Consider the following 216,421-nt stretch of genomic DNA (forward strand, 5'->3'; position numbering starts at 1 on the left):
TATAATGATATTTTATCCAGATCTTCTTCTTCTTTTTTTATCTTTTTGTGTATTTTCTGTTGGTGTATTTTCTGTTGGTGTATTATTCTGTGAATGAACGTGTGTGTGTGTAGCACTTTTTTTTTGTGTTTGTTGGATATTTGTGATGTTTGTGTAATTGTTTGTAAAGTGATTCATATTTTTATCTGTCTGTTAGTCACAGTTGTCATATGTTTGAAATTAAAATTCGCCCTTGAAGATTATAAATATACACAAAATATGTATAAAATATATGCTAAATAGATAATATATGCTAAATATATAACAAATATATACAAAATATTTGCTGAAATATATAGTAAATATTGGATAAATATATATTAAATATATGTTATATATATATATATATATATATATATATATATATATATATATATATATATATATATATATATATATATATAAATTTTTACTACCTTTACTATTTTAACTGTGAATAGACCTTGATTTTAATGATATGACTGTATAGAATCTGGCCCTTGTTGTTTAGAGAGAGAGGGATCCTTAAGGGACTGCAGGCACGACATGGCCTAAATTGTGCCGATGTGCCTCAAATCAAAAAATCAAATCAAATCAATCATATATATATATATATATATATACAAAATATATGCTAAAATATACAAAAGGTATGCTTAATATATACAAAATATATGCTAGATATATAATAAATATGTGCAAAATGTATTCAAAATATATGTTAAAAATATATTAGATTAAGTTAACGCCTCAAAGAACTATGATTAATATGCTTGGTCCTTTACTGTGGTGAGGGCCATGTTTCAGAGCGGGTAGGATTCTGTAATTTTGCTAGTTTGTTTTTTTTTTAGGAAAAAAAAAGGTGGGGGGCGGGGTCAACAAATGCTGCAGCCACCAGATAAAAACTAAAGCAAAACTACCGACAGTAAATTCCATGAGCGTAGTCAGGAGAGAGGTTAGAGGTTCAACCCTCCCCCAAGTAAAAGATTTGTTTTCCTACCACTCACTGGGATCCATTAATAAAGTGTTGTCTTTAACCTGACCTTTTTTGTAGTAGAAGAATAAGGGATGTTGCGCTGTCTATAGAGCTGTCATCCTCCCTACATCGCTCTATGCCCCAGAAACATGGACAGTGTACAGAAAACATGCAAAGAAACTGAACCCCCTTCCATAAGACATGTCTAAGAAAAATACCTGAATGTTAAATGGCAAGAAAAAATACCAGAGACTGAAGTTCTTCGAAGAGCGGGTCTGCAAAGCATCCACACAATCCTGATGCGATGGGAAGGACACGTCTGCAGAATGGAAGACCCCGCATCCGTAAACGACTCCTGTATGGCCAATTAACGGAAGGGAAGCGTTCACAAGGTGGACAAAGAAAACGCTTCAGGGACACCCTCAAAGTTTCTCTGAAAGCCTTCAGCACTGACCCAGCCAACTGATAGACGGAAGCACATGATAGAGCATCTTAGCATCGGGCTGTGAAAACTGGCGCACAAATTGCAGAGGACAAGAGAGCAGCGCTGGCAGAAGAAAAGCGTCAAAGAAAAAAAAAGTCAAGGTCAATTACAATAGCTGCAGCTTGGAATAACCTGCCCAATGTGCAGCCAAACATTCAAGGCTCACATAGGTCTCACTAGCCACACGAAGAGGCACAAAGCATCAGTGCTAAGCCCTCAACCCCCTGAATGACAAAAGTGGTCATCATCGAACCACGATGGACGAACTATATATATACAGGATGTTGTGCTGTGGACACATAACAAGTGTTTTAAGTTCCGAACACACACAAAAAGGCCAATAGTGCTCCCCCAGGCCATTTAGATGTCTTACCACTATATCATGAAGGAACCTATTCCAGTGTGCAATAGACGAGAACAAAAAGTAAGACTGGCTGTAATGAACATTCATTCATACAAAAAAAAGGTTACTTAAGGGGAACAATTCCTTATTTGCAACCATATCTGTCAATAATGTAGAAGTTTGTTACCTTTTTCAATATCAAACAAAATAATTAATTGCCTATTGTTTTTTTTTTTAGTGATTCACGTTTTGTTTGGTACAATAAATAATTGTGCAAAGTTTAAACTTGATCCGAGAACGAGTGTGTAAGTAATAACGTGATCAAATGTTTTTACCAGACAGACTGACAGACAGACTGACAGACATAATTAGTTCATAAAAGCTTAGTGTAAAAAATAAAGTAAAAAATGAAGTAAAGTAACAAACACACAAACAAGGAATACAAACTTTATATACTTAACAGTTTTAAGGAAGTGACCACAAAGTTGTTATGTAAATCTATTTGAACTTAGGCTCACAACAAGACAACAACATTCTTCACCTCTAGTCTAGAGAACAAGACCTGTTTTAAAACAACAGTCTTATTAATTGTATTCACTTCAAATTTGTAACTGTAACCGTCAACAACTGTCATAAATGAATCTACAAAGTGATAACGAGACTCAAGAGAAATAGAAACAATATATATATATATATATAAGCTGATATTCTACCAATAACCTTACAAGCATACACATTGTACTTACATACATGTACACATTTTCTAACCTATGATTGAATAGAAAGTAATTCTGTACAGTAATAATTCCTGATTTAGTATCACTGCTGGTGATCATCAATTTGTATCTCTCTATGTACCTGTGGAACAAGATAAATTTTTATAAAATACTGTAAAAAAAGGCATAAGGGGAAACAACTGTACATTTATAGCCATATCTATCAATAGAACAAGACCTATTTTCATTATTAAATATCGAGATAAATTAATTGATTGTCCATAATTAATTTACTAATTAGTTAATTGTTAAAATTATTTCTTTTCTTTTTTTTTAATGTTTCCTATCATTTTATCCCCGGCCATTTCATCTTTGGTCACTTCATCCCCGGTCTTTTCATTCCCTGGTCATTACATCCGGCCATTTCATCTTTGGTCACTTCATCCCCGGTCTTTTCATTCCCTGGTCATTACATCCGGCCATTTCATCTTTGGTCACTTCATCCCCGGTCTTTTCATTCCCTGGTCATTACATCCGGCCATTTCATCTTTGGTCACTTCATCCCCGGTCTTTTCATTCCCTGGTCATTACATCCGGCCATTTCATCTTTGGTCACTTCATCCCCGGTCTTTTCATTCCCTGGTCATTACATCCGGTCATTTCATCCCCTGGTCATTCGTTCTCTAAGTCTAGTTTATCAAATAACAATTTTAAAGTATGAAATTAACAATATCTCATAGATTTAGTTTCATTGACATGACAAAAAGAGTGACACATTAAATAAGAATAGAATAGAATCTCATTAAAAATGTTAAATTTTAACATCTATAGATAAAGAGTTAATTGTTTTTGCGTGTTAATTGAAATCTATAAGATCGCTTGCTAGTTTTTTTTATGGTTTCCCAACTCTTCCCGGTCCTCTCGGGTTCTTCAATAAGATAGACCTTTGCTAGTAGGCACTGAAGACAATTCTTTGATTCGTATTGCTGTACATCATTTGTAATTTCTTGGCCAGTGTTGCGTATTTCTTGAAGTCTGCGTTTATTAGAATAAATAAAACGTCAAATCAGGGTTTGAACTGACACGCTCCTATTTCAGAAAGAACGATTGACAAGTAAAGTGAAAGATGACCTTCAGGAGGTAAGTTATCAGCGGTAAGATTATAGGTATTTTAGTCGTTCTCATCTCTCAAAAGATGTCCACTACTTCCAGCACACCCTGGACTGATGTTCCCAACTTGGCCTTTCTTCATTGCATCATGCACTATGCGCAAGACAATACTTGGTATAATTGGTATCCTGCATCAACTAGAAACAATAAAACTAAATACAAAGTCAAAGTCTTAACAAGACAATTTACACAATGACTAAGAACAAAAAATTTGATTGGGGATAAAGTGACCAAAGATGAAATGACCGGGCATGAACTGACCGGTCACCCTTTTTTTTTTTTAGGTATAACTTGATTCAAGACTGGGTATGGACGAAATAAGTAGAACAATAATCTAAGAAGAGTAAACCGCACATATTTAGCCTGATTTGTTTATTCTGAGGGATTAATTTCCCTTAATACTTAATTGCCAGTAATTTATTGACTATTGGTGCTGCTGCGGCTAAAACAACACGGGAGGTAGCCATATATGATTGACTAATTAATTGGTTGGTTTTCTAATTGAGTTATTTTTTTTTAGGTACAATAAATAATTTTTTAAAGTTGGCTCCTAAGCTGGTCCTGTGTGGTACCTTTTTTAAGTCGACCACCTTTCAGCTCACAAAAAAAAAAAAAACACTACCTTTGGCATAAGTTCATCCCGCATACGGGATACGTGCCCTGCCAAGCGTAAGTGTCGGACCATAAGTCCCTCTATACTGTCTATACCAGCGTTTGCAAGGACATCGCTGTTTGTAGTGCTGGAGGCAGCCCTAACTCACAGTACACTATATCGTTAAAAATGTCATTTATTGGCGTTTTAGAATGGACATTTCATACCAATGAAAACAAGCGGTAGATATTTTAAAATAAATTGTTAAAACCAAGCAGACAGGGAAACCTTTTTTTTTTTTCAGATCATCATCCAGACCAGAAATTTCACATTTTATTTAGAACTTATATTCTCTTTCTTATTGTCAGCTTTTTACTGCTGGGCTGTAAGCTCCTTTCTCGGAATTCTAAGAGATTAAACAAACGTTGCTTGCATGAACTGTGAAAGTAATGCACAAGGTCCTGTTTGTTACCTGCCTGGATACGACCAACGTGACTAATGCAGGTTTTTTTGTTTTATTTTTTACAAAATTTATATTAACTTACTCTGTGTGTCTGGTCAAAATTTTGATGACGTTATTTCTCCAATACTGATTCCAAGATCAGGTTAACTGACATAGAAGAAAGTACCTGGTCAAAAGGTAGCTTCAAGGCGAAGCAGCTGGAGGCAGGGGCGGACTGGGTGTTAAAATCGGATCGGGCATTTCTATTTCATCCGGCCCATAAATTGAATATTATATGATGGAAATCCAATTCTAGCTCTAGCCAACCTGTCCTCAAAATCATTATGTTAAGTTTGATGAAGTTCAGTGAAAATACCCACCGCTACTCATCTGATACATAAAGCAGAAAGTAAGCTGCATGTATGTATGGGCCAAATAGAAATCAAAACCGTTGGACCAAGCTTGATAAAACTTGAATTTAAATGTTCTTTAACTCATGGCTGAACCAGAGTGTGTTTAATGTCTCTCCTACAATCCCTCTCCCCCCCCCCTCCGAAACAAAAGCTAAATTTATATCTATTAAAGAAAGAAACTTTCTAACGATTCGGGTAAACTCGTTTTAATAGCTAAATTTATCTCTATTAAAGAATGAAGTTTGTTTATTTTTAAATCGGGTAGACCTATTTTCACAGTATTCTATATTTGATATGAATGTATCGGCTTAACGGGTAAACCCATTTTCACAATCTACTTTTATTTTCATGGCGAAAGAAAAAAAACTTGAAAGGAACATCAGCCAAGTTTGACATAGACCTAACTCCAAGTCGCTAGATTAGTAATACACAAACTAAAGCCCGCAGGCCGCGGGTAATATCAGGCTATTGGCTTGTAAAGTCAGTGTCGCAAACCTAAACAAGTTGTCAGATCGAGATTAGTTTTTAATATTGATCATAACGAATGAGGATCTCAGAAGTTTGACCACACGTAAATCCGACATTGTTCCTAATTCATGGTTCATGGCTGGACTTGGAATTATTATAAAAGTCAATGTCTTTGGTGTCCAAGCCAAAAGTTCAGCGCCACACAAACAACACACAATTATTTTGAATTTCATGTATTGCATGCTAGTTGAACGTTGCTCAGTTGTTCCAGGGAGGTCATCCTGTTGTCTGGCTGCATGAGTGAAGCAAGGGCCATCTAAGCAGAGATACGTTGAGGTATGTAATATACTTCTACTTTAAGAGCATCAATATTGCAAGCATAAACATAGTTTCCTATCTCATCAAAATGTTTCAACATTATAAATTATTTTTTATATGGTAGGTGGTATGAATCAGTATTAAAAATTTTATTATTTTGTAAATGATCTATCGATAAATCCTTTACATTGTTATTAATATATTATACTTTATTTTCAAGAAAACCAAAGGCTTGCACATTTTACATATTTTATATTTGTTAATTATTTTTTACTTCCCCAATTATATACAATACCACAGGGATTCTCAACCTGTGGGTCGCGACCCCCTTGGGGGTCGATTGACAATTTGTCAGGGGTCGTTTAAGACCATCGAAAGTATGGCCTAATCTAAAATGTAAAACTTGACACATACATGTTTTTGTAACAACGGAAATTACTGTTTTTATTGTTATTCGAAGATAGATGTGGCAGACAGCAGAATCAGAATTCATTTCAAACATTTTAATTGTCGCAGCAGAACAAATTTCAACAGTTTAAGTAAATGCGCTTAATGCATAAGCCTGGTCGTGTTGTAAAGCTCTGGTATGTCGTACGTAAGGTCAAGAGTCATTATTAATCGTCAATAACAGGGGCGGGCAACCTTTTTGTATCGAGGGCCGCATTTAAAAAAAAAATGCGAATGGCGGGCCGCATATGTATATACAACTTAGAGAGATACTATAGCTAACTGTGTAGAATGTCTTCTAATTCATATTTACACTGTATTATATTCATGTTTCTTTTTTCTCACACTCCACGTTAAGGAATTACAACAAGAGTTAGCAATGTTTGAAATCAATTTTACGATTTTTTTAAAAAATTGCTTTTGTCTTTTTATATTACAATATCCCTTCAAGTATACAGTTGTACTTAATGTGCAGTATTTTACTTCTTACACTCGTGCATATTTTACTGGAACTGAGGAACTAGTTTACTAGTTGTTACCCTTGTGACTGCTGTCAAATTAAAGTCAGTCAAAATCGACCAGTAATTACACTGTTTTAGTTTCCACAAAAAAACTAAATGCTCGTTCACTGAATCAGACAATATATGTTCTGGTAGTTAAATGCTGGGAAGAGCGAAACTTGCCCTTGTGGAGCATCACCAGCGAATGCTGACCATGTCCTCAGTGGTGCATACTAAATCAAGAGACCCAAACAAGACTCTGGCCCCTAAACCCTCCTATAGAACCAAAACGTTTTGGAGAACTGCCTGATCTGGAAACCACTGCTCAGTTCATTTCAGATATAAGATTACTGATCTGAACCCTCCAACATGTAAAATGAGAACGAAGAAGAAGAACTGATGTATGTGTACACAAATAGTGTGAACAGCAGCTCATTTTTTTAAGTGTTGACATACAGCTTCTGGCACCCATAAGACTCCTGTGGTAGCACTGAGTGGAGCTTCTTTTTGCTTGGAGTTATGTCCTCTGTAGCTGAATCAGCTTCTGCGCTAAATGGTGAGCTGATGGTATTGAAAACTAGTTCTTAACGTCTTAAAATTTGCTTTTATAAATTGCACAAAAAAAAGGGATCTAAATAAGTGTAATAATTTCACTAGAAATAGTTTTACTCATCAGCAAAGAAAATGACAAGACCTGTTTTCTTTTGCTTGCTTGTAGGAATGAGAAAGCCTTTTTGAAAAGATTTAACATGCATTTACATTTCATATGCAAAAAAAAACAAACAACCTTTGCCATAGCAATTATGAAACAAATGAAATCTTTTTTCCACTCTTCATTAGAAATATTGGTAACAAATTCACAGTCAATGTCCTTCAAGTAACATAACAATTTCTTCCTTGTGATTTTATATTCTTCTCATTTGCCTTGCCCATGCTAAGTTAGACAACAGTAGATTACTGTGTTCCTTAATCGGAACTACCTGTGGTTAACACCACCTAGCTCTAATAAGTTCGATTACTGAGAATGTTTTATCTATATTGTATGTTGAAACATTATGCAGCTTTGTCCAAACTTTCCTGTTTAGAGTTTATGGTTAGGATATTTTTTATAAAAAAAAAAATATTTTACTCAGTCAAAGATCGAGCTCCATCAGTTGTTACACTTGCCATCTTGTTCCAAGCATACCCAACATTCAACACAATTCTTCATAGCATTAAAGAAATACTGATCAGAGATTGTATCTTGAATCGAGTGTATTGATGTATAGCCAAAAAGAATATCTTCGTTTACTTGAAACTTTTTATAATAGACAGTTTCAATAATTTATATAGATATTATTTTAAATATATTTGGATTTTTATATGTATATACTGTGGGTACACCTGATGTCTGTAGGTGTCAGCGGGCCGCATAAAACACTCCGGCGGGCCGCATGTGGCACGCGTGCCTAAATTTGCCCACCCCTGGTCAATAATAATAAGATATAAGTGAAGTTTAAGGTTCGCCACTTATAAGGTTCATATAGGGTGTCTCTTTGGCATACAAAGGTTTTTAATCTGTAATATGTGAACCAAAATGTGTACGTTTTGAAAAAGGTTGAACAGCGCATCCATAAATTTGAATTTTAATACGTAAACTTTGTATAGAAATGCATAACGTATTGGACAACATGAACCTTGGATGAACTTCTAATGGTAGTAGGGCAGAAAAACATGGGCCTCTCGTAGTGCTCTGGTAAGAAACTCTGTTGTGGGCCTCCCATAGTGCTGGTAAGAACCTCTGTTGTGGGCCTCCCATAGTGCTGGTAAGAAACTCTGTTGTGGGCCTCCCATAGTGCTGTTAAGAAACTCTGTTGTTGAACGTAGTGTCTCATAGCCTCCATGGAAATCAAGTGACCCTTCAGTTGTCTCCCCGCAGCATTTGGACACTCTCGTAAGACATTCACCAATGTTTCCTCTGCCTGCCCCATCAGTTTGTATGTCACTTGTAGCGAAGTTATTTAAGTCGAATTATCAGTGATGCCATTTGCTAATGCTTTGCGGACAACATTTCATCAAACTTTCCAAATTACTTAACATCCCATTAGCACCTGCCAGAACTCCAATGAAAGTCAAAAGTGAAAATGTTTAGGAAACAGAAATAGTTTATTGAACTCATTAATAAAGATGCAGCGAAAAATTTCTCTATTACAGACATCTGGATCAAGTGTTTGTAGTCTTGTCCCAATTTGTCTGTGTTGCATTTTCTTCTTCAATTTGCACTAATACATTATTTGCCTAACAGCCTGTTCATTATCATGTCTAGATACAGAAAAACGTCACATGTGTATGCAATGTGAATAATAGGAATTAGAAATAGTAAGATAAATAAATGCATATCTTAAAGAGATATTATAAACAGAATATAATTACATACTGTTTCATGATTAAACATAAAGCTTTGGCAATGAAAATCAGATTTACTGTTGGGGGCTGGGGGTGGTCGCGGCATAGTGAGGAATTGTAAAAAGGGGTCGCCGAGCAAAAAAGGTTTAGAACCGCTGCAATATCAGAACAGAATTGTGACGATATAGGCCTACTTATTAATGTTACTCATGCCAGTTACCTCATGCAATAACCAAAATTAATGGAATTCGCGTAAAGTGAGTTTATTGACAAAAATTTTAAGTACTTAAAAAAAAAATGAGTAAAATAGATAATAAATTATTTTTATTTTCTAAACACTAACTTTTGTCAGTGCTGCCCTTAAAGCCGTGGCTCATCTGCCCACGCCCCTGACTGTCTATCAATCAAGTCAAAACGCAAATACAATAATTTATATCAGGAAACAACAAGCGTGAACTTCATATCTTTTTGAAGTTATTGATATGTACGTTGATCAATGAATCGAACTAAAATGAAAACGTTATTTAGATATAATATGTATTCAAACAAACTATAAACCATGTAATTAACAAAATTACCAGTTCCAAACAGACATACATAACCATTACAGTTCGCCACAATATATCGATAAAAGTCGAGTCCATAACCCAGAAACAAACATGACTCCAGAACAAAGCCAAAAAACAAATATGAACTCCCTATAATCACCACTTTACAAAAACTATGATAGCGACAACGAGCGACTACATAAAAATAGAGGATATATATATATATAGACGAAATCAATAATAGTCTAGACAAGTGCTTGGACCATAGCGCATTAAGTAAACTGAAATCATGAAATTGTGCTAAAAAAAGAGAATTAGTCAAAATATTTCCAATCGCACAGATTTATTATTGTTTGTCTAGTTATATTAGAAATTTAATTACATGATTAATTCAAAACTTTTGTGTGTTTTTTTAAGTATTTTCTATAATTTATTTGTTATTAAATTCTTGAGGAAAATATTTAAGCCAAATTTCATTTTAAGATGATTTAATAATTCTGAAAAAAAAATTGTAACGGTCAAACCAGAGTTTTCACTGTGATGTAGTGATTTTCTTTTCTTTAAAGCTATAGATCTACATAAACTTTCAAATTTCTTCGAAAAATCGTGAGATTCATTAATTTTTTATTAACTACCCAACATCTGATGTCCCAAATGTTTCCTTCCACCCATGAAGACAATGCAATCAAATAATAGGAATTGTTTTAAACAAATAATTTTAAAAAAACTAAAGTCATGTCAACATGACGCAATTGGAGAATGACGAATTTACATTTAATCGTCTGCAACTGTATCAAAAGAACAGGGATGTATGTTTTTGTGTAATACACCGACCTATATAACATGGATGCGAGTCCTCTATCAGGCACATGCAACGCTATACTCCCCAACTTGATCAAGTAGCGTCGAAAGCATCAAAAAAAAAAAGAGAGAGAAAGACAGATTAATTTATGATTTGCTAGTGGAAAAGGTACAATATATTACGGTCCAAGAGAGACATTAGGAAAACTAGACGGTGGAAAGCTCTCGAGGAGCGCGCTCGCTTAGCATCGAAGACACGACCTCCTTGGGCCGAGATGGCTTTCACAGGCGGGGCTCAAATTTGTTGGAATTGAATTAAGGATTAATTTCCCCGGCGGCCCCTTCTGATGAAATGAGGGGTCCGACGTAATGAGACTCCTGTCCGATTCATCATCATTACACCGCCATTGGAAAGGAGTTTTAGACTGGACACGGGGCAGTATAGAGAAGGGACATTTTCGGGTGGAATCTAGAAAGTTGGAGTATATTCGGGAGCGGTCAGTTTATTAATGAGAACTCTGATGTCAGACGTTAAGATAGATAGATAGATAGATAGATAGATAGATAGATAGATAGATAGATAGATAGATAGATAGATAGATAGATAGATAGATAGATAGATAGATAGATAGATAGATAGATAGTAAGTATTGGTATATAAGGACATGAGGCCTGCATCTAAATAGATCTACCATTAATATCAAGTAGATAGTGAACATGTAAGCTGCCACTAAAAAATAACACAGCACCCAGGTCATCAAAGAGACAGCACCCAGGTCATCAAAGAGACAGCACCCAGGTCATCAAAGACACAGCACCCAGGTCATCAAAGACACAGCACCCAGGTCATCAAAAACACAGCACCCAGGTCATCAAAGACACAGCACCCAGGTCATCATATACACAGCACCCAGGTCATCAAAGACACAGCACCCAGGTCATCATATACACAGCACCCAGGTCATCAAAGACACAGCACTCAGGTCATCATATACACAGCACCCAGGTCATCAAAGACACAGCACCCAGGTCATCAAAGACACAGCACCCAGGTCATCAAAGACACAGCACCCAGGTCATCAAAGACACAGTCTAATTTTTCTTAGAAACCTCCAGAAAACAGAGGCGTACAGTAACGAGGAGGAAATGAGGTCACCGGGTCAATAAATAGCCCGGATTTAAGTGGTCTGTCTGTAATGGAGCTCTCACTTTACGACTTTCTCCCTAACTCTTGACCCTTCCAGGGGAGGGGGGGGGGAATGAAGACCAGTAGTTGTCTCTTTCCAGATAGTGACTTGAAATGGTAAGAGAGAGAGAGAGAGAGAGAGATTGGAGGGAGATACTGAGCAGGGTAGTATGCTATATTAGTAAAGCCGAGACAGGGGCAAGAAGTCAGTTCTCGTGAATGCGGGAGTAAACAAAAAAAAAACCAATAAAATTACTATAACAGTATAACACATAACAAATTGGATGGTTAGGAAATAAATTAGATAAAAGACAAAACTAGGACTTTGATCATGTAATGTAGACAATATAAAGTATTACTAAACAAACTAATACAGGATTATAATACATACTTAGTATTGGTACTTAGAAAATATAATACAAATAAATACTATGGCTCTGTTATAACATTCCAATGGACTTCATTCACCAATCGTAAACAAACAACATTTAGTCAAGTGATAATATTGATAAAACAAGAAAAAAACTGTCACGTGATAGCCATTGTGTATTAAAAATTTGATCGTAATTTGTATAGAAGAAATAGAAAATCGCGTGGCTAAATGTTGTTTGTTTACGGTTGGTGAATAAGGTCCATTGGTAAGCTTCCGTTGCTAAGCAAGTGACCGAACTACTTACCTGGCACATGAGGTATCATGATCAATAAGGTCATCTCCCCGATATTAATTGGAAACAATATTTGCAGTAGGTGTCCACCAAACAAATCGGTATGAGGCCGAAATAACCAAAAAATGGCATGCAGCCCCCTCCAAAAAAAGGCATGCAGCCCCCTCCAAAAAAAAATATTTAAAAACAAAAGTGACCGAGCATACCAACCCAGCACTGGGATACTTTACATCTCTTTGATCCATGTGAATTTGTTACATGTAGAGCTATTTAATTTACATAAATTGTATGGAATCGTCGTGGATTAAGATTTTTAATTTACCATAAATTAAAGTATTTTTTTTTATTATTTTTTTTGCAATAATTGATTTTTTTTTCTTTTTAATTAGCGCAACTGCACGCCCAGCACAGTTTTTTAAAGTTAAAAATAAAGAAAAATAAGGAAAAAAAAAGATTTTTTAAATTACTTTTTACTTTCTCCCTAAAAATGGAATCTCTATCCACCGAGCACAAGTTTTACTTTAGGAAAGACGCTTATCAGGCCAACATGTCGGATTGTTTGGAGTGGTGGAAGCATCTCTAGAAGAAGTGCCTAGATCTAAAATAAAATTACTTTATATAGAGAAATACAAATTAGTTTGAAAAAAATAAATCTACACGTTTCGTTGTTGTCTGGGAAACTTTCCAAGTAAACGTCTTCTACATCACAGTGTTCTTTGTTCCAACAGAATTTCGGTACATTAGCTTGACGTTGTCTTGGAATGGCTCTTCTGAAAGTTCATGTCATCTGCATATGACAGAAGACTTGGTCATTTACAGTTCGTCCTGAGAAAGACAGATACAAGTCCATCAACTGACCGGAAAATGAGGACATTACTGACAGGCCGCCATAGCGTCAGCGAAGATGTCTCAAGTTGAACGTGACGTCATCTGTGAAAGTCGCCATCGTGTGTGCTTCTAACGAGGGGATTTTAAAAGGAATCTTCCGCTATTAAAGAGCGATTTAAAAGCTATCAAGGCTGGATTCTCAGCTCGCTTCAAGCGACACGACTGCCACAAGATGGCCGCTCATTGTTTGACAATTTGTATGGCCGATTTCACTTGAACACCGCTGTGAATAGACCGCTGTGGGAATTTGAATAGACTTAACACAAGGATTGGGTCCCTTTGGCTCGCCTGTGGACCTTGAAGTAGAGAGAGGAGGAAAAAAGTCAAAACTGAGGACCGGAAAAAAAGTCATGAGATAAAAGAGAAAGTCGGAAGGGAAAATGAAAGAAACAAAAGCTTTTCAAAAACTAAAAGAAGAACGTAAACTCTGTGTCGTTGCTAATGCACGAGACTTTGTGTTTGTCGTGCAACAAGTTAAGATCTAAATCAATTCCTTTCATGATATTGGAGACATTATAGTCAAGCTTTTCACAAATACATTTTTAAAGTAATTGGTCTTTAGAAGGTAAATAAAATGCATGTTTACATGGGATACAATAGACCCACATGTCAAGGAAAGGCTCAAGTGACCGGGTTACATGTGATTTCCTTGATTTGTTTCATTTCTAATGGAAACTGAGTCTTTTTTTATTATTATTATTTTTTGCAACCAATGCTGTCAACAATAACTGTACAGCCAAGGCCGAAATAACATAAAAAAAAAAAGTTTTTAAAAAAATGTTTTTTCATTGTTTGTGTGTGTGTGTGTGTGTGTGTTTTTTTTTTTTTCTACATATTCAACTGCCCAATTCCAAGTTGTTTTTTAGTTAAATATCCTAACGCAATCGCTCAAACAATAATTGTGCAACAAATGCTGACTTAGCATAAGATACAAAAATATTGATTTGCTTTGTTTTATTTTTTACATATTTAACTGCCTAATTTCAAGTATTTTTTTAAAGTTAAATATTTAAAAGTTAGGTATAAATAAGTTTGTATTGTCAAAAACAAGTTATTACACAAAATACGTATTTTTAGCGGCCCCCGAAAGGGGAAAAGACGCTATTAGTTTTGTGTGAAATGTCTGTCCGTCTGACCCGTTTAGATCTCGTAAACTAGAAAAGATATTGAAAATCCGACATCACAATATTTTAGACCATTCAAAGTTTTGATGCAACGGCTACGTTTTTTTTTTCCTGAAAGCGAAAAATCTCATTTTTAAAATCAGTTATGCAAGCAGTTTTTAAAGAGAAAAAGCTAATTAGTATGCATTATATATTAAACCTAATTTAAAACAAATAGTAATCTTATTAATTTCATTTTACTGAAATTTAGGAATTGTAAAATACAAATCATTTTTTTTTTTTTTTTTTTTTTTTTTTTTTTTAAGGATTCGAATAAGAGATTGAACCTTTTCTAAACAATTACATTAATTGTAAGACTTCAGTTAGGCCAGGAGAGGCGCGGTAAAGCTCTTGGCTTCCGAACCGAGTATCACGGGTTCGAATCCTGGTGAAGACTGGGATTTAACAAATTCGGAATTCTTGGGCGCCTCTGAGTCCACCCAGCTCTAAAGGGTACCTGACATAAGTTGGGGAAAAGTAAAGGCGGTTGATCGTTGCGCTGGCTACATGACACCCTCGTTAACCGTAGGCCACAAAAACAGATGAACTTTACATCATCTGCCCTATAGACCACAAGGTCTGAAAGGGGAACTAGTTAGGCCAGGTTCACATCTAACTTTGCATTCACTTGTACCTATCCTTTGATCTGCTGGACCGTTGGGGCACTACACAAGATCTGTCAACCTTCTTTCTCCATTCTTATCTCTCATTTGTCTTTGATATAATTTCCTTTGAATGTTCTTTCTGAAAATATTGAAGCCTGCCTGGGTGGACCACTTCGGTGGCCGATTTTGAGTTTGTGTAACCTTGTTTAAAAATTACTTTCTTATAGCGCATCTTTCATGCTTATATCAATGCTCAGTACGCTATGGCCCTATCTCTTTTGTGGACCAGTGGTGGAAGGGGGTATCTGGGAGAAGGTTTCTGTGCTGACTTTACGCTTAGCAATCAACTTGAGCCCTCTTGTTATGTGGTCAAGCCGTATATTGACCACTTTTCCATACATACCAGGTATTGAAAAACAGATAATTACAATGTGAGCTTGCGCTCCCAGAGCTATTTTTATATGTATTTTTGTTTAATAGGTTAGAGCTATTTTTATATATTTTATTTTTATAGGTTAGTGCGGGATAGTATAAAAAGTGATGTGCATGCTGTCTTAAAACAGTTGAGTGTACATTTGACCAGTGGTCAGTACAGTATCTCTGTCTGTGTGACAGCTGAAGATCTTTGTGGTCTGTCTTGTAATTATTTTATTATTCTGTACCTGGGACGGCCTGCTATTATTACTGCTGTATCTAATATTGCTGCTATAACTGCTGTAACATCTGCTGCATTTATTACTGCTATTGTTATTGCTGCTGTAGATCTAGGGAATCTAGTGTTATTTTGTATCTGTAGTGTTGCCTTAGTCGGCTTAGACCTAGTGGCTTAGTCTATTCTTATGAATAGTAAGGTACTAAGGTGTTCTTGTTTTAGTGTTAGTGTAGATCTAGGTCTAGTGTAGTAGCTGTAGTGATTTAGTTAGATAGTTGGTTTGATCAGTTTGTGTTAGATAGTTGGTTTGGTTAGTTTGTTGGTGTTTGTAGTGGCGTAGATTTAGAGGGTTTTAGTTAGTTGCTGGGTTCAGTTGTAGTGGTTAGTGTATATATTATATTTTATTGATTTATTTTTATCTAAATAAAATTTCATTTTTAGTATTTAATGTCAAGTAAAGTTTGTTTCTTGCTTTAGTTAGTTAGTTTAGTCTAGTTGTCTGGTTGCTTAGGCGACTCTAACCCCTTGGTCGCAGACCGAGGTGTCACAGATGAAACCCACCAAGAGCGCTAACATCTGCCTACTGCTATAAAATTTAATGTTGAGCAGAGAAAAATTCCACCAGCGCCTTCTGACCTGCTCACAACAAGTTAAATTATTTTTCAAAAAGGTTAAAAATTTCTGGCTTAAATAAGTTCCTCTTCTGGTCTTGTGACGTGTACGCGTCTGTTATCGTGCATATTAATCATAGTTTCATACGCATTGTGAAATTCTCTCGAGACTATTCGAGTTCGAGCCTCCATGATGGAAGGCAGACGTTTATTGACAGATATGGTTAAACATGTCGGGTTTTGTCCCCTTAAATAAGTGTACACGTTATTTCTCCTACATCTATTCTCGGAACAAGTTGAAAGTTTTAACAATCATTTATTGTAGCTAACAAAACAAAAATCAATTTAAAACATCAACAAATAAGTCAGGCCCCTCATTAATTGCTTTGTTTAAATGTAAATCTAACTTCTACATTGTCATAGAAGTGTGAGTGCATAGTTCTTCCCGTTGTATAAGCTTTGTTTTTTTTAAAGGATATTTTATATTTTGCCCTGTTACAAATCTCATTTGATTTGAGCAAATACTTTTGTTTAATTTAGTATTCATTATATCTCCACTGATATTATAGTATTAATAGTTACAAAACTATTTTAAAAAGATGAATAATATAGATCTAATTATATTTCACATTATATTTTTTTACACACACATACCTCATAGGCTCATAACTTATAATAAAAAAAAATTTTAAACTAAATTGTATTTATGATTTGATAAGAAGATAATTTTAATAATTTACAATTAAAAAAAGACAAATACGATTTTATACCTTTTTTTAAAAATAACAAATTTAAATTATTATATGATAGAAAGATAGTTAAAACACTCCTTCATTTCCCTAGAAATGTTGAAACATTATGAAGTTCTTCACTATGATGTGTGTCAGTTTAACAACCAGTCCTATAGCCGAGATGAACTGTCTGTTGATGATACAACCTTACCTTTGCGTAATTATGAAGACATGTATTAGTTCACAACATGGGCGTAGCCAGGTTTTTTTTTCGGGGTGGGGGAGGATTTTTTCTTCCACCTCCGCGAAAAAAAAAAAACAACAATATATATATATATATCTGTGTGTGTACATAATTAATCTTTAGTACATTTTGACCCTTCATTCTTCTGCAAGACGTTGTTTGTGCCCTAGAGTATGTTCTTCCTGGAATTAGTGGAAAAATTGTAGACCCTCCGCCCTTGCCAGCAAGGGGGTCTAGGGTAGCGCTGGAAGCTCCCCCTGCGCGGGGCGGAGCCCTGTCGCCAAGCATTATTTCCGGTATTGAAAGCCAACACAGCGCATATTCTGAGGTATCTCCAGTGTATTATCCTGCTATTAAAAAGGTTTATTTAAAAAACTTAATAAGCTATTCTTACTGACTTAGACCCTCCCGCGCCGTTCGGCGCATTTGGCGGTAAGCTGTTTCCATAAAAATCTGTCACTGGCAATGTCTGAAGCCTCTTCCCACCTGCTCTAAGGACCTCCATGAAAGTGTGGCGCCAAGGTGTACTAGGAATCTAGGATGTCAACTCATGCGTAATTCATTTTGTCAGAGAACATGTCCCGCAAACCTCATGTGACGATCTTTCACAACCTAACTAAGGGGTCGACTCCCAGTTCAGCATAGGATTTCCTTGATTTATACCCGATCTCTATAACTGACTACTAAAATCTGTCTTAACCATCTTTGTTGAGCCACATTTAGGCTTTTTCAATTTCAATTTCGGCAGATGACTATTCACTGCACTTTATTAATGGGCCCAGCCACTGGAAGAAATGTGTAACCTCTCTTGGCTACGCTCTTGGAATTAGGTGACTGTAGTTTGCTTTAGATGTTATATCGAAAAGGGAAATTTTATAGTCAAAACCATCTGTTGGGAGGGGGGGGGGAAATAAACAAAAAAAAATCTCTGGAGTTGTTGTTTTTTTTTAATTCAAAACACCATTTAGCTACGGTCATAGAATGTGGTGCTTGTAGTTTGCTTTAGAATAATATTGAAAAGAGAGGTTTTCAAACTCAAAACTCTCTGTAGGGGGATTTCAAACTCAAAACTCTCTGTAGGGGGATTTCAAACTCAAAACTCTCTGTAGGGGGATTTTAAACTCAAAACCATCTGAAGGGGTTTTAAACTTTAAAAGGATGGGGGTTTAAACTCACCCCCCCACACACACACACACCGTTGGCTTGGCTACGCTCAAAGAATTTTAGTGTGTAATTTGCTTTTTTTTTATATCAAACCCTTCTGAAGAGGGGTTTAAACCAAAAACCCCCTTTGGCTACGCTCTAAGAAAATGGAGACAACAGGCGTAGCGCCATTAAAAGATGAACATAACATAATACATAATGATAATGAAACTAAAGCAAACATCCTAAACAAATACTTTGCATCAGCATTCTCAGCCCCAGGAGACAAAGACATATTACTGAATTTGAACCAAGTAGACAACATAGAAGATATAGTAGTACAAGAAAATGGAATTCAAAAACTATTAGCCAACACCAAACCAAATAAAGCTTCGGGACCTGATGGTATTCCAGCTAGATTACTCAAAGAACTAAGTAATGAGCTAGCCCCAGTGTTCAAAATACTCTTTCAGGCTTCACTTAACCAGGGCAGAGTACCAAAGGACTGGAAAGAAGCTAATGTCACCCCCTTATTTAAAAAAGGAGAAAAATCTGACCCAGGAAACTACAGACCAGTATCACTTACCAGCATCACATGTAAAATCCTAGAACACATAATATGTAGCAACATCATAAACCACTTAGACAAACAAAATGTCCTCACACCATACCAACATGGCTTTAGGAAATATAGATCATGTGAAACACAACTAATAGGACTAATTGATGATTTTTCAAAAGGTTTAGATAATAGTGAACAAATAGATGCTATCTTACTAGATTTTTCTAAGGCTTTTGACAAAGTTCACCACCATAGTTTGCTTAAAAAATTAAAATATTTCGGCATTAATGGTCCACTGCATCAGTGGATTAAGGACTTTCTGATAGGGAGAGAACAAACTGTAATAATAAATGGCTCTAAATCAACACCGATAACAGTAAACTCAGGTGTACCTCAAGGAACAGTCTTGGGTCCACTACTATTTTTAATTTACATAAATGATTTACCAAATTGCATTAGTTCAGGAACAAAAGTCAGATTATTTGCAGACGATTGCATAATATATAGAACAATAAAAACAACACAAGACACAGATATTTTACAAAGAGAATTAGATGAATTACAGAAATGGGAATCAAATTGGAGCATGTCTTTCCACCCAGAAAAATGTCAGTTGTTAAGAGTAACAAAAAAACTAAAACAAATTAATTTCACTTATCTTATTCATGGCAAACCAGTAACACAGACTAAAAACGCAAAATACCTAGGTGTTATAATAAATGAAAAACTGTCATGGAATCCACATATTGATGAAACTACAAAAAAATCAAACAAAGCATTAGGGTTTATTAAAAGAAATTTCTATAAATCAAATAAGAACATAAAACTAAAATGTTATTTAACTTTGGTTAGGCCAATAAAAGAATATGCATCCTCCGTCTGGGACCCCTCAACTCAAGAAAACATTAAGAAACTAGAACAGACACAAAATAGAGCAGTGCGATTCATAACAAACGAATATTCACATTTGACTAGAGTAACACCTTTAGTAAAATCACTGAATTTAGAAAGCCTTCAGGACAGAAGGCTCAAAAGTAAAGTAGCAATTATACATAAAACACTGAACCATAATCTTCAAATACAAAAACAAAATTTAATAAAATACTCAGAAAGACACAAAAGATAAAGGCACATTCCTCGTCACATATGCTAGGACAAATTTGTACAAATACTCCTTCTTCCCTAGTGCTATTAGAGCATGGAATGGGTTGCCTGAGCTAGCCAGGAAAACCAGTGACTTGGCAGAATTTAAGTCATTGGTTAATATGCATGACTAAATGCATGACGCGTAGGACGTAATCATCTTCTTGTTTGAAGTAACGTCTGTATTATATAAGATAAGAAGATACGCTCATAGCATTTTGAATGCGTCATTTGCTTTTTTAAAAATATATATTGAAGAGGTATTTTTTAGCTTTAAATCCCGCTGGCGGGGGGTTTGAACTCGAAACCCCTTTGGCTACGCTCATATATTTTAGAGTTTGTAATTTGCTTTAATATATTGAAGAGGGGGTTTATCGTAAATTTTGGCGCACCTACTTTTCATTGAAGTTAGGGTTTCAAAAGAAGGGCTGTGTGGAGGGGAGTGGTATTGAACTCGTTCTCGCTTGCATTCAGTCTATGATGATGTCAGGTGAATACCGTGAAAGATGAAAACTGCTTTTGATATTTCTGTACCGTAAAGTGTAAGTCTGTTTGGTTTTATCCAAAGTAAATGTTTTATTGTTAGATCAAGCTTTTAGTAGGTGCATGGGATATAACATACAAGACGTTTGATATCAACTTTTGATTAGATCGGAGAGAGATCTTCTCATTCCAGACTAAGTGAAAGTCCATACGTTTGATATCAACTGGATTAGATCGGAGAGAGATCTTCTCATTCCAGACTTAGTGAAAGTCCATACGTTTGATATCAAGTTGATTAGATCGGAGAGAGATCTTCTCATTCCAGACTTAGTGAAAGTCCATACGTTTGATATCAACTGGATTAGATCGGAGAGAGATCTTCTCATTCCAGACTAAGTGAAAGTAGATACGTTTGATATCAACTGGGTTAGATCGGAGAGAGATCTTCTCATTCCAGACTAAGTGAAAGTCCATACGTTTGATATCAACTGGATTAGATCGGAGAGAGATCTTCTCATTCCAGACTTAGTGAAAGTCCATACGTTTGATATCAACTGAATTAGATCGGAGAGAGATCTTCTCATTCCAGACTAAGTGAAAGTCCATACGTTTGGTATCAACTGGGTTAGATCGGAGAGAGATCTTCTCATTCCATACTAAGTGGAAGTCCATACGTTTGATATCAACTGGATTATATCGGAGAGAGATCTTCTCATTCCATACTAAGTGAAAGTCCATACGTTTGATATCAAGTTGATTAGATCGGAGAGAGATCTTCTCATTCCATACTAAGTAAAAGTCCATACGTTTGATATCAAGTTGATTAGATCGGAGAGAGATCTTCTCATTCCAGACTAAGTGAAAGTCCATACGTTTGATATCAACTGGATTAGATCGGAGAGAGATCTTCTCATTCCAGACTAAGTGAAAGTCCATACGTTTGATATCAACTGGGTTAGATTGGAGAGAGATCTTCTCATTCCATACTAAGTGAAAGTCCATACGTTTGATATCAACTGGATTAGATCGGAGAGAGATCTTCTCATTCCAGACTTAGTGAAAGTCCATACGTTTGATATCAAGTTGATTAGATCGGAGAGAGATCTTCTCATTCCAGACTTAGTGAAAGTCCATACGTTTGATATCAACTGGATTAGATCGGAGAGAGATCTTCTCATTCCAGACTAAGTGAAAGTCCATACGTTTGATATCAACTGGATTAGATCGGAGAGAGATCTTCTCATTCCAGACTAAGTGAAAGTCCATACGTTTGATATCAACTGGATTAGATCGGAGAGAGATCTTCTCATTCCAGAGTTAGTGAAAGTCCATACGTTTGATATCAACTGAATTAGATCGGAGAGAGATCTTCTCATTCCAGACTAAGTGAAAGTCCATACGTTTGGTATCAACTGGGTTAGATCGGAGAGAGATCCTCTCATTCCATACTAAGTGAAAGTCCATACGTTTGATATCAACTGGATTAGATCGGAGAGAGATTTTCTCATTCCAGACTTAGTGAAAGTCCATACGTTTGATATCAAGTTGATTAGATCGGAGAGAGATCTTCTCATTCCATACTAAGTAAAAGTCCATACGTTTGATATCAAGTTGATTAGATCGGAGAGAGATCTTCTCATTCCATACTAAGTGAAAGTCCATACGTTTGATATCAACTGGATTAGATCGGAGAGAGATCTTCTCATTCCAGACTAAGTGAAAGTCCATACGTTTGATATCAACTGGGTTAGATTGGAGAGAGATCTTCTCATTCCATACTAAGTGAAAGTCCATACGTTTGATATCAACTGGATTAGATCGGAGAAAGATCTTCTCATTCCAGACTAAGTGAAAGTCCATACGTTTGATATCAACTTTTGATTAGATCGGAGAGAGATCTTCTCATTCCATACTAAGTGAAAGTCCATACGTTTGATATCAACTTGATTAGATCGGAGAGAGATCTTCTCATTCCATACTAAGTGAAAGTCCATACGTTTGATATCAACTGGATTAGATCGGAGAGAGATCTTCTCATTCCAAACTAAGTGAAAGTCCATACGTTTGGTATCAACTGGGTTAGATCGGAGAGAGATCTTCTCATTCCATACTAAGTGAAAGTCCATACGTTTGATATCAACTGGATTAGATCGGAGAGACATCTTCTCATTCCAGACTAAGTGAAAGTCCATACGTTTGATATCAACTGGATTAGATCGGAGAGAGATCTTCTCATTCCATACTAAGTGAAAGTCCATACGTTTGATATCAACTGGATTAGATCGGAGAGAGATCTTCTCATTCCAGACTAAGTGAAAGTCCATACGTTTGATATCAACTTTTGATTAGATCGGAGAGAGATCTTCTCATTCCATACTAAGTGAAAGTCCATACGTTTGACATCAACTTGATTAGATCGGAGAGAGATCTTCTCATTCCATACTAAGTGAAAGTCCATACGTTTGATATCAACTGGATTAGATCGGAGAGAGATCTTCTCATTCCAGACTAAGTGAAAGTCCATACGTTTGATATCAACTGGGTTAGATCGGAGAGAGATCTTCTCATTCCATACTAAGTGAAAGTCCATACGTTTGATATCAACTGGGTTAGATCGGAGAGAGATCTTCTCATTCCAGACTAAGTGAAAGTCCATACGTTTGATATCAACTGGGTTAGATCGGAGAGAGATCTTCTCATTCCATACTAAGTGAAAGTCCATACGTTTGGTATCAACTGGGTTAGATCGGAGAGAGATCTTCTCATTCCATACTAAGTGAAAGTCCATACGTTTGATATCAACTGGATTAGATCTTAGAGAGATCTTCTCATTCCATACTAAGTGAAAGTCCATACGTTTGATATCAACTGGATTAGATCGGAGAGAGATCTTCTCATTCCATACTAAGTGAAAGTCCATACGTTTGATATCAACTGGATTAGATCGGAGAGAGATCTTCTCATTCCAGACTAAGTGAAAGTCCATACGTTTGATATCAACTTTTGATTAGATCGGAGAGAGATCTTCTCATTCCATACTAAGTGAAAGTCCATACGTTTGATATCAACTTGATTAGATCGGAGAGAGATCTTCTCATTCCATACTAAGTGAAAGTCCATACGTTTGATATCAACTGGATTAGATCGGAGAGAGATCTTCTCATTCCAGACTAAGTGAAAGTCCATACGTTTGATATCAACTGGGTTAGATCGGAGAGAGATCTTCTCATTCCATACTAAGTGAAAGTCCATACGTTTGATATCAACTGGATTAGATCGGAGAGAGATCTTCTCATTCCAGACTAAGTGAAAGTCCATACGTTTGATATTAACTGGGTTAGATCGGAGAGAGATCTTCTCATTCCAGACTAAGTGAAAGTCCATACGTTTGATATCAACTGGGTTAGATCGGAGAGAGATCTTCTCATTCCATACTAAGTGAAAGTCCATACGTTTGATATCAACTGGATTAGATCGGAGAGAGATCTTCTCATTCCAGACTAAGTGAAAGTCCATACGTTTGATATTAACTGGGTTAGATCGGAGAGAGATCTTCTCATTCCAGACTAAGTGAAAGTCCATACGTTTGATATCAACTGGGTTAGATCGGAGAGAGATCTTCTCATTCCAGACTTAGTGAAAGTCCATACGTTTGATATCAAGTTGATTAGATCGGAGAGAGATCTTCTCATTCCAGACTAAGTGAAAGTCCATACGTTTGATATCAACTTTTGATTAGATCGGAGAGAGATCTTCTCATTCCATACTAAGTGAAAGTCCATACGTTTGATATCAACTGGATTAGATCGGAGAGAGATCTTCTCATTCCAGACTAAGTGAAAGTCCATACGTTTGATATCAACTGGATTAGATCGGAGAGAGATCTTCTCATTCCAGACTTAGTGAAAGTCCATACGTTTGATATCAACTGAATTAGATCGGAGAGAGATCTTCTCATTCCAGACTAAGTGAAAGTCCATACGTTTGGTATTAAGTGGCGACTGTCTTCAGTGACTGCCATCAGTGACAGTTCTCAGCGACTGTCCTCAGCGACTGTGAACACCTGTACAGCACAAAATTGCTTGACATAAATCAGTGTATGCTGTAAACACTCGTCAGCCTCCCCCCCCCCCCATGTATGTATATATATAAATAGATATATTTATCTATATATATGTGTATATATGTTGTCAGTAGTATCAATTATTCCTATCGGCAAGGGAGTTAACATTGTAATGTTGTGTATTACGTGAACTGTTAGTGTGCAAAAGAAAAGTGTTTGTTTTGTCTGGCTTATAGACTTCTAGTGTTTGCGTTGTATATTGTTTTTAATTTTTAACCACATTATTTTAACTCACAAATCAGATTGATCAAAGTAAATGATCACTAATTAGCGATTCTCATTCATAAACAACAAGCATTTGTTTGGTAAATCCGGTCTATCCGCTGTAAATAATACTTCAGTATTCAACAGCAAAGTATTGCAATAAATGTAGAAGAATGTGTGTGCCCTTTTTAACAGTTAGAATCACATTTCTTTGTTCTTTTGCTTGTAGCAAAAAGTAATTTTTAATTTTTAGTTGGCAACAGCGATCTGTACAAAATGTTTTACATGTTTCGGATGTTCCTTCAGAGTTGAAGATAATTACTTCCTAGTCCTAACCTCCCGCAGGACGACGGGGATGGGAGCGGGCAGGGTTTGAACCCTGGACCATCGATAAATCTGAACGACAGTCCAGCGCGCAAACCGCACGACCAGGCAGCCATTCCAGATCTTTCAATATGGAGTCCTTGATATTCTTTCTGTTGTCTATTGACTTCAAAATTTCACTAAATCATTTACTTAAGTTTTGGTTTAGATTCAATTGTTGTGCAAAAATCCCCTATAAATGATTTCTTTTTCTTACGCTATTTGTGGCGATGTTGTCGCTGTAATGGAGCTACATTTTAAAAGAATGTAACTAGTCCAATTCAGTGTTTCTTAACCTAAGTCTATCATGCACACACCACTAATAGACAAATCGAACTGGTAATCAAACGGTGTAGCCTGAGTGTCCAGTCCAGTTGACCAATCTCATCAGGGCCAGTGTTTACTTCTCGACAAACATTAATTGATTGGGGAATCATTGCCGGACTCTGCGTGAGGGCGATGGTGAAAGTGTGTCAATAGCCCCCCTGACTGGACGCTGCGTCCATCGTGTTTACCTTCTCGCACTTTGAGCTTGATGTCGTCCCTTTGATCGTGGTGTGAGTTCGAGTCGAGGTACAATAAAACCTGATCCGGGACGACCTGTAACTCAGAGCAAACACAGGGCGAGACGTGGTTGTGGTGGATGAGTACACACACACATGACAGCAACTAACGAGCGAACCATTGATGGTCATATCAATACGCTCCCCACCCATAACGCCCTCAGTCCGTTTCTACCAAAAGGCAGCTTCCTCCTCCCCCAAAAATACCCGGTCGTTTCATTTACCGGAAGTAACGCAGTGTGGGTGAAGCCTCTTTCTGGGTGGCAAATTGTGGACGGGAGGAGAAGGCATGTGGATGTGATAGGGCCAAGTGGGGAAGGGGGGTCTTCAATTAAAGCAAGGCTATTAATAGCAGCTTAGTTGATTCATTAAGTCTACATCTTTATCATCCCAGTACAACCTACTCATCCTATGGGATTTGATTCGGATATTATTTTGATGCAAGAAAGGGCGGGAGGAAGGCGGTCTCCTTCTCTTCTGGGCACATGACCTATATACTGTAACATGAACTCTAAACTACGTTGGGAATGATATAAGTAGTTAGCGATGAGAACATAGACAGACTTAGGTTTTGTTTATTTTTGAAAGAGATACTCAATAAGAGACAGATATTTGAATGTTGTTCTCTCTCTCTAATACATCTCTCTCTCTCCCTCTCTCTCCCTCTCTCTCTCTCTCCATTTCACTTTCTTTTTTCTCACTTTGTTTTCTTTCTCTCTGCTCTCCCATTCTCGTTTTCTCCAACTTTCTCTATTCACTGTTCCGTCCTCTCTCTATTCACCACTTCTCTCTCTCTTTCTCTCTCTCTCTCTCTTACTCTTTCTCTCACTCTTTCTCTCTCCCTCTCTCTCTTTCTCTCTCTCTTTCTCTCTCCCTCTTTCTCTCTCTCTTTCTCTCTCTTTCTCTCTCTTTCTCTTTCTCTTTCTTTCTCTCTCTTTCTTTCTCTCTCTTTCTTTCTCTCTCTCTCTTTCTTTCTCTCTCTCTTTCTCTCTCTTTCTCTCTCTTTCTTTCTCTTTCTTTCTCTCTCTCTCTTTCTTTCTCTCTCTCTTTCTCTCTCTTTCTCTCTCTTTCTTTCTCTCTCTTTCTCTCTCTTTCTTTCTCTCTCTTTCTCTCTCTCTCTCTTCTTTCTCTCTCTCTCTTTCTTTCTTTCTCTCTTTCTCTCTCTTTCTCTCTCTTTCTTTCTCTCTCTTTCTTTCTCTCTCTCTCTCTCTTTCTTTCTCTTTCTCTCTCTTTCTTTCTCTCTCTTTCTTTCTCTCTCTTTCTCTCTCTTTCTTGCTCTCTCTTTCTTTCTCTCTCTTTCACTCTTTCTCTCGCTCTCTGCCTTTAAATTTGGAGATCTTTAGGCTGCCTCTGTTGTGGGTGTGTATTAGTTCATGACTAGACTTTCTGAGTATTACTTCATTAGTTAATGACTTGAGTTAATGACTTCAGCATGTTCATTATCTGGCCCATAATAAAGTTTCGAACAGAAGATTCTACAAACAACTTTGGTAGTAACTTTAAATACTAATGTAACCACACATATAGACCAAGAAGTATCACACGTTCTGTTGAAGTCTAGTGGCCATTGAAATGATGACAAGGTAAAATATATAAAGTTTGCTTCTAACTACCACATCTAGTTCATAGAGCCTCCAAGTTCCAGTCACGTCAGAAGGTCATAGCTCTAGTCAGGTTCAGTCACATCACAAGGTGAAGGGTTTAGTTAGTTCCAGACTTATCACAAGGTCAAAGATCCAATTAGTTCCAGTAACATCACTAGGTCATAGGTCTAGTTATTTCTTCACATCACAAGGTCAAAGATATAATTAATTTTAGTCATATCACAAGGTCATAGACCCAGCTAGTAATCTTAATATAAAAAACGCATTTTTGGTCACATTACTAGGCCATAGTAAGTTCTAGTCACATCATAAGGTCATAGACGACTCATAGATCTAATTTGTCGCAGACATTTCACCAGGTTAGAGACCTAGTCACAGACACATCAAATGTTCAGAGATCTAGCAGTCACATCCAAAGACCTAGTTCTAGTCACGTTCACAGACCTAACAGTCGCAATCCCATCATGTTCACTGTTTCCTGTTCTAGTTTAATCAAGTTCAAAGGAGTGATTGAATCAGGTTCAAATCAGTGAAATCTGACATAAGATTTGAAGCCAACTATTAAACAAAACAACCAACAATCCAAGATCAACTTGACTATCTTCAACGGCACAGTCTGAACTGCCATCGGTAGAAAGTCAACCAGTCTACTGGAGAAACCAGATGGCTTCCCACCGAGTTCTGGACCACTTGCTCATACCGTGTCCGTGTCGGGACTCGACCCATTACTCTCAAACATTGAGACACCGGAATGGAAACCCGCTTTCTCTTTTAACTTTTTTTTATAATCCCCTTCACAATTCATCGAACCAAATGTAAGGGCGTGCGGGAGGTAACTCTGGCTTTAGCTCTTGCAGTGCTTCCAGCCGCTACATGTGATTAGGGGAGAAATGGTTTTTACAGAGTCCTCCGGGGCGCCCCATTAAATGGCTGCAATGTCAGGACACGGAACACAAAGCTCTGCCGGTTCCCGGAACGTGTTCAAGTGTGGCAAGCGTACACAAACACCCCACACGCCTTCTTACTTTAGACCTTGCGTAAAGCTTAAAGAAAATAATGGACCGGAGGTAAACGCTGTCAAATAATTTCCCAGTTTTAAACTTATGGGGAGTGAAACCCAGACCTTGGTTTACTTAAAGTGAAGCCTCCTTGTCACGCAGGTGTACGGTCGAGGCTCGACCCATTTGGAAACAATTCTTCCTAAGTTTAAGCGAGTGCTAATTTCTCATTTGTGGCCATTAGGACTCTGCGAAAATGTTCAGGAATATTTCACTTGTAATCAATTCAACGTCCAACTATTGAACATGTGGAAATGTTTTGTAATTACAGCAGGGCGATTGAGAGCTCGTCTTGAGCTCACTAGGCGATGTCTTTTGCAGACGTTTTCTTGAGATTTAGAGGCACCGTTACCGCCTTGTAATTATTGATGATTTTTTTACAACAGTTTCAACGAAAACTTGGTTGGCTAAAACAGGGGGAAAGAAATGTATAGTGAATTGACTGTTTAGAACAATGAACTCTGGAGAGAGAATGAAACATAGCTGGCTGGTGAGTATGTAGGAACGACCTCATCATGTAAAAAGGTTTTCTTAAGACATACAATATTAATTTAACTCCATTAGGTCAGTATCTTGCTGCACTCTTGCAATAGAAGGATGATACTTTTCCTAGAGTCCCAGGATTAAAGAAGAGTACAATATTTCACGTGAATACGTAGGCCCAACAGTGACCTACATATATTGCCACCTCTAATGAAGACAAATCTATTGTCTGGCCAAGGGAAGATTTAAGTTATCGTTTTGAAGTTTTCGCCTGATTAAGTTGTGAAACTAATAGGCTACATTAAGCATCATGAGTTTTAAAAGAGGCGACTTTTTTTCCCAGTTGTGTAACATTCGTATAAACTTAAAACAAACGTCCTTCGCGTCAGTTTCTTCATTTGCGATTTTTATATATGGCGCCAAATTCACAAACAGCAATCTGACGAAGGAGTATTGATAAGTCTAGTATTGCAATCAACTACATCCTAATTGTTTGGTGCACTATTGTGCACTGTAGACTCAGATTTCTCTCTTAAGCTTGTAATATTTAAAATTCCTCTTATTAGCTTGTAAACTCTTCCTGGAAACTGGGTGGAACCTGGAACTACTATTTCGAAAACGACTTTAACGATAATCCTAAACATTTGACAGCTTATGTTTATATCTGAAAAACAAAATACTAGCTAATTGACCACACAGTGGAATTTCTGGTTTGACCGTTATAATTTTCAAAATATAATTATCTTAAAATTTATTATGGCTAAATCTTAACACGGTTTTACCGGGTATTCCCGCACTCGACTCCAATGTTTCTTTGCGTTCAGATAGGCGTTTATGAACAATTTGCACACTCTTATGTAGAAATGAGTAAGACTGGAATAGAAGAACTTGATTTTGCAACATCATTGGAGAGACACCTTGCAATATTGAAACATTAAAAGAAATAAATATAAAGTTACAAAGACAGTTTGTGTGGAAACACAAACTCAAAATCCGGCCCCGAAGTGGTCCACCTTGCAATATTGAAACATTAAAAGAAATAAATATAAAGTTACAAAGACAGTTTGTGTGGAAATACAAACTCGAAATCGGCCCCCGAAGTGGTCCACCCAGGCAGGTAAAATGCAGCTTTCAATATTTTCAGATTAAAATTCTATCAAAGACAAATGACAGAGAAGAATGGAGAAAGAATGTTGACAGGTCTTGTGTGGTTCCCCAACGGTCCAGCAGACCAAGGGATAGGTGAAAGTGAATGTGAAGTTGGATGTGAACCTGGCCTAACTGATGTCATATAATGACATCTAATTGTTTTGTAAAGAATTAATCTCTCATTCATAGCCTCAAGGAAACAAATAACAGCTCCGTACATTGTATAAAAGTAAGTCACGCGAGAATAGGACTTATTCATTTTTGTTGTAAATTATGTTCCATGTATATGTATGCTAAATGGATTTTTTCTCTTTAAAAAAAAGGTAAATATTTTTTTTTTATAAATGTATGACAGAACTTACTAAACTTAGCAATATCGTAGTAAAAAATTATTTTTTTCAAAAAATCTAAAACCGTTTCGATAAATGTGTTGATAATATGGTATATATATATTCTCCCTTTCTAAATTGCCTGTTATGCTTGTTACCATTAATAGTGAATAGTTGTAAAAATGGTGTGTTGTTTTTTTTCTTGCATCTATAGTTGATTTTAAAAATTAAATTTTTCGCTTTTAGAAAAGAAAAAAGTAGCCCTTGCATCAGAACTTCAAATGGTCTAAAATATCATGATGTCGGATTTTCACTATCTTTTCTAGTTTACGAGATCTAAGCGGGACGGATGGACGGACAGACAACACGGAACTAATATTGTTTAAAATATTTGTTTATTTATAATATTTGTTTAAATCAAATAAGAACATAAAACTAAAATGTTATTTAACCTTGGTTAGGCCAATAATAGAATATGCATCCTCCGTTTGGGACCCCTCAACTCAAGAAAACATTAAGAAACTGGAACATACACAAAATAGAGCAGTGAGATTCATAACAAAGGAATATTCACATTTGACTAGAGTAACACCTTTAGTAAATTTAGAAAGCCTTCAGGACAGAAGACTCAACAGTAAAGTAGCAATTATACATAAAACACTGAACCATAATCTTCAAATACAAAAACAAAATTTAATAAAAATACTCTGAAAGACACAAAGATAAAGGTACATTCCTCGTCCCATATGCTAGGACACATTTGTACAAATACTCCTTCTTCCCTAGTGCTATTAGAGCATGGAATGGGTTGCCTGAGATAGCCAGGAAAACCAGTGAATTGGCAGAATTTAAGTCATTGGTTAATATGCATGACTAGATGCATGACGCGTAGGACGTAATCATCTTCTTTTTGGAAGTAACGTCTGTATTATATAAGTTAAGAAGTTAATAGCATCTATTCCCCTTTCGGGGGCGATAAAAATGAGAAATTATAGGTCACCATCAGATTTAAAAAGTAGGAACTGATTTAAAAAACAAAGCCTTTTTTTACTTGTTCTTATTTAGTTGACAACAGCACTCGTGTAATATGGCGTCCTCGACTTTGTTTTGTTTTGTCTATTTACTTTAAAATCTCTCCCTAATGTAACTCTTTTCACCTTCTCAAGTTTTTCTTTAGGGTTCGTTATATCCCCTTCACGTTTATTTATATCGCTTTTCTTCTTTTTCCTCTTATTGTATTGTATTACTTAAAGAAGGTAAACTGGGTCTTAAATTTCTAAGTGTATATAGAAAGGAGATTACTAGGAACAAATATTAATGTGAAAATCTACAATAATGAAGTCTGTGAGAAAAATGCCTCACACGTGACTGTTTTTTTCTTTTTCCACTGAGACGTAGGCTATAATTATTTAATTTTTAAATTTTTCTTGTGATGAATATGTAAAATATTTTTTAGGCCCCTATTTCTGTTTTTTTTTTTTAATTTAAAGATTAAAAAATACGACTTCTTCAGTACTTTCTTCTTTCTTTTTTTTTCATACCTATTTTGGCTTTATCTTTTTTTTTTTAAGTGTTAAACGAATCACAATTCAACAGTTTGACATGTTTCTATTTAACATGCTATCCAGACTATCTGGCAAGTGATGTAGGCCCTATATTTTTATTTAACATGCAATCCAGACATCTGGCCAGCAATATATGTTTCTATTTAACAAGGAATCCAGACTATCTGGCCAGCAATATATGTCTCCATTTAACATGCCATCCAGACTATCTGGCCAGCAATGTAATCATTGTATTGTATAACGGTGTCCACACAAACTTTTCACTATATTAATTGAACTCTTGGACCATGTCTCGGCACCAAACTTGCGAATGTCTCTTTGAATAAAGCCATTTATTCTCAGGCGCTTTGAATGATTTCATAGCACTAGTTTTTCTCAAGCTATTTCTTCCCCACCCCCACCACTCACACAATAGGCACTGACTCTCTCCCCCCCCCCTTTGACGTCCGCTCTATTGAGGAAGGCGCCTCTGGACTACGGCCATTTCCCCGCGTACTCTGCTGTTCCAGAGGAAAGCCCCCATCTATCAGGAGCTACATATCGAGTGCTCGGACAGGAAACTTTTGTCGCTGTCACCGGCAGAATAGACTAACGAATGATCCCAGTGTCTGGGGCTTGTGAGAACATGGCCGGCCAAATGGTGCCCTCAGACCGGAGAAAGATATTAGCCTGTCCGCCCGAGTCACCCTCGCTTTTGTTGGCCGCTTCAAATCTCAATTCACAAATGGGCCAGGCGACTCAGCGACAACAGAAAACTGTGTAGAAGGACTAGCGAGGTTTATTGAAAACGTTGAGTTAGGTTTTGTAGTCGGTTTTAGTTGGCTTTTATACACACCAGCCACTTTTCAGGGAGCCCGCTGCATATTGCAATAGAATCTGAACAGCATATATATGAAACACATCGACAAGGTCACTTATTTAATCTCAGCTCGTAGATCTGTTTCATACACATTTTATAATTCACCAGAAAAAATGTCGCTGGGTGAAACACATTTTGCAATAATAAGTAAAAAAAAAACAAAACATTATAAAAAATAAATTCACCAAACAAATTTTCTACAATATTTGACGGTGTAAACATTGACATTGGGGAAAAACTGAAATCTCTCTTCTCTCTCTCACATGCTTCTTCCAAATTTCACCTCTCTCTCACACCCGCTTTCTCTCGCTCTCTGTTTTTGATATAAAGTATTTAATTAGTAATAAATTTTAAAACATTTGGGTTCTATTGCGTAATGTTTAAAGTTAAAGGTAGTTAACCCATGTTAACCATAGATAGATGTTACTACTCTAAGGTTTCTTTAGCTTCAGTGGATTCTTTTTTGGTCTCTAAATCTTTGCTAAAAGTTCTGTCAACGCTGTTACACGTGGAGGAAATATTGTACAATATGTTATTGCTAAAAGTTCTGTCAACGCTGTTACACGTGGAGGAGATATTGTACAATATGTTATTACTAAAAGTTCTGTCAACGCTGTTACACGTGGAGGAGATATTGTACAATATGTTATTGCTAAAAGTTCTGTCAACGCTGTTACACTTGGAGGAGATATTGTACAATATTTTATTGCTTAAAGTTCTGTGAAAGCTGTTACACTGTATCGCTAAAATGCAGTGTAACATCTTCTGACGGAGCATTAGCTAAGCGATGTATATTAAAGTTGAAGTTGTATGTCCGGAAAAGATAAATGATTTTAATATAATTTATATAATTATGTAAAAACAAACCACTAAAACATCTCGATTCGAATTGGAGAATCAAAAGATATTAATATCACAGTTCACCTCAAATATTTATAATCTTAAGTTCTTCATTACTATGAACGAAAAAAACAATCTGAATATAAATGCTTAATTTATAAAAGGCATTGATGAAAATAGTTCCCTTACAGAGGACTTAGCATGCATGCGCTCCCTATAGGGGGACAACAATGGGCCAAATATTTTTGTTGAATTTGTGGAAGGTCTAAGAGTTTTGAAATTACCTATATATCTAGAAAATGCGTGACAAATGGAGTTCCAACGATTAAGAAAATATCTGGATTTATTGAGATTTCTACAAAGTGTATCAGCGCTGTCTGTCTGGTACAAATCTTGTACACGTTATTTCTGACACATCCCATTCTCAGAACAAGTTGAAACTCTGCATAATTATTCATTGTCGATGACATCACATACGTCAATTGAAAACATTGACCAATCATGTGATCAATTAGTCGTAATTTATTAATTTAGTTTTATACAGAGACAGTAATAGCTAAGGGGAGATAAGCCTTGTGTAGAGAATTAGCCTGTTGGCTAAAAATTTGAAACTAACAAAAGATAACTATAAAACCTATATTTACAAGTTGTTGTATAGTACACTGGCCTAGTGTTTAGATCTCAAATAAATCTTAGAAGCTCAAGACCTTGAGTTCGAATCCAGACTTAGTTTTTTGTTTTTTTTAAAATTAGGCTTACTTTTGAAAAGGCAGCACGGAAACCATCTCCAAAATACCCCCTCCTCCCCCCCCCCCTCCCCAACTGGTCTACAAAAGTGATTCAACCATAGCACACACAGCATGCCATAAGCATGAAAGTTGCAAAAAACAACAAATAAAAATATTTCCAATCGCAAACATTTATTTTTAGTCTAGATATATTAGCCAGCAAAATTAAAAAAATCATTTAAAAAAAATAAATTATATAAAGAAGAAGAACTCCGTCCTTAAATCTATATCTACCAATAATGTACAGGCTATTTCCCTTATTCGATATCAAACAAAATAATTAATTACCAATAATTAATTGACTAATTAAGTTTTTTTTTTTGTTTGTTTATTGATTTGTGTTTTGTTAGGTACAATAAATATAAGTGTTTAAAGTATCAACTTGATCGGAGAATGCGTGAGGGAGAAATAGCGTTAAGGATTATTTAAGGGGACTAAACCCAACACATTTAGCCATATCTATGAATACTGAAGTATACATTTCCCTTGTTGCTATTAAACAAAATAATGAATTACCAGTAATTAATTGTCTAATTGGTTACTTTTTTAAAAAATTGATTCATGTCTTGTCTATGTCAATGGATAATTGATCCGAGAATACGTATGGGGGAAATAACGTGTACATACTTTTTACCAGACAGACAGAGTGAGGTGTTTTGTTAAAATTAAATACATGATTGATTCAAAAGTTATTTATGTAATTTCATTCAATAGAAGCTTTGTTCTAAAGATATATTTTTTGTATCTAACTTGTTAATTAGAACTATCCCGAGTTCAGTGCATAAAAGACAATCTCCAGTCACCGATGTTTTAGTACAACTTGTAAATACTATTTGCTGGCGTGAGTTTACTTCAAGACAATTTTAGGAGTTTAAGTCAATGCAATCTCAATGCTCTGATGTGCTTTAATATACGAATGCAGGAAACATCTCAAGCAAGTTTGGAAATGGAAAAATGAAATAGTATCTTTTGACTATAATAAAATTTTAAAAACTTGAAATGTTACAGATTCGTATTTAGCATTTTTTCACATATCTTCTGTCATATAAACAAATATGCAAAGAGTTTAGATGCAAGGGACACTATCAATGTATTGACGATAGGACGGTCTCGAACACAAAAAAATAAAATTAAAGAGGTGTTGGGGAGGGGGGGGGGGAGCACGTTACATTCGTAAATAAGACTTAAAATAGTAGAAGTACACTCATAGACCAAGGGTAACAACTAAGGAAATCACAAGCAGTCTATCAAATACACGTTTAATATAGAGTTATCTACCTTTACTTTTCTCTGTTTTACACAGGCCCCTATGATCCAAAATAAACAATTCTAATTGTACATTATTCTCTTCCTTTTATCTGTAAATATTTTAGAATACCAGTAGACTTGGATCCCCATTTTTGTAGGAAACATGCAGCTTCTTACAATCGCCCGTGAGTATTCACTTTTGTTTTTAGATACATAGACTACACATTGACTTATAAGCAATCTATTGTTTGAGTTTATTGGCCTGTAGGGGCCGCCTTCAGAGATACTTCCTAGATTTTCTTATATGCCTAAAAACTATAAATAACTAGCCTATTGGTGTATCAGGTGTACACAAGAGGCGTAGCTAGCAATGAGCGGCTGGTGCGGGCCGCAAGGGACACCGAAAGGAGAGGGGCATCAAACTTTTCCCCATCACGTATTAAGTTTCTATTCCCCTGAGCTTCGCAGTAACAAACCGCATCATTCATTCAGCCTGCAAAGGGCACTTAGTCCAATCTCTTTTGTGGGGGGGAGGGGGGAGGGTGTATCTTTAGGCGCTCAGCAAACTTTGTTCCAGTTCAACATTCATACACACAGGTCACGGAGGGGAGACAAAACCTGATCAGAGTCTTGTGTCCGCGGACATCGCCGCGCAAAGTATATTAGACGTGCTGAGGTCGTCGGTAACTATTCTGGTAATTATTGATCTCAGAAAAGCAAAGAAAAAAAAATGTCCGAAACGAAAGTGGGTATACGAGAAAGCAAAATGGCGCGTGTTCTAGAAGCTGATAGACACTTTGTCGCCAAGGCTCTACGGGAGGACTGATCCTTCCAGCCTTGCCATCAATTGGAGTACATCTCAAATAGACACTTTGTCACCAAGGCTCTACGGGAGGACTGATCCTTCCAGCCTTGCCATCACTTGGAGTACATCTCAGATAGACACTTTGTCGCCAAGGCTCTACGGGAGGACTAATCCTTCCAGCCTTGCCATCAATTGGAGTACATCTCAGATAGACAATTTGTCGCCAAGGCTCTACGGGAGGACTGATCCTTCCAGCCTTGCCATCAATTGGAGTACATCTCAGATAGACACTTTGTCGCCAAGGCTCTACGGGAGGACTGATCCTTCCAGCCTTGTCTTAAATTGGAGTACATCTCAGATAGACAATTTGTCGCCAAGGCTCTACGGGAGGACTGATCCTTCCAGCCTTGCCATCAATTGGAGTACATCTCAGATAGACACTTTGTCACCAAGGCTCTACGGGAGGACTGATCCTTCCAGCCTTGCCATCACTTGGAGTACATCTCAGATAGACACTTTGTCGCCAAGGCTCTACGGGAGGACTGATCCTTCCAGCCTTGCCATCAATTGGAGTACATCTCAGATAGACACTTTGTCACCAAGGCTCTACGGGAGGACTGATCCTTCCAGCCTTGCCATCAATTGGAGTACATCTCAGATAGACACTTTGTCGCCATGGCTCTACGGGAGGACTGATCCTTTCAGCCTTGCCATCAATTGGAGTACATCTCAGATAGACACTTTGTCACCAAGGCTCTACGGCAGGACTGATCCTTCCAGCCTTGCCATCACTTGGAGTACATCTCAGATAGACACTTTGTCACCAAGGCTCTACGGGAGGACTGATCCTTCCAGCCTTGCCCTCAATTGGAGTACATCTCAGATAGACACTTTGTCACCAAGGCTCTACGGGAGGACTGATCCTTCCAGCCTTGCCATCAATTGGAGTACATCTCAGATAGACACTTTGTCACCAAGGCTCTACGGGAGGACTGATCCTTCCAGCCTTGCCATCAATTGGAGTACATCTCAGATAGACAATTTGTCGCCAAGGCTCTACGGGAGGACTGATCCTTCCAGCCTTGCCATCAATTGGAGTTCATCTCAGATAGACACTTTGTCACCAAGGCTCTACGAGAGGACTGATCCTTCGATGCTTGCCATCAATTGGAGTACATCTCAGATAGACACTTTGTCACCAAGGCTCTACGGGAGGACTGATCCTTCCAGCCTTGCCATCAATTGGAGTACATCTCAGATAGACAATTTGTCGCCAAGGCTCTACGGGAGGACTGATCCTTCCAGCCTTGCCATCAATTGGAGTACATCTCAGATTGACACTTTGTCACCAAGGCTCTACGGGAGGACTGATCCTTCCAGCCTTGCCATCACTTGGAGTACATCTCAGATAGACACTTTGTCGCCAAGGCTCTACGGGAGGACTGATCCTTTCAGCCTTGCCATCAATTGGAGTACATCTCAGATAGACACTTTGTCACCAAGGCTCTACGGGAGGACTGATCCTTCCAGCCTTGCCATCATCTGGAGTACATCTCAGATAGACACTTTGTCGCCAAGGCTCTACGGGAGGACTGATCCTTCCAGCCTTGCCATCAATTGGAGTACATCTCAGATAGACACTTTGTCACCAAGGCTCTACGAGAGGACTGATCCTTCGATGCTTGCCATCAATTGGAGTACATCTCAGATAGACACTTTGTAACCAAGACTCTACGGGAGGACTGATCCTTCCAGTCTTGCCATCAATTGGAGTACATATCAGATAGACACTTTGTCGCCAAGGCTCTAAGGGAGGACTGATCCTTCCAGCCTTGCCATCAATTGGAGTACATCTCAGATAGACACTTTGTCACCAAGGCTCTACGGGAGAACTGATCCTTCCAGCCTTGCCATCAATTGGAGTACATCTCAGATAGACACTTTGTCACCAAGGCTCTACGAGAGGACTGATCCTTCGATGCTTGACATCAATTGGAGTACATCTCAGATAGACACTTTGTAACCAAGGCTCTACGAGAGGACTGATCCTTCGATGCTTGCCATCAATTGGAGTACATCTCAGATAGACACTTTGTCACCAAAGCTCTACGAGAGGACTGATCCTTCCAGCCTTGCCATCAATTGGAGTTCATCTCAGATAGACACTTTGAGCACATCGCTACAGTCTCTTTGTGAAAGCTATCTTGACGGCCGCTCAAAACGTCATTCCACGGACCAATGGCAAAGGCAAGTCATTTTGGTCAACTGTGTTAGAACGTCTCGTTAGTCTACCCGAAGGAAGTATGTCAGCCTCAAAACGGCAGAAGCAAGAAGAGAATACAGTAAACTCACTACGCTAAGGACAGAGACAGTTGCAGAGGAATCGCTTGACCAGGTGCAGGAGAAAGACATGGAGGTTACTTGACAATCTGACCGGTTTGGGTGTGCAAACTGAGAACGGGTCCATAATAACTGACAGCAAAAGGGAAGAGGCCTTGAACACATTTTTCGCGGGTGTCTCTAAAGCAAGAAAACTCCCATGTCGATGGATAGCAAAAGAAAAACGCAGTTTAGCCAACAGTGAGGCCAAGACAATACTTTCACTGAGGCTTTTAACTTGACGGAAGTGTAACACGCATATATATATATATTGTTGTAACTGAACTGTGATGCTGGTCAGTGTAGCCTCTGTGTAATCAACCGACTCATGCGACACAGGCCTGTGTACTTAAAAAGGGACGGATGTAAACATTCTCCGTGTAGGTCAACGGTGTTTGTTGTTATCTGACTATGAACTATGTGTTGTTTCATAAAAACAAGGTTGGGTCAATTCTGGCGGACTGAGAGAGGAACAAGTTGTGTCTAACTGTTCTATTCAGACATTGACTTCTGCCCATGTGTAAAGTATTTGTTTAAAGTGTCTCGTTATCCCAGAGCCCAAGTTCTCTGGTTCTTGACTTAGCAACAGTGTTGTGTTTTGTCAAGGGTTGATAGAGAAGCGTAACAATACATATATATATATATAGAGAGAGAGAGAGAGAGAGAGACAGACAGACAGACAGACAGACAGATAGATATAGATATAGACATAGATATTATGATAAAATACAAGAGAAACTTGATTATAAAAATAGTTTTTAATTCATCCACAATATTTTCCCTGAACAGACACACACACAAAATGGTAGGCCTATATCTTTTAAGAAGGTAATGTAGATGTAATAGGCCTACTAATAATTTATCACAATCGAATGAAAAATACTAGAGTCAATTATTAAAATGAAAATGGTCCAATTCATAGAAAATAAATAGTGCATAGCATATTGTACACTGATCACCATAACTTCATATCACATCATAGCACCATTACATAACATGTTTCGGATGTTTCTTCATATTGAAAGAGAATTACTACCTAGCCCTAACTTCCCGCAGGACGCTGGGGTGAGGTAGCAGGAAGGTGACAGCCCGGAGCACATGCGACACAGTTAGGCAGACACATTGAAATAGATTACACTTTGAACATATTTTATTGTAGTAACGTATAACAGACATTTTGTGCCATGTATTGTCAAGAAAAAATTGTTTTTATTTTACTGAAGGAGTGTGGAAGAAACATTTTAAAAAAGAGAGATTGACATTTGATGTCATCACAAACCCGTGTTAAGTTTAAAAAACCTAGCCTAAGTTTGTCCTTAATGGTGACATAGAGCTCAATCTCACAAACACATTTTTTGTTTGTTTCTGTTTTAATGGCACAGCTACAATGGCGCAATGTCCACTCAATTGTAAACTGAACTTCGACATGAATGATTGATTGTAAGCCTGAAATGAATGATAGATTGAAAGCTGGAAATGATTGATTGATTGTAAGCCTAAAATGAATGATTGATTGTAAGCCTGAAATGAATGATTGATAGAAAGCTGGAAATGATTGATTGATTGTAAGCCTAAAATGAATGATTGATTGAAAACTGGAAATGAATGATTGATTGTAAGCCTAAAATGAATGATTGTAAGCCTGAAATGAATGATTGATTGTAAGCCTGAAATGAATGATAGATTGAAGCCTGAAATGAATGATTGATTCTAAAGGCACATGACACTAGCTTGCTATGAGAGCATTCTTTAAACATAAATTTCAAATGTTATAAATAGATCTTTCATTCTTAACGCTATGCATAGCGTTTAACTTTAAATGTCTACGCTTTAGAATTATACTCGATTTGAGATTATGAAATGTACTTTTGTGTGTTCCCTCACTCAACTAAACCTTGGCACTCCATTCTCTAGTAAAGGGCCTTAGTATTTTATTCAACCGCATCTTCCCATTCCATTATAGTACACTACACTGAAATACCACACACGTGTGTGCGTGTGCCTGACAGAACCACATATCCCTTTGCCATTATTTTCTCTTATATAAGAACACAATTATATCACATTATATGTCACTAATTATATTAAATGATGGGGGAACAAAAAAAAAATTATAATCACTTTGTCACTAATGTAGTTTTTTTTTTTAAATATAGTTTTTAATAATACGGCCAACATATACAGGTATATAAACTAGTAATATATTTAAAAAAAAACAATAATGTCTACCTGTTTTAACTCTGTACTTATTTTACATTAGATACGCAGCGGGAATGTATTCTGCATAGCACAGATAATTGCATACTATAATATTGCTTAGAAACCATGGTGCTATCGTTTTGGATGCGCAGAAGTTTTACATTAAAAAAAACAAAAACATCAATTAGTAAGTCATTATTGAAAAAAAAATAGAAAGAATAATATATTCATTATCTGTAAGTCAAAATACAGACAGAGGGAATAAAAGCTTTGTAAAAAAATGCTCTATAACATTTTGCTGTCCGTACGACCGCCCATGGAACTATACTAACAAGAATACAAGCCACTTGGTCACACATCGGCTTCCGCCTCCCTTTATAGAATAATTGCACGGTGATATAGATAAGTGAGCTGTCAGACATATTGTTTATGTTCTGTATCGTCTGACAAAGGACTTTCTTGAACGGCAACAGGAGGTTTGAAGTCTGCCAAAAAAAAAAAAATCAAATCAAATAATTGTGGTCGTTATCCAAGCGCATAGCATCTATATTTAGATGTATATTATTCTACTAACAAGTATTTATTTTACTTGCTTTCTCTTCAAGTTGCGATCAAATTAAATTTTAAAAATGTGTCAATCACTTTTACTTCTATCTAACCGATTCCATTTCACCGACTTTTTGTAGGTCTTTAATAGACCACGTGGTGATCGAGTGCTACAAGTCTTAAGTTCAAATCTAGTATTTTGAAATTCAGAATTTGTAAGGGCGCCTCTGAGTCTACCCAATTCCAATAGGTACCTGAAAGTAAAGGCTGTTAGAGGCTGCACCCTCGTTAACCGTCGGCCATAGAAACAGATAAGCTTTACATCATTTGCCCCAATAGGTCGCAAGGTCTGAAAGTAAATACATTTGCCTTTACAGAAGCAAAAACGTTATGACTCCTACATTTAAAACTAACCAAAATGTTTTTTATTAACAAATAGAAATGTAAAGTTTTAAAAACCTATAAGAAAGTACATCTTCGATGTTTGCTAAAAAGAAATGTTACGACTTTAAGTCAGGAACCGTCTAGGTGTCAAAATCGGACCAGGCATTTCTATACCATCCGGCCCATAAATTGTATATTATACGATGGGCACAAAATTGTAGGTCAACATGTCCTCAAAATCATTCTGTCAAGTTTGATAATGTATCGACAGCTGTACACATGTATATAAATACGTCGCTCAGAGAAACCCTTCTGTTAGACATTACTTCAGATTATTATAAAAAATTTTAACTATTTAATACGTGACATCCATGCGGCTCTTATCTTATAAAATACAGACGTGATTTAAAAAAAAAGATGATTGCTGTTGTCTTACCGGCCCCTTTCTGTACGGGCCCACCGATCATTTATCCGAATGCCCATATAGCCTGTCCGACCCTGCTTTAAGTTCATTGTACAATATTCAACAAAATGAATTTATGCCTAAATGTATCTGAATAATTTTCATGTATTAACTAAATGATGTTTCACTGGGTTTTACCTGCACTTGAAGATGACGTTCTCTCCAGATCGCCACTTGATAGGCTTAACACAATTGTTGACAGCTCTGTGTCTAGCTCTGAATCCTCAACCTTCTTGTCCGAGCTGTTGTCTTCAATCGTCAAATTCTTAACTTTTGATATGTTAATATTATATACTTTATATATTTTTGGATGTCCATCCAGGGGTAGAGACTTCTTGTCGTCTGTCACACGTTCATGCTGTACATAGCCCGACTCATTGCTTGTTTGATGAATACTACTGGAATTCTCAAGTCGCGAGCCTGATGGTCTCTGTTCAGTGTTATCAGAATGAAAATGAGTTTCTTGTTTTTCTAGACCAGATGTTTTACTTATATTTCTGGCTCCGTCACTAGAAGCTATGTTTTTACATTGAGTGTTTTGAATTGAACGCTTTTTTGCCACATTATTTCGTAGGCGTGATCTTAGCTCGCTTTTATGTTCACTGTAATATGTTTCTCTTTTTTTTTCTAATTCAATTTCTCTTCCTGCGATGTCATATTTCACATTATTCAGTATATTTGTTGCTGTTCTTTTATCTTTGTCTTGCCTATAATATCTGATAGGATTTAAATATTTCAGCACAAGAGATAGGTCAATCTTTTCTTCGGTACAAGCATAAACTGGCACAACCCTAAAACTGTTTGCAACATCATCCAGAGTTTGTGATAAAATGATATGACTTTTCAGTAAAGTCTCTTGACAACTGCAGAATGCCTCTGTGACATAAAGAAAATAGAGCATGGAGCGTTTGTATAGATCTTCGATTTCTTTGGACTGTACAAGACTGCAGTCTAATAGTTCTGCTGTGTAGGATAATGACATAATGTGATCTCGAAAAGTTTCGGCATCATCTCTGTCTTTCTTTGCAAAAATGATCAGTACGTCGATGAGATGGTTGCTTAAATGAGATGGCATGTATTCTAGATAATGCGTGTAATCGTCCGGTGCTTCGTTCGGTTCTGTTTTGCTGCATTCGTTTGTTGAAGTGGAGTTTATATTTTCTATTGGAACTTCCTTCAAACAGGTTTCCTCGTTAGAGTCACTAGAATCTAATTTGAGTTGAGGGATTTCAGTACTACTTCTTGATATAGATATAGATGGCGTTGCGCTGTTAGGGTAACTTTCATAGCCACTTTCTAGACGGTTAGCGTCAGTCTCCATTTTGAGGTCACTATATAAGATAAAAAAAAATATGTTCTTTATGAAAACATTGTTTGAACTATCATAGGTTAGTGATCCTGTTCAGAAAATAGTGACACATCAAGTGATTCTGTAGGGTGTATTTGCTTCATTGTTTGCAAAAAGAAACTTTGTAAAAATGTCCAAATAGAATAAGACACTTTTCATCGTTCTTTAAAAATGACGTAACAATGTAAACGTATCAACATTGCTGACAACTAACATTATATAGCCGACCTCTTACTGTCATAATATTATGATCTAGATGAAAGTCATAACCGTAATGGTTGAATCATCTTTGTTTGGGGACTCGGGTCGTATTTCTGCCTCTAGTTCTTTCATTATAATCGACCATACAAATTAAAAAAAGTGTTAACAATTGCGAATAAAATGTAATATTTTTAAAATATATTTAATAATACATTATCTTAATATCTATTCTAATAGTCTTTTGCTAAAGTCTTACTGTAAATTTTGAGTTATATCGGGAAATACCTCAAGTTAAAAGGATTAAATATACTTTTAACAAATGAAAGTATAATATCGGGAAATGCCGATATTAAACGAAAGATAAATCATGTATGGTGTCAGCTCAGAAAGGCGCGTAAAGAATTCTAGTTGCTTTGAATCTCGGGTCAATTTCAATGTTTTACTACCAGCTTGTATACAAATAATGTCTTCCAAGTAGTTTTCGTAATTGTTGCATATGTACATTTAAAAACAGATTATCATAAGGCCTCCTTCATTTTAGACTATCATATGGCCTCCTTCAGTTGAGACTATCATGTGAGACTATCATAAGGCCTCCTTCAGTTGAGACTATCATGTGAGACTATCATATGGCCTCCTTCAGTCGCGAAGGGAAACGACTATGGACCATCTCAAATAGTGTGAAATAAAGGTCGTTGCACCGAGAGACATAAATGTTCAACCTTAAAGATATTTATTTAAAAAAATCAACTCTTTAGAACAGAAATGTTGGTTGGTAATTGTATAACCTGTTCACATTTGTGCAAAATTCGAACAATACTTCTAATCAGTTACATCTTCGGTACAGACACCTTCATGTTTAGAAACTTTATTTTTAGAGAACCAATAAATTTGAAGAATGATTGACCTAAACTGCTGCATCTCATGGAAGAAATATCTCTCAACTTTCTAATAATAAAATAAAACAGAAAATTACAGCAATGAACAAGTAAAATATAAAAAATAATTTTAAAAACAACAAAACTTATATTAAGTGTAATTGTATCATTTATTTTGATTCAATCATAGAATTCTTTTGTAATAGATCTCAACTAACATTAATAAAGCTGTGCTATAGGAAATATTTTTAACAATTGAGTTTGCTTAACGCAATTTCATGCTTTTAGCATGCTATAAAAAAAATTAATTAATTACGACTAATTGATGAAATAATTGGTCGATTTGTCTATTGTCTCATGTGTTGTTATCGACAATAAATAAGTGAGCAAAGTTTCAACTTGAGAATGGGGGCAGCGGGAGAAATAACGTGGACATAATTTGTAATAAGTTTTTTACAACTTTATTTCACCAATGCAGCCAGTATTTCTAGCGGTAAAGGCGTGTAACAAAATACTGAAAATATGCAGGGATAAAATAAAAATCCCGCGCCTTCTCTAACTGGCTAATGTAGGATTCAATAACGATTAGATGCTGACAAATTATTTTTTAAAATGTTTCTCACATATTTAACTCTGCACACCACCTTCCACACAATGCAGATGGTGCGCACTATCTTGTGCACTGTGCGAAACTGGACTCAGGCATTGACTTCGATTCCGAAGAGGAGAGCAGAAATTCACGTGACCACGCAGACTCAGTTGCAATCTGCATGTTTTGCCAGACCACGCTGTGGTCCGTCTGGGGTCTATTGACGTTTTCGTCTTCTTCGCCTGTCTTCGACAGCTTTTCAGTACTCAGGCAAATCACGTCATGTGATATGGTCATGTGATCAACTACACAAGACGATCTAGAAGGCCATTAGGGGCACTATATATAGAGCGAAAATATCAGAGTCGGATTAGTTGACAACTTCTAGATCTACACTACAGTATGTTACGACGGAGTCAACAAGGGACAGAGAAGTCAGTACAGTTCTTGTTACAAAAGTACAGAGTTGATACGGCAGAGAAGTCAGTACAGTTCTTGCTACAAAAGTACAGAGTTGATAAGGCAGAGAAGTCAGTACAGTTCTTGCTACAAAAGTACAGAGTTGATACGGCAGAGAAGTCAGTACAGTTCTTGCTACAAAAGTACAGAGTTGATACGGCAGAGAAGTCAGTACAGTTCTTGCTACAAAAGTACAGAGTTGATACGGCAGAGAAGTCAGTACAGTTCTTGCTACAAAAGTACAGAGTTGATACGGCAGAGAAGTCAGTACAGTTCTTGCTACAAAAGTACAGAGTTGATACGGCAGAGAATTCAGTACAGTTCTTGCTACAAAAGTACAGAGTTGATACGGCAGAGCATTTGTACAGTCATCGTTACATGTGGCCAATAGTACAGTATTGGCTGCGATTTATTGGACAATAAAGCTCTACGTTATTTGGAGACCTGAGTTGTCAAGTTCTTTGAGTTGGTAGTGTCGCGTGGTGCAGTTTGCAGAGAGCCTGAATAGTGAGAATAGTTACGCTGGTGTTAGAAGTGAGATCTTCTATGTCTTCTGCAAAAACGATAGACAAGATTAGGAAGATGAAGATCCAGACAAGTATCTGTTTGAAATCGAACCAGATATGAAAGAACTTATGAAAAGATGAACTCGGGGCTAGGACACACCAATGGCAAGATAGATGGAATCAAAACATAGCTATTGGCCATGAACCAACGCATACATGCTATGGAGGAATGAATCACCATCATAGATGAACAGATGAATCAGAGAATCAACGCAGTAGAGAAGGCTATCGAAGAAATAAAGACGCAAGTTCACCGTAAACACACCAATGCCCCGGAGGCAAATATGGCGTCATTTGTACCTGAAGTCTCCGGAAAAATGAAGCGCCCCCCCCCCCCCACGTAGTTGATGGTTCCGTGTATAAGAAGCAATTTGACGCAGCCGATAAAGTTAACTAATGGAACAGCGAAGAGGAGAAAACAACTGCCCTTATATTATCTCTAAGATGTAAAGCCACTGAATTGCTCCAGTCCCTACCGAACAAGCAATGCCTCGCTGCTCTCGTCCAAGTTATGGAGCTTCGATACGGGGATAAACATTTGCAAGAAGTGTATAGAGTGGAACCGAAGACGCGACAACAGCGCCCCGATGAAACGGATTTTGGTTTTTGGTTGTTTTTTTTTTTTAGCAGATCGGCACAATTTAGACCATGTTGTTCCCCGATTAAACTCTTCAGGAGCTAGAGACAGACATCGAAAGCTTCGCACATTTGCCCTACCCAACCGGTCCATATGACTTTCTGGAAGTCAACATCACAGACGCTTTCATTGATGCGCTCCGAGACCCTGAGTTAAAAAAAGCCATCAGAGTTAGTGGTAAACGCAAAGCCAGCGAAGCCCTAGTGTACGCTCTCTCATATGAAGCCGCTAAAGACGCATCTCGGAAGCCGGAAGTCAAAGAGGCGGGAAGTCAAAGAGGAAGAATTCGCACAACTAGTCAGAAGGGTGACAGAGGCACTGAACGAACGATGAACATACCAGAAGATAAACCAAGAGCCCCCAGTACGATGTTGGAATTGTGGCCATTCTTAGACAAAGAAGCTGCACTATACGATCTCGACAAAACGATACCCATCAGAGATCAGAAATGTATTCACTATCAAGTTCCAGTGGTTTCCAGGGAAACTAGCACGCGCCCCGGTCGCCGAGCTCGGACAGAGTAAAAGTCTGAAAGTCAATAGGAAAATCGGATGTCAGAGCTATCACTTCCTCCTCGATACTGGTTCCTAGCGATCAGTCATCAGGCCAGATAATGTGGACTAGAGCAAAACAACACAAGTTAGGTTCTACTCGTTGAAAACAGCCATCGGGGAAATGATGCCCTTTTAAGGTTTAACTGACATAACAATCAAGATTGGGAATCAGTCATTTAAACACGAATTCCTGATCGCTGACGTCACTGCATAATAGGGCTCGACTTCATGCTGAAATTTGGCTTTTCCTTGAATATCGGCGGAGGCACATTGCAATGTGAACACCTCGAAGTACCCTTACTTAGTGATGAAGATAAATAGGATGAACGAGCCAGAAGGATAAGGCTGGTAGAAGATACGACCTTGCCTGCTAAGTCTGAAGTGATTTATCTGTGGAAAAATAGAGGATGGCTACCTCACGATGAGAACGGCGTCGACAGAAAGCAGTGGGCGTCCACCACAACGGGATAGCAAACGGAAAGACACAATAGGTACCGTCAGTTATGAGCGACGGCTCAGGAGAGAAACACGAGAAAACAGCACCATTGACAGCTGCTATGCTCTTTAAATAAGAAACTGCAACAATGACAACCTCGACGAGTATCCGACCCCAATAGCCCACAGATTATTAAGCTCCTGGCAGAAATCGAAACGATTTAGTCAAAAGAGCAGTACACAAAAGCAGAATAATTCATCAGGGAGTTTTCTGACATATTGCCATCGGAAGAAATGGACTGTGAGTGGAAAAAACTGATTCAGAATCGTATAGATACCGGAAACACTAGGCCTATCCGACAGCAACCACGTCACCTGTCGCTAGCAAAGCAACAAGAAGCTGTATGCATGATAGAACGAATGAGGCAGCAAAGAGTTATTGAACCATCTAATAGTCCGTGGTGTTCACCAATCGTCTTTGTAGAGAAGAAAGATGAATCTTCACAATTTTGTGTCGACTAAAGATTACTAAATGAAGTCGCACACAAAGACAGCTAACTATAATTGACGACAGATTAGATACACTTGCTGGGTCACGATCTTCTCCACCAGGCAAGTGGGACTGCACCCCGAGGAGAGAGATAAAACGGCCTTCTCTGCTGGCAATGGACTGGCAACTTAATGTATTGCCTTTCGGCCTCTGCAATGCCCCAGCCACCTTTGAAAGACTAATGGAACAAAGAGGACTCAACTGGACCACGTGTCTTGTTTACTTAGATGACATTATCGTCACAAGCAAAACCTTCGAGGAATATCTTGCAAACGAAGTGTTTAAACGGATCAGCAACGCAGGAATGAAACTGAATCCAAAGAAGTGCTCCTTGTTTAGAAGGAGGGTCAAGTACCTTGGTCACATCATGTCGAGGGAGGGAGTCAGCACAAATCCAGACAGAGCCGAAGCCGTGAATAGATGGCCGCGAGTTAAAAAGGTTTTCTGGGACGTTTTGTGCCCAACTTCTCTAGCTTCTATAGTGCCCTTCATCAACTGACAGAACCGAAGCGGCCGTTTATTTGGACACCGGAATGTCACGAGGCCTTTGCGAGACTTAAAAAGGCTCTAACTTCATCCCCCATTCTGGCCTACCCGATAGCCGGTGAGACGTTCATACTTGACACCGATGCGAGCAATACTGGAATAGGCGCTGTCTTATCTCAAAAGGTAGATGGAACTGAGAGGGTCATAGCTTACTTTAGTCGGAGCTTGTCCAAAGCCGAAAGAAACTAAACTCTGTGTCACAAGACGTGAACTATTGGCTGTTGTGGATACCATAAAACATATTCACAACTACCTGAGTTGTCCAATTCTTTGGTGCAATTGCAGAGAGCCTGAATAGTGAGAATCGTTACAATATGTATGTAGGCATGAATAAATGTATTGGATACATAAACATACTTCTGCCTGGGACAATGGATTCAGGACCCTTTTACATATACACAAATGAACAATTATTCTGTATAAGGCACAAATTTCTCATCTGGCAGCTTCTGACCGAATATATATTCAGGCACTAATGAGTTCTCAAGGCGAGAATGAACTCACTATAGCTATACAATGACATGAGCACACAATGTGGGATGTAAGCAGTGGCTTGATAAAAACAGTTCAAGGATATCATTGAAAGAAATCAATCACAGTCAAACTATTGCATCCTATTGTGAATGTAACAAATCTAGAGCTTTATAGGAGGAAATAAGGAACTGGGAGCACAGGGCATCTCGGTGCAGCACGGCCCAACATTCACAATTACACTTAAAGGATTTCATATTTCTTAGAGATCTCAATTATATTCAAACTAGACTGGACAATGAAAGCCTATGTTCTTGTAACAATTTAATGTTCCTGTCATTTTCAAAAGTGTTAAAAAAAAAAAAAAAAAAAAGAGCACCAAATAATTCTGTCAATTCTTCATCCTTAATTTTCATATTTGTAAAAAAAAAAAAATCTTCAGATTTGTCACACCTATAGATGCCAGAGTACACTTACATTTAAACAAAAATATCTTGTCAGACCTATAGATCCTAGAAATATATTACTTTTAAAAAAATATCCTCAACAGACTTGTCAGATTATAGATCCCAGAGAACAGTTACATTTAAACAAAAAATTTCTTGTCAGACCTATAGATCCTAGAAATAAATTACATTTATAAAATTAAAAAACCTCGACAGACCTTTAGATCCCTCAGAACAGTTGTTTTTGTTATCAGGCAATGTATTATTCTTATTAGTAGGAAATCAAAGCATGAATCATTTGACAAAGAACAGTATAGCTCTAACTGCATAGTGGTAACATAGTGTAGAGTATTTCAGAACACACTTTGGCTTGAAAATTAGATATGTGTATTTTTATGTTGACATTTTCTCAAACTTCTGATTTTCATTTAAAAACATTGAGCTTTGTATGCTTCATTAGTTTATTTGTAAAGTCACAAGATAAGGCTTAAAATCAAATTCTCAAAAAAAAATTAAAGATGCTAGAATGAATTCATATCACAACACTCTGTCAGTTTGATTTCATTCAAACATTGGGGAAAACAATATAGTTAAAACCTACAAACATACAAGTGATAGAACACTAGTTATATAGGGCATAGGTCCACCAACTCGTACATAGAATATCACATTACAGAAGAGAAATGATTGAAAAAAGAATCAAAATTGTTCAGATACAATATTACTTTGTATGAAACTAATACTTCTTGAATAGAATTATAACACAAGGGTTAATCTTCAAGTCAAGAGGTTAAAAAAAAAAAGCATTCAGTATTGAGTCAAAAGATTAAAAAGTGTTCAGGATTGAGTACTGAAGTTAAAAAACAAAAGTGTTCAGTATTGAGTACTGAAGTTAAAAAACAAAAGTGTTCAGTATTGAGTACTGAAGTTAAAAAACATAAGTGTTCAGTATTGTCTACACAAACCCAGCAATCCCCTACATATTTTGTCACATCTGATGCTTACTAAGCTGTTGCATGCCCAGGCCCAGGTGTCTTAAGTTTTTTTTGCTGTCTTCAGCTGTGATGTATTGACCAGTGTCAGAACATTAAAATACTAACACATTACTGTACAGCACAACTAGAAGTGTAAATAGTCTTTTCACTCATTTAAAATTAAACATTATGAAGCACTTAGCAGTACACACTAGCTACCCCTATTGATTTGTTCCCCAGCTTTAGACTAATTTAGTATGGCTGGAACAACAACTCCTTTTCTTTGTCCGGTGAATGAGTGTACCAGGTATCTATTACAATTACATTTAATGACCCACTCTCTTTACTTCTCTTTCTGGACCATTAGTGTTCATTTTTTAACCTTGCATACATAATGTCTTCAACATAGACATATAACTTGATTTAAAATAAAGACCTAATTTATAAGACCCTCATCCCAAACAGACTAGACGTTTGACTTGATTTAATATAAAGACCCCCATCCCAAACACACTAGACGTTTGACTTGATTTAAAATAAAGACTCCTATCCCAAACACACTAGACGTTTGACTTGATTTTAAATAAAGACCCCCATCCCAAACACACTAGACGTTTGACTTGATTTTAAATAAAGACCCCCATCCCAAACACACTAGACGTTTTACTTGATTTTAAAATAAAGACTCCCATCCCAAACACACTAGACGTTTGACTTGATTTAAAATAAAGACCCCCATCCCAAACACACTAGACGTTTGACTTGATTTTAAATAAAGACCCCCATCCCAAACACACTAGACGTTTGACTTGATTTTAAAATAAAGACTCCCATCCCAAACACACTAGACGTTTGACTTGATTTAAAATAAAGACTCCCATCCCAAACACACTAGACGTTTGACTTGATTTAAAATAAAGACTCCCATCCCAAACACACTAGACTAAGAATACTTTTAACCTTTTTTTTTTTTGCAACCTTAAATCATAAGAAAAAAAGACTCTAGAGCTATCTTTTTAATGCTATAAGGATTGTTTTGTTTTTTTTATTAGATGGCATATAATAGGAAGTGGAAATGACGAAAGGCATATTCAAAATAAGTAGACTTAGGGGAAAAAATTGTTTTTAAAAATACGAAATTTGTGTGCTATTTCTTTTTATGCTAAATATATAGACTGCTACCTTTTAGGGAAATACCAAAAATAAAATACAAAGCTTAGAAAGAAAGCTTGCAGTTTTTAGCGTATTGTGGTGGTCAGGTTGGGAATCTGTTTAAGCCAGTTCTTAGCAAGTAACTAGGAGGTAAAATGAATATGTGTTTGAAATTTCAATTGCGTAGGACAGTTCAAGAGTCAGTCAGTGGTAACTTAGAAATATATGGATAAGATTATATTTGACTTCCACAAAATGTAAGCAATCTACTTTTGTAACATTATTCCCTGTCAATGGACTTGCCAATGCTGAAATCACTCTGTCACTGTCCTGGATTAAGTTAAGATCATGAGTGCCCTATTGCCAAACATTCTGCAGGAGAAAGAGACAAGATATTAGACAGGAGTTTAACCTAAACTACTTCTTCTAGCCAGCTTTATTGCTACTGAGCTCTCAGCTCTTTTGCAGACTGTGCCAAGGAAAAATAGTGTGCTGTTTTCTTCAGTTGTTCAGCACTGCTGTACAGGGTGTTGGTTATGTTGGGGTGTAGTGGTAGTAGGGTCTGCCTAAAGTGGATTAGGAAGGGACATTCCAAGAAGATATGGTTTACGGTTTCATAAGGATGGGCGCAGTGTCTACAAAGGGGGAGTTGTGTGGATTTAACCTAAACTTATATGTCAATCATTAGAAGTGTTATAGCACATTACCAGCAGAGGAAGGAAAACTACAATGTTAGCATGTCGTTTTTTTTTTTAAATTCTAATTAGTATTAAAAAAAAAAGTCAATCAAGCAGCAAAAATTGCAGTTAAAATCAACTATAAATAATACACATTCAGTTCATGTATGGCAAACACAATTCTATGTACAATAATTTATAAGACAACATATTATGGCACATCAAAAGATAATACACATGAAGCTCTATGCATGTAAGCTTATAATTAAATGTAACAATTAGTATTTGAACAATTATGATTTAAAGTAGTGAAAATGAAAGCACTGACTGACTGCATGATGTAATAAAATTACTATAGTACATTAACTTTTTAAAAATAGTAACAGCAATTACTTAAATAAAAATTTTCCATGATAAATAGACTTGTATACAAATGTTACATTAAACATTTTGGAACAAAAGTACAATTCTTTCAAAAAGATAGAACAAGCTAAAAAAACCAACTGAAAGTCAAATATCTACTGGCCTTAACCTTTCCTGGCAAGTCATACATAGCCTGCAATACACTTTTATCAGCTTTTAAACATTAGTGCATTTGTTTTCAAAGTTTAGTCATAAGTACACACGCTTATGTTTGAGGGAATGCATTATTTTGTATTGCATAAAAGATAAACTTAACGGTTTATAATATTTTTTTCTTGATGTCTCTAATTTTTTGCTATTAGATTTAAAACAAAAATTAAGTTGTTTTTTTATTTGTCATTTCATAGACATTTGAATAATTAGAAACCCTTTCAAGATCAGAGTTTTCAACTGGATTTCTAATACTGCTTGGAGTAGGACATTCTGGAAATCCTTGGTGATCTGTTGGTGGTTGATTCTGGGAACTTGATGACTCTGAATAAGAAATAAATGGAATATTTCAAATACTGAAGCAAACAAATACACTTATATGAATAATACAACAATACTTACTGTATCTGAAATGACAATAATGCTATTAGATAAATGTAGTGAAGACCTACATTAAAGGCAATAAACATTTTTAACATGGGTAAAAAAAGAATTTGAAAGAACTTGTATATACAAATAAATGGACCAGCTTGTGTAACATTGACCTCCATCCCCTTCTAACTGGAGTGTGTCCAGTTACAATAATTTGTCTATATAATAGAGTTTTTTAAAAACTAAAAGAATACTTCATTTGATGTGATTGTTATCAATATATCTCACTATCTTTTTCTATTGTGAAAAAATTTGTAGGAAGAAAGCTAACTTGTCTAAAGTTCATGTTAGCAATAAGAGACCACACAAATTCTGTTTACATTTTCTATTAAATCTCTGCTTTTTAATTTGATAGATGTTCCTACAGAGAGGCAAGCTTGTTGGTGTACAGAATATGAAAGCAAAGTATTTTAATTAGAACATGTCATCATGTTTCAGCACTTTTTCTTAGCTCTTATGATTGTAGCATAAAGTAAGATTTTGATGTCTATGACATGATTTATTTTCCTTGTATAATTCAAATCTCTCCCAAATCTTGCTCAATTCATTTTCTTGCATTTCTCTTTAGCTTTCCTTCTATTACCACCAAATTGTTCATATTCCTTTGTCCTCCCTGAACTTGTTGCTTAAAATAGTACAAATCAAATGGTGATTAACTTTTACAGTGAAAATCCCCACTAAATTTATTAAATTTATAAAAAACAATTTTTTTTAAGTCTCTACAGTAGGTGATGAAAATTATTTTGTTTACAAGGTCCCGGGTTTCTATAAACAAAAACAATGATAGGTATTCCTTGGGGCTAGGTGGACACATTTACACAGATGAGTTAATGAAGCCATAAAAAATATATCCTCCAAAACAAGTACGGAAAAAATGTAATCCAGTAAAATTAAGTTATTTAGAAATCTGTGTGGAATAACCTATAACAAGAGGCCATTTTTATTCAGGAGTAGGCTCAGTAAGTCCATTGAAATTTTCTGACTTCTGTATGGAGATGACATCATCTGCCCTATAGACCACAAGGTCTGAAAGGGGAACTTTACTTTTTACTCTGTATAGAGTCACCTAACAAAATGATCAAGTTTACGTCATCTTATCATACCAGAAATAATGAAAGAAAAAAAAGATGGAAAAAAAACAACAACAATGGCACCTCGACAACTTCTTAAGTAGATTTATGTTGTAATTGCAATTAAGAGAAAGATAAAAAATAAAACTGGAGTAGTTACAGTTAATGATTTAAGTAGGTCTAAATTGATTAGCATTAAAAAACAAATAAATTTTTTTTAAAAATATTTATATTTTGGTTAATGCACATATAAATGTGTGTGCAAGTTCCCCTCTGAACATTAGACTTCAAAGTGAAACACAGCTCATCTTGAAGTACTTACCATGATGGCAGTCTGCAGATGGAACACTGTGACCTAATTGTGAACGCTCATCTCTGTTTCAAAAAAATACAATTATTTAAATAGATTACCAAAGACTTGGGATGCAGGTGATTGTGATGAAATAAGTATTTCTAGGGTTTAAATTAATGTGGTGACCAGAGTTAGGAATGGCTTGAAACAGGCACAAAGCTAAAAAGACATATCTAACTACTAATAAAATGTAAGTTTTTTTTTCATGGTGATAGCCTTAAAAAAAAATCATAAGACATACAATTAGCTACTGTTTATAGTTTCAAAATATAATGTATTTTAATCAATAGCAAAAAATATCATGTTGACAACCCAAACTTACGGTGAGCTTGGAATAGTATCATTGCTTATGACTTGCTCAACAGCATCAAGACTGCCTGATTCAGTGGTGTCATTCAAATTCTGCGGCACTTCTGATGAACCAAATTGAGCGATGAGTTTAGAACTATCCCCTATCACTACATTAGTGGCATTTTCTATCCTGATTTCTTTCTTATGGTGGTAGTGATGATGTATGTGTTGTACTGTGTCAGAAATAGATTCAGTGGTACTTTTTGTATCCCCTGCTTCAACATTTCCAACTCTGGGGGTATTTGAGGGTGCTTTTAGATCATTTGAACCCGGTGATGACTGTTGATTAGATTGGTTAAGTTGACTCCAGGGTCCAGGTAATTGAAAAGAAGGAAAAGGTGATTGATATGGAGGCAGACTCCCTTGTGAATAAGGTGGAAGGCTTAAGGGTTGAGTGAATGTTGAAGAAAATGGTGACATGTAGAAGCCAGAATAAGGATAGCTGGCTGACATTAGAGGGTGGCCCCCAACAGAACCAGGCAAGCTTGGCATTTGTTGTATTGTAGGGTGTTGGGACATGTTGAGCCCCATAGAGAAGTTTGAACTAGACTGAGTGTTCTCCGACTGTGATCCAGTTGAGCTACTGGCATGGGAACTCTGGGGAAAATTTGAGTTGACAGAATTATTTCCTGACCAAATCGGTTGATATCCATATGCGGTCAGAGCATATGTTACTCCATTAGTGCCCACAATGAAATGTTGATTCACAGGTAATTGTGGGTAATTTGAAAATGATTGCTGCATCTGACGAGAATTAGATCTGGTTATTTCAGATGCAGCCTGTGGTGATAAGTTTTTACAGCTAGTAGTATTTATGGAACCATCAATTGAAATGTCTTGACTTATAAATCCTGAAGATGAGCTTACAGGGGAATTTGAAATGAATTGTTGTGTCTGAAGAGGTTTATACCCAGTGACTTCATCCAAAGACTGTGCTGAGTTGTCCTTACAACTAGTATTATAAAAAGAACCATCAACTGAAATATCATTGTTTGCAAATCCTGAAGATGAGTTTGCAGTACTTTCTGATCCAACATTTCCAGAATTAGAACTTGCTGAAGTGGAGCTAACATTGTTATTTTCACTCAATGTCAGGGGTACACAGTCGTTTGTGCCACAACATTGTTTTGAAGCTTCACTTTTTTGAGGGTCTGTTAATTTCTGGCTACTGATTGTCAAGTTCTGAAGCTGACTGCTTGCATTTTCAAACTCTTGTACAGACAAAGATTCAGCAAAACCTGAGTCTAGCACAGATTCTTGTACTACAAAAGGGAGTACTGTTTCAACACAAGAGCTAGAATAAGAATGAACATTATTATAAAGTTTTAAAATATCTTCCTTATTCTCACTAAAGTATTTCTTTCTCTCCTCTCTCAGTGTTACGTCTCGTTGTACAAGAACAGATAATTTAGATTCTATAAGTCTTCGAACACTCTCTGTATAGAACTGATCTCCTTTTGCCTCCCAGTAATTAATTGGTCTCAAGCTACCCAACATCATAGGAAGCTTATAGTTCTGATTTTTTCTAGATCTAGTATGAACTGGAATAACACACCACTGTTTTTTGGGGTCCCGAATGGCCTCGGTGAGGCAAGCTTGACCTTGTAGTAATGTCCAGGTACATTCACAAAAATCTTTAGTGACATAAAGAAATACATAAAGAGTTTTTTCAAAAGCAAAATCTAAATCATATGGCCTTGAATCAAAAGTTAATTCATCTAAAAGTTTCACTCTTGGACAAAGAGGTTTTTTATTCACATAGACAATAATGTCAGTTTCCAGATGCTTTTTAAACCCCAAAGCAGCCTCGGTGTCTTTTTTTGCATTAATAATAAGAATATCAAAGTTGTCCTCTCTCAAACTGTCTGGGAAAAATTGAAGATATTGTAAAAAGGATTCATCACTTGGTGCAATGGGCTGAGCAGTTTGAACAGATCTCAATGAGTTTAATGCGCTGTTGTTTTCAGATACATGGACAGCATTACGAGACATGACTTGATCACCATCTCTCCGACCCCTCGTGGATGAAGAAGCTGTTCTTGAATCTAAAATTTAAAAAAAAAAGTGAGATTTAAAATAAATACACAAGAAAAACTACAACCTAAAAAAAATACAATATTTATAAAAGGTTATTTCCAAATTATCAGGAAATCATTGATCGCATTTCATCATTGCAATATTGCCAGAGAACATTACACTTAAAGCATTGATCTTTTTTGAATCAATTATTATTTAGAAGAAGAATTTCTTGTCATTAATTCAGTAGAGCTCTTGAAATTGCTTAACTGCTAAACCTGCAAAATGTTTTGTTTGAGTATTTATTTACATAATATGAAGCTCAATCTCCCTCCAGCTAAGCAACTTTTCTTGAATGAACAGTAAGATGTTTTCACTGCACAAAATGCTTAGCTCTATGGTACACTACAAGAGCATCTGTATATATAACTCTCTACGTCGCCCAACCATGCGGGACAAGACGCACGCACATGAACTCTCTAACACTTGACGAAAAAGTCATAGAAAGATAACTTTCGCTGCAACAGAGAATACGGCTCAGAAAAAAAAGAGGGGGGGGGGGGAAACAAGTACTCATTTCTGTGGGACACCACACATGCACATCAACTCTCTAACCGCCCATCTGCACCTTACTCACGCTCCAGGTATGTGCACACAGTTGTTTGCCCAAACCCACCCCATTAGGACAACTGTGTCTTTCAGGGAGTGTCACTAAATAATGGCGTACGCTATGCCGCGGGGATACTAGTGTGTCAATGTTTACCCATAATCAGTGATGAAAAATTTTACAATTCTACATTTTGTTTTTTAGTGAACTCACTGAATCATCAAACAAACAAAAAAACGTTGCATCTTTGCAAGCTTTTAACATTACTTTCACAATGTAATCTTTTTAACTTGTACTCAACAAATGTAAATGTAAGTGTGTGTTTGTGATACCGACTTAAAAAAAAGTAATGTTAGTTATTTTTTAAACATTTCCTTTCAATGCTTTATGCCTTCATACATTTCCTTTGTTTAAGCATAGACAGATTCTTCTCTATGGATATATTTCAGCAAACAATACATACAAGCAGGGCTTTTTTTGTTACGGTACGGTTGGGCATACCAGCACCTTTTTCAATGTGGGGAAAAACATTTTTACTTTTCTTGTATTTTAACATTTATTACTAATATATTAGTAGTTAAAAGTTAGGCAATCCATCACTGAGTACCAGCACCTATTTTTTTTTACAAGAAAAGCATTGCATACAAGTATCATACTCTACTATATTTTCTGTACTGGGGGTACTTTTCTTTTTAACCCTTTTCTCAATAGCCCTGCATTTTCAATCATTAGAAAACTTTTGGTCCACAAAGAGTTTTTTTTTTAATATAACATTTATCCTCTAAATGAGCTACTGCATTCAATAGGGCTAAACTGGTAATTGGGATCACAGGATTTCTAACTCAACAATATTATAACTTCATTTAAAGAAGATCTCTATGGTAAAATATTACCCTAATAGTGTAAGCAATTATTAGCATAATACAGGATCTTACAGCTAAAAAATCTGTCCTTCCTATCAGTTGTTTTCGGTGTTAAAATTATACCTTGATTACTTTATAGCAGGGGTGGCCAACCTATGGAACATGTGTCAAAAGTTGTGCATTGCATGATTACAAGTGGCACACTATATCCACGAGATAAAAATTTAAAAAAAAGCTTGCCTAGAACACATTTTAGATGTTGCCCAGTTAAGCATTTTTATAAAGAATGGACACAAATGTTAATATCTTTGTAGAACAGAGGGTCGGACACACTGAAGAAATCAGTCAGATCTAGAATGCATCAATTAGATTTAAGTTAACTCCAGTCTGTACTAATGAAGCACCGTCAATGACTGGTAGAGATGCTGCAACATTGGTTGGAAGGTTATAGGTTACACTCTTCTGAAATATCATAGTGTTAGACACCAAGTGGCTCAGTGTGGAAAATGTAGACTTTGCAGCATGTTAAGATACTGTTGTAAATTGTGTAAAGACAATTAGAGCTAGAGGATTAAACAGCCTATCCAAAGAATATTGTGATCTGATTGATATGGAACATGATGATCTCAACCTTCATTGCGAGGTGAGTTATCTTTTTAGAGGACAAGTTCTCAGAAGATTTTGGAAACTAAAAAATATTCCCATGATTTTCTAGAACAAAAAGATGGGCTGATGACGAATTTGTGTGATGCAAAATGAAGTCTAATGATTTTTTGTCATGCTACTAGCCATCTTAATGACTTAAAAAAAAAAGTGCCCACATGTTGTGACATTGCAAGTCAGTGTTCAGGCCTTCTATGATGATTGGTCTTGGTTCAAAACAAAGTTAAAATTGTTAACATCTCAGTTAGCTACAATTAAGTCATTTTACACATTTAAAAGAACAAAGAAAGTATTTGAAGATTAAATCAATTATACACAAAACATTGAAAAATCAAATGATTAGAAGAAGCCTTTAATAATTATTTTAATGATTTTGCTGAAGAAAAAGACAGCTTGCTTGAGTTTATAAATCCATTTTTACTTTTCACAAGGGGAACTAATTATCTGACAAACCATTCAGTACTGAAACTTAAGCTGGAAGAACTTTCCTCATTCATAAATGAATCTAAATCACATAATTTTTGGTTGATCTTTAACCACAACATTTTACAGAACTAAGAACTTTTGCCCAGAGTTATTTCTATCAATTCGTATCAAGATACAGATGCGAGCAAGCATTTTTATCAATGAAAATGATCAAAAGCAAAGTGAAATCCAATTCAAATTTGAAGATTTGTAGTAGGCGTTCAATTACGGAGATGTGGTAAAAACCAAGAAAAGTCATAGGTCTTCTTAAAACTAGTTCTGTTTATCTTGCCAGTATGTGAATGTGGTTTTTTTATTTAAAAAAGGACTGCTAACAGTGTTTATATATTATTAGTTGTATATTTAGAAATAATCAATTAAAATGATTAATAAAAATGAAAAAATGTCATTAAAATAAGTAAACTATTTTTTTTTTTAAATTCCAAATTAGAATATATGTATCAAATGATTAAACAAAGTATTTATAACTGACCAGATAGTCTATAATACTTTACTAAGTAAATAGGAGGGGGGTGTAAAAGTATGTGTGGCACATCTGAATTAAAAAGGAACAAATATGGCGCAGGGAAGCAAAAGGTTGGCCACCCTTGCTTTATTTATAGGAAGCTGGAAGAAAAAGGAAAAAAAATTGAAAGCTAGATCATTTGCATTGGTGCTATGAAATGACTCTATTTATGAGTCAAAATGATGGGAAAATGGAATGGAATTTCGGTAGCAAGGATAATGATAATACCTTTATAGTACGAGTCAAAAGTTCAGAAGAGTAACAAGAGACTACATTAAAGAAAATTCAACATATATATAGAGCTCAAGCTAAGAAAACTAAAATTAAACCCCCTTAAAAATTATTACAATACAATTTTGTAATAAGATTAAAATCAAAAGTAATTGCTGAATAAACATAATATATCTGTCAAGCAATTCTGAGAAGTTTTTGAATGTCTTTGGGGTCTTTGCATTTATAGGATTCTAAGGAAGTTAATGAGGACTGGGTGGATTTTCTTACATTTTAGCAATGCTTTAAAGACACTTTAGAAATATTTAATAAATAATATGATTTGTCAAATATTACATATATAAACTCTAAAGATGGAGTCTGATATAAGAAGTCTTTACCTTGACTAGTTTCTTTCGCCTGATCCAAGGAAGCATCTATTGAGAGGTCACCACCAGTGGCCATGTTGAAAATGACAAAATTCTATTTCCTCAACTCTTAAAGTATCATTGTCTGCAGAAACGTTGAAACCAATAGAATTTAGATTATATATGCACATATGAATATGTGTGATAAGTTAATATTAGAATTATTAAAAGTTTACATCTCAAAACAAATGTTCTAATGTTTTGTTGAATGAGCCTATTTCACAAAACAAATTAACAAAATGGAAAGCAAATGTCCGAAATTTATTTTTATATATTTACTAGGATACAATCCACAGCTTTACGCACGATCTTGAATATAGAGAACTATGTTAGCTTTCTGCCAAAATTCATAAACTTCATATACACCTATAAATAATATTTAACATCTATGTAAATCTACTGTTTAACTTTTTATGTATAAACTGTGCTACATTGTATTATACTTATGTTGATAATCTAGATTTATATAAAGTGAAATAGATTTATCACCCTAATAATTATTAATTAACAAGAAAAACAAAAAATACTTTAAAAAAAAACAAAGCTTGTATGAAGTGTAATTGTATCAATTAGTTCGGATCAGTCATGTAATTAAATTTGTAATAGATATCTATAGAGTACTATAGACTATTTTTATTATAGTTATAGACCAACAACAATAAATCTGAGCAATTAATAATTGTTTTTGTTTAGCGCTATTTCATACTTTTAGCTTTCTCAATACGTGCTAACCATTCTGCTAGTGAGGTACTTATGACAAAAGAAAATTGTTATATATAAAAAAAATATTGTTTGTTTAATTTAGAGCCGCTACCTATAAAGGGGACTTAATCTAATTCAGATTATACCACCACTTCAGTCAAATACAATTTCTTTCCCTTGCTCGAGATTCCAAACAAATTGATTAATTACTAATATTAGTTGTTTTGTTTTTTATTGATTATTGTAGACTCCCAGACCCAAGTAGTAAGTTACTAAGACTAAGCCTAAGCCTAAGGCAAGTGACTAGTCTAGAGTCTAGAATAGTCTAGAGTCTAGATCTAACAGTAACACTTAACGGTGAGTGACACTAAAGTCTAAAGTTGACTAAAGAGTAAATTTAACATTACTAAAGAAAAGTTAAAGAGTCTAGATCTAGAATAGTCTCTAGAGATTAAACATCATTAGTTAAGTCAGTTTTATTAATTGGATCATTCAATTATTCATGATGATAATCATCATCATGAATCAGTCATGAATGATCATGATTCAATCATTATCATCACGATTCACTGTCACTCAGTCACTGTCACCTAGTCAAGCTAGTCACCTAGCTAGTGGCTAGTCTAGTCCTTGTCAGAATAGTCAATAGATTACTAGATTACAACGACAAGATGATGAAGTCATGAAGATCTGAATCTGAGTGATGAGTGTCTTGAGTACTCTAGAGCTAGTAGATATATTTTATATATAATATTATATAGAGTCTATATTACTATATTATACTTAGATCTAGATAGATCTAGTCATGATCGAGTCTAAAATTACATGGAAATTTGGTTGTAATACTCAGATAGGTTACTTCCCTGGTTGTCTCGCTGAATTGCCAGTTAAAATTTTAGTTTAAACATAGAAAGGCAGAATATTAAAACACAAGAACATGTACAGCAGCATTTCCAATACTATTACTAATTACAATTATTTGCATTTTGTCTTTGCCATCCAGGTCCGCATATGAGTGTTGATTGTTGATTTCAGTTAAAATAATCAATAACCAGTAATTAATTGACTAATTGTAATTGTGTTTTTTTTTGTTTCATGTATTGTCTACGCCAATGAATAATTGGTTATTGATTATTTTGTTTGATATCAACAAGGGAAATCAGTAATCAAAGATATATGGTTGAATATGTCAATAGGTTAAATAATTATACACGTTATTTCTCCGACACCAATTCTCGTATCAAGTTGAAATTTCAATGGCTGCCTGGTCGTGCGGTTTGCGCGCTGAACTGTCATTTGGATTTATAGATGGTCCCGGGTTCAAACCCTGACCGCTCCCCATCCCCCGTCGTTCTACGGGAGGTTTGAGACTAGGAAGTAAACTATCTTCAACTCTGAAGGAACATCCAAAAACATGTAAAACAAAAGCAAAACATTTATTATCTACTAGCAAAAATACACGACACAGCCTGTGGTGACAAGGGGAGGGGGGAGAGTTCAAACACATTCTGCGGCTTCCGCAATGATCTAAACAGGGCAGGCCTTAAGCATAGGCAAATCTGACAGCCTGCCTAGGGCCTCGCAAAAGACTAAATCTTTTTCTTAGAAAAGAAATAGCGAAACTAGTGCCCAATGCTATTGTTAGAGGACACTAGTACTAGGATTTAAATAAATTGCATAGTTTTATTTTTTTGCTGTTTATTTTTATTTTTCTAGTTCATTTGGGGCCAGCTAATTCATTTCTCCTAGGGCCTCCAATTATCTAAGGCCGACCCTGATCTAAATAACATTAATTTCAAGTTTTATCAAGATTGTTCATACGGTGTAGATTTCTATGAAGACCGTGTATGCCCCTAACATTCGAAATCTACTTTATATAATAGATAATTAAGCTTGGTGTGGTTTGAATGCCCTCCCCCCATTTATTAGATAATCGCCATTGGTGGAATGTAACCGTGGTAGCTCATGTGCTTGAGATATGGGAGCCACACCGGAAGTGACCACGGAATATCCATGTGCTTGTGCAATATTTCCCATTTGTGGTAGCTTTGATTCTGAATAATAAAGTATGTTATATATAATCATAATAATATAGTTGTTTTATTTTTCCAAAGAACCTTAGCCTATGATCAACAACGGCCTTAGTGGGTGGCAAGTGGGGCAACCGCCCCAGGCCCCGCGCCTGAGGGGGGGGGGAGCCGCGATCGGAGATTTTATTGTCAACAACTTCGAAAACCAAATCAGTTCTCATAAACTAGGATTTGCTACTCAATATTTTCCCAATATCTTTATGATACCGATTTCGAAATACCGCTCAGTTTCGGTAAAGACAGCATCTAATGAACTGCCGATTTTAAAAGGCTATCATTGTTTAACAGTTCACCTTGGCATCAATAAAAACAAGTAGGCGGAAGCAACCAATCCAAATTGTTTATTTCTTTTATAAACATAGATATCCAATCGAACAACGGTCAGTTTTTAGGCTTGGTTGAGAAGCTGGCCAAATTTGACTCAACCATGCAAGAACATCTTCGACGAATTAAGAACGCCGAGCTCACGACTATTACCTCGGACATAGGATTTAAAACAAGCTTTTGGATCTGATGACATCACAAGTAAAATCAAAAGTTATTGATAAAATCAATCTTAGGCCTACTAAATATTTTCTGTCATCCTTGACTGCACGCCTGATGTTAGCCACAATAAGCAGATGTCCCTTCTATTGCGTTTTGTGGACGTATCACATACAAAAGTTAAGGTGCAGGAACACTTCATCGAAGTTATAGATGTTGACAATAGAAAGAGTTTGTCAGAGGCTCTTCTAGCCGTGCTGGAGAACCTTGGTTTGGACATTGCCTATTGCAGTGGCAAGGGATACGACAATGGTGTAAACATGAAGGGAAAGCACCGAAGAGTTCAAGCGCACATTATTCTCATGAACAGTTTAGCTTATTACTCTTCTTGAGACTACCATAATCTTAACCTTGTTTTATGGGGCATGGTTTAATGCAAATCTCAAGCATTGACCTTTTTTGGTGTCATACAGAGAATCAGGTGGACATTTTGGAAAAACTGTGCCTTTCATGACAACAAAATCACTGTCAAAAAATAAGTTGGGAATGCCGCCTCGAAAGTTTAAAAGCTCAACGCTATCAGAACGGGATATTTCTTAGCGATCATAGATCAAACAGTTTCCACAATGGAAAAAAAGATTCGAACACTTGGGATGCTTCAGTCTTTGGATTTTCCCCCCTGTAAAACGGCTTTGAACTACTACGATTTGTTGAAGTGCTGCTGGGATTTGGAAAACAATTTTACTTGTGTGCAGAATTGAAGATTTTTCGAGAAATGATTCCTGATAACATCAATGTAGTTCAAAAGTGTCTTCGGCACATTTGGCCCATCTTTTCCCAACATTAGGTGTTGCATACAGAATTATGTTGACAATTCCTGTGTCCGTTGCGAGCGCGAAAAGAAGCTTTTCAAAGCTGAAACTTATCAAAAACTATTTACGATCAACAATGTCGCAAAACAGACTGTGCAGTTTAGCTAAGTTGTCAATCGAACGGGAACTTACTTCAATATTGGAATACGAGGATCTTATCAACCAGTTTGCACAGCTAAAAGCCAGAAAAGTTTCGTGACTGACTCGTCTGTGAGCGTCTAAGCAACTACTTGGTAAGTGTTAGTTTCATTGCAAGTGCTCTGGTTCTCCTCCGTAATCTATTATCTAGTTTGTTGATTTGTCATGCAAAATGTTTCTGAATCATTAATTACGTTTATTAACCTAAAAGGCAAAATATTTCACGCAGAACAATTACAGTACAGTATTTAATGTACTCCAGCGGCTAATAATAGGCCAACAGTAGGCCCCTACCTACGTAATGGTCTCTATTTTGTAACACAAATAAGGCCCACAGCGTTAGAGGCTGAGTAGCAAGTTACCAAGATGTGGTACGGTATATTTATATATATCTACCCTTATGGCTCAGGGCCCCGCACATGAGGACCAGCCCTGCCTCTGATTCTATAGTGTTTTATGTTATAGACTTGGCATGTGTGTATCAGTGTTTTGAAACTTCCTATACAATGATTAAACGAACAATTAAAGCATATTAATTGTTGATCTAATACCAGTAGTATTTGAAGCAGCGTTTCTTTGAAATAGCAGTAATGTTTTAAATACCACTCATCCCTACATAACTAGTTTACAGATACGAGAATCGTCATTACTAATAAACATCTTGTGGGTAACGAGTTTCTTTAGATATGCACCCTAAACTGAAATATTGCGTTGCCATTTCTATCTCTTTGACTTGCATTGTCCTTATGTTCAGACTTTTCATTTCTATCTCTTTGACTTGCATTGTCCTTATGTTCAGACTTTTCATTTCTATCTCTTTGACTTGCATTGTCCTTATGTTCAGACTTTTCATTTCTATCTCTTTGACTTGCATTGTCCTTATGTTCAGACTTTTCATTTCTATCTCTTTGACTTGCATTGTGTTCAGACTTTTCATTTCTATCTCTTTGACTTGCATTGTGTTCAGACTTTTCATTTCTATCTCTTGGACTTGCATTGTGTTCAGACTTTTCATTTCTATCTCTTTGACTTGCATTGTGTTCAGACTTTTCATTTCTATCTCTTTGACTTGCATTGTGTTCAGACTTTTCATTTCTATCTCTTTGACTTGCATTGTGTTCAGACTTTTCATTTCTATCTCTTTGACTTGCATTGTGTTCAGACTTTTCATTTCTATCTCTTTGACTTGCATTGTGTTCAGACTTTTCATTTCTATCTCTTTGACTTGCATTGTGTTCAGACTTTTCATTTCTATCTCTTTGACTTGCATTGTCCTTGTGTTCAGACTTTTCATTTCTCTTTGACTTGCATTGTCCTTATGTTCAGACTTTTCATTTCTATCTCTTTGACTTGCATTGTCCTTATGTTCAGACTTTTCATTTCTATCTCTTTGACTTTCATGGTCCTTGTGTTCAGACTTTTCATTTCTATCTCTTTGACTTGTTCTTGTGTTTGCACAAGATTCTGTTATAGAAAACAAAAACATTTCTTTGTATGCAGTTAACTTTATTTTCAAAAAAAAATATAAATAAAATGAACTCATTTAGAACACAGATCAGATATCATAATTATGATAATACAATAACAACTTTTCACATATTGAAAACAAAATATTGCAGATATTTGAGTCTTTCTGGGGAAAATACTATTAGTAAAACTATGTACAGATAAAGTCTTGATAAATGGAATTCACAGAATTTAAATTTTTCAATTTTAACATAAACAAAATGAGACATAAAATACAAGAAACATTTTCCCAAATTCTTTTTTTTTTTTTTTTAGATTGAAACTTAATGTTTATTACTTTATTGACATTTCCTTTCAATTTAATGACCACTCATTTCCACACTTCAGACAATACAGGCTACAGTAGATGTTTTAGGTAATCCTTAAGAGTCCCAATCATGAACCTTCATATGGTGAAACCAAACACAATCAACCAGTTAATTGTTTGCATGTTTCCCTCAGCATGCAATATATTTCCCAATGAAGTGAAGTTTTTCATTTTTATTTATTTTTCTCAGATCTTTAAAATGTATAATGAACATAATTATATGTAAATAATGTATGCTAATACTATTTAACCCAACATATAATAAAGCAAAAAAAAAATGTAAATATTATAAACTATTAAAGAGAATGTAAATGATTTCTTATATCAATTTTAGGGTCCTTTACATTAAAGCTAGCCCAACCTTGTTATAGTTAACTTTACCTGAAACTTTTTTTAAGCTTCAAAGATCTACATTTGGATTTAACTTTTATTATACATAATCTTTGGAAAAATTGGCAAAAAAAAAATGAAATTAAAAAACAATATCAGAATACATTAGATTGATGAAGGTTTAAAATATCCCCCAAAAATTGACAGTATTATCCAAGGGAGCTAACAATATTCTCATTGAGATGTAACTGTTATTCAGATTTTTAGATATTATAGCCAGTTCAACAGGTAAAAAAAAAAAGAAAAGGTAACTTTCATGAATATAATTATTACCATAACTCAGTTTTACTCAACATGTTGAAAAGATAACATGCAGGACAGGGTAAGCTTCTTTTCTTCAGCCTAAAAGTAATATGTCAGATGTGTTCCACTTTCTGATGTCTAGAGACCAAATATTTGTGTCATGTTAAGCAGATTTGGTTATGTATATATATCAGGAATATAAATAAGACTCATTAACAACTTTGCCTAATAAAAATTAAGTCTCAATTCTATACTGAATAAAAAGTACATTCTTTACTGAAAAGAAGTTTGAACAGTAATTTTGAAAAAAACAAACTTTTTAATATTCATGACATACAGCCATGTTCATAATAACAAAATTGAACCGTATGCTATTTATACCTTGTTTTCAAAACAACTTGAGGTCAATAAAACCAGCAAAACTAAAAAACATGAAATTAGGAATGAGAGAAAGGAATGTCAATAAAATATATACAGATCGTTTAGAGAAAAATACATATGTAAATATTGACTAGCAATAATTGCAATATTGATTCATGAAAACATTATAACAGGATAAATGAATGCATGTGAACATAAAACAAAATTTTCAAGTTTAAATGTTATTTTGTGTTGTTGTTTTTTTGCAAAACACAAATGTACTTAAAATGATGAACTTACAATTAAGAAAGCTTGAAATTACTCTGGGAAAAATGCATCTTAAAACATAACATACTGATAGGCCCTTAAAGCTAGATAATAACAAGATAAATATAGTTAGAAAAAATTATGAAAAAAAAAAAGATTCAAAATGAAAATTAAAACACAACAAATATGAAGATAAAATCTTAAATAAAATAACATATCCTCCTGAATGAAAAAATCATATTAAATCTTAATAAAATAAGAAAAACTATTTTGATATATATATATATATATATATATTCCGGCTGAAATATTTAAATTGGGTGATGTCGCCCTTACCGAGAGGCTAACAGGATACACATTTGAGACAGTAAGAAAATCCACTGCCGAGGACAGACGCAGACGACGAAAAGAAAATCTAAATTGAACAACTGTGGACAATGGTTATGCTTGCTCTGGATGTGGCATAATATGTAGGTCACAGCTGGGGCTGCACAGCCATGGGAAATACTGCATTCTTCACTAATCTTCGGACTCGAAGACAAGTCTTAATATTATTGTTATATATATATATATATAATTTAAAAAAAATAATCACAGAAAAAAAAGCAAGTATAATAATTTAAATCAGTGATGCCCAAAATACGGCCCGCGGACCACATCTGGCCTGCGACGTAGTTCCATCCGGCCCGCCGAAATGTCGGCACAAAGAGTAAAAAATCTGCAAGCCCCCCCCCCCCCAAAAAAAGGTTAAAAATGTCTTTCTATCTACGTTAAGTCCATCAATGTTTATCGAATAGATTGGTACCTTTAACATTTGTATTTCTATGAAATGCAATTCTTAATGTAGAATCTACCAGAAAAAGTGATAGGACTATTACCTTTTTTTGTGGAACATGATAATAAGCCAACATATTTGATTTCTAAAGAAATTGTAGCTGTTTTTGTTTTTAAAGAACAACAAGTTAACAGCATTTTAAAACAAATTTGAAGGCATTCCTTGATTTGAGCCGTGGATAAAAATAGTGTTTGACTACGTCTAGAGATTGGAGGATCGATGAGAATATTTACCAAAAAAGAGACAAGAATATGAGTCGTTGGTATTGCTAGCTACACTGTTGCTCATATATTTAATAGAGAAATGAAGCAGTTTTCTGGCGCTTAAAAAAAGTATAATAATATCCCATTAATGAATGTAACTACTAGATCCACAGGTTTCGAATCAAATAGTTTCAGGTCAATTTCATTTCGTTTTTGTACAGTTTCGTTTATGTGACCCGCGACACCAGTTGGGAAATTAAAATGGCCTGCAGTTTGATTTATGTTGGGCATCACTGATTTAAATGAATCAAACAAATATTTGTTAAAAAAATCATTCAGAATATTGAACGACAGTGATTTAATTTGTGCTTCTAGTAGTCTAGAATTATTTCTACACAAGAAACATGACATACACAATGATCTACTTCACAAGAAGAGCACAGTTTCCACAGCAACATATCTGAAACCTAAATACTTTCTCAGGTATTTAGCAATAAAAATACTTGGTGCCATGAACACACTAAACAATGAGAAAGAAAAAATAAACAGACAAATGTATAGCTGTTAAAACCATTCCCAAGGAAAAAAAAGGACATAAGGCTGTCATTAACAAATACTGCTTACTGAGCTGACAAGCCAGGTTTAAAACCAATTCAGACCAAAGGGGAAGGCCACTTTAATTCCATAACAAATTCTGTATTACTTGTTCTTAAAATACAGTTTTAGTGCAAACATTGCAATGATTACATACTAGACATATACATTTCTAAGTTCTCAATTAGAACCACTGTTAGTGTTGCATTCAATTAATTTATAATTATAATTTACAGAAAAACACAAACTATTAAACAATTACTATATTAGAAATACATAAAGTAAAAAAAAACAATTGTTTTTTACTAGACAGGAAGACTAAGCTACCATATATTTCTACAAATTTATAATTATATTTATTTAATTTATTGTAAACAGAGTCTATTGTTATATTAACACCAACAATAAATTCTTGATGATAATCTAATTTGTACCAACTTTTTGATACAATGCATAACTTCTTATTACAGGTTTTGAAAAAACATTTATACAATACAGTGAAGTTTCAAGCTTCAAAATCATTTTGTTGAGCAAAAGTTCTTTTTAAAACACCTTCAGCACTACACAGCAAGACATTTTAAATGTAGTTCTCAATACAAACTTTAAAACTTGCCACCCCTTTTTATTAATTTTTGCTAAAACATTTTGTTGAAATTCTAACGAGAATCATGAAAATAGTTCATTCATTTCATACAAATGTACTTTTTAAATCAAATGCCAATCTTTATTAATACATTAGTTTTTTTAAAATACTTAACAGAAATATTCTATAAGCTGCTCATGTTTCTAATACTAACCTTTTTTTCCCTTAAAATATGTTAGAAATTGAAAGATTTATACTGTATAGTGCCAACAAAATCAAAGTTGCAGGAGTGAAATTTAACTTGCATAGAGTTTGGTCACCAATAGTACAAGTCATGCCTGTTTGTTTTAACCAGTTATGTGACAGCCCACATTGAAATGTCATGGAAAGTTAGCCAAAAGTAGAGTACTGAGTATTGATTTAATAAGTGTCTTGGCAAAGTTAAGCGAATGTCTATATTTCCCTTTATTTACATGTAGCATTTCATATTTTAAAAAAAGAACTTAAAACGCTAGTTTTGATTATTAACGACTTTTTTCACATATTATTAATTTAAAGAACAATAAAATCTTTTAAAATGGTATGGCACAAGTGGTTGTGAAGGTATTAAATATATATCACGTAATAATGTTATGTGGGCCTGTGTTAAAACATGTCACATAATGATATTATATGAGTGTGCAAAAACACATGTTAGTGTGTGTAAAATATGTCAAGTCATAATGTTAGTAGTGTGTTAAAATACATGTTACATGTTGTTTTTTGTCATGTTATGTATATATATTAAAAACTTGTCATCTTATGTGTTTTATAAGAAATTTGAAAAAAAAAAAAAAAAATATCTATTAAAATATTTGAACACATCATTAATAAAAATCTTATTCAGCTGGTCATCAAAACTTTTAAAGACATTAATGGCATTTATCTATGCCTTCCATAATCAAAAACTAATATATTAGCTAAGATGGACTTAAGCCAATCACAAACGTTTAACATTGATCTGGCCCATGGTTGAAACATGACCAAAAACAAAATGCAGTATTCCTCCATTTCATACTCACACAGTAATGAGATGTTCAGAGTTGGCAGCCTTGAAGCACACTGAAATTAGGTAGGTGTAAAGTGAAGCAGTGATCAGGTAAACAGAAAACTTATGCCTTTGAAAGTAGACAGCAACTATAGGTACCATAGTTAGAAAAACACAAGTGCATGCTCACTGCTCCAACTAGTAAAATACTAAAAAGTAAGTTCCCCTTTCAGACCTTATGATCTATAGGGCAGATGATGTAAAGGTCATCTGTTTCTGTGGCCAATGGTTAATGAGGGTGTCATGTGACCAGTACAACATCCAACCACCATTACTTTCCACAACTAACATCAGGTAATCATCAGAGCTGGGTGGACTCTGAGGTTCCATAGGATCCCAAAATTAAAATACCAGGATTGGAACCTGGGACCCTCGGCTCAGAAGCCAAGCGCTTTACAACTCAACCACAGGGCCTCGCTCCAAGTAGTGTTTCAGTTGTTCACTTAAACCATTTATTACAAGTTAAAATTAAAAATAAACAACAAGAGAGGGACTAAGAATTAACTTGTAAAATAACTTGTTAAAGTGCCATATTCCTTCTTTTGTTAATGTGTTAATGTACAGATTTCTTATGTAAAAGTGAAGTAGATTTTCTGTATACTTGAAGACTTGATATTTAAAATCAGTTTACAATAGTTTTGTAAATTACAATTTAAGAACCATGAGTTTGTACTGCAGTTGAATCATTACATTCAATAGGACTACTATAATTTAAAACACAATTTGTCAAGTTGTTATTAAACAAAATTATTATAGAACATAGAAAGATGAAATTGAGATTTTAAAAAAGGAGGAGAATGAAAAGTAAACAACACTAACATCAGTCAGTCAGAATTTAATACAAATTTAGTTTTGCATTGTTCATATCATGATTTTAGTCAATTGAAACTGAAATGGAATTGTAAAAACAAAAATGAAATTTAAAAAAAAAAAAAGATAAACTGAAATAGTAACAAATAATTTTTTTTTTCAAAAATCTGGAACTGAGATTAAAATGAACTGATGTAGTTTTAAATATCAAAAATAAAAAAAGTTTGGAGTTCTTAGGCTCAACTTTTTCATTTAGTTTCTGTCTGTCATTGTTTTAATTATTTTTAGTTACCACAATCACTTCTACAATTATTGTTTTTAGAGTCAGTGTATTTATATTGCTCAAGGTAACAAAAATAAATAAATATATATATATATATATTTGTACATGTAGAAAGTTCTGATAATACATAATGATAATCATTGACAGTGCCAATTTTGTTTTCTGGAAGAACAAAGGAATTTTTAAAGTAAGTAGATTCTATTAGAAGCTATAACTCTAGTTTACTTTTCCATTCTAAGCATGACTTTAATGAAGTGTGTTTTCTTCTCATTGTGAAACTGCACTTTAAACTTAGCAAAATAACACAGTTCGGATAGATATAAAATAAACACCCAGAACATTTAGAAGCAGTTTGTTATTATGTCAATGTAACATTCTTAAGACCACAACAACGAGTTACATGGAGCAATACTGAGCTATAATAATATATTAGAATAAAATATCTGTTATCTTGAAACAATCACTTGCAATAACATGATGGGAAAGCACTACACAGTGTTGGAACATGTCAGAGTATTGAGCAAGAGTTTGTAAGCTGACAACACGCACATCTCTCATTAAGGGGCCGTGGTGGTATCAGGTCAAGATCTTCATCATCTGGTTCAAGGTCAAGGTTATAGCCATCTTTGATTAATTGTTCTGTAATTTCTTTATGAGCAGCTTTAGGTAATCTTGGCACATCAAATTCATCCTCATCACTAGACCAAAAAGTAAACCACTAATTATTGAATTAAGTTTTCTAACATTTTAATTAAAGTCTATGCATAAAACATCACCTTGATATAATGAGCTATTTACTTAATTCTACAGGATAAGTGCATGTAACAGAAAGTGAAATGCCAACAATCTTGGTAAGCAGATCTTGTATGAATATGGAATATGAGTAGGATCAATCTCACTGCACTTGGGGTAAAATATTTTTGGGAGACAAAAGTAAAAGAGGGAGATAACATAAAGTGGGCCAGGAGATATTCAAGATAGAATTTAGAAATAAGTGTAGCACTAATTTAAAAAGAAAAAAAAAAAAGACCTTTCATCTGACATTATAGCAACTAGTGGCTGCTGGTCAGCTGTGTTAGAACTAGAGTTTATCATGTCTTTCTGTGTTACCCGACTGTTATTTGAAGGTACAGTCAGTCTGAAACAAAAGAAGTGCCTGTTAATGTCTACTTTTATGATGAGATTCTTTATTTTAATACATAAGCACAGAGGCTAAAAATAGGTTACCACTTTTATCATTTGAAAGCTGTTATGTGGCATTTAAAAAAAATGAAGTAGCTTTTTTTAAAAAAATGAATTGATTATCACTCATATAGTTTAAAATTATTGATTTTTATAAAAAAAAAAGTGGAGGACCTTTGCAAAGAAATTGTTTTTTAATTTATGAAAATATTGATATATATTACCGTAAAACATACAAATTCTAATTAAATTAAATTAAATTATGACATTTTTTAGTGGTCGCCATAGGGAAAAGCTGCTGCTGCATAGGGCCTATCATATTTAGATTTCAAAAACTAAACACACTATTGACAAGTTGATATAGGAAGTTATTTTTACACACAAACTTGTATGCTTTTTCCCTGAAAATGCCCCTTCACAGGCACTCAGGCAGTACTTGTTGCAGGAATAGTCAACAACTTTTTAGCAATCGATTTCCTTGTTGAAAGTTAAAGTTCAAAATCATTATCTTTCGAAAAATGCAATGCATTGAAGTCAGTCAAGAGCAGTGCAAGTTAATGTCTCGTGTCATTACTATTAATATTAGACAACATCTGTAATAAAGTCTGTCAGCGCATCACATATTTCAGAGTCAAGATTACTGTTTGGACTGAGCTGTTGCACAGAATAACTGCAATCACCAAAATAGTCTGTGTGCACTATCTGAGTGCTTTGATACTACATTGTGAGTTAAAAAAAAATAATTCTGAATTAACAAATTCGTGATCTTCCACATTCACAAAAGAAAAACAAAGCACAATAAATGTTGAAATTTAGTACAAAGGCTAAATAATATTGTTATAACTCTCTAAGGCAGGCACTCAACGAAAGACAGGTTGACAAGAGTAAACGATGTATTTATTTATTATAACTAGTATAAGCATCAACAAATAGTAATAGTTACTAGTTAGACTTGGACTTCTGCTATAAAGTCACAGGGAGTAATATGTCTTAAGTTCTAAGAGTCCTACTTCATACCAGAACACAGAACAGACCACCGACACACTTCCCAGTGTCGCTCTAGGTCTCACACACAGTTTCCTGGTATCACATAGGACAGCACTCAGCACCAGACTGTTCAGACTCCCATGACTTTTAGCCTGCTCACAACAGTCCTTCTTCCTGTCTCTATATGTCTTTCACTAGTCGTGTTCAGTAGTGCTCAGATGCGCACTATTAGTGTAGCCCGGGAGCGTGGTTACAACATTGCCCCCTGCTCAGATCTGTTCGTCCCGAACAGATTCAGGTGCCCTACAGGGTGGTGGACGTTGGTCAGTGCAGGTGGAGGTCGGTCTGTGGGAGCTACAGACGCAGTAGTGCTCAGATGCGCACCATTAGTGTAGCGCGGGAGCGTGGTTACAACAATATATATTTTTTCCAAGCTAGACAGAAAAGCTGCTTTTAAATCATGCATACTGTCATTAATCTCACAGATTGATCCAAGACTACATAGCATTGAACATACATCAGGGATGTGGTCACATTGCCTGTGACAGTTGCACTGTAGCCTTCTAAAAGGAATGCACAAATTCAATGTCACAAAATTTTTTATTTACATTTTTTAGTTGCTAAATTTGGTCAAAATGCTTTGCATAAAAAAGAATGGACTTCACACATGACAACCACAGTAAAAAAAAGTAGAAACATTCTGTTTAAGATGGTGTTCTACTTCCTGATTATTTCCTTTATGCTCAAGTTTCGATCATATTGTGAACTAAATCAGCACCAGCAGATTTCAGAGCCTTTTAACATCCAAGTTCAGATTATGATATGCACGGCTAATTCTAACATCATTGCAATAAGCAGACTTCATATTACCTCCATTATCAGTAACAAATATCAAATTGTCACTCTTTATAGTCTTGGGAAAATATTTTAAAGAATTTTAGTTGTCTTTACTTTTATGGCGTCGCCTTTGAAAAAGTCTATTAGTGCTCGCTACAAGTGGATGTAGTTAGTACGAGTAATTTCTTAAGTTCCTATTCTGTAACCAGAAGATGCAAAAAGGGCCACCACTCCAATGACATCCCCCATTTGAAAAGTCATGGCAGACTTGTTGAACTAATTTATCAGGCCACTTTTTTAAACCCTACACCAGCGAGGGAAAAAAAAAGTAAATAAAACTCACTGAGGTAACCTGAAGGAGGCCAGGTTTACAACCCCTTGTTAGCATAGCTAAGGTACCAGAGGCTAAGGGGATTACGTCAGTTATGGTAACGATAAACTCACTAAACTCAAATAATCCAAGACACTTGATTATAGACAATAATAATTGTTAATGTGATAGGAATTGTATTTTAGGGAATTTAGTTCAGTTAGGGTAAGGATAGTTTGATCATTTCATATCAAGTAGTTTTAAAATTTAGGTTCGGTTCGTTTGTAAGTGGGGTTCAAGTTTGGATTCGGGTTCATCTCTAATTTTAAACACATTTTAAGTCAATGTTTATTTAATTTTTATTTAGCAATACAATTAAACATTTTTTCCCTATATGATAATGAAAGTATTTTAATTATAAGAATTAAATATATGTATGACATTATGTAATGAAACCTTTAAAAAAATATATGTTCTTCATTGCATTATTTGTTAAATACACATAATAAATCTAAAATAAAAACTAAAGGTTGCTTTAATCTGGTGCCTCCAGAATTTGAATTCTATAGATCTATTCAATTGAGTTCTATTGAAGGACCTAAAATATTTTGAACAGTGCTTGTGAATATCAAAGAGATTTTCAGTCCCATTCTAGGGTATATTTCAAAACATTGAAGATAATCAATAAAATTGCAATATAAAAAAACAATTAAACATGTTTTAAACAAAAAAGTGTTACCTTGACCGTGAAACAAAATGAGATTTTTTCCCTTGCTGGTCAGTAAAAGATGCTGTCCTTCTTGCCACATCTCTCTGACGTTCTGAATTGGAATTAAGTAGATTAAAATATTACTGGCCAAATCAAGCATTTTACAAAACGTTAGAAAATACAAACTTTAAGATTGTTTAAATATCAGCTCTAATAATGAATTTTAATTCTGAAACACTTAAATTTGAATAAGAACAGCATTAGAAAAAACAACAACAACCTAATACTTATATTAATACTTATTTTTTAATACCCTAATACTTATATTATACTTATTTTTCTATACAACAATGACTGATTGATGATTCCAACTCTTTGTTCATGCCTAGCTAAAATATTCAAAGCCATAATTTAAATGAATTTTTAGTTTTTTTTTTAAATGTCAACATCACTATAATTTTTTTTTTTTTTTCCACCCTAAACAAATTAAAATTGGGGATTTTTTCTGATTTGCACATCATATAATTTTTTAAATAGTCATATACATAAATTAATATTTTAAAAAATTTGGATAATAATAATATATGTTTTTTTATGTTTAACCTTATGCTCCAAACAATTACTAATAGTGTACCTGAACATGTGATTTATAAAGAAGCTTAAAGTCAAAAGACCTACTATCAGGATAATCTTGCAAACTATTTTGTAATTAAAAAAACAACAAACTATTATAATTAGATGAGTGCCAATAACATAGTAAGCCTACATGCATATTACCAAACTTGTAGTAAGTTGAAATGCATATTACCAAACTTGCATATAGTAAGCCTACATGTATATTACCAAACTTGTATCTAGTAAGACTACATACATTTGACATTTAAACCAACATACCTATCTTTTTTTGCAGCTCTGATGTCTTCTTCAAAGCAGTGTAACTCTGTTTTATACTTGACTGAACAAGTTTATAACCATTCTGTAATCAAAATTTTGATTTTAAGTTGGCTACAGACTAACAACAAATCTATGAGTACACTTAGGCAACAATTAAGTTGTCTGAATGATATAGATTTCACTAAAACACTTTTGATAGCTAGTAGTGCATTTCAATGTCAAAGAGAACTTAGTATGCAAGACATTCATGCACATTTTTATTGCAAAAATTAGCAATTTTTATGATCCTTATAAATTGTCAAATTTTTTTTTTTTTAGTAAACATACTTTTATGATTCCTTCTGAGTTTTGTGATTTTTTTTTGTAATATCATGTGTACAGTTTAAGGTATTAGAAAAGATAGTTTAATTAGTGGTACAAAAAAATCTATATTATAGTAGTGTCTGACTCAAACAGGTATTAGATGCAAGTTTAACTGTCACTTTTAGAAAAATAATAGGAATTAGTAAAGGAGACTAAGTACCTGGACTGGCAGACGTTGTTGGCAATATTAGAAATAAATCGCGTATTAAATAAAAGTGTGCTGGTTGTTGATCCCGTTAGGTTGGAGGGTGCCTGACATGTAAATAAGTTTGTTTTCGATCTGCAGACAGGTGTTTTTGTCGTTGCATTGTTGTATGGCAGTGACGAGGAGGTTGGTGGTACCCCTATTATGTGTGTTATTAAAATGGATAGAGACGGGCTTAGTTGCAAAGTTACGAATGTCTCTAAGGTGTTCTTGGAGGCGTGTTTTTAAGGTCCTGCCTGTGTTTCCAATATAAACCATCTGACACCTTGAGCATATTATAGCATTATATATGACTCCTCTACTATTACAGTTAAATTTGCCACTGATCTTGATGGTCATTTTAGGACATGTGATGGTGGGGTGGCGAGTGTGTGTTTGCAGGTCTGACAACCAGCACACTTTTATTTAATACGCGATGGGCACTAACACTACGGTACCCCCTTTTCCCATTCATCTTTGCCTGACATCTCCGCCCCCTTCCGTTTTCCCGCGCTTTTACACCAGTGTAGCTCATTTCTTTTCTGTCTCGATAGAGAACAACATCGGACAGATAAGTTAACTTAAGACTATTTTGTGTTAATTGTTTTTTATTTTTTGTTTGTTTTGTAGCTGATGAAGGCCTCGTGGCCCAAACGTCCTTTGTTTTACTTGGTCCGGCAGGGTTACATATATGCCTGTTTTTCGTATTTTTTATACAGTCGTTTACCCCTGCAGCAGTAAATCTTTGTTTTTTTGAGTATTAGACTATTAGTATTAGTTCAGACCTGCCTACCTAAAAAAGTCCAAATGTGTAATGCTGATGGTCAAAATGTGTATTATGGGACCAGAATGTGTAACACTTGCTCTATCGCGCAAGTGTTACACATTCTGGTCCCAAAATACACATTTTAAGTTTAATTTATTTTTCTTCATGTCGACTGGTACATTGGCTTTGTGCCTGCTTTTCAGATTTTGTCCTATCCTTGTGTACCCAAACGAGGAAGACAGGCATGAAGGGAAGCTCCTTATTGGCTGGAGGATGCTCAGCTTGAGGCGGGCGGTAGCTGTCCATTAGAATCCCTCCCACCAACGAAAGTGGCCCCTGGAGCATTTGAGCTTATAACCGGTGACTGCCACTTTTTGTGTTTGGCCGACGCCTAAGGCGAAGCTGGAGTGTCCTCTCCAGTTTTTGGAGTTAGGGCTTTGAATAAGTGAGATGAAAGCCTAGGCATTGTTTATGGTCGGAACGTTGTCGCCCACATAGCAGTTCGCCCTTCTACGCGCATCTGATGTGACCAAAGGAACGGAATATCCGATACAGTTTGGGATCAGTAGTGCCGCAGGCTCTGCCAGGCTGTAGCACGGTGTGCCACAATCTGCCTAAGGGTCACCAGCTCCTGATTTTTCCTCAGGGTTGTCTCCCGAAGCCTTTCCCGCGTTTAGGTATAGCTGCAAGGCAGCTGAGGTTTGGATTAAGAGTTTTCCTTCTCCTAGATGGGGAGCCAACCAAGGCTAACAGAGCTCTAGAGACTCTTTTAGTAGATCTAAAATGTAAATGTACCTAACCAATTCATTAATTTATATAAATTTCTAATACTATAATATTAATAATAATACTTCTAGACACATAGATAAGTAGAAAAAATCTAGAGATGTGTAAAGTACTTTAATAAAGAGCTTAATCTTAGCCTAAATTATATAAATTAGATCTAAATCTCTAGTTGTTTTACTCTAAGATCTTCTAACAAGGTTGTCTACATTTGGAAACTTTAGAATAGAGACATTTAATCATGATTAGATCTAAATCTAGATCTATATGAGATCTAAATCTAGATTTGGATTCAAAAAAAGTGTTGCCGATCCTGTAATTCTGCTACAAACGTAGGCCTACTCCAATCTTTCATAGGTCTACCTTCAACCTTGATATAAGAATCTAGATCTAGACATTATCAAGCTAAATCATACTAAATTAAAATTAGATCTAGAAATCTAGAATGTAGAGAATCGTAACGAAATGTCTAGCTAAACTCTGTAGCCTAGGGTTGCAGTCTAGGCTCTAGAGTCTAGATTACTTTAGCTCTAGATATATTCCTGTATAATAAGTATCCTAATCTAGATCCTTAGATCTGGAATCTAGATATAGATCTACAATATGTTTTGAATCGATAGTGCTTCAATATACATTTTTTTTATTGAAATGCATATGGAAATCAGAGATTTTTTTATTTTTTTTGCATTCAACATTTTTTAAGCTCCAAAATAATTTCTACTAGATCTAGATCTAATGAAGTCACACTAGTGCAGTAGCTAACTGAGCGGTACCAACCCGCCACTCTCATCACTCTTGCTTTCTTCATTTCTAGACTAGATCTACTAATTGCTATCAAAATCCAATCAACGTGTAGATCTGGGCACTCAATGTGTTCACCCCACTTTTTCTGTCCACCCCCACCGCCCGGACGGCTTAGCATGACCTCCGTGACCACTCGTAAGCTAGTCTAGAGAAGGGGAAAAAAAAAAGATATAAAATGAAATGTGTAACGCGGCGAGTTAAATTCAAACTGGCATACTAGCGGTAATTTTTGGGAGATTTTGCGTAAGGAATATGTATGCATTTTGGTTAAACGGTAGGCAGGTCTGTTAGTTATTACACTATATAAAATATATTATTTATTATATTAAATTACAATAATTTACGGAGATAAATATACATCTAGATCTAATTCATACATAAAAATTGGAGCAGCAGCACTTAACTTACTTGTTATTGTTCAGAAGATGAAAATTACCATAGTATAATAACTTACGTGTGATTTTTGTTCATTACTTTGAGTTAAACCTTCTTGTTCTTCCATTTTTTAAAAATAAAATTAAAATGAATAAAAATTGAAAATATTTTCAATGAAATTAAATTATTAATTTTAAAGAATTAAACTAGTATCTTAGAATTAGAATATCTTTTTTTTTTTAAAGCATTCTAAACTGGGTTTTCGATAATTAAACTATTGACATTTATTCTGCAAAGTTGATACAGGCTAGAGATCTAATCTATTTATATATATTTCTATAGATTTATAGACCTAGATCTAGATCTATACCCATAATCATAACAATAACCCTAAATAAAAGTAATCTAAATTAATCGTATGTCTCCCAAACCGGAAGTTTGTTACCCAAAGTCCTAATTTTTAACATTTGTCAGTGTTGTTTTTCCTAGGTTCTATAAAAGCAAGAATTAAATTCCGACAAAAGCATGACATTCTGGAATACAATCTGGATCTAGATCTATAATATTAATATAGAGGTCTACATATTCTAGATCTAGTCTAAATCTATCTCTAGATCTAGATCTATACTTATAAAATTAAAAATGCAATAACATTAGGCTGACACTCTAGTTCTAGACTCAGATATAGATCTAGGCGTTGATTTTAGTTAACTTAGTCGACTTAGACTTAGAGACTTAGAGTTAGACTTATCTTAGTTAGTTAAGTTACTACTATAATAGTATATAGACTATAGTTAGTAGATCATCTAGTGACCTAGTCTAGACTCTAGACCTAGATTAGGTAGTTGCACCAAAAAATTTTAATTAATGATAATCCTATACCAACAAATGTGTAATAGAATGAAAGAGGATGAAAAATGCTTTCCAACAACACCAAATTTATAATGCTAGCATTATTGGTTCAAAAGTTATTGTGATTTTAAGTTTGTCGGAGGCGTCCTGACATCCAATGGACTTTATATATATACATCTAGATCTAGCTAGAGAAATAAAAAAAAAGTGAAGCAAATTTTTTTTAATTTGAATATTTCCAAAACTATTGTGAATACATATACAAAAGTATATATCAAATTGTACAGTTTTAAAGGAGGAATTTTAATTTATAAGTGGCAAATCAAAATGAAATTAAAATTATAAAATATCATTAGTAAATTACGAAAAAAATACAATTTTTTCTAATTTTCTTAAAATAGTCTATTAAAAGAAAAATGCTCCTGGTTGTCAAGTTTTCAACACAATAAGCTTCTAAATTGATCTAGATCTATCTAGTTATAAAGCAATAGTGTAGATTAGAAAAAGAATCTTTGGAGTTAAGATTTAGATCTATTTAAGTATATTTATTTGAAAGAATATTTTAGAATACCTAGATTTACAGATTTTAGTTTCGACATCGACTAACCAAAAGAACTCCCAAGCCCAAGAATACAGATCTTTATTATATTTTATGTTTATAAGCAATGATATAGGTATAAGAAGTGATTCATTCAATTTTACATGTTTTAGTGTACATTAATTTTATTTTTCTTATGTAAAAAACAGATATTATTGATAAAAGGTCATCCCGACCTTAGTGAAATTCTAGTACCTGAAAAAAGTGTGCTAAGTTTTAAAATATCGTTGACTCGTTTAATCATAATAAATTTGGTATCATTGAAAAGCTGAATGAATTTTCTAAGTGTATGGTTTAAAACTAAAGATGTACGGAAACCTATATTTTTTTCCTTGTTATTTGAAAATTTCAAATTTTTCTGATTAAAATATTTTGGACAAAGTAAGAGAAAACAAATATTTTTTTTCCACTAGCCGTTAGAGGAACCTCTTATCTTTAGAATAAACTCAAGAAAATGTCATAAAAACACTCAGTTATAAAGCAATGTCTTTTCTTAGGACATGCTTAATTTCTGTTTTGTAAAACCTGAACAGGAAATTGTTTTGATGTCAAATGTGTTTTTAGATCCAATATGGCCGCCTGTGAGAGTACCTAACCTAGATCATAATAATCATATGCCCATATCATATGATCAAGAAAATTTAGTAAAATTAAAATTACTGTCTTAAAAATAAAAATATTCAATCAATAATCAATTGTTTTCTTCATATTCTAGATCTATCCAGAGTAGTTTATGCTATTCGGACACCTATAGGCCCAAATTTGAAAGTTTGACTTTGACAGCGCATTATTTGAAATTCATTTTTTTTTTACATAATAAAAAGACAGCTAGATCTAAAATAAATGGAAGGAAATTGGGTCAGAATGAATCAATGATAATCATTGGAAAATGGACTTAACTTAAAAGTTTAAGACTTACTAAACTTACTTTAGACTGTCTTAGACTTTAGATTACTTAATACTAGACTAGAGTCTAACTAAACTAAGTCGACTTAATTAAAATTTATAACTTAGACTTAAGACTCAGATTTATCATAATTTATGACTTACTAGTGACATATATATATTCTAGTCTAGTTACTTAGCCTTAGTAAACTTAGTTTAGTGTTAGGCTTAGACTTAGACTTACTCCTTAGAAGATAAATTGATAGAAGAGAATAGATCTAATGTCTAATCTACTTAACTTTAACTACTTAGTAGACTGAGATGACTGAGTAGTGACACTGTAGTAGTGTAGAGTAGTCTATTCTAAAATTCTAGATCTAAGAGTCACTAAGTTACTATTCACTAAGACAACTACAGTACTAGACTAGATATAGTCTAGATCTAGAATATTTTATATAGTCTAGCTCTAGGCTAGACTCGTCTAGATTGTCTTACAGGCTAGTTCGTCATCATACTTATTCTCTAACTCTAGATTCTAGATCTAGTAGAAGTTTAAATGCAAAGTTGTGATTGAAAATATAAAGTTCTAGAATAAATAGATCCTGTATTAGTTTCTAGATCTACTCATCTAGAGTATTCTAGAGTCTAAATAAACAAGATTGAAGATGTCAACAAGTTTAAGTCCATTTGTCTACTGGGGTCAAACAAATGCTGCCATTTCTCTTAAGGTTGACTTAAGAAACGTTGAGGTGCATAAATTATGATAGATCCATTACATACATCTAGATTTATTTTTTTTACAAAGCTTTTAATCAGCTCACTCTGTCTGTCTGGTAAAATGTTTGTACACATTATTTCTCCCACACAATTATTTCTTTTACCTGACAACCCAAGAATCAATTTTTAAAAATTAGCCAATTAATAAATAAGTTAATTAAACATTGGTAATTAATTATTTTGTTTGGCATCTTGAACAAGGAAAAGAAATTGTACTTGACAGATGAGGAGGTATAAGTTGAATTAGTCCCCTTGAGGAATCTTGAGCCCTGAGTGAATATTTTTTAATGCATCTAGGAAATGATCATGTTAACATTCACCAAGATATCTCCTTCTTCCCTCCCCTTTTCACAACTGGTCCAGACAAGTGATAGGATCATATCGCATCGAAAAAGCTAAACAAAAACAAACCTACATTAACCAAATTTCATTAGCCTAGTCTAGAGAGTTTAATAAATTACCCCCCCCCCCCCCCCCCAATATTAAGCCAGACACACACACACACCAATTAAAAAAATATATAGAAAAACTCAATTCCATGAGCATAGTTAAGAAGGTTTTAAGGTGAACTCTCCCCCCCCCCCCCCCAAATAAAACATTATAGAAAAAAAAGTAACCTAATTTCAAGATCGTAGGTGAGAGTGGTTTTGAGGTTAACACCCTCCAATAAATAACTGAAGCAAAACCCCCTCAATTAAAAAAAAACTGAAGCAAAACAACTTCTAAATTCCATGTTCATAGCCAAGGGTTTTAAAGGTTCACTTCTTACCCTCAAAAATAAAAAACTAAAGCAAAACCATGATTATACCAAATACCTTAAATAGTAGCAAAGGAGCACTGGGCTCCATTAATATAGTAAATCTATGAAATATTTAAGCAACAGTCTGAGAAAAACCAAATGAAAAATACTGTCACCAAATTCCAGGAAGCCCCCACCCCATAAAAAAATAAATGAAAACCACATGAGTGTAGTGTAGCAATATTGGGATTTTGATATTCAAGACCCGAAGAAAAAGAAACACTTCACACTTTGATCTGATCCAGTTATTGGAATCCATTTATAAAGTAAATGTACAGCTAGTTTATTTGTGTGTGTGCAGTAGATCTATTTTATACTGTAGTTCTGGTACTTCTTCTCTTTCTTGAATCTTCTCTTCTCTAGATCTACTTAAAAACTATAAAGATGTAGTAGGTCTATAGATTTAAATTGCATTGGCAATCGCCACCCAGAAGTCAAAACTCAAGTACCCATCCACACACTGCCACACTTGCCTCACCATCTTAACAGAACAGACACAACATGAAGCAGCTAGGCTTTTCATTAGACCTTATTGTATATATATATATTTATATTTAAGCAACAGAACAACAATTGACAAAAATCATTGACATTTAAACACATTTATGAGTAGGTTGTAGTTAAGCTATACATTTCATTACAACATTACTCTCAATATCAAGCATTGGTTTAGATATCTGTATATATATATATATATATATATATATATACTTTATATATATAATAAGGCATGTGAAATTAAATGTAGAAAATCAATCTCAAACTTTTATTACCCAGATATTTTTATTAATTTCACAGTCTCGCAGCTTCATGGTGTAATCAACTTACTTCTTTTTTATTTTCAGAATGTTGAGGTTTCTCTTACTGAAGAAAATTTAGATTTTAGTGCTCAAGGACTTGGAGTCAAAGGTGTAAATTTATACAATTTTCATATAGATTTTTATCTTCCTGTTGATCCAAAGGTTTGTAGTTTTGTTTTTATTAAAGTTTTTAACACTACTTATTTTATGGCACATTGTTAATAATTTAATAAAAGACTACTTCTAAACAATCATTATAGTACTTGTAGGCCTTGACACATTTTTATAAGTCTTATAACCTGATCATGGTATGGTGTTGGGGCAAAACTATTGACACCATAATTCATTGGCCATCAGTTGTAGCTCATTACCCTCCTGGATGCATAAAGGATTAACTCTAGATAATGATTTACAATGTGAATACATGCATCTTCTCTTCTGTCTACAATTCCTTTTATAACTTTGATTCTGTACCTTGTGCTGTAAGAAACATTTTTCAAGTCTGCTGAATCCATGGTCATATTCATACAGATATTAACTCATTTTATTTTTCATGACCCTATTAATGTTAATCAACCTGCATTTACAACATGTTTGGAAATGGCTGTTAAATTTGTGTTTCATGTTTAAAATGTTTAGAAATGTGTATCTCTTTTCTATATGTGTACTTACAATTACCAGATAGTTGTTTAGTGGTCAATATGATTCTGTATTTATAAATAGAAGATGACTTTTCATCCAAGTTTAGATAGGGGCAGGTAAATTGGTAAAGAACAAACAGAAATCCTCTTGAAAGAATGGAATATTTTAATAATCCCAATTGAAATCCTTGAATTAATGAACACAAAAAATGCCAGGTTAGAATGCACAAAAACCAAGCCACAGAAATAAATTCAATATCAAGCTTAAAACTTAAAAAGTTCTGTCTGAGTTTATAATGTAAAGACTTTACATACCTTCTTCAATATTCTTGTTTAGTTTATTTATTATCTCCCCTGAGCCTGTTCTAGCTATAGAGTAGTTTTGAAACTAACTCTGAAGATAAACAACATGTTTATGAATAACCTCAGCAAGTTTATTGTTTTTATTACCTGAAACAAGAATATTCGTCAATCAGTTGTAACTTATGTTAGTTTCGGTTAAAGTAAATTGAAACGATAGATGTAATAAATGGACATATGTGTTTATATATATATATACATTTACATTTTTTTTCTTCAGAAAAGCAGATATAGAAAAACAGACTTAGCTGTAGAATTTCAGATAGAGAAATCTGTTGCAGAAACATGGCCTCGTTTGACAGCAGAAAAGCTCAAGCTACCTTGGCTGAAAATAGACTTTGATAAGTTTCCTTCTGATGATTCTGAAGAGCAAAGTGATGATGATGTATCATCAATGGTTAGTTTCATTCCATGGTAGACTAGCACTGTAATACTGTAACACATTTTACTATTATCCCAGATAAATTTTGTTAAAGGCTCTTTTTTTCTGCCATTATCTTATTTTATCTTATAAACTAGACATTCCTTCAAAGGAGAAGATTATTACAGCCTAGGTGAATCCATGAGTTAATCTTGTTATGCATGTTCTTCTTCTTCTAGCCAACTTTATTGCTGCTGAGCTGTGAGCTCTTTTGCAGACTGTGCCTAGGAAAAAAAGTGTGCTGTTTTCTTCAGCTGTTCAGCACTGTCGTAAAGGGTGTTGGTTATGTTGGGCTGTAGTGGAAGTAGGGTCTGCCTAAGGTGGATTAGGGAGGGGCATTCAAAGAGGACATGGTTTACGGTTTCAAAGGGGTGGGCACAATGTCTGCAAAGGGGTAGTTGTGTGGAGTTTATTTTGTTCAGGTGGTAATTTAATAGTGGTGTGTGTCCTGTTCTTAGTTGGAAGATTGTAGATTGTTCTTTGCGGGGGAGGAAGTTAATACTGTCCAGTTTGTTAGGCATAGTCATTTCTCTGTACATGGCTCTGCCTGTGTTTCCTGATGCCCATTGGTTGAGCCACTCCTCTTTGTGATTGTTGACTAACATTGACCTTAGGGTGAGGTAGTTAACAGGTCTATCTGGTTGTTCCATAGATGAACCTGCCTTTGATAGCTTATCTGCCTTTTCATTTCCCATGATGCCAATGTGTCCAGGGATCCACTGTAGTGTAATATTGATATTTAATTTTGATATCATCTGGTGGATTATCACAATGAGTGTTGTCAACTCTCTTGGGCTGTTTGAGGTGCTGCTGTTAAGTGCTTGCAGAGTAGATTGGGAGTCTGTAAAGACAACAATATCTGATGGTGGTTGCACTCCTTCATATAATTTGTTTTCCACTGTCTGGAGTGCTATGGTAATTGCCTCAATTTCGGCTTGGAAGTTTGAGCAGTAATCACCACAGGGTGCGCTTATCTCAAAGTGTTTATTTTTAGGGAAGACCAGGAAGGCACCAAGACCAGCATTGATGGTAGCTTTGAAAGCCGATCCGTCTGTATAAATATGGATAGCTGTTTTTTGATAGCTTTCGATTGTTTCAAGCGTGCCTACTTTGAGCTCCAGTGGATTTGATTCTTTTGTTAAGGTGTTATTTAGTAAATATGTTTCGATGGTTGGTTGTTTGTAGTTTAGTCCGGGTGTAATGTTTGAAAACCTGGTAATTTTTTCTCTGTTATTGGGTAGGTGGTGTTTTAGGGCTAGTTCATCAGTAAGTTGGATCAGAGTCCTTTGCTTTTTTTGGTTGTTTTTCCTATTTCTCTGTGTTAGTAATTTATTTGGATGATCGTCCTCCAACCTTCTGTATCTCTCAATAGCTTCTAATGCTGCTCTGTTGCGCCTTAACTTAAGAGGTTCAATATTGGAGTCTATTTCACAGGCTTCTGTGGGAGTAGTTCTCATACCTCCACTAATTAACCGCAAGGCTTGGTTTTGGATTGTATCTAATGATGATTATGCATGTTAAGTAGAGATTTAAACTCTGCTAAGTCATTGGCTTTACTGGCTGCTATAGTCTACCTGTTCTATACTCTTAATAATACTAGGGAAGAAGGAGCACTTGTATGAATTTTTCTTAGACTATGGAATAAGAATTTTGTCCTTATCTTTGTGTCTTTCTTATTATTGCACAATTGTGCTGTTTTGTTCTGCTAAGTTGAATATCAGACAAATAAATTCAAATTTTGCTGACCACTATTTTCATATTTTTAAAAATTTGAAAATATAATAGTGAATTATTAAGGAAATAATTTAACTAGATCTATAACTATGTAATCTATTAAATAAATTTAGAGGTAGTCTAGATTCTAGCTTAGTTGATGTTGTAGTCTACTTATCAGTGACTGATTGTAGAGTAATAGATTTGTAGGTAATCTAGTCAGACGTTCACACAGCTTGTTCCATTCAACCTTAAAATATAGAAATATAGAATGAGTTCTAGTTAAAAAATGATTTTGCTAGCCGCATTCCTATTTCTCTATATGGTTTTCACTCTAGCAAGGATTAATACTAAGTTACTACTTTAACCTTCTTAAGACGACTTGGCCCATCTATCAGCCCAAGGCTATTAGGCGAAAAAGACGAAGCGGGCGATCTATCGGCCGCGATGTTTCCAGCCATAGGATTGGCTAGCCAGTTTTGTATCAGTTAATCAGATTAGTTCTTACTATTTTACACATTAGTAGACTGTAATGGCGGCTGTTTTTATACGAAAATTTGTTTGTATTGATTTTTTGAAGTTAGCTAGTGACAGGCGAAAAATTTAACATGTCAGCCAGTGATATTGATGAAAGCAAACTCACTGACTCTGATTTTATTTAAATTATGATAGCCCTAATAAAAATCAGGGCATTATTGAGGAAAGCTTTAGATCTAAGTTTACTTTAGTACTAGACCTAGATCTAGTATGTGTTGACGATGTCTTTTGTTGGTAACAGGGTTTAGGGGTAAGGGTGAGGAGCTGGATAGAGAAGACACATTTGAGCACCAAGGGATTAGCACCCCATAGACTGTTTTATGCTCATTTTTTACTATCAATTTAGTTCTAATGTTTGTCAGGGATATAAGAAAATATGATGCCAACTTTCTGACCAGCAAACAGCTCAAAAAAAAGGTCCCTGGATTGAAAATGGGTGGCTATCACTGTGGCAAAAATGAAGGTATCTGTTTCCATGGTACCTGGGGGGTGGGGAGAAAAGTAGTAAAATACTGTGATAGAAGTGTCTAAGGGTCTCCATGTGCCTTGTTTCCCTAAACACATGTTTTAGGGCTTATTCAGGCCTAAAACTTCTTTAAAAAATCTTACCTTTTTAATTCTGTTCTGTTTTGAAAACATTTTTTGGAAAATTTATGCGCATAAATTATGCAAATTAGCTCGGCTTATTTTAATAAAATTTAATATTTCAAATAAATTCCATAAGATTGTATTAGTTCATTCATTTTTCTTTCTTCAATAATATATATAACTATATATAACTATATATATATAGTTTTGTGTATGTAAAGTAATTAGTTTATTTGTTAGGAATTTTTTTGTAAGAGAAGTGTTTACTCTGGAAATAGTGCTCCATCTTTTTGGCACAAGACATGCTAAAATGCTCCGTCTTAAGAGGGGTTAAAATAGTCTAACTCAAATATGTTTTAGTAACTAAATAATAATGTGTCTGTGTTAAGAATGTGTTATTATGTAGACCTATAGATAATGTAAAGACATTGAAATTGAAGCCTCAGGATTTGCTCTATATCTACATTTTTTTAGATTCATATTTCAACCATTAATTTATTAGATAATTGCAATAATTGCTGGTCGTGTAGTTCTGATTCAGTAACAAATTAACATTTTGTGTATTTTCCTGCAAGAAATTGCTGCTTAATTCTTTTTGCCTACATGTCTCTCAATTGGACCCCTAGTTTCTCAAATTCATTATGAGTGCTCCTCATTATAAGTCTTGGCTGTGGCATGTATGACAGTAATTTTTAGCGGCCCCCGTAAGGGGAAAAAGCCGCTATTAGGTTTGTGCAAAATGTCCGTCTGTCACACTCAGATCTCGAAAACTAGAAGAGATATGAAAAATATTAATTCATCATTAAATGCGGCTTCAAAAGTTTAGGTGCAACGGCTACTTTTGGTTTTCTAAAAGCAAACCGTTTAATTTATAAAATTAATTATGCAAGCGATTTTTTCATAAAAATACACCATTTCTAAAACAATTACGTAAATGTAAGGGAGGCAATGTTACAATATGCTAACAAAGATGGACAATTTTTGTGTATTTTCAGTGTGACTAAGTAAAATATATTTAAAAAATGTACAGGAAATGTTTACAACAAATATAAATAATAGTTAAAGATGTTTTTTCTGGTCAACTAGCTGCTAAAATTAAAAGAAAACATTTCTGTTTGTTTATAAAGGCTAATAATGCATTTTGTATGTAAATATCACACACATTTTTTTTAATGGACTTTTTATGCAGCGATTTACGTGCAGTAGCGTAACGTCGCTACATGATCAGGTACTAAACCAATTCCTTAAACTTTTTTAAAAAATCAGATTTTATTTATTTTTTGTTTAGTGCCCCCATCCGAATAAAAGAAGATTATTTTTTTGCGTTTTGTCTGTTGGTCGGTCTGTCCGTCACGATTAGATTAAAAAAACTAGAACTCTAAAAGCTATTGAAAATCTGATTTACACTTTAATGTTCCTCCCGTAACATCTCAATAGTTTTAAGTATCTAAAAATTGATTGTTCCGGATTTTTTTGTGCAAAACTAATCAACCCCAACAAATGTTTGTTTGCTCTTCTAATTTATATTACATTCAATTTCCATGCTTAAACGTTGCAAAAACACATTATCAATAATATGTTGTTCCGTTTTTTATGTAAATAGCATATTAATGCTAAATCAAAATCTCTATACTGACTTATATTTCATTAAGTGTAAAAATGTTCCGGATATTGTTTTATAAAACATGAATTATGCCTAATGATTGTTTGAAATCGCATAATTTACTAATATTACACTTATATTATTTGACAATGCGTCACTATAATTTGGTTATCAATATCACATTGTTCCGTATTTTCATCTTTAAACAAATTTTAAAAATATCGACAATAGGTTGTTCGGGGCTTTAAAAAAAAGTAATTTACTAGAATTGATTACTGAAAATTACTTTTTAGACATTTAATTTTCTTGCTAAAACATAACATAGAAGTTTTGTAATCGATAAAGAAAGTTCCGGATTTTGTTTCTTACAAATCGTCGCCAGAAATTTCCGAATTTATTTAAAATCTACTAACGCCAAATAATTGTTTGAACTCCCTCTTCTAATTAATAAACAAATAATCTTCTCATTTACGAAATAATGTTTTTACGGATTTTTATAAAAAATATTTTAACTCACTACTCTCTTACAGTACATTTAACTTTCTACCTAAAACATGTAAAAATCTAATTATCGTTAATATTATGTTCCGATTTTTAAGGAAAACAGAATCCAAACTCCAAAGTAAGGTATGAAAATCACTCCAAATGTCTGTAGTACATCTAATTTTTATACGAGACCATCCAAAAAAATTAATTAACGGTATTACATTTATCTGAAATTCTCTTTTTCTTTTACTATTTATACAAACATCCGGAACAATCTATTATATACACTTTTCAATTGTGTTCATACCTAAAAATTATTGCGATGTTTTGAAACGTAAAATAAAGGTTAATCAATTTTTAATAACTTTTAGTGGTTCTTTTTTTATATCAAGATGACGGACAGACCGACTGACAGACAAAACGCAAAAACAATGCGGCTTTGATCCGTTTTAAATAAATTCTATTAGAACTCAGTGCACCAATGTCTATGAACCCTTGTTAAATATCTCGTGTAAATAAAGACATTTTTTTTATGGTACCGGTACTAGCCTATTGTGAGGTAATGGAATTTTTTTTCTTTGACGTCATATGAATGGACTCTTTAAATGTAATGTTAAAAGAACGCACTCTGTGCACCAATGTCTATGAACACTCGAAAAAGTGCTCGTATTAATGAAAATATATTTTAGTCTAACTAAGCCGCGTGACGTAGTGTTTTTTTTTTCCTTTGACGTCATATGGAATGAATTCTTTAAATGAAATGCTAAAAGAACGCACTCTGTGCACCAATGTCTATGAACACTTGATAAATGGCTCGTAATAATGAAGGCGATTTTTATTCTAGCTAGGCCGTGTGACGTAGTGTTTTTTTTTCCTTTGACGTCATATGGAATGAATTCTTTAAATGAAATGCTTAAAGAACGCACTCGGTGCACCAATGTCTATGAACACTCGATAAATGGCTCGTAATGATGAAGGCGATTTTTAGTCTAGCTAGGCCGTGTGACGTATTGTTGTTTTTTTTCCCTCTGACGTTATATGGAATGAATTCTTTAAACGAAATGCTTAAAGAACGCACTCGGTGCACCAAAGTCTATGAACACTCGATAAATGGCTCGTAATGATGAAGGCGATTTTTAGTCTAGCTAGGCCGTGTGACGTAGTGTTTTTTTTCCCTCTGACGTTATATGAAATTAATTCTTCAAATGAAATGAAAAAAGAACTCGGTATAGTAATGTTTATTAAGCCTCGTTATGTGACTCGCGTTTAAAAAAGGAATGATATCTTGATTTAGATCTAATCTAGATTTTTTAAAACTAGATCTAGATTTTTATTACAGTATATCTAGATCTGGATTTATATTCTAATTAAAATTATTTTAGAGTCTAGATCTAGAATTTCTAGATCTAGTTTAGACTAAAATAGACTAGATTAAGATGTAGAATTTCAATTTCTAAACTTAAAGTGTAAAAAAAAAAAGTGTAGATTTTCATTTCCAAACGTTTTGATCAATATTGTAATGTTTTAATATACTAAAACTAATCTACTATTTTTTATTTAATTTAAATTTACGGCAAATGAATCTTTGAAACATTATTACTTTTGACCATCAAAATTAAATCACCTCTTGAATATTATTTGCGAATATGCAGATCCGACAGGGATCCAACTTCGACGGGGGACGCCTCTGAGTTTGTGTAACACAAACTCTCTTTGTAATCTTGTTAATTTTTTTTTTTTTGCTAGTAAAATAAAAAACAAAAACATTCATTAGAAATACATTTAGAAAAAAAAAAAAGGTCTTAGTATATTTCCAATTCTCCATACAGAATATGAAACAGACAAATGAAGAGATGTTGAACAAATTAACAGCGGAATTATCTAGCACTGATCCGATGGGTAAGTTTTGGTGTAGTCATGATCATTTTATTTTATAATATTTTAAAGTTTGTGGAATGTTGATTAGTTAAAAAGAAAAATTGTCAGTATTTTAGGGCATTTCATACTCAAAGAGTGACTGTGTGGATCTTATACTGTGCAGTTTACATTTATTAATTTTCTAGTTATTTATATCTTCAAAAGATTACAAGTTCAAGCTACTGAAGATATCATATTAGTATAATCTAGTCTAGTATGTAAAAATAATAGGAATGCCTTTTAAAATCTCATCAAAGTAGTACATTTTCAGTTCTATCACACTCTTGATGTTATTTAATTATAAATTACTATTGCTTTTCAAATATAATCAGGGGCTGACAGTAATTCAAAGACATTCATTTCATCAGTGAATGATATTATTTTTAATTAAAAAAAAAATTTGTTTCATTATTCAATTCCATTTGTTGCAACACTGATTCTTGTTCAACTTCTCATTGTGTAATGGTTTTGTTGTTTTAGTGATGTTTTCCTCTACATTTAATTTTTAAATTTAAATCACATCACTTTTAAAGAAGGTAAAGATAATGAAATCAATAAAAAAATTTATCCAAACAATATTCATAAAAATAACAAATATTTTGTCTTTCTTCTCCCAGATATCCCGTCACCAAAACTGACCTACTTGTTCACTTATAATTTAATACAGTTTGTAGGCTACGCTTATGTTTTTGTTTCTCTACTGTATCATCATTTCAAGTCAGATGAAAGTAAGTAAATTACTTGACAACTATCACTATGTCATTGAGTATTTGATGTTAGCATACTTATTAACACTCTATAAGATTTAGTCAGATGAGCTGTACACTTTCCCAAGAAGTTGTTTTACAAATTCTAAATAAAAAAATCAAATTACTTGTATTTAACATTGTAGTACATTACATCCAAATGCATGATGCGGTTGTTTCTATTTTCCTTAGTAAAGTTTCCCTTTCAGACCTTGCGATCTTTGGGGCAGATGATGTTAAGGTCATCTGTTTCTTTCCCCAACTAAAATCAGGTATCCATTAGAGCTTCTTTTAATGGCCAAAGTTTTTAACAGTAGAAAAATGTAAAGAAGGACATAATACCATCCACATTCATATAGCAGAACCAACAAAATCAGAATTCGCTTTATTCTAATAACTGAACAGATCAAACATTTATTTTGTATTCTTTATTATTCTATCATGAGAGTAGCATGATTGTTTTAACATTTAAACTGTAATACTTATATAAAAAGGGTTAAAATTTTTCATACATTTACAGGTTGTGATTTTTATAATTAATGAGAAAATATTAACCATAGATAATAGAGAAATAAAAAATATATATAAAATATATTGTCAATCATTTATATTATTATCTACCAACAACTGCAGCAGCCAAACAAGCAGCATTTGAAGAAGTTGGAACTCAAATGATGTTTTGTCAAGCATTATCTTGTATGGAAATTGTGCACACTATTTTTAAATTAGTACATTCCCAGGTTTTAATAACCATTTTTCAGGTAATAATTTTACTAGACCTTCTGATTTGTATTGCTTTTTAAAAATTTGTTTAGTGAGTTATACAGTTCGGTTTTATATTTTATTTTTGAAATGTTTTGCTAAAAGGTAGACTCCAGGGTTAAATAAAGTTAAGCTCTTTTAAGTCTTAGCTCTTTAATTTTAATTTATTTCAAATGTTTAAAAAAAAAAAAAGAAATATTAATATTAATAAGTGTTCAAAATGTAAACAAAAAATGTGGACATGAAGTAATCACATCCAAGAATTTAGTTTATTCACTATGAATCAAATTACTGTACTTGTTTATAAAACAATTGTCATATCACTTTGATTTGTGTATTTGAAGCAATTTAAACATCAAAATTCTGATATTGAAATTTGAGTTATAAACTCATTTTTATAAAAGAAACATTGGAAATACACCAAATGTCTGAAAATGGTGTCAGGGTTCCAATGTCATCTCATTTGTTCAACTAATACTAGCTTGTTCTTTCAAATTAGACATTTTACAAAGTAAAGCCTTCTTTAGCCTTATATTGAATAATAGATATTTAAACAAAAAATTACAATGTGTGAATTTACACCAAAATTTTCACATTATTAGATTACCCTTTTTTAAAGGAAGGAGGACGGGCAATCTTCACCAAACCATGGTCTCCCTGCACTATGTCTGCTATAATAAGCACTATATTTTTCACTTCATAGTAGAGAGGGGAAGGTGGTTGAATTGGAAACGCTAATACTGTTTAATATTTACTTACTGTTTCCTAGACTTCTTTGTAGACCTCTATCAGATTCTGAATTTTAGATTGGGGGTGTAGGGTGTAGCAGTATATAGCTTATGTAGATTTTATAAGCTAATAATTACCAACTGTGTAATTTTTCATAAAAGTATGTTCTCTCTCTCTCTGCCATCACACTTAAAAGGTTAGATTTGGTTGGGCGGATTTGGCGGGAGGGGGGGGGTAATGCCTTTACTATATACCGCTCTAGAAAATAATGTCTAGGTGCTTGCAGACTTGCCTCATGAATCTTAAGAACTTTTAGGCTTTACAAGACTTAATCCATCTGTTGAAAGCATCATTTTCAACCAGAATACTTACTTTGAACACCATTTTCATTCTCTAGCAACTATTTATTATTTTTGATAAAACACAAAGTACCTTGTATTTGTCAAGCTCTTCATTGAACTTGTAAAATTTTTTTATGTGGATAAGAAAACAAAAGTGACAACTCAACTGTGATACAATGTTATACATGCTGTCAACATTAAATAGTATCATATTAAATAATGTAGTTTACTAGTAACCTTTCTGTTCTCTTTGTAGGTAAATGGTCATATTTTTATTCTGTTCTTGTAGAAGAAAGAAGTTGTCGTCAAAAGTGTGTATGAATTTAAAATAATGTAGTTTACTAATTGCCTTTCTGTTCTATCTCTAGGTAACTGGTCGTAATTTTATTCTGTTCATGCTAATACTTCAAGAGCCAAGACTTCAGATATCCCCTCTTTGTTGGTATCTGTTTTTAACTTGGTCTTGTATAGAAATCATCAGGTAATTCACTTATTTCAGCTACTGAAAGAATTAGAGAAGCAAAATATTTTTTTTAGTATTCTATTCATAAAACAATTCTTTTTTTTTAAATATCTGAAATATATTTTCTTAACTAAAAAAAAAAACAGTTATGAGAAGAGTTTATTTTTGTTTTTTTAAATCTCGCATCATCAAATTCATATTCAGACACATAATGAAAAAAAGTGTTTGAATTTCTTTTCTCATTTTTGTTGTATTTCTTTGCTGATAATTTTAAACGATGAACCAATCACAATGACTGGGTTGAGGTTTTGTTTTTTTTTTTTACTCATTTTTTTTTTTTTTGTAATTCAGCTCATTACCTAAGTTACATCCAGGTTCATTGGTTTAAAATAAATTGTTAAAAATTATGGCATTTAAATTTTAACCAAGGACATAATTTCTTTTTCCAGGTATCCATTTTACATGATGCAGCTTGTCAATTTTGAGTTAAAATTTTTAACATGGTTACGCTACAGTGTTTGGATAATTCTCTATCCACTAGGGATTTTAATAGAAGGTAATTTTGTTATATTAAAATATAAAATTATATATGCTTCATCAAGTATTTGGATTTGCTGTAAAGAGGATGCTTCTTCATGTGGTCCTTCAGTATTACAATTACTGATAAGATAATTTAGTATGATCAAAACCTATATTAAAAATCAACAATGAAGTAAGAAAGTCATAGGATTTATTTACAATGTAATATATTTCAATAAGAATAATAAAACAGTTTAATGCACCAAGTGCTTCTGACTGCACTTGGGCATTTTGTACTAGGTAATAGCAATACACAACATAAGTAGTCAACAAGTTTAAAGGCATTACTCTGTGATCTGTACCAATTCACAACATAAGTAGTCAACAGGTTTAAAGGCATTACCCTGTGATCTGTACCAATTCACAACATAAGTAGTCAACAGGTTTAAAGGCATTACTCTGTGATCTGTACCAATACACAACATAAGTAGTCAACAAGTTTAAAGGCATTACTCTGTGATCTGTACCAATTCACAACATAAGTAGTCAACAGGTTTAAAGGCATTACTCTGTGATCTGTACCAATTCACAACATAAGTAGTCAACAGGTTTAAAGGCATTACCCTGTGATCTGTACCAATTCACAACATAAGTAGTCAACAGGTTTAAAGGCATTACTCTGTGATCTGTACCAATACACAACATAAGTAGTCAACAAGTTTAAAGGCATTACTCTGTGATCTGTACCAATTCACAACATAAGTAGTCAACAGGTTTAGAGACATTACCCTGTGATCTGTACCAATACACAACATAAGTAGTCAACAGGTTTAAAGGCATTACTATGTGATCTGTACCAATACACAACATAAGTAGTCAACAGGTTTAGAGACATTGCCCTGTGATCTGTACCAATACACAACATAAGTAGTCAACAGGTTTAGAGACATTGCCTTGTGATCTGTACCAATATGCAACATAAGTAGTCAACAGGTTTAGAGACATTACCCTGTGATCTGTACCAATACACAACATAAGTAGTCAACAGGTTTAAAGGCATTACCCTGTGATCTGTACCAATACACAACATAAGTAGTCAACAGGTTTAGAGACATTACCCTGTGATCTGTACCAATACACAACATAAGTAGTCAACAGGTTTAAAGGCATTACTATGTGATCTGTACCAATACACAACATAAGTAGTCAACAGGTTTAGAGACATTACCCTGTGATCTGTACCAATACACAACATAAGTAGTCAACAGGTTTAAAGGCATTACCCTGTGATCTGTACCAATTCACAACATAAGTAGTCAACAGGTTTAGAGACATTACCCTGTGATCTGTACCAATACACAACATAAGTAGTCAACAGGTTTAAAGGCATTACTATGTGATCTGTACCAATACACAACATAAGTAGTCAACAGGTTTAGAGACATTACCCTGTGATCTGTACCAATACACAACATAAGTAGTCAACAGGTTTAAAGGCATTACTATGTGATCTGTACCAATACACAACATAAGTAGTCAACAGGTTTAGAGACATTACCCTGTGATCTGTACCAATACACAACATAAGTAGTCAACAGGTTTAAAGGCATTACCCTGTGATCTGTACCAATACACAACATAAGTAGTCAACAGGTTTAGAGACATTACCCTGTGATCTGTACCAATACACAACATAAGTAGTCAACAGGTTTAAAGGCATTACTATGTGATCTGTACCAATACACAACATAAGTAGTCAACAGGTTTAGAGACATTACCCTGTGATCTGTACCAATACACAACATAAGTAGTCAACAGGTTTAGAGACATTACCCTGTGATCTGTACCAATTCACAACATAAGTAGTCTACAGGTTTAGAGACATTACCCTGTGATCTGTACCAATACACAACATGAGTAGTCAACAGGTTTAGAGACATTACTATGTGATCTGTACCAATACACAACATAAGTAGTCAACAGGTTTAGAGACATTGCCCTGTGATCTGTACCAATACACAACATAAGTAGTTAACAGGTTTAGAGACATTGCCCTGTGATCTGTACCAATACACAACATAAGTAGTCAACAGGCTTAGAGACATTGCCCTGTGATCTGTACCAATACACAACATAAGTAGTCAACAGGTTTAGAGACATTGCCCTGTGATCTGTACCAATTCACAACGTAAGAACATCCCCTTCATACTTTACTCCTGATGAAAATTAACTTTCCCTCAACAAATACTGGTCACCATGTTAAAACACAATTCAAAACTCATAACTAAATAAATAAACAAACCTATACCCCTTCTGTGACACTCTTACCATTGTCAATCTTTGCTCTCCTAGAGAAGCTATGGGTTGTAAAACATAACTGACTGCTTTGCAAAGCCATTGGCTGTCTTTATATGACTGACTTCTCTTAGGACAGCGCTAAATCTCTTCTTTGAAAACTTCTGAGGCCAATTTCTACTTCTATTGTTGATATTCTCCACTGTAGAGAAAGACTGGAGATCTTTTATTTTTTTTTTTTGTTTACTTACCATTCTTTCTGTTTGGAGTTGAGTTTCATTTAGATTAAAAGTTGTTGTTATAAGGTATTGAACACAATAGTTTGATTTTAACTGTCCATATGAAGATCATTTTCACATGCAATTTAGGACCAAAATATGTATTTTTTGCTTAGCAACAAATTTTATTAGCCTCTGAAAGGGGAAAAGCTATTTGTTTTGTGGGGTCTTTCTATCTGACTGTAAGTTCCATTTAGATTTCTTAAACTAAAAAAGAGATTGAAAATCTGATTTCATGATATTTTGAAGCTAGGAAAATTTTGATGCCGTGGCTACTTTTTATTTTCTGAAAGCAAACCACTTTGTTTTGAAAATTAAATATGTAAGCCATTTTTTTTCATAAAAGTTTATTTGTTGTACGAGCTACTAATAATATACATACTGATTACGTTAATTTTTTATTCACCTCACACATCTATCTTGCATGCAGTGAGGTATGGTTGACACTCTTCACCTCACACATCTATCTTGTATGCAGTTAGGTATGATTGACACTCTTCACTTCACACATCTATCTTGTATGCAGTGAGGTATGATTGACATTCTTCACCTCACACATCTTGTATGCAGTGAGGTATGATTGACACTCTTCACCTCACGCATCTTGTATGCAGTGAGGTATGATTGACACTCTTCACCCCACATGTCTATTTCATATAGTGGGAGGTATGATTGAAACTCTTCACACCACATGTCTATTTCATATAGAGGGAGGTATGATTGAAACTCTTCACACCACATGTCTATTTCATATAGAGGGAGGTATGATTGAAACTCTTCACACCACGTCTATAGAGGGAGGTATGATTGAAACTCTTCAAATCCACATGTCTATAGAGGGAGGTATGATTGAAATTTCCCCCCACATGTCTATTTTGTATAGAGGAGGTATGATTGTGGTTGTTAATAGTATGTACTTCATAGCTTCTTATAATTCTACTGCAAACATTGAAACCTGCTGCCTCTGAGTATGTGTGATACACAAACTCTTTTGTAATCTTGTTGTATTTTAAATCAGTTGCTTAATGTATTAAATGTATAAATACGTTTTCTTTTCCAGCTACCATTGTGTTTCAGTCCATTACATATTTCAGTGAGACAGGATTCTTCAGTATTGCACTTCCCAACTCTGTCAACTTTGCATTTTACTTTCCATATTTCCTAATAGTGTATTTAGTGGCTATGTGCTTTGGTAAGTAATTGTCATTAAATGCCTATGAATTTTAGTCAGATATTAGTATTTAGTAGTTGTGGATATTTGTTAGTTTTTAGTGGTTGTGGGTCTTTATATGTTTGTTAGGGTTTCTTTGGCTAGTACCAGTTGTAATCTTCTTTTTGTTTTAAAAAAAAATCATACTAAATTTTTTTGATAGATTCAGAACAAGAAAGTAGAAAAAGAATAATATTGTTTTATATGAAATATATTGTCTTCAAAACTTAAAATAAAATTTAAAAAATTATAAATTTAAACAGGGCATATATAAAAGCGCATTAAAAAGTAGAAAATATAAATTTGTCGCCCAACAACCCCAGACATGCGCTTGAAACTAGTAGACTCTAATGCCACTAAGCTAGGTCGTTCATCTAACGACCTTCAAATTCTAGCACTGGAGACCATTAATTCCTTCAAGCCCAGTGCTATCTTTGCATATACTGATGGGTCAGTATCGATAGATTCTGGAAGAGCAGGCTAAAGAGCCTACATTGACTTTCTTGGCTCTTACTCAGTCAAAATCTTTGTACCATGTGTTAGTGTTTGCAGTTTTGATGTGGAGACCATGGCAGTCTGTGAAGCCTTAAAAGTCATTGACTCTTAACTCGGCGAGGGCAACACAGATTGTTGTGGTCACTGACTCAAAATCTGTACTACAGGCTTTGCAAAGCCCTGGACCATGGCCCCCTAATATCGACACTGTCATATGGCTTCAAACAACATAAAGCAATGCTATGACACCCCTGTAATAATACAGTGGGTACCAAGTCACATAGGTGTGACTGGTAACACTATTGCAGACTCCTTGGCCCACCAGGGAGGGCAAATTCCACCTACTGAACAGGCTGTAAGCTTTCATCATGCTCTGGCTATAATTAAAAAAACAGAAGTGGAAAAGTGGTTTGAGTGCTGGGACAAGTCCCAAAAAGTCCATGGAGTCTGGGAGTGCATGAGGTGCCCTGACGGCACTTCCCCGTGGTGGAGGCTGTCCAGGCCTGAGCAAGCTATTATAGCACAGTGTAGGACAGGCCACTGTCCTGTTGGCTCATATTTCTTATGGCTATGGCCAAATTTCGATTCACTGTGCCCTCACTGCGGGTAAGAAGAGGAAACCGTGCCTCATATTCTGTTTGACTGCCCCAGACTTGCTGGTCTCCTTCTCGACAGGGCTGGGAAACCAAAAATTCTCGACCTGTGTGGTGACATGTATGCACTACGCAAGACAGCATGGTCTTTGTCCAGGGCTTTTGCAAAAGAGGATTTAAGCCTCTCAAGCCCTCACTCAAATGGAGTTTGATGATGATGATATTAATCACTATACCTATACAATAATTGATTTTAACCTTACTTATGCACATATTTTAAATACTTTTATAATTGCAAAAAAAAAAAAAAAAGTTTAAATTTCTTCCATTGTTTAGGCTCCAACAATAATTTAAAGTATTTATACATTCAACGACAAAAGCAGCTTGGCAAGATGAGTCAAGTGAATGGAAAGTCTCCAAAGCAAAAGACTTCATGAATGGAGAACACTCAGCAATTTTAAGTTATTCCATTTTTTTATTGGTTATAATTTAGCAATAAATCAATTGTATTTTTTTTTCAAACAAAAGCTGTTTAGTGGTGCTTGCAACAAAGTTCACCACTTTATACTGTCATTATTTATTTATATGCTCATTACAAAAAAGTGTATTTTTCAATTTAAATAATTGATAAGCAAATTACAAAAGTTTTTTTTTTATTTTCTTTTTTATATTTACAAGTCAGACTAAAGTCACAATTGTCCCTAATGCTAGCCATGCCACCCTGTCATTTGTCATTTTGCTTGACATTTGGGCTGGGGCGAAAAAAAAAATCTAAATTTCTGAAGAAATTTCTTTAACTTGTAAAACAAAACAAAAAAAGTTTTTAATTTTTCATTGATCCTAATATGAATCATGTATTACTATTTCTCAGAACTGGATTGAAATCATCAATGTTTTGTGTTCCATTCATTGTTTTAAATTTTTACTGGTATTTTGTAATCATTTTAATAAAAGATTGTAAAACAAAAATGTTTTTCTTTGAGTGTTATCAAACCTGTTTTACTAAAACACATCTTTTCATAAAACTGATCTAGAGATCCGAACTACATACTCACTCATAAATAAAAGAAAATATTTGATAATCTTCGTGGAAAACTGTTTCTATCATAAAGGCAGTTCTAAAGCACACTGTTACTCAAGTCTCCTCAAGGTCTGATTATTTGCATTGTGTCATGGAATGAGAATATTGAGTTTTTGTAGCTGATAACTGCACAGTGGCTAAGAGGGAGGAGGAGACTGTCCAATGAAAGATCTTTTAAGGTACATTCTGAAGAAAATGACATGAATGGCGTTCCACATGTAGGTTTCCTCAATGGAACAAGTGTGGAATCCCTTAATACATGAACTGTTAAGTGTCTATACTTTAGTTTTTCAGCCTTGGATGTACGGTAGGCTACTGGCATTAAAAAATGTTTTGTCCTCCACAGGGTCTGCAGCTGTCTTGTTACCCAGAACTATAAAAATAACTGGGAAGCAAACACAGCCTTGAAACATTCCCAATTTGATTGTATCAACACTATATCAACATGTGTATCCAATGTTACCTAAGGGAGGAAACCCAACCTTGACACACTCCCAATTGATTGCTTTTAACAATATTGCTTTATATGCAATGGTACCCAAGTCGTAAAGATTAGGTAGGAACATAAAATCTAATCCTAGTTGTTTCCCCTGGAGCATCTGAAAATGAGCAAATGCTTCCTTTCAGTTATGACTAGAACATTTAAAAGACGCCAACTGTGAGATATGTCCTTCCTGCATACTTGATTTGTAAGTCTACTAACTCGCCTACAGTTATATCATCATATTTTACAACCACTAATAAATTTAATTGTATGTTCAAAACTAAAAACCTGTTCAGCTCAGGCATAAAACTAATGTACCGGTATTCGCTAACCCAGTGGTTTCCAAACTTTCTCTCAAATGAAACACTTTGCACATTCTGAGTATTTAGCTCAACACTTTGCTTATTTATTTATTAATTAGATATTAATTTAGGTGGTGACCTATTTGTTAATTGTTCCAGTAGTTCGTGGAATACTTTTTCTGGCCTCGCGGAACACAGTTTAGGAAATCACTGCGCTAACCCGTTGATGCCCAACCTAATTCGACCCGCGGGGCCATTTTAATTTCCGACACTCGTGTCGCGGGCCACATCAACAGATACGTACAAAAAAAAATGAAATTGACTTGAAACTATTTTATTAGAAACCCTAAATCTAGTACTTACATTAATTAATGGGATATTATAAGTCTAGCGTTTTTAAAGCGTCAAATGGTTTCATTTCTCTACTTAAAATGTCGGAAACATTGTAGCTAATTTTACCACTGACTCATTTTGTATCTCTTTTTGGTAACTATTAGGACAACCATCGATCTTCCAATCTCTATTCATAATTTAACAAACTTTTATTCGCGGCTCAAACCAAGAATGCCGTCATATGTTTTGTAATGGCATTTATATGTTGTTCTTTTTTAAAACACACTTTCTCTACAAATCAAATATAATTGCTCATTATTATGTTCCACAAAAAAAAAAAGGAAAGGTCGTTCATTATTCCGGGTAGATTCTACATTCGGGAATTGGGGGGGGGGGGGGGTTTCTACACTTTGTGCCGACATTTCTTAGGGTGAACCGCGGGCCGTATTTTGGGCATCATTGCGATAACCAATACTTTTTTTTTCTATGACCTCTTGTAAATCTATCTGCATCCTAGAAATCAATCAATCCCTTCAATACATCTAAGGCTTTGAAGAAGTAACTCTTGTCATGTGATGCTCGTCAAGGGCTCCAGGCGTGACCTCCGTGATATCGAAGGCGCCGGTCCAGGCGGAGTGGCTAAGCGCTTGGCTTCCGAACCAGGGGTCCTGGGGCCTAATCTCGGGGAAGGTTCTAACTGGTATCTGACAATAGTTGGTGAAAGGAAAGGCGATTGGTCGTAGTGCTGGCTACATGACAACCTGCTCGTTTACCGTTGGCCAAGGAAACATGACCTTAACATCATCTACCTTATCGATCGCAAGGTCTGAAAGGGAACTTTACTCAAAGGGTCATATAGGCCTACTGCTTTCTCGATAACTAGTTTGACTGTCTGCATCTTATCATATCTTAGCAAAGCCTCTGTATTTCGACTTGAGTCTATAGGCCTATCTTTGTCGTCTTAGCATTAGTATTTCTTATGGCGTTGTTCATTCATAAATGCTGTCATCATAAGGTTGCTTCTTCTTTTTCGATTATTTTGCATTTTAATTTCAAGCAACACACTGCTACACTGTTCATGATAATAATTGTGATTTATGAAGGACTTCTTAATGGGGCCAACTCGAGATCATGCGACAACTCCACCGTACCAATAAGAATTCTTATGTTACTGGAATGTCATCTATAAGACTGATTTTTGCTTTCATTTTGTGTATTTTAGTTGAGATTTTAATGTTAAACAATCATTTTCCCAACATGTACGCAGCCAAAGAGGTTTTGAGGGCAAAATCCTCCTTCATGAGGGTTTTGAGGTTAAAATCCTCCTTCATGAGGTTAAAACCCCCTCTTCTATAAAGCAAAAATAATACAAACGAGTCACCAAATTCCATGAGCGTAGCCAAGTAGGATTTTGAGTTTAAAACCCCCTCCGAAAATTTTTAAATTATAAAACCCTCTCTTCAACATTCAACAGATACCATGAGCGTATCCAAGAGCGGGTTTGTGTTTAAAAAACCCACCAGAGGGCTTTAAGTTACCCCCCCCCTCCAGAGGGTTTTGAGGTTAAAACCCCCTTCAGCGGGATTTGAAGCTAAAAAACACATCTTCGATTATAATATTAAAAAACAAACTACACACACAAAAGTCTATGAGCGTAGCCAAGAGTTTAATCCTCATCCCGAGGGCTTTAAGTTGAAACCCCCTACAGATGGTTTTGAGTTTACCCCCCCCCCCCCTCTTACAGATAGCTTTGAGGTTATCACTATACTATATTTATATTATTCTAAAGCATTTAAACTACAGTCACCTAATTCTATGAGCGAAGCTATAATTTTTTACTGACGTTTTGTTTAAAAAAACAAACATCAAGAGATATTTTTTGTTAATCCCCCCCCCCCCCCCCCAAACAGACAACAGATGACTTTGACGATAAAACTTTCCTCTTTGAAATAAAATCTAAAGCAAACAACAGTTACCAAATTTCATGAGCGAAGCCAAGAAGGGTTACACATTTGTACTAGTCGCTGGGCTACATTAATAAAGTGCAATGAATAGCGGATTTGCTTTTTGAACTGTAGATACCTCCAGAATGTGCTTTTTTTTTTTTTGTTTTGTTTTAAATACCTGAAATAGTGCTTGGCGGCGGTGCTCCGCCCCGAGCCCCACTGGAAAAGCTCACAGCGCTCCCCCCAGACCCCCTAGCTGGCAAAGGTCAGAGTGTCTATAGGCTATAAGGGGACAAGACAATTCGTTCACTGACATTTCGTTCACCCGACAATTCGTTCACCCGATAATTCGCTCACAGACAACTTGTTCACCGACAGTTGGTTCACGACAAATCGTTCACTGACAATTTTGGAAATAATATAGCTACAAAAGTTTTTAATGTAAATAAATTAAACACGCGACGAGAATATACAATATTAACAATATGTTACTATCCAGTGAACGATTTGTTTGTGAACAATTTGGCTGTGAATGGATTGTGAACAAAAAATCCCCCCTCGTACCCCCGGGGCCCCCCTCCCCCCAAAAAAAATCCTAGCTACGCCCATGAAATGTATAGTTTTCAGTGTTGACCATACTTAATTAAATTACTTCACACTTTTCTTTGGTTACGTACATAATAAAACATAATAAATTTCATTGCCATTATTATTTTTTTTTTACAACTCCTCTGTTCGGCTTGAAAATTAATTCATGTAAACCGAAACCTGGTTGGACATTATTCACGATAGCGGCTGTAATGATTGTTATAGAAAGTTGACAGTTGATGTATGTAATTATCCTTAAGGAAAATCAGCCAAACTAATCATATTTTATTTGTTTAATTAAATAGTTTAAATGTATAGTTATATTTTATGGCTATTAATTATTCTTTGTATTTATTATATTTTGATTTCACTTTAAAAAAAATTACGTCATTTCCGTGTTTTGGGATAAAAATAGACTTTGTTGACACAAACAAAAAGTTTTGGACAAGGTGGGGACTAGTCTCTCAGTCTCTAGAATAGAATGGGTCAACAACATGGATGACATTGTTGGTAGTTTGTTATTTTTACATGTCTGAGTTCTGTTTTGAAAAATTCTAAGCTTTTTGGAGATTTTTTTAAAATAAGTGAGTCTCTTCCCTATGTACTTTTTAAAATTATATTTATATTATTATATTTAATTATATCTATTAGTATATGAAGTATATGAAATATCTAAATAATCTAATTTTAATTTTATCTAATAATAATGAATCATTAATTAAATTAATAGATCTAGACCTCCTATTATATAATTATAAATTATTATACTTAGTATACTATAAGTAACTATAGACTCTACTAAGACTGTCACTAGTGACTATAGTAGTATAGACTATTTAATTTATTATTATTATATAGATCTAGATCTAACAATAATGATAATCATTAATCAGTATATGATTAATTATGATTCAATTATGAATATGTGACATGTCATATAATATCTAGATCTCTATGTCAGTATCATAGATCTCACTCTAGAGTCTAGAGATTAAAATTAAATCATTAATAAGCTAGCTGCTAGGATAGTAGGTGCTGAACAGTGAAACACATGAATGATATGTCATAGGCTATAGTTATAGGTGTAATATTGTCTATTTTACATGTACATAATAATAATACTAGACCTGTACTGTTACTGCACTATAGACATATTGAACATAAATGAAAAGCAGCACCACTGGCACCAGAGACAACTTTGACCAAGTTTTTAATTTAATTCACTACTTTCTATCATTTAAAAACTTATTCCCTGGTGCTGCTTTTCATTTATGTTCAATATTGACAATATGTAGATTCTACTACTAGTTACTAGATCTAGTACTAATTAGACTAATACTTTTCTCTCTCTCTCTTTTCCCTTTGCAACATCTTGTGTGACGTGGCATTTTCACCCTTCTTTCTACTATTTTTGTGTATGGCATCTCTGCAATTAGGGACCCTTCTTTTAATATTTATGCTCGCTTTCCAAGAGGGGTTACAAAGTTGCTGGGCTCCATGAATAAAGTGCAATGAATAGTGGATCGGGTTTTGAACTAAAATGTTTTAATAGCAGGATAATGCACTCTGTAGATACCTCAGAATATGCATTTTTAAATGCACCGGAAATAGTGCTTGGCGACGGGGCTCTGCTGCGAACCCCTCTTAAAGAGCTTGCAGTGTTCCCCAGACCTCCTAGCTGGCAAGTGTCAGGGTGTCTACACTCTTTCCACTAGCTCCAGTAAGAACCTAAAAGTCTGCCGGAAGAATAAAAGGTCAGAATGAAATAAAATTACATACATAATATAAATAAATTACTTTTCAGGTCTAGTCTAGAGTCTAGACAATATTTTTTTATACAATAGGGGGGATAGTACATAGATCTATAAGATCTAGATTTAGATAATAAATGTAGGGTTTATTATTATAAACTATATTATAATATAGATCTAGATTCTACATCTCTATACTATGAAATTTAAATGTATAAAAATTAATATATATAACTGAGAATCACTAAACATATATTACTGTATTTACAATAGTAAATTGTATTAGATGAATAACTTCATACAAAGTTTAAATAATGAATATACTCACATTTCTACTAGATCTGATAAGTACAAAACTTGTCTCTAAGAGTATGTCTTTACTCTACAAGGTTTACATCCAGACTGAAGGTTCTAGATTCCGCGTTACCTCCCAAATCATTTCTAACTCTGCCCTGGAGGTTTCCTTTCGCCAATCCAAATACTGAAGCCAAGATGTGGGTTAATCACATCGGATGTGATGACGTCAGGGAAAATTTTGACACATGCACGCGCAGTTTTTCCGTACTGGGCATAGATATGTTAAGTTTATTTTAAACTAGACTTTGATTTATAAATCAATACATGTATGGCAGTGATGCCCAGTTCTTGACATTGTTCACAGATGCTTCGACTCCACAATAATATGAAATTGTTTCCCCTTATGATACGATTTGTTGTGCCACCGTTCGAGGGAAAGCGAATTCATCGATTTAGAATATCACAGATTCTTGTGCTATGGAAAGACGGTTAGCTCTGAAGCCTTCGGTGGAGCGACTATTTAAATTATATCCTGCTTAGAATTTTTTTTTCTTTTCTCAATAGAAGTGCCCCACCATATATTCAAAAGCTTCTTTGAAAACCCATGTGCTGAATTGTGGCTGCATTTTGTACACAACATTGTGACAATATTCCATGCAGCAGTTCTGTTTATTTAGCATGTATGATACATGGATACACAAAGGACGTAACTATCTTCTCTTTTGAAGTATGTAATTTATAAGAAGATTGTGGGACACCAAATACTAGTTTAAGATTTAGTTAATACTTAGAACCTAGATTATTCTAGATAGATGTCTGGTATATGTCAATCTAGTTAAAGAATAAAGCTAAATAACTTTAATTTTTGTATTTTTAGTAAGCTAAGTAAGAAATAGTTTAATTAGTTTAGTTACTACTTAACTTTACCTCTATGCTATTTATATAGATTCTAGATCCAAGTTAATTTCTAAGAATAGATTCATTATTATTAGAATATTTAATCTACTAGATTTAGTTTCTGAGCATTTATAAAACTGACATGACTCATTCATTGATTTAAGTATTATCACATTGATATAAAAAATGCTCTCTCTAATTTTATAAATAGAGGTCTAAATATATATACTGAATTTACTAGATTTAGTGACTTAAGTAATTAATAAATTTATATTTATAATTAAATATAAAATATATTGTATATCAATAATTTAATGACAATCTCATCTTTAGGACATTAATTATTCCCATCTCACAATGTGCATGCGTTTTTCTTACCCTATGTTTTTTAAATTACAGATGTTCCAAAAGATAAAAAAAAAAAAAAATTGTAAACAAGATTATATCCTACACATATCCAGGGTCGGTCCTACAGAATGCGGGGCCCTATGCGAAACAGATTGCGCAGGGCCTAGTCTTGGTAGGGATAAGGATAATACGTGAAAATTAAGATTTTGTATTAGAAAATAAATTCGTCTTTGCATTTTATTCATACTTTACTAAGTATGAAATCACTGTCAAATTAGATTTATGAGCCATCTACAGTAGATAGTACTTAGTTTTCCAGCAAAAAGCCGATAAACATTCAGATCTGCCTCTTAGATTTACTATCGACTAGGAAAATATCGTTTTTTTTTTTAAGAGGTCGAGATAGATTTAGATCTATATTTATATGCCAGTGACCATTAAAGTAAATTAAGTATTTGAACTGCTTTTTTTGGTTAAAATTCGCCTTATTATTACATTTTTATTAAATGAAAGCTGAAAATGACACTTTTTTTTTTTTTTTTTTTGCAAGTAGATTTGACATTTTCCATATTGAATGACACCCTAAAAAAAACAATTTTTTCTGTTTTTAAGAATTAAGAAGATTTTAATAATTTCAGGAGATTTGCATGACTTTTTCGTATATTTTGCAATTTCAGGAGAATTCCAGAAATCCTTTAATAATAAGTTGAAATGGTTTAATTAAATAATGTACACCTAGAATTCGCGCGGGGGCTCTGAAAGTGCAGGGCCACTGCAGCCGCATAGGTTACAGTGACCCAAGACTGGCCCTGCATGTATCCATCAGTTTACAATTTAGCCATGCATGTTAATCAGAGACTTAAACTCTGCTTTAGTAGTTATTGGATTCCTGGCTGATTCTGGCAGCCCATTCTATGCTCTTTTCTAATGAATAGCATTAGGGAAGAAAGTGCACTTGTACAAATTTGGGTCCTAGCATCAAATATGAATATTGTTTATTTGACAAATTATTAACATGTTGTATGCATTTAAAATTGAACAAGTTTATTATGAAGGTTAACTAAATATTTTGTTCTAAACAAAACCAGGAACTTGAACTGACAAATCTTAAAATACAAGGATATTAGAATGAACTTCACCTTGGGAAAATTTTGTTGTTTGTCACTTCTCTGTTTTGAGCTTTTTTTTTTTTTTGTTGTTAAATTCTTTATATCAGTTGTATGTATTTTATATCACTTGCCCCATAGATCACATGGTCTGAAGGGGGGTACTTAACTTATTTTTCTTTTTACTGTTCTATGTTAAGTACTATATAACTAGAGTACCTTTGCATTTCATTACCGTGATTATTTATCTATATTATTTTGTTAGCATACATCATTTATTTTCATCATATATATATATACTTGCTGATTCTTGTTCTTTGTTTTAAATGTCAATTTGGCATGTATATCCTCCCTCCTAAAAAAACATTCTTTGGCTCCTAATTCCATATCAAGGTAGTATAGAACTAACCCTTGAAACATGTCTTTTGTACCTTTATACCTGAATACACACTACAATGCGCTAAGGCTATTCAATATTTTTAAATCATGTTTACTCCGCAATCCAAAAAAAAAAAAAAAAGAAAGAGAAATTTATTGATCTAAGTGTGCAATTTTTTTTATTCTTTAATTTATTTACATAAAGGAATTATTTTGTGCCGTGAAACATTTGTATTTGTTAAAACCTATTGGGGTAAATATATTTTAAAGAAAACATTAATTTGGGAAAATTAACTGCTGTTCGTTTCATAGTGTGCTTTATTATGCCAAGTAATATTGACAATGAAGTACAATGCAAGTAATAAGAGGTTAATATTATGCATTTTTTTTGTTTAATTTCCAAATATATGACACTTTTACTTAATTTGGTAATTTAGCTGGAGGGGGGGGGGGTCCAAATTTTAAAATCCCCTTGGGCCCCCACTTGAGGGAAGGGACCCCAAATGAGTGCCTGAAATATTTTTTTACACTAAATATTACGCCATTATCTCATCTCATGATGTCGAACGTCAAAAGGCATGGGCCTCTAAAGAGGTCAAACTCCCTCCGTGCCCCCAAATCTCAAGCTATGCCACTGTATAAATCCCTTTATTGATTGCTGTACATACATTTAGTCAACATTGCCTCATGTAGCACAGAAATCGAGATAATCTGTTGTTTTTAGTGTTTATAAAAAATTATATATATTTTTATGGTACTATAACATAGTTTTAGTTATATTCAAATGTGGATTCATTTATTTTATACCTTGCTGTTAGGAAAAAGCATAATTCTTTTTCAATTTCAATATCTTTGAACAATGACGGCATTATGAGATATATATTGGACACAGTCATCTTTGTTCTAATTACCAACCACTCTTATTTGATTACACAACTATTTTCTCCCTTATATTTAACAGCTTTCTCTTCCTTTTTGTTTTTGTTACCTTTATTTCACTTTTATTCTCTTCAATTGTTTCCTCAGTTGTGTTTAGAGAAATGTGGATATTCTTGAAAGTGTAATGTTCAAGGGATAGACATTTACAGCATTGAGACTCTATTCAAGGCTTTTAGCCATGGAGGCTGATGAAGTCACTGTTGTAGGTAAGTTGTCTTTTTTTTATGAGAAAAAAAAAAAAGAATGTACCTATTTATGTATTTGGAACTTATGGTGCTCCAAAGTATTTGAAAGCTTAAATATCAAACTGAAGTGTTTCTTGATTCTGTTACTGGCTGTTTCTTTGCTTTGAGAGTTTGTAAATGCTTGTTGGTTGTTATGGCTACCTGAAACACAAGACTTCCACTTCCCCCCAAAGTCAACCTTAAAGGGAAACTCCGATGGTTTTGACAATTTTTGATATAATATGTGTTTTGATTTATAGATAATGAATATATTATTCTTTTTTTTTTATTTGCAAGAATAACTTAGTAATTGATGTTTTTGTGACATAATTTTTCTGCGCATCCAAAACAGTCAGATTTTCACTTAATTTCTGTGTGACGTCACGAGTGTGCACTCAAATCCTATAGATAGGGAGGCTAAAAAAATTTATCTTTGATAAAAAAAATTTACGTTAGTACATCATTAAAATACTTTAAAAGAAATTTCTAATGGTGTATAAATTATGACTGTATGTGTGACCGTAAGAAAATTATGATTTTTTTTGTGCCGTTTTGACCTAACATTGGTTGACATGGAAAAAGTGATGAGAGAGCTTGACGCTGGCTCAGCCGGCGAGACACACCCCCAAGGTCAAAAGTTAAAAAGTTGGAATTGAGTTTCGTAGACGATAGATCTACTTATTAAATAAGAAATTTAATAGTAGATCTAGTATTCGTAGTAAATTTCTAGCTCACAAATCTGATTCATTTATATTTATGAACTTCAGTTGTTTAAAATGTCTCAGTAGTATCATTAATTGAATTCTTTGGCCTGGAAATCCAATGTATTGTTGGTACTGCACCTGGTATTAACTTCAATTTTGTTCAAATCCCATTTCCACAGCAATGAAGTTGCTGAAACAGCTTCTCTGTCTCAAAATGGTTTGAGCATAAACAGGAATTAGCTAATGCCTTTGTAAAATATTTGCTCTTCAGGCGAATAAATTTTCCCCATTTTCTCTTTAAAACTTCATCTCTTGGAAACAAATGAAAAGAGACACTAATTTCTGTATCAGCATACTTGCTGATTTTATCTTTGTGATTGGAACTACTGCAACAAGCTGAAGAACAATATTTAATTTTCTTCAAGTAGAAATAGAGGTTTATATCTAGAATATTATTTATAAACAATGACCGATTATAAATCAATGTGGAGACTAGATCTAGCTGTGAAGCGTAACAATAAATGCAATCCAATAGGTCTAGATCTAGACTAGAGAGTTTATCGGTTATATAGGTCTAGATCTATATTTAGCCAGCACCCTTGTGACGTCACGTTTTTAAAAACTAAAAACATCTTGCAGAACCCCGTTTTTTGGGGGGCGTGGAGAATTTTCTGTCTAATTTATTAAATATAACATTTTCCGAGCATTTAAATAAAAAATGATATAATGTTTACTATTACAACTTTTTACGCAGAATTTAAATATGTCAATAACTAAAATTTGAAAAACTATCGGAGTTTCCCTTTAACAGGCCTTGGGGAAGTGTCTTATGAGGGGCTCACATATTTTTATGATGGGCTGATGATGTCAAAGAGGCTCTGTATCACAGGACTTGACAGTGGTGGTAACCTCACTATAGTCATCTCCAAAGGCTGTCACTGTTCCTTCCAAACAGACCTTAAGACCTTGACTTTAAAAAAAAAAAATCAAATGAGACTATGATAACTTTGTGAGAAACTATTTCTACTGGACTAAAGGATATATATAGTTTTGATGTGATTGAAGTTAAAGTCTGTTAATTGCAGTGCTGACCTCACAACAACTGTTTGGCTTAGGAATGGGTGATAACCCTTTCACTTGATTTATGGACACATGGGTTGAATTTTATATTAACAAGATTTTATCTCTTTTAATGCTAATCTCATCATTTGTGAACTATCTCCAGTACAGTATTGTGTTCTGAATTCCAATGGAGAAAGTTTAAATGTATTCTTTGTAAGTAGATCTACCTTCCCAGGCCATTTAGGCAGCTCTGAATGTTAGAGCACTTTGACATAAACCCACCACATTGTGTCCCTACACCTCCACACCATTGACCCTGATATGTTTTTGTTTTTTAAGTAATACACCTCTTTACACACTCTCTTCTGCACTCTGACAAGTAAATCCCAATTGTTTTGACATTGTCTCCACCATTATGGACAACACATTTTATCATTTCAAAAGAGCAGTAACTTAATATTAAATCAATTGGGTTTGACCTTTTGGTTTAATAATGGTAGACTATACTTTTAATTTGCAATTCTCTGCTACTGAAAACATGAGAACACAAAACTAACCAACCTATATACCAAGATAAATCAGCATGCTTTTGAAATGTTGCTTATACATACAAACAAATCACAATTTATCTTGAGTTTTTTTTTCTAGTTATTCTGCTAGTAAAATAAACTTAATAAAAATGTGTCATTAACTGTATAAACAAAACTAGATGATCGAAATGCCATTTTCCTTTCACTGGAATGTTTAAGTGAGACTTGATGGAAGCTCTCTACTCTGAGTATAATAAATCTCTTTAATTTAAAACTATAAATAATGGTTCTCAAACTGGGCCATGCACTCCAAGTAGGCCTAAGTGATGCTGACTGCTAGAAGGGTTGTTAAACTGGGAAGGTGTTTGGACCAACCTCTATGTGTGTTGCAACTCGTCTAAGGATTTGCATATTGTTTGTAAATATATTTTTAGCTGCACTTTAACCATTTTGTTTTCACTTTTATCAATCTATGTATCTCAACGTAAACCTTGTTGCCTGTTTTATTTTTACTAAATGCACATGGGATTGAAACTAAGAATTGGCAGTGTGTCTAATGTAACATATTGGTTCTGGCCGAGCCATTTCATAAAGTGTGAACATGTGTGGCTCTATAGTTATTGAACATTTTAATACGGCTTCGATAATGTATGCATGGTTCCCCTTAGGAAGCAAATAAAAAGAAATGTCATTATTTCGTTAAAAAACATAGCAAGGTTTGTGTCTAAAATAGTTATATGTATGTATGTACAAATTAATAGTAGTACTCTTTATTATCCCTAAAGAATGGTGTTTAACAACACAGATTTATAATTATAAGGAGATAAATTCATGCAATGTAAATCTAGGTCACCACGGTACTCATTAATCACCATCTGACGTAATGTGATACAGTAACCGTATTGTGGTGTCACCCATTTGTTGTGCTATAAATAGCGCCACTCTCGTAGTACGAGATGCAATGACGTCACTCAGTTAATGATCAACTAAACCCATTCTCTGAGAGTCGTAAAACCCCAGAAATGAATAACAGATCTCCCTGTGTGTGATTAAACTATAGTTATGTACAATATGATGATACGTGTGCATTGGGGCGAAAGCGGTGGGGATAATCTGATTCAAACAATGGATGACATGCAGTGAGATAGATACACGTGAACTAGCAGACATCCGGTACACTTCTTCGAACAAGAAACAATCGATTTTTTTGTTGACTTTCGCAAAGTTAAACTTGTTTTGCGGCTTTATACAAAATGTTTTTTAACAACTATTGGCATGTGTCCAGTTGAACCTAACATATAGATCTAAAGTGACGCCTGTCTCTTTGAAGAACCATTCAGTTTTTTTTTTCACCGAGGTAGTTTGTGCTAGTTCACAGCACCTCCCCCTTTTTTGTTTGAAATAGTGAAGTACACAACTTATACTACTTTGTTTTTTTTGTTTGAAATAGTGAAGTACACAACTTATACTACTTTGTTTTTTGTTTGAAATAGTGAAGTACACAACTTATACTACTTTGTTTTTTTGTTTGAAATAGTGAAGTACACAACTTATACTACTTTGTTTTTTGTTTGAAATAGTGAAGTACACAACTTATACTACTTTGTTTTTTTGTTTGAAATAGTGAAGTACACAACTTATACTACTTTGTTTTTTTTTTGTTTGAAATAGTGAAGTACACAACTTATACTACTTTGTTTTTTGTTTGAAATAGTGAAGTACACAACTTATACTACTTTGTTTTTTGTTTGAAATAGTGAAGTACACAACTTATACTACTTTGTTTTTTTTGTTTGAAATAGTGAAGTACACAACTTATACTACTTTGTTTTTTGTTTGAAATAGTGAAGTACACAACTTATACTACTTTGTTTTTTTGTTTGAAATAGTGAAGTACACAACTTATACTACTTTGTTTTTTTGTTTGAAATAGTGAAGTACACAACTTATACTACTTTGTTTTTTGTTTGAAATAGTGAAGTACACAACTTATACTACTTTGTTTTTTTGTTTGAAATAGTGAAGTACACAACTTATACTACTTTGTTTTTTGTTTGAAATAGTGAAGTACACAACTTATACTACTTTGTTTTTTTGTTTGAAATAGTGAAGTACACAACTTATACTACTTTGTTTTTTTGTTTGAAATAGTGAAGTACACAACTTATACTACTTTGTTTTTTTGTTTGAAATAGTGAAGTACACAACTTATACTACTTTGTTTTTTTTGTTTGAAATAGTGAAGTACACAACTTATACTACTTTGTTTTTTTTGTTTGAAATAGTGAAGTACACAACTTATACTACTTTGTTTTTTGTTTGAAATAGTGAAGTACACAACTTATACTACTTTGTTTTTTAACGGATATATTTCCCCCTTCTTGTTTTTACAAAGCTAATTAGCATTATACCAACTCACTCTGTCTGTCTGGTACAAATCTTGTACACGTAATTTCTCAAACTTCTCGGAACAAGTTGAAACTTTGCATTGCATTCATTGTTGTTGACAACATTTACATCAATCTAAAACTTGACCATTTATTTGATCAACTAGATCTAGATCTAGTAATTAATTAAATGTGTTTCCTATAGAGACAGTGCAAGCTATGGGGAGATAAGCCTTGTATAGAGCATGAGGTTGTTGACTAAAATGTAGAACCTACCTACAGATAACCATAAAGTCTTATATTTGTATAAGTAATGCGTAAGGCCTATATGTGTAGCCTCAGAGGCTTAGACCTTAGAGCACTGAGCATGTCAAAAGCATGAAACTTGCGCTAAACATAACCAATTCTAAAACTATTTCAAATCGTACAAATGTATTCTTGTTAACCTAGATGTATTCAAAACAAATGACACGATTGATTCAAAATATTTGATACCAGTTTACTCTTTCCTTTTGTTTAACCTAATTTGTTCTATTTGACTTGTTGACGCGTGTACCTTGTTGATCGTCCAAGAGCTGAGCCGAAGGCTCTTCGAGCTCTAAGTTTGAAAAAAACCCTGTTTGAGCGTCAAACAGTAAAAAAAAACAACAACCTGTCTGAACCACCGTTCTGTCTGGGAGAGACTCGAGTCAATGCCTATGTAAAGCATTGCTGTTTCTAATGCCTTTGGCATCCCCGGACGCATGCTTGGCTGGTCATGGCCGAAGGCCGAGGGCACCGGGAGCCTCCGCCATTTTCCTTCGCTATACCAAGCTAACCGTGCGGGAGTCGCCATTCATGTAACGGTCCCTTGAGGAACGGCGAATGGATTTGTGACAGGTTTATGGGGACTCTTTTAACAACTCGCCCGTGCAATGGGTCGACTCTCGACTTTTGTGTTGCTACCCATTTAGCCTAACCACTTCCTCTAATGGTCGTTTCCACACGAGCGCCACGATGAGGCCTTGCTCGCGATGTGTGTACCTACACTTTCCTCGAGTGTCTGTCACCCAAATCAAACAATACATGAATTACATGCTTAGCTCATTAACTATTCAAACTAATAGAAAAGTAGCTGCTTAAGGTAGTAACCTACTTGGCATAGTAATAAACCTGCAGTTTGTGGTTACCATAGTACTGAACATTCGCTTTAGTCAGCACATTGAACTTGTGATAGGCAGCTTGGAAAGTTTAGGTGTTTGCGGTGTCAACTAAAAAAAATCGACCAAAGAAGATACCCATTATAATACATGCGGTAGGCCTATTATGTTATATAATGAATGAAACGGTGCTGTAACAAGGCCTCGTTGTGTCAAGGTGGTTAGTCTGTTAAGAAATAGTTGTGAAAACTACGTCGTGAATCTCCTTTAGAATGGAGCTGTCATTTTTTATTTTTTTTTCTATAGCCAACACACGTGATCACAGATTGGCTACTTTTGGAAGTTCTACATATTTATTAGATTTACCTAGGGTTAGGGTTAGATTTACCCTCGCCAAATGACTTAGGCTAATTACTGTAGATTTACTGCATTGTTGAAAGTTGGTGACAACCTTATTCAAAGCTCGCCCATTGTTTCATTTGTTGTTGGTCAGAACTCCAGGAAAAGAATAGACTGCCTTCTTTTGTAGTGAATACGTTTAGTCACCCCCCTCCCCCTTTTTTTTTCCCCCATTGTGGGTTACTCAAACACAATGTACCTAAACACATACACACAATGATGGGTAGTCATTTTTTTTCAACAATGTCTGACTGTGTAAATATGTGTACTCATCAAGTGATAGATCACAGCAGTGCACACGTCTGCAGCTTGTCTCCCCCTAGTCACCTAGTGACAATTGAGATGTCGCCAAAAATGAGATAAGCCCACCGTGCATGTACAGTGCGGTGGCAATGTCAAGGACATGGGAAAGAATGGCTTGATGTTGAATCGTATGACTTGTAGACTAGGTCTTTAGGTTAGACCAGTGATGCCCAACCTTATTCGGTCTGCGGGCCATTTTAATTCTCGGCATTCGTGTCGCGGGCCATAACACCAAAAAGAAAAAAAAATTAAATATAGGCCTACAATAAGCTATTTTTAATAGTTTTATTTGTGGACCTACTTACATAAATTAATGTGATGCATGAAGTTTATCCAAAACAATCTTCTGAATATCTGGCTGCATAGATGAAACACCAAGTCGGAGCACTGAATCAAGATGTTCGTCCGTGGGGCGATTACGTCACATGGTTTTCGCCCGTTTCATCATTGAAAAAGTTTGTTCCCACAAATAAGTGCTTGAAAACATTGTGATCATCCTTAGCGCTTGCTCTCGAAGATTTGGAAACGTTTCTGCAGGTAACATGGCGTAAAGTCAATGGTCTGCATCACTTAAAATTTGTCAAGCAGGGATGTCTGGCTTTGTAAGTCAATCAGTTCCAGTTGCAGATCTGTCGGGGCACTTGACACAAGCAGGGATGTCTGGCTTTGTAAGTCAATCAGTTCCAGTTGCAGATCTGTCGGGGCACTTGACACAAGCAGGGATGTCTGGCTTTGTAAGTCAATCAGTTCCAGTTGCAGATCTGTCGGGGCACTTGACACAAGCAGGGATGTATGGCTTTGTAAGTCAATCAGTTCCAGTTGCAGATCTGTCGGGGCACTTGACACAAGCAGGGATGTCTGGCTTTGTAAGTCAATCAGTTCCAGTTGCAGATCTGTCGGGGCACTTGACACAAGCAGGGATGTATGGCTTTGTAAGTCAATCAGTTCCAGTTGCGGATCTGTCGGGGCACTTGACACAAGCAGGGATGTCTGGCTTTGTAAGTCAATCAGTTCCAGTTGCAGATCTGTCGGGGCACTTGACACAAGCAGGGATGTCTGGCTTTGTAAGTCAATCAGTTCCAGTTGCAGATCTGTCGGGGCACTTGACACAAGCAGGGATGTCTGGCTTTGTAAGTCAATCAGTTCCAGTTGCAGATCTGTCGGGGCACTTGACACAAGCAGGGATGTATGGCTTTGTAAGTCAATCAGTTCCAGTTGCGGATCTGTCGGGGCACTTGACACAAGCAGGGATGTCTGGCTTTGTAAGTCAATCAGTTCCAGTTGCAGATCTGTCGGGGCACTTGACACAAGCAGGGATGTATGGCTTTGTAAGTCAATCAGTTCCAGTTGCAGATCTGTCGGGGCACTTGACACAAGCAGGGATGTCTGGCTTTGTAAGTCAATCAGTTCCAGTTGCGGATCTGTCGGGGCACTTGACACAAGCAGGGATGTATGGCTTTGTAAGTCAATCAGTTCCAGTTGCAGATCTGTCGGGGCACTTGACACAAGCAGGGATGTCTGGCTTTGTAAGTCAATCAGTTCCAGTTGCAGATCTGTCGGGGCACTTGACACAAGCAGGGATGTCTGGCTTTGTAAGTCAATCAGTTCCAGTTGCGGATCTGTCGGGGCACTTGACACATCGGCAGCAAACGGATTTTCAAAAAGACGGATATCATTTTTTAAATTCTGAAAATCCACAAATCTTTCACTGAAATTATTCATCAAGAGCCTCAGAAGTTTGATCATTCTTTCTTTAGGGAAAGACATATTTAGCTGCTTATCATTTTGTAGAGTGGTACAGGTTGGAAAGTGGACAAGATGCACTCCTTCCGCCTGTTGAATGTAGAGTTGCAATTTTGTTTGGAAAGCGCTTATGTCAGCGTACACATGCGAAATCAATTTGTCTTTCCCTTGTAGTTTGGTGTTGAGTTCATTTAGATCTGATGTGATGTCGCATAAAATAGCCAAATCCCACAACCATGAGGGGTCGTTCAGTTATGGCACTTGTTTTGATTTATCGGTCATAAATATTTAAATTTCGTGTCTCAAATCAAAAAAACGTTTTAACACCTTTCCTCGGCTTAACCAGCCCCGCACTTCACTGCGAAATAGAACGTCTTCATGTTCGGACTCGGAAAAAGTCTTCATTGCTCTACTTAAGATGTGAGCAAATCTGTAGCTGGCCCTTATCGCAGACTCATTTTCTTGTCTCTTTTTGTTAAATATTCCTGTCAATCTCCCAATCTCTAGTCTTAACTTGGCAATCTTGTCTTCGCGGCTCAAACCAAGAATGCCACCATATGTGTTTGGCTTCATAATGCCTTTTAATGTTATGTTCTTTAAAAACAGCCACACTTTCTTTACAAATCAAACATGTTGGCTTACTATCCTATTCCACAAAAAAGTAAAGATCTGTCCACTTTTCTTGAAAGTGTCTACATTCAGAGTTCACTTTTCGTTTCTTAGGCTCACCCATTTCATTAAATCACAAACGTTAAACAATACGGCACCAATCGCTTTGACATTAAAAGAACACGACCCAAAACGATGCATCAATGATGCTCTGTGTTGCACACACAAGGTGTCAAGGACACGGCTAGCTCAAGACAGTAGCGGAATTAAAAATAGCTGTATAGTTTTATCGCCATTGAAAAAAAAACAACACTTGTGTTCTTACAATACAAATATTTACTATGAATATTAGAATACCAAACCTAAAGATGGAATTCATCAAAGAATGAGTGAGAATCCTAACTTAAATAGAATATTTTTTCAACATTCTAATTTTTTTTTTTTTTTTTTTTTTTTTACATTTTTTTTTCTATTTTTAAATTTTTTTTTTTACATTTTGTTCCAATGCATTGGCGGGCCGGATAGAAGCACGTCATATGCGGCCCGCGGGCCGTAGTTTGGGCATCGCTGGGTTAGACCAATGTAGCAAACCAGTGCTATACTGAAGTACTTCTAATTAGATCTAGTCGACCAAAAGACCATATATTGTTATCCATAAATTATATAGTAGAGATATCTCTGGTTGACCCTGGTCATTTCATGGTTAAGTCGCCATTTATAGGCCTAGCCAATTTATCTAGATGTACATAAACAGAGCTAATTGTTTGATAAGGAAGATTAGCGCTTACCCAGTCTGACTACTGTATGTATATGTGTCAGTGGTATGTCAGACTAATGTGTCAATGATCTGTGCCCCTGTCACTTGTTCCTGTGTGGCAGTGGTCGGCCAGTGGGTCAGACTAATATGTCAATGATCTGTGCGCCTGTCACTTGTTCCTGTGTGGCAGTGGTCGGCCAGTGGGTCAGGCTAATATGTCAATGATCTGTGCGCCTGTCACTTGTTCCTGTGTGGCAGTGGTCTGCCAGTAGGTCACACTAATGTGTCAATGATCTGTGCGCCTGTCACTTGTTCCTGTGTGGCAGTGGTCTGCCAGTGGGTCAGACTAATGTGTCAATGATCTGTGCGCCTGTCACTTGTTCCTGTGTGGCAGTGGTCGGCCAGTGGGTCAGACTAATGTGTCAATGATCTGTGCGCCTGTCACTTGTTCCTGTGTGGCAGTGGTCTGCCAGTGGGTCAGACTAATGTGTCAATGATCTGTGCGCCTGTCACTTTTTCTTGTGTGTAAGTGGTCTGCCAGTGGGTCAGACTAATGTGTCAATGATCTGTGCGCCTGTCACTTGTTCCTGTGTGGCAGTGGTCTGCCAGTGGGTCAGACTAATGTGTCAATGATCTGTGCGCCTGTCACTTGTTCCTGTTTGGCAGTGGTCGGCCAGTGGGTCAGACTAATGTGTCAATGATCGTGCGCCTGTCACTTGTACCTGTGTGTCAGTGGTCGGCCAGTGGGTCAGACTAATGTGTCAATGATCGTGCGCCTGTCACTTGTACCTGTGTGGCAGTGGGTCAGACTAATGTGTCAATGATCTGTGCGCCTGTCACTTGTACCTGTGTGGCAGTGGGTCAGACTAATGTGTCAATGATCTGTGCGCCTGTCACTTGTTCCTGTGTGGCAGTGGTCGGCCAGTGGGTCAGACTAATGTGGCAATGATTTGTGAGCTAAACTAAACATGTACACAAGACAAAAATAATGAGTTTGTGATTTTCCTAAGTTCAACCAAACGGTCAAAAGACAACTATCATTAGGCATCTATGTCATTACGATCAGTAATGCAACAAGCTAGATCTAATAAGGGTTAGGGTGTCTCCATAATTTGAATACATTTTTTGACCTATCAAAAATCTTGAAGAAAGAAAAAAAAAAGAACTTTAAACCCATTTATTTTATAGAGCTGTTTAGCTGTACTTGTTCATGTATATATAATTATGTAATATGTATAAAATTTCACATAACTTGTAAGAAATATTTGCATAAATGTAGATATAACTTGTATAGGCTTAGAGACTAAGGAGCGATTTTGAGCTTTTGTTATTAATGTGTATGTCATTGTGCATGACAGTATGACTGTGTCAACAGGCTGTGAGTGTGTTGACCAATGATATCTCTGTGTTAGTGTCCATAATTTGTCAGGTCAGCATGTATATTAATCTAAGTCACTCTTCCATTGTTTCTACATTCTTTATGATGAAACAAAGCTGTTTAACAATCTTTTATTGTTAGACTGGACTTTTAAAAACCACATTGAATACATCATGGACCAAGTGTTTTAACTAAAATGTGTATTGTAAAGGTCTTAAAGTGCTTTTATAAATCTCACAAAGAGGGAGGTCCACTTAATAATATATTAACAATAAAATGGTGGAATGTTCCTAACCTTGGTTTGAGAAATTCAAACCCTCTCAGGACAGATACCGGTGTTTGGTCCTATGATTGCCAATGTTAGTGATTGCTTCATCTTAATATTAATTAATTTGACATGCAAGCTAATTTTTCTAATGCTGATGAGATTTGAGAAACTTACATACATGAATGACCCTCCTCTTTTCATTCCCCCCCCCCCCCACTTTTACTTGCAGTCTATAGCAGAATTTATCCTGTGTTGAAACTATAGACTTGAAGACCACTTTTGCTTGGTTGAAAGTATTTAGGCAAATGTTAAAGTCTCCATATTTATTTATCATCAAAGCATGTCTTGTAATTCTCAACAAAGCCAACAGTGTTTGCTGGGCAGATAATTGTTTGTTCCCTCTCTAGTGTTATCTCCCTTTCTTGTCTTACAAAAACAAGCTTGGAATGTCAGTTGACCTACATGGTGACACCTAGGCTGTGCTTATTTCTCCACCTTGACAGCATTGGGGAGGGAGGCAGTGGGAGAGGCTGGCACACTGTGTTTGTACCTGTGTGTGTGTGTGTGTGCTTGTCAGTTGACTGGTCAACATGTGTGACTGGGGAGGGAAGTGGCACAGTTAGCATGTCATATAACTTGCAGATATATTATTTACTGTTCAAATCCCCTTACAACATAGTTCATTTAGATATGATTGTGTAACTTGTGAGTCTGTTAGACTCTTTAAGATAGTCAAGTTGAGACTCATAACATAGTTAAGTTGTAATGTTTTGTTATATTACATGTAAAAAATAGAAATACTTGAATCCCACACACATATAATTCCCCACATACACATTATTTGACTTGCAACAGTGATCACTAGTCAGAGACTGAAAATAAATCCAAGAAAATGTTGTGTGTTGTTCAGTGGCAAACTGTTAACAACTACTTGAGGATTTTGTACTAGTTGACTTGAAGATCTTTATCTTTTAGACTCACAAGTGAAAACACTGCATTCTAGATTTGAATCTTTGATTCTATGGTAAACAAGTACATTGTACAAACTTTTACTTTGTTTTTATTTTGTTTTTTTATTTGAAAGCTTAACATTTGCCCTATGCAAAGGTCTGCATGAGTAATGTGCATGAACTTTGACCTTTCCAGTGTTTTTTTTAAAGCTGGAGCTCCAAGCCTGCTTTCTTTTTAATTGCATGTCTCAGTGTTTAGGAACAGGACAAGCCACTCTCCTGCAAAGTGTGACATCAACTCTCTAAGATCTAGAAATTTTACATTAGAGAGAAGTATCAGAAGAAAAACAAAATCACCCCATCTCATTTTCATCTACTTAGAATTTGTGCACAATGTTTTATTTTTTATTCTAAAGTAAATTATCTCAAAGAAAATTGAGTGGCACACTGAAGACACTTTGTGTTTTGAGGTTTTCTTCCATTTTTTATGTGTGTACTATACTACAACCTAGGTCTAGTTGTTAAACACAATGAATTGTACCAAAATCAGTTTGACCTTTATTAGAGCTCCCGAGGAATTGTATAGAATAGGGTCTATGATGAACATCTGTTTGATCATAATCATCTTAAGTTCACATTTGTGACTGATTTCAATTCAGTCTGTTAAAGAACTTCCTAATGTTTTACCACCTAATCATTTCTCTGTCAACATAATTTTGAGTGGTTGGTTAATGACCATCCAACTTGACAAGTTTATTACATGTTTTTCTCTTAACATTGATTTTTTTTTTTTACCCTTTTGACAGTTCATGGTGCTAGAGGACTTCAAGGAAGAAAACCAGGTGATTAAAGTACTTTTCACATTATCACATGGGAAAATAACAATATTAATATCATGTGTCTGCTTAATTAATTTTTTAATTATTCTTAGACACAAACTTAACTCTGGATACATTTATTTCAGGTCGCCACAAATATTCTGTAATATTTGGTATTGGAAATAAAAAATATCGCACTAGTGTTGTTAAAGATCCAAGTGGTAATCCTGATTGGAATGAGGAGTCTGTTGTGTAAGTGGAGAAATATCAAGAGTTAGACAACTTATTGTAGTTGATTCTCACTAATTGTTTAGGATTGTGCACCCCTACATAGAAAATCAATGGACAGATGATGATGATGGTTTGTCCACTGTCCTGAGATTGCTTTTCTTTGACCAAAACACTCATAATTATATTAGACAGCATCTTTTATTTCATAAGAACATGTTCCTTATCTGTTTAGTATTGGGTATAGGCTGGTCATTGGCTGATTTCATTTTGTCCTATTAGACTATTAGCATTGAAAGATTAGTGTCTGGAAAAGTCTTTCTCTTAATGTTTTCTTAAAGCTCCTGATCTGTGTTGAATTTTTTTTTTTTGACTCATTGTTTTGCAATATATTTATATATATTTGTATTTCTTTGATATACTTTTAAAAATGTATTCCAAATCAAAATATATTTAAAATAATGTTTACCATTTTCCACAGCCATGTCAGTAATGTAAGTGATGACATTTTCTTCACTGTGACAGAGAAAGATGATGTGCTAGGAAATATAACTATACCAGTTGCCTCTCTTCTCACAGTCAAAGGTGTTGTCAAGAAAGGCCCACTCAAGAACCATAAGAAATGCCAGAACCCCCAAGGGGAGCTCATCTTTCAGTGCTATGTTTCTAAACAAAGGCCGATCATGGTGGCACCACAGATTAGATCTAATACAATGAACAATTCAGGTCCCCAGCTCACTGGCTTTCAGAGACTGCGGCACAACTTTACTCAGTCCCCGACGGCTCAGAAACAGAAGAAAGAAGAGAAGGAGGATAAAAAGAAATCTAGTTCGTTGGCAAACTTTAACAAAAAACTGTCTAAGTCCATCCATGATATTTTCCATTTAGGTAGATTAGAAAATCAAAATGATTTTCAGGATGAGGATCAGTCAGGTGAAGGCAAAAACAAAAGGTTCAGTTTACGTTTTCCTAGTGTAGGCTCAGGTCTAGAGGATACTGGTAGAGAGATCCCAATTGTTACCCACATTGTGCCCAACATGGCCAACATTAATGGTGGGACACGACTTTCCATTGAAGGGCGCAATTTAGGTATTGGTAAGTCAGATATTTTGGAGCTTATCCTCTGTGGTTCAGACCTTCTAGACACTGTTGAGTTTGAGTCGGATAACAGAATCTATGTTACTACCAAACCTACATCTGCTGGCAAAGGTGACCTTTGGATTGAGACAGCAAAGGGTGGTCAGAATGTACTCAAGAATATATTCACATTTGTGGATAGGTCCTCCACCAACACGCCTTTACCTGATAAGAAAATGTATGACAACAACTCTATTTCCAGTCGAGGCAAGCACTCAGCTCTTGCTGAAAGTTTAGCAGAGAAAACTGCAGTCTCAGAGAAGACATCAGTCTCAGACAAAGCTTCTATAGAAAAATCTTCTGAGGCTTTGGGACAGAAAGAAGGAAGCCTCACCAACATAGAAAGATCTGCTTCATTAAATAAGGTTAGCCAATTTCATGTTTACCATGAGGCAGCTGTGAGTTTATTTGTGTTGCCATTGAAAATCCATATAGCTTGACTATCTTGTAAATTAAATATCTCTTTCAAAAAAATAAAGATTTGTACTTCCTAGGCTTTGTATACTAATTATAAGATAGCAGCTTATTTATTTAAGAGATTTTTTTGTGGCATTATATATTCAACAATAAATATTGAGATTTTGATATCAGTATTAAATCTACTTATATTGAAGTATTGAATAAAATGTTTTAACTTTTAATGTAATATTCATACATAGGAAGACAGACAAAGAATATTTCTGTCTGGCTCTGCCACTTTGCCAAGAATCCAAGTCTCTAGTGAAGATAATGTCACACCTTCTCATGGCAGCCCATCTGGAATGTATAAAAAGAATTTCCAGAAGCACAACAGAACTGCCAGTGAATCTGTTGTAGACACAACCAAGGATTCTGAGAGCAAAAGAAGTAAGTTGTAAATGTAACTTGTAGTGAAATAGCTTCTAAAGACGAAGGTTAAGGTAAGAATGTATTGTGCAACATCGGTAAAAAAAATATGGATCAGAAAATACTGTGTCTTGAGGCCAAGAAAGGTTTAGAAAAGGAAGCAAAAAAAATGTTAGCAGTTCCTCTTTATGGCCTTTAGTGGAGATAACTTAAGCAAGAATAGCATGCACCTCCCTCATGTCGTCTTCACCCTAGTCGCCCAACGGAAAAACAATAGATAAAACAAAATTGTAAACCATGTATCTATGCTGTTTTGTTTGTCGAATTGATTGATAAGTATTTCAGCACGCAGCTATGTATGAAACAGAAATAATGATATGCATGTTTGCGAACAACTAGCCCTGCTTTTGTGCCTTTTTACACTTTTCTGTTGCTTTGCATTTCAAAAAAGTTAATTCATCTCTGACAAAACTAAATAGTAAATAATATTCTGAGCCTGCACTAAATGTCTTTTATTGAAGACCCGTAGCGAAGGAATCAGAGCCGCAGTTTGTAACCACTGCCCTAGTTCACCTGCACCACACCTAGATAATATGAATAACTGATTTCTGCACTTTAACAGTAATACACTTGATTGCATTAGTATCCTCACAGTTGTATGTGATTTTGTATGTAGTATTTAATTTGTGTTACTAGCTAGTTTTCTTTTGTTTTGTTTATAATTTCTGAATTTTCCAGTTGCTGAAAAAAGTGAACTGCAAGCAGAAATCTTACGACTGCACAAAGAAAATCAAGGTACAGTTATTTCTTTTGTTTTTCAAAGTATACTTAAACATTGTATTGAATGTTGAATTTATATTTAAATTAAATGAATTGTATGAAACTTTTCCTTTCAGCTCTGAAACAAGAAAATGCTGATATGAAGATGTATATAGATGGTTTAGTGGCTCGAGTAATTGTTCGTTGTCCTGAGGCTCTGGCTGCTGGAGATGACCTGAAACCTTTACCTCCTCGTACTTAGTCACAATCAGATTGGTCAGTCTGTATGTTTATATTAGATTGGTCAGTTATTCAACTGGTCAGTCTACACCTTTTCAATTTATTTTTGTACTTTAAACACATTTATTGTTAGGCTCTATTTTGTCTTCAGTTTTTGTAACAAATTTTTGGAAGAACTCAGCTACTAGACACTACACATTTTTACCTCTTGTTTGATTGTCTATTGGATCATTATCAAATTTATATGAGTAATTCTTACAAATGTACTTATTATGGCTTAGCAAAACTTTGTATTAAATAAATGATCAGTTTTATGTTCTTTCGATGGAAGGTATTTTCTGAGAACATTTCACCAATGTCTCTGAATCTCCTGCCAAAATCTTTTATTAAATTAATGGTATCAATATTCTGACAATGTCTTCGCTAATTACCTTAGTTTCATTTGACTACCAGGTGGTCACTTGTATGAAATTGAACTGACATTTACAAATTGTTTTTCAGCTGTTATCGCACATTGTAATGTTGTAAAGTTTATCTAGAGATGACATCTCTCATGAAATCTTTTTTTTTTCTCTAAGATCTACTCAAATATATCTTGGGAGAAAAAGTGCCTGGAATAAAAGAAACACTTTTGTAATTCAGAAAAAATCAAAATTGAAGTTTTGAGTGTTTTAAATCCCTTATTTATTATCTATTTTGATATTATGTATTATTATATGAAACAATGGTCTTGAATATTTGGCAGAGAAACTAGAATGAAAGGAACAATGGTCTTGAATGTTTGACAGAGAAACTAGAATGAAGGAAACAATGGTCTTGAATGTTTGACAGAGAAACTAGAATGAAGGAAACAATGGTCTTGAATGTTTGACAGAGAAACTAGAATCAAGGAAACAATGGTCTTGAATGTCTGACAGAGAAACTAGAATGAAGGAAACAATGGTCTTGAATGTTTGACAGAGAAACTAGAATGAAGGAAACAATGGTCTTGAATGTTTGACAGAGAAACTAGAATCAAGGAAACAATGGTCTTGAATGTCTGACAGAGAAACTAGAATGAAGGAAACAATGGTCTTGAATGTTTGACAGAGAAACTAGAATGAAGGAAACAATGGTCTTGAATGTTTGGCAGAGAAACTAGAATGAAGGAAACAATGGTCTTGAATGTTTGACAGAGAAACTAGAATGAAGGAAACAATGTTCTTGAATGTCTGACAGAGAAACTAGAATGAAGGAAACAATGGTCTTGAATGTTTGGCAGAGAAATTAGAATCAAGGAAACAATGGTCTTGAATGTTTGACAGAGAAACTAGAATGAAGAAAAAAGTTTTAATTCTGATTTTTTTTTTTTTACTTATGGCCAGAGACTAGTGGTCACCGTCTGGTGTGAAGTCTTCTTGTTTTGTTTATTTTAATGCGTGAATGTTTGATTAATGAATCTCATCTGGTCATTCTTTTGGGTAGGCATTGTTGAAGTTATGTGATTTTCTCCAGTGCCCAATCTCTGTCAGCACTGACCACCAGATGTAGATGCTTAGCAATGGCTACTTGTCAGGTGAAAGGAGCCTTTTTGATCATTGGGTCATCATGAAATACTTTATCCCATAATCTACCCTGACTTAATTGGCATTTGGTCTATTTATTCCATAACTCTATTTGTGTTGAACAGAAATAGCTGTGTTGGCAACTTAAATACTGGAACAATAAAATGAACATTCCAAGTTATCACAATTATATCACTTTGTGTATTTATAACCAATGTTTACTATTAATACACTTGACATCTCTCTTTACATAGACTTGAATTTACATTTAGGAATTACATTGCCTTCATAAAAATCAAAAAGGGACATTCACTTTTACTACTTTCACATTTCTCCAGAAATTTAGTTTCAATTTTTAAAACTTTCAACCATAAGTGATAAATCATTTGGATTTTTTTTTTTCTCTTTTAAAGTTCAATTGATCTATGCATGATACTAATATATTTCCAAATCTAATTTGTTTGCATTAAAAATGAAGATAATTGACAGATAAGCTAATAATAAAATTGTCATTTGCATTAAGACCACATTTTTATCTACCCTAAGCCAAAATTTGATTTCTAAAGCTAATTTGATACTATGAAAGAAAGTTTGGGATTAAGTCCAGTAAAATATTGGCAGTTGTCATCACAGGACTATTTGTGGAAATAAGATAAAAGTTCTTATGGAACTCCTAGACTTTTAAGAAGGTTAAGACAAATATAAATTGAAATGGAAACAATATGTTGTCAATTTCTTTGCTAATTTTTAATTTCTCTAAGATGAATTAGATGTTGTTTTTTTAATAGCACATTTTTTAAAAACATGTTCTTGCAGCTACAATATATCTTTTCTGATGACAATGTCAAATATCATTACATTTTTGTCATTTGATCATTTATTTTCATTTAGATCTGACATTAAGACATGGATTACTAGGCAATAAGCCATTACTATAAAACAATCAACTAAAATGCATTGAAAGATATTTTTTGAAATTTTTCTATTAATTTTTTTTCTGTAATATTTTCAAAGAACATTCTCCACACTTGCGTATTTACAAATAATTTCTCAAATTTAATCATTACTATAAATCTAACATTCTTTTAATTATTGAAATGGTTGTGATAGAAGACCATGCATATCAGTGAAACTCTTCCAATGTCTTGTGCTACTGCCAGATATATATGATACTATGATGTAACTACAAAATATCTATTTTTCTATCCATTCTAGTTGTTATAAATGAGGCAGCTGACAGTATGCATGTTATGTTATTTATACTTGATTTTGATATTGTGAGTTCTTCAATTAAAATGTAAAGTTTGATGGTAAATTTCCTTGATTTGTATTTAAGAATCAGTGTACTGGCCGGTTGTAGTTTGTATTCTTACATTTGATACTGTTCTTGTAATCATACACTAACAATGTATTGGTGATGGATTTGTTGAACTTGTTGATATCAAAGTAATACAAAATGTATGTTAGCCCTCTCTGCCCACTTCTCTTTCAATACTTATTGAAGTTACTTTTATTTTTTTTAAAGTTCTGAAATATTTAATTTAATACAAAGCTCTTAAAATTTACCAAATGATGAAGTTAAATTTCATAATCTGAAGTAAAAATTTAGTGATTACTATTTAATAAGAAGCTCTTAGACTTGACCAAATGATTCATCTTATGATACAGGCATTCAATTTTGTTAATGTATGACAGACACATACAAAGCAAATTTTGTGATAATTATATGTATGTCTATTGCAAGTATTCAGTGAAATAAAACTTCTGATAAACATTCAATTGTTTTGTCCTTTCTGTTGTTTGACTATTTCAAAATGAAAACCATACTTTGAGTCTGAACTTTTCAGGAATCTAAGTTGACTTTTAGGACAGATCAAGATATACACTTCTTTAGGACAGATCAAGATATACACTTCTTTGTCTCAACTGTGGCAAGTAAACGACATAATTTGTGGAAAAGGAAGAAGAGGAAATATAGTCATTAACCAAGTCTTAAGTGATACAAGGCCAGTAATTATGGCTGTGATGATTGGTAAAATTATTAAATGTAATATGTAGTTTCACCTTTATCTAACACACCAAAATAAAACAAGTAATGCAACTTGGTAGTTGTTAGATAAAACTATTTCCCACAGGACTTAAATCCGGTCATTTATTTTGTTCTATGTTTATTGCACTAATTTGTTGGATTTCTTTGCTAGATCAGCCTTAATGAAACTTAACATATGAAATAAGAAAAATGTTTCATTCGTTGTTTACTTCCACATTTTCTGTCAGAAGCCATCAAAAGTTATTTCTATTGAAACAGTTTCAGCTGATGATACTGTTAGCATATACTGGTACTTGAATGGTTGTCTCATGTTGATTTATTTTTCTGACAAATGTTTGATTTCTAGCTTAAGTGAGAACAATGAATAAGATAAAAAACTGGATTGATAATTGTATTTTATTGAGTACAACTTTATTAGTCTACACTAACAGTTCTGCATCAAAGAGAAAGTTCATACATTCACATTTTGTTGGAGTTTGGAATCAACATTGACAAGAATGAAGACTGGTGTGAAGTAGTTTCATGAGGACACTTCTCTAAGCAATAAATAATTAAGTTTCTTTTGGTTTGTTCTAACTTTAATGAAAAAAAAATTTTTTAAATGAATAAATTGAATGATCTTCAAACTAACACACACAGCATTGTGAAAAGGTGTACGATAATTCTAAAAAAAAAAAAAAAAAAAGTATTATTTCTTTAATGTTCTGTTTCGTTGCCATAGTTTCATTAGAAGCATCATTAAATAGAAAAGAATGTATGACATTCTCTAGAACAGTTTTAAACAGTATTCAAGTTAGTTGAAGAGAAAATCATATCATAACGTATAGCCTGAGCATCAGCTTTATCAAAATTTAATTCTGTTGATATTTTCAGACGAATGATTCTAACAAACAAAAAGTCTTAAAAGTTTTATTTTGAGGTGCTTTATGCATACAAGATATCTATAAAACTATTTACAGAATTTATCAGCTCAGTCACAGCATGGAGAAAATGGTTACATTGTTTGAAACTCAATATTGGCTCTGCTATGAAAAGTTTGCATAAACTGATTTCAACAAAATCTGATATTGACATTTTCCAACCTGAACCAAATACTCACAGCTGTGACTGTTGTCATTTGTTGTATATATATATATATATAGGTCATAAATAGAAGAGATATACACAATACTGGTGGTTGAAATATAGGAACCTGTGTCAAAAGATGCAACATGTTTATCACAGAGAAGAATAACATTCAAAACCTTACATACAAAGGATTAGATCAAAAGTATGAAACAAAATAAGGTATGCAGAAAAAAAAAAAGCAGAATGAAAAAAAAAATGAATAAACTTAAATTATACTAAATCTTAGTGCTGTTGGTATAGAAAGTAACATTATAAAGTCAGCTGTGCATTGGTTGTATTCACTGGAGGCATTGATGGGCTCTGGGCTCTGAAACTGTTGAATGTATCCTCTTTGCTCATCAAAGAATACTCCATGTGGTCATTATGGGTGTTGAAAAAAGCTGATCAAAAAAAAAAAAAAAAAGATACCACAAATAAACATGATGATAAGAAGTTATTGGAAAAAACAACAATAAAGCTACGGACTGTTCCACTGAATCAATGTGTTTTGACTTCACAACCAATATTTAGACAGAAATGAAGATTTTTAACATCCTTACCAAAACCTCCATCAGTGGAGGGGTGGGTGATGGGGTTATAGATTAAAACTTTTGTGATATACAATCAACATTCTTTAACACAACCAGGCAGACATCCAAATACTCTGCTATAGTTCAGCTAACTTGAATGCTCTGTACTCACAATGAGTTTTTGTCTTAGGCTGAATGTACAACTTGAAGACCAGTATAAAGATGATAACCAACAGCAGTACAGACAAGACAACAATGATGATAATGTACTTGGCAGGAAACTCTGAGGAGGAATCTCCAGGTGTAGCTGTGGTTGTTGACGTTTCAAGCTGAAACAACAGAAACAACTCAAACTGTTAGTAAGAATGACTAAAGAAATCAAAAGAAAAAAAACTTAAATAGGTAAAAATAATGCTTTATTAACATTTGACAAAAAACCCTGATAAAATAGATTTTATCTAATACAAGGTTGTCTCAGACCATTTGGAGTACATATACAAAATATTGGTTTAAATTTTCTAAAGAACTTTTTGAAAGGGTTAAGCCTGAGCAATGCTTCACAGTCTTAATGTGATGCTTGGGTGGAAACAGTCATTAGAGGAGACAATTAGGCCAATGGGGAAGCAAAAAAAGAATCCCGATTAGAGTGCCTAAATACCAAGTCCATTGCATTGGTGGTGATGGAAAAAAGCCCCACACACAGGGGACATTTTTTGTGGCATGCACCTGCATGGCTGATGAGGTAAAGAGAAGGAATATAGCAGAGTTTCCCTAGTGTGCTCAGCCTTTTGGCCTCACTTCCTATCCAAGCATCTTGGGTAATAGGGATGTAATACTTTACATCTGCCTGGATATTTCCAGACAGAAGTTTGTTCAGACAGGCAGATGGAGGCAAACTTTCCTAGGCCATGAGTTCCAAGAGTCTTAGACTGAACTCTTAATTAAGACAAATACAAAGAACAGGGTAAGTGATGAATTAATGGATTTTGCTTATGGAGAAGTTAATTGTACAATTGTATCTTTTTTTTTTTTTGTGTAAAAATTGGAACTAAATACTATTTAAATGACAAAATATTTCTTTAAAAACATTCTCTGTAGCAGCTGTTCGAAGACTTACAACCTGCAGCGCACTACATGCTCCACTGGTGTATGAGCTTCCATCAATAATAATGGATTTTGATAAACTTATAGTTGTTCCAGCAAATGTGATGACTTGACCATTGACAACGCTGTCACACATTGAACTTAGGGTCTGGTTGTAGCCACTGGATGTTGCTTCTATTTCTAACACTACAATAATACTGCCTGTGAAAAAAAAAAAAAACAGCACTTGTAAACTTGCAATACAATTTGAACAAAATTCAGGTGCAATTAATTAATATATTAAGATAGCAATGGAAAACTTTAAAAATTTCAGTATTACCTCGTTTATATCTATCAGATTTGATACGAATTCCTGGCATTTTGCTGTAATGGTTTCTGATTTGAGCACTTAAAAGTGAGGCATTGGTCTCACTGTATTCAATATCAAACTTGAGTTCAATGGTGTGTGTTTCTTCAACCACTAAATCTTTCTGTTCCTTGCTCATTAGCTCTAAGGCTATGGTGGTAGTCAACTTATATAGTGGTGGATCAGACTGTACAGTCACCTGGAGAAAACACTTTCCTGGTTGGCTCAACTGAATGTCTGAGAACATTGCATAGCCTAAAACAGAAATCAAAGAAGAATGTACATTTAAGATCTGTCTCTCTTTAAACCTAATGCATATCTAGAAGAAAAAATATATATGAAATTTCTCAGTCAAACCATTTTCCACTCACTTGTTACTACATTTAATGATTTATTGAAGCAACAACTAATTTATTAGGGACATACATGTTTTCAATGTTGTCATAACTGAAATTTTATCTTGTTTGTCCCTATGCAAAACTGTATATTATCAACAAACTGATTATATCATAACAACTTTAATTGCACAAAAATATCAGAGTTGCTTCTGAAATAAAGGAAAAAAAATTAAGTTTTAAAAAAGCCAAAAGAAAAATCAGTTTTAAAAGTATTATCTTCTAACCTGTTGAGTTGTCTATAGAAGCACTTAGGTTTCCAGTTAGTATTCCAGAGTAGATAGAGTTATCTAATAATGCAAGTTTAGCTGACCAGGTGAAGAACTGTTGGATCATTTGATTAGATTAGAAATAATACACAGGAACTGAATAGTCAACATCCACAAGTAGATAGAAATAATATACTGGTATAGATATATATATATAAAACCTATAATGAAAAGAAAACAACTTACATTCCAGTTCAAGTCAACTTGGTGTTTATTGTCAGCCTTACTAATTAGATCCACAGCTATTTGTAAGGGTGTATTTGTCAGGGATGAGCTATTTGTCAGATTAGCTTTTGCTTCATAGTCATTGCCTAATATCTGAAATTATTATTTTCACAATTAGTACAGATACAATGAGACTTGATGTTTCTGATCAAGTTGAATCAAATGTTTAAACAGTGGATCCAGTGATTCACTTGTCAAATTAATCATTGTGTTAATGCTCAATCTGACTTTATTTTAATCTTTTGTTTTCAGGTTCAGCTACCCACTTACGAGAAGGAAAACTCTATCCAAACCTCTGCTGCCTTGTGGCTATACCCGAAAATGGGAAAGGCTTAGGGAGTCAACCCCAAGAAAAAGAGAGGAGTGAGCGACCCTTAGGCAGCTTGTGGTGCACAGTGCTACACCCTTGTAGAACCTGCAACATAGCTGATCTCTGTTGGCACTTGCTTTTCCTTTGCACATATCAGCTGCATGGAGAGGAGGGAACTGCTGTTTGGCTGACATTGTTTGTACCATAGCTAATGCCCAAACTTTCATCTCATTTCTAGGACATGATCCATAGTAGCAATGCAACTGAAGGAGGCCATAGTTTTTGTTTTAATATTTTCAATAACAATGTATTAATCAGTTTTATCAATCTATAACATTCATTAATCAGCTTTATCAATCTATCTTTATCACACTTAATCTAATTCATCTATCTGTAAACTATGTAGGTATTAACAACAAAATTCTACTTTAATATAACAATTACTTCAACTTGACTTCCTGTGGTATAGAAAGTGGCTTTCTTGTTTTCTGGTGATGTGATTGTAAACTCTATGATGTAGCTTCCCCGTAACAGAATAGTCAAATCTGTAAAGTTAGCCCAGCCATTGACAAACTGAACAGAGTTATGTTTCATCTTGGACTGGTAGTTACTGTCATCCTTGATAGAGGCTGTAATGACCCATGGAGTGGACATGTAACCTAAGCTCTCAACTACATTATCCTGTGAAATGGAGATACAAGTTCAATTTAGAAACAATGATGTAGTTATAATAACTAATAGAATGTCTTAATGAGAACACTTATCAAATTTAATGATGTAATTAAAGTAACTAATAGGCTATCTTAATGAGATCACATTTATTGCAAATAAATACAGAACTTTATAAGTTTAAATAACATTAGTTTTTTTTTAAAATATAATTTTAATTGCAAAGACATTTGCTTCTAAATAAAGTATTTACATGATTCTGATATTTTTATGTTATGTCTCCCCTTATCATATCTGAGAAATGATTACTTACATAGTTATCAACAATCTTAAATGTGGGCTGAACTTTCAATGGCATTCTCTCCACAACATCCCCAACAGGGTTAGTGACTTTGACTAACTTGGCAGGGGTCTGTAATGGCACGGACTCATTGTTCAAGGCTCCAGGTTCTTGTATACTCATACTCAGGACAGTCACATTTAGAACATTATCAAAGCCTTGCTTCTCAATCTAAAAGAAAAGTAATTGAAACAATTTTAGTCTTCCATATTCTAAATTAAAATACTGCATTGTTAAATTTCAATGAATGCGATTTTATAATTTGATAGTAAAAAAAAATTGATGAAGGCTCATGTAACAATGTTAAATTTTATAAAATATTAAAATTGGGGTGATTTCAATTATCTTTGAAATGATAAAATTAGCAACTAAGTGAATAAATGTTTCCTATTGTACAACAACTTTATTTGTATGGCTAACCTTTTTTTTTAAAAATATTCTTCACAATCACTTTTTATTGGTAATGTAACTCTACAGACCTGATCAGAAATTTGTTGAGTGATAGCAGTCAAGTTAAAATTTGTTGTTGAGTTAACACTTGTTGAGTTTTCTCCAGGCTCATTTGATATCTCAACCTGTATCGTCATAGTAACTGACTTTGTTTCTCTCTTGCGTCTGCCACTTGCACGTACAATATTCACAATGCGAACCTTAACAATGCAAAATAAAACATTTTTTAGAAAGGATTAAAAAGCAGGTTTATAAAATCACTTCTAATTATAATTATATATTGAATAGACATCAATTATTAAGTTAATTTTAGTTACCTTTTTAGGGCTAATGTTAAGGAATGCTGCCAGATTTTCAACAATTTTTTCCCCAAAGAAATCTTCTTCACTCATTAATGGAAGTGTAAATGATACAACCAAAGCCTCAGTCAGTGTGACAGTGATCTCTGAGTTTCCACACAGCACAAAGAATATCATGTTTTCATCCCGGCTAAATGAAAGGAATAAAAAAAAATATTCAGTTTATGCTACTTAGTAAAGATAAGATAATCTAAAATAAGTTTAACTCACTTGGATATCTTTTATTGAAAAATTTAGCAAATTATAGTAAATTTACAAAAGTCTTGTCAGTTTTTTTAAAATTTGAGCCTCATTAACTTTATTAAACTTAAGATAAAATAAGATAATTTTGGTGCAATCAAATGGAAATTCAGTCTGACTGCAATTCGACCACCTTAGCGTTACTACTGTAACAATAACAATATAGATGCAAATACAAACAACATTCACACATGAAACACATAAACACTCACAACCAGCACTTTGTGAATTAGACTTCTATGTACTTCTCGTTGATGACAGATGACCTTGTAACACTCTGACCAAAAGTGGGATTACAGAGTTTTTAAATCTTTTAAGAATAGTGTGTGTTTTGGAAAGGCATTTTTCATGAGAAAGTTCTTCAACAGATGGTAGTTGTACAATGCTTTTTAAATTAGTCTATCTTTGTGCCAGTGAAGTATTACCACTCCAGCAGGTGATGGCAAAGTTCATGTGAATGTTAGAAGAAGTTGAAAAGACGTCTAGTTTTCTAAGAAATGTCTTTATCAAGCTTAAAGAACAAAAACTGTTCTAATATTATACCTGTGGAAATTTTCTCCGTTTGTTTTGTTTAGAACATCTGGCATGTATTGTCCAGTAGTCTGCTGCATTTTCAGCCTAAATCTTCCATTTGAATCAGTGTAACCATTGTTAGGCATTTTCAAAACATCGTTGACACGAACCTAAACAAAGCCAATAAAAACAAACCATTTAAGCATTTTCACAAATAGAATGCAGTAATACAAACTTAATATAAGAGTTGCAGTGTTAGTGCTCCTGATGCAATAAAACTAAACAAAATTTGATAGAATTTATAATCATGAATACAAATCAACTTAAAACTAACATTTTATTTAACAAAAGACAAATACAATACAGTAAATATAAAAGGACAAGAACAAGTCCATAAAGAGCAGATAGTAAATAGACACACATGAGTAACATCATGAAAACAAATTCTATTTGGGAGATAATCCAGAAGAGTAAAAAGTAGAATAAGAAAACTACTTAGATGATTTTACCTCGGGTCTATTAGCTGTCATTAGCTGCAGGCCAAGTCTAACACACTCATTAGGATCTGAGCTGAACAATGTGAAACGCATGACATTGGGGTTTGTGCTTGTTAAATAAATATCAAAAGGTTGATCTGTGGGAAAGAACGAAGGAAAATGATTATCAACTTGATAATTTTCTTTGCATGTTGTTATAATGAAATTTTAGATACTTTCATATTCATTTATGATTTTTTAGTTATAAAGGTACCTTAACAGAGTGAAAAAAAAAATTAATGATGAAAATTTCACATAAGAACCAAAACAAAATATTTTTAATTATATTCATGTACAGCAAGATAAAAAAAGACCAGAATTTAAAAAAACAAAAGTTTACAATGGATGAGAATTTTCTTACCAAGTGCCACAATAGCTTGGAATGTACTGACACGTCTTTGACAAGTGTAGCCACTGCACCATCCATGATCCTGTTCATTTGAGAGAAACATATCAATACATATTACAAGACCAATAAATATTTGTTTAATAATGATGTTATAAAGATCAATATCATATAGCAACAAGTGAATAGTTAGGAACATTTCATTTCAAGTAACAATGTCTTTATTTTATAGTTTTTTTTAAAGCTAATTACTAGTTCAGGTATTGTGATGATGCCTATCTGTCTTGTAGTTAGTGTTGCCTGTCTGACTTCGACAGAATTACTCTGGAGATGTCTGGGTTTCTTGTGCGGGTGTATTTCAATGTGACTAACCAACAGGACAGATGACAGTCACGATTAACAAGTATAGAAACAAAGTCCAAAACCGTTGAACAATTCATATAAAGATTTAATCCAGTAAAAGGCCACAGTCAATGTCTCTGTCAAATAAATATGTCCTACCCTTATGAAATCCTATCACCAACTGATTTTCTGTCTCCAAGTAGCCTCCAACCCAAGTCCTAGCATCACTAGTCGTGTTCAACATCAGTCAATTATGGTGTGTTTCTACATAAACTAAAAATACTAACTGTCTAACAGTATCTAGTAAAAACACTAGGTAGTCTCCTACTAATATCTATTGAAAAAACAAGTTATATCTTACTAGTATGTAGTTAAAAAAAAGGTATTATAAATATAAATAAATATTAAAATGATCTCCAATATTTCTATATAGTAATATTTCACAACGAAAATATTATAACCTGTGGTCCATTGATCAGATCCACATATCCCTCTGGACTATATATAGCTACAGGACTAAGCCTCCTGGTCTCAGTATCTTCATCCATACTCTCGAGTGTTAGCATGCGCCATTGGTAGCTATTGCCACATTCAAATGCATTCCAATCAGTGAACCAAGTACAGTTGTCAGTTTTAAAGATACCTGCAAGATTAGAAGATGTTCAATGACTTACAAATTTTGTTGATACTTTTTACAAAAATATAAAAAAGGACATATATTTTCCATAACATTGTGGACTAAGAGGTGCCCACCGATCCTGAACTTTAAGATCCCAGTCTTCACCAGGATTCGAACCCAGGACCCCCACTCAGAAGAAAGCGCTTTACCGCTCAGCCACTGTGCCTTCTGACATAACATCATTCATATATTATCATTGAAAGTAGATGAATAAAAAAATGCTAATGTTTTAATTTTTTAGTATAAATACAGCATTTCAGTTTTTTCAATGTGAATATAAATATAACTCATGGACATTTTTAATCAAATATTTAAGTCAATATAGGTTATTCTACTGGAAGGACCACTTAAACTCACCTTTATGTGGAGCTAAACTATTAACATCAATTTTCTTGGCAGTTCTAGATGCTAGCATCACAGATGGAATCCTATAATCTCCCAGTCCACGTCTTGGGTCTCCATTCCATTCATAAGCTGAATTAGGCAGGACAGTGCCCACATGACCCAGGAAAGTTCCATCAAGATCTTGTATCAGACATTTCTTTAGGCCATCACAGTCCATGTCAACACAGTCCGCTGGGTTGATTTTACTGCAAGTACAAACTACCATCTTATAGAGCTACTAGTAAAATTATATGCCTACTTGTAAACATAGATCTATACCATCATTTATACAGTGTATCATTTCTATCTTTATTGATTTCATTTTATAGAATTAATAATATATTCAAACTTCAGTGTCAAGTAGCACCATTGAAAAGAATAGATATTATTCAATTTTGGAGTGGTGAAGTGGAGACTCAAATGACAGCATTATGTCTGACATATGATATTTCAGACAAATTCAGTAAGTCCTGTAGCATTTGAGAGTATACAACTTCTATGTATAGTATAAATTAAAGCTGTTAGATGATACTAGTGAAACTATTGGATTTGCTATTGGAGTCACCTATTTTTAACCTTCAAGAAACACTGTGTTATGAAAAAAAAAATCAGTGCCTTTTACCAAATAGAAAATGAAATTACAAACAATTTAAAATGTTGAGAAAAAAAAATTCTGCCAAACAAGAGATTTAAAGTAATGAAGTTTGATTGTTCAATTTTATAAGCACTAAACAGAACTGTCAAAAGTCATCTAAATTTGAAGATAAAAAAAAATACAAGCCAATATTTCTAAGATCATCTAGATAAATATTCAGAATATCTTGAGTTTATGAAACCTGTCATTATTTTCTGGTAGTATACAATCTACTTTAAAACAATATTTTAAATGAGATGTCAAGAGACTTCATTTATGATAAATTGAAAGTGTGGAATGAGATGTCAAGAGACTTCACTTATGTTAAATTGGAAGTGTGGAATGAGATGTAAAGAGACTTCACTTACGCTAAATTGGAAGTGTGGAATGAGATTTCAAGAGACTTCACTTACGCTAAATTGGGAGTGTAGAATGAGATTTCAAGAGACTTCCCTTACGCTAAATTAAAGTGTGGAATGAGATTTCAAGAGACTTCACTTACCCTAAATTGGGAGTGTGGAATAAAACTTTGCTAGAGTGATTCACATTAATTAGCTCTGTTTTCTGGATGACCAATGGGAAGCTGCCATCATCATTGTTTTTGTTTGTAGTCACAGCATGATCTGTTCCACCAGTGCAAGCATTGAAGTCAATAAAGACATTGCCTGAGGTGGACATCATTAGCATTATTATAAACCACAATTCATAAATAGTAGATATAATATCGACTAAAACTAATACAATAATAACTCATCTTTAAATGATTTAAAAACAAATGTAGGTTGATTTGAACACTCTTTAGGGGTAGCCAAATTTTATAACACATAATGTATTGTTTTAGATACAACATCTGTTTCAAGGTTGAGATAATTATGTCAATGGTACTGAAGGAAACAAACCACACAAAAAGACAATTAAAGATCACATACAAAAAATTAATATCATTTATAAAAAAAAAATTCCTAGCAGAAATTAGAGAACTCTTACAAAACCACAGAAAATAATTGGATACCCAAAGAAAGACCACAGTTTCAGACAGGAACAGTGGTGAAAAGAGAACTAAGAAACACCTGGCAAACAATTGCTGTCATTATTTAATAAGCACAAATCTGCAGGTTACAGCTGGTTCTGTAAACTACTGCACTTTCTTAATCTTTGACTCAAAGACAATGCCTTAGTCTATAAATATATAGGTATGTATTAAATAAAAGAAACAAGAATTATGTGATTTGTTACACATTGAGAAATATTTTAGTCTTAAAATTATTCTGGAAACAAAGCTTAGTTAAAAAAAAACAAGATGGATAAATATTTTTTAATCCTAAAACACTCACCATTTAACCTTGTGATTCCTTTCAATGTTGGGTAACTCATGATATTCACAAATGGTTTTTCTGGTGCCATATTGGAGCCACCAGTAAACGTGGCAGTTTCAATTCCTATTTTACCACAAGCACTGAATGACCCATCACCTCTAGCATTGGGACTATAGTTAATAAGTGAGTCTGTTTTTGTTAAGACATCAAGTGTCTCAGAAAATGTGGGTGTCTTCCCAATAAAAATGTTGTTGTTGACTTCCACAAATTTGTCTTCAGACTGGTGAGTTACTTGATTTGGACCAACTACCATTGGGAAAATGCCAACTCCATTTTCAACTAAAATATTTTTAGTGTATATGACATTAGCTATATTATTTTGATAGAAGCCAAAATCAAAATTTTTCCAGAGTGTAAAACCATTGTAAATGATACAAGAATCATTTAGAGCTTTATCAAGAGGAAACAACACCACACCTGTTGAATACAAAAACATTTCATCATTTTTTGGTATTTTAATACAGTTCCAGTTTCATCAACTGGTTGGTCTATCTCTAATTTTTGAAAGTTAAATGCAGCTTAGTATAATTGGGTTAGGTTACATTATTCCAGAGTAAGATTTTTCTTCTGGTTTTAGATCAGTTACTGCTTTAATTAGACTATTTATTTTAATGATAGCATGAGATAGTCCTAACATAATCTAACACTAATCCAGGTCTGTCTAAAAAAGAACACTATGACAAATTCAAAAGCATTAGAGGACATGTAGAAATAAAAAAATGTTTATTAGCGAACTTAGAAATAGAAATAAATGCTTCATTTGATTAGAAATACATTTAAAATGCAAGTTAATTTAGTAATATTGATAGGAGAAAACTGTCATTCCTCAACTTAACCCCAATGGTTAAAAACTTAACTAAAAATAAAATGTTTTGACTTTTCTTCTGTATCAAGTAACCAACATTTAACATTAAACAACACTTAACCCAGAATAAAAATATAAAAATTAAAAGTCAATCTAAATCTTACCAATGAGAGTTCCTACAGCAACATTGCCATTCCAAAGCTTACTGTCTATTGTATCACACAGCTGTCCTTTTAGATGGTAACCCGCCCTTTCAGATCCTGCCACAATGTTATCAGTTAACACCACGTCCGAAGCTAAAATGGCTTCAATACTACCAAAAAATTTAGGGTCAGCAAGCTCCAGACGTCCATTGTAGGTACCAGGCCATATACCCAATGTCACTAGGTTGTTGGTAATTTTAGTTCCAGTGGACTCAGTACGAATGCCTGGAAAATCAGTTTTGGACAACACTTATAATTTGAAATTTTAATATTAAAAATACAATAAATAAATAGTAAAAGTGTTCATTATATGTAAAAATGCATAATTAAGAAAATTTAAAGATATATAAAGACTAACCAGCATGGACTGTTTGGTATACAACATTATTGTCAATCTCTAGACCATTCACACCAAATGCTCCTATAGCAGTACTAAAACCACAGTAGAAGGAAGATTTTTTAACATAAGAATATCTAGCAGTTCCAGGTGCACTGATGACATCAACATATGCAATAGAAAATCGTGGATCATAGTTTTCTATGAAACCTTCTTGTCCAGTATGATAAAATGCCACATTAGAAATCTGAGCGAAACCTAAAAAAAAAGCCCACAAAAATCTGTAAAGGTTTGATATATATTCCTAGAAAGCAAAGGAAATATACAAGCCAAAAAAAGAAACAATTCACTTAAACTATAATGCTTGATTCATAAATAACTGACCACTCATTTGGCTTCCATTGTACTCAGTCTGAGCCACAAGAACACGAGCACCATGCGAGTCTGCCATCAGTTTATCATAGTCTTCACCTTCTATTCTTATATTTCTACTCAACAAAGCAACCACAGCACTTAAATTGATGGTCTTATTCTTGACAGTCCTGTTGTAAGCTAGTAATCATTCAAATAAAAAACATTTAAAATAAATAAATAAGTTATTTTTTAAGAAACATTTTAATATTGCAGGCTAAAATAAAGTCTACACTCATAACTTACCAATATGTCTGTATTTGATAGTATCATTGAGGGTGATTGTTGTTCCTGATATAGAATCAATAGTGAATGTCTCTGTATGAGAAGGATTGTAGTCTGTTGTTGTGATCAGAATGATATCACCAGAAGTCCATGACACAGCATCAGTTACGGTTATTGTCTTCCCAGAGTCAACAGTTGAGGCGAGACGAGTTTTAATGATACCTCTGTCTTTACCATGTAACTGAAGGCCACCATATACACCTGGTTACAGAAATTTTGTTTAACAAGAGCTCTGGATAAAGTAACATATCTTATAATGTTATATACTGCCTGACAAAATGATGCCTATATGGTATAAATTTTTTTTGGATAATAAATCAATATTACTTCATTTAAGTATAAGAAATAAAAATGTAATTGATATAGTTACAAATATCACTGATCAATAGTTAATATAATACATGATAACTGCAAGTATGCAGCATTTAAAAAATACATATAAAAAGTCTATGTTTTAGTATATAAACACTTAGAAAATAACTTTAGTAAAACACAATGTAAAAAAGTATATTTTTCAATACATAATTACTTTAGAGATAACTTTTGTCAAATGCAATCTCTATCATCAACAACTCTCACCAATAAATCGAGTTCCAAGGTTGGGTCCACTAGTTGTTGGATATGGTTTGCTGGATGGAATTCCACGTAATCTAATGACCAATGTGCCATTGAGAGTAGCTGAAGTATTCCAGCCTGCCACAAGTCTTCCAGTGATGTGAAGATACTCAACATCTAGTAGAACATTTCTGCTCTCATCTTCCAAGAATTCCAGTCCACCTTCCAGTATAAGTTTCCCTAACTTAGGTATGGGTTTGTCCACAATGATCCATTTATCTTTGAAAAATCAAGATCATTTATTCAGTTTGTAATACATAAGTTTAAATATAAGATTAAATTATACTTTGCTTCTAAAAGTAGTGATAGTTTTAAAAATACAAGTCATAATCTAAATTAAAGATGTGACAGTAAATATTTGAGAAAACTATTTACTTTTGGGTATGGTCAAGTCACTTAACTCCTTGGGCTCAGATCCGTCTGGTGTTATGGAAGCCCAAGTACCATTCTTAGACCAATATTCAGCACTACTTGGACGTTCTAAGACTTCTAATGGATTAGGTGGTGCTTGACAACCTCGGTAAAAACAACGAACGATGCGGGTCTTGAGGCTTATCTCTCTGTTAGTCAAGAAAATAGCTCTTTTCTTTCTGCTTTGTTTTTTAACTAATAAAGAGCAAAAAAAAAAGAAAACACAATATTATCAAAATGTAATAAAAGTAATTTTATTTATTTAACTATGTGCTAAAATAATGTAATATCCATAATAGTATATATTTATTTCATTGGCTTAACTAATTTCATAAATTTAAATTCATTACAACAAAAAAGACAATGTTACTAACTGGCATATGTAATGGATCTCTCTGTATCATTATAAAACCACTGCCCATTTTGAACGTCAGCAGTGGAGAGCATAGTTGGTGACATGGCCAGATTTGTTTGTCCATCAAGAGAAAATTTATCTGGTAGGGCTTCAGCATATTGTGTAAGCCCAACAAAATCTCCAGTCTTGACAAAATAGAGCAATTTAAGATATGATTATTAGAAAATAGCAAACAGAATACCTTTTAAATAAAAAATAATAATAAATAATAAAAAGCAAATATAAATAAGCATATTGGTGCTAAAATATTATAGCAAACTTTTATTTCAAAATACAGCATATGCATATAATTTCTGACAATGCTACATGACAATGGTTCTCAAACTGTCTTCTTATCTTAACACGTACTGAACCTCATCACAAAAAAAGAGACTAACTCAAAATTCGTACTAGTTGAGACAGACATAAATTTGCTAATAAAATCTCATCAACCTCGTCTAAGTCATTTTTTTTAAAAATTTTAAGCAAAAGTTATAAACTCAATCAAAATTTCTTAAACAGAATGTTGTTTTACATTTGTTACTTTTATATTAAAAAGATTTTTCACTTAGGGTCTGTGAGCAAGTTTTGACTACAAAAGGGAGTCCCTTGGTAAAAAAAACCCTCTGCTTTATGATACTGTCAATTTCCATCAAAATTAAGTCATTCAGATGGAGTTTATTATGGATATAATTCCTATTTGTATTTTAAGGCCACAAGTGGTTAGCCTAGTGTTCCAGGAACAGAAGTGTGACCTATTTACTGGTTCAAAAGCAACTTAATTTCTTTTTTTTTTATATTGTCTTTTTAACTTTTTATTGATTAGGATTCTATAGTAAACTATATATTCAAACATTTAACTATTTTTTTAGAGTTAAGAGAGCATATAAGTTGACATAAAATTTATAATTGTTAGGAATCAAACTGTTGGTGCTAAGAATACCTAAAATTTCTATTTTAAAATCTGTACAGTAAATCCGTTGGTGTAATAGCTAAATTAAACAATGTGTCTATTAGAGAAACTTACATTAAATCTGTACATTACACCATCAAAACTGATATTATACATCTTATCAGCATCTTTAAAAGAAAATTTATAGAAATGATTGGCCATCATCACAAAAGCCCATCCTTGAGGATGAGTTATTCGCTTTGCAGCAAATGGAGAATTGCTGGTGCCAAACTCTGTAGTAAATAGTGCATCTTTTCCTTTCAAACTACTTGGAACAACATTGTTAAAGGAGAACCTGGCAAAGAGAACGTAAAAGTAGATGATCTATTACAGAATATTGAATCAACGGTTCATAATATTCTTAAAAGATATATTAGCATATATTAGCCTGCTACTGATTTCTGGGTAGGAATAAAATAAAACACAAGCAAATTTCTGGAAGAGAAAAACTTTCCAAAGGTAATGGATTACCTCATTAGTTTGATATCACTGGTACAGACACACCCGGGTACGATGACTGACATGTTTTGGTTCTGCAAGCACTTGCTGCTGTCAAAAGAAGGTGTGCATGGAGCTACACTGTAGCCTGGATTGCTTGTGAGACTTCCATCACGATCATACACAACACCTTCTGATTCCCATTCATATTTCACCTAGCATTAGAGACATTGAGCTTAAATGTAATTATACACCTAACACTTTCCACTTCATCTCTACACATTTTGTTCAAATCTTTTTGCTCCATTTTTTTTCCCTAAAATAATTTCCTTCAGTTTTTTTTTGGCAACATCATTTCTTAAAAATCTAGCTTTTGGGTAAAAATCAACCATAAATGTTGTAGAATCTTATCTTATCTTATATAATACAGACATTACTTCAAAAAAGAAGATGATTACATCATACGCGTGATGCATTTAGTCATACATATTAACCAATGACCTAAATTTGCTAAGTCACTGGTTTTCTTGGCTAGCTCAGGCAACCCATTCCATGCTCTAATAGCACTAGGGAAGAAGGAGCATTTGTACAAATTTGTCCTAGCATAGAAAATACAATTAACATACATATAGGAAACCCTGCTGGACTAAATGGTTTCCTATATGTATGTTTATTGAAATGGTTCACCCTTGCCGCAGTAAATCTTCATATTTTTTTAATGTTGTAGAAAGAGCCAGTGATTTCAATTTTTTTTTTAAACTTGTTTTAAGCAAACCAAAAGAATTAGAAGAAACTGGCTTATGTGGATGACTTCAGCTGCCAAGTTGATGCTAGTGATAAATTTTTTTGTGACTGACGGGTTATAAAAATAGTATTAAGTCTTGACTTTTGACACAATACTAAGGAATTAAAGTCTCACTTCACATTTTGGTTTTCTTGAAACCTTGTGAGATTGTTGGTCTTTATTGTCAAAACCATCAAAGTTTCCCAAGTTAATCAAGGAGTAGGCTAACTGAATGCAACAAATTAACACTATACTGACAGATATAATGGTTCCATTTTTATCTACAGCATTATTAGCTATTAAAAAACTAGGCACCTTGACACACAAAGAGCATGTCTAAGAAATCTCCTCAGTATTTAAATCAAGTAGTTTAATCATCATGTGAAAAACAACATTAATGTGCTTCTTGCTCTCTAAGTTATAATTGGCATTATCCTCAGCTCTATTATTCAAAATAGTTTATTAGTGATTATAGTTTTAAATACTGAATTTATTATTCTCTTATAGAAAAATGTATTGTATATTTAGTGTCTTTTAGTATTTAATAAAACTAAACACTTGATTCATACATCCTTTCATTGTTTATATCTTTTGTTTGAAATGTTTCCAATGTTTCTTCAGATTTGAAAATCAATGTATCCTACCCCAAACCTCCAACAGCAAGCGGCCAGGTTCAGCCCAGAAACATTGTGACCATGGAATGACAGTCCAGAGTGCATACCACACAACAAAGCAGGCAAACAAATACTGCTGTAATTGTCTCAGTTGTTATTTTTACTTATCAGAAATCATTATAGAGTATATTATTAAAAATAAACAAAATTAACATAAGAGATTCTGACTCTGTTTGATTATCATAAGTTGATGTCTAGTTGTAAAGTATTCAAAAATGTATTGACCTTATTGGGTGAGTTATCAAAAGTCAGTCCTTCTGATTCAACTGTAAAGCCACCACAAAACAAAGAACATGTGCCAGTTATACGAGTCCAGCTGATGGCACCATGACTTGCCTGTAGAATAGAAAAGCAAAGTTTTTACTTTTTAAATAGAAAAACTTATGACTATATTTTATTCTATTTTTTTTTAAATATACTTAAGTAATTATTTTTTGAACACTTTGTAATATAACTTTTTATTTATAACATTGGAATAATAATAGTTTATTCTTATAATAATAAAATAATTATTATAAGTTAGAAATGAATATCTGAACCACAGAATAAGGCTCCGACAGCAGCTGTTTAGGATAGAGGCTTAACTCTGTTGGAGCTTGTTTTTATTCTAAGTGTATTAAATTATATATATTTTTTAAAACTATACATATTTTTTTCTTTCTATCATTGATGTTACAAATAATTTGATCGAGCCTCTGATACCACTTTGAGTTACTAACCTGATCGAAATTATAAAACGAGACATCTTTGATGAGAAATCCTGTTTGGTATGGCACAACTACACCACCAACAGTACTGCCTCCTCTGAGACCATCAAAATGTGATACAATAACAGCATTAAATATTCCAGGTCCATTTTGGGCATCATATTGAGGAGGTGTCTGGATTATGAGCTTACTCTCAAAGCCAGCAAGCAGATTGTTGACCAAAGTAAAATTATGGAATTGAACAGCTCCAATGTTGACAGCTTCAGCTCCCTTCTCACAGCTCCAGGCTGTCAAACCAGAAAATTTGGCTACCTGAGAGAAACGACACAATAGTGGATCAAGAATAGAGCTTAACAACTTTACAAGCACTTATACACACGTACAACAATGCCTCAACATTACATTCAAGAGAACCATACAATATTTTATCATTTTCAGATTATCTTTTTTTTTTCAGTTTCACTTTCTGATTATAGATTTGTAAGCAATCTACTAAATATGACTCCTGCCCAAAAATAGGTATGTAAGTCATCAAAGTGATTAAAGCTGTTTTCCAGATTTTAATAATAATTATAATGTAAAATAGAGTCAATTATATCAATTAAATTTACAAAATGAAATGTTTCTCATAAGATTAAAGTGTGTTTCATATGAATGAAAAATTGTTCTTTTCTGACTTTTTTTTGTTTAGATAATATCAAACATACTGTAAGATGATATAACATGAAATATCCTTAAGATTAATTTATCATCATTTTAAAAGTAATTAAAATCCCTTTTTATTATTCTAGTTATACATAGCATGAAAAAGAGATTAGAAATAAAATAAAAAATAGCACAAATACAACAGAGAAATATTCTTTCCCTTAGGCTTAATGTTCCAACAAGTGAAAAAGACTTACTTGATGGGCAGCATCTGATCTACAGCTGCCGCCAACTCTTGGAACGTAAGTTTCAAAAATCCAAAGCCCAAACCAGCCAAGTGAATGGGCAGTGTTGTTAAAGTATTCTTTAAGAGGAGTGGCTTGTGGACAAATATTTGGGTTGAAGCCTGGGCCATCAGGATTTACATGCATTCGATACCAGGAACCAAAATGTGTTCCTCCAGCAACATTGTTGTGGCTATAAGAAACAGATGTAGAAATAAAATAAGAAAGAGATGTAGAAATAAAACTAGAAACATATGTAGAAATAAAACAAGAAACATGTATAAATACAAAAGAAACAGAAATAAAAATAGAAGCATGTAGAAATAAAAAAACAAACTGTGTAGAAATAAACAAGAAACAGATGTAGAAATAAACAAGAAACATGCATAAATACAAAAGAAACAGAAATAAAAAAGAAACAGGTGTAGAAATAAAAAAAAAAGAAACAGACGTAGAAATAAAAAAGAAACAGGTGTAGAAATAAAAATTATAGCGCATACATTTGTTACAACACTTAATGATATAAAAGTCAAACAGCCATCAATGTATTGTTTTACTTACATCTAAATTTTCCTTTAGACAAATAATGTTCCTTTTAAGAAAAATGAGAAAAAATATATATTTTATAAAGAGAAGAATATGTGAAGACATTTTCTCACCGTATAGTATTGTTGGGATTGGTAGCCCAGAATCCAGCAGGTGTTATATCATCATTACGTAGTGAGGTGGAGGCTCTAACAAAGAGAACCAAATTGTACTGGAAGATGTTTCCCACCTCATCGCCATCTTCTAAGAATAAGGCACCACCCATGATGTCATAGACAACATTGTACTCAATCTAATGGAACAGTGATAGGAAAATATAACCTTATTAAGATTGATACATAAGGATTGGTGTTTTTAAATTTTAGTATCTACATTTATTTAGTCACATTCAATTTTTTAGGGTATATTTTTTTATATTTTATTATTAGCTTGTTATTTCATTTAAAACAGTTTGATGAAAGTTTCACTAGTAATTTAAAAGAAAATTATTCTATTGTTTGGCCCAACTGCAGTGATACCTTGTATCTTCAAAAAATGCTTTATGTATGCTAAATTAATAAAAAAAAACATTGAGTATCTAATTCATTAATGATTTGTGTAGATGTTTTTTTTTAAATAATGGTTACTAGAATAAAATTTAAAGGAGGTAATAGAGAAAATACAAATAATATTCTATTTTTAGCATATGAAAAAAACAAAAACTTTTAAAATGATAAAAATATAGATGTAATGAGTAAAAAAAATGAAAAAAATCTTTTTTTCTTGTTACTTTACTTTTTTAACTTACTTGCTCAAGGTAGATTTAAAGTATCCTGTATTTTAAGTAAGATCAATAATAATTAATTGTTTAAAATGTTTTTAAAATAGGAATAAAAAATAAATCTCACCAAAGCATTATGAGATCCATGTATGTTGATAGCTCTGTTAAAACTTTTGTGAATAGAACAGCCTCTGACAAATGACTTGTCCATATTACCATTCCTATGGAAGTGTATGGCATAACGTCCGAGTCTGAAAGCTTGTCCAGCAAAAGTGACCTCTATGAACTGAAGGTGAGCTTGAGCTACCTATAGATATTTACAAATAAAACATTATGTAAGTTAAAAAAAAACACTGTTTAAATTAGTTTCCATTGACCCTACAGAATAAATAAGATCCTTTTGTACTATAATATAGCTAACTAATCATACATACTTGCGTGTCCTTATCCATTTGATGAATCATAATTTGACCTCCAAATTGATCAGAGCCAAGTTCTTCTCCAAAACGTCCTTGAAAGCAAGTTTGGACAGCAAATTCACCTAAGAAGAACAGCATTTCATTTTGAAAATCAACAGAAACAAACAAGTTGTAATAAGTTTAAAATAAGTTGAGCTTTTGAAGCTACATATGAGAGGAGATATTTAGAAACCTGGATCAAATCCTGCGGCACAAGCTGGGATGGTTGTGTCAAACTCTACATTACGATGCCCTCGGACAATCACATTTCTAGTCAGTAGACCAACCTCAGCCTTAAAGTGAACTTCTCTGCCACCAAAAGATCCAACAATGCCTAAATGCTCATAGTCAAGGGGTTTGTCTAGTGTAACTGTATTATTACTGACTGATACAATAGTTCGAACCTGTTAAGCAAATGAAAACATGTTTAGGAAGTGAATGTTTTATCTTAATTAAGGTATCAAGCAAAATATTTCCCATCTATGAGACTTAGTTGGTTTTTTTACAGCGTTGTTACTATTTTAATTTTTCAATTACTTACTGATTAATATGCAGCCAAGCTTTAGTTTATTGTTTGTTTTACATGTTTCAGAAATTTTCTGAAGAGTTATAAGTGATTACACCCTACCCCAATCCAGCAGAATGGTAGCGGGGATGTCAGCAGTAAAGTATGTTTTTAAACTGTGGAATAAAATAAACAGGAAGCCCACTTACTTCAGTTTCTTTCTGACTGAATTTATCTCCAGTGGTGGCTATCACTATTTCATCTCCAGGTGACCAATCCACATCATGTTCAAGTGTTAAAGTTGTACTATTAGCAGTGGCAGTACTAGCAAGTCGTGTCCAGACAACATTTTTAGGACTACCTAATTCAAGCATAATATGAAATTATTTACAACTACTGGGTTGATTAGTTATTTCTAAAGATTGGAAAAGAATGATAATTTGAAACTGCAATAAAAATGAGACAATGGATTGTCTTCTAGGGTCTCACAGAAATCTCCCCCAGATAACTCATTCACATTCACATGTTTACACAAGGAATTAGACAGGACCAGAGTGCTGTCTCATAAAAACATAGAGGTGTTCTATATAAATCAAATATATAAAATAATAAATAAAATATTTTTACCATATAGATTCAATGTTCCCTCTCTTACTGCCAAAGTCTTGGTACCATACACAGGTAACTCTTTAGATCTCAAATGGCCATGTAATGTAATATATGCCTTGTACTCTTTAGGGAATGGTTTCTCAGCAGAACCAACCTAATCATGAATGAGAGAAGGAACATAAATATCTAAACACTAATTCAAGAAGTGACAAAACTTCAGCAGTAAAAAGAAAGTATACTCTACCTGTAGTAGGCCATTATTAGTTATTAGAATATTCTCAGCTTGAAGTTCAACATTAGCTTCATCAAATATGAGTTGACCTGTTAACATTGGAAAGTAAAAAAAAAGTATTTACCAAACTTTGAAAATAAAAACTGTTTAATTGTTGAATATTAAACAAAAATGAAACTTTAGTGAATTTATTAGATCCAGTGCAAATTCGTATCTGTATACTGATAGAAGCCGAAAAAAAGTAAAAAATGTTTAAATGTCTACACAATTTGTTATTTTGTAGTAATAAAGACTCTTGATTTGTAATTAAAGTAATTTATGTGATTTATTTTATAAAACCCTTTTTTATTAAATAATTTTAAAAAAAAACATAATAGAACTAGCCAATTGCCTGTAAAATCTTTTGAGTGTAACAAAAGTAATTATTTTAGACTAATTAACAATGAGATGTGCTTAACCATAGCCAGAAAAAAAAAATGTTTGGTAACCAACAGGGATTATAAAGAAATAAAACAGAGACAATCAGATGTCTTTGAGGTTACCATTTACTGTTGGTGGAAAATTCTTCCAATTAAAAATTTAAAAGTTTAATGAAACTATTATTAGCTCTATTCTGTGGTGTCTTAACAATGGTCATTCTTATTTTTCTAACCAGCTATTAGCTACTGAGCAGTGGCTCCTTGGCAGTCTGTGCCATGCAAAACATTGAACAGAATTCATGGCCACTTGATGGTAATGTTGTTGATTGTTTGTAGAAATCTGGTTCTAAATTTTTTTCTTACATTCATAAAAGATTTGGAAAAGAAATCATGGCATTCCAAATAAGTTTATTTATGAAAGAAAACAAAACAACAAAGTTTCTAGCACTTAACTAACAAAAAGAATAACAATTCAAACACTAACCTTGAATCAAGAGCATCTTCAATACTGTAGTATTTGTATCTAATAGAATTATTTGATTGGCTGGAATTACCACAAAATCTCCATCAGCTGGGGGTGACTCTCCACCCCATGTGTAAGGACTGGACCACAAATCAATATATTGGAATGCAGCACTGATCTGAAACAAAATATTAGAAGTTTTAAGCATAAGTAATCTATTTTGAAATAACAAACAAAAAGTTGTCCCTGCCTAATTGTCAATCACCAACCTGTTTAGATAAACCCCAGTTAAGACGGTTAACTTCTACAAGTGAGTTTCCAGAACTGGCTGCTCCTGTTCTGCATTTTATTTGATTGTCAGTAACTTCTGTTACATCACAAGCTACACCAGATATTTTGACAGATATATCACCAATAGATGTCCTGGTTGAAGAATTAAATTCTATATTTTATAGCAATTGAATATGTGCAAAGTTGTGAATTGACAGAACAATCAGCTTATATGTAAAAAGAAATAATTGATTCTACTTATTCTAAAACATTTCAACCTCTTAGAATTGAAATGAACACTCTCTCACCCAAAATTTGTTCCAGTTATAGTTAGCAGAGTTCCGCCACCAGTGCCACCTCGAGCAGGACTGACTGATGTAACATTTGAATTTAGAGTACTGTCATACACATAGGAAGATGTATTAGTCACAATCACACCCTCAACAACAGCGATAACATTACAGTTAGGGGAAGTACCTGGAGAAGACATGGAAACCTACAATCACAAACATTTCATACAAATGAAAGAAAGATAAAAATTTTATCAAAAGCTGTACTCACCAGTAAAAGGTAATGTCATACAGACATACTGTGAGGTTGTAACACTGACTTCTAGGCACAGAGATCCACAAATAGTCACTGAGGTCTTTCCTTGAAGGAAACCTGAGCCAGTTAAAGTCACCAACTGACCTCCGTTGGTGGAGCCTTGCATAAATATACAAAAGATACATTCAATACAATGTTAAATAAAAAAATAGCACTGCCACATGATAACATACTACAAGACTTAGCACATACCTTGACTAGGACTGATAGTGAAGGGACTGAGCTGATAAGTAAATTGTTTATCTATATTGGAGAATCCTTTCTGTTCCACAAACACTTGTACACCAAAGACTCCAGTATTTTGTGGTCCAGTGGTACAAGTGATGGATGTAGCACTTGTGTCTCTCACATTGGTACAAGCAACACCACCAATCTGCAATGAACATGATGTAGGAGCAAAAGCTTTACAGAAATATGTTTCTAAAGATTAAAATTATTAAATCTTAGGCTTTAAAATATAGATGATCATAGATACAAAAAATAATTTAACCCATTGACTAATGCAATACTTTGACTAAGATCACCTTGACTTCTGGAGTTGCTCCAACGACTGGCGAGTTAAATCCAGTTCCTGTTATTGTGATCTCTGTGTTACTCTGTCCACTGTCTGGATTTATGCTAGTTACTTTTGGTGTAGATGTCTGGCTGTAACTTAAACTCAATGAACTATATTGGACATTATTAGAGATTATAGATACTGGTATGGAACCTTCAGCATGAGCTGGCAGTATACATTTCACCTGGGGAAAATTCAATGAATAAATGTATATAAATAGCTTTGCTATTAACTTGTCAATGTTTTGTCAAGTCATAACTGGAATGTAAGATACACAGTACAGTGGGTTGATTGGAGACTAATTTGAAAAGGATATAAAGAACATTATAAAAACATGTTTAAGTTGAACTAAATAAGATTAATATTAGCCAGATGCTATTAAATAAAATAGTTTGATATTAAGAATTAATTGAAAGAAACAAACATATTTTACCTGAGACAATGAAATGTTGACTATACTACAAACTGTAGAGTCCACTTTGACTGAGGTTTGTTGGGTAAAACCATTGCCATCTATCACCATCAAGGCTCCACCATATATGCCACTATCACTAGGGGAAGATATACTAGCCACTGCTTTGCTGGTTACTATCTTAGTTGTAAAAGCTAAACCATTGCTATCAACATACACCTTGACCTTATGTGGTCCCACAGGAAGTCTGCCTAGAGTACAAGTGAACTGAGTACTGTTTTCAACATTCTTGATTGGGCAGTCTTGTCCACCAATCAGGACCTTCAGATTTTCAGCTGTGGTATCAAAGCTAGATCCAAATATGGTCAGAACTGTGGATTCTGAAGATAAAAGACACAGTAGAATATTAGAATAGCACAAGGTTATAAATTACAGGTGAATATAATGGATAATAAGACTGTTGGACAAAAAAAAATTGTATTATAATTATGTAAATTTTAAAATCTTTACATGGAACATGTATTCTTTTAATAAATTTCCATTAAGTATGACTGGAGTTTTTCCTTAGTTTTATTTTAATCTTTTATTATCCTATAGTTAAAATATGAAAATTTTCTATCAAAGTGAATGAAAACTTTAGTTATCTTTATATCTTTTGTGCTAAAACCTATTGGGCACCTTCCATTGCATTGCTTAAGTACAAGAGCAGCCCATTTTAGTCGAGACCTTTGAACTTTAATTCTGTCCAGATGCAAATTACAAGAATCTTCTATTCCGGACTAAGCTATTGCCAGTTCACCTGATGTTGTTCTACAATGTTGGAGATGAAGAGTAAAGCAATTTGGTATGGTGAGAGTAAATGATCCTGACATTTTAGGTCTTTAAAAGTGAAGTAAAAACCATTGACCTCCAGCTTTTTTTTTTTTTTTTTTTTAGATATTAAGGTCACTTATGACTATACCAGGCCAAGGAATCTGCTTTAAGTGGCATATGCCAGTTTACATTTTCATCAAGTTTACAAAATAAAATTGAATAAATGCTATTTATAACACATGGTCAAATCATAATGGACATATCAGTGTTCAATGAACATTGGCACTACATGCTATTGATTATATGAACATTGACACTACATGCTATTGACTATATGAACATTGACACTACATGCTATTGACTATATGAACATTGACACTACATGCTATTGACTATGTGAACATTGACACTACATGCTATTGACTATATGAACATTGACACTATGTGCTATTGACTATGTGCTTTATTGTGTGCTTGTGATGCTGCTCATATAGCATTCTTCGCATAATCATTTTGTGATTTTTAAATCAATGTTTTGAAGAGTTTATAAAAGTGATTACTGCAATCCGATGTTTGATTATTTTAACATTGTTCAAGAACAAGTTAATTGAGATGTTTAGTGATTACTCTTAAAAAAAAGTTTGGAGGGGGGAGAGGCAAGAAAAGTAATATGAGAGAAAAATTATAAAAACGAAAGAACTAGCACTATCAATAGAATGGGAAAAGAGCCTTCTACATTAATGAGCTAAAACAGGCATTGGGAGGGAAAAGAAGATAATACATTTATAAACATAGCATCATTAGCACATTCAAAATTTGAGATAATAGCAGGTAAAATTAAAAGCCTAGTTATGAATAGTAATGGAAAAGAGAGTAATAAAACAAAGAAAACATAGAAAAAGAATGAGCAAATACTACACAGAACTGAAAAGCCAATGGAAAGAAACAACCATAGTATTTTTACAAATTATACCACAAAATTTGAGAAGAGAGAAAAATCATATCTAAAAAAATAAAAATGTATTGCTCAGAAGCATGGTAAGAACAGTTCAGGGCTAGTTCATGACTTAAAAACAGCTTTAGCTCATTCTGTGACATGAAAATTCAATGGAGAGAGTTAATTGTCAGTAAAAAAAAATATAAATAAGATGAACAATTGTATAAAAAAAACATAATGATTTATTACTATCTATCAGATGGCAAGTAATTTTTTTACCATCTTTTATTTCTGCTGGCACTATATCTGTAACTATAGCTGTTAGGTCATCAGATGTAGAGAACATACAAACTGAGGGGTCACAAGATGCTGGGAACACTCCAGTTTTCTTAGACACGGTTAGCTGAATACTTTCATTCCCTGAATGACAGGTTGATTCACAAATAGTTTCACAAATGACTGTTGAGTAGTTTACTGACTTGACTTCACAGGAAAGAGACTAAATGAAAGAAATAGAATAAAAAAAAAATAGGTATCTTTTTTTTTCCTCAGAAAAAGCAACTTTCTTCTTTTTTTTTTTCAATTCCTTCTATTAATTCATAGTCAAAGGGAGGTCAAAAGAAACAGGTCTAGAAGTCAAGTATAAATCATGTTATTTCAAGATAAAATTGAGCTGGTTGATAGAGTTTTCATTCTAATACTGTGAATCTCATGGGCTGAATCCTAAAATTGGCAATTTTTTTCAATTTTTACTTTTAATGATTAATAAAATATGCATGTTTAGTTTACGATATTATTTGAATAAAAAATTGGAATTTATGTTTATATTTTTAAAAGTAATTTCAGGTAATTTAATTAAATTAAAGAGCTTCTGAGATAGAAAAATGCTTTGGGCAAATCCTTCTTGCAAAAATATTCTTTCATAAGAAAGTATTTTTAACCGTTCAGTTCAGAAAACTTTAATAATTATTGAGTTCCATTGTTAAGCTATTTAAAATCCAAATAATTTATGGGAGACCAATTTTGTATATTTTCTGCAACAAAGAATTATTTACAATGATAGGAATATTCTACATTGTACTTACAGTTAATTCTACTATAATTGAGTTCACATCATTTCCAAAACCTTCTCCAGTGATAGTCAGTAGCGTTCCACCAGCATAAGATCCTTAAAATGAAATACCATTACTTTAATTTTTAGTTTAAAATGTTTTTTCAAGAAAAAAAAATGTGTATGTTAAAAGCAGTCTGCTGTTTTCTACTTATAGTTATATAATTTAATTTTAGTCAATCAAAGCTTATTGTTTAATTTTGTTCAATTCAATTTTTTATTCAATTACCTTCAGCAGGTGATATATTCAATATTTTTGGTAGTAATCCAAATCTACGACCTTTGTCACTAGGGATAGCTATCAGAGCATAACCTAAATTGACAATCCTTGGAACAAACTGTAGAAGTTCTGAAAGTATTTTATAATTTTAATATGAGTGTACATTTAAAAAGAACATTACTAATGACAAATCAAATTGCATTTATTTATTCATAGTTTAAAAGTCTACAAAAATTTACATTAAAATCCTTTCAGTTATTTCATTGAAATATATTCAATAATATTTGATTTTCCAATTGTATCCAAGAGCAATAATTTCACTAAGATTAACCTAAAGCTATATTCCACTAGATCTAGATCTAGTAATAACAAAAGTTTGGCAAATCTAATTCTGTGAGCAAAAGTGTTGTAATCTCAAACAAAATAACTTATTACCTCCTATAGGTGGTTCTCCAGTTGCAGAGATAGTAAAATTAATGGAATATTTGTTGCTAGAAACAATGTTACTCTTGGAGTTGGCAAACATTATTTCATTTTGACAAACCTGTTGAATCAGCAGAAAGACAAGAATAACATTTTTTTTTTACAAACCCCTAAAAAAACAAAAATATGTATCTTCATATTCTATTTTAAAAACAAAGCATTTTTTTTACAGCACATGTAATTATTTCATTTTAAAAAAAATTTTCAAAGAAAATAATTTTAAGAAAAGCATTAATGTCACTGGCACATCTCTTTTAACAGAGCTTGTTGCCATTGCAGTGGTGTAGTCAAACCCACATATCATCATCAATAGTTAGGCAGCCAATTACACCCATCTCTTTTAACAGAGATATGCCAATGGAATGTTCAAAATTATTTGTCTATTGAAATGAATGTCAAAATGTTTTCTCCTTTTTTAAACAAATAATATGACCTGCCCACTGTTAAGCTTATACCCTGATTTAGCATTTTTTGTGCCATTGCTTAGTCTTACAGCAACACTTCTTTCTCAATCTCTTGATTAATGTGTTATATCCTTTGATTAATGAGTTATATCCCTTACTATATAAAATGCTTTTCAGATTGGGTGAACTCTGGGGAAATAACTCTACTTGTCTTAAAGGGACATTATAACTTGATTCCATTCTATACCACCAAACCTCATTTTGTTAACTTTATGCTGACACCATGTTAACACAGACAATAGAAGAACAAGAACACTTGTATAGATGTTATAGCTTACGAACTTCAAAATTGCAACTTGAATACTATAATTAAATAATTAAATATATAATAAAGTACAAAAAAATCTCAATCTATTAATAGACACTTTAACAAGCTCAAGAATAAACTTCTATTATAAAAAATAGTACCTCTGTTCCAAAGCCATTACCATCAAAAGTAATGACATCTGAAAATGTCCCATGATCTAAGTTGATAGCATCAACATAAGGGGAGTAGCACTTTAGAAATTTAAATGTGAATACATCAGAGAGTTCTGTAGGTTGTACTGTATCCACACATCCAGACAAAGGGTCAACTAAAGGTTGACACCCAGATTCATTTGTGTTATTTACTGAACTAACTGTAAAGAAAATATAAACAGATGATACAATGGGTATAAATATGTTCTTTAGCTCAATCAAATATTTATTATACAAACTACAATGAATGTGTTACATTTATGTAACATGATTTGGGCTATTGTTTTATAAATAAATAAAATGTCCATTAAAAATCATTTGAAAGCTTTTTCTTAAGGTATAGTAAATCTGTGCCTTCTCATATTAATCTCTCCCATATGTCTTTAGTTAATTTCATAAATGTTCATGGTTTTTTAAAGGTGTTGAAATTTGTAGTTGTCATAAATGGGAGTATCAGTCCAGTACAGTCTAGAATACAACAAGTAGCTTGAAGATAAGTTTGTGACCCAAGGTTCATGTCTTTGTTCAATAACAAATTTTGGGTGAACAGGCCTCACCTTCAAATGGAAAATAAATTAAAAACAGAATAGGAAATTCATAATCTTGAATAGCATTATCAAAAAAATTGCTAAGGTTCATTATTGCCTAGGAAAAGGCAGAGAGGACTACCAGAGACAGAGAAGTTTAGGGTGTTATGACTTAACAAACAGCCAGAGAAATTTAGGGTGTTATGACTTAACAAACAGCCAGAGAAATTTAGGGTGTTATGACTTAACAGCCAGAGAAATTTAGGGTGTTATGACTTAACAAACAGCCAGAGAAATTTAGGGTGTTATGACTTAACAAACAGCCAGAGAAATTTAGGGTGTTATGACTTAACAAACAGCCAGAGAAATTTAGGGTGTTATGACTTAACAAACAGCCAGAGAAGTTTAGCATGTTATGACTTAACAAACAGCCAGAGAAATTTAGGGTGTTATGACTTAACAAACAGCCAGAGAGAAACAGAGCTAGTCATTGAAATGACACACAGTCCAGGAGTAAGTCAGTGGCTGAGTGAATAGGATGAGTAGTCAGTGGTGCAGACAAAAGTGTCACATTGGAAGTCATTGATGCCTGCAGTTTTTTAATCTTTTTTTTCTATTTAACATATTTTAAGAGAAAAATCTTTTTTTGCATCTTCAAAGATAAATTTTAGCTGCAATGTATTTGTATTTTGTCTAACATGCTCGCTATTTTTAACTTGTATAACAGTTACAAATACCTATTTGTTTAGCTTGAAATTTTGTGAATTGAACAGATAATGGTGCTGAGTAGGATGTATGTTCAACAACCAGAACAGTTCCTCTAAAGTATATATTGCTCTCAGAGTCCATGTAACCAGTCCAGTAATAGAAGTTTCCAACTGTTGTAAAACGATGTGTAAAACTTCCTGCAAAAAAAAAATAATTTTTTAATGCAATGAAATAGATAAGAAGAAAACAATGTATAAATAGCACTATCTGGTAGCCAATATTTACCACTTCTTGTCTTGGTCCCTGAACTGAATCCACCAGGCAAAGCAACTAAGTCATAAGGAGTTGCAGTCTGCTGAATACTGTATGCTATATCAGAGACATACTGAGGCGTTTGCCAAGTCCAGGTAATGTAGTCCCCCACATGGATTGTGATAGGATCTTTATCCCAGGCATAACCATAACCTAAAACTATAATGAAAATAATTGATCAGGTTTTTTTGTTTTACTCTAGATTTCTCTAATTACATTTTATATTATATTGCACTGAAAAAGTCTCATTTACTCTTTTTCTTTTACAAGGAATTGAAATGTAAAAAGTGTGATAATCAACAAACAATTCAAATGCATACAATATTATATTAACATAGTCTACAACATGTACATTGTCTACTCTAAGACATACAAACAATATACATTGTCTACTCTAAGACATACAAACAATATACATTGTCTACTTGGAGACATACAAACAATATACATTGTCTACTTGGAGACATACAAACAATATACATTGTCTACTTGGAGACATACAAACAATACACATTGTCTACTTGGAGACATACAAACAATATACATTGTCTACTCTAAGACATACAAATAATATACATTGTCTACTTGGAGACATAAAAACAATATACATTGTCTACTCTAAGACATACAAACAATATACATTGTCTACTCTAAGACATACAAACAATATACATTGTCTACTCTAAGACATACAAACAATATACATTGTCTACTTGGAGACATACAAACAATATACATTGTCTACTTGGAGACATACAAACATTATACATTGTCTACTTGGAGACATACAAACAATATACATTGTCTACTTGGAGACATACAAACAATATACATTGTCTACTTGGAGACATACAAACAATATACATTGTCTACTTGGAGACATACAAACAATATACATTGTCTACTTGGAGACATACAAACATTATACATTGTCTACTTGGAGACATACAAACAATATACATTGTCTACTTGGAGACATACAAACAATATACATTGTCTACTTGGAGACATACAAACAATATACATTGTCTACTTGGAGACATACAAACAATATACATTGTCTACTCTAAGACATACAAACAATATACATTGTCTACTTGGAGACATACAAACAATACACATTGTCTACTTGGAGACATACAAACAATATACATTGTCTACTCTAAGACATACAAATAATATACATTGTCTACTTGGAGACATAAAAACAATATACATTGTCTACTCTAAGACATACAAACAATATACATTGTCTACTCTAAGACATACAAACAATATACATTGTCTACTCTAAGACATACAAACAATATACATTGTCTACTTGGAGACATACAAACAATATACATTGTCTACTTGGAGACATACAAACATTATACATTGTCTACTTGGAGACATACAAACAATATACATTGTCTACTTGGAGACATACAAACAATATACATTGTCTACTTGGAGACATACAAACAATATACATTGTCTACTTGGAGACATACAAAGAATATACATTGTCTACTCTAAGACATACAAACAATATACATTGTCTACTTGGAGACATACAAACAATATACATTGTCTACTTGGAGACATACAAAGAATATACATTGTCTACTCTAAGACATACAAACAATATACATTGTCTACTTGGAGACATACAAACAATATACATTGTCTACTTGGAGACATGACATTGATTAGTCTACAATGTCAAAGCGACATGTTTCCTTGCACACAGAAATCATTTATGTTATATATTTGTTTGTACCAAGGACTTTTTAAGTGTTGTTCCAGAACTATTTTTGGATGCAATTTGATTTGTGGATTTTACACATACACTAGTCAATATATTTTAATGCTATTAGAGCATGGAATCGGTTGCCTGAGCTAGCCTGGAAATCAGTGACATAGCAGAATTTAGGTCATTGCTTAATATGCTTGACTAAATGCATGACACGTTGGACATAATGAGCTTCTTTTTTGAAGTAATGTCTGTATTATATAAGATAAGATAATTTAAGAAAAAAAAAGAAATAAAATATCTGATAATATATTATTGTTCATTAGTAATCTTAAGACTTTTTTTACTTTGGCATCGACTGGGAAACTATAATAAACTGATCAAACAAAAGGAAATAAACATAGGCTGGTTTGTGGTGAAAAATGTTAAGGCTTTCTTTATACTGCACATATTGTATACTATGCTTCAAAAATGGGGAAAAAAAAAAGATTGATCTTTTCGCAAAATACATTTGGGAAAGTTACGGTCAGCTTATGAGAGGGTCATGCATTTAAAAAAAAAAAGTTTTACTGCTTGAACCAACTAGCTTTAGATTGAGTAAAAGTATGTTGATAAGGTGGTGTTTAAAAAAAAAAGTTTTACTGCTTGAACCAACTAGCTTTAGATTGAGTAAAAGTATGTTGATAAGGTGGTGTTTAAAAAAAAAAGTTTTACTGCTTGAACCAACTAGCTTTAGATTGAGTAAAAGTATGTTGATAAGGTGGTGTTTAAAAAAAAAAGTTTTACTGCTTGAACCAACTAGCTTTAGATTGAGTAAAAGTATGTTGATAAGGTGGTGTTTAAAAAAAAAAGTTTTACTGCTTGAACCAACTAGCTTTAGATTGAGTAAAAGTATGTTGATAAGGTGGTGTTTAAAAAAAAAAGTTTTACTGCTTGAACCAACTAGCTTTAGATTGAGTAAAAGTATGTTGATAAGGTGGTGTTTCAAAAAAAAAGTTTTACTGCTTGAACCAACTAGCTTTAGATTGAGTAAAAGTATGTTGATAAGGTGGTGTTTAAAAAAAAAGTTTTACTGCTTGAACCAACTAGCTTTAGATTGAGTAAAAGTATGTTGATAAGGTGGTGTTTAAAAAAAAAAGTTTTACTGCTTGAACCAACTAGCTTTAGATTGAGTAAAAGTATGTTGATAAGGTGGTGTTTAAAAAAAAAAGTTTTACTGCTTGAACCAACTAGCTTTAGATTGAGTAAAAGTATGTTGATAAGGTGGTGTTTCAAAAAAAAAGTTTTACTGCTTGAACCAACTAGCTTTAGATTGAGTAAAAGTATGTTGATAAGGTGGTGTTTAAAAAAAAAAGTTTTACTGCTTAAACCAACTAGCTTTAGATTGAGTAAAAGTATGTTGATAAGGTGGTGTTTAAAAAAAAAAGTTTTACTGCTTGAACCAACTAGCTTTAGATTGAGTAAAAGTATGTTGATAAGGTGGTGTTTAAAAAAAAAAGTTTTACTGCTTGAACCAACTAGCTTTAGATTGAGTAAAAGTATGTTGATAAGGTGGTGTTTAAAAAAAAAAGTTTTACTGCTTGAACCAACTAGCTTTAGATTGAGTAAAAGTATGTTGATAAGGTGGTGTTTAAAAAAAAAAGTTTTACTGCTTGAACCAACTAGCTTTAGATTGAGTAAAAGTATGTTGATAAGGTGGTGTTTCAAAAAAAAAGTTTTACTGCTTGAACCAACTAGCTTTAGATTGAGTAAAAGTATGTTGATAAGGTGGTGTTTAAAAAAAAAATATTGCATAGATTTACATTCTGTCATTAATTTTTTTTCCATAAAAACTTTAGTCTGGAATTTCCACTTTTGGAATTTTTCACAAATTCTCTTCACTTGAATAAAAATGTCCTTCCTATCAATAGTGACTGACATTTGTATAGACCTTGAACCTTCATGAGAAAGTGAAAACTTTGATTACTTACGTTTGTGTATCCCAGTAGCTGAGACAGTGTGATACTTTCCAGTGTCTTCAATTCTACATTTGATAGATGTCTCTGTCAGGTCCATGATGTTACACTGATGTGTTCCAACAGCAACAGACATCTGTGAGCTATTTAAACTAAAGCCATTGCCAGTAATGACAAGATCTGTGCCTCCATACAGTGAACCAAAGTTTGGCGTCATGCTCAAAACTTCAAAAGTGTACACTATGTCAGGAACACTATTAGTTCTGTGAAGACAAGGGAAATATATGGTGAATATTTTATCAACACTAACAAATTAACAGTTTCCTATGTATGTAACCAAATTATAATAGTTTATTAAAATGTAAATCAATTAATTTTTTAAAAAATATTTCAGTAACTTAGAAGTTAAACACCAGCTATAATACTAAACAATATAATTGATGCAGAATCACTGAAGGAATATTGTTGACATTTAAAATTTGAAAGCATCATAAATGATTATAAACTATGTATTTTTTATGCTGTTTAGGTTTTAAAATGCAATGATTACTAATATGCATAAGCTACAGTCACAATGCTAAAGACATCACTTTTTTTTTAGTTTAGTTTTTATTGTTGAATATTTAGTTCATGTGTTTTTGTTTTTGTATGTGTAGCAAGCAGTAGCCCTAGAGTTCTAAGTTTCTTGCATTAGTAACTGTTGAAACTGATTACATATTTTAGCACCAACAAATATTTAATTTTTTTAAATAATGTAGTTTTACAGTATTTTCATATTATTTATTAGGAATAAGTTTTCTGTTGTGAATCTCAAGTGTCCATGTATAGATGTGTTATGTGACTCAAGAAAATAGGATGTTAAAGACCAAGAGTTTGTTCTTCTCTCTGAGAGTTGTGTGTCAATAACATTTTTATGCTAATGAGCCAATTGTATAATGGGTTCCCTGTCATTTCATCCCCGGTCACTTCATCCCCAGTCATTTCATCCCCGGTCATTTCATCCCCTAGTCACTTCATCCCTGGTCATTTCATCCCCTGGTCACTTCATCCCCAGTCATTTCATCCCCTGATATTTTCATCATCTGATCAGTTTTATCTAACAAATTGTAATTTGAAAAATCATGAAATGAGCAATATTTAATGTATTCATCCCATGGTCACTTCATCCCCCGGTCACTTCATCCCTGGTCATTTCATCCCCTGGTCACTTCATCCCCGGTCATTTCATCCCCTGATATTTTCATCATCTGATCATTTTTATCTAACAAATTGTAATTTAAAAAATCATGAAATGAGCAATATTTAATGTATTCATTTTTTATTTAAATGACAAAATTGTAAGATGTTAATGTTTAAAAGGAATTGAAGCAAAACTTATACAGGCGACATGACATCACGAGGATAGGTGAACTCCGCCTTTATTAGAAACAAATAAAACCTTATTTCAAGGCTAAAAATGACTCGCCCATTTTCAAGAAAGAGCGATTGAAAAATAAAATAAAGTGAAACATGGTCGTACTTTCACCACACCTTGGCCTTTGATGATAAGTTATCAGTGGCATGATCATAATTATTCTAATCGCACTTCTATCTCTCAAACGATTTTTTACTACTTCCACCAAACCTTGGCCTTTGATCCGGATAATATTATGATATTACAACCCCCACATCCAATAGTAGCGCTATAGCTAAGTACACACCCGGATTTACAATATAATATAAGATTTCTCATTAAGAAAACAAAGTGGAAAAGGAAACACTATAAACGCATTAGTAACAAGTCATAAAATGTCAAAAAGCATTCTACATAATCATATTTATATATAAAATATTTAATTGGGGATGAAATGACCGGGGATGAAGTGACCGGGGATGAAATGACGGGATGAAGTGACCGGGGATGAAATGACTGGTCACCATATAATGAGTATATATAAACTTAACTAAATATCATTATCACTGTTGTTTTAATTTTATATTGTCAAGATTAAACATCCATCCTCTAAGAGTTACTTATATGTAGCATTCTTGACCAAATTGAATGCTTTTAAACAAAAAATAATGCTTATAATAGTAATGTGCTATCTTCACTAAGTTTATGTAAATTATAGAATGTTTTATTACATATAAAATCTAGCAAATTACATTCCTTAAGAATATATCAATATCTTGAATCTAGTCATTCATGTGACAGATTTAACTGTGCTACTTCATCTTCAAATTTTCCCAAAATGCACTTCAAAATAAAACATTACAATTGTTGTTTACTCAGGCGTATGGAATAATATATTTTTTTATCTTTGTCTTGAATTTATTTTTTGTTATGATTTTCTATTTGTAAGAAGAATTCAGTGTTTCAATAAACTTTCATGTATTTTAGCATGTTAATCTTGTTTTAAATTTAGAAAGTTAATTTGACAAAGGTTTTACTTTTCTAAATTGTTGAAAATCCACTCTTACCTTAAATCAGCATATCCTTTGTTTGATATATCAACTAGAAGCCTATAGGAGCCAGCAGGGAGAGATGGGAGAGTGGCAATAATAAGGTTGTCTGCATAACTAGACACATTCAGTTTGCCAGGTCCAAGACTCACTTCCATGGGAGTATTACCAAAGCCTTGGCCATTGATAGTAATGGATTTACCACCTAATTAAAAAACATGAACATATTTTATGATAAAGTATGAATCAAAGTAATCATTAAGAAATGTTTACAGATTGTAAAAAAGATAGGCAGTTGTTTTATTAGCTCAATAGTTTAAAATAAAAAAAATATTCTCTGTATTTAAACATATTCCTAGTTAAGTGTGTAGCTTTAATTTAGATATATTTTATATATGTAAGTTTTTGATGTTGACCATGACATCAACATTGGTTAGTCTACTGCTAAACATTAATTGTGTTGAAGGCTAAGTAACATACAAGCTTTTGACCCATATATAAGATGAATTCTGTCTATAGTTTTGATTTTGCAGAATATTATTTTCCTATTACAGTATTAAAGAATGCCAATTAAATCCTATAACCTAGGAAGTTGTTTCATTTGATATATTTTATTTCTAGATGCCCAAGTCCAGAGTTTCTACCAAGGACTTTATAAAGTAAAGCAACAATAAACCCAGTAAACCCAACTGTAAGATAAATATATCTCTGGTTCACTTAAGGCATTTACTGTGTATGGCAGTTAGAAGACTAGAGATTACAAAAAAAATAATTAGTCAATTTATTTTCCAGAGCCTTTCCTGAGGGAGATTGTTAATAATTCTTCCAGATAAGTTGCAATTTATTCTAGTAGTAGTAGCTGAATTAGTTTAAGTTTGTACATTTGTTGTAAGGTCATTTGATATGTGCTTCAGATTGTCATCACAAGGGGGATGAGTTCAAACCCTGCCAACTCCTATCCCCTGCAGAATGTTTGATCTAGGAACTTAGAATCTTAATTTCTGAAAGAATTTCCAAAACTGATTAAACAAAAAAGAGGGTAGTGGCAAAGCACTTTGCTTCCAAACTGAGGGGTCATGAGTTAAAATCTCAGTCGAGCCAATGGATACATGACAGGGGAACTTTATTTCACAATTGAAAACACCCAATAGAGAGGCTAATAAAGAGCTTTTCTATAATTGGTGTATAAGGTTAAGAATTACCTAGATCCTAACATTTAGCACTTAGAGAAAGAATTGTATGGAAATAATAGTGAGTCAGGCTTTAATGCATCAGTGTAGCTTGAACAATCAGTTTGAGCTTTCACACTCAATGTGGATGTAGTTGTAACCTTTTTTTTTCCTAGCTCTTTTGAAGCTTGAGTTCAAATGTTTTCCTATTTTATTGTTAATGTTTTTGCAGTTTATGTTTTTTTTTTTTTTTTTTTTTTTTTTTGTAAAAAATGCTGTAAATTTTACAGTACTTATAATGAGCAAATATTAATATATTCTTTGTAAATCATAAGGATCACAAATTTGTTGTAAAACTTCAATAAAATCAACTTATAGAGACTGATTAAATCTGCAAGATCACATATTTGAAATAACTAGTTTCAAAATAGCCAAACTGAGTTTATAACATCAAAGTCCAAATGTTGAAATTAACAAAAAAAAAAAAAGAACTTTTTTTTTTGTTAAATGTATGCACAAATATCAGGAGATGTGCAGTGTAAGCAAAAAAATGTTAAACAGATGTATATAATGTACCACATTTTATTACTATTATATTTACTAAACATAATATTAAGTTTGAAAGTAAAAAAAGTATAAAAGTAATTCTCTTAAACCTACCTAAAACATTACTAGAAGATACTGAAATAGATTCTACAACAGGAGTCTCAGAAAGTTTGTAGTTGAAATTGCCTGCAGTAATTGAGCTCCCTAATTGTGCCACAAGTATTTCCTCATTGGTATCATCAGTAAAATTATTCTGAAAAACACAATAAAAGAAACCGTAATTTAGAGTTGTTTTAATTTCATTTTGATGTATATTTAGAAACTGTTGAAGTATATTGGTTTACAAGATATTTAAAAGTAATTATCTACTCACAGATCTGGGAGTTCTGCAGGTAATCACTGCCTGAGTCAGATTGTTAACAATGCACTTTTGTCCACCAATAGTCACATCCACATCAGAAGTAAAACCATAGCCATTTATTGTCAGCAGAGTTCCACCTATTGAACAAAAAATGTGCTATACTCTTTGGCATTGTAATAGAAATGAATAGTTTGAGAAATAAACTAGTTCTGTTTTGTCCTACCTTCAACACTTCCAGAAGATGGAGAGAATGAGCTTATGCCAGTGATGTAGGTAAACTCAACAGAACTCTGTGCCAAGCCTTTATTAGCAACTGTGACAAAAATGTTGGCCAGCCCAGTGGCACCATTACCAAGTGTGCACTGAATCAAACTGCTGTTCACTGTATTTACTAGGCAAGGAGTTTTTCCAATGAGAACTTCATTATTTGATATTGATGAATCATCGAAACCACTTCCACTGATGTTAACACTCTGACCCTCGGAGCCTTCAATATAAAATGTGAAAATAAGATGTGTTTACACAACAATATTAAATTGCTAAAATAATAATAAGCATTTATTTTTTAAATTTAATAATTTAATTATCATTTTAGTTTTTATTTGTTAATTGATCCCCTTTTTTTTGTAATAATTAAAGAGATGTTTTCTTCAAGTTAAAAATCTGAAGCTTTCTTCAGTATGTTTGTTATCAAAATAATTCTATGGAGATTTTGTTTGATGCAAAAGATCTAAGAGATTTTAGGTTTGTATACGTTTTCTTTATTTTTAATGTCCAGGTGACCAAACCAGCCCAGGAATAGCATGAGCTTACAGACAAAGGGTGATAAATAAGATGTGTAAATGTAACAACAAAAAAATAGTCCTTTGTTAGTTCAGAGAAAGGGAGATAAGTTGTACAACTTTATTATCAGAATATTTACCATTAATTGGTGTAATTGCTGTAACAACTGGTGTCTTAGTTAATGACCAGGTAAATGCACAGTTACTATTCTCCTGGCATCGAGTTGGAACATTATTAATAAAGGCAATCACTTGAGGAGTTTGATGATATGTTCGCAACAGGTCCCCCATGATTGGATTCAGCCAAACACCACCATTGGTGAGTGTGTTGACTTCTACCTTGACATTGATGCCAGTTAAGCCACTGCTATTGACCTGATGAAGCAAAAATCATCAACTTACAACTATTCAAATGTTTATGAACAGATTTTCAAGTTGTCTTTCTAAGAACATTTTTTTTCTTGAACTGTTAATATTTTTTAAGACATGAAAAACACAATTTATATGTGAATCTAGATTACTACAGTAGATGTGCCAAGGCATGTTTGGGTATATAATATAGATAGGCCTATATAGATTTTTTTTTGATGTGTCTGCTTTTGTCAAGATATAATTTTTCCCTATTGGGTGTCAACCCCAAATGGATGTCATGCTGTGAAGACTGCATCCCCTACCCCCTAGTGATGCCATATATATCATATATTTTATTTATTTGTTTACATTATTACATTGATTATACATTATTCATAATTAATAGAGTAAAGTACCTTAGATTAACAATAATCTTATGGAATATATTACATTTCAAAACATAAACTGACCATCAATAATGGTTGATCTCCAGGGAGCGATGACATGGTCACTGTAAATGTAAAGGCTGAACAGGTTCCTGAAGCTTTCACATCAGCAAAGCCAACAGACATTGAACTCAATGCACCAATCAAAGGATCAGGGGACACAATGTCAGCTACTTGAACTGGATCTACACAGATACATTGATTTCATTTCAAAGGAATGGTTAGATTAATTTTATGAAATAGAACAGATATAAACAGTTATTTAGTAATTAATACATTTTAATTTGATCCTTCATGTCTGAAAAAAAAACAGCCATGTTTTTTTTATATTTGTAGAAAAAAAAAGGTTTACCAGGTGTTGTATCACCATTAAATGTTACACTGTAACTGCCAGCTATAGGAGGGGATGCAGCTGATACAGAAGAAATATTGACAACAACAGAGCCTCCATTACTGATGCTGTATGTGGAATCAACTCCTTCCTATCATAAGTAACAAAGATTTCAATAAATGGAAAATAAAAGCTGTAGACTGGAGTGATAATGTAGAAAAAAACTAACAATTTAATATACTAGCTTTGTATCTCACCGTTGCAGAGGCCACTCCAAAGAGAGGGAAGTTGTAGCCACAGTTGTGAGGCTTCAGAGTGATTTTGTAAGAGGGATAAACTCCACTAACACTGACTGTGTTAATAAAAGCTCCATTGGGTTGAACTTGTGGCATTCGCAATAAGTCGATATATTCAGCTGATGAGTCAAAGATAAATCTTATTTATTTATTTTTGTTTTTTACATTTTGAAATATCTTTTATTTCAACTTGTAGCAAAAAGTAAAAAAGTAAAAAAGTAAAAAAGTATATATATATATATAAATAATGGGAATGTCTTAGATTCTGAAGATTTAGGATGAGTGTAGAGTTTCACATGACTACACAAACCCAGTTGCAATCTGGATATATTCCGGCATCTCATGCAGACAAAGCCGTTGTCTGCTGGGAGTCTAAATACTGTTTTATGAAAGTATTTGAATAGTTATTAAACTGAATTGAAGTTTTATTTTCATTATTTCAACAAGCAATTTTGCACTTGACTATATACTATTTTAAAGTAACATTTGAATCCGTCAATGGAAAGTAGTATTTAAAAAATCTGAAAAGAATGGGAATTGATCTACCTTTAACTGTTTCTAATAAGGACACTTTGTTAAATATCAGCTGATCAATGTAGACATCTTGAGATGAATCCAGATTTACAACCACAACATATTCAATTTTGACAGCAGTTCCAGATGCTTTAGAATTAAATAGACTAAGTACATCACCACACCAGAAAGTCCATCTGAAAGAAAGAAAGTAATAGCATAAATAAAAAATACAAATAACGCCAGCTTCAAGACTCAAGCAACAATGAATTAATTATTTTTATTGCAGATGGACATTGAATTATTAATTTCTGACTTTATTTTGTACCCCGATTTATTTTTTAAGAGGAGAAGAAAATCATTTCAATGCTTTAAATATGATATGTTTGTTAATACAATGTTTGTTCAGTTCTTTTTTCTGTAGCAGTTGGTAATATGTAATTGTTTATGCATTGATGTATATACAAGCTTATATTAAAAAATCAAAATCACTATAAAATTTCTTTAATGTGTTATATTGTCTTTTTAATGTTGTTTTAAATATTCTTTTTTTATTGTATAAATGAAGTTAAAGTTCATTGGTTATCATTTTTGTTTGCAACTTAATGCAGCTGAAACAAAGTTCTAACTATTTTTTTTTCAAAACATAAATGTGTTAATTAAGGAAATATAGAATAGAAAAGCTTAGAACAAATATTCTACAAGTTAAAAGTATTTTAAAAAATAAATCTAATTACCTTACTTTACACATCAAAATTTATTATCATTTTTTTTTATTGAAATAGAAAATTAAACCATTAAGACTCACTTATCAGGTGTTTTGTTGGCCATATAGAACACTCCATTTGTAGTAGCATCTTTAAAATTTGAATCTTTGTATGCAAAGTAAACTTGAAGATAGTTCAATTTACCTTTGTATGCCAAACACATCTGAAAACAAATTGAACAGACAAAGACTTAAAGTAAAACCTCCTGTAATTATCTTAATTTAAAAACATACTAATGTTATTAGATAGGCCATTAATGAATCACTTACAAATTTATTGCTAGATGTTGACACAGACAAACCAGTAGTTGATCCTTTGTCATATGCATAGGTAGGGTTTTTGGCTGCGTAGCGTCCACAAAATGGTTCAACATTTGATACTCTACGAGATGCATCTTCATAACTATTTACATAAGTGCCAGTTGTCAGTATTGAATGACATCTAACACTGAAGAGTTCCTCAACAGCCACTTGTACCTACCAAGCATCGTTCAATAAAACATCAAAAGTTAAAATTTAAATACAAGTTAACATCAGACATACACAATAATTATATGTAGATGGCAAGAGTACAAAGCATGAAACTTTCAGCCCTACCCTTTTTTTAAAGGTTTGATAAGAACATTCCACAAAATTAAATTTTAGTATTTTCAAAAGAAAGAAACATCTTGAGTATATTATGTTTGCTTCAATAATAATTTGAAAGAGCCCATTAAGTTTCCACCATTTCACAAAAACATGCAAAATTTGACATCACTTTCTTTATTGAAGAACAGAGAGTTTCATCTAAAAGAATTAAACAAAATTTCTAGTGTAAGGTGTCGGTCTCATTCAGACAACAGAATAGCAAGTAGATTGCTTTGCTTGCAACATACAACACTACTTAGCAGTCCATTCTTCACTAAAAACATGATCAACATTTAATTTACAACTATTACAATTTTTTTTTAATGAAATAAAACAAAAGTCACATTCGGGTCACTTTAGGTTGTTAACATTGTGCCTGGATTTTTTTTTTAATAAGCCCAGAAATGTACAAAAAAAAAAAGAAAAGAAAAAAAGAAATGCAAAATAACTTAAATTATAATAGAAAAAATACAAAACTTTGTAAGTCAAGGACCTGAGGCAACATTTTTTTCCCATAAAAATTTTTTTTTTTTAAATATATTTTTTTTAATCAGAGATATTGAGGTTTTTAGTCAAATAAAATTAACATGACTATAATTTTGTCAGATATACAAGGTCACAGGCTGACTATTAAAATCTGCCAGTAAACCTCTTGAAATGGTCTGGCTTAACAATGTTTCATCTTTTATGATACCAATGAAAGTGAACTCTGATGGAATGTCCATGTAGAGACAAAAGATTTCCAGGTCTCTTAAATTTCATTAATGATTTATAGACTTGTTGATACTAATAAAAAATTTCCTTAATTAAACTTGGTGTGTCAATAAAACATGTTTATTTAAAGAAGTTTTTAAAAAGCTGTATTTTTTAAATGTTGGTTAAAATTAAATATATATTGAATCATTTGACTTACGCTAACAATATAAATAATTTAAAACTATGTTACCAATTTGAATAATTATTGTTCCTTACCTCAGTGCTGGTTGCACCAATCTTAATAGGTTTGGTTGGGATATCATCCATGGTTAAAGTAAAAGTAGTTAATTTTGGTTTTCCTAAACCAGTTCTCTCTGCAGTAAATGTTGTGTCATTCAAGTTACTGCTAATCAATTTTCCTTCAAAAGTGCTTATTGCTCCTACAATGTGTATCAAGAGTAACAATACATATTCAATCTTTGAGCAGAGAACTTTGAACTGTATAGATATTATGAAATGTAATATTTTCTCTAACTCTATAATAATATATTTAAATATAAAAAAAATATATCTATATTTTATATCTATATACATATTTAAAAATGTGAAATTTCAATTACCTTGTGTTGAGTCAGATGTTATTGTAATTGTAGTTTGGCTAGAGCTGACCTTGACATCAGTGCTCACAAGAGATATCACACTTGGAAGATTTTTCAACTCTGTCAGGAGATTTGAGCTTGTCAGCAAATTTATCTGAAGAGGAACTGAAAGTAACATTTTAATTTTAAATTATTGATGAAGTACCAAATAATATTTTTTTAGTAACAAATTCACTTTTGATATCTATTAGGATCATTTTCTATGTAAAGGATGGTTAGATAAAAACTATAGCAGAAATATTGCTTTGATGAGACATGTGACATAAATGAAGTTAACTATTATTGACTAGTGATTTCCCCTTATGACGGCTGTATCATCTCTGTGGCATTTTACATCTGGAGAGATGATCTTTTCCCTTTGCAACTTTTTGTGTAACTAAAGAGACCAAGCCTTGATACACAGCTGCGGTCACAGGTTGGGCATATGTAATAACAAAGCACCTTTGCATTTTCTTCTATCTTTCTGCTACTGTTGTGTATGGCATCTGCAACCTGGGACTATTTTTAGCTATGCTTGCTAATAGGTCACTAATTGGTCACATAATAGAATAAATACATCAATATGTGAAACAATGCTTTTCTTTAGAAGCAATCATATGTAACAAGACACATTCAATGCATTACCTGTAAATACTCCATCAAGCCCTAAAACAACAAAATCTCTGTTATTCTCAAAGACAATTGTTTGAACATCCATGGTAGATTCACTAGCAGTGCCTGAGGTGACTACATTGACACTCTACAGAAATGAAAAGTTATATTACAACATTTCATTAAAAACTTATGAAAAACTACTAAAAACACAAAAATCATCTATTTATACTTTGTCAAAAAAAAAAAAAGCAGATTCGTAAATATAAACATGAATGAACCTGGACTTCATCAATGACAGATGATGTAAACACAATTTGCTGTACTTCATACGCTGCTAAACCAGTCTTCTCAGGAGTTAAATCTGTTTGCATTGAATGAGCAACAAGGGTCACATATGAGTTGGCTGCATTGCTCCCGTAGTAAACTTCTGTATAATACCTTGTCAACAAATAAAAGTTATCTTTGTGAGGAGAGGTATAAAAGCAATTGCATAGAAATATTATTAATATAAATATGTAGTAACTAAAAAAATTATTACACCATTAAAACTAGTTGAAACTATCATTCTCAAACAGATTGGCAGCTTTACACCATTTTTTGTCCTATTGAGAAGAAATATTGATAAACTATTGTTCAGATAACAAAATGTATTATCATATTCCTCCTCAAATAAAAAGAATTTTTTTTGTATTGGTGATAGCAAAGTGTTTTTTCTTTCAAAAGTAATAACATTTTCAGAAATTATCATAAGTGTTTTATTTTAATAATATATTTCAAATATTACATTTAATAAATCTCTGTTCAATAGTTAAGTGCAAAAATGAAATGTTAAGTTAAAAAAAAATGTCAGCAGTTACACATAGGACCATGACACTAGTCTTAAATAAAATGACCCAAAGCTTACTTCTCATCTGCAAGTAAATAAACTGGAGATGATTCACTAGAACAAGAACTTCCTGTAAAAATGTTCACCTGTAACAAAGTTGCAATCACTTTTTTAAATCACCATTAACTTAAGATCAAATGAAGATGAAGGCATTTAAAATGTAAGGTCCATTAATCATTTGCTTTTTTGTTTTGATTGTTTTTGTAATGGCAAAAATATGTTCAGATATTCATGACACACAATATTAACAATTCCAATTTTATAAGAGTATAATTAAAGAAATGAACAGTTATCAAAATCTTAAAAATGATTAGAAAACATAGTGTTATTTGCTAATAAGAGTTCTACCAAGGCATAAAGTATTTACTTTCTCTAATAAATTGTTGTTGTTTACCTTGTTGCTTGGGTCAGTGTTATTGCTTATGTACAGAGTTGCAGAGCTAGCAGCTTTCACACAAAATTTGTAATAGCCTGAGTTCAATGGGGCAAAGTATCCCACCATTTGTAGGGCATGGGCCCCCATGTTAGATGCTGACCAACTACTCTGGTCAATTGTTACTACAGTGGCTTTACTCCTGTCTATGCTACTTGCATCAGTTGTTCCATTTTGTATGTAAACATAGAATCCTCTATTGCCTATAACAAAAATAAAAACAACCACTATTGAAAGACTCTAACTAAGAGTTAATTGCATTGACATGTGAGTTCATGTGTACATTAATGTGACAAGGAGAATATACTGCCCAATTTTTAGCTTAACCTGTCAGTTGGCTATTTATTTAAAAAATGTGACAAAAGGGAAAAAACAACTATAAAATTGGGAGATAAATACAATTTTTAAAGCCTGAAATAAAAGTAAATAAATTAATATGGAATTAGGGGCAAAATAAGCAGAAAATTCCAGCAAAATTAAAAATAACATTGTGTCAATTTATGATTAGTCAAAAATATGTTTAAAAAACACAGCAAAGCTATGCTGGAATTGAAAGCACACATCGCTATGATATAAAAAAAGCCAAGAATAATATGAGTCAGCTCAATTATATTTCTATTGTAAAAATACTTAACTCTTTCAATATACAAATTGTATTACATTCTAATAATTTAAAAAATCATTTGTGTATGAAAGATTATATGTCATAAGTCAAGTACAGTTTATGTCATTCATTTTTTTTTACTGTGTTTATATCTTTTATTTGCAAACCTGCATCACATTAAAACGACGCAAGCAGCAAATTTTGTCAGCCCAAGCACAAATTGTGACAATACACATTTAATCATTGACAATCATTTCTTCTAACCTGAATAATGCTGGATGCTTCCTGATGAATCTTTTGGTGTCCTACATGTGATTTCTGTGTCAGTGATGGGTGGCTGAACTCTGCACTCTTTATCTTTAAAACCCAACAAAGTAGAAGTCACACTCAAAGTAAATAATAATTGTGTAAAAAGGACACAACTATTTAACTTAGCTTTTAAAGTAATTTTTTTTTTAATAATAAAATCATCTCAAATTGAATGAATGTTTTACTTACCCCCAACAAAGACCTTTGCTTTAGCCTCAGTTTCATCAAAGTATTTTCCTTTAATAGTTAATAGTGTATTTCCTTCTGTGCTGCCTTCATGCAATGACAATTCAGAAATCTCTAAAAGAGAAAAATATTAACAATGCAATGTAAATCTCTGAATAAAAAGTTCTTTACAATGACTAGTAAAAAGTAATGATGCTAGTTTGGATATCCCAATTTTACTACATACAATCAAGGTTGCGCTACTTAAGCTTATAAACTCTTTATGACATTATTTTAACTAAAGCAGCTTTGCACTCACTACCAAAAAAAAAATTAGGGAAAAACTCAAGATGGCATTCATTCTATCAATTGAGATTGAGCCCAATTGATCAAATTATTCTAAAAAATCAATATTCTTCAACTATATTAAGCATATGGTTACAGTTTGTACATGTCATCTTTTGAAGAAAGAAAAAGAAGGAAAAAGAGATATTTAACAAATGCTCAAAAAGAGGACATTTTTTCCTCCATGACCATTAATTATCCAAAGTTGCAGAAACAAGCTGAATGAAATTAATGCTTGCGATGAATAGATGACAAAGATAGTTTTAACACAAATGATGGCTTCACTTGTTTTACAAGTGGTATACCACTGAGACGAATAGGTTGTATGTGTAAATCAAAAGTAGATACTGTAAAAACTCCATAATTGTAGATGGAGTTAATTGGTCAGGATTTACAGCTACAAGCACTATCAATGAGAAGGTTTAAATAGTTACCTGTAAATGTCTGATACATTCCAATACCATTGCGATGGACTTGTTTCAGTGTACTCGCAGGTAATGATCTGAAGTAATATGGAAAATTGTTGAAAAAAAAATTTACATTGTTAAATTTGTAACAATAAAAACTAAACAAAAAAGCTTTAAAAAAAAAGCAAAAACTGACCTGCCAAACTCATTGCTGACAAGAAAGCTGACATCCTGATTACCTGTTTTATGTAAATTTATGTCAGATTATTTGATCCTATAAAATTTCTCATTTCCAAAAAAAAAAACATTACCAAGGAACACACAGGTTCCTCTTATAGCAGCATATATTCTCCTTACTATCTACATGCACTGTCGTCCATAAGTAAACTAAACTCAGGCTAGACTTGTGATGTGAGGGAAAGAAGTTTCTCATTGCCTACATCATGACTTTCATACTCAGCCCACTCATACATTTCAATATCTTAAGCACATCATAAATTGTCACAATGTAATCGGAAGTAAATTGGAACTATCTTATAACCTAAAAATAATCTCATCTAACATCAAATATTTTCAATCCACAGACATTATTTTTGCTCAATAATGAATTACCTATATAAGTTCCTTCTGTTTTGCATTTCATATATCCATTATTACCATCAAAGGTTAATCCATAACTGCAAGAATTAAAGGAGATATTTGATAATGGTAAAGTATTTAATGCTAACGATTACAAAATAATACTAGTAATTATCTTAAAATAATACATGTTTTGGATGCTCCTTCAGAATTGAATATTTTTAACATCATAGCCCAAACCTCCTGCAGGACAGTAGAGGGTTGCAGTAGGTATACGCCAGGTAGACATGTAATTAACAGAACTTATAAAAACAAGGGAAAAAAAAGAGTTTGTTTTAAACTTTATACCACAAGCATAATCCTAGACATTATAACAACCGATAAACCATCAATGAGTTACTTTTAACTAATAAACACTATTATAAACTTTTAATTAAATTAATTTGTGTAGGTGCTTTTGCATATATTTAAAATGTGTTCCTTTTCTTTGTCTACAATGATGTTAGTTTCCCTGCTAACTCACAGAGTGTCATTCTGGATGTCTCTTATCTCACATTTCTGTCCACCAAAATAAACTCTGAAAAAAAAAAAGATGAATGATAACCAGTAAAGGTACAGTAATTCTGAGATTGGAGCATTTATCTGAGTATATACATTTTTTTTCTTCAGCAACCAGCTATGCCCTTGTCTTAAATTTTGTGTTGTAATAAACTCCAGAATGTGAGATTCACTGGCCATAGACATTTGAAGAATTACATAGCTTTCTCATTTTCCAGTTATTTGCTTTTAAAGAGGCAATTTTTTCCCCTCCTTTTATCTTTTTTTAGCAAGTTGATGAATCTTGACTAGTGTCTATTTACCAGATGCTAAATTTTTTGTCTTCTCTGATTGTTTACACCATACCTGAGTATCATAGCTCGTGTCTCATCAGGCTCATTAGCTCCATATTTGTCAGTGATGACATTACCTGTTAGCTCAATAAATTCACCTGCAACAATTTGATAATGCATTAAAGATAACCATCATATTAATTCATAGGCCTATAAAGTTAATAGAGTTAGATCTATATTAACTATAAAGATTTAGTCTGTCAAAAATTACTCAATCTAATTTTTATTATATTTCTAGAAGTTAGATCTATATCTACATTTATTAAAGATATAAATAGATTTAATTCTAGATCTATACCGACTATAGTGACTATAGTTGGCCTCTTTATCTGGATCTAAATCTATATTGTTATAGCCTACATATTGTAACATAGGGAATGTCAAAGTGGTGGCTATATGTTTGTTTGAATGGTTGAAATTCTCCTGACTGTTGTAGATCTATATCGTTATGTTTGACCACTTTTGAGCCATAGTTCGGGAAATGACGTCTTACTTAACACAAAGATGATCTTAAAATTAATGTGACGATCCCGCGTATTACACGTCACATGTGTGAGCGCTATTGATTAATATTGCCTATTATTATTATTACCTCGAATATTCCACACATAGAGTCTAATTATATTGGCCAGTGCTGTCCCCTCCGGGCTCTGATTGCAAGAAAACACTTTAAATTAACTAAGTTTAAAATCAGCCTTCCCCACTCATGCATTTTTCTTACTAAATCTATTAGTAAGTAGGCCTTATATAGTGGCGTCACTTGGGGGGTGCGGTCCAAGTAAAAAAAAAGGCTCTTTGGGAATAACTGACAATTAAAAAAAAACGATAGTGGATAAATAGTGGAAGATGTTATTCCAAATTAATAAATAGATCTATAGAAGCTCTAGCCAAGATGAAAGAAATGTTACAATGTGCCAGTCGAATGATATACACATTGATCCTTTTTAACGCAGAGCTTCAACTCCTACTGGAAGCAATCATTGATGAAGTAGACACATTTGGAGCAATCCAACCAAAAATTTCTTTAATTTAACAACCGATAATTTATTGTAGAAGTCAGTTTCAAAACATTGGCGTATATGATGATTTTCAAAAAGGCGACATTCAAACAGAAATGCCATGTCTGATAAGAAATCTAAAGGCAGTAAAAGTTATTTATGAAGAAAATTAAAAATCGATAGTGCATGATTCATATGCTAGCTACTAAGACCTTCAAAATATCTCTAAATCATTTAACAAAGCATTCAACCGTTCCATTACCATCTGATTATACATAGCGTCATGTAAAAAAGGATTTTAAATTAAAGTTAAGAACTTTTTGAGACAAAGGAATAGATGACACTTTCACAACGGGCAATTTTATTAAATTAAAGACACAAAATTTGATGAGTTAATGATAAGTTTTCAAATTTGAAATCCAGAAAAAAACAACAACAGTTTAATTTACTTATGGTTGCATTGTTGAGAATTTGAACTATAGATGTCTGTTTTGGACCCCTAAACTCAAGAAAACATTAGGAAACTGGAACAGACAAAATAGAGCATAACAAACGAATATTCACATTTGACTAGAGTAACACCTTTAGTAAAATCACTAAATTTAGAAAGTCTGGAACGGGTTGCCTGAGCCAGTCAGGAAAACCAATGACTTGGCAGAATGTAAGTCATTGGTTAACATGCATGACTAGATGCATGAGACGTAGGACGTCATTATCTTCTTTTTTAAAGTAACGTCTGTATTATATAAGTTAAGATAAGATTAAGGATGAGTGCAGTTTCATATGACTACACAAACCTTATGAACTAAAGATAAATTAAATTTTAAATTGAATTTTAACATTTAATAGGCACTCAATTTAAATTTGTTCAGCAATCAAATAACGTAGGTAATTATAAACTGTATGTATGACAGTTCAACAAACAAACGAAAAAAAAAGGATTTTTTTAAAAGGGGGTTTGGAAGGGTGACACCCTGAGCTGAACGCACCGGGTAACACCCACCCTAGCGACACCACTGGTAGACCTATAAGCTATAAGTAGGCTATAAGAATTGTAGATAGACGCCAAAAGAAAGAATTTCTGAAGCTCAACTACAAATGTCTTTATGCTACAGCAAAAGGGCTTAGAAAAGTGAGTTTCCAGTAGATTCTACTCAAAAGTGAAATAAAAAATTAATTACAAGTACCAAGTACAAAAAGACTTAGATATATAACAGCCGGGCCTAATAAGGCTTTAGCAACTTCAAGTGATGGAGATTACCTAGCCTAATAGATCTAATAACCAAATTAACCAGTGTAGATAAACGCGCATTAAGAACGCCGTCGGACATTGGTTATGGCTGCGCTAGAGGTGGCAAAATATGTATGTCATACTGCATTCCTCATTAATCTTAGGACTCGAAGACGAGCCTTATTATCAATGGAGTCACTGGGGGGGGGGGGTGCGAGGGGTGCGGTCCGCACCGGGTGACACCCTTTTGGAGGTAACATTAAACTGGAAAACTTATATCTTGGCAAAAGCAGACACAGCAAAAATGAAAAAAAAAATCTCTAGATATATGTTCAAATATGCCTAGACACTTATAGACGGTAGTTTAAGTTTAAATGACACAGCACAACGTTAAATCATTTCTGTCTCAAAGTATAACAAAGGAAACCTGTTCAGTTGATATTAAGTCTGTTTTTAATTTTAATTAAATTTCATTGTAAAAATTTGCAATAGCAATTGAATAAATGTCATAAACTGTGGAATTTTATATTATAATCGAATTGACACTCATTTTACATTTGGATAACAATCAATAAAAGTGGGTAATCAGCTCACTTTATTGGTTTATTTGAAGAAAGTTGATGGGGGATGGGGGTTGACAACCGACAAAGGTGACACCACTGCTTATTATTAATGGAAATGCTAGATCTAGATGCAGACGAACATCAAGGGTGATAACTCATTGCATTTGTAAATGTTTTACATGCTACCGAGTTGAAGATAATCTACTTCCTAGTCCAAACCTCCCTCGCGCACACTCTCTTACAAGGCGACCTTGCTCACTGACATACACACGCACAAATAGTCCACATGAAAAGCAATTCACCTAAAGTTTTGTTAGACTTAATAGAGGAAACATGGTAAACGGCAGGGTCGGATTTGTGGGAAGGCAGGCGGGGCCACTACCATGAGATCTCCACAACAGAGGGGCCCCAAAATAGAGAAAAATCTCGCAAAATTTCGTTCGTTAACGCGAACTATTAGTTAGTTTTAGATTAGTTAGTTTTAATTAGAATTAGTTTTTAATAAATTATATTTGAATTTAGCAAATTACATTTTTTGTTGAAATAATTTTAATCGTTGACGATAAATTTTTGAAAGGCTTAATTTAAAAAAAAAAATCTTTTTATTCGGAAAAAAAAAATAAAGGGGCTGTACTCCTTCGTTTCATAGGGCCTTCAAACCTCCGAATCCGGTAAAACGCTTAACTGCAGAAAGAAGCTTTCGAGGTTAACTCCCCATGGTGACATCAGTTTGAGGGCTTAAGACATTTCATAAGATTTGTACTAGCAAGTAGATATAAATAAAACTTAAACGTCACTATGTGGCCACCTACTGCATGGCGTTGACTGCAAAGCAAATTGGCACTCCCTAGGCTTTAGAACTCATGAAATTGATGTTATTGCAAAGACCCTTGATATCAAGAAGAATTTTTAAAAAAATAATTATAATGAGCCTCGAATTGAACTCTTATTATGGATTTTAAGTCATGCTTGATTTTCTTTGCTGACTGCATGTAACATTTGTTGAATTACTTGTGACCATTGGCGTTATTCTAGAAATATTTACCTCTGTCCACGTACATTGAAATGTATTTGATTCATCTTGAAACTAGATCTCATTCTATATACCAGTACTATTAGAATGCATATCTTGAATAAATTGATCAGACTCATTTGGTTTTAATAATAACACAATATAGGCTAATTGCTTTTCTACGTACCAGGTAGCCCGGACGAGGGTTTCAATGTCAAGATAGTAGGTGTGCAGTCAGCTGAGACCTGAAATATTAAGAGATAACTAAGATTTAAACAATGACGAGGTATTTACTATGTATGAGTAGGTATATTGACTGATCTTAAAATATACGCTATTTCTTCCGCATGGGGGCGTACTTTGCCCGATTCCGTCCGAACTACGACTCCCGATGCCGTCACTGTAGAGAGAACGTCGAACCAGTGTCGCACGTGTCTGAGCAGTCACTCGACATGTATGGTAGCTAAGAGGCACTACGCCGAACGGCCCAGTTTCTTGCCAAAGCCCTACGGGAAGATTAGTCCTTCCTGCTCTGTTTTTCAATAGGAGTTCATCTCAGCGAGGCCGGAGATCAAGCACCACGAGGAAGTCCTTAGTATTCTTACCTGTGAAAAATGTCATGGTGGGTTGAATAAGGGTTGAAGAGCCTTTCCTTATTCCTTACTATAAATTACGTACAGTACGTCGAGAGCCCACTCGAGGTTTTATTTTTCACTTTGCTTATCCATTTCCTATAATGGACTTTTACGTGAGGGTACCAGGATGAGGATAGTAAACGACTACACCGGACGTTGCCATCAATTTTGTTCATCGCTTTTTCTCCACCTAACATAGAATGTTCACAGAGCACGCTGGTCAGACTGGAGACAGTCGTGTACAGTACATGTGATCGTGTCGTGTGTTGTAGATGTGATCGTGTCGTGTGTAGTAGATGTGATCGTGGCGTGTGCAGTAGATGTGATCGTGTCGTGTGTAGTAGATGTGATCGTGTCGTGTGTAGTAGATGTGATCGTGGCGTGTGCAGTAGATGTGATCGTGGCGTGTGCAGTAGATGTGATCGTGTCGTGTGCATTACATGTGATCGTGTCGTGTGCAGTAGATGTGATCGTGTCGTGTGCAGTAGATGTGATCGTGTCGTGTGTAGTAGATGTGATCGTGTCGTGTGCAGTAGATGTGATCGTGTCGTGTGCAGTCGATTTGATCGTGTCGTGTGTAGTAGATGTGATCGTGTCGTGTGCAGTAGATGTGATCGTGTCGGGTGCAGTAGATGTGATCGCAAACAAGTTTACTCTTGCTTTAAACGATTATTTTGTATTCAGAGAATATAACATATAAATATTCAGATTTGATTATAGTAACTTCATTAGTTAAATCACTAAAAGACAGAAGAATAAAACTTGAAGCAGCTAAATACGTAAAGCAGTGCTCCTTCTTTGCTAGTGCCATTAGAGAATGGAATAGGTTGCATGAATCAGTCAGGAAAACCAAAGACTTAAAAGAGTTTAAGTCATTGATTAACATGCATGACTAGATTGACACGTGAAATGCGTAGGACGTAATTATCTTCTTTTCTGTAATGTATAAGATAAGAGAGAATAAGTAATTAGCAGATCATAATTCTGGTATTTGTACAATTTTACCTGTATTGCTTATCAAACAGCGGGCCCATGGGTGTACCCGTTGAAGATTGTGTGAACACAAACTTTCTTTGCGATTTTGTTTGAAAGTAAAATTTCTTGATTTACTAATATAGACACAAATGGAACTTATAAAACAATAAGCAGGGAGGTTGCTTAAAGTTTGGAATTTTCACCAGTTACTTGTAAATATTATACAAGGAAGTTAATAAAGATTTGTACGTTACCTAGACTTATGCTAGTCATATGCTTAATAAAAAAAATATTTAAATTACGTAAACCTAAAAACTATTATGTTTAATAACAAGAAAAGGTACTAAATATCAAAGCGTTGTTACCGAAAATTGGCAATTATTAGCCTTTGTGCAATAGTTGGCGTCAGGCACATCCACGCCATCCACAGAAACTTTAACTTGATACGTTCCTATAGGCATTGGTCTGAGGAGAAAACGTAAACAACGCCTGTACTATTTACTCACGTCACATGAAGTAACGACATGGTGAAACGTAGAAATCAAAATATATTTTTAAAACACGTTTATAACAAGGCTTATCATAAATACAAACATACTTAAAGTAATTCAGAACCTCTGCAAGGAGGCCACTAGTGCGGTGTGCTGTAACAATAACTTTGGGGTCTGGTTTAAAAACCACAGTTGGAGTAAGACAAGGCTACCTACTCTCACCAACTCTTTTCAATATCTTTTTTGAAAGGATAATAGAAGATGCTCTAGACGGCTATGAAGGAGGAAGAAGAATTACAAACTTTCGCTTCGCGGAAGACATTGATGGCCTAACAGGGACAGAAGAAGAACTAGCTGACTTCCACAGCATATGATTTGCAAATAAATGCCGAAAAAACAAATTATGACCAATAGCCAGCAGGACTTTAAAAGGGCATCAGCATGGGATGTGAAAAGCTGATAAGTGTCAGTAGTTTTAAATACCTCGGGGCTATCGTCTCAGATGAGGTAACCAAACCCGAACTACTGGCCCAAATCGCACATTCCACAACAGCACTGGCAAAACAATATGGAGAGACAAAAGCATAGCCCTCGACACCAAAGTCACACTGATGCGCTCCCGGGTTATGGCCACATTCTTATAAGCTTGTGAGTCTTGGACGCTGACTGCAGAGCTAGAGAGGAGGATCCTAGCCATGGAATTGGAATGCTACAGAAAGATCATAGGTATCACATTTAAAGACCGCATCACAAATGAAGAGGTTAGAGACAGGGTTACTGCAAAGATCGGTCCCCACGATGACTTGCTAACTATTGTTTAAAAAAGGAAATTAAAACTCTATGGCCATATTACAAGGTCTTCGGGGCTTGCAAAGACCTTCCTTCAGGGAACTGTACCAGGAAAAAGAAGAAGAGGCAGACATAGAAAGCTATGGGAAGACAACATAAAAGATTGGACGTGCCTACCTTTGAAAGAGGTTCTATTCAAGGCAAAAGACAGAGACGCATGGAGAAAGACGGTTGACAGATCTTGTGTGATGCCACAACGGTCCAACAGACAAAGGGATATGTTAAGGAGAAGGTGTATGAAAAGGGAAGAACCGAAAAAAAAAATAAAGCCATAGATCTCATTACTGCAATTTTAGCTCCCTTTTTCGAAATAAAACTAAATTAACTAATTACCATTAATGAACCTCATTCACCAATCGTAAACAAACAACATTTTGCCACGTTACTATACAAATTACGCAGTCCATAAAGGCTGTCACGTGATACGTAATTTTCATTGTTTTATCAATATTATCACGTGGCTAAATGTTGTTTGTTTACGATTGGTGAATAAGGTACATTGATTAACTAATTGAATAACCTTTTAATTGATTCATCTATCGTCATCGACTTTGAATAATTGTGGGACTTGATTCGAGAATGGGAAGTGGAAGAATAAACGTGTACAAAATGTGTACCAGAGAGACAGACGGACGGAGTGAGTTAATAGAAGCTTTCTAACAAGAATTGTAGAGCATAATTTATGAATCTAGCCTCCTGGCAGTATATTTATTTATGAATCTAGCCTCCTGGCAGTATATTTATTTATGAATCTAGCCTCCTGGCAGTATATTTATTTATGAATCTAGCCTCCTGGCAGTATATTTATTTATGAATCTAGCCTCCTGGCAGTATATTTATTTATGAATCTAGCCTCCTGGCAGTATATTTATTTTTATGGAGAGACTGCCTCCCTCTGCTAGTTAACCCAAACGTGTCTTCTTGGTTCACAATTAGATCTTTCAGTGTTCAACTAAATTAGCATACGTTCCATAATCAATGCATTCAGAAGCCAGTAACCAGTAACTCAGAATACGCTCCAGGATCTACCAATACTTACTGAGTGTAACATGTGATCTGCGTCTCATGGGATCCATCAGGGTGAAGTTCACAAGAATAACTGCTTGTATCTCCAGCCAAAGTCACCTTGCTTCCCAGCTGGTCATTGCCATCTCCAAAGTTGAAATAATTGCGAGCGAAATCTGGTCAATAATAACATAAGAAGATAAGCCATTTCGAGAAAAAATGCTCGCGAGTTACGGCCCCGATCAACAATGTGAAATGTATTTTACCTAGACGCCTATAAAGTTAAACTAGTCAGAGCTAGTATATTTATATGGTTAGAATTGAATAAAGAATAAACGTTATTTTTTTTTTACTCAAAGTTTATCATGGTTTGGAGTTAGGTGATCGTCGAATGCTAGATTTACCGACTTAGCTCTCTCCCAAAATTTCTTTTCAGAAAATATTTGTGTGGTTAATCACAAAAGAAATAAAATCGTATTCATTCAATAAACTATAAACATTTATCATGGAAGTTTTCATAACTATCTGTATACATTAAGAAACGTGAGTTAGGTTTGACTTTGTGAAATGACTCTACACAAAAAGACCCAGTTCGATTACTTACTCTTCCCTGACACGGTAATTCGTGTCCCACCGTTGATGCTTCCACATTGTGGTGTCAGTCCTGTCACCTGGGGAACTGTTCAAAATAAAACAAAAAATATATCAGCAGTGTTCAAAAGCAGAAAAATGCGTTTTCAAAAGAAAAAACAAGCAAAATATGAACAAGGTTACATAGACAGTTTGTGTGGAAACACAAACTTAAAATCGGCCCCCGAAGTGGTCCACCCAGGCAGGCTTCAATATTTTCAGAAAGAACATCCAAATGAAATTATATCAAAGACAAATGAGAGATAAGAATGGAGAAAAAAGGTTGACAGATCTTGTGTAGTGCCCCAGCGGTCCAGCAGATCAAAGGATAGGTGCAAATTAATGCAAAGTTAGATGTCAACTTGGCCTAACTAGTTCCCCTTTCGGACCCTGTGGTCTATAGTCTATAGGGCAGATGATGTAAAGTTCATCTGTTTTTGTGGCCTACGGTTAACGAGGGTGTCATGTGCACAACGACCAACCGTCTTTACTTTTCCTTAACTAATGTTAGGTACCCATTAGAGCTGGGTAGACTCAGAGGCGCCCAAGGATTCCGAAGTTGAAAATCCCAGTCTTCACTAGGATTCAAATTCGGGACCCTCGGTTCGGAAGCTAAGCGCTTTACAGTGCCTCTCCTGGTCTTCACTTGACGTAATTGTTTTGAAAATGCCTCATCTCTTATTCGAATTTTCAAATGCATTTTACCGTTAAAAAATTTTGTAAAGAAAATAAAGTTTATAAGATTACTATTCGTTTTAAATTAGGTCTAAATTATAATGCATACTAATTAGCTTTTTCTCTTTGAAAAACTGCTTGCATAGGCCTAACTGATTTTAAAAATTAGATTTTTCGCTTTCAGGAAAAAAAAAAGTAGCCGTTGCATCAGAACTTTGAATGGTCTAAAATATTGTGATGTCGGATTTTCAATATCTTTTCTAGTTTACGAGATCTAAACGGGACGGACGGACAGACGGACAGACATTTCGCACAAAACTAATAGCGTCTTTTCCCCTTTCGGGGGCCGCTAAAAATACTGTAATAAGAAAAAAAAGTTTATACTGAGTGAAGGGAGAGCACTGTTCAATTGTGCCATTTCTCTACTATTGCAAATTTCTCTTATTGATATATATATAAAACCAAATGAATTAATTTCCACTAATTGATTAACTAATTGGTTAATTTTGTCATTGATCCGAGCATTGGAAGTGAGAGAGAAAAAAATGTAAAAGAATCCACCCAGACAGATGGAATGAGTTAAATGTTTTCAAAAAGAAGAGCTCAAAACTAAGTGAATAGGTGCTAGATTTGTATCCATAGGCTTGACAGCAGTTCTTAACATTGGAACATTTTAGCATTAGTTTTGTATTTTAGAGAAATGATTGTAGTGGACTACGTTGGTAAAAGTTGTTAATGGTTTAGTGTTGTCTGTCTGTAAGGTTTAAATCTTTAAAAACTATTAGCTCTATTAGCTCTGTTGAAAATCAGATGTCATTATCTACACGTTTGTGCAACACAAACTCCCATCGGGTTTTTAATCTCATAACTCCCTTTATCATCTGGTTTTTAATCTTATTAGATATGATACTGTAATGTCGATGATTAAGTCCAGATTTTGAAAGTTTCGAAACTTGGTCATGGCGACTTAAATACGCTGATTATATGGCTCCTTATGTCTCGGAAGACAATGGATGCGCCTCGGTGAATCAATGACTTTGGTTTCGAGACGGGGAAGAATCTGGAGTGACTGATCAAGCAGATTCTGGAGCGGCAGTTTGCCACAGTTCGTGCATGTATATGCATCTGTCCTAGGGCTAGTTGACAGGGCAGCTTTCTTCTTCTTTCTATTGACTGATGCAGCTTCGTTTCTTTTGCACTCGGCGAAGTTCGTACCAGCCCTTGCAGTCTGATTACGACAAAGTGTAACACCCTGCGACTCGTCTATATTTCCATTTTCATTTGTCCGTAAAATGGAGTATATGAGTATATGAGTATATGAGTATATGAGTCTATGAGTCTATGAGTCTATGAGTATATGAGTATATGATATTCGTAAATTCTAGCTCTTCTGTTTTGAGAGATAGGTGTCCAGCTATGAACAACGTCAAGTGTCCAGCTATGAACAACGTCAAGTGTGCAGCTTTGTCGATCGTTTTACTATGTAACAATGTTTCAAATGTCCCATGTAACAGGCTATACTTTCATTCTGAATGTGGCTCATAATCAATAATATCAGTTTGCATTGAGCAAGAAAGAAAACAAGTTAAAATATTTAAAACAAAAAACAAAACATAAATTGACAGAAATTGCATCCATTATTTTGGATAAATCATGTCATTAATTTTTTTCCTAGACTATACTTTTTTTTCTCATAGATTTAGACTAGCTGGATGTAAAATATAAACAAAAAAATACTTTTTAAAAAAAAGCTTATATTGAGTGAAATTGTATCAATTATTTTAAGTTTTAATAGATCTAGACTAACATTAATGGATTTCTACGATTGAAAATATTTTTATCATTACTGTATTTGTTTAGCGTAATGTTCATAACCCTAACATGTTCAGTGTGCTATGGTCTACGACCTCACATATTTGTGTGGATCAACTGGGGAGGGGGTGGGGAGAAAGAGTTATCTTTAAGAAGGTTTTCTTGCCGTGCTGGATGTTTAAAAGCAATTTTTTTTTATTTGCTCAAATCTAAATTAAAATTGAGGGCACACGCCTCCATGATAATGGAAGGCGGACGCGCTAGCCATTGAGCTATACAAGTACTTATAAAAAATAGAAGGTTTTATATCTTTTGTTAGTTTAAAAATTCTTAGCAAACGACATAATGTTCTACACAAAGCTCACCTACCCTTAGCAAGTACTGTCTCTTTATAAAACACAATTAATTAATTACGATAACTGATAAAACAATTGGTCAATTTTTAGATTGATTCAGGTGTTGTTAAGGACAAGGAATAAATTGTGCAAAGTTTCAACTTGGAAGTAGGAGAACAAACGTGAACAAGAATTTGTAACAGAGAGAGAGTGGGTTGATATAAGGTCTGTAATAAACAATTGGAGCGATTGAAATTAGTGTTATTAAGTGTTTTTGTTAAGCGCAACTTTGTATGCTTATAGAATGATAAGTGCGCTATGGTCCAATCACTTTTGTAGACCATTTGGAGTTAGGGTTTCTGGGAAAAGGTTTCCATGCTTCCTTTTTTAAAGTTGCTTGAGTTTTAATTCGAACTCGAGGTCTTACTGATGGAAGGCCGACGCGTTAGCCACTAAGCTAATCCAGTACTTATAGAAATAGAGGGTTTCATAGTATTAAAAAAGTCTATAGTAAAATTTTTAACGAACATCTACCCAATCCCCAACTGGTCCACATAAGTGATTGGATTATAGCTTACTGAGCATGCTAAAAGCATGAAAATTGTATTAAACAAAAACAATTGATAAAAATATTTCCAATCGCACAATCTTATCATTGTTTGTCTAAATGTTTAAAATATCAATAACATGATTGATTCTAAATAATTGATACATTTGCACTTTATATAAGCAGCTATGACCCATTGTGCCTGCTGCTGTATTTTTACATATCTTACGTCATTCCACTCTGTCTGGTCAAAGGTTTGTACACGTTATTTCTCTGAAACTCATCTCGGATCACACTGAAATTTTGCACAATTATTTCTTTTACCTGACTACACAATAATCAGTGAAAAAAAAATTTAATAAACTATTGGTAATTAATTATTTTGTTTGGTATCTCGAACAAGGGAAAGAAATTGTACTTGACTGAAAGAGTGGTATAAGCTGAATTAGTTGCCTTGTTAGGTCGCCGCTTCAAAATAAGTTTGAAACAAACAATAGATAACTATACAATCTTCTATTTTTCAGAAGCACCTCACTAGCAAAGTGGTTAATATGTCGGTTTGGGGAGGCTTGAGTTCGAATTTAGGTCGTAGGTCGTTCCCTTTTTTTTAAATTAATAAATACATTTAAAAAGCGATTACGGTAAAATTCCCCCAGATATCCCTTCCTTTATCCCTCCACCCATTTTCCCAACTGACCAGATACGTGATGGGATCATAGCGTACTGAGAAAGCTAAAAGCATGAAATAACGCTAAATATAAACAATTGGTAAAAATATTTTTAATTGCGCAGATTTATTGTTGTTGTTTATGGTTTAGTTAGATCTATTACAAATTTAATGACATGATTGATCCAAAGTAATTGATACAATTACACTTCGTACAAACTTTGTTTTTTTCTTGAAATATTTTCAATGTTATTCTAGTTCTTGTTATTATTGCCATTATTATTTAGAGAAGAGAGAATTGCAGCCTACCAAACATGTGAACTTTGCAAGAATAGTATCATTAAAATAAATACGTTTTTATATTTCAATTAGTATTCCTTAAAAAAAAGTTCAATAGTTTTTGCTTTGTTTGTTTAAATATCTTGATTCACATTTGAACGTCGCCGGAAAAAAAAAGATGTTAGTATTAATTTGTATAATTTCCTTCTACAAACTTTGAGTTACTACTCTTTTTTTCAAAGAAAAAGTACATTATTTAAGGTAAAACAAGTTAGAAAAAAATATTTCTCACCTGCTGTTTCTCCAGACCTAATAAAGACACATACTATAATTAAAGACCAAATCGGATGAGATTTTAACTTCATGTTTATCCCTAGAATGATTGCTTAGAGAAGTGCCACCGGTATTTATAGGCCTACTGCTGGAGGAGGGTCGTTCGACGGTGTAACCCAATCAGGCATGACTGCCAAAATCAATACGCTCATTTAAACAAAACAATCTAGTAGCCTAAATGAATAGCCGATTGTTGTCTCTTTGTAACTAGCCGAGGACAGCTATGTCTTGTCACTTCTAGCCACAGAAGAAAAAGATTATGGAGAGCAGTCGACATGATTAACTCCAACAAAGAAAACTATTATTTTATATTTAATATTTTTCCTGTCAGATCTCCCGCTTGGCTTTTTACCTGTTGATCTGAAGCTCAAGAAAGGATTAGCGATTGATAATGCCCCCCGTTACGTCATCAAACGTTTAACTGAATACGTCTCATGATTATCAATTAGAATGATTAATAAAAACTAAATAATTAATCCACAGCTGATCGAGATTTTAATATTTATATTCCCCGGCAATCCAAGCTAAGTTTATAACTATCTGTCAATCAGACGACCTCGTGACGGTTTTTCGATATTTTCATTAGAAACTTTAAAATGCAAGATTAAATTTGAATAAGAGACGGAGCTTTTTCTTTTTCAGACAAAGATTTTTATGATAATTAGAAAAGTAAGAGAAATTAAACACAAATGTGCATTTCAAAACAAAACAATGACATTTATAGTAAATCCAACTACTTTTTAGTATTGTTGAATCCAAAGCCTCTATTAGTTTATGTAGCCTACGTTCAACTTGACAGCTTTATGAGATGGGAAAGAAGTAGGAAGTTGATAAATGGTTGATGACTAGGAATTAAAAAAATGTTTTTCTCTTTAGGCTAAACAAATATGTGTGTAAGACAGTAGTAAGATGTTACTAGCAATCGATTATTTCACTGAAACCGTAAACATCAATTTGAAGGTGTCAGGCTCAGCTCGGGCATGTTTTGCTGTGTCATTAAAAAAAGGAGAAAAAAACCAAAAAAACAGGCCAACCATGTCGATGAAGAATGATAAAAAAAAGGACTGAAACCAGATCGCCTGCCTGACCTTAACAATGAGATCAATCACAAAATAATTTTCAACCATAGCCTAGTAGGATTTTAGTCAAGTCTTTTGTATATTTTTATGACTTGACGAATTTAGTGAATGCCCTGACCTTGACACGTACAGAAAGGTTAACCCCAATGAAGTTCAGATTTTTCTCTTGGCAAACATGCCTAAAAAGAGTTGGGGTGGATTGGGGAATTGAGATTGTTGTCATACTAAAGCACTTGCCACCGCGATCGATGAACTGTGATGCAAATCTAGCAGGGCTCTCCTCTCGGGATGGAGCTAGATTGAGTTGAGTTGTATCCCAAACACTTTCTGTCTCTTTTTGCTGCAACTATTTTCTAGCAATTTGTTGCGTAGCTAGGGATTAAGGGCCAGGGTGTCTTGACCTTTTAGGTGCCCTGCATATTGACATTTGACATCATGGCATGAGATAGAAAGTAGATTACACAGAAATATCTAATGACTTTATTTAATGTACACAAAATTAGGACTTTTATTTGGGGACCCCCCCCCTCAAATAGGGACCCGGTGGGAATTTCGAATTTGGACCCACTTTTCCCCACCCTAGCTATGCCACTGCTAACAATCTATGACAATATTTGAACTTTAAAAATTTCCATTTACAAATAAATACATTTCATTTACCAAACTTTGATTAGAAAATGTTTGACTTTATTTAAAACAAACTTGTCTAGCTAGAACTTACACTTAAACTATTCTCTGACTCAAGTTGTCAAAGAATGAGGTCAACTTTAAAAAAGGCCAAACACTTCTCTGGTTCAGTTTTATTTTGCAGCTATTAATACCCCCAGAATAATGTTCATTGTTACTTTGTTCATGAATATTTCAAGATGAACATACTAGTTTTTGAAGATTTTTCAAACATGGATGCAAATTATAGTAAACGTCTTGGTGTTTTCGGGGTGACCCGTCAAAATAGCGCGGACAAAATAGCGCCGACAAAATAGCGCGGTCAAAAGAGCGCCGACAAAAGAGCGCCGACAAAAGAGCGCGAAATTTCCCGACAAAATAGCGCAAGACAAAATAGCGCGGACTTATATATGATGTGTATAAAAGTACCGGATTATTAGTAATTTAATGTCCTGGGCATCATTTTTGTTGATGTCTCTATCTTTTTCAATATTTAATAGATCTGAAAGTATGCCATATTTGCAGAGAACGAGAGTAGTTTAAATTTTATATCATTCCCTTTTTTTCACCTTTGATTAAAAGTATAACTTGCTAAAATAGGATTTTGAAATGTGGTGACCAGACAAAATAGGATAGGAAAGTAAGTTATACTATAATCAGAAATCTGCGGCATCTTTCAAAACAGGGTGAAAGGAATTTGTATGACTATTGGGAGGACAACTATATTGATTGCCAGAGACGAAACCGCAGAGTGACTCCAAGATTGCCGATAGCATTATGGAATGTTAGAGATCGTGTACAGGACAATCTACCACGAACAAACAATTCAGTGGAGGGATGGCACCTTGCATTACAGCTGTCTATTGACGGTCATCACCCCAATATCTACAAGTTAATCTCTCACTTCCTCAGAGAACAGGAGAACACAGAACAAGATTCTGAGGTACAATGCTGGAAAACAAAGTAAAGCTACAAGCAAGACAAAGTACCTCCAACTTAACAGACGACTTGAAGCTATATTGCCATGGAACGAAAACAAGCCAGTGATGGACGTGGCATTTCATACAATTTATCTTTGTGAAAGTTTGTATGTGTGTGTGTGTGTGCGTGTGCGTGTGTGTAAATTTGACAAATATCTTTGCGTGTTTTCTAAGTACACTTTTATAATGTAAAAATGTAAATGCTTTATTTTGAACTTATTCATTTTACCTTATTATGATTTTTGCTTATTTGTGTTTTAAGATATCTAAAGTGTTTCCTGCAAAATAACTGAAAAATTATGATAACTTTAAAACAAAACAAAAATATTGGCTCTGTTAATAATTTACGATATCTAAAGTATTTCTTTCAAAATGGCTAAAATATTTTTTTTCTGCGCTATTTTGTCGGCGCTATTTTGTCCGCGCTATTTTGACGGGGTACCTAATTCGGTGTACAAGAGTTTGGACACGCAAGAAGTAAAGGAAAGATCACTCTTTTATTTCTGCAAGTCGGTCGGACTAGAGTTACTCTACGAAAAAAAAAGAGGGGGGTTGGGAAACAAATAGTATTCACCCGTCACAAAATAGCAGACTTAACCGTTGTGACCAAGAAGTCATGGAAAGATCACTCTTTTTTTTTATTTCTACCTCACGTAGTTTTAGCGGTCTGCGAAAAAAAAAGGCAAGGGGGGAAAAGAACAAGTAGGCCTAACCTACTCTGTATTCACCCGACACTAAATAGCAGGGCCGGACTTAACCATTGTGGGGCCCTTTGCGAAATGGAATTCGCGGGGGCCAAGTTTTGGTAGGGATTATAAGTGAAAATTAAGAGTTTATATATAGATTAGAAAATATATTCGTCTTTGCATTTATATTCATTCTTTACTAAGTACAGAATTACTTTACGAGCCTTGCGTGTAGCGAAGTCATACAGTACATCATAGACATTATATTTCCTACATAGATCACGCTCAATAGCAAGAATTACCAAATGTTTCAATTTATCTACGAGTATTGTTGACCTCAAGTAATTCTTCATTAGTTTGAGGCGCGAGAAACTTCTTTCAACAGATTCCAAAATTACGGGATAATGCCGTTTTTTTTTATCGCGCGTAGGATTGGCATTTTCCATATTGAATGACAACCCGAAACGACAATTTTTGTCTATATATTTCAGGAGATTTGTATGTTTTCTAAAGATTTTAATAATTTCCAGATGTTTCCAGAACTTTTTCGTATATTTTGCAACTTCAGATTTCAAGAAGGCTCCGGGAATTCTGTTATAAGTTATAAAATGGTTTAATTTAATAATTTATACACCTAGAATTAGACCGGGTCCTTTGAAAGTGCGGGGCCCATTGAGGTCGGATAGGTTGCATTGGCCTAAGGCTGGCCCTGCAAAATAACGGCGTATGCTACGCCGTGGGTCGACTAGTCGAATATGTTTGTGTTCATTAGGTATTAAACAAGTGGAACATAGGGACATAGAAAGACTGTTGAGAGAGAGACTGTTGATAAAAAGACTGTTGAGAGAGAGACTGTTGGTAGAAAGACTGTTGAGAGAGAGACTGTTGGTAGAAAGACTGTTGAGAGAGAGACTGTTGGTAGAAAGACTGTTGAGAGAGAGACTGTTGATAGAAAGACTGTTGAGAGAAAGACTGTTGGTAGAAAGACTGTTGAGAGAGAGACTGTTGATAAAAAGACTGTTGAGAGAGAGACTGTTGATAGAAAGACTGTTGAGAGAGAGACTGTTGATAGAAAGACTGTTGAGAGAGAGACTTTCGATAACGTCCAGTTGTGAATCCATTATCCCAATTGACGTTAGAAAGGATTTTATCCAACGGCCAGGGAATGGACCGGGAGCTCTTCCCCCAAGTTCTGTCTGAAGGTTCCACAATGGCAATGACAATATACATAGCGCACTGCGCTCCGGTCCTGGGTACGCTCGTTCTAAGCTACCGAAGGCTAACCACTGGTAATTTCTTCATATTTCTAATGTGTTAACCACTGCTGTACCGCCACTCCTAGTGCGCTCTTATAAACGTTTATTTTATGTGAATAGGTTACATTCAATCCAAATGATAATCACCACAACCATATTGAACTTTTTTTTTCATTTATATAATTTTGTTTCATTTTAATGTTCCATGGAGATCACCAGCCTACTGAACATTTGCAAGAATAGTATCCAATAAAAAGTATAATAATTTGGTGGAAGACGCCCTTACCACACTTACCGCCCCAAATTCATGGCTATAGGTCTCCCTGTTTGGTATGTAATAAGTTAATGTTGCTGTAGTTATTCACAATCTGCCTCAATGTTTCGTATATTTATAAATCTCTGCGAGTGAACTCCCTTCACTTCAGATCCCATTGAAGTTTTCCCTAAACCCTCTTAGTGCTTTTGTCTCTAAGGTCAGTTGCGTCCGGGCCCTTGACTCTTAAGGGCTAAGGGCTCTTAGAGACCATTGAAAGGTAATCGTTTATTACTTCTAAGAAGATTTACAAGCAAGTAGTGACGTGACACTATTAGGCCTACTAGAACAACTAGAGTTATTAGGTGGCCAAAATCGGCCAGAACATTTCTATACAATGCGGCCCAAAAATTATATGTCATATGATTAGCATCCAATCATATCTGTCCTCACAGGTACATTGTAGAGCCTAATAATGTATCGAAAGTATTTTGCTATTCGAAAAATTTATTTGATGATTTTGAAGTTACGCATAATATATTATTAAATGAATAAAGTACCTAAACACTTGGAATAGTGAATCTCTTATTATGAAAACAATTTCTGCTACAATATGCATTAAAATATACATGTGCTTGACATTCAAATTTAAAGCATTCAAAGCTGGTTTAGTCATATTGTTAGACACGACTTTGTCAAAATCATCTATAATATCATCTCTAATAAAGGTACAAAAGTAATAGAATATCAAAGAAAATCGAGATGGTCGGGGTCAAACAATAGGCTTGCCTTTGCCTTGATTTCTTCCTGCTAAGGAGAGCTTCTAATTATGAAGGGTGAAGAACTTTTGCTACGCTAATTATATATATATATATTACTTTCTTATCATCATCTGTCCCTTAAATGGTGTCTCTGGGATACAGTTACGGTTAGCGTAGCAAAAGGCAAAAGTTCTTCACTCTTCATACAATATATATATATATATATATTGTAGGTAAGCACATTATATTGCAATTTTTAGTTTTTTTTTTTATTAATTAAAAATAAGTATAAAAAAAACGTTTTTTGAAATAAAACATCAGTTTCAGAGAATCGAACTCTTTGCCTTTGATACCGTAAGCCAATGTTGTACGCAAGTGCCACACGACAATCAAGGTCAACGAAATTTAAGGTAAATTTATACGCACTTGAATTAAATTTCTTTCTGAAAGTTAAATCTACAATTTTATAATTTAGTATTTTGTAAATATTGCTGTTGATTTTATAGGAATTAAAACATTTTATGTGTTTTAAAATATTAGCATTAAAAAGATAAAGTACGTCTAATGCTAACACTATATTTAAAAAAAAGCAAATTACACACTCAAAATTCTATGAGCGTAGCCAAAGGGCGTTTTGAGTTTAAGCCCCTCTCCAGCGGGGTTTCAAGCTAAAAAAATACATCTTCAATTTATAAAAAAAAGCAAATTACACACTCAAAATTCTATGAGCTTAGCCAACGGGGGTTTTGAGTTTAAACCTCCTTTCAGCAGGGTTTGAAGCTAAAAATACCTCTTCAATATAAAAAAAGAAGCAAATTAAACACTCAAAATTCTATGAGCGTAGCCAAAGGGGTTTTGAGTTTAACCCCCCCCCCCCTTTTTTTTAGCGGGGTTTGTAGTAAAAAAATACTTCAATAATAATAAAAAAGGAATGTACACATTAAAAAATCTATGAGATTAGCCAAGCCAATCTCGAGAGGGCTTTTTATTAAAGTTCTCTAGATGATTTTGAGATTAAAATCCCCCTACAGAGGATTTTAAGGTTGAAAACCTCTCTTTTCAATATTATTCTAATGCAAACTACAGTCACCAAATATGAGCGTACCTAAGAGGGTTTTGAATTTGTTTTTAAAAAATTCCAGAGATTTTTTAGTTTAAAACCACCCCAAAAGATGATTTTGACGATTAAACTTCCCGTTTCGATAAAAATCTAAAGCAAACTACAGTCACCCAATTCCAATAGCTAGTTCATGAGAGATTACAAATTTCTACCAGTGGCCGGGCTCCATTAATAAAGTGCAGTGAATAGTCATCTGCCGAAATTGAAAAACACTAAATGTGGCTCAACAAAGATGGCTAAAACGGATTTTAGGAGCCAGTTATAGAGATCGGGTCTCAATCAAGGAAATCCTATGCCGAACTGGAAGTCGACCACTTAGTAAGGTTGTGACAGAGCATCGCATGAGTTTTGCGGGACATGTTCTCTGACAAAATGAATTACTCATAACCATCTGGAGGGGGTTAAACTCAAAACCCCCTTTGGCTACGCTAATAGAATTTTGAGTGTGCAATATGCTTTTTTTTTTAAATTGAAGAGGTTGTTTTTAGCTTCAAACCCCGCAGAAAAGGTGTGTGTGTGTGTGGGGGGGGGGTTAAACTCAAAACCATCTGGAGGAGATTTAAATTTAAAGCCCTCTGGAGGAGGGGGGGGGGGGTAAACTCAAATCCTTCTTGGCTACGATCATAGAATTTTGAGTGTGTAATTTGCTTTTTTTTTATATTGAAGAGCTGGTTTTTAGCATCAAACCCCTCTTTTAAACGTAAAACTCCTCTTGGCTACGCTCATAGAATCTGGTGACTTTAGTTTGCTTTAGTCTTATATTGAAGAGGTGGGTTTTATGGTAAAAAAAATTCGAAGGGGTTTTAAAATCAAAATCTTCCTTAGCTATGCTCTTAGAATTTGGGGATTGTCGTTTGCATTATTTTTTTTATAGAAGAGGGGAATTTAACCGCAAAACCTCCTGATAGGGGGTTTTAAACTCAAAAGCACATTGCCTTGCTGGAGCAAGTGGTGGTTTTATATTAAAATCTCACCTACAATAAACAAAATCAAAGGAAAAAAATCAGTCGCTAAATTCCGACTCCCCCCCCCCCTTTCAGGAGAGGATTTTTTTTCCCGGGGGGGGGAGCTGAGCCCCAACGCCCCTGGCTACGCCCATGCTATCTATCTATCCATCTATCTATCTATTTATCTATCTATCTATCTATCTATCTATCTATCTATCTATCTATCTATCTATCTATCTATCTATCTATAATCTTCTTTTTAATACAAACAGTACGTCCAAATCCAGTGATGAATTTGTGCACAAAAAGCTTCTGTTTAGTGCTGAGTTACAACAATTTTTTTTTGGTGGTGGGGGGGGGGGACAGCGAAACTGTATGCAATTTTTTTTACAACTATAGGGCCTACAACATAATCACCTCCCTTTTTTATTATAGCCTCCCCTGTTGTTGTGTTTTAAAATATTTATAGTATACCAACATAGCTTTTATATTAGGGTATTTTTATATTTAAAAAAAGGCTTTAACATTTAATTTTAAAAACAAAATAGTTCGTTTTCTGAAGATGAAAAGTAGCCGTTGCATTGAAACACTTTGGAGGCTCTGAAATATGAAATCCGACTTTCAATTTTGAGATCGGAAAGTGAGATACGGAAGGACGGACAGACAGACCAAACAAAACTAATAACCGTGTTGTTTTTTTTCTTTCAGGGTCCTCTAAAAATACGATTGATTTTTTTTTATATTTTAAAAGCTAACTTTGGGAACTGATATATTTAAAATAATAATAAAATAATAATTTGACAATAATAGCGTTAGGTGTAGGCCCAAGCCGACTACAAAAATAAAAAAAACAAGACAGTTATCGACATCTTTGCCCTATCGTTTCCCATTTTGTTGCCATATTTAAAAAGCCAAGCATAAAGCATTCTTTACTTCTAATAGCGCCCTTGACTTTATAGGGTACTACTGTTATGCTTTTTATACTGTTATGCTGGCGCAAAACTTTACCCTTGACTTGAGACCCCCCCCCCCCCCCCCCGTTTTTTAAAATAAATTTTGAAGCCCTGTGTTGTTGTTTACTTTGCAATCGCCTAAATCCGGACCTGCCGGCCTAATGTTGGAACTACCTCACATCGTTTATGTACAATATAGTTTTGTCGGTGAATGACTCATTTTGTTTTTTCGTAAAGCGCGTTAGCTGTTCAATGTTTTGTTTCTCTTGAACCTGTAGTCACACTTTGCAACAACTTGAACCTGTAGTCACACTTTGCAACAACTTGAACCTGTAGTCACACTTTGCAACAACTTGAACCTATAGTCACACTTTGCAACAACTTGAACCTGTAGTCACACTTTGCAACAACTTGAACCTGTAGTCACACTTTGCAACAACTTGAGTTGAACATTAAACCTACATTGATCCTTCAAAATATCAGAGACTTAAAGATTTTCCTGGTCATCAATAATGTGTTTATGCGCCATCGTTGAAGTTCCAATGGACGTATCTGGTGTCCAACTGACGCATTAGGACAGCAACACCTTTTGTTGACGTGCCATTGAGCGGAGCCAGGAGTGGGAAACCTGACGCTACGGCACCTGGTCGAGTTACAGTCTAGTTGTCTTCCTATTTCAAGTGCTGGTTGATCCATTCAAAGCCTGTTCTACTTGGTTTCAATTGATTAGACAAACGAGAGAGCCAAATAATGTCTCGATACGATACAACTAGTTTTACATCTTTTAGAGCGTTGGATTTTATCTTTACCAACATTCGAATTTTTTTTTGTTTTAATATTTTAATCGCATGTTCTTTTATCGTACCCTCGGATTAAGATTGTGACGAAATATTGAATTAAACTAAATGTTAGCTGGATGAGAACAAAGGACTACTAGATAAAACTAAAACTTTAGTGCCAGTAGGGTTTGTAGCCCGGCGGAGACTTGGTATTAATGCCATTCAATTCACCTCTCCAATTTCATATAATTAGGCCTATTTTCTATCTATTCCTGGTAGAACACTAGATTTATACTCAATCGTAAACAGCTAGTATAGTCAAACTAATAAAAATGTATTGTATGTTATTTTTTAAATTCATTTCAGAAAACCCATTCTAATAATGTAATAAGATTGTAATCATGTCGATTTTTGTACTATTGTAGCGTACAATGGAACATTGACAGTGTTTTTCTCCATATCAATAACACGAAAAACATTAAAAAAAAATACTTACAAAAAAAAAATAATTCTTATCTATGCAACTTATAGAACAATTTTTTTCTCTTAAGTAATGAAGGTTATATAAAAAAATGGAGTATTGTAAGAGCCGTTTTCGAGTTCCGAGTTCAGGTTCTTTAGTCCACCTTCCCAGAAGGTTTTAGTTTCCACGAATGTACGACCTGGGTAAATAGAAGTACTGTCAAAACAAAGAAAACATAAAAGCTTGTTTTTTTTTTTTTTGAAGACAATACTTAACTTATAAAATGATTACTACAATACCTCTATTCAACTCACATCTTCGTGGAAACTAAAACATGGGCTCAAAACTCAACAACCTGAGTGGACACGAATCTCGAAAATGGCTCTAACAATATTCCAAGAAAATTAACATTTATTAGTAATTAAGAGAAAAATAAAAATAATCGATATATAAGTTGTATAAAGGGAGTAGGCCCCTTTAGTCCTTTTAAAAAAGTATTTTTAATGTTCTTTTTTTCTCTTATAAGTCAAGAATATTAGATTTACAAGAAGAAACCTTGAGCCACTCCCCACCCCCCAGTGCCCCTCGCTCGAGAAAGAAACCGAATGAATAGATTTACAATACTTTATAATATCCCAATCATTCTAATGATAAGCCGTTAGATCTAGACTTAGAAGACGATTCACAAAATGTTCACCAACAATAATTTATTAAACTCTTGAAAGAATGCGGAAATACATGTAGACCATAGACAAATGTCTTTGACGAAGACATATAGTCCAGTCCATTCAAGATGAATATTCTCCAATTCTCTAGACAAATTTAAATGTATTTCTTTGTATTATTATTTTAGTCTGCATTCTTCTTATCTTCTTATCTTACAAAATTTGCTCTTAGCAGAAGGCCTTATATAAAATGTGATTTAATGGTCAATACTATTTTAAGATGAATATTCTCCAATTCTCTAGACAAATTTAAATGTATTTCTTTGTATTATTATTTTAGTCTGCATTCTTCTTATCTTCTTATCTTACAAAATTTGCTCTTAGCAGAAGGCCTAATTTAAAATGTGATTTAATGGTCAATACTATTTTAAAATGTGTTTGGTGCAACGGTCATAAACAATTTCAAATGATAATTAATAAATAAATCTTTTGTAAAATTCAAATGTTATGTTATTTTAGGATGGGGGGGGGGGGGGCTCTTGAGTTTTGTTACGATTTGTTACAAGGCGGAGAAAAAAGTGATGGTCTAAAAAGAGTGATTTTCGGAGTTACGTAATTTCAGAAAGTTTCCTAGCATTATTTCATAACATCTTTTTATAACATCATTTAATGGCAACATTTCATAACAATATTTCATTTTTAACAAGTGCTAAATATTCCTATTGTGGATATTGTTATTATTGTGACCCTATCATATGTTAAATACTACGTGCGTATGTCGCGTTATAAAATATAATTTACTCTAATTTCTTGACGCCTGAACATAAACTTTGTCTTATGTTACTAATTAGCCTACACCGATGACGCGCAGCTCCAGATAAAGTGGCGTGCTCTAGGAGAATACGTTCAAAATTTTGTGGAAGTTTCAAAGGTAATTAACATAACATGACTTCTATCGGGTCCAGTGAACTACTCTCTTAAAAAATCAATAGCATTTTTAGGTTCCATCGACCCCAGAGCTAAAAACGCCAAATCAAGCTTGTCGGGTAAATAGAGAGCTATGCTTCATCTCACATACACACAAAAAGAGAAATAAACAATACTAGCTGGTAGTCCTTTATGGCCATTTGACGTACTTACAAACCTGTTTTGTACACTTCATAAAGGACGGCTCTGTGTGTGTTTATATGTAGGCTATATGTTGGAAAGGGGGGGGGCACTAGAGTAGTTTTATATTTTAATTACATCTCTAGTCAAGCAATAAATGACAATTATCTTAAAAAGAAAAGATCCCGGACTTGGACTAGACCTCAACGACTGTCAATTATCTGATATTACGTTACATTCAGAGTAAGCATTCCAAAATGTTCATTAGACCAGCTGTGATTTGAACAAAATCTAAGTCATTGGGGTTGGGGCGGAGGGGACAATTTCATGCTACGAGGAAACATATGAAGGAATTTATCACTTAAATAGGAAACATGTGAAGGAATCGATCCAGTTAAATAGGAAACATGTGAAGGAATCTATCAGTTAAATAGGAAACATATAAAGGAATCGATCACTTAAATAGGAAACATGTGAAGGAATCTATCAGTTAAATAGGAAACATTTGAAGGAACATATCACTTAAATAGGAAACATGTGAAGGAATCTATCAGTGAAATAAAAAAACATGTAAAGGAATCTATCAGTGAAATAAAAAAACATGTAAAGGAATCTATCAGTGAAATAAAAAAACATGTAAAGGAATCTATCAGTGAAATAAAAAAACATGTAAAGGAATCTATCAGCTAAATAACTTTTTTCTAATTCACTTTGTATCTTGATGTATGTGTGGGTGTATACGCTTTCATTGACAATTAAGATTTACATCAACTATAATTGGGGTTTCTAATTAAAAATCTAAAGTCACAAATCAAACAGAGCCTGGAAAATAACAATACTCCTCACTGTTACCTAAGGCTAATGGTGAAGTTCTTACCCCAGTGGTTATTATTTGACTATTGAATGGAACTAACTATAAATCCTACTGAGCCTTCTGATGCCCCCAAGGTCAGTCTTCCCTTATCACGTAGTTCTAGCCAATGAATTTATTCCCTGTTCACTAGTGTAGCTGGCCATCTTTTTTTTTTTTCTTTAGGGGTTGTCCACTGTTCCTTCAAAACATCGTTGTTTTTTTTTAATAAATGAGAAAACAAGAAAAATCGAGTTGCGTTTCTTTTTTTTTCCGTCTCTCTCTCTCTCTCTCTCTCTGTCAGCACAGAATCTGGTTGGGATCTACTGTTGTCAGTTTTTTGACACAATGATATTCAGCCCTTTAATAATAACAATGACATATTAGTTGAAATATAAACATCAATGGACATATAGAGAAGCTCGGAATAAATTATAGTTTTACGCCAAAAAAAAACTCGACTATGATTGAACTTTCCAAATCTTTTAATCAACTTTTCATTATTGATAAGAAATGAACAATTTATTTTGGCCTCGGCCCCTCGATGAGCTCAATGATTTATAAAAGAGTAATAATCTCTGGCCTAATAAGTGATCTCATTGAGACAAAGTACATTCCATTCGTTGTATATAGTATTGAAGCTTAGAGGATGTAAGCTAGAAAATCCTTTCTACCTAACCGATAATAAATTAATATTACCAAATGTTTGTTTGTAAAAATTCTTAAGTCAAGAATAATTATATTATTGATAGAAACATTTTGTCTTGACCTTTCAAATTGTAATGAAGGGAGATTGATAAGCCTTTGAGTTGAGAACGAGAGAAATTCTGTACAAAAAAAAATAAAAAATTACTTAATAAGCATATGCTTATAAAAATATATAGCCTAAGTAAAAACTTTATATTTTATTCAATGAACTTTTTAAACATTGAATTTGCTTTTAATGTTTCTTAATTTTCCTGTGTATTTAATGGCCAGTTTGAAATACAAGTAAATTCGACTTTGTATGTTGCCAATGGATTCATTTTTTTCATGGTTGGCGATGCTACTTTTGTAGTTTAAAAAAGTGAGGGGGGGGGGATTTTAAAAAAATACTTGGTTGAAGGGTGCCACTACCAAAATACTTGGTTTAAGGGTGCCACTACCAAAATACTTGGTTGAAGGGTGCCACTACCAAAATACTTGGTTTAAGGGTGCCACTACCAAAATACTTGGTTTAAGGGTGCCACTACCAAAATACTTGGTTGAAGGGTGCCACTACCAAAATACTTGGTTGAAGGGTGCCACTACCAAAATACTTGGTTGAAGGGTGCCACTACCAAAATACTTGGTTGAAGGGTGCCACTACCAAAATACTTGGTTGAAGGGTGCCACTACCAAAATACTTGGTTTAAGGGTGCCACTACCAAAATACTTGGTTGAAGGGTGCCACTACCAAAATACTTGGTTTAAGGGTGCCACTACCAAAATACTTGGTTGAAGGGTGCCACTACCAAAATACTTGGTTTAAGGGTGCCACTACCAAAATACTTGGTTTAAGGGTGCCACTACCAAAATACTTGGTTTAAGGGTGCCACTACCAAAATACTTGGTTGAAGGGTGCCACTACCAAAATACTTGGTTTAAGGGTGCCACTACCAAAATACTTGGTTGAAGGGTGCCACTACCAAAATACTTGGTTTAAGGGTGCCACTACCAAAATACTTGGTTGAAGGGTGCCACTACCAAAATACTTGGTTGAAGGGTGCCACTACCAAAATACTTGGTTGAAGGGTGCCACTACCAAAATACTTGGTTTAAGGGTGCCACTACCAAAATACTTGGTTTAAGGGTGCCACTACCAAAATACTTGGTTTAAGGGTGCCACTACCAAAATACTTAAATCGACCCCTCTCGCGTTCCACATGGTGTCGCATAGGTTTATGCACGTCGACTTGTACTGACAGGCTCTTACACAAATGCCCTGTATATGGTCAGCAACGTCAGCCATTGTGGATCGACCATTTTATTTGGTGGGAGGGGGCAGGTGGGACAATCATATACACAACTATACATGAATGTTTTTTTTTAAACCAATTTAACATAGGCCTATACATTATGATGAACAATGGCATGCTCGTGTTTGGAATTTTCATTCCTTAATTTTTGTTTATACTTTTTTTTTAAACAGATGATCTCAGTGACACTGTAGATTCAAAGTTTTTTGCACAGTCAAGAACGCAAAGAAGTATAAAATGTGGTTAAATAAATAGACAACAAATATATGTCAGTGAAATGACGTAGGCCCTATATGAAAATGGTTTAGAACTTAATTATCTGTTATATAAGTATTGAAAGTTTTGCATTTTTAGCGGCCCCCGAAAGGGGAAAAAACGCTATTAATTTTGTGTGAAATGTCTGTCCGTCCGTTTAGATCTCGTAAACTGGAAAAGAGTGAAAATCCGACATCATAATATTTTAGACCAGGGGTGGGCAACCTTTTTCTACCGAGGGCCGCATTCAAAATAATTTGGGGACTTGGGGGCCGCATATATATAAAAACAAATATATAAAATAATATATATGTATATATATATTGCACTACATTTGAGGGATTACATTAAGAGTTAGCAATTTCTTGAACTAATTTTATGCACGTTTTTTTTTATATTAAACTACCGTTCGTTTAGATCACAAAATTTCACCACAAATGTATAGTGATACTTAACGTAAAGTATATAACTGTTTACTCTCGTGCATAATTTTACGGAATCTTGGAACTAGCTAACTAGTTGTTGTTTTTCTTGTTACTGCTGTCAATTACAGTCAATCATCATCGATCTGTTCTAACACTTGATAATTTTCAAACAAAAAAAGGTTTGTTCACAGAGGAATGTGTTTCCAAATAATGTGAAAGTTTAACAGCAAAGTTTTTTTTTTTTTAAACTCCCGCGAAAGAACTGGCTGGAACTTCTTTTTCAGTTCATAATTTGATTGGAGGTATTTCCTCTGGAGCTGAATCAGCTTCTGCACTAGATGGTAAGCTGAGGGTATTGAAAACTGGTCCCAAGTTCTTGACGTCTTAAAATTTGCTTTCAAATTCCACAATCAAGGAATCCAAATAAGTGTTGTACTTTTCAACCATTTCACTAGAAATAGTTTCACCTTTCACCAATGAAAGTGAGAAAACCTGATTTCACTTGATGGCCTCAAGAAATGGAATAGCTTTGTTTGAAAAGATTTAAGATGTACACATTTCATGTGCAAACAATAAATAGAAATACTTGATATGATAAACATGAAGTCTGTCTTCAACTCTTCATTGGAAATATTAGTAGCAGGGTCACAGTCAATGTCCTTCAAGAAACCTAACAGTTTCTTCATTGAGATTCCATATTATTCTCATGCTAGGCCAGTGGATACTACTGTGTTACCGAACATCGGAATGTTTTGTTTCCAAATCTTCAATTACTTTTCGGAACTGCCAGTCAGGGCCGGCCTTAGATAATTTGCCTTAGGCAAGGTGAATTTGGTAGCACCAAATAAAATAGAAAAATAAAAATTAACTGCGACAAAACTAAACGTATGCAATTTATTAAAAACCTTGTATACTTCAAAAAGAATAGTAAGTAGGTTTCGCTATTTCTTCTCTAAATTTGATAACATAGTAAGTCCTGTACGAGGCCCTCCACCAATCGTAGGACTTAGGCAGCTGCATAGTTTGCCTATGCCTGAGGTCGGCCCTATGCCTTTACTGTATATATGTACTTTCGATCTTTAACTTGATAATCAATGCAGCTTTGTGTAAATTTTCCCGTTATTAGTTTATGGTTGTTCTATATTTTATTAAAAAGCCTCTTTTTCTCAGTCTAAGCACGGGCTGCACCAGTTGTTACCCTTGCTTGTCTTGTACAAGCCAACCCAACTCTTTTAACACAGTTCTTAATAGCATTGAATAAATACTGGCCTGAACTTGTGTCTTTGACTGAATTTTTAGAATTATTGCCATTTAGAATAATCTTCGTTAAAAAAAAGTTCGTTTACTTTAAACTTTTTAGAATGACGTTTAGAGACAATGTTTCTTTAGCCTCTTCATTATAAGTGATAAGAATCAAAAGTTTTAATATATTAAAGATATTTACAGTATATATTTGCATTTTTTATATTTTGTAATGTGTGGGCACACCTGATTTGTTTAGGTGTCCACGGGCCGCATAAAACACTTCGGCGGGCCGCATGTGGCCCGCGGGCTGTAATTTGCCCACCCCTGTTTTAGACCATTCAAAGTTCTGATGCAACGGCTACTTTTTATTTTCTGAAAGCGAAAAATCTAATTTTTTGAATCACTTATGCAAGCAGTTTTTTTTTTTCATAAAAATACACCACTTTTACAACAATTCACTATTAATAGTAACAAACACAGGAGGCTCTTTATTAAGGGAGACGACCATTTATCATATTTTTAACACATTTATGCAAATAGTTCTAGATTTTTTGTCCAAAAAAAAATTTTTTTTTTTTAATTTTTATTATTAAATTATGCAAGTTCTGTTATAATAGTATTATATTTACAAAAATTTGTTTACTATTTTTTTAAAGAGAAAAAATCTAATTATTATGCATATAAGTTGGACATAATTTAAAACAACAATTAATAAGTAGTTTTTCATATTATCGCGTGAACTGCAACAGACTAACAAGGGCATCAAATTTTTTATATTTTTTTTTTATGAAATGCTTTTTTTCTTGAGGAATTGTTATTGTTACAGTAGTTACGCTGAGGTTGTCAATTGTTGTCAAACTGAATTTCCTTTTGATTGGATCAATAAGAATTATCTTATCTATCTTATCTTATCTTATATTCAACTATGGCGAAAAAAAAAGCTAGCTTTTGAGTGTCTCCGATGTACAGAATAAAGCAAGTGCTGATAGGCTCTAGAGTTGTTCAGAGTTATATGATCATTTGTTTAGCCTTGCAGAATCAAAGTTTCTTATCTCTTCTGTTTATTGCTGAATTTTTTTTTTTCATTTTTTTTGACAATATTGTAAGTTCAATTGAGCGTCCTTGCCATTGTCTAGTTAATCGTAGAAAATCTCCAATAAGTACTGCTTATATCCTAAGTAACTTGAGTCAGTTTTTAGTCCAAGTACTTTGCTCTCCTTTCCAAAGGGTGCTCTGGGAAAGGTCGTCCCACGCCATCGTGGATACGCCAATCTGGGACGATTAGCGAAGACGAAGTACGTTACTTAGGATATAAGCAGCACTTATACACGTAGGCCGTGGAACCCAGTGGCACATTCTAGATCGTCACAGCTCTTTAGCGCTAGCTGAACCTATGGTCAGCCTAGAAGGTCGTAGCCTATGACCCCCTAATGACATTCAGCGCTGCCTTAGGTGTCAACAAATCTTAAGTGTCTTATAATGTAGACTGCATGCTGATAGGTGCGGACAAGTCAAAATGTGCTTTCAATACAAAAGGTTTTGGCACTGACGAAGTTTACTCGCCAAGACGATCGTTCAGCAGACTTGTTGACGTGGAAATAAAGCTTGTAAATTAAAATAGGTCAGATGCTAACTTTGATCACAGACGTTCCTTTAAAATAGAAGATAATTACTTCCTAAGCGTATCCATGGGCTAATCTAGTCGTGCGTGGTAATTACAGACAAATTCTGTCAAGTCTTTGGTTTTCCTGGCTGATTCAGGTAATGTATGTAGCCTACTAATGGCACTCGGGAAGAAGTAGCACTTGTACGATGTTTCTCTAGCATACGGATCAAGAAGTGTGACTTAATAGTTGTGTGTTTTTGAGTGTTCTATTACAAATATCGTGTCAACTCAATCTGTCTATCTGTATGTCTGTCTGTCTGGAACAATTTTTGTACACGTTACTTCTCCCTAACCCAATCAAGTTGAAATTTTGAAAAATTATTTTTTTTACCTGACAAAACAAGTATCAATTTTAAAAAAAGTAACCAATTATATAATTAACTATTGGTAATTGGTATTGGTAATTAATTATTTTGTTAGATATCGAACAAGGGAAAACTTGTACCTGACAGATGTGGCACTGTGTAGAGAAATAGGTCGTCGCTTAAAAGTTTGAAACTAACAGTAGATAGCTATGAGACCTTCTATTTTTATTAGCACTTCGCTGGCACAGTGGTTAGAGTATTGATCTGAGGTGGCTTGAGCCCTAGAGTTCGAATTTAAGTCGAACAACTTTTAAAAATAAAACACGTTTAAAAAGCAATCACGGTTACCTTCACTCATATACCTCTTTCTTCCCCTCCCCCTTCCTTTCCCAACTAGTTCAAACAAATGATAGGATCATTGCGCACTGAGAAAGTAAAGTGCATGAAATTGCGCTAAAAAAAAGCAATTTGTAAAAATAAATTAATAAAAAAGGGAGGACCTGAATTCGAACTTATTGGCTAAAGCCAATGTACGGAAACAAGTCACTGATGGATTTCTACGTTTCTTTATGAAAATGTGTATATGTGTGTGCTGACAAATATAAATGATATAGTTTGAAATTATTTATTTCTGCTTAGTTATATATACCTACTCATTGTACGGTAGATGAAGTAATTGATTACCTTGTTTATAAATGAACTGAGAAACATTGCACCCAGTTGACTCTGATGATAAACAATCTGATAGCTAGAAATATAAAAACATTTTTTTGCATTTGTTAATTGTCAATGAAAACTACATTAATGTTGGATCCACTCGACCGATTTTATGAAGGTTCAATAATAAAACGGCAATAATTATAAATCTTATCAAATGTGCAGGATTCAAATGTAAATGTTTTTGCACTAAATTATCAGCTTCAGAAACGGTTCAAAACAAGAGGGGATTTATCAGTACACATTATGTGCATGCCTTGATCATGGTTTTTGATGTCGAGGCCCCAACAATTTTTCTAAAACTTAGCCTAAATGATTGAATGAATGAATGAAAACACTTCTATCAATAGTATGCATTATTTTAGAAGAAAGAAATAGAGTATTTGTAAGCTCAATCTCACTTTCCTTGTGAAAAATATTTCCGTATTTTAGTTTTAAAAAGTGTATATTTTTGAGTTTGTGATTCTTATTTTTATCAGATGATGATCAGATCACAGACCTATATATGTAGATTGTTTTAAGCTGTAAGGGAAGTCGCCCCGGATCTAGGAAAATCGATCTTTTCTGTCTTAGAAAAGTAATGATCTTTGGTTTTCAAAGTTTAGAAATAATGCAATACAATTTTACGGATCTATGATATAAAGCAATTTCCTGATAGTTTTCATTGAGATAATGTTTCGAAAATCCTAGATCGAAATAATTCAATTTAATCATTTTTTTTTTTTTTTACCTTTACCTATCCCTTTGTCAATTGGACCGTTGGGGCACTAAACACGATCTTTCGA

The 216,421-nt window shown here is 34.0% G+C and overlaps 6 protein-coding genes and 1 long non-coding RNA gene across 14 annotated transcripts; 3 read left to right on the forward strand and 4 right to left on the reverse strand.

The window, feature by feature from the left end:
• Window positions 1-39,796: 39,796 nt before the first annotated feature.
• Window positions 39,797-44,473, reverse strand: LOC106067819 (uncharacterized). Of its 2 annotated transcripts, none has more exons than XM_056037513.1 (2): window positions 42,788-44,473; window positions 39,797-41,741 (listed from the first exon to the last, which is right to left on the reverse strand). In XM_056037513.1, exons 1-2 carry the CDS (start codon window positions 43,968-43,970, stop codon window positions 41,671-41,673), a joined length of 1,254 nt encoding a protein of 417 aa, XP_055893488.1. In that variant the 5' UTR covers window positions 43,971-44,473; the 3' UTR covers window positions 39,797-41,670. The 2 variants fall into 2 exon arrangements, with proteins under 2 accessions (XP_055893488.1, XP_055893495.1); XM_056037520.1 differs by lacking the exon at window positions 39,797-41,741 and adding an exon at window positions 42,084-42,151.
• Window positions 44,474-50,772: 6,299 nt separating this feature from the next.
• Window positions 50,773-63,276, reverse strand: LOC106067820 (uncharacterized). 3 transcript variants are annotated; one of them, XM_013227083.2, is made up of 5 exons: window positions 63,216-63,276; window positions 61,662-61,773; window positions 55,882-57,955; window positions 55,530-55,582; window positions 50,773-54,029 (listed from the first exon to the last, which is right to left on the reverse strand). In XM_013227083.2, exons 2-5 carry the CDS (start codon window positions 61,723-61,725, stop codon window positions 53,872-53,874), a joined length of 2,349 nt encoding a protein of 782 aa, XP_013082537.2. In that variant the 5' UTR covers window positions 61,726-61,773; window positions 63,216-63,276; the 3' UTR covers window positions 50,773-53,871. The 3 variants fall into 3 exon arrangements, with proteins under 3 accessions (XP_013082537.2, XP_013082536.2, XP_055893481.1); XM_013227082.2 differs by having other exon boundaries at window positions 63,164-63,223; XM_056037506.1 differs by lacking the exon at window positions 63,216-63,276 and adding an exon at window positions 63,053-63,175.
• Window positions 63,277-66,385: 3,109 nt separating this feature from the next.
• On the forward strand, window positions 66,386-78,465 carry LOC106067822 (uncharacterized). 2 transcript variants are annotated; one of them, XR_008779270.1, is made up of 4 exons: window positions 66,386-66,640; window positions 73,610-73,649; window positions 74,273-74,313; window positions 78,398-78,465. It is a non-coding gene; the product is annotated as an uncharacterized LOC106067822 (long non-coding RNA). The 2 variants fall into 2 exon arrangements; XR_001217784.2 differs by lacking the exon at window positions 66,386-66,640 and having other exon boundaries at window positions 73,553-73,649.
• Window positions 72,921-81,859, reverse strand: LOC106067821 (protein FAM219A-like). Its single transcript, XM_056037527.1, has 5 exons — window positions 81,736-81,859; window positions 78,382-78,463; window positions 77,518-77,599; window positions 74,493-74,600; window positions 72,921-74,160 (listed from the first exon to the last, which is right to left on the reverse strand). Exons 1-5 carry the CDS (start codon window positions 81,781-81,783, stop codon window positions 73,971-73,973), a joined length of 510 nt encoding a protein of 169 aa, XP_055893502.1. The 5' UTR covers window positions 81,784-81,859; the 3' UTR covers window positions 72,921-73,970.
• Window positions 81,860-83,740: 1,881 nt separating this feature from the next.
• LOC106067823 (very-long-chain (3R)-3-hydroxyacyl-CoA dehydratase 3-like) lies at window positions 83,741-103,861 on the forward strand. 2 transcript variants are annotated; one of them, XM_056037544.1, is made up of 10 exons: window positions 83,741-84,740; window positions 86,413-86,529; window positions 87,589-87,765; window positions 94,546-94,615; window positions 95,251-95,359; window positions 96,005-96,140; window positions 97,580-97,692; window positions 98,124-98,230; window positions 101,827-101,958; window positions 103,401-103,861. In XM_056037544.1, the coding sequence occupies exons 1-10, from the start codon at window positions 84,657-84,659 to the stop codon at window positions 103,499-103,501; spliced, it is 1,146 nt and encodes a 381-aa protein (XP_055893519.1). In that variant the 5' UTR covers window positions 83,741-84,656; the 3' UTR covers window positions 103,502-103,861. The 2 variants fall into 2 exon arrangements, with proteins under 2 accessions (XP_055893519.1, XP_055893528.1); XM_056037553.1 differs by having other exon boundaries at window positions 83,745-84,740; window positions 95,251-95,361; window positions 96,013-96,140.
• A 4,374-nt stretch (window positions 103,862-108,235) lies between these two features.
• Window positions 108,236-133,297, forward strand: LOC106067829 (uncharacterized). Of its 2 annotated transcripts, none has more exons than XM_056037606.1 (8): window positions 108,236-108,382; window positions 113,602-113,720; window positions 126,774-126,809; window positions 126,932-127,037; window positions 127,495-128,515; window positions 128,810-128,996; window positions 129,714-129,770; window positions 129,872-133,297. In XM_056037606.1, exons 2-8 carry the CDS (start codon window positions 113,693-113,695, stop codon window positions 129,994-129,996), a joined length of 1,560 nt encoding a protein of 519 aa, XP_055893581.1. In that variant the 5' UTR covers window positions 108,236-108,382; window positions 113,602-113,692; the 3' UTR covers window positions 129,997-133,297. The 2 variants fall into 2 exon arrangements, with proteins under 2 accessions (XP_055893581.1, XP_055893592.1); XM_056037617.1 differs by lacking the exon at window positions 108,236-108,382 and adding an exon at window positions 109,463-109,552.
• Window positions 133,298-133,950: 653 nt separating this feature from the next.
• On the reverse strand, window positions 133,951-196,525 carry LOC106067830 (fibrocystin-L-like). 2 transcript variants are annotated; one of them, XM_056037576.1, is made up of 80 exons: window positions 196,421-196,525; window positions 191,788-191,862; window positions 191,218-191,359; window positions 189,204-189,303; window positions 187,416-187,473; window positions 183,438-183,522; window positions 183,058-183,111; window positions 182,568-182,632; window positions 182,152-182,194; window positions 181,983-182,050; window positions 181,228-181,338; window positions 180,994-181,086; window positions 180,087-180,328; window positions 179,711-179,778; window positions 179,085-179,244; window positions 178,837-178,951; window positions 178,174-178,317; window positions 177,830-177,993; window positions 176,501-176,707; window positions 176,273-176,394; window positions 175,498-175,661; window positions 174,913-175,070; window positions 174,677-174,806; window positions 174,349-174,509; window positions 173,668-173,902; window positions 172,969-173,232; window positions 172,758-172,882; window positions 172,499-172,637; window positions 170,688-170,874; window positions 168,243-168,490; window positions 164,511-164,696; window positions 164,255-164,422; window positions 162,940-163,151; window positions 162,020-162,128; window positions 161,594-161,713; window positions 161,339-161,421; window positions 160,533-160,752; window positions 158,525-158,883; window positions 158,060-158,275; window positions 157,728-157,908; window positions 157,491-157,634; window positions 157,238-157,406; window positions 156,929-157,082; window positions 156,681-156,837; window positions 155,790-155,866; window positions 155,564-155,699; window positions 155,146-155,297; window positions 154,625-154,835; window positions 154,408-154,514; window positions 154,101-154,280; window positions 153,327-153,505; window positions 152,641-152,860; window positions 151,751-152,050; window positions 151,257-151,367; window positions 149,607-149,788; window positions 149,211-149,430; window positions 148,164-148,329; window positions 147,754-147,984; window positions 147,343-147,597; window positions 146,725-146,964; window positions 146,452-146,619; window positions 146,089-146,325; window positions 145,692-145,955; window positions 144,681-145,139; window positions 143,849-144,011; window positions 142,686-142,918; window positions 142,111-142,292; window positions 141,323-141,392; window positions 140,935-141,059; window positions 140,456-140,595; window positions 139,631-139,802; window positions 139,343-139,513; window positions 138,837-139,034; window positions 138,299-138,535; window positions 137,506-137,637; window positions 137,278-137,374; window positions 136,629-136,910; window positions 136,326-136,510; window positions 135,378-135,534; window positions 133,951-135,076 (listed from the first exon to the last, which is right to left on the reverse strand). In XM_056037576.1, the coding sequence occupies exons 1-80, from the start codon at window positions 196,491-196,493 to the stop codon at window positions 134,946-134,948; spliced, it is 13,248 nt and encodes a 4,415-aa protein (XP_055893551.1). In that variant the 5' UTR covers window positions 196,494-196,525; the 3' UTR covers window positions 133,951-134,945. The 2 variants fall into 2 exon arrangements, with proteins under 2 accessions (XP_055893551.1, XP_055893542.1); XM_056037567.1 differs by having other exon boundaries at window positions 136,323-136,510.
• Between the last annotated feature and the right edge of the window lie 19,896 nt (window positions 196,526-216,421).

This window comes from Biomphalaria glabrata, chromosome 1 (assembly GCF_947242115.1).
Source record: "Biomphalaria glabrata chromosome 1, xgBioGlab47.1, whole genome shotgun sequence".
NCBI classification, from domain to species: Eukaryota; Metazoa; Mollusca; class Gastropoda; family Planorbidae; genus Biomphalaria; species Biomphalaria glabrata.

What these genes read in the sequence shown, in the direction of transcription:
- LOC106067829 (XM_056037606.1), top strand. Translation starts at nt 113,693, where the DNA reads ATGGAGGCTGATGAAGTCACTGTTGTAG. An exon ending in GATCTGCTTCATTAAATAAG is followed by an intron (nt 128,516 to 128,809) that starts GTTAGCCAATTT and finishes ATTCATACATAG; the next exon opens with GAAGACAGACAAAGAATATT. An exon ending in GGATTCTGAGAGCAAAAGAA is followed by an intron (nt 128,997 to 129,713) that starts GTAAGTTGTAAA and finishes TGAATTTTCCAG; the next exon opens with TTGCTGAAAAAAGTGAACTG.
- LOC106067830 (XM_056037567.1), bottom strand. Translation starts at nt 196,493, where the DNA reads ATGAAGTTAAAATCTCATCCGATTTGGTCTTTAATTATAGTATGTGTC. An exon ending in AATTACCGTGTCAGGGAAGA is followed by an intron (nt 191,360 to 191,787) that starts GTAAGTAATCGA and finishes ATTATTGACCAG; the next exon opens with ATTTCGCTCGCAATTATTTC. An exon ending in CCTTGGAACTCGATTTATTG is followed by an intron (nt 146,965 to 147,342) that starts GTGAGAGTTGTT and finishes TTCTGTAACCAG; the next exon opens with GTGTATATGGTGGCCTTCAG.
- LOC106067819 (XM_056037513.1), bottom strand. Translation starts at nt 43,970, where the DNA reads ATGGAGACTGACGCTAACCGTCTAGAAAGTGGCTATGAAAGTTACCCT. An exon ending in AACGTCATCTTCAAGTGCAG is followed by an intron (nt 41,742 to 42,787) that starts GTAAAACCCAGT and finishes TTTTTTTGGCAG; the next exon opens with ACTTCAAACCTCCTGTTGCC.
- LOC106067821 (XM_056037527.1), bottom strand. Translation starts at nt 81,783, where the DNA reads ATGGAAGAACAAGAAGGTTTAACTCAAAGTAATGAACAAAAATCACAC. An exon ending in AGAGCTGCAAAAAAAGATAG is followed by an intron (nt 77,600 to 78,381) that starts GTATGTTGGTTT and finishes ATTCCAATTCAG; the next exon opens with AACGTCAGAGAGATGTGGCA. An exon ending in GCTATAATGTCAGATGAAAG is followed by an intron (nt 74,161 to 74,492) that starts GTCTTTTTTTTT and finishes TTTTTGGTCTAG; the next exon opens with TGATGAGGATGAATTTGATG.
- LOC106067820 (XM_013227083.2), bottom strand. Translation starts at nt 61,725, where the DNA reads ATGGCCACTGGTGGTGACCTCTCAATAGATGCTTCCTTGGATCAGGCG. An exon ending in GGCGAAAGAAACTAGTCAAG is followed by an intron (nt 57,956 to 61,661) that starts GTAAAGACTTCT and finishes TTTAAATTTTAG; the next exon opens with ATTCAAGAACAGCTTCTTCA. An exon ending in GATACTATTCCAAGCTCACC is followed by an intron (nt 55,583 to 55,881) that starts GTAAGTTTGGGT and finishes TTTTTGAAACAG; the next exon opens with AGATGAGCGTTCACAATTAG.
- LOC106067823 (XM_056037544.1), top strand. Translation starts at nt 84,657, where the DNA reads ATGTCAACAAGTTTAAGTCCATTTGTCTACTGGGGTCAAACAAATGCT. An exon ending in ATCTTCCTGTTGATCCAAAG is followed by an intron (nt 86,530 to 87,588) that starts GTTTGTAGTTTT and finishes TTTTTTCTTCAG; the next exon opens with AAAAGCAGATATAGAAAAAC. An exon ending in CATCATTTCAAGTCAGATGA is followed by an intron (nt 95,360 to 96,004) that starts AAGTAAGTAAAT and finishes TTATCTACCAAC; the next exon opens with AACTGCAGCAGCCAAACAAG.